Below are 288,358 nucleotides of genomic sequence, written 5' to 3'. Positions count from 1 at the left end.
ATAATGCAACGTTATGGGCATAAAACGACTAGGTATACAGCTCACAAAATAGGACAGCATCAAAGACACATACTGTAATGTTCATATACTGTATATGCTTTTAGAGTTTATTGTTCTTTTTTTTTTGACTTGTGCTTCATTCTTCATTGTTTTGTTTGCTATTCTGTGCTTCTCTAAACACAAGGCCATGATTTGAAAGAATGGCAGTAAGACCTGACTTGATTATGTGCCTTGCTAGCCTGCCATCTAAATTAATGATACTCTACAATTACCTTAACACAAAGCTAGCATAATTAAGTATTCCTAATACCGCTCTCTGAAGTATATTGTATGAGTCAACCAAAATTACAGTATTTTACAGACGCTAAGACCCAATTTCTGTACCACACACACACAACAGACAAAACATCTCAAACTTTTGGAAAAAGCAAACACTTCAACCAGAACTCTTGCCAAAACCATATATTTGCATCCAATCTCTACACACAAAAATCAGATGAACAGCCTTTCATATATGTGACTACACACTGATGTGCAAATGGAATACACTACTACCATGTGTTTGAGTGTTCACTTTGTAGTCTGCTGTAAAGTTGTTTCACACTTTCACTGGCCCAGTGCAGATGGGCTCACTGAATGGATGTTACTGATGGTGACGTCAGTAATGTGCTGTTGTACGTTGTCAGAAACTTGTGCTATTGTTTGATCTGACCATATTGACAATGGTCTCTTTCTGTTCTGAGATGAATAGCCGTCTTTTCCTCCCAGGAAGTGGTATTCGAGTAGTGCAAAAACATGATGTAGTACGTATAGAGGATAGGTCTACTTATCTATTCTCATTTTTAAATGTCTGAATGTTACAGTGTAGTAACATAGATTAGGTTGGACCCTTTGCCTCCAATGCATGTTTGACCACGTGGTCAACCAGAGTGGCTCTGATCTCATCTCTTATGGTTGCTCATCCTCTTCCTTCTTCTCGTCCTCTTCATCATCATCTCTATGCAGTATTTGACCCCATTGATGTGCAGACTAAGATTTGCAACTTGTGGCCTCTTTATAGGGATCAGGCTCTGATGTCTAAAGATTTGTAAAAATTAGCTAGAAGTGTTTTAACCTGTGAGGACTGGGTTTGGATTTTGGTATGTGGGTGTAGCAGTTGCGTGGGAGTGTTTTCCAAAAGAAACACATGGTTTTCAGTTTTGAATGTCATGTCTTATGTAAAGAACTCAGTCAAAATGTATTTATATAGCGCTTTTTACAACAGTTGTCACAAAGCATCTTTACAAGTGTCTGAGTCCATGCCCCCAGTGAGCGAGCCAAGGGCGACAGTGGTAAGGAAAAACTCCCTAAGAGTGTGAGGAAGAAACCTTGAGAGGAATCAAGACACAGTGGTGGGGGACCCATCCTCCTCCTCTGGCCGGTCACCATAACAACAATTAAAGAGATGGTAAAACAAAGAAAAGTTGGGAAGGATAAATAAATCCCATCGTGGTGTGTGTTTATATACATGAGTTCTCTATGTAATTCCTATTCAGTCTTAGTAGTCATAGCAGGAGAGAATTTGGGGCAGTGAGAAGGTCCATAGCAGTAGATTTATCCTTCATCCACACTGGTTAGTCAGGCAGTGGGTTGATCCTTCATCATAGCTGGTTAGGCAGGAGGTGGCTGGCCCAGGATGGATCTCGGGAAAGGCCTCCTCGTCTCAGTATTTCTCGGATAGTTGGGCAGCCATATGGAAAAATAAAATGGGGAAAATTAGCTCTGTGTGAGATCATATGTGGGACAGATGAAATTAAAATTTCTGGAGTGTGGCAGCAACTCTGGCATTAAATTAAATTATTTCAGCCTAGCAAAAAAGGCAGAACCAGAACGTAACACAGACTTGGAGCATTCTGAGACATTGGCATCCACCCACTACACCGTCAACAAACTTGAGTGACCACATGCAGTGACAGGACGACAGCACCAGCACCCCAGTTTACCATAATTCCTGCACCTTTATCAGGGTTGCCAACTCTCACGCATTGAGCGTGAGACACGCATTTAACCGTTTTCACACGCTCTCACGCCACACTTCCGATATCTCACGCCGGAAAAAAAAATCGAGTTTATTTACCTCTGATCCACATCTATGATTCAATGAGTTACTAGTTCGCTCTGGCGCCAACCACCGGCGATCGATAGATCGCGATATAACACTTAATTTGTGTTCATTTTACGTTCGCCACCCCCGGTCAACAACTTACGTTCGCTACCCGTCAACAATTTGCACTCCAGGTTCAAATCTCACTCCAAGTGATCTTCAAAAGTTGGCAACCCTGCTTTATCTAAGGGGGCACATTAATTACCAAACTCTAAACTAAAAATAAGTTTTCAACCTAGACTTAAAGATTGAGACTGTGTCGTAGTACCGGACACATTCTGGAATGTTATTCCATAGTTGGGGGCTCTTCCTCCTGCTGTTAGCTTATTAATTGTTGGAACTAATAAGAGGCCAGCACCCTGTGATCTTGGTGGACGTGGGAGTTCATAATAGGAATAAGTTCCTGGAGATAATCAGGAGCAAGCCCGTGCAGTGCTTTATAAGTCAGTAGAAGAATTTTTAAATCAATACGGAATTTAACTGGTAGCCAATGCAGGGCTGATAGGACTGGTCTGATATGATCGAATTTTCTAGTTCTAGTCAGAACTATGACAGTAATGATATAGATACAGCAGACTATAGATACAGTCTAATTTGGGTCTAACAAAGGCGTGTACCAATCTTTCTGCATCATGCCATGATGACGCATTTCTTACCTTGGCAATGTTGTGGAGATGTAGAAAAGCTATCCTAATAGTATTATCTATGTATTTATCAAATGATGGGTAAGAGTCGAGTATGACGCCAAGATTTTTGGCTACTGAGCCAGGAGTAATGGGGTAGTCTGCGAGATTTAGCATTAGATCTGATATTTTCTGTCTTGGGGCCTTTGGGACTAGAAGGAGAACTTCCATATTGTCACCACAAGTTGGAGGAAGTTTAGCGACATCCAGCATTTATCATCTCAAATAACTGTTTAATGTTTGCAAAAAGTGTGTTTAAGAATTTATAAATGAGTATAAGGCAGAGAATGTGCTTAAGGTTTAGTGTACCAGCTCAATAGTTAGGCTACATAGGTTAGTGTTTTCCAAAACTGCTATAAAGACCACTTTTTGGGTCTTGGCAGCTGCAAAAAACTAACATTAACTATATGTTTCTAATTCTATGTTCATTTATGAAAGAATTTTTCTTAACTTTGATTTTTCTTAAGTTGCTAAGTTTTTCTTAATTTTTTTACAGTATATCTTTGTGCTCATACTAATTGTTCCTTCTGCCATTAATTGTGATGTATTTATATTTTTGTCCATAGGTCATTCTAATCAGCTTATTGGCTATCATCCTGGCTGTCATTTTTGTGATGAAACTACACTGTGGTGTGAAAGGTAATCCTTTTTGTTGTTTAGTGCAGTTTAAAATTCACATGAAAAAAGGCTTTTTAGTCTTAACAAATGCTATTATATCCATTTTCCTTTTCCTTCCTTAACTTGAAGTTATGTTTTGGGCATTATAGTTAAATATAAAACAGGTAATTGGATATTTATATTTCATAAAATGTCGAGAAAATAGTTATTGCCACCACAGTTGACATTAGAAGGGAAGTAAATTTTATTTATATCACACTTTTTAATATATGTTGTCACAAAGCAGCTTTACAAGCTTCAGGTAGGTGACAGCATCAGCGCATGAAAGAGGTGGCTGGGGAGAGGTAAGCCTTGTCCTCTTTGCCCAGGCTACTGACCCCACCATCATCACCACACTAGATGAATTTGTTAGTCAGTTCAAATCCTTGAAGCCAAGGTTTTACACTTTCCACAGGTGGTACCTAACTTTATATCACTTAAACTTAATTTCTACCAGAATTTTCCAGGGTTTTCCAGAGTTACCGTTACGAGTTATAGAAAAATATTAAACATAGAAAAGTTTTTGGGACTTTTTCACACAGAGAAAGATATTACATTTCACACACACACGATATTAAATTTCACACACATTCCCCCAACTGTAACAATCGTGATTCAGAAGGCAGAGAAGGATCCATATGCAGATTAGGTAAAACTGCATTTAATGACACACATGCTGTAAACAGGAGCACAAACGGGAAAATCCCGAGAGGCAGATGGCAGCAGTACAATGGGGCGAGGCAAAATGGGCAGAGTAAAAAAATACCAGGCACAGAGTTAAAAAGCCAGAAGAGACTAGGCACAACCAGGCTGAGGTACACAAGGGCTAGGCACAGGAGAAAATCACAGGGCAGAGCAATGAATAGACCAAACGGAGAAATGCAAAGGAAACGGCTTGGCATGCAACGCAAGGAGGCAATACTTAGCAATGAAGTGCTGTTCATCGTGTCCTTAAGTAAGGTGGTTCATGGCTAATAGAGTTCAAGTGCACTGATCAGTAGTCCAGTGATGGCGCCCTCTGGTGGTCCTGGGTGGTGTCTGGAATCTCTGACACCAACCATATCCTGCATTTTGGAATTGTGATGCAAAAAATCTTCTCTGCCTCAATCAAATTCCTGTCCCTGTGATACTACATCTGTTTTTATATGAAATTAATGGTAAGTCCCAATGTCCACCACAAAGGACATTAAATAAATATTCTGTTGGGTGGTTAAACATTTATGTAGGCTATATTATTAGGATTTGTTTAGAAAAAGAGCTGAAACACTTTTATACCTAAATCATATCAACTGTGGGCTTTAGAAACATAATAAATCGACAATTTCCTTTCTTGATCCAATAAAATGTGGTTGCTGAGGTAGCTGCAATTTTGAAAAGGCGGAGCTTCTGGTGTGAATGCCACCCCAACACATGATATGGGACAGTCATGGTCTGGTGGTTGGGAACTGGTCTTGTGACCGGAGGGTCGTGGGTTTGATTCCCAGGCCTGAGGCCATGACTGAGGTGCCCTTGAGCAAGGCATCTAACCCCAACTGCTCCCTGGGCACCCGTCTAGGGTTGCCCACCGCTCTGGGCACATGTGCACCACAGCCCCCTAGTAATCACTAGTGTGTGTTCCAACTCCACAGATGGGTAAAAAGCAGAGGACAAATTTTGATTGCCGTGTAAAATCACTATTACTAACACTGTTATGAGAGAGTGGTCAGAACCTCAATTTGAGGAAGTACTACTAACCTGGCTGTGTCAATACCAAACAATAATGTTGTGGAGATGTAGAAAAGCTATCCTAATAGTATTATCTATGTATTTATCAAATGATGGGTAAGAGTCGAGTATGACGCCAAGATTTTTGGCTACTGAGCCAGGAGTAATGGGGTAGTCTGCGAGATTTAGCATTAGATCTGATATTTTCTGTGTGTGGTGGTCAGAACCTCAATTTGAGGAAGTACTACTAACCTGGCTGTGTCAATACCAAACAATAAGACCAAATTTAAAGTATGGTTACAATTATGCTTAGGACCCAGCACATTCTGGGTGATACTGAGTGATTAAATGTGCATTTATGTGGATATTAAAATTGTCAGCTATAATGACTATATTAGACAGGAAGTCCGAAAACTCGTTCAAAAACTCATAGTAGGAACGTGGAGAGCAGTAAAGAGTAATTAACATAAACAACTGTGACTGTACTGTCTTAATTAATTGAGGATGAATTTGACACAGTGAGAATGAAGTATTCAAAAGAATTAAACTTGAAGCCTGATCTTTGAGAGACCCCTATACCTGAGTCATATAGTGTGGCGAAAGCACCTCCGTGATCATTTGAATGGGGATTATGAACATAGCTACAAGCTTCGTTTAGGGCCTTTCAGTTAGCCCTGATGTTGCTATATTCACGTGCTGAAGAATCTCCCATTAACATATGCTGGTGTAATATTTATGCACAAATATATTTTGTCATGTTACGGGGGGCCCCCATCAGCAGTGGCAGTATTTCATGTTGGCTCCATCTGAAATGCCGTACTTCCCTCCCATATAGTATGCCAAATCAGTACATGATAAAGGGTAGTATGTTTGAATACATAGTATGCTTTAAATAGTAAGTGAAAATTACCTGGATGGCTTAGTGAATCTGGAGCCATTTTGAAGTATGCAATTGCAGCATACTGTTCTATCCCATGATTCAACTGGAGCATTTAACTATGATCATGTGATGAAAATGGCAGATGGAGTATGGCTGAGGTTATCTGCATACTGCCCAGGTGCCTACTGGAAGAACGTACTGTTTTAACGGTTGAGCACCTAGAACGTACCCAGTCACCATTTTGGATTGAGCTGGTGTCTTGTTGTTGTGACGTTGTGGGTTGTGTCCAGTGTTGGGAACGTTACTTTAAAAAAGTAATTAGTTATAGTTACTCACTACTTGTTCAAAAAAGTAACTGAGTTAGTAACTGAATTACTCTATAATAAAAGTAACTCGTTACCAGGGAAAGTAACTATTTGCGTTACAGTTTAAAAAAGGTTATATGCCAATTAATTAAGTTTTTTTTAAAGCAGTTTTCACAGTCAGTTGAAATGAGTAGATCAGAAAATTGTTTAACTTTTGATATTTATTGCACATCCACAGACCAGTGCAGGATAAAATCCTTTAAAATCCCAAATCTTTGGGGGAAAAAAAGCAAAAGTAAACAGTTACACTATATAAAGTGCATTTACATCTATGAAATTAAATTAAATTCTCTCAACCTGAGACAACTGGTTTGTTTACAACAGAAGTAAACTTAACAATAAAACCTCTATTCTTAATTAAATAAATCAAATACCCAGTCTGGTAGACATTCAGGAACTTCAAGTATTTTCTTAAATAATGTTTATATCGCCTTGAAAGTTCTAGTTTTCTTCAGCTTGCACCTGACGCCATTTCGGCCTCTTCTCCGATTAAAAACGTGTGTAAAAACACTGGCTCTGATTGGCTACCATAACGCTGCCTTAGCCAATCGCTTACTGACTTGTTAAGTTAAACAGGTGTTACACCGAGAACTGTGACCTTTCGAGATCTGTTACTCCTCACTAGCCTGGGCAGCGGTCCGCTCGGATTAGTATATCAATATATAGTAACGCACCGCTTTTAATGACCAGTAACGTAAACGGCGTTGTAACGACAGGAAAAGTAACTAATTATATTATCCTGTTACTGACAAAATGACGACGTTACCTAACGCCGTTATTTTTAACGGCGTTATTCGCAACACTGGTTGTGTCCCATTAGGAAAACCGACATCTGAGGGTCGTTTGTCTGTCTATATGTGACTTGTCTTTGCATCAGTTGACTGCTGGTTATTGTATCCGGGGGCAGTCATGGCCTGCTGGTTAGGGAACTGGTCTTGTGACCGGAGGGTCGTGGGTTCGATCCCCAGGCCTGATGCCATGACTGAGGTGCCCCTGAGCAAGGACCTTAACCCTCAATTGCTTACTTGTATAAAAATGAGATGAAAATGTAAGTCACTCTGGATAAGGGCGTCTGCCAAAATGCCATAAAATGTAAAAAAATGTAAAAATGTATCCTTAATTTGTATTATGCCATGGGTTTTGTGTTTGTGCACTTTATTCATTCATTTTCCCTGAGACGGGCATGATCGCTTCCTCTTTTTTTTGCACTCCCTCTCCTGTCACATATTTGTAAACAATTTCTTAACAAAATTATCTTTAAAATTACATTTTAAGTTTTTAACTTTTTGGATCAATGGGGTAATCTGATGAATAGAGAGAGAGAGAGAGAGAATAGAGAGAGAGAATAGAGAGAGAGAATAGAGAGAGAGGAGAGAGGAGAGAGAGAGAGAGAGAGAGAGAGAGAGAGAGAGAGAGAGAGAGAGAGAGAGAGAGAGAGAGAGAGGGTGGGATGACTTGGAGATTATGTAGAAATGAACCAGGAAGGGCCTGGTTTCAACCTCAATAATAACACAAAGATTGAATTTGAATGGAGTACAAATTAAACTCTTAGTTTTATCTAAGTTTTAGCTTTCCATGAAACTTGTACAGTGCTCAAACTCCAACCAGCAAAAGTGGATACAACCTCATAGTATGGCTAGCTAGCTACTTACAGGTTGGAGTTGGCCTTGTGATGCCAATAGAGTTGGAATGATCTCTCTCAATTACCTAGTATATTCTTATCCTTATTGAGAGCACCTTGGTGAACTGTATAGCTAAAATGTATTTACGGTCAGTGGCAATCGGTCAAGTTATTTCTGCTCTTTAAAAGGAAATGTTTGAGTAAGACAATAGAAAAATATAAATGCACATCTCACAAACTGATATTGGTTGTTTTTTAATAGGATAGCAATGACTTGGATTGGGTTCGTTGTGATCCCAGTGGACAGGACTCTTATTGTTTTTTTCAAACGACCCTCTGTTTCAGCTTTTACTAATGTTTGTCCAACTCCATTTCTGTGACATCTTTTTTGTCAGGCCAGCATTGGACATGTTCCAAGTTGTGCTGTGGTGAAGAAAGGTGGCCCAATAGCCTTTGTTCATGTGCTGCAGGCTGTGATCAAAGAGGCGACTGCTGCGCTAACTACAATAGCTTATGTAAAGGTGAAAAAATTATTCAGACTTCACTGGAAATTTGAGGTTAATTCTCAGTATGTCAACTTGTATCTTCATCTGACGCATAATGTAATTTTTCCTTCAATCATACACACTCAAAATATTAGACAGATTTGGTAGTGACCTTGAGTCACAATAATGTATATTTCACATGTACGTAAATTCACATGTACGTAAATTTCACATGTACGTAAAAAGTTGGGTCATATAAGACAAATGACAAAACGCATTTGGACGTTAATATTCAGGTCAGAATAGTGTAGGTCGCTGCTTGCCGCAGGTGAAATCCATTTGAAGATGTCCGGAGTCCAATTCTGGCAGAAATCGCAAACCCCGCCCCGTTCTCAACTAAGGAGTCAAATTGAGCATGCGCAGAGGAGTTGGCCTGGCCTTAACTAGGGTTCAACTAAAATTTGTATGTTTTGACAATGCAGGTTGTAAGGTCAGATCAACTTTTAACAAGAAACTCAATAAAGTAAGCTGATCCAATTACTTTGTTATAGTTTATGGTGCAATTAATTATTTTTGGCTCAGCTAAACTAAAAATCATAGTAAGGTGAGCAATTTTAAGTTCTGTTTTTTACAGTGCATGCCACCACTGTACTCTAGAGCAGCGTATTTACACACTTTAAAGGCCGGTCTGTGAATGCCAGCACGTTCTCATTGATAACAAAGAAGGGTAGGATATAGCCTTTGACCCCTTACCGGCAGTATAAGTCAACGTGTCCTAGTTAACGTATCTTACTACCACTTTATGCAACAAGGTTAGGTTTATTGCATGGCTGTATTTGTTCATTTTTTTTCACACTTTCAAAACGTTTTCACTGAGAGATCGTTACACTTAGCACCTGTGTCCACTTTCATTTCAACCATATTGTCATTTAACTGCAAGGTAGTATAAGCCTCTTCCTGGTCATTTAACTGTGTGCATGCAGAATCTACCATTATGTTCAGTGTTATTCCATTTACATAGTAGGTATCACTAGCACCGTCCTCTTCTTGGTCCATGCCTACCTTGTGGACCAATTTTTTCTGTCTTTGCCCATCAAACTCCTTTTTGGTTCATTTTCTTACATGCATTACATTGTTGGCGAAAACAATTATTTTTGCCACACAATTACTGTCACAATTATTACAATTGGTAATGAGCTGTGATTTGTCCAGATCACTGTTACCGGTAGTTACCTGGTTTAAAGAGCATCCATATTTGTAACGGAGCTATGTGGGGACATTAGCAATTTGTTATTCTCTTTCAGTATTTAGTGTATCTGACATACTGAAATGGCCTTAGCTATGGTCAGGTCACGCAACAGAACTTTTCTGAATTGGTCATTACCACCAGACCAGCCTATCTCTGACAAGATCTTCACTAAGTTCTACAAAGTTGCAGCTCTTAGCGTTCCTAAATCGCATGGCATTCGATAGACTCACCAGCCCTTTGGTTGCCTGTGTTGAATTTATGTCTTTCCATCGTAATGTTTGTTTGAGGGTTGCACATTGTCCTGAACTTTCTTTTGAGGCATTCTGGGTCCGCCTTGGACTCCGCGGGAATGAGGATATGTCCGTCATCTCCTGGTTCACGTACCTCCTCTGCATAAACAAAAGACTATTCGTGCTCAATGGATTAACGTTTCCCTCCCCGTGGAACTCTGAGTCTTCTGAATATTTCGACGGGGGAGGGCTGCTGCTTTCCTGCCCATACATCTCAGTCTCGGCCATGTACATTGACTACTCCCGCTGTTCCCGTATTCTACGGTGACTTCTGAGCTCAGGGAGGGGGTGGACTGACCTCCTCCTCTCCGAATTCGAACTCTGGGGGAGTTCACTCTGTCACGGCTGTGCCTAGACAGTACTCGTCGGGCAGGGGGGATGAGTACCTTACTACCTGGCTGGAGCTGTTTCTCCCCACTCGATCAGAGAGCTCTCGATAAAACCCCCTAGTCCTTCCTCCTCTGCCTCGCAAGTACACCTCTGCAAATAGGCACAAATAACGTCCCCCTTGTGCTCTGTCTCATGCTCCAAAACCATGTATTTAGCAAATCACATGTAACACTTATGCATACTTATGCAAATGTGCTCATCTTTGTGAGTCACTTACAAGACTAATGCACACGATATATACTTAACATATAATGAGGACCACGTGTAACACATTGGACTAATGAGATGGATGAACACATACACAAACAGCCACACCCACCGCAAGTACATATATAGAGGCAGACTATGTCTACACATGCCCAAAGGGAGGGGTCCGGGTCTTAATAAGGGTCTTAATAATTGTTACCTTGAGAACTTTGGCTCATTGAAAACTGGGTCGTTGTCCAGACTACGTAACAAATTAAGTAATATTTACTGCCACATCTGTGTCAGATAATTCCAAAAATTTCATGAATATCTCTGAGGCACCACATTGTGCCGTGTGCTGATGGGATAGGCTCTGGCCCCTTGTGACCCTGAACTGGATTGAGTGGTTTAAAAGATTAATGATTGAATGAAGCGAAGGAATTATAGCAAGTACATCTAGAGGGCACCATTTTGGTACAGAGGCCACTGCATTCAACAAATGGAATATGAGGCTCCATTGCAGTTTTTCAACAAATACTGAGGCAACACAGGGTGTTGCAACACATAGTCTGAGAACGTATTTCACAGTAGAACAGGGGTATCTGAGACTTATTACTAACCTAATAAGTATTACAGTTCCATTCATGGGTGACTACATGACAAAACTGTCAATTTTTTAAACAGGAAAATTTAAGATAATTTAATCAGAAAAATTCTCATTCTGGATATTTGCTTTCTGTGGTGATTTTTGTGGAATCTTGCTACTGTTTAAATTATTTGTGGTCTTCTAGCCTGTCTTAATCAAACCAATTTTGAGTATTCCATCTCCAAAATGTATGAAGCTCCTCCTTGCTCTGTTTCTTTGGTCATTTGCATACATGGATACACTCAATCCTATATCACCTGTCCATCTTGCCTCATCATGTTTAGCTTTTGGCCTTTTACACTAGAATAATTTTGCTGTTCATCAGTATGCAGTTACAACCCTAATGTAATGTCTGGCTCCGCTCCACCTGTCTGTCTTGGTGTCTTGTTAATTTCAGCCCGACCTCTGTCTACCTGTCACAGCTTTGTTTTGGTTTTCCATGTGGGTTTGTTCATACTCCAGACTGTCACTCCCTTGCCATTTCTAACTCTGCCCCCTCACCATTGTCTCCAACTGGGTTTTGTTTAGTTCTTTTGATCACTAGTATATTAACACCCAGTGTCAACTATAAATAGATTTTCTACTTGCCACTACTTTACTGTAATTGATGACTTTACACATATCACCTACATACTTTCACACCTCTGTCTCCTTTACTGTTGGCCATTTGTCTATATTTTTATCCTATATTTTTTGTGCAAACTAAGCCCTCTTTATCCTTTTTGTAGTTTTGCATTTGTCAAATCGTAAACATCAATGTCGATACATGATTTGCACTTGAAAATTGGTATTTGTGCATGAAGCTGTGTCCTGACTTGACTCTTTGATACGCTGCCATTTCACCCAATCCCTGCCTGCTAGTATTGACCCTGGTAGTGTGTACAACTGAGTTTATTTCACTTTTTCTTTTATTCTAGGTGAAAAGACATGGTTTGAAGAGGAGTGTGAGGACATCAAGAGACCACAGTGTCCTAAAGGGTAACATTATATACTTATTATATACTTACAAGTATATTAAATGATGTTAATAACTGCAATAGCTGCACAATTATTCAGCTTTAATGTGTTCTGAGCAAGAATTGCTGTGAGATCAGTAAATGTATGTCAGCTGGCTTGTGGAATGATCTTGGGTCACTGCCACTTATCAGAGGTGTGTGTGGGGATACAAAATCACATGCATATAACTTTACAATGTCCATAGAGGATGCATAAAGTCATCACTGCAATGATTGTGGATGGTTTAGTAGCTTCTTATATGCCCTCATTTTAATTTTTACTATTTTGGATACTGGAAGAAATGGAAGGAGAGTCAATTGCATGGAATCTTGTCCATGTCAGTCATTGTAATATCTGGACTTTATGCATTGTTAATATGGAATTGAGGAGAGTCTAATACTGATTATGCACCATGAATTTTCTCTAGATTATAACACCACTGGCTTTTTTGGTGTTATTTGAGTAAGGTCAACTGCTTGGTAACAAAAATATCTATCACATGACAACTCAGTAGGTGGAGTGTGGTGAAGTCGGGGGCTCCTCTGTGGGGCTGGCCTGGCCTACCGTGACAAGGTTTACTGAATTTCAAACTGAGCATTAGAATGGAGAAGAAAGGTAATTTAAGTGATTTTTTAAAATGGTACTAAAGTAGTTGGTCTGAGTATTTTATCAACTGCTCATGTACTGGAATTTTCATGCACAATCATCTATATAGCCTAATCATGGTGGACACGTTCCGGGTGGGTCACGGACAGCCTGTAAATAATAATAACAATAATTAATGATCTTCTGGTTTTGTACTCTGCTTTTATCTTGAAAAAAAAGACAGATTGGCACGTCTCAGACATGCAAACCATTCTTGTTGCCATGGTAACCACCAGTTGTTTACCCTTTTAATTTGCCATAATATTTGTATTGTATAAAAGTGGGTCAAGACTTAATCAATATGAGAAAATGTGGGTCCCAGGCTGATACCAGTTGAGAACCCCTGATCTATGAGATTTAAAGAGACCCACATGGTCCACATCTTTTCAACAACAACTTCAAAACCGAATTTCTCACGATTGCCTGCATGTAGACAGCTAAAAATTGTTATGCATGTAGATGGAAAAAGACATTTTTAATTCAATGTTTAATACATGCTTTGACGTCAAATTCATGCTGGGCCCGCATGCACATTAAAGAGAATGGTCAAAAAAAGAGAAAATTGGTGTCGGTAGCAGTTCACTGGGCGAGAAACCTTGTTTACGTCAGGGAAACCTTGCTAGCGGTCTGAGGAGAATAGCGGAATGGTTCTAGCTGAAAGGCAGCGGTACCTCAACAAACCTCGGTTGTAACAAGTCGTTATTTGGAGAGCATCTCTAAACACACAACACATTGAACCTTGAAGCAGATGACACTACTGGATGCCTCTCCTATCAGCTAAGTAGGCCTACAGTCAACTGAGTCTACAATTCACACGGGCTCACCAAAATTGGACAGTAGAAAAGTCTAGGAAGGCAAACGGTTAAGAACAGTATGAAAATTGTTATTACAATTTAGAAAAACAATCGCAACATTAAAAAAAACACTCTGCAGCAGCGTTGGCAGGAAGCAGCAATGAGCTCTGTAAAGGCAGCTGTAAAAGTATAAACAATGTAGTGATATATTGATTGATTATGAATAATTATAAGGGGCACCACCCTGAAATTTCAGGGAAATATGTATTTGATAACTGGAATAGATTAAATGATGATATCAGTCTCATTACCAAAGGTGAAACTCAGAGTCTGTGCAGTGACCCTACACCACTGGTTGAAATACATTTGCCACAGTAATTGTTTTAATTAACAAATGCAAATTTTATTGATCAATAGATATTAACAATTTAATGTTATAATGCATACAATGCATAAGGTTGAAACTTGGTTTAGGTTCAGAGAGTTAATCAAACTATTAACTGAATCAGAGGGAGGACGACCCAACTGAAGTTAAACTAACTATGAAACAGAAAACTCCACAGACCATTTAAACCAATGTTAACCAACTCAAAAGCTATGATGACTAAAGTAAATGAAAATGGAGGAAAATGCCATATGGATGAAATTATTATCTGGAAGATACTGGCATGTCTTATATCTATGCTAAAATTAGATGAAAGCTAGGTCTGCAATGTAACCAAAGAACTGGCTAAAATGTATGTATCTTTGGTAGGAGAAGCTAATCCTATAGTGAGTATAAATGATGCCAGCAATACAAGACTGGCATCATAGTGGCATGATGAATTAAGGCACCTTACTTGGGGCAAGAGTCTTCCAGGCTCGGATGGCTGTCCACTGGTACCAGCAGGAATACGCAGTATTTTGAGGTCCAAAATCAATCCAAGTGGACTTTCTGAGGTTATACCAAGCACTCACAGTGACCCAGCTGTACGGTGAAGTTGAGAGACAATGTATGAGCGGATCTGCTGTACACTTGGTTGAGTAATCAAGGATTTGTGGACATGGACAGGTGTGCTTGCTCGCCAGTCGTTATGCGCTACTGTAGAATTTGTATTAATTTCTTCCGAAGACAACTACAAACAAACATGGGAGGCAAGATAACTTTGTGACACGCGTTAGAACTCGCAGCTAAAGAGGTGTTGGGCTTTACTTGTATACTTAGTTCTTGGATTCCCTTGAGATTGATGTTTCCGTGGAAATCTTGGTACATTTCTTGTAGCGATGTTTGGCTTCTTTCCAACTCCTAATTCCGACTTCAAATTCAACTTTTTTTACTAGGTTACGGAGTTTTAGTATTGATCCAAGGGCGTTGCAAGAAGGGAGGGACTAGCTGTCATGCCTATGCATATTCAAAGTTGGAAACAAAAGCATTGCAAGAACTAAGGCACAGAACCATGGCAAAGAAAAAAAATAATTACATATCAACAGGCACAGAAAAGTAATAATAATGAGACAGGATTTAATCTTTATGTTCAAACAACAGTCCTGATTGCAACGTATAGGATTGTCTAGTTATGTTCCAGAAACTGAATACTGCTGGCTCAATGATCAGGTAATCCTGTATTCATTAGCTACAGTTCATCCTTTCCTTTATTAGAATGAATCCAAATTTGGTGTCTGTGGAATGGTCTTGAAGAGCTGCTTCCCCTAAAAGGGGTTAGAATCCAGTACCTATCACAGAATATAGAGTTATAAGAATCATGGTCAATTCTGGCATTCTTGGATATAGGTCTGTTCACAAATTCCAAAGGCAATGCTTTGTGCTTAGGTAAACAAAGGAGGCCATAAATGAGGCCCTGTTCCTTGGTGGAAGCCATAATTCCTCACACTAGGTCCTGGTGAATCTGATAAGAAGGTTTCCTCAGTTCTGGGGTCATGAACTTTGGGTCCTCAGTGGAGGGGCTGAAAGAAAACCTTTTTTTAGCATTTTTCACTTCATGCTGCAGGAACCTTAAAGGACCAGAGATAGTTAGTTTTAAACTTTATGAAGGGATGTGCTTCCTGTGATTTTTACAGTAGACCCTCAGAGCCAGAGAATGAAAAATATTCTGCTGTCTCCGCTACAACAATGATCAGGGAAAAGATAAGTGTGTGACGTGACGGACATACGTTCAAGAAAGAGCGGGTATGTGATCTAATGGAGTCTCTGTCTGCACCAGTGGCGATTGCTCTAAGACTGCAAGGGAAACTCAGCTTCCCCTAAAATGTAAAAAAATAAGTGATCAAACATATACTGTTGTGTGTACGTCATTGACTAAATATGCGCTACAACGCGCTCGACTTTTGTTCAGGATCAGCTTCTTATCACTGGTAACGACGCGGCTTTCCTCTCACTCAGTCCCGCAGCTTCACAGCGCTTTAAACGTTGTGGACGCTGAGCGTCTACAGAGTTCAATAGCGAAGCAAAGAGTGCAGCGAAACGAGACGAGTCATTGGATAAATGCTGGGCTTTGTCCCGCCCATCGGACGCTCAGCGTCTCTGGGGGTCTATGGCGTAGTGGGCTGGCCTGGACGCTCAGCTTCTGCATGATGATTGAATGATCTTGAATGATCTGTCTGAAGCTGAATCCCTTTTTGATTGACAGCGAAATGAGCGAATCAGCGATCTTTTGGTGTAGACCTCCGCGGGAGCATTTAATTTAATTTTTATTTTAATTCTGTTCCGAGTTGAACCGGAGATTTTCCTAATCTTCTTAGCGGCATTTTCTTCGTTAAAAACGACTAGCGACAAATCGAGCTTCTATTTCTGGTGGTTTTTGTTGTAGCTGCTTGTGTTTGGAGACTGACTTATATCACTCAAGCCGAAATTGAGCTTCCTCTCCTTGAAAGACCAGCATCCGCCACTGTACAGCTTGTGACCAGAGTGACTTACAGGGCATTTTGATGTTACACAGCACACTACACAAAAGCATGATAAGATTACATTGGTGTTGATTCATGTTTATGTAGTTGCTTATGATTTTAAACATTTCAACCAAATGTTTGTCTGAAACACTGGAATTTTGTAAGTAGATTTGTAAGTAGAGTTGTTTATGCAACTAATGCATTACATTTTTTAAAGATCAGGATTGACAGGGTACTTGCACTTAGCCTGGCTCGGTGAGGGCGCATTATGAGGCCTCCATGACTGAACACCCTCTCTACTGGTGCATTGGTGGCAAGTCAATACCAAGCTAATTGGATAAACATTAGGTTGTTATAAGTAACACACTAACTGTGACACTAAGCTTGTTTGTAGCAGATGCTAATAACCTTTCAGGCAAGTTTTTGTACACAAAACTTGTTATGAATATTGGAACAGAAGCGAGTGTACTCACCGGCGCCGCCATAATCGCGATGGTTTGCGGCGCGCACATGGTGTCACATAAAGCTAGGTTTATACCTGTCGCGCAGACCCTCGTCAGCGGGAAGTGAATAGCATACAGATGGGCGGAGAAGAGATTGTCAAATGAAACACAGAAGAACATTACAAATAAAAGATTGTTCACGAGTCTCAAATCACGAGTCCAAGTCGAGTTGGAAGTCTTTTGAATGCAAGTCTAAGTTGAGTCTGAAGTCACTATATATGCGACTTAAGTGCAACTCGAGTACGAGTCCCAAACTCGAGTCCCCATCTCTGATTCTGATCAACACAGTCTATGAAGTTCAGACTACCTTTGCACTCTCCCTAGTTCCCCCCTGCTGGCCCCCTTTATACGCTTGACCCTGCAGTGAATCCATGAGTACATTGGATGCCACAATGCAGGTGAATACATAATAACATATTTACATATTAACCAACTCATTATACATTACAATACACATCTGTGCACTCAAGTACCTGCTTGACAAGACAAGTTATATTACCAGTAACATCATTATCGTGCATTCAGTTTGTTAATAGTTCCCCCTTGTTGTCCATTCTGGATGGAACATCCCAATTCCCACACATCGCCCATCTGTTTGATCAATGCAACCTGGCGTATGCGTGGATCATTTCGGATAAGCATTATCATTTTTCATTTCTCAGTCCAATTATAGAGTTGCAACCCTTTCCTAAGGTGCTGGTTAAGATATAAGCATCTTTTAGGTAGGGTACATCATAAATAAACATGAAAATGACGGTATGGCGGTGCCTCCCCTAATTTAACGCATACTCCGGTTCTCTGGAGTATTTCTTTTGTATTAAGTTTACTTGGAAAATACCCTTTTAAATCAAGTTCTTAAATTCAATTGTCACGTAGGGCTACGCCCCCTCTCCTAGCTGTCACTCAGGTTTCCCTGTTTCCTTGTGTCTGTGTTGTTCCCTGCTCCTTGATCAAGCCCAGCTTGTCTGTTGCCCCGGTTTCCACTGTCCGCCACGCCCGTGTTCTCATCGTCTTCACCTGTTTCTGGTTTAGTCCCATGTGTATATATAGTCTCTGTATCTCCCATATCTGGTGTCAGTTATTTTGTGCTGTTAGCCCCTTTGTGCTATGAATCGGTCAGTGTTACTTTTCGTTTGTTTGCTCAGTCAGTGTTTGTGGTGTTCTTTGTTTGCGTATTCTCCGTGTATTGTAAGTTATGCCTGTGTACATTTCTCGTTTGGACTGCCAACCTGTTATGACCCCTGCCCGGTATTACGACTCTGCCTTTGGAATTCCATTCAATAAATCTCGCTCTCCTCAGCGTTTGTGTCCGCCTCCATGTTCTCCGTCACGCAGACCGTTACATCAATTAAATAATTAACCACATCAACAAAATGTGTAACCAGACCCAATGAATTTACTTAACCTGTAGCATGAGACTTTATAACCATGAACACAATAAATTAAACTCGGATTCACCACTGTTTTAGTCTAACTTAAGGGAATTTCTGTCTTATGATGACATGAAATGCATTTATAAAGCACATCTAGGCTACAATTTTGTGGTTGACCAATATGGGTTTTTCAATGGCCAGTGTAACGCATAGCGCGCTGCGGAGCGAAAAGGCGGACACAAACACTGAGGAGAGCGAGATTTATTAGAATGGATTCCAAATTCGTGATCGTCAGAACAGGCACGGGTCATAACAGGTAGGCAGTCCGAATAGGATAGGGAAATAGGCATAGGCTAATGACACTAGGGCAAGAACGAAACAAGGCAAGATAATAGAACAGACAGGAACAAACGATAGAATAAACAATGAGAACAAACTGAACAAACTCGCGAAATACAGCGATCACGAACTTCATAAAATAACCCACAAGGGACATGGGAAACACAGGGACAATAAATGCAAAACGCTATCAAGACACGGGTGGAAACACTGACGACACGGACGTGGCAGGCGGAGGGAAACCATGGAAACAGACAAGCAAGGAACAACACGGACATGAGGAGCAGGGAACTGGAGTGACAGGGCATAGCCCGACGTGACCGTGCCAATATTTTGAAAGCAGGAAAGGTGTATGGCTGATATGAAATGCAGATCTCAACCTGTTGATTGGACTTTTGTATCTTATAAAATGCAACAATTTAATAATAATGATGACACAAAGTTGCTGAACATATGTTGTCTGCATTGTTTGCTTTTTCAATAGAAAAAAGGTACACTTCTATGAACTTTGAATAAGGTTATCACTCCCTAATGTACAGATAACATCTCGCTTTAAAAGCTTACTGTCACTGTAAGGCGGGCCCCCTACTGGTTGCCTCCGTCCACAGCGGCAGCTGTCCTGTTGTTGTGTTGTGTTCGTCCCTCAGGTGGGCGGGGCCCACGATCCGTCTCACCTGAGGGTCGTTTGTTTGTCTATATGTCTTGTCTTTGTACCAGTTGACCGCTGGTCATTGTATCTTTAATTCGGAGCATGTCACGGGTTTTTGGTTTGCACACTTTCTCCATTAAACCATCCATTTTCCCTGAGACTTGGCGTGATCGCTTCCATTTTATTTCGCACTCCCTGCCCGTCACACTTACACTTTCCCTAAATGTAATAAAATATTATTTCCTTCATTTTATTTAAATAAACCATTTTATAGGAATCAATTTAAGTCTGAGAAAACAAGGCCATTGGCTTTGGTGGGAAAACTTGGAGAAGTGGAGAGATGTGTGAATTATCTTCCATTTAGAGTCAGGGGAATCTAGAGTTTAAGGCAGAGTGTTTTATTGAGTTCAGTGTCTGAACACAGTAGTTTCAGTTTCAGTACTGTTCAACCCAGTTCCAGCTCCAGTTTCACCTCCGTTTCTCCTTCAGTTCTCTTCCAGAACAAATGTCAAATAGTGAAGTGATTTCAACTCCTCCAGGCCCCACTCCCTACAGAACACACGGCAGTCACTTAGACAAAGAATTCTTTCATTAAAAACACAAAATATCTGGTGTCCTCAATCCATCAAATGAGCCGATCCTATCCCGATATGAAATCTTTGAAATTTATACAAGTTTATGGTAAACTTGTTTTGTTTTGCTTGGAGCAAAATCCTTTCAACCCCAGAAAACGTTATAAATGAATTGCTTGTAAGGGCATTCTGAAGCACACATTTTCAGCTTGTGATGTTGTTGTTTCTGGTATGAAGTGGTATGAAGCTCTAATTGTTGGGATAGGATATTTGTCATGTTGTATATAAATATATATATAAATACAAGATTACATTAATGGGTAAAATTTATTAACTCATTAACTCGTAGTTCATGTCGATTAATGTAGGACTAAAATGAGAATTATGTGAATTCATGGTCATTGATTTGACATGTATTTCTTGTTTGTTTTGACAGTTTTCCCAAACCACCACTAATCCTAATATCTCTAGATGGCTTCAGAGCAGAATACTTGAAAGCCTACAGCAGCCTGCTTCCAGTCATCACCAAATTAAGTATGTCAGAAATTCTGTTTTCTTTAGTACTGTATATTCAAGAAAGCTTGAATTTTGTCAAGCTTTCAGATTCCTTTGAAATTCATTTACATTTTCCTGATAAAATAATGGCTGTGTTTTAAAGCTTCAGAAAATGAGAAGTATACAGAAAATACTAGAAGTATCTTTACTATTAATATATTCTCAGGAGATTGTGGCACGTCTGCATCATATATGCGTCCTGCCTATCCTACCAAGACCTTCCCTAATCATTACACAATCGTCACAGTAAGTACAGTTTGAATTTCTTAGATCTATCCACATTTTATTCACACACATGTATAGCAAATTTTGTTGAACATTTCTGGATATAACAAGCTTGTAAGTTTTAAATATGGCAAACATAGATTATAACACAAACCTTTGCCTACTTTTGTAAAATGATGTTCATGTCCCTGTCAAATGTCTGTACCTCCATCAAGTTTTTAGCAACTGCAAGAACCTGTCCTGTCCTCATAGGGTTCCTACAGAATGACTTCCACCTAGTGGAATCAGAATACCAGCAATTCTCTAATAAAGTGGCTATTCAATGTAGATTTACTACCATGATTTACTACCATGTGTACTACCATGGTTGTAGTTAGAACATGCTGTAACTGCATACTATGACGTTGAAGCAGGACTCTGTCTCAACACAGTACAGAAATGACATGAGTTGTTTTTGCTGAATAATTTAGTTCTCTTGAATACCCTGAAAAGCTAGTAATGCAATCTAAACATCAATTGCTTGTGTAAAGATTATCAAATATTTAGCACTTAAAATTGCGATAGTCATAAGTAAGGTGAATCTGCCTAACTGCAGGGAGGGACATCCCACCCCCCACTCAGTTTTATAATAACTTTTAAACAGAAAGCATATATGTAACTGATTCTTGCAAATGTTACAAAAGTACAGATACACTGGTGCATCAAACCTACATTTGTGATATTGTTGATCAACTATTTCTGGATATCAGAAGAGTTTTCAACTGAGAAGCCATTAAGACTTTGTGTATTCAGATGTCTTGCAGCTAGAGCCTTTGGAAACAAATAGTAGTATTTCTGTTTTATCTAAATTGAATAGGAGGAAGTTGGGTTACATCTAGAAGCCCTTGGAAACCAAGTAGTAGTACTTCTTTTTTATCTAAATTGAATAGGAGGAAGCTCCTCGGTAGTAGTTTCTTGGTAGGATATTATTAGTCATTTTATTGAGCTGGTTCTTATGTTATTGGACCATACAACACAGAAAGTGTTTCACCAGTTTTTGCTTTGATCATAATTGTGGTTATAGTTAAGGTTTGTTTGTGGGTAATACTGTTTGCTTAGTCACATTGCATTATTTTACATTTGTGCAGTAATTGTGATATTTGAAAACTATATTAAAACAATTCAACATATTCATCACTCCAGCAAAGAAAAAAAAATTAGAGTAGGGTAGTTTTGACATGGAACATATAGCAGTATATGCAAATACACCAGTGAACTCTATATTTGACAGCTTAAGACTGGACATAATTTTGACCAACAGTTGGTTCATATGAATTACAAGTTTATTCATAACAACCATAATATACTTTTTTGCAATGTATGGGATCAGCTCATAAACATAATGCCTTGCTGATTGGAAGACGCCATAGAGCAGTTAATGAACTCTGAGGAATTGTGGGATTGATCTTTTTCTCTCTTTCTTTTTTCTTTTTTTTACAGGGTCTGTATCCAGAGTCACATGGAATTGTGGATAATAAAATGTATGATGTTAGATACAATGCCTCCTTCAGTTTGAAAGGAAAGGAGAAGTTTAACCCCATGTGGTACCAGGGCGAACCAGTGAGTATGTGGCAAAAAATGGCAAACATATACAATATGTTCAAGTTGTATTTCTATTAGGAAGTTTCATATAGAAGTCTGTTAGAAAGAAAACTTTTCTTTTTTGTTAGACATTGTAATATTTTTCCATGGTTTAACAACCAGCACATAACACAGAGGGGCAGAGGAGCATGTGTGGGTGCGTTTGGTGTTGTCATTATCACAAAATCCTCATTTAAACCCTGCCCATTTTCCACTTCAAAACAGTGTTGGGCCAGGATAAAACTACACTGTAGATCAGTGATAAAAATGAATGATCCTGTTTTTCAGATATAACACTACCAAAGAGTCAGAGCAAAAATGCACTCTTGCAAGCTTTCATTCAAACAGTGAAAATTATATAGGTAATTTCTTTAAAAGAATAGATTCACTGAGAGAGTCGTAGGTGAGGGACAAGACATCTACCGAGGGGTGAACACAAAATAAATTTATTACAAAACAAAAGCTAAACCTGAACAGTGCATAACAATAACCTGCAACCAACACACTACAAACAAGGGACATGCACATGGTGAACAGTCAGAACACATGCACTAGTGAAGGGGGGGGTGCTATGCTGTTACAAATGCTACCTATATTACTTACATGTCTAGTTTAGCAAATGCTGAGAGCTCGAGTTTCATATGTGGAACGGTTAGAACCTCGAGCGAGTAGGTACGAAAAAAGTACCCGAAGGTACCAACAAACTGGGACCTGGTACTAATGGAAACACTCACAAATCGTTGCGAATCGAACCGTACCGCACCAAACAGGCCCTAGTGGAAATGGGCCAATAGTGGCCTTCAGTAGTAATAAGAAATACCAGCCACAATGTGACTTATTTTTCACACCTTTTGTGGCCTAGGTCTTTATTTATATTTGTAGCTTCATAAGATGGATTAGTTTAAATGCATATGGTAATAGGGCATATGGATTCTGTACATGTAATAAACCAAAGTGATTATTAGTGTTAAATTAAAATTGTTTTGCGAGTGATTTGAGAGCCACACTAAATCAAAACATTAGTACCAATGTTCAACAAGAAGCTCTAAGCCAGTAAAGAGCAGCAGGTCAAGCAGTGTGTGCGCTGACAGCTCATGTTGGTACACTGGATCCTTGACGTCATGACGTCTGTGTGTTCCCACCTCTGTGCACCTGGGCTTTAGAAAAGTACCAGATGTTGGCGATTAACTGTCAGCAAGTGTTATGTTCTCACCTGAAGTAGTTGTCTAGGTGACGGGGAGACTGTGGGTGTGCAGAAAGACTTGAGACAGTAAATGGCTATTTAATGTACACAGCACAAAAAAAGGTTTGAAAGGTTTGGGCTAGTAGGACTGAGTAGTAGGACTGTAGATGGTGCCCCACTAATGAAAGAAACAAAACACGACTACCCTGCCAAACCATGTCTGCCATGGCCAGAATGCCATGGGTGGCTCCTGCCTACCTAGTTTGTCTAGACAGTGACTTCCTAACATGTTACATATAGGCGTGTCTGGTCGAAGCCGTCCACCCTGGGCTGGCCAACAGGAAAGCAGTAAGAGAGAAAAAACTAACAGCAAAGCTAACAGCCAGTAAGTCTCAAAGTCTCACCAGTAAGAACTTATAATGCTCTCACAGCCAAGAATGTATCAGTGAGGATAACCTGCTTTTATAACCAACAAGACTCGCCATGCATGTAAAATCACAAACACGACACTTATAGTTAAAAGGTTCTGCCTCCTTTCATGGGCCAACACATCCTGTTGGTGGACATGACAGTCTGTCTCTTGTGGTTGCAATGCTTCCATTAAAGGCTACCAGTGTCTCCTGTTACCAATTTGGCAAAGATGAAGAGAAAAGGAAAGAAAAGTAGACATGCCACACTGGGGCGCAACACCAATCAAGAACAAAAAGGACAAGACTACTTTCATCGCAGGGTTTTGCATTTAAGCATGATTACACCTTTTGGGTACTACTGTGTATGTGTTGGCCAATGATGGTAAATTTGAAACTAATGTGGATTAGATGGTCTTTTCACTAACGATACTTGGTCACACATGCAAGTCATCAGCATAATTCTGCATATGATCCGATTTAGCTGAAAGACAAATATATTTAAATGGGACATTTTTGGCTTGTTTGAAGTGACCATGAGGGCAAACTGTGCAACAATAATAACAGGAATACACAAAGAGACTTCTTAAATCTGTAAGTGTTAGTTTGAGTTATTTGCCACAAAGGAGACCTAACGTTTATATGTGTCCAGTCACTAGGTGATACGCTGATTCACTGCTTTGTTTATATTTAGGATTAAATGTTTCTTACATTATTTTATCATAAAGGTCTGGATCACAGCCATGACAAACAACATGAAATCTGGGACGTTTTTCTGGCCTGGATCAGATGTACCCATTAAAGGAAAATTTCCAAATATGTACAAAAAATATAATGGGTGAGCATATTATAATGACTGATTATCATGTAATTGCACATGTTTTAACCTTTATCAAAATCTAGATAGTTTTGAAAATGTACAATGGCAGGTATAATTTTCCTTCCTACTGTTTCTAGGAGTGTCCCATTTGAAAGCAGAGTGACCACAATTTTTGAATGGTTGAGTTTGCCGCAAAAAGAAAGGTGATCATTCAAACATCAGTAATTATGTGCATACACAGCATGATTTACAGTATGAAAATGGCAAGGGAAAGGAAATATGGTTGAAACAAATGAGAACTGACAGTAAAAGACTCATAGACTCGCAGAATCATACTGTTGACGTAAATTTGAGTATATAGCAGTTAGAGTAATACAATAGTAACTCTTTCTTGTTTAGTTACCGAAATAGTTACTGGAGTATATCTCATTGAATTATTTGTGTTAACAATGTGAAAATTTTTTTTTCTTCAATTACTTTAGGCCAGATTTTTACACCTTGTACATGGAAGAGCCAGATAGTTCCGGCCATCGCTATGGACCAATGAGTGGCAAGGTATTATTGCATGTGAAAAAACTGCCATTGACATCAAAAAGACCTCCTAAACAAAATGACACTTTGACACAATGAAAAGTAAGGGATTTTGTAGTGTAGATGTGCAGCTTATATAACAGTGTAAATTTATTCAAATTTCAAATTCAAAATAACTTTATATACAGCCATTAATGTCTAAACCACCAAATATTGACACTTCAGGAAGTTTCACTAAGGGGTGTACTCACTCACTTCTGCTGGTGGTTTAGACAGTAATGGCTGTAAATTTAGTTATTTGGAGGGAAGAATTTACACTGTTCTATAAGCTGCATACAGATTACTTTTCATTGTGTCAAAGCGTCATTTTGTCAGTGTTGTCCCATGACAAGATATACTTAAATATCTGCAGAAATGTGAGGGGTTTACTGTATTCACTTTTGTCATGCACTTTATTAATGTATACATTTAGGAAGTTTGTAAACTGAGTGTAGGTAAAGTTTGAATGGACTGCATGAAACATTTCATATATTTCCATCTGCTGCATTCTGTTGTAGGTGATTGAGGCTCTAATAAATGTTGACAGGATTATTGGATTGCTAATGGATGGCCTCAAACAAAGAAAACTTCACAAATGTGTCAATCTGGTTCTTCTCTCTGACCATGGTACGTTTATGTAGTTTATTTTTGCCTTTTCTCCTATAGATACAAAGTGTAAACTGTAAACCACAAATTTTTGACTGCTGAACTTGAAGTACGAGTACAAGCATCTTGTACCAAGTAGGAATTGTTTTTCCCCAAATATACATTTTACTTGGTTTTTACATCAGTCAGTGGCTTCACATTAATTTAATACATTACTTGGAAAGCCACAAGTATCCTGGCATATAAAATATAAGAGTGGCAGAGGAGAGATTTATTAAGGGGAAATTCCTTGTTATAACAAGGATAATCATGATTAAAATTTGTATTACATGACCGTGCTTAAGTAAATTTGACCCAGAAAAATAAAGAGAATTCCAAGAAACACAACTGAGAAATCATTTGTTAGTATCTTATACCCTTTTTCTGATTTGCATTTGGCAACCAGGAATGGAAGAAGCCTCATGTGAAAAGGCTGCTTATGTCTCAACATACCAGGCAAATATTGATGACTTCATTGTCATACAGGGCCCTGCTGCACGAGTTCGACCTAAACGTATTCCTGAAGAGTTCTTCACCTGTAAGTCCCTGCCCTAACATGCCAAAAAGTGTGTGTATATGTAAGAAACTATTAGTTTCTTTAGAACATGATCATCTTTGAAAAGTGATTCATATACACCCAATAAGATGTACTTTATGCAAATCAGGGGCGTGTGTGTGTGTGTGTGTGGTTTATGTGCTTGCTTCTACGTTTGTTAATAATTTAATTACAATGTTGTTTCTCCCTGTTTTGTCCTCTGGCAGTCAATTATGAAGGGCTAGTGAAGAATTTGTCGGTATGGATTTCCTCGCAGTGTTAATAGTCTGAATTTTTCCTTTTTGTTTCTTTCTCTTCCCATTACATTATTGAAGCTTTTATTCTTTCATTTCCAACTCCATCCCCTCCATACATTTGAAGTGCAGAGCACCTGACCAGCCGATGAAGGCCTATTTAAAGGAGCACCTTCCCAAACGGCTCCACTTTGCCAACAACATCCGCATTGAGAGGGCACATCTCTACATGAAGTCTCAGTGGCAAGCAGCCCTGTAAGTGTTCTCAAGTTCTCAAGTTGCATCTTTTTCATCAACATTTGAAAAGACGTAATGGATACAAAACAGTAATATATTCATAAACACTTAAGTTACACACTGCTGGTAATATTATAGAGTTTATACTGTAGATCTAAAGCATTTCACACACAAGTCTTTACTTCTATCTAGAAATTCTTGTACTTTCCCAAAACACTGAAAAACAATCAAAAACTGTTTAACTGGTAGTGATCAAAATCTCACATTCCACAGCAGGGCAGAATGTGGCCCTGTTCTCAGTCCAGTGTGGTATCCTGATTAGATCCGACGTGAAACATTAAAAAGCCTTAACAATTATTTACAGATTTTGTTATGATGCAAAGGACTGTCGTTTTAGTCTTGAACAAGACATACACAAAGTCTAAGGGGAGATTTAGCACTCGGCTGGGAGTGCACACTTATTCATCAACTCTATAGAAGGCACTTCATTCATCCATAACTTTCAAAGTTCTTAACATGGGTGTTGTCACCCTTCATTAGTCATCAGTGACGAAGACCGCCTCACAAGTTTGTTACTAAAAGAGACATATAATGCTCCATTTACATTTCTGGCCAGTTACTAACAGGTGGTTACTGGTGCCTTTAGTCCTTGTATTATCTCTGTTTTGGTGCACTGAAGGTCAGGCAGGCCGTACCAGGAACAAAGGGTGTTTCACACAGACTGAGCAGGGATTTTCCATTATTTGTAATGCACGTTGATATGAGCACAAACGCAGTGTACAAGAGTGAAAATAATATTTGAATGAAAATGTAAAAATATCATTATCACATTGTGTTTAAATTGTTCCGCACAACAGTAAAAAATCAAAACAGCAAAACTATGCAAGTGCCAATCATGGTGATTCTCCATGTTGTAGCTGAACTAAATGTTTGTTGTGCTTATTTCTATAGCCAACCAACAGAGATTAAGTACTGCAGTGGAGGCTTCCATGGTTCAGATAATGCCTTCAAAAACATGCAGGTTTGTAAATTACATGTGTTACAGTAAATAAGAGATTGTTTACCACTCTCATGCCAGCAAATGTAGAGTTTGGCACTGAAACAGACCCAGTCTTATATGCAGTGTCTGCAATGTCCAGTTCTTTGGCACACTGGAACTTAATTGACTTTAATTACAAGATTAAATTCATACTAATGTAAATTACATTTGTCATAGGAAAGATTATGTATTATGTCTCCCACAGCTTGTAGGAGCAGTATCTTTGCTGTGTTAAAATATTTACGAGTGCATATTTTATATTAGGTAAAAAAAATCTGACTTTTCTTTGATGCATGCTTATCGCCTTCCAAAAGTGTACTGCAGGGTATTTGCCTATCCATAGTCATCTTGAAATAAATCCTAGATTTGCATTATGGTTATTATATGCATTTATTATTATATGCACATCTGTGTTATTCATAAATGAGTTTTGCCAAGGCAGTGCTAGATGGTGCTAAATCTTTTCAGACATTGATATATTCATGTGTATAAACTGCTGCTGTGTCATTTGGATGGCTTTATGATAAAATTATGCACACTCTAAACTAGAGGTCTTCTTGTCCATCAATGCCACAGTCTTGCACGTTTTGCTAACCAGATTAAAAGTCTGATAATTATTTTGGTAAATTTGGTAATCCAAACTGCTGGACTCGAGCCTTCCTGTTTGATATTAGGTTGTTTAGACCTGTTGTTTAGATTTTACATCATCATCATTAAAGTTAAAGAAAAATGAAGTAACTTGACTGTTACAAGCATGTAAGTCAGTCCACTCAAAAAACTGACAACATTCTTAGCAATGACACTAAAAGAGATTTTATGCATTTCTGTGAAACAGCTTTAGCTGAAAGCCCTCTTACTGAAGATCTTTTATTTTAGAAGTATAGGTGACACATATCCACAAACCCAGCTGCTTTTTCAGCCTTGGCCCCTGGGGAGGTTAAAGGTGAAGCGCAGTGTGCTACTTCCTCCTGCACTTCCTGTCTTGGATAAATACACTGGGATGTTCCAGAGATTATAGGAGGAAGTAAGTCAGATAGAAATAATACAGATGCCACGGCAGATGTGTGCAAGGTTGTTGATGTGAGTTATTGATCTTATGATTTTATGGCTACTATGCAGAGCATTTGAGAGTTGAGTCATGGGTTCTTTGAATTTGTGAGAGCATTATAGTTTATAATAACATAGTAGATTAATAAATGGTAAAAGACTGAGTGGTTGTGGTAAATCTGGGTCAGGACAAAACATATTTTTGTCAGAAATTTTAGAAATATGACCACCAGAAGCCTTGTTTGAGAATACCGCATACTTACGTATACCAAACCTAAAGAAAAATTTGTAAATGTGCCATATTTGTCAATTGTGATTTTTTTTTCACCACAAACGAAATTTGTCCCATTCTTACCCATCTGTGCAGTTACAACACACACAAATTACATTTCTTTATAGATAACATATCAACCAACATATCATATTTTGACCAACAGCTTTTTCTAGCTTATTATCTTAACCATACAGTTTTATTACAAACAATTACACTTTAATCCCATCCATCTTGCAGACCCAAACACAATTCAGACAGTAGTCTCATGACAGTCATCCAAAATAAACTCCACAACCAAAATAACCCCCTTTACATATCATGTATACTTCCAATAGCCATAAAATCCTTAAGTGCATTCCTCATGGTAGGCGACAATCCACTATCCACTATCACACTAGTGATTACTAGGGGGCTGTGGTGCACACATGCCCAGAGCGGTGGGCAGCCCTAGCCCGGCACCCGGGGAGCAGTTGGGGTTATGTGCCTTGCTCAAGGGCACCTCAGTCATGGCCTCAGGCCTGGGAATCGAACCGACGAACCTCCGGTCACAAGACCAGTTCCCTACCACCAGACCAGACCAGAAGCTATCACACTAAGCAGTGCAACGACCTCATTGCCCTTTGACAACTGGTTATTATCACAAAACAAGGCAAGGTTAGGTTTCAGCTACATGAGTTGGTCTCTCACTGCTTTTGTGTATTTCAATATGTAGTTTTATGTATATACTATACTATAGCCTGTAGTTTAACACAAGTGCTGGGCACACAGTAGCTGTATTAGTGCTCCTGTCACTATGATTGCCATGGGAGAGTGGTGGAGTGATCTTGGCGTCTGCTGTGTGAAAAGCTAAGCCAAGCGGAGCAGTTATAACCTTTCATATGGGGTGTGAAATTGGCAGGCAGAGAGGTTAGTGGATTGTCGCCTGCCATGAGGAATGCACTTAAGGATTTTATGGCTATTGGAAGTATACATGATATGTAAAGGGGGTTATTTTGGTTGTGGATTTTATTTTGGATGACTGTCATGGGACAACTGTCTGAATTGTGGTTGGGTCTGCAAGATGGGTGGGATTAAAGTGTAATTGTTTGTAATTAACTGTATGGTTAAGATAATAAACTAGAAAAAGCTGTTGGTTAAAATGATATGTTGGTTGATATGTTATCTATAAAGAAATGTAATTTGGTATTACATAGCTCTGTAATATGGTACATAATTCTAATTGGTCATCAGAGGCAAATGTCTCTGCAGTATTTTCTTCAGTGACTTGCGTAAATCTGCCTATTGCATTGCATGTTTTCTTTTCATATGTTTTATCTTGTTAGTCATATTGAAAGCAGCTCATTTGCTGCCAACACTCAAAATGCTGGCATTGCAAACAATGCAGGTGGCTGTAGTGTAGTGGTTTTATTATCCACTGTGAAATAGTTCCAAACTCCCAGATCAATCCTCACTGCTGGAAATTATGGGAAATCTTAGTACAGTCGCAACAGTGGAAAAAATGGATAATAAATGCTAACCATGACGTGTATTGACCTTAAAATACCTAATACCAGATTTAATGTGAAAATATCTGGATTGGTAGTGATTTCATTGGATCGTGTCTGGCCATTCCTAGTTTTCATATATTAAGACATCTCGAGGCTAATATTCACCACACAGGATTGTGGAAGTGTGCCATGTCAAAGGAAATTTCTGAATACATCAGATAGAATAATTGAAACTCAGATTTCCAACCAGATTGGAAAGGGTTACAAAATGTATTTCTAAAAGGTTTGGCCTCCACCAATCCACTGTGAGATAGATGATATACAATTGGAGGAAATTCAGTACTACAATTACTCTTACAAGGAGTGGTTCAGCAAAGATCACTCCAAGGATGCAGAAATCACAAAGAACACCATAGGAAAACATATAAGGATCTGCTTCTCTTCTCTTTGTCTAATGTTCATGAGTCCACTGAAACACTGCAGAAACTCTGAACATGAATGGTTTGCATGCCAGGATAAAGCCACGTCTCACTTCTCTTCACAAATAACATTGCTGCCCATCAGACATTTGCTAAAGGCCACATGAATAAGCCAGTAGTGTATCAGAAGAATGTTTTGTGGACGGATGATTTGTATTTTTAGTTTAATGTGGCAAAAAACAAACATCACATTGCAACATAAGAGCCTCATCCCAGTTGTTTAGTATGAAGCTGGCAGTTCTCTAAGACCTGAGGCAGCAGAGTAGCCTCAAACTAAGATGGCATGCAAAGTACTAATGGTTCAAGCAGAAGAAATTCAGCATTCTGGAATGGCCAAACCCCTCACTTTAACTCAACAGAAATCCTCAAAGACCTTAAAAGAGCATGCAAGGAAGTCCACTAGGAATTATTTTAGCCCATTGTGCAGTTATAGCTACTCAGTGAAAGCAAGAATACTACAAAAAAGATATGTAATATTGCAGATGTTTCCTCAGTGAATGAATATAAAACTATAAGTCTGTTTTTATTTTTGTTCTGTCAGTTTTTAGGGATTAAGTATGGTCATACATGTGGTAAAATCAATCCAGAAATACAGTGAATTCTAAAGGTTTCTGAAAGTTCCTAGTTTCACTGTACTATTTTTATGTGTAAAAGGCAGCAAAAGAAGAGCAGATAGTTGGCTTTGCAGAAGACTTGGTTATCTAATTCATAGTTGAAAAGCCTATTCTAAGAGCACAGAAATTAACAATACCCTACAATTATTAATTATTATGATAATCGTATATAAAGTACAATTATGTGCTCCTGCTTGGCATTCGGATGTTGGTTACTGCTCTTGAGAATAGCATTAGCAATGGTAGCAGTTGTGTTACTATACTTATACCAAGGTGTGTTTTGGAAGGGGGCAGGGTCTGGAAAAACAACCATAGGCCTACTGTTATGTTTTGGAAATGCCAAAGGCTTAATTCAGAGAAACACTGAAGAAAGAGGTTGCCTGTTTCAGTGAAAAGCTTCTGATGTGAAGGTCTACAAAGTGCGCGGGGGGGGGGGGGGGGGGGGGGGGGTAATGGAGATGGTTATCTAGGCTTTTATGCAATCTCTAAAGTCTTGACACACATTGTATCATGTTCATAGTTGTATTTTACAGAGAGCAGGTACCTGACGGATAACAATAGGGTGTAAAGACAAAGTAGATGCGGTGTAACACTAGGTGTCCAGAGGTGGTCTATGAGTGTCCTGTAGTCCCCATACGATTAAGGATTAAGTACAACATTCTTCTTCTTCAAAGCTCTCAGTGGTCCGACTCCTATTTATCTCTCTCAGTTTATTCTCCTATACCATCTCTCTTGTGCACTGAGATCTTACATCTAGACATCTTACCATTACTAGACATCTTACCAAACTAGAGCTTCAACCAAGGGTGGTATTTTTTGTGAAATATTTAAGATCTGATTCTGTTGAAATACCACCGAGTGTATTTGAGTTGATGGTTGGATGAATATTGTCCAAAAGTCTGCAGGAAGTTTGGTGGGTTTAACATTAAATCTAAAGGACCTACAGCAGTTTAAAGGCTTGTGATGTGTTATTAAGACTAATGGGGAGACTGGTGCTTGGAGTGTATAAGGGATATGCCTGCATGACCTTATAATAGCCCACTGTTATACACACTTCCTTATGAGCAGCATTTCTGCCGTTTGAGGACTCATGTTAATATAAAAATTTTATAATCAAAATGTATGGAAAATGGACAAACAATTGTAACAATAATATGAAGCTGAGGGAATATGAGTAGTACAGTATATTTTCATCTTCATGTAACAGAGTCTGATTCACAGATGTAGCTCAGAGTTTTTGTCAAATGGAGCAAACTGTAAACACTGGGCATGCTTACTCATGTTTCTGTCTGTGATGAAGGTTTAATGGTGGTTTACTCTGTGTGCAGCTCCTCCTGCGGTCATCCAGTAATGTCTGTAATCATTTCCAGAAAGAAAGAGAAGGGAGTATGGCTTAACAGCCTGTGTTACCAAAATTACCCTTAAACAGTCACAATCACTCACTGTTATATCATATGCAATCCACATTTGGGTAATTTCTTCTCTGTTACAGTAATTATCATAGGAATGGTCAAAATACCAAGTGCTATATGTTATTTTTGCTGAAATGTTTACTTGTGGGATCCCTGCGGGCAGGATTTTCCCCCCAAATGTAGCAGTCATGGTGTAGAAAATGAGGAACCAGAGGGAGTTTGCAGTTGGGTGAGACATTTTTGGATCACCCTGCTTCAGGAGTAGACTGCCTTCAGTGTTGTTGCTATAGAGAAAAATTTATTTTCTACATACAGCCCTTATTATAAATGTTTATATGAACTGCAGACACTACGATTCCATGTAACAAATGAATCTGTTGTAGATTCTGAATCTGTTGTTCTTGTCAGAACTTGGTGTGCAGTAATATTTCTGATGATAATCAACACTCTTAAGTGATACTAATACTCTTAAATTGTAATTTTGTGTAGGCCATTTTTATAGGACATGGGCCAGGACTGAAGTTCAAGACTACTGTGGCTCCCTTTGAAAACATTGAAGTGTATAACCTCCTATGTGGTATGTGGTCTTAAAGCTGCTAGACCTGCATAGAGTTGCTAGACCTGTGTGAAAAGTCCTGCATAAGCTTATTATGTTGTTCACATTAAATATGATAACACATTTTTAATGTTTTAAAGCAATGTCTTTGTCAATTTCAAAACAGGAAGAAAAATATACTGGCATCAACATTACAAATATTATTATACATTATATAGTATTTTTCTAAACAATATATTTATTATTATTTTACAATATAAAGAATATTATTATTTTTTGTAAAAGCTGATTGTCACAATACAGTGTCCCCTGCTGGCCACATCCGTCCACAGCAGCAGTATTTCATGTTGTTCTGCCATTGTATTGTGTTCGTCCCTCAGGTGGGCGGGGCCTACTATAATCCCCCCCCCCCCCCCCCCCCCCCCCGCATCAGAGAGCTGTTTGTCCATCTATATATATGTATATATTTTCTTTGTACCAGTTGGCCGCTGGTTATTGTGTCACAGGTTTTTAGTTGTTACACGTTATCCATTAAATCCCCCTTTTCCCTGAGACTGGCATGATCACTTCCTTTTTATTTTGCACTCCTCGCCCGTCACACTGATATTTAATAGCAATAGTTTACAACTTCTTTTGTGCATGTATTTTATGTTCAATTTATGACTTGTTGGCTCCTGAGCAGCAAACCATTAATCCCTAACTAGTTTTAACAAATAAAAAATGAATCCTTAATTTTATAACTCCTGCCAGTTAGAAATTTCTTTGCGATATTTAAATGTAAACTACTGTTGCTAAATGTGCATTATTAATAAGAGGACCTTAAATTCCATTCAGATCTGTTGGACATTCATCCTGCCCCAAACAATGGCACTCATGGGAGTCTCAACCATCTCCTGCGGAACCCGCCTCACCACCCTACTTACCCAGCCGAGGTTTCATCTGCCTCCATCTGTTCCACTACTGATCGCCTTCTGGATGACCATCAAAGCTGTGTGTGCAGTTCCCACACCATTCCACAATTCCAGGTTTGCACCACAGAGGCTATCATACTCTGAAATGGTGGTTTGTCAGAAGAAAGTTTAATAGTACATTTGAACTCTGCAGATAAAACTGGATAGAATATAGATTTAAAGTGAGCAGATCATCAGAAGTTAGCAGCTAGCATGTGCATGAAGGACGTCAGGCTTTTTGTTTCATATTCAGTTATCATAGCAGATGATGAATTCTGTCTATTTTAACTGTATATTTGTCTCCATTACTCTTTCAGGTTGAAAATCTCAACCAACTGTTCATCAGATCAGATTCATGTATGTAAACAAAAAACTTTTTGTTTTAAATAAGCAAACTTCTCCAGATATGTTTAGCGTCATGTAATGCTGTTCTGACATGCTGTGCCTTATTTATTTTCATTGGTTGCTGCAATAGTGAAATAGGCATGTGTATGTGTGTGTATGTTTCTTTTTAAACAACTTCAGTTATTTGTGCAACTCCAGGTATCCAGTGAGAAATCATTCTTTAGGCTACTATTCTGTGGTAGTCTAATGTGGCTTGTTGAAAGGTTATGTATTAAATTGTGTATCAGATCTTGTGTATGCTAGATACAGCCTTTAAACCTTTAACAGTGTTATTGTTTGTCAGCTGTTTTTGTTGTGTTACACATGAGCAGAACTTTGCAGTGTTCATATACAGTACAGTATATCATTCATTTATCCTGACAGATACCGCCAGGTGGCTTCACCTACCATATGGACTTCCTCGGGTCCTCCAGAAGAATGCACACTACTGTGTGCTGCCGCATTCCTCCTATATTAATGGATACAGCAAAAACCTTCTCATGCCTCTCTGGGTTGCATATACCCTGGAACCACTAGTGAGTTTGGCTTTCATTGTTCTGTGAATTTAAAAGTAGTTAAAGGTATCTGAAAGGTGTCTGTTCGATGGCCGTCTCTGTGTGGCACTGTGCTATCGGAGGCTACCAAAGAGACTGTGCTCTCCTCAGCTCTGTTCACTCATATATTTCTCATGATAGCTTCCACAGCCTGCATGTACTATTCATTGTACAGTACTAAATGAGTACACATGTACTAAAAGTGAACCCTTACAGATCACCACTTCCATCCGTCTTTCTCTCCAACGTTCGCTCCTTGGAGAACAAATTGGATTTTCTACAGCTGGATCTAACCACAAATCCCGGACAACGCTGTTAGCGAGGGGCTAACTACATTCTGGGCAGATAGGAGCTGCACTCTTAGCGGTAAATCTCATGGCGGAGGTTTGTGTATCTACATAAATGATAACTGGTGCAGGAACGCAAAGCCATTGTTCACCGGACATTGAGTTCATGACTGTAATCTGCAGACCATTCTATTTGCCCAGAAAGATTACCCTAGTTTCCATCACTGCTGTTTACATGCCTCCTGATGAAAATACTAAGGAAGCTATGAGTCTTCTCTACCGAACCATCAGTGAGCTGCAGTCAGCCCACCTTGAAGGCTCTTTCATTGTTGCTGGGGATTTCAACCAGGCTAATATGAAGACAGTTCTTCCAAACTTCCACCAGCATGTGGATTGTGCAACCAGAGGTATGAGAACACTAGATCTGGCCTATACCAACCCGAAGAATGCTTTCAAAGCAGCCCACCTGCCCCCACCTTGTCAGACCATTCATCTGTTATGCTAATTCCTGCGTATAAGCCCCTGCTGATCAGAGAGTGAGGCAGGTGAGGGTGTGGCCTGAGGGGGCTATGGAGGCATTACAGGACTGCTTTGAGTGCACTGAATGGGATATGTTCAAGGAGGCTGCCAATTACAGTGACCATATCAGCTTGGACAAGTACGCCATGACTGTGTCGGTCTACATAAACAAATGCATGGAAGTCATCAGCACCACAGACCATCGCCACCCGTGCCAACCAAAAACCATGGATGACCAATGAAGTACGTAGAATGTTGAAAGCTATGAACTCAGCCTTTAAGTCCGGTGATGAAGAGGCACTGAGATCAGCGAGGGCCAGCTATCAAATTAGCAAAGTGTGCTCATGGGGAAAAAAAATCCAGGACCTCTTCCAAAACTCCACTGACACCAAAGGAATGTGGCACGGCACACGAATCATCACAAATTACAAGGTAGCCCCCTAGGTGAGTGATGACGATGCAGATTTTTTTAATGGTCTTCTTTGGAAGATTTGAGGCACTAAACAACACCCCTGCAGTAAGAGCTGTCTCACATCAAGATGAAGAGACGCTCTTCCTTGATTGTGATGATGTATGCAGGACTCTGAGGAGAGTAAACACACGGACGGCCCCCGGCCCTGATAACATACCGGGTCTGGTGCTCAGGGAATGTGCAGACCAGCTGGAATATGTTCTAGCTGACATTTTCAACACCTCACTGGATCTAGCCAAAGTCCCAGCATGTTTCAAGTCCGCTGTTATCATTCCAGTGCCAAAAAAACCCCAGATCTCATCTCTAAACGACTACCGACCTGTTGCACTGACTTCAACCATGATGAAGTGTTTTGAGAGGCTGATCAAGAAGCACATCACCTCCAGACTACCCACCATCTTTGACCCCTTCTAGTTTGCCTACAGGCCAAACTGCTCCATGGAGGACCCCATCTCCTCTGCTCTTCACCTGAGCCTCGAACATCTGGAGGAGAAGAATACGCATGTGCGGATGCTGTTCCTAGACTTCTGTTCGGCGTTTAACACCATAATTCCGCAACATCTGGTGAACAAACTGAAATCCCTGGGCTTCAGCCATGGACGTAATTTTGATTTCAAAAGTGGGGGGGACATGAATTCGTCGCTATATAAATATTTGGTTTTAACCGTAAAAACTGGAGGGGACTTTTGAAAAAGTGGGGGGGACATGTCCCCCCCCCCAAATTACGTCCGTGGCTTCAGCACTCCCCTGAGGAACTGGCTGCTAGACTTCCTCACTGAACGACCACAGTCAGTAAGGGTTGGTCAGAACATGTCCGGTGTCATCACCCTCAGCACAGGATCCCCTCAAGCATGCGTACTGAGCCCCCTACTGTTCACCTTGTTGACGCACGACTGTGTCCCTAGTTCTGACACTAACCACATTGTGAAGTTCGCGGACGACACTACAGTGGTGGGCCTCATCAAGGATGACGATGACCTGGCTTACAGAGAGGAAGTCAAGCGGTTAGTGGATTGGTGCAGGGCCAACAATTTGATCCTGAACGTGGACAAAACCAAGGAGATCATCATGGACTTCAGGAAGAACCAGCCCAGCCACGCTCCACTTTGCATCGACTCCAAGGCTGTGGAAGTGGTCATCAGCGTGAAGTTCCTGGGGGTGCACATAACAGACAACCTCACCTGGTCTGCCAACACCACGTCTCTGGTTAAGAGGGCACAGCAGCGTCTGCACTTCCTGCACAGACTGAGGAGGGTCCACCTGCCCCCACCAGCCTTATCACATTCTACAGAAGCACCATAGAGATCATACTGACGAGCTGCATCTCTGTGTGGTGTGGAGGCTGCAGTGCCTCCGACTGGAAGAATGTGAGGAGAGTGATGAGGACGGTGGAGAAGATCATGGGATCTTCTCTTCCACCCATCCAGGACCTCGCACCAGTGCGCTGCATATCCCGTGCACTCAACATCATCGGTGACCCCTCACATCCTCACTGTGGACTGTTCTCGCTTCTGGCTTCTGGTAAAAGATTCAGGAGTATTCGGTGCAGGACCATCAGGTTTTGCAACAGCTTTTCCCCCCAAGCCATCAGACTGCTGAACACAACACCCTGGACGAGGTCAGGAAATGGCTGAACTACATGCCTTCTGTGCACTACTGCCGGACTACCTGAAAACACTGTCACTTTACTAAATTTATTTGGGCTGCTATCATGTTTAATCTATTTTATCTGTAGATTTGTATATACCAGGGGTCACCAACCTTTTTGAAACTGGGAGCTACTTCTTGGAGACCAATTATTGCGGAGGGCTACCAGATGGGAATTCGCATCAATCTAACAATCTACATTTCTGCACTTCTACATTCAGTATTCCAGCTGTACTCTATATCCTTGTTGGACACTCTCGCCACGGATTTTGGTAAATCCTGGAATGCCATCTGTCATATTCTTGAAGTCTTCTCTCAACCCTGGTTATTGGAATCTGTTGATACATTTCATTTCATCTCATTTATTTTTCTTTTTTATATATCCAAATCTCTGTTGTACACTGTGCGAGCCTAAATGCCTAAACGAAATTTCGTTCTGCGTCCACCTGTGTGCAATGAAAGACAATCTTTATTGTCTAAGTCCAAGTCTAAATTATGTGCTGAAACCTCGTAGAAATCAGGTGATTGCTCAGCACTGTCCATGTGTCCTTTTGTGGTCTATCATGCTCATTTTGCTTTCATTTTACTGTTATTCCTTCTAGACCAGATTTTTGCAATTGAATCACTCCCGTACAAACTACTGGGATTTTAGATTAAATATAAAATAGATCAATCATATGTTTGTGATATTGGGAGAAGGCTAGAATACGAGGAAGAAAATATACACCCCCCCCCAAAGTGTTTCATATATACAATCACTGGCCACTTTATTAGGTACACTTGTTCAACTGATCATTCATGCAAATATCTAGTTAGCCAATCACAAAGAGGTAACAGTGCATTTAAGCTTGTAGACATGGTCAAGGCAACCTGCTGATGTTATATATAGTGTATATATTAAAGCTCAAACCAATTATCCTAAGGCCAGTAAGTAGCATTTAAATTTATTATATTTAAGTTTAAATAAAGTTCTATTTTTATTTTTCTTGCATGTAGTCATAGTCTTATTCATTCAAAGCACTGACATTGGCAAGCCTTCTCATTTAGCACCAGTATGCAACCAAACATTAATTTAAAATCACTGGATGAATGAATAAAACACAAAAGCATCAATAACTCCAGTTAGACTCAGACTGGAGGGTCGTGGGTTCGATTCCCAGGCCATAGGCCATGACTGAAGTGCCCTTGAGCAAGGCACTTAACCCCAACTGCTCCCCAGACTAGGGCTAGGGCTGCCCACTGCTCTGGATATGTGTGCCTCACAGCCCCTAGTGATCACTAGTGTGTGTTCTCTCACTGCACAGAGGAAAATGTGGAGGAAAAATTCTGATTAGGGTGTTAATCCCAATTGGCAATATTAGCAACTTAACAATGTAACTTAATGTATATCAAAATAAAATCAGCAGGTCAAACCTCAACTGATTGTCCAAAAAAAAGATAGCATGAGCAGACGGGCCACCTAGGGGCAGACGGGCCACCTAGGGGCAGACGGGCCACCTAGGGACATTGCCTGCATGCATTTGGCCCTGCAGAAGCTGCGACAAAGAAGCCTTACACAGTCAGAAACATGGAAGTATACAAGAGACAGCATGTTGCTTTGTGGTTCAAAAGATATTAATAGCAGGAACCACGGCAGATTGTGGCACAGAATGCACACGCCAGAACCTTAAAATATTACAGATGTGCATATGGCCTTTGGCATGGCTAACTGCCTACCCAGAGTTCCCCATATGTCCTCACTTACCATCATTAAAGTCGTTTCTTTGTGATAAGGATGAGGGTCAACAATTGAGAGGCTTTTGACCCAAGAGGGGATTTGAGTTCTTCCAAAACCTAGACTGACTGCTTCTCCCACAAAAAAAAACAGCTGTAGGCATGATCTCTTGTGACCTGGAGCAGCATTGATACTGGGGATAATTAAATATGGAAAGCCAAACCATATGGCCAAACAGAGAAAGAAGCATAACAACACCTCCTGTATTCTCTGTCAAAGCAAAAAGGCTTTTCTGGAAAATGCAGAGCAAAAAAAACCAAAAGCACATGCAGTTATTTGAGTTCTTCCAGTGTGGCGTATTCATGCATCCAAAGTGAGCTCCTTACCCAGCATCCACTTGTTCTTCTCTTGTTTCTACCCCCTACCCCCAAATCAGCTGGATAAAATACAGTGGTGTGCAAAAATAACTGTGTTTGTCTGTTGTATGATATATTTAAATGAAATTGCTGATCCGAACAACCAATGATCTATAAAGGAAATTCATGAAAATTATCAGGGGTGAGTGGTGGCTCAGTTTGTTTCCTCGTTGTAGTATGGAAGGTTTTCTTTACTTGCCACCTGAATACTGCAGAAGTGGGACAAGTGAAGTAAGTCTGTGTGCATGTGAACATTCGTCCCACAAAGCTCACCAAGGCACAAAAGAGAAAAAGAAGAGTAGAAACAGCCTTTCTTGAATGATCCAACATATGACCAACAGCTGTCACAAAAGAGGAGGGACATTGGAGGGAATGTGGAGTGGCCGTAGCTGTTTGACCAGCTTTTACAGACACCTGGACATGCAAACATCTGTCTTTGTATCTGCTTGGACTATAGTTCAGTCAGAACTGATTTCAATTGCTCGGATGCCCAAAGGGCTTGGACCTCGTGCTGCTGCAGACAGATGGACTTGATCTGGCTTGTCCATGTATCACAGCCAGCTCACTCTTACTGCTTCTGACCTGAGACCAGCTCACAGCAAAAGATGCATTAGTGTACATCACGCCATCAAACCGTGTAGTCCGTGTAATCACATCATAGAATTAGCAAATACCTGCAGTTACTTTGAGACTGATCCCCAACCCCACAGTACGCCACCTCTTTCTACCCACCCTTGAAGGATGAGGTATGGAACTGGTCTATGGATATCGCATCATTCAATGAACAGGCTGGATGTTTGCTCTTTACTACTGTATATGGAGGCAGCCCACCTACATTGCACCACTTCTGAGACTAATTTAGCTCTTCAAACAGACTCTGCTAACATGGTGTCTATAAGGTCTGCATTTGCTCCAATGCAGTAGAATCCATCTTCACCTTTTGAACCCTCACATAACCATCACATGACTGCACTTACCAGCACATCTGGGCTTTATTCCTATCTGTAGTTAAATCCATGAATACCCGAATTAATTAGCTGCTGTGAATTTTATTTTCTGTGAAATAAATACATGAAACAAACAAGGACAAATTAAGAAAGGAAAACATTGTTGGAATTGTTTATTTTCCAATTTATGTCCCAAAAGAGATTTCCAGTGAGTTTTACTAATGGATCACACATGTATGTACTACACTTTTCACATTCCCATCTCACTGTAAAAAACCACAAGCCATATTCCTAAGTGTTTGGGTGTAGGTCAGTTTGTCTTGATTTGCTAAGCTGCTTTGTTTCCTGTGGTCATAAGGTCACACAGCAGCTGCCTCCAGCATATTCCTTACGCTCTGTGTCCCCATCTCTCTCAAACGCACATGTTCAGGCTGGGGTGCCGCGCCCTGACACCCCAGAGGAGGAGTGCATCCTTGCTGATGTGCGCGTGCCTGCTGAGGCAAATCAGAACTGCTTCACCCACAGGACCACCATGACATACGGACTTCTCCATCCGTCCCGTAAGCTTCACAGGATGTCAGTGTTTATTTAAACTGGAACTGTGTAAAACACCGTGTGGGAGCACCTTAATCATTAGCCAACACAACCAGGACGGTGGTCTCTTGGAAAAACTGGATTTAAAAAGCAATTGAGATTTTTTAACTGATTATAACTTCTCATTCTCACGGCAGCATATTCAACTCGGTTAATCAATATTTTCTCTGCAGATTTGGGTCCGAATGGAACGGCAGTAGAGTCGTTGATTACAAGTAATATGGCACCGATGTTTCCAGTCTTCAAAGGTAGTTTCATATTTATTCTTGGTCGTAAATACTTAGCATGAATGTAAATTGACCAACCCCTTCACAAAAATGCCTTGTGTGTATACATTTGGTTCTTTCTGACCACAGCAACACTAAACCACAGGACTGGAACATGTTGGCTGGCAGACTGCTCTAAAAAAAGCTTTCCTAACATATGGCCAACAGTCTGTAGTTATACAGACAGTCAGTGTGTGTGTGTATGTGTGTGTATATGTGTGTGTGTGTGTGTGTGTGTGTGTGTGTGTGTGTGTGTGTGTGTGTGTGTGTATGTATGTATATATATATATATATATATATATATATATATATATATATATATATATATATATATATATATTTAACTTGAGTGAATCAGCTTAAAAATATATATGTATTTATTATTATTATTTATATTTTTCCCCTATGCCTTACTTTTACCAAGTCCACTGTGCCTTAAAGTGACGGGAAATTTCCATGTGATTTGACTCCTCTTTGTCTTCACTGTTTATGCCAAGACAAATAGTGTTTTAAATGGAACCATGTGTAAATATTTGCCTTTGCTTTAAACACGTCTCAGTCTACGGTTATATTCCAGAAATGTTTTAACACCAAAATAACAAAAAGTCATTGTGTCCTGCTGACAGCTAATATAAGAGCCAGTAAAATGGCACATTTAAAGCTGCTGGACTATCTTTGATGTAGGGTCAGGATCACAGATCTGTTTGTGTATCATTTTGGTCTAACAAAGAAGTTGTACTATTCCCAGGTTATTTGTGGAATATCTCCAGGGTTTATTCTGAACTAAGTTTAGATATTAGGTAGACCTTATGTGACATGTTTGTGTATTTTTTAGCTTTCCACAGGATAATAGTGAGTAGAAAAATTTAAGGTGATAGACTATTATATTTTTTTCAGTAAAAGTTAATTAAAAGTTCTCTGTGGTAAAATTCTTTAGATCGGTGTAACCCACAATGGAAGTTACACATAATGGGAAAACTACACGTACCATACCGGCAATGATTTTTTGCCCTCTAGTGGCCACTGAGAGACACTGATTAAATATGTACTTTTTAATGCAGAAATTCGGCCATTAGTACTAAGCTGTTACATCTGAAGTGAATTTGAAGTGAAATGGTGTCCATTTGATTATATCGTGTGCATTCAAAGTCTTCCTCTCCCTGTGACTTATAGCACCCACTCTTTACATATTGTGGATGTGTGTTATATTTTTCATTCCATATTTTCACAGGCATTTGGAATTACTTCCACGATGTTCTAGTGGTAAAATATTCACAAGATCTGAATGGGGTGAATATCATGAGTGGCCCAATATTTGATAAAGACTTTGATGGGAACTATGACATCATGACTGGGAAGATGATGTAAGTTGTGTAAAAGTACAAAATACTGATGGATGCTTTTTTACTCCTTTACAATGTAAATCTCAAAACAGACTGAGCCATTGCAAGTTATTTTATGTCCTCAGTATATTATCTATGATTTCATTACATTACAAATCACCAAATCTGTCATATAGTTTACATTGGTCAGGGCGATATGGTTGTAATACTGTCAAGGATGTATAGCAACTTTAATGTAGAACTGTTTGACATAACTATGTCCAAATATTTTAAAAATGCTGTCAATGCTGTTTTCTCCTGTACCAGGAATGAGACACCCATACCCACTCATTTCTTTGTGATTCTGACGAGCTGTAAGAACTCCTCTGCGGTTCTGCAACGGTGTGACGGACCCCTCAAGGCTGTGTCTTTCATTCTGCCCCACCGACCTGACAAAATGGAGACCTGTCATGTGAGTCATGAATTTAAATATGTCGCAACATTATACTCTCACCTAGTATCTCATATGAATGCTTAACTGGGTATTGAGCTGGACCGTGTTCATAAATAACACTGATAATTGAAACTGGTTCATACTGTGGTTATACTATGTAGGACAGGACAGGATAGTGAAGACTTCAGAGTAATAGCTTAGATGATCACTGAGGAAGAGGATGTGTTTATCAAAAGTTTATCAAAAAGGAGTCTCAGCTAGTCCAACCTGACTGACTGAATGACAGAAGAAGAGATTACAAAGGATTCTTATCTGCTGTGTACACTTGATTATTTGGCTTCTATTAATCTTTGTTCTCCCGTCGCTTGCTTCTGCAGAATGAGAGTGACTACTCGTGGGTTCAGAAGTGGGTTCAACTTCACGTCGCACGAGTCCGAGATGTTGAGCTTCTAACTGGCCTTAGTTTTTATCATGACCAACTATCTGTGGCAGAAACATTACAGCTAAAGACCTTTCTAAAAATATTTTAGCATTTGCTCCTAGGGACTGAACGCAAACAGCATTATGAGGTTTGAGTAACATTAGGACATTAGTGATCAACTTTCATTGAACTTTATACCAAAGTAAGGCTGTATTCAACCAAAGATGTAAGACTAATATAAGGATTTTTCTCTTTTTGATAAAAGAAACTTATTCAATGACCAATTTTTAAACAGAAGTTGTTCTGTTTATACTCTGTATACTCTGGTATGTTTTTAACATCTGGGAATCCATGTCCAGAAGCACTCTAGAAAATAGCTTCAAACAAGGAAATAGATATTTGGCAACAGGATACATAACAGGAAAGCCATAAATTATAAACTGAAAAGCCATAAATTATAAACAGGAAAGGTCTTCAAGACATGGAGGTCAATAGTAAATATAGTAATAGTAAAAAATAGTGCATACTGGATATTATAAAATTTGCTGTTAAATAATTTTACAGTTTTTTTATATGACATTTAACAAACAATTCAGCAATAACTGGCTTGATGATCGAAACCTGATTTCCAAGCTATTTAATTTATGGACAATGAAGAATGTTTTAGATATTTTATATGAATTATATTTACAGATCAGGCAATAGGAAGAAAATGAGCTTCACATATTTGGATGGGTCTTGAGGTTTTTCATATTTGATGTATTCTGCTTTATTGTACTGTATTTTCTGGATTTGTGTACCCTTCAGTGTTACATCATATAAATAAATGTATGTTGAGTTTTTCTGTGGCTTATATTTGTTCCTGGTAGCCTAATGGATAGGCAGTGGTCTATCAGTTGGAAGGTTTATGGTTAGTTTGAATCCCAGACAACACTGTGGCTTGGTGGTTAGCACGTTTGCCTCTCAGCACTGGGGTCTTGGGTTCAAGTCCCTATCTGAGTGGAGTTTCCATGTTCTCCCCGTGTCTGTGTGGGTTTCCTTCGGGGTCTCCGGTTTCCTCCCACAATCCAAAGACATGGAGGTTAGGTAAATTGGCCCTCCCTGATTCCCTGATAAATTCTCCCTGAGTGTGTCTTCATGTTCAATAAAAAGAGTTGTCTGAGTGTGTGTGTATGAACATGTGTGTGCTTGTATGCCCAGTGGTGGATGGTGCTCTGTCACTAGGGTCTGTCCTCTCTCCCCTTCCTGCACCCCATTCAGTCCCCCAGGGGGCTGTGGATTCTGGTAGAGAGTACACTGTGCTGCCGCTTCTCGCCGGTGTGTGATTGGTAGTGTAAGAGTTGTACCTGTGTTAAAAATTGTAAAGCGACCTTGAGTATCTAGAAAGGAGCTATATAAGTTGAACATTCATTCATTCAGATCTGTCACCAAGACCCTAAACCTTTTCAGCTACAATGGCTGACCCTGTGCTCTGACCTCTCCTTCCACCAGGATGTCTGAAGTACTAATACGGAAAAAGAGGTGATGAATGAAAAGGTGGAGCCTGTTATCGGTATCTCATCTCACTCTTTTTACTGTATACTTTGAATATTAGCTATTCCACAGCTGTGGAGCTTTGCAGGAATAGACTCCCACTGCAAATATGTTCAGAATTCTAAGCATTGTATGCAGGTATTATAATCAATATAGAATTTCACTGGCAGGCAATGTAGGGTTATTAAGATGGTACTAATAAGTAATCCAACCCAGAGGCAATACATTCATGGAATATTTTCTGTGCATGTGATTTTTATCAATATTTGATGTAAGAAGGCAAGTCTAGTTTTTTATTACCTACAAGAAAGGCCCCCCACACTCAGCTGCCCCCCAGGCACTGAGGAGGAAGAGCTACACATTGCTTCAAGCTGGAGTGGGTGTTCACAGCCATGGACAGGCTAAAGACTCCTCACATGGATTAGTACAATGCACTGCTGGCCTTCCTTTAAAGGAAAGTCCTAAACTTTAAATGATCTCTTTCTTTGCTAATAAATTTTTTTCTCATCATTATGATGGCGATACACTTTTCCCCTCTCTGGCCGTTTGCTGCTTCCAAATGTGTCATTTTGGATTATTCACATGCTTAAACTGCTTGAATACCAAGAACAAAATGTAAAAATTGTTGTGTTCTAAAAACTTTAAGTGGTAATGAATAAAATTTAAATATCATGATAAAAATGTGATTCCATCTCAACAAATAACTTTCATTCAGAATGTTTGTTTCGTCACCCTTCTAGGGCTCAGAATGAGAATTTCATCATCAAAGGGGGCTTCATCATAGAAGTTAAGAGAACACAAGTTTCATAGATGTAGTGTCAAGCTGGATAAGAAGAAACAAGATCATTCCCTATGATCCAAAAATGCTCCAAATTGGAGAACTATCAAAGTAAAGCTGCTAGCAGCCTTCAAGCTTGTGTTTGTCATAATTAAGCAGATGAATGATGGTCAATGTCTTTAACGCCCTTTACACACACTGCTCAATGCTATCCTTTACAGCACAGTAACCCACCACTCCAGTATCTTATCACACACTACATACTTTACATAGTAGTTTCAGTGTAGTTACTGAGTAATATACCTTAAGATTAATAACTAACATATACTTGAAACATAAAATCGTAAGATAAAACAAGACCATCAGCCTTTGAGAGGACTGGATACCATATTGTCTCATGAGAAAAAACAGGCTTGCCCACGAGAGTCATCCTGTTATTAACATGGTTATGTTTGTTTTCTTTTTGAAGCATTACTTAGACTGGCAGCAGTTTAACGGCCATAACCTGTGTGTGCAGATCTGAAGCAAAGTCAAACTAAGCACATTACACTTTACAAAGAAGTGGGACACATAGCACAGCAATCCTCATATGAAGTGTCACCCTACATGAGAAATGAGAAACAATTTCCCTTAGCTTTATTCCACACAAGAAGAGCATTTGTGTTTTACAGTTTTTTGCAATTGCTAAGACACAAAAAGTGGTCCTTATAGCACAATTTCTGAAACAACTAACCCATGTAGCCTATCTATTGACCGGGTGTGCCAAACCTTAAGCACATTCTCTGCCTTACACTCATTTAGAAATGCTAAAACACACTTTTTGCAAAACTTTAAACACAGTTCTTCACATAAGACACAACATTCAAAACTGAAAACCATGTGTTTCTTTTAGAAAACACTGCCACACAACTGCTACACTCACCTAACCAAAATACCATACACAGTTCTCACACGTTACAACACTTCTAGCTAATTTTTACAAATTGTTATCAGAACTTGATCCCTATAAAGAGGCCACAAGTTGCAAATCTTGGTTTGCACAACAATGGAGGCTAATACTTCACAGAGAGGTAGAGGATGAGGAAGAGGACAAGGAAGAGGAAGAACACAAACAACCATCACGGATGAGATTCAGGCCACTTTGATTGACCATGGAGGCCATCGTGAACATTGTCATATCAAACAACAGTATACCTTTACGACAACTACAAGAGCACATCATTACTGACAACATCACTTTCAGCAACATTCAATCAGTGAGCCTATCTGCACTGGGCCAACTCCTGAGAAGACATCAAGTGCATATGAAGCAGCTACACAGGGAACCATTTCAGCACAACTCTGACAGTGTGAAGGAACTGCACTATGAATATGTGCAAGTATGCTCTGCTATCCTCTTACTTATACTTTACTCCAGTGTCCTGTGCCACACAATGTTGAGTATGATATATGCCCATTTCATTCTGTCAAATACAGTACTGTAATACTGTAATGTTTGGTTTCAGAGAGTAATGGAGCTAGATGTTGCAGCAGTGGAACACAAGTTCCTTTATACTGATGAAGCTTCAACCTTGCCAAAACAAGACGCAGAGGAAGAAACCTCATAGGACACCGTGCCATAGTCAGTGTCCCTGCAGCGTGGTGGGAACATCACAATGTTTGCAGCCATTTGCCACAATGGTGTTGTCCATCATCATGCTACTTTTGGTCCTTACAACACTGCCCACATCATCATCTTTCTCAACACACTACACAACAACTCATTCCACATCACCAGGGAGATGGACAAGAACAGACCAGGTTCGTTGTCATCTGGGACAACGTAAGTTTCCACCGTGCTACACAAGTACGACATTGGTTGACCGAACATCCACAGTTTGATGTGCTTCACCTCCCACCATACTCACCAACCCTATTGAGGAGTTTTTTTCGGCATGGAGGTGGAAAGTTTATGAGCGCCAACCCCACCATCACATACCACTTCTGCAGGTGATGGAGGAAGCTTGTGGGGACATTGATGAGGGTGCATGTCAGGGCTGGATATGTCACTCAAGAAGATACTTCCCCCGCTGTCTTACCAAAGAGGACATCACCTGTGATGTTGATGAAATCTTGTGGCCAGACCCAAATACAAGACACGATACACCCTAAATTTGTCTGCTATTGTACAGTATTTTTGTCCTTTTTGTTTCCATGTGTACTGCTCAAGCAAAAAGTAAATAAACCTTGTTACTATTTTACTTCATGGTGTTTATAAATGTGCATAAAAACCTCTGTATATGTGAACTATGGTATACTTTTGGAACAGACTATACACTGAACATTTAAAAAACACATGGTAGTAGTGTTTTCTATTTATCACATAAGTGTGTAGTCACATATAAAAAAGGCTAATCATCTGATATTTGTGTGTAGGGTTTAGATGCAAAAATATGGTTTTGGCAAGAGTGGCAAGAGTTTTGGTTGAAGTGTGTGCTTTTTCCAAAAGTGTGAGATGTTTTGCCTGTTGTGTGTGTAGCATTGGCGTCTGTGTGTAAAGTTTCGACAAAAGAGACACAGTTTCAGAAATTGTGTCTTAGCAACTGCAAAAAACTGTAACAGGACAGTCAGTCTAGCTTGTTGAAATCAAATGGTCTAAGAAATCCAAGATCCATTTACACTGTAGTATGCTGATGCGTAGGCTATGAAGTTTGGAATAGCGTATTGGATATGATGATATTAAATGCTGAACTATTAACAGCAACCTGACACACTAGATGGCTAAACGTATGTAGATACACACTTCAAGACATAGTTTGATACATTTTGTGGGGAGGAACTCCAGTGGTGTGCACAGAGCCCTGACTTCAAGCCTACTGAACACTTACTGAATTAACTGGAATGTCGAAGTGCAATGAGGCCTTCTCATCAAACATCAGTGCCTGATCTCACAAATGCTCTTTGGACTGAACGGACACAAACTCATTCAGTCCAAAATCTCCTATTAAAGCCTTTCCAGAACATTGGGGGTTGTAAAGATTTCAAACAAGCAGCAAACTCCAAATTAATGGATTTGAAATGAAATGGATTTGAAATGGATTTGACATTAGATGAGCAACAAACTCTTACGGCTTCTGATGTGTTGATGAATTGTGATCTATGAAGGGGCTAAAATTACAACAATACAAGACCTAGTTGACAGATCATCAATTATATAAAATATTTATCACTTGCGTGATGTGTGCTCTGAACAAAATTGCAATGGCAGACAGTACATTACTGTAATTTATTCAATACCACATGCTGCAATGCTGCCTATCCGGTCCACCTCAGCGACGTCCTGACTTGGGTTCCCTTCGGACCTTCACTCTCTGCTGATGCTACTGAGTCAGACAGAGCTAGCTAGTTTACTTTTACTGTGTGTATTAGCCTTTTCTATATCAGATAATGTTGCTCTTTTAAAGGTTCACCACCCAAGTTATGGAGCAATGGTCTGTACTGATCAGTTTAGGGGGTCTAGGCAGTGTGGATCCAATGACAGTGTTAACAGAGTTGTGTAATTGTAAATGACTGTATAAAATAAATTGCATTATTTTGTGTCCTTTTGGTAGATGTTATATTTATTTTGCTGCAGTAAAATAGTGGGATTTTATTCTATGCCTCTTTTTAGGTTCATTTGAAACACTAAAGGGAAGGGGAGAATTTCACCCACATTCCCATAAATTATGCCTGTAATGTTACATTCTACCAGCATGGCAGAGCCAGACTTCTCAAGGGAACAACTTTGCACAGGTCTTGAATTTCAGACTGCCAGTCAATTATTTGAGTTGAAGGTTGCTAAGAGAGAGCCTGCCAGCCATGGCCTTTTCACTTCCTTCTGGGCAGCAGCACGAGCACTTTGGCTCGTGTCTCTGAGATCTTGGCCGATGCCTTTGGGTCATATCATGTTTTCTGTCTTGGTCATTTTTCTCCTAGGTGAGCTGCTTCATGTAGCTTCTCCATTGTCTGGTGTACATAAGCAATGTCGTTTTGCTTCTCTATAACCTTTTGCTGTCCCGTAAAGGACAACTTCAGCAGCAACAGAAAAAGTTGTCAACACCTACAGCACCCCCAGAAAGCCAATAGGACATTTATATTTAGAACTAAAGGTAGATAAACGGATTATCTTGATGCAGGGAGGACACCAATACCAACCTTCCATTTCCCTCTTAGTGATGGTGTTACCTTCTTAAGGAAAGCAAAGCAAACGAGAAAAATTGCAATGGTGTTTACTTCTCAGGGCAAATATTTTATACCTGCCAACTTTCAATGATCACAGGGAAAAAAAACATCAGGATGTTAAATATAGTCTCATAGGGTTCAATGACCACCAAACTAGACAAAAAAGATAAGAAGATGCCATTTAAGCATTTTCAAAAGTTATTACAGGAGCCTAAATTCAGCAGTTAAGTACTTTAGTCTTATACAAACTGAAAAAAAATCACAAATGGTCAAATGATTAATCCCTGCTATAAGGAACACGCAAAGATTTTGAATTCCATGGAAATAATTTAACCTGTTTCTTTTGGACACCATGTGTGTCAGACTTGATGATGACTTTTCACAGGGTGTGTATGGCACTAGCACCCCCAAAATAACAATGTAGTGGCCGATTAAAGACAAAAACTACTACATAACCCATAAAAACTACTTTCTCAAGGTACTGCTGATTCACTAGTACCATGTCCAGAGCAGGAGTGGCTAATCGGGAGATTCGGGAGGATTCCTGATGGGCCGGCTCATGTCAATCTCTAGTTTGGGCCGATTGGGAGGGGAAAATAATTTTGGGCCGGATTTGGCCATGAAACTCCCGGGCTGAAAAAGTGGCCCACTCCGGCCCTGACCATGTCCATATCAGCTCATAGATGTCTGAGTACACAAAAGCATCTAAAAGAACTGCTTCTACGAGCAGACGTGGATAGTTTCAGCTGAAAGAGGTGTACTGGAAGAGAACAACTCAACAAATTGCAGAGAAGTGACTGGAGGAATTGTATTGGTCTGTAACGTTCTGACTTGTTCTAACCACTTGATCTTAAGGAAATTAAGGGTGAAAATTGGAGAGGAAATAGTTGGATGCACTGTCCTTTCAGCCTTAAAAAATGTACTGTTGATAAAATGTTCCCATGTCCTGCTAATGGCCACTCACATGCAGAACATGCACACTAGCGAGGGGACGTTGCCATGGGCATGCTGAAAAGAACACAGAAATGAGGACATGGATGCATTTTCTTTAAATGTAAATCCCACATCATGTTACAATACAGGTAAAAACTGATCAAATTAAGAGCACCTGCTACAATAACGATGTCGTAAAGGTGTGTAGTTTGTCGTTAGTGATTTTTATATAGATTCTTAGGTACTTACATTTTTATACTTTCTTATATACTTAGATCCTTACTGTATTCTTTTCTGATAACCAAAAATATGATGGCTAAAGTTGAAACTTATTACCAGATAAGTCTAGATTTTAAAATACTGACTGAATGAACAAGTCTTAAAGATTACTTTCGTGAATACAGCTGGAAGCTACCACTGGACAGGACTTGTTAATCCAACAGTAACACAATGATTGAAGCCAGTGGCTTAGGACTGGCACTAGGGCTATGGACAGCATTCCATCTCAGTCTCCAGTCAAGGCACTATACAAGTCAGGTGTGTTGTTTGTTCTGATGAATAATGCTTAGAATAAAATACCAATGTACAGCTCATTACAATAATTTAAATGAGATATAATGAATTGAATATTGAATGATTTAACTGAATTATCAATGAATAATGAAAGCATGCGTGTGCCTAAAAGACCCCAGAAAGAATAAAGCTAATCAATAATATAAAGAACATTATAAATGAAAATATTTCTAAGGGTAAATTTTGCTTCTGAGTTTAATGTATGAGCTCAGAGATTTCAGTATTGCAATATATGTAACCAGTCAATAATACTAACATCACATCACTAATCCAAATCAAATAGCAGCTATGTAGGTCATATTTTTATGAACTTTAGCTTCCACTGTTTTTGTTATATTATATATATATATATATATAATTACACACACACACATACAAACAGGGTTTGGACAATGAAACTGAAATGCCTGTCATTTTAGTTTAGGAGGATTCATGAATGAATGAATGAATGTTCAATTTATATAGCACCTTTCTGAATACCCAAGGCGCTTTACAATTTAACACAGGTACAAGTCACAGACAACCAATCACACACACACACACACCGGCGAGAAGCGGCAGCCAATTGCGCACAGCGTACTCTCTACCGGGATCCACAGCCCCCTGGGGGACTGAATGGGCTACAGGAAGGGGAGAGAGGACAGACCCTAGTGACAGAGCACCATCCACCACTGGGCATACAAGCACACACACACACACTCAGACACTACTTTTTATTGAACATAGAGACACAGACACACACTCAGGGAGAATTTGTCAGGGAATGCCAATTTACCTAACCTCCATGTTTTTGGACTGTTGGAGGAAACCGGAGATCCCGGAGAAAACCCACGCAGGCACAGGGAGAATATGGAAACTCCCCTCAGATAGGGACTTGAACCCAAGACCCCAGTGCTGAGAGGCAAAAGTGCTAACCACCAAGCCACCGTGTTGCCCGTTCATGGCTAAATTGGACCAGCCTGTTGGCCAATCTTCATTAATTGCACATTGCATCAGTAAGAGCAGCGTGTGAAGGTTGAAGTAGCAGGATAAGAGCACAGTTCTGCTCAAAATATTGCAATGCACACAACATTAACATACCAGAGTTCAAAAGAGGACAAATTGTTGGTGCACATCTTGCTGATGCATCTGTGACCAAGATAGCAAGTATTTGTGATGTATCAAGAGCCACGGTATCCAGGGTAATGTCAGCATACCACCAAGAAGGACGAACCACATCCTACAGGATTAACCGTGGACGTAAGAGGAAGCTGTCTGAAAAGGATATTCGGGTGCTAACCAAAAAATATGAATCCACGACTGCCCAAATCAGAATTAAATGTGCACCTCAACTCCATCAAAACTGTCCGTCGGGACCTCCACAGGGTCAATCTACACGGCCAGGCTGCTATAGCCAAACCTTTGGTCACGCGTGCTAATGCCAAATGTCAGTTTCAATGGTGCAAGGAGTGCAAATCTTGGGCTGTGTACAATGTGAAACATGTATTGTTATCTGATGAGTCCACCTTTACCGTTTTCCCTACATCCGGGAGAGTTACGGTAGAGAACCCCCAAAGAAGCGTACCACCCAGACTGTTGTCCAGAGTGAAGCATGGGGGTGGATCAGTGATGGTTTGGGCTGCCATATCATGACATTCCTTTGGCCCAATAGTGCTAGATGGGCGCGTTACTGCCAAGGACTACCAAACCATTCTGGAGGACCATGTGCATCCAATGGATCAAACATTGTGTCCTGAAGGCGGTGCCAGGTATCAGGATGACAATGCAGCAATACACACAGCCAGACTGGTGAATGATTGGTTTGATGAACATGAAAGTGAAGTTGAACATCTCACATGGCCTGTCACCAGATCTAAAAATTATTGAGCCACTTTGGGGTGTTCTGGAGGAGGAAGTCAGGAAACGTATAGTTGTGACCTGGCCACTATCCTGCAAGAAGAATGGCTTAAAATCCCTCTCACCACTGTGCAGGACTTGTATATGTCACTCCCAAGATGAATATATATATATACACACACACACACACACACACACACACACACACACACACACACACACACACACACACACACACACACACACACACACACACACACACACACACACACACACACTTTTGGATTTTTGGACACTTTTCCTTAAATTAAGGAATTAAGGAAGTTTAATTTAAAAATACATAGGTTTCCTTCTCAGTTGAATATTTAGCATTTTATAGTAATTTTTATGCAACAGATTCTTATATACTACATATTACTAAAGAAGACCAATAAAGTGTTTATATCACCAATATATGTGCAGCTACTTCAAGGAGAGCTAAATAACTACTAAATAAAACATGCAGTGGGCACTTATATATATGCACATACAAAGATGATGTTTTTAACGAGTAATTATTACAATATGGCTGAAATGTTTTGAGTTTAGGCTGTTTATGACATGACTTCAATCTAGCCTGTGCCAAAACACCCTGCTCTGCTTTCAACTTGGCTAGTCTGTGCTAATATGAACCCTCTAAAAACACTAAAGAATACAACATACCGTACTTACAAAACCAATTAATATGAAACTGCAGGGGTGCTTCCACAGCAGAAACTTTATATTACAATCAGTGAATCTACAGGACAAAGTAAGAATATTAACATAACCCAAAGAATATTAACATAACCCAAAGTGAAAAGGTACAATTAATAAATACACAATCTATGCTTTTGATATGATGAAAAAGTGCATAGTTGGAAAAAAAATATTTTGGCCAACACCTGACACAAATGCTGATTTTAATTAACAAAACAGCAAAATATACAAATATAGAACCCTTCTTAATTGGCCCATATACATAATAAATATAAAATGAAAAATATAAATGATTATGTAAATGATTAAACCCTAACGGTTACAATACAAGAGGGATGTTATGCTCCTCTTTTGATGATCCATATAGAAGTACACTTTCCCATTTGCCAATTATGTGTGTGCATATGTGTGTGTGTGTGTGTGTGTGTGTGTGTGTCGCACAGAAGTGGTTATATTTTCTGACTTAAAATATATTAAAGAATTTATTGTGGTACAATCCACTTAGGAATTAAATGCTTATCGAAACCCACAGCTGGTTGAAGAAAAAAGTTATTTGACCTAATCAAATTAAAAATCATCTGAAAAAAAATCTTTCAATGCTATGAAAAGGTGCATTTTGGCACTACTGTGCCAGAATGTGATGCATGTTACTAATATTCCTAGAAACCCTTTATGTGAACAGAACATTTGTGCTATTTCTGGAGAGTCTTTAACAACCTGGTGCCCCGTAAGCACAAGTCATTTTCTTGTTTTGAGGGTATGCCTCTTGTAACGAACAAACAAGAAAAAGCCTCTCTCTTCAAACTTCCATGTTGTTCCCCACACCTGCCCCACAAGCCAGCAAATTTTACAAGGCCTCAAATTCATCTATCCGTTGTTTGGTGTTGCCCTGACGAATCTGTCGCAAGGTCTTGTATTTATCGCGGCCAATTCGCACGTTCTCGGAGTGTAGCAGGTCGTTCTGGGTCTTCTTGGTCTCATCGCGAGCGTGAGCTAGCTCTGAGGTTAAAGCCTGAGAAGGAAAGAAAACAAGGTGAGATGAGTGGGTCAGTCATCTGGACAGGCAGAACATACACGGTGTTCAGTGGCATGAGTCACTGAAATTGTCTAGGAAATCAAAAAATATACAAGAGGTTTAGCATGCATTGTAATTGCAAGATTTGTACACTAGGGGCTGCAGGAAATCACACCATTTTCAACCTCTCGGGCTTAAAGCATCTACAATGATTAGCTTTTTTGTTTATCAATGAAAATAAATGATTTTCAGGTTTTGAAATTGCAATGAGGTATTTAGTAAATATGAATTTTCCATATTTCATTGTTTATGTTGTCATGGAAACTATCTTAAATGGATGTATCAGCACCCACAAATAAAGTCAATATTAGTGCATTATGTGTATTCATGTTCAAGTGACAATGAGTACCGAGAGTGAGACAATAGTCACCTGTTGCACAGGAGTCCTGGATACACACAGATTGCGAGGGGAACTCCTCGTACAAACACACGTACACATTCCAAGGAGTTCCCTCTCAATCTGTGTGTATCCAGGTCTCCTTTGCAATAGGAGGCAATTGTCTTGCTCTCTTTTCCCCCTCCCTCTCCAATCCACACCTCCCTCTCTTTCCTCTCTCCATGAACCCCTCCCCCTCTCTCATCTACCCATCCCTATCTCTCCCTTTCTCCATCTACCCTTCCTTCTCTCATCTACCCCACCCTCCCTCTTTCCTCTCTCCATGTACCCCTTCCTCTCTCTCCATCTACCCCTCCCTCTCTCCTTCTCTCTCATGTACCCCCCTCTCCCTCTCTCCATTTACCCCTCTCTCTCTTATCTCTCTCCATGTACACCTCCCTCTATCTCCCTCTCTCCATCTACCCCTCTCTATCTCTACCTCTATGTCTCCCTCTCACCTTCAACTGCTTCTGAACACGTTCATTCTTCTCGGCCTCCGTGACGCGGTCCTCCTCATGGCGGTGGTCGTTGATCCCGTCGTTCCGTAGGTCGGCACTGTAGCTGCCGTTGGCTTCCTCGCCGTCTTCGGCCTCGTGTTCCTCCGTGTCATCGTAGATGGGGGGAGGAGGAGGAGGGGGAGGAGGGGGTGGAGCCGTCATCACCAGGTGCAACTCCTCCCGGGTCTTCAAAAGGTCCTGCTGTGCTTCATGCGCCTGGAGAAACGCAGCATTATTGTGCTTGTGTGTGTGCGCCACGCATGTGCATCAGCTCTTTATGTGAACCTTAAGAAATGTTCTGAAAATAACAATGTGCTCTTTAGGCTATGAAAACAGGAAGTGGACATCAAGGACTCCAAGAAGTGGTGTGTAACAAATTCTATGCACATCTCACTTAATACTTAAAGGGGCTTCAATGCACATCTCGTAACACAAATGTAAACCCAATGGCTGGCTAAGGTGCTTACTCTATGCTGCCATGTGCTGACTTCCTCGTCCTTGCGTCTCCTGGCCTCCTCTAGGTGTGCTATCTTTGCAGAGTGTTGTGCAAGTTCAGCTGCCTGTATGCACACATAATAATGTCATCAAGAATAGAAGATCAAGTACATAGAATAGCGCACACGCACACACACGCACACACACACACACACACACACAGATCTCTTACTGAGAGACAGTTACATGTTTAGATGTACACACACATCTGTACTATTACTTATAAAGTATATTTTGTGTTAAGAATTGTAATTTGCTTTATTTTAAATCACATATGTTACCGAGTACAAAACAAATGCCTGAAAATGTGCAGCAGTGAATGCTGGGATGAAGGCTTGTAAATCAAGATGGGTACAGATGGTACAGAAACCTGTGTGGGTCCATCTACACGTGAAGCTGAACCCAAAGCCCTGGCCATCAAGGACCACTTTGAACTGAACCGTAAAGGGAGCCGTTTATTATGCAATGTAAACTGTGTTTGCCCGAAGACACTGAACTATCAGCTTACAAAAACCCAACATCAAACCTGCACAGTACCATTGCAATTTTAGTTAAAATAGGTAGTATTCGTAGTTTTTTAGCACAAATTATTCATAAGACATCAATAACTGTCCTTGTTCCCCTAAGGGCAGTCATGGTGTGGTGGTTAGGGAACAGGTGTTGGGTTCCCAGGCCTGAGGCCATGACTGAGGTGCTCTTGAGCTACTTTACCCCAACTGCTCCCTGGGCGCTGGGCTAGGGTTGCCCACTGCTCTGGGCACGTGTGCACCACAGCCCCCTAGTAATAACAATTGACAAATATGGCACGTTTCACGTTCACGTTTCACACTTAGGCATTGCTCTTAGTTGCAATTTGGGACTATTGAAATCGACTAATTAGTCAAATCCAACAAGTTGTAAAATAATGGTAACATTATACATTGATTATTCAGGCAAGTTCCAATCTGGTTTTAGGCCCCATCACAGTACTGAAACAGCATTAGTTAAAGTAACAAATGATCTCCTCCTTGCTTCAGATCAAGGCTATGTATCACTGTTAGTGCTTCTTGATCTTAGTGCAGCATTCGACACAATTGATCATAGGATCTTGCTAGAAAGGTTAGAACGCTGGGTTGGAGTCTCAGGCACAGCCCTTTCATGGTTTTATTCTTACTTAACAAATCGCTATCAGTTTGTAGAGCTCAATAATATTCAATCCAAACGTACAATAGTTAAATATGGGGTCCCGCAAGGCTCCATCTTAGGACCACTATTATTTACATTATATATGCTACCATTGGGCACAGTTATAAACAAACATGGTGTCAATTTTCACTGCTATGCAGATGACACTCAACTTTACATATCAGCCAAACCTGATGACAAACTCAGTTTAGGAAAAATTGAGGCCTGTGTAAGAGATATTAAATGCTGGATGTCTCTAAACTTCCTCCAACTAAATGAGAGCAAAACAGAAGTTCTCCTTGTGGGCCCTAAGGCCGCAAGACAAAAAATTCCAAATTTAATGCTTAATCTTGCAGACTATCCCATTACACCTGGCACAGTAGCCAAAAACCTAGGCGTCATACTCGACTCCGACCTATCATTTGATAAATACATAGATAATACTACTAGGATAGCTTTTCTACATCTCCGCAACATTGCCAAATTAAGAAATGCATTATCACAGGATGATGCAGAAAAATTGGTGCACGCCTTTGTTAGCTCTAGATTAGACTACTGCAATTCACTATTGTCAGGATATTCAAATAGGAATCTAAATAAACTTCAAATAGTTCAAAATGCCGCAGCCAGAGTTCTGACCAGAACTAGAAAATTTCAGCATATTAGACCAGTCCTATCAGCCCTGCATTGGCTCCCAGTTAAATTTTGTATTGATTTTAAAATTCTATTATTAACATATAAAGCACTACATGGGCTTGCTCCTGAATACCTCCAGGAACTTATTTCCTACTATGAACCCCCACGTCAACTAAGATCACAGGGTGCTGGTCTGTTATTAGTTCCTCAAATTAATAAGGTAACAGCAGGGGGAAGAGCCTTTTCTTATAAGGCCCCCCAGCTTTGGAACAACCTTCCAAAATGCGTACGGGACTCTGACACAGTCACAATCTTTAAGTCTAGGTTGAAAACCCACTTGTAAAGCTGCTTTGTGACAACAACTGTTGTAAAAAGCGCTATATAAATAAAATTTGATTTGCTTTGATTTGAAGACGGAAAAAATGCTATTATAATAATGCTATTTTAAATTGATAACCTCAGTTACAGTCGGTTTGATATGTAGAGTGGCTAAATCCACATTTACTGCTAAAATGCAAAACAAAACAAAAAATATATATATACACACATTACTTTGAAGAACACATGCACGCACATGCGTACACAGACAAACACAAAAAGACACTACTATTACATACATTTCCCCTGGATATTTACAAGACCTTAACACATGAACAGCTTTAATAGGGTTTCTCACCAGCTGCTCCTGTGTCTTCATCTGATCATGGGCCTGGCGGGCCAGCTCCTCCTTGGCCAGCAGGGCAGACTGTCTTTCAGCCTCGAGGCGGTCAGCCTCCTGCTCCGCCCTCCTCCGCTCCCGCTCCAGCTGCTGGGCTCTCTGTGTCTGCTCGTGCAGGTCTGACACAAAGCAAAAACTCAATGCTGCACAACACCAACACTTTGCGCGGCGTACCCTGTTCGCATCTGATTTTCACCACCCTGTTGACGATGTACAGCAGGATTTACAGTGAGATTCAAGTGCTGGGACAGTTTCAGTTTTATTTATATAGAACATTTTAAAACATGTTGTCTCAAAGCAGCTTTACAATCGCATGGGGCCAGATCCCTAATCAGGAAGCCAGGCGGCAAGGAAAAACTCCCTAGCCAGGGACAACTAGTAGCAGTCCATATTTATATTTCTATCTGGACACTGAGCAGTCCCTCCAGTGGACGGATGTGTGTTTATAAAACTATAAGGGGACAGAACACTAGCAGGTGCTGCTCCATGACCATGGGACCAGCTGGGGTTAGATGTGCTTCCTCCAGCTCTGCTTTTAAATCTAGACACACATACATTTTGATTTTCTGGCCTTTCTGGCCCTCTAATCATTCATTCAATCATAGTGTCTGTATTTGCTTTTTGTTGTTGTGGGTTTGGATTTCTTGTCATTTTGTCCAGCTTTTGGTCAGCAGGCTGTGTTAAATGTGCTTTATCGCAAATGACCATCTGGTGCAGTGTGCTTCTACATACGAGATAAGCTAAACAGCTGAATTTTGTGGAAATGGTATTAGAAATTATGTACATTTCTATCTAATCAGTTAGATAGAACCAAAGGAGCCTGAGCAGATCAGGTCTGCTGCAACCAATATACAATCAACTTGCTTCTGTAACTATTAGGACATCCACCATTTCCATTCTGTCCAACAATGTCCAGATTGTTCCGTGTACAGCATACATTTAACACAACGAAGGTACACTGCATGAAGTGTGCATGTGTATTAATTCCCAAGTTATTAAGTATGCAAGTAAGCAAGATTATTTATAATTATTAAGTAAGCAAGAATTGTTTTCTAAATAAGGCAAATATTTAAACAAAGAATTACTCCACAGCATCTATACATGAACAGAAAATGTATATTCTCAAGCTCAAGACCCATCAACAACTGTTATTTGGTATTGTACTTTGTTATTGCACATTACAAATTACAACTGTATTTGCTTTAACCTGAAGCCACAGCGTACGACTGCAATGTCCTACCTTTCTCTGCTTTCTCCGTCTTCTCCTGAAACTGGTACAGCCGCATCATCAGGTCCCTCTTCTCCCTCTCCACCTGCTCCTTCTCTCGCTCCATGGCCTCACGCTTCTTCTTCTCGCTCTCCAGCTGAGCCCTGCAGATAAGACCCAGGCCCATTATAGCACATGTTTACTACAGCAGAACGGTCCACTGAGATTAGCGCACCACACACACAAAGAGAGGCTGGCTGTACAAGTCTGAGATGGTCTTATATGCTTTATACTGAATCGAATATACATTGATATAAGCTAGATTAGTGTAACTGCAATTAACCTCAAATATGTGGATTATGCAATGGCCAAGCAAGCGTCAGCACACTGGACACACAAAGTTCTTTTGAACCTCCACACAGTGCTTTTAGTAGACATCTTTTAACATCCTGTTCTTTATTTGACATGTAAGGGTTTTCATTTCATTGTTTTCATCTAGATTTAGTTTACTGATTAAACACAAGCATGGAGCATAAACAACATGGTTCAAATAGTTTAAGTGGTAGGAAAAAAAAAATTCCCCCTCCCCCCCTTACCTCAGATTTACCAGAAAAAAACATCTAAACTGCATACTAAAAAGTCAACACACATCTAGATGGTTTCTGACCTTGTATGACACACCCTGTGTCACACACCCTGTGACAAGGACGTCATTGGTTGTCTTTTGGTGATACTCATCTGTGATGAAATTGCCTCAACAATTAACTGCTGAAAAATACCACGGCTCAAAAGCAGCACGTGGGAGGCAGCACCCCCCCTCCCCCTCCTGACACACCTCTCCAGCTGCTTCTGATGCTTCTCCTCTCTGGCCTGGGCCTTCATCTGCTGCACCTCGATGGAGTCGGGCTTCCTGCGGCGCATGTACAGCTCGTGGTTGCCCATGCACAGCTGCAGGATGCGTTTGTTAATGCGCAGGCGTGGGGAGTAGAAGACAAAATCCTGTGGGGCAGAGGAACAAGAGTGACGAGGAGCAGAAACTGGTATTAGGAGAACGTGTGCCCACATGGAAGGATGTCACATGTACACTATACTGCCAAACATATTCGCTCACCCATCCACATTATGAGAATCAATTACCAATCACTTCCATGGCCACAGGGGTATAAAATTAAGCACCAAGGCATGTAGATTGTTTTTAAAAACATTTGTGAAAGTCGCTCACAGGAGTAATATAGGAATAAACTGACGGAGCAGGGTGAGCGGATGTTGAAGTGCATAGTGTGAAGAGGTTGCCAACTTTCTGCAGCAGGTTGTGTAAAATTACAAACTGTTGCCCAACTGCCAGGACAGGCAGTTGTTTGCAGTTTCTGCTGAGTGCGTATTATACGACAGCAATCTGATTTTCAGCTCTTAGTTGACAACAACATGGTGGTGGCATTGGTGATCCACTTTTAACAGACTGAGTGGTCCTGCTGGGGTTTTAGCATGTTTACATGCATCACTGCTGGGTTAAGATTAGCCTGCCAACTCCAAGGAGGGAATAAATAAAGAAACTATTTCCAAAGATATGCTTGTGTACTTGAGAGAAAGTGAGGGAGAAAATTTTGCACTTTCTACCTGAAGACGGTTTATCTAGAAAACGTTTTTTGAACCCTTTTACATCATTATGACATATCTGACTATCTTGGCTGCTTTGGGTCAGCCTGCGCTCATGTATAAATTATGCAATCACTAATAAGGATCAAAGAATTCCACCAGTTATGCATTAAGTTTAAATAGCATTAGTACATCTCTGTTTACCAGGTATACCAACAGTGGCAACCATCAAGAAGTGCCTTTTTATTTTTAACAGTAAAAGATAAATGTCTGCTAATCTGGCACAAACTAGTTAACAATTTGACTCAATTCAAAGCACAACTGGTTACAAAATATATATACTGGACTAGGGTTAGTTTTTCTCCACTTAAAACTTGAAATGTAGTGCTCTCACTGGAGTATAATTGTATTGTAAGCTATTTAAATTTGATTTTTTTTGTATACATTTCAGTATACCATCCAACTTTGCACTTCAACACTCTTCTAGATTATTTCTCCCTTGAGTGTTGACGGAGTATTAACTTTCTCACATTTCACCCAACCAATCCAGTAATACTGTGGGTTCCCAATGGGCAAGATTAAGAAAACACACCTTATAGTGAGTGCTCGCTGCACACCCAACAGTGCATACATCATATTAAAAGGAATTTGTATTGTTAGAAAAACAGTCAAAGTGATCATAAGACAAATCAGTAAAACCTGGATGTGAGTCTCAAACAGAGTGAGCTCTGGGCCTACCCTTACCATTCAGGAATAAATTATAAATGTTCACCAACTTTTTCCATAACTGTTAAAAAAGAAGAAAACTTATCTTGTTCATAACAAAACCTCATCATTGATGCCTCATCATTTTCCTTATCATTGAATATCATTTTCCTTATAATGTTAAATCAGTTTGTATTAGAAAATGGCCACTTACTGGGGCTTTTTTGTCAATGGGCTTGATGACAAACTTTTTGTCATTAAAAGAAATGTTTCTTATTTCACTCCATGGAAATCCTATTTTGGGTGTAAGCCTATAAAGAAATTAAGGAAAAGAAAAGAGTTATTTACACATTATAGACAAAATGATAGCAACAGTACTTGTGGTAGATGTCAGATGTCAAATCACACACACAGGATTTTAAAGGTACAATAGAGATAATATAGATCTGTTTGTAGATGCGTATAATTCTGCTACAGACAGACCATTTTTATAAGCACTCAAAACAGACAATTAGGCAAATAACACAATATTCAAATAATGTCTTTCTAAAAAATTCAAAGAATGTACTTAAAAGGTACATTCCCTCATGTCCTTGTGTAATGCAAGTAACTGACCTCTTTTGGAATAGGTATGTTATGTGGACTGTGTATGTGAACATGACTCTTTTAATGGGGTGTGGTACCTCAATTATGGCATTCATTGTGAATATCTAGTTGGTTCTGCTCACAGGCAAAAATAAAGAAACGCTTTGAACCACCCAACAAAACACACAGAGCTGATGGAAGGTGAAGAATGCTGAGAAATTGGTGAATAACTCTACAGTCTTAAAATCTTCAATGAAATGGCAGTGCAGATATAATTTTCAGCTTTTCAGGTGCAAAGATTAAAATGTTGACACTGATTAAACATGCCAGTTATTCTTCTTTACCATAGCCATTTATAACAAGATATTTCAACAATTTTATAGACTACACACAATCCACAGACTAAACAAATTCTGATTAATGCCATGGAGACAGTAGTTTGCCCAATCCATAAAACGTACAATGAAGCCAGCATAAAAATTAAGATAAGGACATCCCCAGGAACCAATACATTATGACACAACTTTAAAGACAGACTTTCTTATCGACACAATGACTGAAGGCTATTAAATTAGAAACTATACCATAGCTTGTCTATATAATCAGGAACTTTGGCTGAAACAAGAGCTAAAATAACCAATGCATATAGTAGTAGTCCTTATTTATGCCATTGTGTCATGGCACACTTTTACAGTTTTATTGTAAAGTGTGGTACATAATTTAAGCAGGAAGATTGTCCTCTCTCTCTCTCTTTCTCTCTCTCTCTCTCCTTCCTTCCCTCCCTCCCTCCCTCCCTCCCTCCCTCCCTCACACACACACACACACACACACACACACACACACACACACACACACACACACACCCTTTTTCTTTCAACAACATTCTTAAGAGCAACACAGCTTGAAAAACCAGTTTTCATCACTATGGTTACAGCAGAGGGCACTGTGGGAAAGGTATTTGTCATCAGTGAGCTTAACACATGCACACACCCCTCTGTTTGAGGCAACAGAAAGTGTTACTCAAAATACAGAAAATGACCACACAACAATATCTTCTAACTCTTAAAGGAAACAACCAAGAACCAATTCTAAAGCACTGCCTATAAAATGTTTAAGCATAAGACTTTAACTGAAGAACCCAGACTGTAGTGGCTCAATACCAGTCACTGAACTTGTTAATTTATAATATCAAAGAGAAATGGCTTGTCAAAGGGTATAATCAGGCAATTAAAAAAACACTCAAGTCAAATGTCCCTTTCAAAATATTTCCCTCAGGACAGAGAACCTCTATGGAACCTCTATAGATGAATTTCAGGGCTGGGGATGGTCAGATCAAGGGGTGGTCAGATCAAGATTTTACTTAACACAACAGTAAACATGTAACGTATTCAGCATCCTAAATGAGACATATTCCATTTAAATGCATTTGTCACACCACAGAAATTAGATCTCAAATAGTATTTTTTAATATCCCCTATCATTAAGACATTTATAAGAAAAGAAATATTAACAGTTGAGTTTAAAAATTGTGTTTACATGAGTGATCAATCGGTCACACTAGACTTTTGATGCAGTTTACGGCTTGGCTTGATTTGTCTAGTGATACTGTAGTGAGAAATGAGTACTACTACTAACTATTGTAACCTGCATCATGTAAAACAATATACCGATTCAACAAATTAAATTATGTAAAAATATTAGTAAGTGATGGCATGCTGTGCTAATCAGTAGCATTAAATAAAATCCTATTTGTATAAAGGTTGTGCATAGTTTAATTTATTGGAATCACTTTACTTGCCAACCAAGTTGCTAACAGGGTAACTCAAAAACACAGCTACAGTTAGCAATTCCTCCCTTATGGACCTACAGTACCTCTATACTAAGCCCTGTCCCTTTAGGTTACCACTGCCCACTGCTCATAGTGGCAAATTAATTGAAATTAATGTGATTTTGCTTGCAAACATAAAGGAAATTAAAATGAACCCAAAGCAAAAAAAGCAAAGTATTGCAAAGTACTTTGGGCCCAAATAAATCATTTATACCATGGTATTATTTTTGAATAGTCAGTTTTTGCTTGGTCAAAAGGTATTGATTAAATCACCCAAACCCCTGCAAAACAGTGGGAAAACATTTATGCATGAATCAACACAATTGATTAAAAAAGTCTATGCCACGGCATCCATGGCTCAGACAGAGTTCAAGTGAGCAGACTGGCACCAATCTCTGGGTGAGAGATGTGACTTCACTCCGCCCTGTAATTCGCTGCCGCACAAGCCAAACCTGGACATGTGTGTGTTCTTGCTTGCTGAAAAAGGCCTGTTAGTGCTATCCTCAGAATGTGTTGGGCTGCCCTTTGTTGCCACACAGACAGCAGTTCTAATAGATGTGGTGCTTCGAATCACATATTTTGATTTCTTATTGGAAGTACCCTCCAGGTGGTTATTTGACACATATTTGGAGGGCGCTAGCTAATTGAAGCCACAATGGCTAGTTGATGGTATTGGCATAATGACCAAATGGGGGTATCAAGAACCATACTACATTCTTACACAGTCACAGGCCAAAGCTAGAGGACACCTACAGGTCAAAGACAGTTGGAGGACATGTACCCCCAAGAAAAACACATGCATATGCTTTAAGGTCATGCAGCATGCTTTGTGCTGCCACCTTTTGAGACGGATTGCTCACTTTTCACATGTTATGGAAAAGTGCAATTTAATATCAACATAAGTTAAACAATTCAATAAAAAAGTAAAAATAAAATGGATTAGCTATTAAACTTGCTACATAAACAAAAGTTATTCTTCACTCCTTAAAAAAAGTAGAATCCTAAAGTGGATAAATCACTCCCAGATGTATGATTTTATGAAAATAATCCACATTTTACTGGGAACTCATTATACCACACTGTGGTACAGTTGATTGTTTTTGCATAAACACACACCCATACACCACACGCGCGCACACACACACACACACACACACACATACATACTTCAGCAATAAGAATATCTCAACTGCAAACTAAAGACTAATATGTAACATGAGGATGGAAAGGCTAGACTTACTTGTCATTTTTCTCATAAATGTTTAGGCCCAAGGCATCGACTCCCAGCCAAAGATCTGTCCCCTTCTTATTTTTTATGGCAAAATAGTTCACCCCATACATTTCCAGGTCCTGTGCAATCTTTAAGTACTCCAGCATGGCATCCTCCCTACAGAACAAGAGTTACAAGTATTCTTCCATGGTAAACACACAAGGTGACAGACGCAGCCAAGCTTTCATGTCTTAATCTGGCATCGACAATTTCCACGCTTCCATGTTACTCCTGTGTATACCAAAGGCAAGACAGCACAGTATCATGGACATGAAAAGGGCCGACTTACTTCAGCATGCCACTGTGCTCTTCGTGCCACACCCGTATCCTCTCCTCCCACTGTTCTCTGGACAGATTATGCTGCTCCAGAACTCTAGAAACAAAAATATAAAACCAAGTGGGAAAACTTCAGTTTCAATCTCTTGCCAAAAAAATATGTGAAGAATTTAATACACACACATACACAATTTAATACATATTCCAGTCTATGCAAGATAGTGTATATAACTTATTTGATTTACTGTACTGTGATTGGTATCAGTTTAGAAACAACATCTGTCAAGCAACAACATCTGTCAAGCAAGGTGTAAATAAAGAAACGTGAGATTTAATTGGCATTCACCAGCCTGTCAACTTGGTGATTTAACTGATGGAGCAAAAAGTGTTTTTTTTTTTTTTTTTTTTTTTGGTGTAGATGCATATACAATGATTAAGCAACCAGTCAATACACACCCCCAGCTCAGCCACCATCACTATCATAATTTATTATCAGATTGTTGTGAGATTATCAAGAATTTTATCATATATTTCAGGACTACCGAATGAGTGTATCACAATCCACATCAAATTTGTTTTTGATTATTAAAGACAGCATGCTTCAGCAAACCATAGTCCCAAACAGACTGTATTATACTCAGTGTTCATATGAATTAAGAATGATTGATAGTGATAATTATGAATGGTAGTGAATTAAGCTATCAGGGATACTATAAAATGTCAACCCTTTGGCATGGTCCAAAATCTCAAATTAATATTTCCAACACCTTGAGGAATCCATGCAGGTTATTACCTGCTGGTAATAGTTTTAAAGCACAACTGCTACTGGATTCACTGACAGACACACTGATGGCAGGTAGCTGAAAAATTACCATACAATTCTGTCAGTATGGATAGTATGTTAGAATATAAAGTCAGCATTCCCTCATCTGCCTCAGAGACCATTTCTCCCCTATGCTAACTTCTAGGATTCTGGAATTCTGTGCAGATCTATATTTACTACAAAGCACTATTTAATACATTTAAGTGCCTACATTGACACTATTTATCTTGTGTGGCCCCTTGTGGCCACGTCACACAGAGACATTCCTACTGCTAATACTTATGTTGTTTAACTTATGCCTACTGCTAATACTCAGGTTTGTTTGCTCAGGTTGATGGAAGCAGTTTTTCTAATGAACTCTGTCATGTTCCAGAGACATTATCTAAGCTCACTAGAGGCTGATGACAAATTGGCAATTAAGAACCTAGCTGGTTAAATGTTCTAGAAGTGTGAAAACTGTTGACAACATAATCCTGTACCAATACATTTTGATTCTATTACATGCTGAAATGCTAATGCTAGCATGTACTTTGCACATCTGTCTTGGGTATTTTAGCAAAAAGGAGAACACTTTTATGGTTCTGAATATGGTTATATTATTTTTATAATAGTATCTATTAAAATCTTAATCTCAAAGCCATGATATATCAAGCTGTCTTCACTATAAAATCAGGTAATATCCATGGTACAATAATCATTTTTACAATGGCCAGGTCATCTCTAGATACACTGAATTTGGTTTTCTTCCTCTCTAGGTTCCTCTCACAATATTACATATGCACAGTTAATTTCCTTTGATTTTTTCAAATTTTTGGCAGAAACAACTATTTAAAACTACATCTAATAGTTAAAAAGGTGGTGTACAATATGCATTTTATATGAAGCCATTGCAGGCCTAATATATAGTCCATCAATACTGGCCTAATCATCAACCTGAAATCATTAAATCACATTCTACTTATTTGATATAAGCCTTCCTTTCAGGTCATATTTAATTGAATGTACATAAGAATATGTGGCCCATTTTACTGTTCCAAAAACAGAGAGTATTATAGTTTTTAATTAGATCAACCAAATGTGAATGAGAAAGGGTACATTCTCAAAGATGTTTGGGGGGTTTGCAGGTTGGGGGTGTGGTTTGCTGAGAAAGGGCACATCAGTGTCCTTGCTTGTTTGCTTTATTATTGCTTATAATGGTGATCACCAACAACAGTTTTGAATAACAATTAACATCAACATGCATAAAACTGTCCAATCAAATCATTCAGATGTTTTGCTGAAATATGTTTAGTTATTAGATCAGGGGTGCCCACAAGTTTTCAGCTTGCGAGCTACTTATAAGATGACCAAGTCAGAAAGATCTACCGGGGGGGTTGGGGGTTGTGAGGTGGCGAACGAAATTTGTTGAGCGGATTGCAGATTGGCTACCACGAATGTCAATCAAAATCCAACCGTCAGTGCAGATGGGCGATTCATCTACTACTTTTTAATGTCACGCGATCTACGCACATTCCTTCGCGATCGACCGACACTTCCTTCCCGATCGACGTAATGAGCACCCCTGTATTAGAGAAATAACATCTGTAACCTTTCCTTGGGAATTGTAATTTCTTTCTCTCAATAAAACTATTATATGCACATGGGGGTCACAGGAACAAATTAAATAGAAAGTAAAATACTTTTAAAAGTATAGGGCTTTCATTATTCTATAAATGTATATATTAAAAAATTTACCGTTGAGGCAAGAGACGCTCAGAACTGAGGTATCCAGGCTGGTGTACCTCTTTGTTGAAGTCGCCAAATTTGGCTTGCACAGAGTAAGAAGCAAGAAGCACAGCTGTCTCTGGAGGGCAGTAGATTTCATCACTTAGGATACCTTCCTTTCCCTGGAGGAAAAAGAGCTTCTGGGTGATGTCCTGAATCAACTCCTCCGACACATCCTCAGGGAAGAATTTAGCACGGAACTTGAATTGAAGTGGGTTCTCCTTCTTTACATCCTGAGAGTTGACCTAAAGCCATCATCATAGGAGATACGATGTCAACACAATGGCAGACTATTGCTGAATGTTACAAAGAGACGGTGACGTGGAACACAGAAGAAAATCAAAGAAGAAATGGTTCTGACCATATGAACGTTCACTTTTGTTGACTATAAATGAAGTTTCACCACTCACTAAACATAGCATGGTAATATAGAACAGATTTTGTCTTTGATATTGACATGTTGGGGACAAAAGTTTTTTTTTGTGTGTGTGTGAAACCAATGAGGAAAAATGTTAATTATTTTGGTCAAAGATCAAATTTGTGAAAAAAGATCAATTTGTGAAAAGATCTGACATGATAGCCAATGATGCCCAAATATGTAATATTCCAAATCAGCTGGTCAAAATTATACAGAAAATATATTTATATATTTTTATTTTTTTATTTAAATAGACATCTAAATATTTTAAAGAACCGTTTTGGTTGGTTAAAATGGCATGACTATCTTAATGCACAATATTCACACTTTTTGGGGGCGTGGGGGTGGATGCTCTGCTTTGACTGGAAAGGATAAATTCTTCATTTCAATTCTGAACCTAGTATTAAATTACAAAAAGACATTTAAGATAACTATATTAATTTGAAATGCATAGTTACCTTCTTTTCAAGTTTTAGCCAAGTAGGATAATTTTTGGTGTCTGTGTACTGTAGTCCAAAGTACCATACTTCACGCACCCCAATGGTTTTGACAACCTGTTATGAAACACCACAACTTAGTTAAATGACAGAAACAAACATCAACACTTAGGAAATGGTTATTGAGAAGCACTGACAAGATGGTCCTGTAGGAAAATGGAATGAGGTGCAGGTGATGATAAATAGGTGACTGTGGAAGTGGTTGTGTGTAGTAATTGGTGGAAGGGCTGGTGATTGGTGTGTGTGTGTGTATATGTATGTGTTAGGGAGGTTTACAAACGTAACTTTCAAACAGCTCTGTACATGTGTACGTGTACGTGTGTGTGTGTGTGTGTGTGTGTGTGTGTGTGTGTGTGTGTGTGCGTGTGTGTGTGTGCGCGCCGAAGCATAATAGTTGTGACATCTTGATTTGAAACATTGTTTGGAAATAATCTCCAATTGTGCTTACACCACAGAACCTATTTTAATAGATTATACATTTAATTCTGTAATTCTTATTATGGGCATTTTCTTCTTGTAGTGAGTATGTTGGGTGTTTAAAATCATACTAATTTCCCACACAAATGCAAAAGGCAAGTGCCTCATTTATGCAAGTGATGCAAGTGATTCAGATGTAGAAAAATGCAATAAAAATTATATTTTGTTGTAGAATCTAGAGATCAACTGACCTGATCAAAGAGTTGTTTGCCAGTTGTGCTGGGCTGGATGGCAAATTCCAGCTCAGCATCCACAGTAGTAACACGGACATTTACCTTAAAGAAGAGAAGAAATAGGTCACCGAGTAGCAATTATTTAATGTAATGCCTAAAATGTTTTCTGAAGGTAAACGAAGAACAAATATAGAACATTGAACATTCTTTAGGGATTATGTACACAAGTAAATAATAGTTCAGGTAATGCAAATAGCAATCTGTCACATTTGAAATCTTAAGTCATGATATATTCTTAAATTATTTACAAATACACACACACACACACAAACACACACACAGCTACTAACTGAAAGAATTCACATACTTTTACACAGCTTTTTGAGAGATAAATTACTTTTGTTGAATAAATAATAAATATATATTTTTCTTTACAAATTGAGACTTGGATGTTCATTTCAAAAGATTATTTTAATTGTTTTTTTTTTTTATTTTTAGAAAACAGTGACCATGTATGGGAGGTTTACAAACTTTCAAGCAGCTCTGTACGAGTATGTGTGTGTGTGTGTGTACACACACACACACACACACACACACTCGTACAGAGCTGCTTGAAAGTTTGTAAACCTCCCATACATGGTTATATGCATACATATAATATGTATGTAACATAACCCATACATGGTTATACACACACAATTATTATATGCAATAATGAAATCATGACTTTTAACATGAGACAACAATAATCATTCAAATAGCTGTATGAAACAAATATGTAAAAAGTTCTAGATCTTGACCAGTACAAACACTGGCAGTTGAAAAACACCAATGGACTACTGAATCCTGGTTTTAATACATGTTTTAACCCAGCCCACATTCGGTCACTGATTGGTCATATCAGAAATGCTGTAACCATCAGCTGGTTTCATTACAGACTGCATGACATCAACTAACAGGTTGCCTGGCTCTGGACTTTGCAAGCTCACAGGATTGATGTAACTTACCAGGCTAAACTCACACACTAATTGAACTTCTGAAACAAACAATATAGTGGTGAAGCTGATTAACAGTTAGATGAAACATCTAGTCTTAAGTTTTAATGATTATACAGTATATACGGCTAGGGCTTGGGCTAGAACTGGGCTTGGGGCTGGGGCTGGGGCTGGGGCTAGAGCTGGTGCTGGGGCGAGAACTGGGATTAGGGCTAGTGTTGGGATTAGAGCGGGGGCTGGGGTTTGGGCTAAAGCTGGGATTAGAGCGGGGGCTGGGGCTTGGGCTAGAGCTGGGATTAGAGCGGGGGCTGGGGTTTGAGCTAGAGCTGGGATTAGAGCGGGGGCTGGGGTTTGAGCTAGTGCTGGGATTAGAGCGGGGGCTGGGGTTTGAGCTAGAGCTGGGATTAGAGCGGGGGCTGGGGTTTGGGCTAGAGCTGGGATTAGAGCGGGGGCTGGGGTTTGGGCTAGAGCTGGGATTAGAGCGGGGGCTGGGGTTTGGGCTAGAGCTGGGATTAGAGCGGGGGCTGGGGTTTGGGCTAGAGCTGGGATTAGAGCGGGGGCTGGCTCATTTACACAGTAAAACAAAGACTGCCTTTCAGCCATAGCAACATGCATTCTGTGGGCCCTTAGCTCATTGTGTTCTCTTCCAGCCTAAAAACACACTCACAGGAATAAATGTGCATGTTCTCTCTCTCTCTCTCACACACACACACACACACACACACACACACACACACACACACACACACACACACACACACACACACAGGAATAAAAGTTTACGTACAAATTTTTTTGTATGTTTATAGGACAAGTGGAACTGGTCATGTTCACACTGCACAGATATCTCCATGTTTATGTAAAAAGGAAAACAAAACAATTCACAGGCAGTTTTTATAAGGGATGAAGTCATTGCTTTATTGTTGTTAGTACAGCAAAAATAAACAATCATTTAAATCTCTTCCTTCTAGAGGGTATTTTCCCCCCCACACTCAGACCTTCTAGCAGAGGCCTGTAGGCTTAGTAGCAGACCTTTGAAGGAGCAGCAAAGTGTTTCTGCTGTTCCTACGAGTACACACTCCTGAGCTGAGATTGATGTCATTCATGGGATCAGTGAAGCCACACCTCCATCTTGGGTGTCACAGCCAAGTGCCCCTATCACCACTGGGAAAACCTTGGTGTTAATATTCCACAGTGTCTCTCTTTATTCTTCCTGCCCCTGGAGTTTTTCCCAACTTCTCATATTCTGTCCTTTGGACATTTCCGTCAGTTGGGACAAACATCCATTACCAGAGGTTTTTTTTTGCCTTTTGCCCACTAAAAATGTCTGGTTGGTTTGCACTACTGTCTGGATCTAGTGGTCAAACAGGATCTGAGCCTTGTTGTTCTCCTCCACTCTCCTCCCGTTTGGACTTATGTATACACCAGGGTATCCATCACATATGCCCATTTGTTCACGTATATGATCCCTGCCGCTTTGCTCTTTGAGGATGGTTTCCCTGCCAGCATCTTGCATCCTCCTGTTAGACTGTGGCTTATACACTCACCGGCCACTTTATTAAGTACACCTGTCCAACTGCTCAAGAACGCAAATGTCAAATCAGCCAATCACGTGGTAGCAATTCAATGCATTTAGACATGTAGACATGGCCAAGATGATTTGCTGCAGTTCAAACCGAGCATCAGAATGGAAAAGAAAGGTGATTTAAATTACTTTGAACGGAATGGCTCAAAGTCATTTAAATTTGGCATGGTTGTTTGTGCCAGACGGGCTGGTGTGAGTATTTCAGAAATTGCTGATCTAATGGGATTTTCATGCACAACCATCTCTAGGGTTTACAGAGAATGGCTGAAAAAGAGAAAATATCTAGTGAGCGGCAGTTATGTGGGCACAAATGTCTTGTTGATGCCAGAGGTCAGAGGAGAATGGCCGGGCTGGTTCGAGCAGATAAAATGGCAACAGTAACTCAAATAACCAGTCGTTACAATTGAGGCATGCAGTAAAGCGTCTCTGAAAGCACAACACGTCAAACCTTGAGGCCAATGGGCTACAGCAGCAGAAGACCACACCGGGTGCCACTCCTGTCAACTAAGAACAGGAAACTGAGGCTACACTTTGCACAGGCTTACCAAAACTGGACAATAGATTGGAAAAAACATTGCCTGGTCTGATGAGTCTCGATATCTGCTGAGACATTTGGAAGGTAGGGTCAGAATTTGGCGTCAACAACATGAAAGCATGTATCCATCCTGCCTTATATCAACGGTTCAGGCTGGTGGTGGTGGTTTAATGGTGTGGGAGATATTTTCCTGGCACACTTTGGGCCCATTAGTACCAATTGAGCACATGCCACAGCCTACCCAAGGTATGTTGCTGACCATGTCCATCCCTTTATGACCACAGTGTACCCATCTTCTGATGGCTACTTCCAGCAGGAAAACACGCCATGTCAAAGCGCGAATCATCTCAGACTGGTTTCTTGAACACGACAATGAGTCACCTTTGAATTTTTTCTGTGGTATCTTTCATGGAGGGACAAAACCTGCCATGGCACCTCCTCTGCTTCTATGGTGACCACGTCCTACATCTGACTGAGGCATTCCCTCATGACCCTGGTGGTCCACTGCTTTGGCCTTATTTAGAGGATGTTTTATGTCTCACCCATGGACCCTGTACGCCCATTACCCCTCCCACATTGTAGGACCTTCCTCCCTCCCTCTGGCTTTTGTACAGCCTCTAGATGTTGGATTTTGATTGGCAAACAACTTAGATGATAGCCTGATGTAAAGGAGATGAATGATAGTGCCGATGGTAGTTCTGCTCCTGAATTTACCACTCTATACAGAATTTACAGTGGAGAAGGTGCTCCTTTATATATACCACACTTGATAGCACACTAAAGTTGATATTACAAAGGGTTAGATATTTGAGTATTCACTAGTGTAACATTGAGTTAGCTGATGCTTTGATCCTATTGTGCTATCAACCCACTTCTGATCAATGCTCATGTACATGCACATATGCTCATTCAGTTTGGTGGCTAGCACTCCTCACAAGGACTGTGTCTTGTTAGTCAGCCCTGATTAGGGCTGCTATTTAGAAGCTGGTTTATTTTGTTACTTTCAATACTTAAGTAGCTTACATTTGAAGGCCAATACTTTTGTACATTTACTAAAGTAGAAGTCTAAAGGGAGGACTTCTACTTGTACTGGAGTAATGTTTTACCATAGTATGTGGTTTGTGTACTTCATCCACCACTGGTTTCTGACCTACTTTTGAATGTCTGCTAATAAATGCTGAGGGCCTCCTGAAATGGAAATGCTCTCAACCACTCTCAGTTGAAGTCTCAGGTGTGGTGATTTCTTCTCTCACACGGTCAGTTTTGCTTCAGATCTGGGTCTACCCACAGCTTTGCTTGTGTTGGACTGTAACGGAGTATACTTTGCATAGTTCAAGACTCATTTGTCTGGTGTTTTTTTTTGTGTATCTCTGCAGTCTGGACACCAGTGCTGTTAACCTTTATTTAGCACTCTAGAGTTACTTATGGGCCATCAGTTACATTTTCATCTTTAGCCAGGCTGCATGTTTGATCTTCATGTCCTCCTGGAGCTCTGACAATTCACCAGCTTCCGTCTGAGATTCTTTATTTTGTTTTCTTGTTTGCAAGAAAAACAGCAGGGGTGACCTGTGGCTTGTATTCTGTACATTAGGGTCTCAAGTATGACCATCACAGCAGCGTATACCAGCAGTTTTATTGGTTTCAGTTAAACTATTTGGTTTGTATAGGGCTTATTGCTTATTATCCATGCATATCTACTAGCATATGATGGTCGCTTGCCACCAAAAGCTTTTAGCCGTGGTTGACATTCTGGTACTCCTGGATTCCAATTGCATTCTGACAGTCATTTCTCGGATGCAGTAGGTATTCTCTGTGGGCAGTGGCAGATCCTTGGAATTACATTTAATATCACTACTATTTTATTATCATTATTATATTAAGCAAAAAGTATAACCTATAGAGTAAAATCCCTATTCTGTAACAGGTGATCACCGAGTGCTCTATGTTCACAAAACTGAGCAACACAACAACTTCAGAAGAACCTTTCTGTCTCGTCCAGAATCGTCCATCAGATTGCCAGATGGAGAAATGTGATTTGTCACTCCAGAGTATGCTCCTCCACTGCTCTAGAGTCCTCTGGACACACAATTTGCACAGGCTCATCAAAATTGGATAACAGAAGTTTGGAAAAACATTGCCTGGTCTGATGAGTCTCTATTTCTGCTGCGACATACGGATGGTAGGGTCAGAATTCGGCATCAACAACATGAAAGCATGGACCCATCCTGCCTTGTATCACAGTCTAGGCTGGTGGTGCAATGGTGTGGCGGATATTTTCCTGGCACACTTTGGGCCCATTAGTACCAACTGAGCATCGTGTCAACGCCACAGCCTACCCGAGTATTATTGCTGACCATGTCCATTCCTTTATGATCACAGCGTATCCATCTTCTGATGGCTACTTCCAGCAGGACAATGCACCATGTCACACACACACACCATAAAAATCTACAGACTTTCAGTTTTTGTACATGTCATTTTCTACACTGAGATGAAAAGGCCATTGTGTGAGCACTGATTCTGCATGCTAATGACCATTGCTCTCATTGACCCCCTCAACAGGGGGGAGGGTGGACATCTTGCAGTGATGGATACCTCTGCAGTATTTTCAGAATGGAGACAATGACCCCAGCTAAGGGAAGGACAGCAGGACAACATTACAGACTTAAGCTTTACCAAAAAAATATATTCCTTTCATTAAGATTGTCCACTTCTCTATGGTCCATCAGAGACTACTACTTGATTTATTTTCACTACATGACATTTTGTTCCCTCATGATGTTGAGTGAGAAAGGAGCAGCAAAATCAGTTTAGCAACCTAGATATCGCAACTGCTAAATAATCTCATTCTCCAAAATAAACTGCCACTGCAACACAATGCTTAGATCAGAATTTTTTTTGAATTCAGAATGCTTCCCCTTCAGGGTTTCGCTGAGATTCCTGACTTTCCTTTTAAAAACACATTATTGAAAGATTAACAATTTTCACCTACAGAAAAATGAAACTGGAAGTGAAGTGAAGCCTAGTAAAGTTAGCATGTTAGCACTGTTGCTAGCTTCGACAATGTTTGGTGCACAAGGTGAGGTCATGACACTGGGCAGTGAAGTACATGGAAGTGAGGCAACACGTTATGACTGTATAAATTAGACTAAATGGAATACAAGCTTATGCAACTCGTAAACATCTTGGTTTGGCCTAACTTCCAACAGCCTGAGGACTGTGTTGGGTTGTTGTGGGCATGTAAATGTAGTTAAATGTTGATGATTTATTTGATTATTGGCTTAGTCCCACTATATATTGTAGTGCACTGATTTGTGCAAAAACACAATAATAATGACCATGTATGGAATTTTGAACTCCATTTAAAACAGAGGAACAAGGTTACCTTTCACTAAATGGATAATCCCTATCACCACACTATGCAGGCATGCCTTGGCCTTAGCCTATAAATAATCACAGAAATGACAGGTAAATAAGTAGTTAAATCTGGATTATGCTCCTCCATCCAATATGTAGACAAACCTATCAAAATCAGATGCTATACTATATTATACTATACTTAATTTTGTGTGTGTGATTGGTTGTCTGTGACTTGTACCTGTGTTAAATTGTAAAGCGCCTTGGGTATTCTGAAAGGCGCTATATAAATTGAACAGTCATTCATTCATTCATTCATTCATACTTTTATATGCAAGTCTGGGTGGTAAACTGATAATACTAAGATACCAGTGATACGAAGAATCTCGGCCATGATGCATGAGAAAACATGAGCTAAGTCCCTAGCCAGGCAGGGCTGAGTCATTTGTAAGTGAAGACAGACTGGTATTTAACAAAGGCATATGGATGCAAAAACCCACGCTTCTATAGCGCCCATGGTTTTCTGCCAGTGTTCATTTCCATATGTCACAGTGAACACATGGCCTACGCAGAAATCACAGCTGAAGAATAAGACAAACCCAGCTATGACAGTTATGGCTTTGAAAAAAATCAATTAGCTAATGTTGTATGTTGGATATTAGGGGTGGGAATCGTTTACTATCTCACGATTCGATTCGATTCCGATTTTGGGGGCCACAATTCAATTCAAAAATCAATTTTCGATTCAAAACGATTTTCGATTCAAAAAACGATTTGATTTATAAAAATGTCTGCTTCAGTCTATAAAATCTGCATGATCTACTACAGTCTGCTTTGCAAGACAGAACGACAAATACAGAAAATTAAGTGTCTTTCACATTTAATTAACAAAAATTAAGTGCTTTGGTAAAATAAAATGGTTTTTGTTGTTACCAAAATTCTTGAGCTTCATTTTGCGAGCTGTCAGGGCTGGCTCGGATGCAGTTCCCCCAGCCGTCGCTAGGGGCACCAGAGTCAGTCCCAGACTAAACCGACATAACCGTACGTTCTCAGCCAGTCTCTGCTTTCTCTGTGATTGCTTATCGTTTAATGGTGTCTCGCCACCTCTCTCTGTTATCACTACGGTTGAGTGTTATTTTTCATGCGTTGTATTTTCCGCATTGGTTTTTTGTTTCTATTTACTCCGTGCCCTCACGGTTTTGCTTTCTATTCTCTTGCGCGTTGAGTCTTCCGTGTTGTTTTGTTTGTTCGTTCTGGGTCGCTGTGCGCGTTTCCCTCTCGCTAATATATTTGACGAGTGTCAAACGTCTTGCTCTTGCGAGCCGGCACTTGGGTCCATCCTTCTCTATATTATTTCTCACCCTTAACGCTCCCGTGCTCACCGCGTTACACAAGCCTTGCACACGAGCTACATTGTGTCCAGTTCGGTCTTCCCCGGCATTCTGTAAAAACCAAAATGAACCCATATTTTTGCCTTAAATGAAGACCGGACAGGTTGAATATCTCTTTCCTCCATGTGTTTTGAACCTTTTCCGCGCATGAGTGTGTCCCAGAACATCTCGCGTAATTTTGTAATTACGTAACGCGAGACTTCACCACGACTTAGAATCGATTTTGGGACATTTAAAATCGATTCTGAATCGTAGTAAATGAGAATCGATTTTTGATATATGAATCGATTTTTTGGCACACCTCTATTGGATATGTCGTTTTTTTAAACACTTCACGTGGCATGATGACACCAAGTTATTATGTCTCAAAAACCTTAAGATTATCTAGAACTTTAGCAACTAACAAGGACTCAAAGTAGATTTTGTATGGCTGCCCTACTAGTATGGACGCAGGTTTGAGCAGTGCATTTAATGCCTGTACAGCTTGTAAACTTGAGCAAACTAATTACTTTAATCAGCATACAAACATGACAACCTTCAGTAACCTTAAAAGAGTAAGGCCCAATGGCAACTAATGAATAGAGATTTGGACAGTGTTTAGCATTAAATGCTCCCTTGCATGAAACCCCTTGGGCAATGACAAGTGATAAAATACCACTGAGATGCAAAGAGAATATGATAGGCAGGGGACAGAAGCAAATATAACTTATTTCATTTTCAAAAAGGATTAGAATAATATTAAAGAGCCATGTTGAATATTTATATTCAAGGACATAAAATAGTTAAAATTTTCTTTTTAAATATACTTTGAGCAGAATGAAATGTTTAGTATACTGTAGGATGTTCTTTCAAAAACAATTACGACTTCTCGTCACTTCATGTGTTCAAAGTGAAAAACCAAAAAAGTAAATATTTCAGTTTTACATACATTCCAACACAACCTTTATCTATTCTGATAATACAACACTTACCTCAAAATATTTTTTTTTGTCAAGTCAGAGTTTGCACTCCCCAAGAGCCACTATGGAGTTGAAACTATAGCCACCGCCCAAATCCATGGTGAAATAGTGAAGATTCTCCCTTTATTGTTTTTAAATGGGCAGTTGCCTCATTTCACCACCTCGTCATCGGGGTGGGGATACTAGTGGAGAAATATCTTCCACATCAAAAGATCTATCTGTAATGAAACTTCACTTAGCATCTGGCTATTCTGTGTCACTCACAATGACCTGTCTCCACACACTAATTATATATATATATATATATATATATATATATATATATATATATATATATATATATATATATATATATATATATATATATATATATATATATAGATATCCTCCCCCCCCCCCCAAGAGTTGTTCTTGGAACTGGAATGTTAGAAAAGCCTGAAGACTTACTTTGTTTGCTATTCATCATCAGAATGAGTCATTCCAAGTGAAACCAGCACGGTGACATGAAGGTAACTGATACTGTACTTCATTCATTAGGAACTAAATGCAGTTTTCACCACTCATTTCATAACCTCACAAGAATAAACATAGAAAATGCCAGCGATTATATTACACCGCAAAGGTGTACATCTGCTCATCAACCAGTGACCTTTCATCAGTGCTCAGCTTCTAAGTACAGATCTGATGATGACTGGATATTTTTGGATTCTCATATCACTGCATGAATAAACCTCCCAGCATTCTGCTGTTCTTAATAAACATGACATACCTGAATCCACAACCATGACACCAGCTACAACACTGTGTCCGTGTTGCCGGTCTGCCACCCAAATGTCTCTCATCACCACTGATTAGCTCTTGATCAACAAGAGGATGACTGAGAAATCAGCTTGCCCTACAGCTGCTGTACACTAAGAAAATGCACGTATAGGATAGGTGTACAGGTGGTGAGTGACTGTAGGTAGAAGGCAGGTGTTTCAAACAGTTGCTGGTGATTGTATGCTGCAAGAGACTTGTTTCCTTGACACAAAAATGCTACTTCAACCCCGGGGCTGTCAGCAAACCAACAATGCAGCATTTTCACAGTCAGAACATTGGCATTTTAGTATTGCATCATTACCATGATTTGGGCTTTTTTATTTTAATTTGCTAGACCTAACAAGCAGATGATATTCGCGTAGAACACTCGTAACTTCAGATTAATATTTGCTTTTCTATGCCCCTTTACGTATAAGCAATGAGTGATCACTAATTTTACTTAACTGGAAATATGTACATGACAAAGTCATGGAATAGATAGCTCAAATTACTTTACTGTACAGAGAATTACAGGTGATCAATAACAGGCTATATATTAGATTATGATTTCATATATTTCAGGTTATTTAGATTACCGAGGATGTATGCCATATAGACTCATTGTGTACGGTTATGGTTTTTTTCTCATTTACATCGATCTTTTTTATTGTCACCAAATACCTGATTGGTTATGTGTTCGACTGTCAAAACCTGAAACCATTCAAACTATGTCAGGTGAAACCAACCAAAACTCAGCGTAGCTTTACGAAGATGTTGAACGTGTTGACGACAAATCAACAGCCAAACTTTACAGAATAACTAATCACATACTTACAGGTTTGGGCATTTTGAATCCTACTGTTGAAGCAAAGGCTTCGGATTATTCCGGTAAATGACTATTCCAGAGAGTCTCCTATGACAAAAGAAGAGAAACGAGTTTCACCTATCCCAGCGATACTGAGTCAGCGGCGCCCTTCCTTTAACGACAGTGGGAACATACATCGGTACTGACGCACTCCATGTCTAACCTTATGAATCACTATTAAAATTTAGACTCTTCTATACTGGCCTCACCCATAGTGGCACAAAAGGTTTTAGCAGTCAATGACTTTTAAGTCTCCACCTCACTCTTAATGTTATTTCTGTTGCCTTCACCTACGAAATCATCTTCTGTCTGTTATAAGTCACTGTGTATTACACTGCAAATCTATAGCTGATTTATTTCACTGAAATGGGTGGAATGCACCAATCTATTCATACCGGCGAAATCCTGGGACGAGCCGCAGCAATGTGTTGTAGATATGTCGCAAATTCAATACGACAGCCCATATAAAACAGGCTAATTAGGCTACATACGAACACTGTGATTAATCCTGCTTCCTCATTGACTGATTTGGAATAGTTCTGCCACTCTTAAAATGCGACCGCTTGAAGAATTTGTAAAGTAATGTATCACATAAACTGACTGTCAGTGAGGAGCAGACTAAACCAGCCCATTTAACAACCATCCTTTTTTTGCTATGCAACTAGCCACATCCCACTAACAAGCAGAGAAACACCTGTTGAAATAGATGTTTCCTTTGAGTGGGGCGGCGTCAGTGCGTCTCGGGACAAAATAAATAAGTAAATGCAATAAGAAATGTAGCGATACAACATGAGCTTTTTCCACCAAATGAAACAGTGTAAAAACCTCAGTAATATCTTCAACTCGAACATGTCTTACCAGAAAGGGAAGAGATGGGATTTGTGGTAACTCCTATAAATCCGACTCTACCAGCACAACTCCCCTCCCTCCGATAAAATCGTCGGGCAGCTGCGCAATATGGCTGATCGGCCACTCCGGCGCTGTGAGCTGCATCTGAGTTGTTGGCGAATTGTTGAATGAGTTCCTGTTCGTCACCCGTGCAACAGTAAAGGCCTTTACGCTTACAACAGCGACTCCGATGGGCTGTATAACACATAGCATTTGTTAATGCAGACTACTGTATTACTATATTATAAATAAGTTAATATATTCGAAAATATTAGTGTTTCCAAACTAGGTTACGTTTAGAATGATTAGTGATTTAACCTACTGAATTATAGTCTGTCTACACATCAGCATTTTAAGAAAAAACTATTACTCAGCTGTATTAGGTGAAATTGAGGTAATTTGTTTTCAAAAACGTGTTTCATTAATTAGAGGGTAATTTTTCCTGGGGGAAACGTTCCGAGAGACACCTTATTCACGTTGGCGCATGTAACGGCCAGTATCAGGAAATCAGTAGCTAAGTATTCTACAGTGAATAATATAGGAGATATCACTGATGTTCACAACACACATTTATTTACTTAGGTGTCAGGCACTCTTCCAGCATCTTTTCAGTTGTCCTGCGTCTCACAAATGTTTGTCTGTGTGATCCAAACACCTCAAACTTCGATTCGTCTGTCCAGAACACTTTTTTCCAATCTTCCTCTGTCCAATGTCTGTGTTCTTTTGCCCATATTAATCTTTTTCTTTTATTAGTCAGTCTCAGATATGGCTTTTTCTTTGCCACTCTGCCCTGAAGGCCAGCATCCTGGAGTCGCTTCTTCACTGTAGACGTTGACACTGGCGTTTTGCGGGTACTATTTAATGAAGCTGCCAGTTGAGGACCTGTGAGCGGTCGATTTCTCAAACTTGAGACTCGTCTTGTTGCTCAGTTGTGCAGCGGGGACTTTCACTTCTCTTTCTACTCTGGTCAGAGCCTGTTTGTGCTCTCCTCTGATGGGAGTAGTACACACCATTGTAGGAAATCTTCAGTTTCTTGGCAATGTCTTTCATGGAATAGTCTTCATTTCTCAGAACAAGAATAGACTGTCGAGTTTCAATTGAAAGTTCTCTTTTTCTGGCCATTTTGTGAGTTTAATCGAACCAACAATTGTAATGCTCCAGATTCTCAACTAGCTCAAAGGAAGGTCAGTTTTATAGCTTCTCTAATCAGCAAAACTGTTTTAAGGCCAGCACCCAACCACACCCCACATGTACCTACTTGCACAAGGGTTTTCTAAACATCCAATAGCCTTCTTACACAGTTAGCTAACACAATGTACCATTAGAACACTGGAGTGATGGTGGTTGGAAATGGGTCTCCATGTAGATATTGCATTAAAAACCAGATGTTTACAGCTAGTTTACAGTTAATTTACCACATTAACAATGAGTGTATTTCCGATTCATTAAATGTTAGCATAATTGAGAAAAAAAATTCTGTCAAAAATAAGGAAATTTCTAAGTGATCCCAAATTTTGAATGGTTGTCACGCTACAGCCCCAGACCCCTCCCTTTGGGGCATGTGTCTCCGTAGTTCGTGTCCGTGTATGTACATGTGGGGATGTGGTTGGGTGTGTGTGTGTGTGTTCACTTGTGTCGTTAGTCTAATGTGTTTCATGCAGTGCTTGTTAGAATACGTGTATAAAGTGTATGTGTGTAGCGTCCTGTGCTTCTCTTTGTTAGTGTCTCATTCAAATGTGTTGTGTTGATTAGCCTGTATAGGAAATGTGTTGTACAGTTAGTTTTTATTCCAAAGCATAAGTCTATTCGTCTTTGTGAGGATTACAAACTGACACATCAATCTCTGCTTGGAGGTGAATCAGTATCCCCTCTTGGAAAATACAGGCAGGAGGGAAACCATCCACTATTTTCAGATCATTATATACACTCTTCCAGAACAGTGTCATATGCTTGGGGCACATGATAAACTTGGAGGGGTTACAACCAGATCCCCCAAGAAAGCAAGCCATTGAAAAGGCGCTAGTGCCTAAAAGCTTATTAGTGTTAAGATTTTGTATGGCAATGTTCAATTACTATGGCCAATTTATACCCAACTTGATACAGAGATTAAACCATTGACTGAGCTGGTACACAAAGTGTGGTCCTGGACAGAAAAGTGTCTTATTAAAAGTGAATTATTTGCAAATTGAAAAGGAAGCACTCAGTATCAATGAATACTTGTATGGGTGTAAGTTTACTTTGATCATGACCTACAAGCCATTATTGAATATTGTAGGACCAAAAAGCACTTCAACAGTGGCTAGGCAGTAAGGGCCACTGATCCTAGCTGCCTATGACACACCAAAGAAGCCTTCCCTACAACATGGCAATACTTATGCATTATCCTGATTACTACTAAATGTTGTGGGTGATTGTGATGCAACTTTTTGGACATGTGACCTCCTCATTTGATCCAGTGTTGCAGAAGGTAACACATTTTACCTTGAATGGTTAGCCAAAACACATACTGTAATGGAGGATGAGTTGAAGCTGTAACACAGAACTGACAGTAGAAAACTGGGTTATTATACATGAGGTTGTGGGTACCAGTGTTGGAAGGAGCTGCATTCAAAACAAACAGGAATGGTCAAGATGAAAGCAGTAGCTAGTTGTTATTTTTGTGGCCACAACTCAATTCAAATGGAGAGTAATGTCTTTGTTAACCAGACATGTCAGTTAAACAAGAATCAACTAGCCACGACTCCGTTTTGTAATTGGAGCTGGACTGATTATTTTTGTTGTGTCATATCCGTTAACTGTGTACAACAAATCTGCATTCCTTCCCTTACATGCACACCCACGACCACACAGAGCACACCCTCTCATTCCCAGACACTCCTTCCATTCTAATCACCAGAGTATTGACACCTGTCATCTAATCAGGATAGGGATGTATTTATTCCCACAGGTCGCACTGTCCAGTGCTGCGCATTTATGGAGTCAAATTAGGGTCTTTAATGGTGACGAAAAAATAATAATATCGCAAATATAAGATTAGCATTTTGCATTTTACGTTCCTAATTTGTTTCTGCAATACTTTCCCTCTTTTGCGTTTCTTTCTTTTCTTTGCGTTTCACATTTTATGTTGCTGCTTTTTTTTTGCAATACTTTCTCCCTTTTGCGTTTCTTTCTTTTGTTTGCGCGTCACTGCTTTTCTTTGCGTCTCGCATTTTACGTTCATAAATTTTTTTTTGCGCTTCACTCTTTTCTTTGCTCCGGTTTTACCCTCTGTGTGGGGGCGGGGAAAGAGGCGTGGCCAAGAGCGAAAGGCGTGCTGTGAATGTTCAGCGTCAGTTCAGCTTCCTTCCACTCGCTGAACTGAACTGCTGCTGCAGCGCATCTGGTGTTAAAGGAAGAGAGAGGTCGGGTGTGTGCGAGGTGGTGGCGCATTTCAGGGCATTGTTTTTATTCGCTCAGGTTTTCAAAAGATCATTTCAAACCGACCTCAGTAAAATGTTAATAATAATAATAATATATATATTTTTAAACGAAGTTTTAAAAGGGCACTTTCATTGATAAAGGGCAGAGTTGGTGGTGCTTTAGCACCTGATGTCTATGTCTGCACGCATATACCTGTGGTCCAGCTGGGCGACCGTCTGCCATGATACCAGTAACCAAATTGCCGCGCTGTGTGACGGTTCAACTGATGACGCTGAACGTTCACAGCACGCCTTTCGCTCTTGGCCACGCCTCTTTCCCCGCCCCCACACAGAGGGTAAAACCGGAGCAAAGAAAAGAGAGAAGCGCAAAAAAAAATTATGAACGTAAAATGCGAGACGCAAAGAAAAGCAGTGACGCGCAAACAAAAGAAAGAAACGCAAAAGGGAGAAAGTATTGCAAAAAAAAGCAGCAACATAAAATGTGAAACGCAAAGAAAAGAAAGAAACGCAAAAGAGGGAAAGTATTGCAGAAATAAATTAGGAACGTAAAATGCAAAATGCTAATCTTATATTTGCGATATTATTATTTTTTCGTCACCATAAAAGACCCTAATTTGACTCCATACGCATTCAGCCTGCACCCTCGCCTCGCACCGTGGGAGAGTCCTGCTCTGTGTTGTGGACATCCAAGCCCTGTTCTTCTTGTAGCTGTGTCTGTTCCTTATCTCTTAATCTTTGAGTTTGTTCTGCCTTGTGGCCTACGTATTTAAGTTGCTTATGATGGATAATAAAGCCGCTCGCTCACAGCCTCCGACTCCTGCTGCTTCTGTCCCGGCATCACAGATTCATGTCGAATGCTAACAGGACATTTTAGATGGCTGGGGGATGTTGTCAAACAACATCTGGGCAAACATTACTCTAAACAATATGCTGAATAATGTGATGGATATTTTGCATTAAAATATTTCTGACAAAATTTCACATAACTTGCGACAAGGGGATTACCTTTTTTATTATTGCACCTCGCTTTTATTATTAATTTTATTAACTTGTCTTTTCACATCACTTTTACTTTTTTACATTGTGTTTTTTACTTTTCTTGGACATATTTGTTGCATATTTTTTTAAAAGCAGCAAAATCTAGATACAGAGGCCCCCTGCCAGCTGACCCTGCCAGCAGTGGCAGTATTTCATGTTGTCCTGTTGTGACTTTGTGTTCATCCCTCAGGCCCATTAGGAAACCCAACACCTGAAGGTCATTTGTCTCTCTCAATATTGTCTTTGCACCAGTTGACTGCTGGTTATTAAATCCTTAATTTGGATTATCTCTCTTTGGATTATTTATGTTGGTGCACTTTATTCATTAAATCCTCCATTTTCCCTGCAAGGTTTTCTGCAATCATGTGAGATGGCAACAAAAACAGTTTTGCCTACGGGGAATATGCTAAATATTTTCCGGTTCTCTTAACACCCTTGAGCGATGGTTTGTGGATAGATTGAGCAAATTCATAACTTTGGTCTTTTCTAGGTCTGGTTTTTTTTATTGGCTCAGTTGATCACTGCAGCGCTCACTAAGACTAAATATTTCTATATTGAAGATTTTGAGGTAAAACAATAACTAGGACTAATTTATGTGTTTTTTTTATCCTAGAGACATTATGTACATCTTGCACAAACAGATTTTGTTTTTACATTGAGACTTTATTTGTTTTGCGTGAGCTACCTTTGTTTTTATATTCTTCCTAAATGGCTACAATGCTCAATGGGACTCAATACTTCCACTTACAAGACTTTGAGTTTGAACAGTTCAATAACTAGCACGAATTTGAGTGCTTTTGATCCTTGAGACATTAAAGTATGGATGAGCTGGTTTTGTTCACTACACAGTCCCACCAGGATTTCGCGGGCCTTTTTTGTGATTGTTGCGGGCTAAAATGTTTGATGTTGCGGGTGTTTTTCAAAAAAATTGCGATGGAAGTTGCGGTGTGTTTTTGCTTTTTTGTGAGTACATTACAATAGGGAGTAAATGTTGTATGGTTTCCTCTATTTAGTAGTCCATTTTAATGATCTATTTACCTATTTATTCAGGGTTGCCAACTTTTCAAGATCGCTTGAAGTGAGATTTGAACCTGGAGGGGGTGGCGGGGTTAGCGAACGTAAGTTGTTATCGGGCGGCCTGTAAAATGGACACAAATTAAGTATTATATCGAGATCGATCGCCAGTGGTTGTGCCAGAGCGAACTAGTAACTCACAGATATGGATCAGAGATAAATAAACTTTATCTCTGACTTTAAACTTTATCTCATTTTAAAGTAGGGTTGCCACCTAGGTCTGACAAAAAACAAGGACACTGTCATACTGAGCGAGTGTAATCTGTTGAGCGGGGTGGGCGGCGAACGTAAGTTGTTGAGCGCGGCATGGCGAACGTAAACTTAACGTAAAACGTTACCGGAGGGGTTTAAAATGGACACAGCGAGAAAAAAACAGATTTAAAGTGTGCAGAAACAGTCTGAATCATGGTTTGAACTAACCTAGTTTTTTTTTGCCGGGACCGAATATTAAAAAGATGAAAAACCGGGACAAACCGGGACAGCCTGGTAAAACCGGTACAGGCACGTGAAAACCGGGACAGGTGGCAACACTAGTTTAAAGTTTAAACTTATAAACTTTATCTCAGACCCTCGCCGCTTGCGTGCGCTGCAGTGAGTTCGCGGGCTACCGTTGCATTGTGGGGAATGTAGTGTTTGTGCGTGCAAAACACCATCGGGCGGCTGTGGCCTGCGGGCCGGTTCTAATAGTAATTAAATATCATCCAGGGGGCCATAGATAATCAATTCGCGTATCGGATCTGGACAGTGTATCCCCGCTTTCATGTAGTGTACCGGGATACTGCTTTTCCCGATCTTTTTGCCGTTATTTTCGTCGCTCATGCTGCTCCTCTTGAACGTATATACGGAAGTAAGGCGGGAGTTTGTCGACGTCACATCAAGACGACATCAGTGATTGGTCAAATGTGCGGGAAAGTTGCGGTGATTGGCTGAAGTTGCAACACCGCCCTGAATTCACGGGGTTTGCTTGAAGTAGCGTTGAAGTTGCAAATCGCAACATCGCGACTTTCTGGAGGGTCTGATTAATTGTTGACGGGGGCGCGGGGTTAGCGAACGTAAGTTGTTACCGGGCGGCCTGTAAAATGGACACAAATTAAGTATTATATCGAGATCGATCGCCAGTGGTTGGCGTCAGAGCGAACTAGTAACTCATAGATATGGATCAGAGATAAATAAACTTTATCTCTGACTTTAAACTTTATCTCAGTTTAAAGTTTAAACTTATAAACTTTATCTCAGACCCTCGCCACTTGCGTGCGCTGCAGTGACTTCGCGGGCTACCGTTGCATTGTGGGGAATGTAGTGTTTGTGCGTGCAAAACACCATCGGGCGGCTGTGGCCTGCGGGCCGGTTCTAATAGTAATTAAATATCATCCAGGGGGCCATAGATAATCAATTCGCGGGTCTGATCTGGACAGTTTATCCCCGCTTTCATGTAGTGTACCGGGATACTGCTTTTCCCGATCTTTTTGCCGTTATTTTCGTCGCTCATGCTGCTTTCAGTCTGCTCCTCTTGAACGTATATACGGAAGTAAGGCGGGAGTTTGTCGACGTCACATCAATACGACATCAGTGATTGGTCAAATTTGCGGGAAAGTTGCGGTGATTGGCTGAAGTTGCAACACCGCCCTGAATTCGCGGGGTTTGCTTGAAGTTGCGTTGAAGTTGCAAATCGCAACATCGCGACTTTCTGGAGGGTCTGACTACAAAGATAATGTTTAATCGGGCCATTCTATGTAATTTGTGACATACATATGCAGGATTGTGTTTGACTTTTGTTAACCGGACCTGTTCTCAATTTCTATTTTGTGTACTATTTCAGTGGGGTTTTATATACAGGGATTTGTAATGCGGGAGAAGTCCTGCAGGCAGAGCAGTTGGAAAAGTTCCTCAGCTGTGTTGCTTATGTACCAGGTATATAGGTATGGTTCTCCTACCCACCACTTCCCCATTTTAATTTATTTATTTAGCTTTATTTATTTATCTATTCTGCTCTTGGTCTTATTATCACCATTCACCACCTGCTGCCCTCCTGTGGGTTATGCAGTGGTGGAGCTAGACTGCATAGGGTGCATTCAAGGGGTGGCCAAATGGTGACCAAGGCTTTATCAGAGGGGTCCATATACAAATGATGAACGAAAGGAAACACAGATTTTCTCTTAAAATTACCATTTCCAGTGGGGTGGCACTTGGGAAGGGCTCTGATGCCCCCCCTTTGGCTCCGCCACTGGGGTTATGGTCCTGCTCAGTGCCCAACCCTCTTCTCTATAACGACTAGTCATGACTAGCTCTGGGACAAATATGGGTAGGATGCTACGCTTTGTGTCGTGGAATATTAAAGGTTGTAACAAACTAAACCAAGTGTGTTCAAATGTTCAGAGCCTCAGAGGGGATGTGATCAAATCACATATTAAACATTGGAAACTTTTCAATCAAACCAGATAAATGCAGCTGATCGTGAGAAATCCGGCTTTGAAGTTGTTGTTGAAAACACGTGGGCCGGGTCACTGCGGTCAAGCCAGCCCTCACTTAAAAAATCTTGGTCAAGCCAGCCCCCGAAAAAATTGCGAAGTTGCGCGTATACCATAGATTACGGTAATGGGTGATGCTGCCTGTGATTCCACATTTAATTCCACAAGTAAATCGTTTAATTCAGAACTAATAAATCATGACTCAAACTGTATTTAATGTCTATGAAAATGAAAACCTTGAAAGTAAATTTAAATTATTACATTTGTTACTTTTACACCGTTTTATATTTACAGTGTCATTAAAAAAAATCCTCCTGATTGCACTGAATAATTTCACTACAGAATGGTAGAACACCACCTACAGATGTCACTCAGTCAAGATCAAGAAGATCTGATGTGGCATTTCAAAGTAAAGGTCCTCAAATTTCCATATTTGATCTTTTTTTTTCTATGTTTACAGGGTCATTAAAAAAAATCCTCCTGATTGCACTCAATAATTTCACTACAGTATGGTAGAACACCACCTAGAGATGTCACTCAGTCAAGATCAAGAAGATCTGATGTGGCATTTCAAAGTAAAGGTCCCTCAAATTACCATATTTGATAAACTTTATTCTATGTTTACAGTGTCATAAATAAAAATCCTCCTGATTGCACAGGATAATTTCACTACAGAATGGTAGAACACCACCTACAGATGTCAATCATGTAAGATCAAGAAGATCTGATGTGGCATTTCAAAGTAAAGGTCCCTCAAATTACCATATTTGATTAACTTTATTCTATGTTTACAGTGTCATAAAAAAATCCTCCTGATTGCACTCAATAATTTCACTACAGAATGGTAGAACACCACCTACAGATGTCAATCATGTAAGATCAAGAAGATCTGATGTGGCATTTCAAAGTAAAGGTCCCTCAAATTTCCATATTTGATCAATTTTATTCTATGTTTACAGTGTCATTAAAAAAAATCCTCCTGATTGCACTCAATAATTTCACTACAGAATGGTAGAACACCACCTACAGATGTCACTCATGTAAGATCAAGAAGATCTGATGTGGCATTTCAAAGTAAAGGTCCCTCAAATTTCCATATTTGATCAATTTTATTCTATGTTTACAGTGTCATTAAAAAAAATCCTCCTGATTGCACTCAATAATTTCACTACAGTATGGTAGAACACCACCTATAGATGTCACTCAGTCAAGATCAAGAAGATCTGATGTGGCATTTCAAAGTAAAGGTCCCTCAAATTTCCATATTTGATCTTTTTTTTTCTATGTTTACAGGGTCATTAATAAAAATCCTCCTGATTGCACTCAATAATTTCACTACAGAATGGTAGAATACCACCTAAATGTGTCTCTCAGTCAAGATCAAAAAGATCTGATGCATTATTTCAAAATAAAGGTCCATCAAATTACCAGATTTGATCAATTTTACTCTACATTTACAGTGTCATTAAAAAGAATCCTTCTGATTGCTCAGAATAATTTCACTACAGAATGATAGAATACCAACTAAAGGTGTCACTCTGTCAAGATCAAGCAGATGTGATGTGCCATTTCAAAATAAAGGCCCTCTAAATTATCATTTTGATCAATTTTACTCTGCATTTACACTGTCATTAAAATGAATCCTTCTGATTGCACAGAATAATTTCACTACAGAATGGTACAATACCACCTAAAGGTGTCACTCAGTCAAGATCAAGAAAATGTGATGTGTCATTTCAAAATAAAGGTTCCTGAAATTACTAAAATATGGAGTAATAATCAAAAAAATGTTTAGTCCACTACAGACCTTTCTATATGTCTGTGGAGTTGCTGCACCTAAATAAAACACTTCGATTCCTGTTTTCAGAAGCTAGACAGAAATTAAATTAAAAAAATAAAACAATGGACATAAGAATACAATCACAGAATTAAAAAAGCATAATGTCTTAAGTAGAATTAAGGAATGAATAACATATAAGAGCTATACAGTTGCTTTATAAAAAGTAAAGTGAAATAAAACAGAGTATCAAATGTTTTGCGCTATATTCATATTCACAGTTCTGTATAGTATCTGTATATGAATGTGGACTGCTGATGACCAGAGTTTCTTTGGGAGTAGTGCTGGCTGTACACGCAATATTCTGTACATCTAGGTGGTCTGCTGATGTGTGGGTTTTACTAGGAGCAGTGTGGGTTGTGTAGTCTAACAGCAGTGGAAAAGATGAAGAAAACTATGAAGACTAAAGTGAAGAAACTATTGACTGTAGCAGCTGTCCAGTGCTGTCTAAGTATATTGCCATCTCTTGCACTGGGTCCAAGAGGTTTATCAGGACAGACCAGGCCCTCTTAATGAGTTGGTCATTCTGCTTCCTGTCTGCAGTCAAGATGCTGCTGCCCCATTATCATTCCATTGCTTAGTAAACCTTGATGTTTTATCATTTATTCAGCAGGTTGCTGCTGAACAATGAATGGGAATTAGTTCAAATAAGCAAACGTCTTCCTAGAATTGATTAAAACAATAAAACAGGGGCATTGGAAAGCCGTTTGCCCCAAATCCCACACACATGCCTAACATTGTATTGTATCTTCTAGGAGGTCAGGCAGTGTTCTTCTTCTTCTTTCTGCTATTCCCGTTTAGGGGTCGCCACAGCGGATCAAACTCCTCCATCTGGCCCTGTCTTGAGTGTCCTCCACTGACACACCAGCCACTCTCATATCCTCTTCCACTGCATCCATAAACCTCCTCTTAGGTCTACCTCTCCTCCTCTTGCCTGGAAGTTCCATCCTCAAGACCCTCCTACCAATATACCTCTCCTCCCTCCTCTGTACATGTCCAAACCACCTCAATCTCGCTTCTCTAACTTTATCTCCAAAACATGCTACATGTGCTGATCCTCTAATAAACTCATTTCTAATCCTATCCTTCCTCGTCACTCCAAATGAGAATCTCAACATCTTCATCTCAGACACCTCCATCTCCCTCACCTGTCTCTTTGTCAGTGCCACTGTCTCCAGTCCATACAACATAGCAGGTCTCACTACTGTCCTATAGATCTTTCCTTTCATTCTTGCTGACACCCTTCTATCACAGATCACCCCAGACACTTTATGCCATCCACCCCAGCCTGCCTGCACTCTCTTCTTTACCTCTCTTTCACTTCCTCCATTACTCTGTACCCTTGACCCTAAGTAGGTAAACTCGTCAACCTTCACCAAATCAACTCCTTGTAACTGGACCTGTCCACCGTCTGCCCTCTCATTCACACACATGTACTCTGTTTTACTCCTGCTCACTTTCTCCAAAGCATATCTCCATCTTTCCAAGCTCACCTCCACCTGCTCCCTACTCTCACTACAGATCACAATGTCATCAGCAAACATCATAGTCCAAGGGGACTCCTGCCTAACGTGCCTAACCTCGTCGTCTGCCCATGACAATTGCAAACAGGTGTCATATTCTGCCCTGCTTCATTCTTGTCTTTCTGTCTTTGTTTTCATTGTCCTGTCAGTGCCATGTGCCTGTGTTTACATTTCTGCCATGTGCTCCTAGTGTCCGCCCACTGTCACCGCACCTCACACGCTCATGAATGAATGAATGAATGAATGAATGTTCAATTTATATAGCGCCTTTCAGGATACCCAAGGCGCTTTACAATTTTAACACTGGCAAACTCCCTTATCCAGAGCGACTTACATTTTTAGCTCTTTTTTTTAACATACAAGTGAGCAATTGAGGGTTAAGGGCCTTGCTCAGGGGCACCTCAGTCATGGCCTCAGGTCTGGGAATCGAACCTACGACCCTCCGGTCACAAGACCAGTTCCCTAACCACCAGGCTTCAGAGGTTCCAAACTTCAGAGGTTCCTGCCCTTTGTTTCTAATTGGGATTATGTGGCTGAACACATTGAGCTACCGGGGATGACAAGTCTCACACAACCAATCACACACAACGGCAAGAAGCAGCAGCCAACTGCGCACTCTCTACCAGGATCCACAGCCCCCTGTGGGACTGAATGGGGTGCAGGAAGGGGAGAGAGGACAGACCCTAGTGACAGAGCACCATCCACCACTGGACATACAAGCATAGACACTCAGACAACAGACACAGATACACAGATTCAGGGAGAATTTGTCTGGGACTGCCAATTTACCTAACCTCCATGTCTTCGGACTGTGGGAGGGAACCGGAGACCCCGGAGGAAACCCATGCAAACACAGGGAGAACATGGAAACTCCACTCAGATAGGGACTTGAACCCAAGACCCCAGTGCTGAGAAGCAAACATGCTTTCAGTTGCTCTGGTTGTCTCCCTCTTGTTAGCCCCAGCTGTTTGTCATTTGTGCCTGTATATATCCCTGGTTGTTTGCCTTATATTTGCTTGGAGTTTTTTATTATTTTATTGATTTGCCAATAAGTCAGTATTTCTACTTTAATTTTGTCTTTGTTCTCTTGGTTTGTTTGTTTCTTGCACTTGCATCCTGCCTCCTCAGATCACCTGATGTGATAGAAGGTAACTCAGGATAACAGGTGGGCAATGATGTCATTAAATGAGATACATTTATTGATAATGATAGACAGACTGTGACGGGCAGGTGTGAGCAACGAAAAGGAAGCGATCACGCCAAGTCTCAGGGAAAAAGGATGGTTTAATAGAAAGTGTGCAAACCAAAACCCGTGCAATAGATCCAAATTAAGGATATAATGACCAGCGGTCAACTGGTACAAAGACAAGACCTATATAGACAGACAAACGACCATCAGGTGGGAACGGATCACGGGCTCCGCCCACCTGAGGGGCGTACACGACATCACAAAACAACAACAACACAGCCGCTGTGGACGGAGGCGACCGGTAGGGGGCCGCCTCACCGTGACACAGACTACTTAGAGTAGTCTCTCTATATATAAAGAGTCCATATGAAAGAAAGTCTGGAATACAATAAGGGATGTTATTGGTTCAGTAAATTGTTATTATTATTATTATTTAATATTATAAAATATTAAAAATATTTTACATATACACTTTATTTTGAAATGGCACATAACATCTGCTTGATCTTGACAGAGTGACACCATTAGGTGGTATTCTACCATTCTGTAGTGAAATTATTCTGTGCAATCAGTGGGATTCCTTTTAATAACAGTGTAAATGCAGAGTAAAATTGATCAAAATGATAATTTAGTGGGCCTTTATTTTGAAATGGCACATCACATCTGCTTGATCTTGACAGAGTGACACCTTTAGTTGGTATTCTATCATTCTGTAGTGAAATTATTCTGAGCAATCAGAAGGATTCTTTTTAATGACACTAAATGTAGAGTAAAATTGATCAAATCTGGTCATTTGATGGACCTTTATTTTGAATTGACACATCAGATCTTCTTGATCTTACATAAGTGACACCTGTAGGTGGTATTCTACCATGCTGTAGTGAAATTATTCTGTGCAATCAGGAGGATTCTTTTTAATGACCCTGTAAATATAGAGTAAAATTGATCAAATCTGGTCATTTGATGGACCTTTATTTTGAAATAATGCATCAGATCTTTTTGATCTTGACTGAGAGACACATTTAGGTGGTATTCTACCATTCTGTAGTGAAATTATTCTGTGCAATCAGGAGGATTCCTTTTAATAACAATGTAAACATAGAGTAAGATGTATCAAATCTGATAATGTGGAGTGCCTTATTTTGAAATGATACATCAGATCTTCTTGATCTTGACTGAGTGACATCTCTAGGTGGTGTTCTACCATACTGTAGTGAAATTATTGAGTGCAATCAGGAGGATTTTTATTAATGACCCTGTAAACAGAAAAAAAATGATCAAATCTGGTTATTTGAGGGACCTTTACTTTGAAATGCCACATCAGATCTTCTTGATCTTAGCTGAGTGACACCTTTAGGTGGTGTTCTACCATTCTGTAATTAAATTATTCAGTGCAATCAGAAGGATTTTTTAATGACCCTGTAAACAGAAAAAAAATTGATTAAATCTGGTAATTTGAGGGACCTTTACTTTGAAATGCCACATCAGATCTTCTTGATCTTACATAAGTGACATCTCTACGTGGTGTTCTACCATTCTGTAGTGAAATTATTGAGTGCAATCAGGAGGATTTTTATTAATGACCCTGTAAACATAGAAAAAAAAAGATCAAATATGGAAATTTGAGGGACCTTTACTTTGAAATGCCACATCAGATCTTCTTGATCTTGACTGAGTGACATCTATAGGTGGTGTTCTACCATACTGTAGTGAAATTATTGAGTGCAATCAGGAGGATTTTTTTTAATGACACTGTAAACATAGAATAAAATTGATCAAATATGGAAATTTGAGGGACCTTTACTTTGAAATGCCACATCAGATCTTCTTGATCTTACATGAGTGACATCTGTAGGTGGTGTTCTACCATTCTGTAGTGAAATTATCCTGTGCAATCAGGAGGATTTTTATTTATGACACTGTAAACATAGAATAAAGTTTATCAAATATGGAAATTTGAGGGACCTTTACTTTGAAATGCCACATCAGATCTTCTTGATCTTGACTGAGTGACATCTCTAGGTGGTGTTCTACCATACTGTAGTGTAATTATTGAGTGCAATCAGGAGGATTTTTTTAATGACCCTGTAAACATAGAATAAAGTTTATCAAATATGGTAATTTGAGGGACCTTTACTGTGAAATGCCACATCAGATCTTCTTGATCTTACATGAGTGACATCTGTAGGTGGTGTTCTACCATTCTGTAGTGAAATTATCCTGTGCAATCAGGAGGATTTTTATTTATGACACTGTAAACATAGAATAAAGTTAATCAAATATGGTAATTTGAGGAACCTTTACTTTGAAATGCCACATCAGATCTTCTTGATCTTGACTGCGTGACATCTGTAGGTGGTGTTCTACCATTCTGTAGTGAAATTATCCTGTGCAATCAGGAGGATTTTTATTTATGACACTGTAAACATAGAATAAAGTTTATCAAATATGGTAATTTGAGGGACCTTTACTTTAAAATGCCACATCAGATCTTCTTGATCTTGACTGAGTGACATCTCTAGGTGGTGTTCTACCATACTGTAGTGAAATTATTGAGTGCAATCAGGAGGATTTTTTTTAATGACCCTGTAAACATAGAATAAAGTTAATCAAATATGGTAATTTGAGGGACCTTTACTTTGAAATGCCACATCAGATCTTCTTGATCTTACATGAGTGACATCTCTAGGTGGTGTTCTACCATACTGTAGTGAAATTATTGAGTGCAATCAGGAGGATTTTTTTTATGACCCTGTAAACATAGAAAAAAAATGATCAAATATGGAAATTTGAGGGACCTTTACTTTGAAATGCCACATCAGATCTTCTTGATATTGACTGAGTGACATCTGTAGGTGGTGTTCTACCATTCTGTAGTAAAATTATCCTGTGCAATCAGGAGGATTTTTATTTATGACACTGTAAACATAGAATAAAGTTTATCAAATATGGTAATTTGAGGGACCTTTACTTTGAAATGCCACATCAGATCTTCTTGATCTTGACTGAGTGACATCTGTAGGTGGTGTTCTACCATTCTGTAGTGAAATTATCCTGTGCAATCAGGAGGATTTTTATTTATGACACTGTAAACATAGAATAAAGTTTATCAAATATGGAAATTTGAGGGACCTTTACTTTGAAATGCCACATCAGATCTTCTTGATCTTGACTGAGTGACATCTGTAGGTGGTGTTCTACCATTCTGTAGTGAAATTATCCTGTGCAATCAGGAGGATTTTTATTTATGACACTGTAAACATAGAATAAAGTTTATCAAATATGGAAATTTGAGGGACCTTTACTTTGAAATGCCACATCAGATCTTCTTGATCTTGACTGAGTGACATCTCTAGGTGGTGTTCTACCATACTGTAGTGAAATTATTGAGTGCAATCAGGAGGATTTTTTTAATGACCCTGTAAACATAGAATAAAGTTAATCAAATATGGAAATTTGAGGGACCTTTACTTTGAAATGCCACATCAGATCTTCTTGATCTTACATGAGTGACATCTGTAGGTGGTGTTCTACCATTCTATAGTGAAATTATTCAGTGCAATCAGGAGGATTTTTTTTAATGACACTGTAAATATAAAACGGTGTAAAAGTAACAAAATGTAATAATTTACTTTTTACTCATTCTGTTCACCATTTAGATTTAAATGTGGAATCACAGGCCACATCACCCTTTACCGTAATCTATGAAATACGCGCAACTTCGCAATTTTTTTGGGGGCTGGCTTGACCAAGATTTTTTAAGTGAGGGCTGGCTTGACCGCAGTGCCGGGTCAGTCCTGGTATCAGGGCTGGCTCAGATTCCACGCCTTCTACCACCACAAGAGGCAACCGAGTCAGTCCTAGACGTAATCAGCGGTAATCCGTCAGGCCTCCACGTCCAGAGTTCACACCTCTTCGAGAGAACAAGTGAGTAGTAGTTATGCAGTTCAACATGAATAAAAACTTCTCAATCTAGATCATACTTCTGTCTTAATGTGGTATGTACGGTGGCTCTTAAAACCCAACGCGCTGCAAATACGCAAAGCAAATGTATCAAAATGTCAATGCGTGCGCTACATTTCGAAAACGCACTGCAAATTCAGAAACGCTGCAAAACCAGCCACAACACAACCGAAGTGTTTCTGGACTAATTATTTTATGCAGGGACTCTGTAGGTTTTTAGCCATAAACAACACTTGTTTCTCATTACGTTGAACGGGATTTAAGTAGTAAAGCTATTTAAAAGTTGCTACCTAGCTACATATAAAGAGCTTTATTAATTAAGTGCCCTAGTTATCTATTTAGATAGAAACTATAGTTTGTGTTAAATGGGATTTTTACCCAGCTAGCTAGCTACAGGCAGCTATAACATTTAGCTCTTTACCCGTAATATAAGCAGCGACAACCTAGTGATAAGTAAGCGATTTTATTACGGGTTAGCTAAATTGGTTAGTAATAAATTGAGTTTTTTTAACATTAGGAGTAGTTACATTTATAAGTTACATATGGCCCTCTTTGGACAACAATTATGCTGATGTGGTCCGCGGTGGAAATTAATTTGAAACCCCTGTGCTAGAAAAACACTGTACCTTAACAGTTCCAGGCATGGCAGGCACTTCAACACAGAACAAAATGGATTAACGCTCACGACGGCAGTCGAAGTGCTGCACACAACGTATAACACGTTCTTATAGCGCCCTCTATTGGTCAGAAGAATTACATTACTCCTGCAATACAACAGGTCGTAGCATCGAGCATCAAAATCCAGAGTTTCCAGGTTCGCGGTTTTCACACCAAATTGGGCTCGTTTGAAAATCCAGCCGCGGGTAAAAATTTCGGGGTCGCGGGGTGCGGTTTTTTGGGCTACTTTTGAGTTGGGCTACCGCGGGATTTACAAGTCAACACTAAGAATCGATCGCCATATAATACTTAATTTGCCTCCATTTTACACTCGCCACCCCCACTCCCAAAATCGACAACTTGCACTCGCACCCGTTTTCTGCTGAGCACGATTCAAACCAAAGGTCTCGTATTCCGTATAATAAAACTGCGAATTGACCTTCGAGCTAGAATAGATTCACGGGTTGTATCTTTTGAACCGCTTCTTGAAGCTATGTGAAAAGTGCAATCAAGATGATTATTTGCAATCCTCACCTTTGGTTTTTTTTTTTTTAGTATTGAACAAGCTTTCTGTGGAAAGGGAGGACTGGGTGCTTCCAACGCGCTGGGCGTCATTAGTAAGAAAAGGGCGCTAATCGCTTTACAGCCGAGAAATGAGCTACTGCGTGGCTGGTGTACCTGACGAAGAATTTCATAGGATAATCGACTGAAATAAAGCTAAATAGCCAATTTTCCTTTTCTGAGTTAATTCAATTCATTTAAATGAATTGATTTCAGCACGATTTAAAGTTTACATGTAACATGTCAACAGCGTTGAACTTTATGTAACAGTTTTAACGTTCAATCATCAGCCTATAACATTATTCCACATAATATGTTCATTCTGTGAGGATAACATTGAAACGACAGATCATTTATTTTATGCACTGTAAAGCTTTCTGGGATGATGTGCACTACTGGCTTTCGCCCAAAATTCCAAACTTACTTGAATTTTCTAAAAATGATATTATTTTTGGGTCTCTAAGAAAATAAACTAATTTAGAAAATGTTTTATGTTGTATGTTTTAACATATTGTAATAACCTGTTATGGTCTACTTTCAAACTGGCAAAAGTACTTTATCTTGATGCCATATTTGTTGTAATTGTTTTTTTTTTTTTTTACTTCAATAAAACATAAATAAGTAAAATATTCACATAATTCCACATGACCTCATAATACCAGCTATGACGTCATAACAATGTTCCGTGTCATAACGGCACAAATGAGGGTCATTGCATGTACAGTATAATTCCATATCAGTCTGTGTAAAGATAATGAAGTGGACAGATATTAAAATGAGGTGTCTCTGGTGCTGGTGCACCGGAGGCATCCAAGATGATTCTGATGACACAGATACAGTCCTGTCGTGACTGAGGGAGGTGGTGTACAGGATCCGTTGGGGCAGGCGGCATCTGGTCATTCACCATGACTGTCTTGCCCCCTACAGACCTAAGCTGATGGGTGCCGGACATTGTGCTGATGTCTCTGGTGCCACCAACCACCATCACATCTCCGGCACCTCCGTCCACCCATGGTTCCACCTGTCATGGACATGAAAGAGGAGTTCCACAACATCACAGGTTTAACAAGGACAATAAATAAAAGAAGAAAAGAGGAAGCAATAGATAAATAGCTCCACACTATTTAGTCTTTCAGGATTTCATTGGCTGCATTGATGGAACCCAAATCCCAGTTACAGCACCCTCAAAACATGAAGATTATGTGAACAGAAATCCATCTATAGCATTTTAATGTACAGATACCGACCATTATAACCTTTAATGAAAGTTGTACTTGTCTTTAATTGTACAAATAGTACAGCTTTAAGTGATCTGAAGGTCACACTTCTCAATTAGTTTTTTTGGGTGGACCTGGTAGAGCTGCTTTACTAGCAGCTTAAATGGAAGAAAGAATATTACATGTTATGGTCAAATAATTAGAACTGCATTTTCTAAATACATGTATTGCTAATATTTGGTGAAACCCATGAACATGTTCGTACAGTTCTACACAACTCTGGAGGTGGATGGAGCCTCTTCTGTCAGTCACATTCTATACAAGACAGGCAAACACATTATCAGGACAGTTCAAATGGAATAACATGCTCTCAATACACCATATACTGTACCTTTGTAGGCCTCTCAGTATCTTCCTGCTCTTCCTGGTTGCTTCATCATCCTGTAACCTTAATTGTTATATAGAAAGGTATTCAGAACAAACATGCAAGATCTAAGTCCATTCATTGCTTACAACTGCAGAAGGCTCAGTTACTGTAAGAACACCACCAATCACTGCAAAGATAGCATTACATAATTGTTCAGACTGGGTTAATGTAAATCAACTGTAGTGAGCCTGCCTTGAAGATAGGCTCATGTCCTGGGACGTTGATGACACTGATGAGCATGAGTTATAGGCCGGCCACTGTTCTGTGATGGAGCCAACTCTTCTGTTTGTGTAAGAGGTGGTGGTGGGCCTCCTCCTGTTTGACGTGCCTCAGCCTTCTTCCTATTAGCTACACAGCCAAAAAAGCTACACATGCCTAACTAGGCAACAATTAAGATCGTTATATAGTTAATGTACAAAACGTCATACTTTGTACTGTTCTTGTATTTCGTTTTGATCTGATGTCATGTGTGTTTCAGACCACTTGGATTATACCTGGAATTAGTCAATGTCCAATTTAAAAAATAATAGAAAAATATGAATGCAGCATTCTAATGTCCAAAGATATTATCAATTACTTTAAAATGTTTTGACATGTCCTTCTGCTAAATATTGAATTATGTTTAATAATTTAATTTGCAGTCACACATTATCAATTTGTCACTGTGAGCTTTTGTGTGGTATAGGCTCACAGTTCTATTTGAGTTCCATGATTATTATTGAGACCAGACATAGCTATGCATCAGCTAAGCAATAAACATATTACAGTTGAACACACTGAAATTGCTTTTGCTCTTTGAGCTTTCCATGGAAATCTGCTCTGGCTCTGGCTACTATATACCAGGGAGCTGGCGTGTTGGTCTGGTGGTCAGAGTTCATGTTAATTTCCTGTTGAACCAATGTAGGGTAATTACATTCATCCTTCATCACAGCAGTAAATAATATCACAAATTGAGAGCTTGCTTTTTTGTAGCAGTGATTTCAAATGCAAAATATGGCGAGTCCCAGTGCAATACCAATGAAGTCTTTAATGATACAAAAGCATGTGAAAATTGTGACACAGCAGTTTGTTAATATTCCTGACGTTGGGACCTAGTTATTTTATACATAACCAACTGAACTCTCAAATGCATCATAAAATCGTGTAAAATGGGACTTTGCCAGAGGAAGACATTATCATTCGGGGGTGCCAGTCTGACAGCCCTACAGTCTTTGATCAATCACATCTTGGATAAGCACTGTAATAGAATAGAAAAGATGAGTCAGTCATGTAGGATCCAAGTTCACTTAAGTGACAACAGATGTAAAAATTAACATATTTGGACATGGTATTGATTGATGATTATTTTTCACTATGTGAGTTTCTGGTAAAGTTTATCCAAATTTATCAAAAATCCTATCCAAAAGCCAATGACCAATAATTCCAATTACAGTAACAGAGTCTCACAAGCTTCTGAATGACAACAAAAAACATATGGTTATGTAATACTCCAATACATTCCTTTGCCTACGTAAACAATTTTCCACAATGAAATAGGAATAGGATTATAAAACATTAAAGCTAAAATGGAAAATGTACTCACTGTCAAGGACTGCTAGAGCAACATGTCGTTTCTCCAAAGCATAGCCGACTTCTTCCATCAGCCAGGGAATGAATCCAGTTTCTACATCTGTAGTGTGAGCGTACGTACATATTAAATTAAAGTATGCTGATTGATTTCATAAATATCTTCTATGTTTGTGACGTTTTAGTTACAATAGGAGTCATAGAAAAAGTGCGAGGATGCATGCATAGTATATGGCTGCAGATAAACACACCTCTCTGCACTGGGTCATAGAAGTAGCCGTGGTCCCTCAGAGTGGTAAAGACAGAGGGCAGCAGATCAGCCAGGTAGTGCCGAGCAAATGCTCTGGCAGCAATTTTCTCTGCAGTCTCTTTCTCCTTCTCCAGAACAGCCCGTTGCTGCTTAATCCTGCGGTCCTGCGTTTGCAACGTCACATAGGGCGTCACCCCAGAGGAGGCATTAGTAGATGTTGTTGCAGATGAGAGAAAAACTATTTAACATACTGCTGATTTCAGTAAGGCATTACATATCTAGTTATATCCGTTGTATCTGAATGGTTACTTGTTCTTTGAACTAGCCTGTATAAACACTATAGAAGACTGCCACTAATTTTAGAAATGTTTGTGTCACGGTATGCCCCCTGAACCCTTTCTCAGGTGTCTTTGTGTCTCAGGTGTCATTTTTTCCTTACAACCTTGTGCCCTTTTGTTCCACTAATGCTGACTGTGCCTATGTTCGCCCCTGTGAACATGTGTCCCTGTGTTTATGCCGTCCTTGTTGCTCCCTGTGTTCCCATGGAGGCTGTCTTTGGCTGTCTGTGGACCATTGGTGGACATGGGTTGGTCCCGGGGTTTCCTGGCGTCTGCAGTTTTGTGCTCTGGTCCCTTCATTGCAGGTCTGGGGCCCAGCTGCTGCCGTTGGGCACTCCGGGAGGAGCTGCCCTTAGTGGGGGGGGTACGGCCCCACGGTACGGCCCCTAACTCCTTTGGATTTTTCTGTGTGTTTACGTCTGTCCGTGTGCATGTCAATGTTTGCGTGCCCCTTAGCATGTCTGTGGGCTCGTCTTTGTCATTTGTATCACCTGTCCCTTGTCTTTTTAACATGATATGCTGCACCCGTTTCTGGTTTGGGTTTTTGTCTTTGTCTGTTGTTGTTTGATTTCAACAAACAACAACAGATGTGTTCATGTTCGTTTGTCTATTTTGCACTAAGCACTATTTTGCCATTACTAAACCAAACGTTTATGTTCACATTGCTGCCGCCTCAGTGTCCTGCTCTCACCCACACAATGTTACAGTTTGCATAATTAGCTCACTAAAAAGTAAAACATAATTAAGACAGCTCTGAGGAAAACTGCATCATTCTAGAAAAATATGGCAAATCAGAATTGTTGATAATAGTAACTGGGTCTGAGAATCGGGCCTCTAAAAGCTACCATACGGAAAATTATTCAGTAAATGGGTACAAAAATATTTCCTGATGCCTTTAGAAATCCTATGTTTTGCAGTAGTTGTGCCATAGGAAATTATGACCTACAATATTTTTTTGTTTTTTTTCCCCACATCCAAGGCATATAGGTACATAAGTAGTGAGAAAATAAATTACAAAATAATATTTTTCAATGATTTGTCACCATCTTGGCTTTAAAAACATCACATATAAAAATCTGTGTTGACAAGTGTTACTTCATTGGTATTTTGTATAACAAGCAAATGCTTAAAATCCATGACATATATAAAAATGCTATTAATAAATTAATCAATGAAAAATTATATACTTCTAAAGATTGACAATGGTGAGCATTCCCAAAACTGTTGTAAAAGAAAGAACAGTAAGAATCACATTGAATACTCTCACTCACTCACTCACTCACTCATTCACTCACTCACTCACACACACACACACACACACACACACACACACACACACACACACACACACACACGTTGAGCTGAACACAATAATGTGTTTGAAAAATAGGGCCAAGATCAGAACAAGACACAAGCAAGGTGAAAGAGACTCTAAATGTCCACGATGACCCCACCTTCTCCTCGCGACGCCGTCTCTCTTGCTCCTCCAGACGCTGCACCTCCACCAGTTCAGCATTGCGCAGCTCCTGGAAGGCATGCTGTTGGGCCCTCAAGCAAGCCAGCTCCTCCTCCTCCATCACCTCCAGCAGAGCCTGCTCTACGGTCTTACCCACCAGCACCTCCAGCACGGGCTGTACCTCCACGTCAAAATGAAACAGCTGTAACCAACAAACGGAGCAGCCAACATTAATAGTGCCTGCTTTAAAAAAAAAGACCAATGTGGATGGTCATAGCTAGTCATAAAGACAAGCCTGTGGGTCTATAGTTTGATTCTCCAAAATCAATGTAACACAACTTTAATGTTAATATATCAAATACAGAATGTAACATTAGCATATACTAAAGGTTGCCATCTTTATTGTGATGTCATATAGTACCAGACAAACGTGCGTCCACGTTTTGGTTTTATTTATTTTAGAAAAACAGTGTCTGTGTATGAATGTGTGTGTCTGTATGCCCAGTGGTGGATGGTTCTCTGTCCCCCAGCTGAGATTTCCGGTAGACAGTACGCTGTGCGCAACTGGCTGCCAGCTTCTCGCCAGTGTGTGAATGGTTGTAAAGGCTTGTACCGGTGCTAACAGTAAGGCATCCTTGGGTTCTTGAAAGGTGACGTATAAATCTACGTTTCAGTTGTTCATTTACTTTGACAACTTTGCTCTCTTAACTAGCAGCATGAGGCAGCGGTCTGTGATGAAGAAATACTCCCACATATGCCGAGGGACTAAAGTTACTTATGGGGTAGGGTGAGACATTAGAGTTCTGAATAATAATTGTATCCTAATTTTAGTGCTTTTATTTTATCATTTGTAATGTAATATGTATTTTGCAGTGGTGAGACTGTTTGATCTGAACGGCTTGTGAAGGAATTATATGTAGACAACAGCATTCCATTCAGAGGATCCAGTATATCCAGCTACATGGTATGAAATCAAAATGCAGGTAACATGTTTTGATTCACGTGGTTTACCAAATCTTTCTTATGTCTGTGTTTGGGGGAAGGTCTGATGAAGAATAAAATGTTTGAGATGATATGCTGTCTGCAAAAGTTTGAGGTGCTGTCTGCAACAGCATTTAGTTAAAAACACGCCATGAAGTCCACAAAATATTATGGTGGAACGTATATAAGGTTAAGGTTAAAGTAATGAATATTAAAATATCTGAGCTGAAAATGTACTTTAGTTATAAATTAAGTATATTTTAATATATAATTGTGATGGAATTACACAGCACAATTATGCACAATTATATATTAAAATGTATTCAAGTCGTACCTGCTATTAATTTTCAAAATTTATTTCGTGTACAAAATGTTTTTAAACTCCAACTATATACCCTGTGAAGGTGTGTACTAGTCAATTTCTGCATGATTTTTTAATTTTTCTGTTTACTTCAGTGACATTTCAGAAACAATAAGAACAGTAACACAACTGTTTTAAAAAATGCATGTGTCTTTCTTTCCTTACGTTGTGCTTGCTGTGACGTTTTGTTTTGCTTGCTCCTGTTCTCACCTGTCTTGTTATTGCTCATTAACTCATTGTGTTTCACAGTCTCCCAGGCAAGTATTGTGTTGTTATTCTCATTCAAGTTCTGATTATGGTCTATCCACACCAACTGATGCCACTAATAAGTCATGCAGGCAACATATTTTATTAATAATAATAAAAATAAAATAATAATAATAATAATATGGCAGGCAATATTGCAGCAATGGTCCTGCAAAATATTTATATAATAAAAAACCATGTAATAAAAATATGGAGCAGGTTGTGTGTACCTCCCCCTCCTCTATCTGTGTGGCTACATCTTTTCCAGTTTTGGCAGGAATGAAGAGTGGAGTAGCAGGTTTATCCAGGAACGCATCTGTCTGACATTCCACACTGACATCCTCAATATGATCACTCAGCTCCTCCAAGTACAACTCTACGACACAAATACAATTAAAAATCAAAATCTGTGAAGAAAATAGGAACAATTCTCTTGAATTCCTCTTGTCATTACCAAAGGGTAGATTTTGGGAACACAATTAGGATGCATTCCTGCCCCATGTCTGGGGGCGGGGGGTATCTGAAGTCATAAAGGAACTCACCTCCCCCAATAATTCCCACGCTGACAGAATCCTTATGGTTTTACTTTTATACAGTGTGAAGCGAGTTCTTAATTATTTTCATTTAATTCTTAAATTATTATATTTCAGTGGTCTGGATATAACAGTGGACCCACACCAGCAGATGACATGGCTACCCCAAACCATCAGTGATTATGGAAATTTCACACTAGACCTCAAGCAGCTTGGATTGTGTGCCTGTCCCCTCTTCCTCCAGACTGTGGGACTTTGATTTCCAAATGAAATGCAAATATTATTTTAATCTGAAAACAACATCTTGGACCTACACATGCTGGTGTCGGTCTACTGTGTTATATCAAGACCAAAGTCAGCGCAGCCATCAACCAGGCTTTCTGGAGATGAACATTTTATTTTCCAACAAGACTTGGCACTTGTCCACACTGCCAAATGTACTAGGTTAATACCTGATTTAATAACCACAGTATCACTGTGCTTGACTGGCCAGCAAACTCGCCTGACCTGTCAAGAGGAAGATAAGAGACTCCAGACCCAACAATGCAGATGAGCTGAAGGCTGCTAGCAAAGCAACCTGGGCTTTCAAAACACTTCAGCAGTGCCAAAGGCTGATCACCTCCATGCCACGCCACACTGATGCAGTAATTCATGCAAAAGGAGCCCCGACCAAGTATTGAGTGCATTTACTGTACATACTTTTCAGTAGGCCAACATTTCTGAACTAAAACTTTTTTTTTCAGTCGGTCTTATATAATACTGTAATTTTCTGAGATAATGATTTTGGGTTTTCATTGGCTGTACGCCGTAACCATCAACATTAACAGAAATAAACACTTGAAATAGATCACTTTGTTTGTCATGAATCTATGTAATATATGCATTTCTCTTTTTGTATTGAATTACTGGTGATATATATATATATATATATATATATATATATATATATATATATATATATATATAGAGAGAGAGAGAGAGAGAGAGAGAGAGAGAGATATTAAAAATTGTAGTTAAGTACAGAAAGTTTCCAAAGAAACAGGTTTTGGACATAGATGAAGGACCTCTGACTGAAACCTAAAACCTGAAGGACCTAACCCTGTTTCTCTGGAACCCTAGGAGAATAAGGCAAGGGACACTCAGGTCAGTAATGAGAGCAGTCCGAAAAACAGGCAGAGGTAGAAAAAGGGCTAGGTAGATGCAAAAACCAGCAGCCAGACGATACACGGGTGCCGATTGAAGAGTTGGCAATACTTTGCAACAACATACTGCTTCAAACTGCTTTAATATGGAAATATGGAAGGCAATTAATTAGAACACAGAACAGGTGAAGAGTAAATCTCTAGATTGACCTCAGTCCTGAAAGACCTCTGTCCAAAACGTCCTGTTACTCTGGAAACTTTGTGTACATATATATATATATATATATATATATATATATATATATATATATATATATATATATATATATATATATATATATATATATATTTATATATATAAGAGAGATAGAGATAGAATGAGAGAGTACACCAAGATTGAACAGATCTATTTAGGTATTACAGTACATCCACCTAACCCCTCTTCCTTCCATGTCTCCCAGTACACTGCAATTCTCAGGTAACCAGTGCAACAAGATCCAACACCCTTCAATGATCTTCAAAGAATCCTACTACTGTTCTTATTTTAAATGCAGTAACTGCACAGAAACAATGGGCACATGCTTTTCTCTAACACAGTGGGCAGAGGATACATATGCACTGACATATTTTATAATGAATGTAAGATATAATTGTGATACTACAACATCTATAGTTTCCATATCAAGCAGTTTATAATATTAGGAAGTTCATGAAGGTGCCAACATCTAGTAAAAGCACTAAAATGCTACATGCAAACATCAGTCACACTAATGTGTTGGTAAGGCTAATCCCCTTATTCATATTTGATATAGAAATAGTAATATGCATATGTGACCATTTTTTATTATTATTTATGTTTTCAGTCAAGATTTACACTGGACCTAAGGGTGCGCAATCAACACTTCTGAATTTATGAACTCCTTAGAGAACCTGGAGGTGATTGTGAAAAAATATGAATAACAGGCAAACTTCACAGATTTAAGCTACAAGTCTTTGTGTAAGATGAGGTCTGTGCAGCAATGTGTATTAACATAAGGATTTTATACAGTGCTACACCAATTCAACACCTCTTTGTGTGGATGTAAAACTGGTGTCCTTAGAAGGATTTGTCAGGATCCTTAAAATATTTTTATGAACTACACTGAAATACATTGATGTCTAACACCATTAGTAAATTGGGATGTTTAAATGTAGGTTAAATCTTGAATGTAGGCAAGAACATTCAAGAAATTTGCTTACCTTGCAGACTGTGGGAACAATGTTTTCATACTTTAAAAGGAAGCTTATATGTCATACATGGGTAAAATTATCTATGTTGTGCACAATTTTTGCCACCCTCTGCTCCTGTTGACTAGTATTCGGTTCCTGATAGCAGAATGGTAGCAGCCCATTTATTTATTTTATTATTTGTTTATTTAAAAGGGGACAATGCATTTTCATAAAACACATGATTATACATGGTTAAAAAAGCCAGAATTAGCCAAAAGGCTAGTTTTCATCTGTAGTCCCCGGGCCATGATGTAAAAAGGCAGTAATAAATTTACAAAAAGGAAAAAAACAAATTAGAAATTACAATTTAAAAAGAAGAGAGTAAGAAGGGGAGGACAGACTACAATACAGTATAATACAGAAAAAACACTTAGTATGCAATTTAAAAGAAAGACAACAATTTATCATATCACTAAAACCGCAGGCTTATCTTTTAATGTTGGCAACTATAGGTATTAATAAGCCACATTTTCAATTTTTTTGTGAAGTTCTTGTATGTTGTGAGGAGCTTAACCTCCTCAGGTACTGAGTTCCACACATTTGCACTCCTTACTGACCAGGCCGATTTACTAAAAGCGCTTCTGCGCAAGGGAATATTGCAGTCACCTCTGACAGAGCCTCGAGTGACGCGCTCAAGGCTATTTCTTTGGCTGATGAACTCCGCCAGAGGATCTGCAGCCAAGTTATGCAGTACTTTGTATGTCATTCTGAACTCAGCTGTGACACCGGCATAGTGGTGGAGTGGTACAGGCTGTACATTGGTATGAGCGTTTCAGACATATCAGTGTTGATGGAGTTGTATTATGTTATGTGTCTACTAACTACTAAGCAGAACAAGGGCACAATTTATTTATTTATTTATTTGTTTATTTTTATTTTTTGGGGGGGGGGGGGGGGGGGGGGGGTTGGTGACAAAAGTGGATTTAACACTGCAAAACTGTAAGTTTGCTATGAAAAATGCGTCCAAAAGTGATGATGTATCAGGTGTTAGTACTTCTATAATGGGGCAATGTCACCACCCAAATATTATCCAGCTAGCAACCTTGAGGTTCAATAACTAGATGGCTAGACAAAACTGTGTATAGTAAATAGACTGACAAACAGCTTCTCTTACCAGTCTGTACATCTGTATGCTTTCTTCCCTCCAGTGCCTCAGGAGTTCTTGAGTGAAACTGCTCCTCCTTCTCTCGCTTCCTCGCCATTGCTCTTCTTCTAGCCTCTTGTTGCTTTTGAATCTCAACTTTGTCCGCCTGAGAAGTCTGCCAAATATTTCCCAGGTTGTATATACAAAGCGTTGCAAAATCTTGGCATTACATTGCAAAAATGCTGGCATTGTAGCTAGTAACTGACTGTGTTTTTCACAAACTAAATCTCTTTATTATGAATGTAACCCACGTAAGGGGCACTGAACAGTTTATATCATTTGAAGATATCTATCCAGTTATGATGATAATTCTGGCTAGTCTAACGTACTCACCGCTGGCAGGATGTGTTGTGCATAGGTGTTCCCCCTGACCACACGCCGGTCGTACATGATGTTTCCGTACACCACTTGTCCTTCATTTCTGTGGAACATGAAGAAAATGACTGGCAGGTTAACAAGCTAGCTAGCAAACGACTACTGTTAACTATCTTAACCATTTAACCAGTATACTAAACCAAACATGTTCGTATCTGTCAGCGTCTAACGACAGCCATCACCAGCTACGTTTCTATTCAAGCACATTAAATAAACGTCAAACTGTTAAGATGCAGGTAGCGCTAGTTAGCTAGTTAGCCGGATGATGTTTGACTAGTTAGTTAGTTAGCCGGATGATGTTTGACTAGTTGAGCTAATGTGAACTAAAGTTAACTAATGCTCACTGCATCACCACGGGCTCCCTGTACTTGAGGCGACTCGGTAAAGGTCGTGGACGACTGGAAAATGTGTAAGTCCCATTTGGGGCCTCTCTTTGAGTCATTCTCTCCGACTAACTTTTAAACATACGGTGAAAATAAAAGTTATTGCTATAAGGCGACGCCGATGAAGCGCAATGGTGAAGCCGACATTTGGTGCCATGCAGGGAAAGTCCGTTACTGTTGAGGCAACCCTGGCAACAGTAACCAAGTATGACGTAAGGCTAAAGAGTAGTGTCACCGCCCACTTTATTAAAGCGTTTCTGTACTATTTCATTATCAGATATCCATCATCCATTAATTTCTATATCTACCAAATAAATATCCACCCACCTGGGTGTAACAAGGTAGCATTACCAATACATTAGCATTTTAGTGCTTTTACTAGATGTTGGCACCTTCATGAACTTCCTAATACTATAAACTGCTTGATAAGGAAACTATTGTAGTATAACAATTAAATCTTACATGCATTATAAAATATGTCAGTGCATATGTATCCTCTGCCCACTGTGTTAGAGAAAAGCATGTGCACATTGTTTCTGTGCAGTTACTGCATTTTAAATATGAACAGTAGTAGGATTCTTTGAAGATCCTTGAAGAGTGCTGGATTCCCCTGGTTACATAGTAATTGCAGTGAGGGGTTAGGTGGATGTACTGTAATACTTGAATAGATATATATATATATATATATATATATATATATATATATATATATATACAAAAACTTCAGTAATGTTTGTTGTGCCAAATCATCCTAAAAACAAACAAGGCACCCTAGGCACAAGAGTAAACAAAGCAACTGTCTAATTGTTCAGCTGTCAGAAAAATGCAAGATACACAATATCTAATGCATGGTGTTGCACTACACCATGAAGAAATTTATTCAACTACAGTTCCCTAGACCCCCATCATGTGATGTGAAAGGAATCCAAGAAAAAGGAATGCAGATTATGTGAGGTCACAATGCAGCTAGAGAATAGTGAATTTGGCCTGTTGGTGATTCCAAAAGCATATAGATTATGTAGCTGGCAGCCTATTAAGTGTAGCTAAAGCTAAAGTATACATTTCTGCTGCTGTATTTTATTATTTGTGTTATATTTTAACTAAGGACACTGTAGCTTTATTTATGTAACATCTAAATGTTGCACGGAGAAAAATAGCAACAGCAAACATGTGTAGTCATGGTGAGCTGGCTCCATAGCTCGAGGGAGACACCCACACACACACACACACCCTTCACCGCTCCCTAGCTCACAATCACCCACATACTGACACACCGACCTGCACCTGTTGCTTTTTTAGGTTCTCCTCTCCCTACATAAACCCACAGGTCCAGTCCTCAAGTGCTGCATATTAAAACCAGACATAATCCTACAGTGCTGCTGAACATACCCGTACTGTTATGAGACATTACTCATAACAGGGTGGCATTCCTCTTGGACAATTACATAGGATCACTTATGATATGTAAATGTGATTTGTATTAAGAACTGAATTGTTTGAGTAGCATGCTTTACATGATACAATGTCAGCTCTTAAAAGAAGCATCCCAAAAATGTGAATTACACCGTATATTTATATTTACTCTACATTTTGCTTACTAGACAGTATTCACTCACTACGTAGCTAGGTTGCTCAGGGCAACAAAGCAGCTGCGTATGCTTTACACAAAGATGACCAATTTTACATCAGAAAGTAAAAAATTCTGGCAAAATAGTAATTTACTGGACTTTACTGGAAGTGTATTCATAGGACACATTCGTATATATATATTGCTTGCATTTGTTCACTATGATATTTGTGGTTAAGCACATCACTGCTATTTTCTAGCATGCATAATACTACCACTTTGTGCAGTGTACATAATAAGAACAGTGGGAAAGGCTATACTCTTTTCCCACTCTGTTTCAGTTGCATTTGTACATAACACTGGCCTCATGCATCACCCTACATTGTTTTAAACAATTATCACTTTTCTGAGTGATGAAAATGATTAGTGCTTATTGAACACTAAACAGACCCAAATTCAGATTCAAGTATCTTTTTTTGCCATATGAAGTAATCACTATCAGGAAATTACTGTCATGTCAGCTTAACCCCCTTAACACTTTAGCCACTTAGATTTATCCAACCTGTGGTCTAGTCAGCAACACTGCAAAATTGTTTCATTGCAAATGTATCTAAAACGTTTTTTGTTCATCTCTTTTTTTTTAAAGGTGAAAAGACTGTTATAAAGTAAGTATGAATCTTTAGGTGTATCCTAACCATTAATTTGCCAAACTGCTATAATTCACTACTGTACTGAAAATATAAAGGTGTTCGGTTTTCATGGAATAAGAAAAAAAAATGCAAATTGCAAAAAAATAAACAAATGTTTGATTAAATAGACAATATTAAAAGGAAAAAAGTCATAATTATTCTGAATATGGCTTTTAATGACAATCAGTATTTCTGTACCTAATCAATTTATCCATATTGTGCATACCTCATACCCGTAATAAAGAAAGTCACCTGAATCTGGACACACACAAACCAAAATAAGTCTGTGATACAGTACAACAGACAAATTCTTTGAACACAACCTTTGTTTTCACACAAGGAAATGGGGTAAAAGAAGGGAAACATTTGCTTTCCTGCTGAGCAAAGGTCACAGAGGGGAGCAAATGGCCTCCATTTGTAAAACAAAAATCGGCAATAACAAACCAAGAGAAAATATCTGTGCTGATCATTGGAAGGCTGTGAGACAAGAGTTTACGCCCACAGTAGGTCACATGACAGCACTTCTGCTGAGTACTCCATTCCACACACAATGTTGAAATCTTTTCTGAAAACTGAAAAACATTCTTTTTCAACATTGTGTAATGGTATCATTAAACTGCTTACATTTTTAATATAATGAACTGCATGACATATATGGCACAAGTGTCATGAGAAAGAGAAAACCCCTCCAAACACTTTTTTCTTTAGAAAGTACACTGTCCAGCTCTGATTATCACAAAACCTAAATGTTTATAAATCTGCCTTTTCAAAGCTTTAAAATCCCAAAAGATCATAAGAAAAATGCTATATATAAAAAGAGCAATTTTTTTTACTTTGATGAGGTTACTCTCAAAGGACAAATGTTGCAGTAGTAAAGGAAACCCAGTTTTGAAAAGGGAAAGGATGTACACCAGAGACATGCAAATTTTGCAAACTCAGGAAAAGTCCATTCTCAACTAAACACTGTATTAAAAATGTAGTCAACATATTCGATACTTAAGTCTTTACTATATTAAATAAAGATATCTAAAACTGTAATCTATAGGAGGCTAGATCATGATCTCATCAAAAGCCTAAAATGGCATACAGAATGCTACATCTAAATCATTATATGATTTATAACAGTCTCATGATATCCCTGTTATATATCCCAGGTTTCAAATGATTGTGCTCAGAACACATCTTCTGCCAATTCTTATGTCTAAAAGAACTGAACAGAAATGAAAAAGCCAGGTTAAATGAATAACATTTCACATTAATGTAAAGACATTTTATATACCCTTCCTGAAAAAACACAATGTTATGTTTAAGTTATAAAGAACAACCCCTTAACAATTAATCCCTAAAATAACTTGATTGGGGGTTTAAAAGAACAAAAGACCCTGGAAGCACCCTAAATTCGCAATCCGAGCACTGTAAGTGGAAGAACAAATTCCAAAATTGTATATCATTCCTTTAAAACCAGATGAAAATTAAGCATTACAAACATAACAAAATATAAAAAATATATTTATGCATTGTGTACAAATAACAATGAGTAAAGACAATGAAGCGCCTTATTACCATTGCAGTATACCAATGCTCCTGATATGCCAGTGTCATTAACCAAATAAACTCAGTATATATACTGGATTTCATGTACTTTTATAAATCAACAGAAGCAGCTACCCCGATGTTTTGTGTTTATACATCACGTGTTATCTAAATATAATAAATCTTTGGCTCAGAGTCGTGCAGCATAGTTTATGCACAATGTGTGGTCACGTACATCCCCCCACCCCCCATTTCTCATATGGGGTTTGTGCTCCACTGACCCATGGTTGGTCAAGGTTAGTTTCTGTGGGAAGAGAGCAGGCTTGATCTTCTCTAGTGCTATATTCACTTTCTGCTGGGCCGCCTCAGAATTACAAGCCTCCTTCTGATGCAAGCCACAGTCACCTGTGTGTAGCACACGGGTTCCTCGGGCTACTAGAACCTTCAGAGGCTTTTTTATACATGTTCCAGAAAGGTTCTGTAGGGTCCAGTCCCAGTTGTAATCATCATAGGTGCAGAATTCATTGTTACAACCCATTAACTTGTAGTAAAGCTCCCTGGATATGCCCATGCCTATATTATGCTTGGTGGACATCCATCCAGACGTCTCAGTCATGGTAGACAGTTCTACAAAATGGGACACATCATCATGATTGCCTATAGCAAGGACATCACAGTCTACACAGTCCTTTTTTCGAAGGGTAGTCATAGATTTGAAGAAGCTTAAGAAGTCAGGCAGTATGTAGTTGTCTTCCTCAACGAAGATGGCAAAGCCTTTGTATCCTTGTAGCACCTTAAGTCGCTCAAATACAAAATGCAACTTCCACCACCAGTGATGTTTGGTTTGTGTGATGGAGGCTTCCCTGTAATGTCCATACATATCTGGGTGTTCAGCATTGAGGCAGTTCGTCTTTCTGGCATCCTCCTTTGATATATCTCTAGGACAATCTCGTTGGTCCTGCCCAGGAAATTCATGAGGATAAAGTTGCGTGCTGTAGGGGAAATATATCTGTAGTACCTTGCAGAATGTTATCCCTTTGACAAGATCACTAATCTCCTCTGAAAAGTAATCATGACTAAAAACAACAAAGAAGTTGCCTATGTCGGAGGCTTTTTCCAAAGACTGTATTAACATTTTTAGGTAAGCGGGTCTGTTATGAACTTGTACCACAATCACAACTTCTGGGTCGCCTGGAAACTTGTCCGCATTCTGAATGAATTGTCTATAGTTGCTGTCGTATACTGACTTCCTCATTTGTAAAACAGTTCCGTAGTTAAACGTGTTCGTGTCATCATCTGGCGCTGATTTATGTGGAATATTATCCAAAACATCATTCTCCTTTGTTGTCATAAATTTCGAATAAAATAATATAAAAAGAATCACTGAAACCACAAGAAAAAGAACGACGTTTTTCTTCAGAAGTCGCAATCTCATTTTGTTGGGCTATTTGGGTTTCGCTTGCAGCTGGATATAAAATGGCAAGTTTATGTGCTATACCTTTGTAATGGTGGATGTGCACAACTGTAAACTAGATTCATCTTCAAACGGTATTTTCCGCAGTCGTCCTTATGTCTTGGCAAGACGGTTGACGAGAGTTTCGCGGACACTTTAAATGTCAGACAAAATTGCTTTTCAGTTCAAATGTGTAAGGAATGACACCTGAGAGTGGAAAAAGCAAATAAATAATTTCTCACGTGTAAGTATAGTAGAACTTACAAAGCAAATTCGTAGAAATACAAAGTTTAACTTTGCTAGAAATTAAATGCTTAAGAAGAATAAGCACTTACCATCATATAAGCGTCATGTGCAACAAACTTAAAAGCAGGAAGAGGAAAGCGATAGTACATGAAGTAGGCTGAGCTGACATGCAACTTCGCTGCTGACGTGTACTTCTCAACCAACAGGAAGAGACGGTGTTTAGGTTTGAACGAATCGATGTAGGCCAGTACCTGTGGTAATCCGAGAACAGAGTAATTTAACTAAGGTCGAGATGTTGCTATATTTTGAGAAAACCCAGTGTGTAGAGTTTTAAATTGAGAGCAAGCATGCGTTAAAAAGTTTGATGTTAGTCACCGTGAATGCGGGAGATACGTGCGGCAGTGGACTACAGTCTGTAGTGTTAAAGTCTGAAGAGGAGAATATAGACTCACAAGAATGGAGAAAAAACTTATTTTAAATGATTAAATATAACAATAGGCAATAGTGGTAGTATTGTAGTAGTAGTAGTAATAGACTAGTAGTAATAGTAGTGGTAGTAATAATGAATAATTTATATTTATCCACATTTAACTCAGCTTATAATACTTTAAGAAGTAATTACAATAGAGAATTGCTCAATGCAGTGTAAAAGAAATGTAAACATTTTCATTGCTCTCTATCAATCAAAATTAGCAAAATGTAACAAATTTGGTAAGTCTAGGTGTTTCAGTGTCAGTTCTCATGCTCAGAGCATCCAAGAACATATTTCTGCATACACAACATGGGCAATATATATCTATTTCCATCCCTCTCTGTGAGACATCAAAACGAAAGTTGTAAAACGTGGTGGCAGCCGCTCCTGTGAAATTCAAAAAGTTCTCAAATTGTTGTTTACAACAAGCAAATAAAACAAAGCTCAATTGTTTTGCAACAAGAATAATTGTACATTTTAAGGCATTTTTTCAATGTATTTTTCTATGTTGTTTAAATGACAGACAATGACAGACTCTTTTTTTGCCTGAATATATGGCTCAAAATTGGCACGAGATAATATATTTCTATCTCTGTCTTAGGTTTAGAATAAGTATTTGCCATTGTTTTCACTTTTCCTAACAAAAGACAGAATAAGAAAATAAGACAGAAATAAGACAACTGTCTGTCAAGTTGTCATTTGGCCGTTACACATGGTACTTTTATGCTACATCCATAACCATCTGATCCCAGTAAGATCTGCTTTGGGGATAAGCTGAAATTTGAAATTTCATATTCATATCTTTGTGTGGAAATGGAGAGATTGGTGGGTTTATGAAGAGTGTGAGAAGTCAGTGTTGGTAGTTCATATTAGAATCTGATATTGCTGTGTGCCTAAATATGGTGGCACAAAGTAATGGTGTTTAAGACCTACATTTACAGCTGGATTTTGATTCTTTGTGCCTTACTGATATAGTTTCACTAAGTTATGTCTGCTTGAGCTTCTCTTTGTAAAACCTGAGGTTTGGACTGGCAATGACATTTTATTATCCTGCTAAATGCTTTATTTTCAAGCTTTTGCTCTCTCTAACAGGCTTTCATCTGTGGCCTTCCTGTCTTTTCATAACTCTTTAGCCTGTTCCTTTTGTCTTGCTGGTAATTTGTCATGTAAGTCCATGTTGGCAGTTTCTGTTTACACAGAAAAAAAGTTTAGATCTAATACTTTTAATGTTCAAATGTTACTGTGTCACACTTATTTGAAGTGCATGAAGATTCCAATTTTTACACTGTTTTGAAAAGCACCAATAACTTAAATCAGATTTATCCTGACTTTGGGATTGAGTCTGTCCAGAGATTTGGCAGGAAGGTTTTGTGGAAGCTCAGTAAACATTCAGGTTTCAGTGTGCTCTACATCTGCAGTTGTCTATTGTATTCTTCACCATCATCATCAATTCAGCCAGGAAGGGAGTTGCCCACACGGTTTCACCTTCCTTTTATTGAGGCATAAAAGGGGTTGATAAGTTGTATTCTGATGGCAAGTGGTGATGCCTGAGTGGTGATGATCACCTCAGCTGGTGATGCAAGCCTATTTGCATCGTTATCTTGGTTTCATGTACCATGCAGTGGCTCATGTGAGCAAAAGGTGGGGGTTTCTGATTTTGTAACATTTAACACTTAGTGTCACTAATGTTCTTCTTATTCTTCTTGCTCTTCTAATATTCTTTTTTACCATCCCGCTCCCATGTCTTCTGCAGACTTCTGATGACAAATTTAGGTCTGAATTTCTCTGTCAAGCATATTTTTGACTAGTTTAAGAAACTAGTTCTTTTGTTACTTTCATTCCACCTCTCTCTGTTTCTATATCCTGAAGTAGCTCTATGACACCTTCTGTATTTGTTATTGTATCTCCATGGTAACATTTTCATCCATACGTCTTATCCATCAATTTGTATATTTAAAGGTTGTTTTACATTCATGGTTTCTATTTTTTTTCTTTCTTTCTGACTTTGGCCTTCTATTTCTAAATTCCTCTTCTAGCTCTTGCTGCACTGTGTTGTCCTGTTGTTTCTGATATTCCAGTTTTCTCTTTAGACTGGCTTCTTCACTCTGTTGTTGAGTAATTTTTTCCTTCTCTCTCCACATTCATTTTCTCCACCTCTCAGAGTTGCTTTGGCTTCTGCTTTTCATTGTTAGTCACTCCTTCATCCTCCACTGAGGCATTTCTCTTCTCTTCTTCTCTACTTCTCTCTCTTTTCCTCTCATCCTCCACTGAAGCACTTCTCTTCTCTTCTCTTCCACTTCTCTCTCTTCTCTCTCTTTCCCCCATCCTCAACTGAAGCACTTCTCTTCTCTTCTCCTCCACTACTCTCTTTTCCTCTCATCCTCAACTGAAGCACTTCTCTTCTCTTCCACTTCTCTCTCTTCTCTCTCTTTTCCTCTCATCCTCAACTGAAGCACTTCTCTTCTCTTCTCCTCCACTACTCTCTTTTCTCTCTCTCTTTCCCCTCATTCTCCACTGAGTCAGTTCTCTTCTCCTCAACTTCTCTCTCTTTTCTCTCTCACACTCATCCTCCACTGAGGCACTTTTCTTCTCCTCCACTTCTCTCTCTTTTCTCACTCTCCCTCATCCTCCACTGAGGCACTTTTCTTCTCCTCCACTTCTCTCTCTTTTCTCTCTCACACTCATCCTCCACTGAGGCACTTTTCTTCTCCTCCACTTCTCTCTCTTTTCTCTCTCACACTCATCCTCCACTGAGGCACTTCTCTTCTCCTCCTCTTCTCCTCCTCTTCTCAGCCCTATATACATTTCTGTCTTCCCTCTCTGAAGCTGTTGTCCATCCTCTTTATGTTCCTATTGTTGTTACTCCACCATGAGGGATCACGTATCAATATTCAGCTATAGGTTTTGTATATGTATACAATGGTCAGTAGCTGATTAGCATAAGTCTGAATGAGACTTGAATGAATATTTATAAAACATTTATAACCAAGCACAATGCATCTCATTTATGCACTTAAAACCCATTTTAAATGCACTTGAAAATCTTTTAAGTAAGTGTAATTAAATGAATGCAATTAATTGTACTTTCTCAAATTGTCTGTGGAGGCCTGTAGGCTTGGATGCCCAACAGTGCTCACCAAAGCAATACTGTTTGTGAGTAAGGACAGTGGATAAGTTAAAACCACTTTGGTTTTGGAAATTGGTGTAATTTTAATTTCAGTTAATATGCTCTGGGTATTCCAAGCCTACTGAGAATGATTAGAAAAGTGAAAAACTGGAGAGAGAACATAAAGCCACTGGTGCTATATAAACACAAATCTCAGGTTTCAATTTACATGCATGGGATTTACATGTATGGGATATGGGACCATATGGGATTTGATTCGACCAATAATCCATAATGTTCTTTCCAAAATTTGTCATTATGCAGAGCTTGGTAAGGGGCAACACAGTTTAGAATTTATCCTTTTCTGGAAACAGATTTTTGTTGCCTTATCCTAACCCAGATTACATTCTTCTTAGAAGGGATCTTTTCCTAAAGAAATACATTACGCATCATTACTGGAGGACACATGGAGGTCACAGTGCAATGAAACAGGCCAAACATCATCAAAACAAACACCTTTAAACTGGTATTGTCTAAAACCTTTTGATTGAAACAAGTACCTCAAAAATTAATTCTTCCCTGCTGGGAGGCAATAACAATGCTTTGCATCACTATGAAATGTCCACAAGATGGCAGTATTTTTCACTGTACAAACGTATAAGCCATTATCTACTGCACAGTTTGTTAATTATGGTTTCAGAGATGATTTGCATTTATTATTATTATAAAAAAAATACTGTAATAACAGAAAATATAATTTATGTATAGCACATTTTATAAAAAGGCAGTCTCTTAAATAATATTCTATTTTTAGGAGCTATAAAAGAAAAGGTTTTCTGCCAAATTAATTACTGAGCAAGTGCCCCAATGAATGAATGAATGAATGAATGTTTCAATTTATATAGCGCCTTATCTAGATACCCAAGGCGCTTTGCAATTGTTAACACAGCTACGTTACAGACAACCAATCACACACCGGCGAGAAGCGGCAGCCAATTGCGCACAGCGTACTCTCTACCGGGATCCACAGCCCCCTGGGGGACTGAATGGGGTGCAGGAAGGGGAGAGAGGACAGACCCTAGTGACAGAGCACCATCCACCACTGGGCACACAAGCACACACACATTCATGCACACACACTCAGACAACGACTTGTTTTTATTGAACAGAGAGAGAGAGACACAGACACACACTCAGGGAGAGACACAGACTCAGGGAGAATTTGTCTGGGACTGCCAATTTACCTTACCTCCATGTTTTTGGACTGTGGGAGGAAACCGGAGATCCCGGAGGAAACCCACGCAGACACGGGGAGAACATGGAAACTCCACTCAGATAGGGACTTGAACCCAAGACCCCAGTGCTGAGGGGCAAATGTGCTATGGGGATTAAGAGTAGGGGTGCCTCAAATGAGTAGGAGGGGCCATGATATTTGATGAACCCAGCAGGATCATTCCTAGGCCATGAAAGGCCTTAATGTCCAAAGCAAGAAACTGTTATACTACTATAAGTAGCAAAAGCAACCCAGAGAAGACTGCATTAAAATGTTGTAATGCTAGACAACTAATGTAGGCATGGGGTCAATTCTATCTCAAAGAAGTGAGAGATCTATGCAATACCCCATTGCCTACTTTTCTCACAAACGTTCAGAGGCAGAATGTAATTATGGTATAGGAGTTACTGGCCATAAAGTTAGCTTTAGAAAAATGGAGATATTGGTTAGAGGGGGCCAATCACCCTATTCTAATTATTATGGATCATGCAAAATCTTGAGTGCATGAAATTGGCCTAATGATTCAACTCTAGATGGTCGTTGTTCTTTTGACATTTCAGGTTCAAGATTATGTACTGCCATAATACTCTCAACACTCAATCCAATGCTCTGTCTTGTATCACTCAGGAGGACCATACAGGAGACTATAAAGAGACTATAATCCCCAGTCAGGTTAATGTAGCATCCATAAGATGAGAAATAGATGAAGATATTGAACAGCTACTCCCCAACTGTCCTGTATAGCCCCGCCTCTATCACCTGTTCCTAGTTCCTAGTATCCTTGTTATCCCCTGTGCTTGTGTTAGTATGTTATTGTTATTGGTTACTGTTGATTGTGGAAGTCTTTGATGATCTTGGTTATTGTGCTTCAGACTGTTTCTCTTGTTTGGTATGTCTATTCTAGTCACATTTATTGTTCTTGTATAACTATCTTTGAGTATTTACATTTAGTCAGCACCTTTAGGTTAGCCCTGATGTAAGGCGCCCTATCCCCCAGGATACATTTGACAATGGCTGTTGGTGTCTCTAGAGGGGTCGCTGTATTCACGTGTTGGAGATGTGACTCTCCTATAACCAGAACTCTATAGCACTTTTAGTCATGGTCTGGTGGTTAGGGAACTAGTCTTGTGACCAGAGGGTCATGGGTTCAACTCCCAGGCCTGAGGCCATGACTGAGGTGCCCTTGAGCAAGGCACATAACCCCAACTTCTCCCTGGGTGCTGGGCTAGGGCTGCCCACCGCTCTGGGCATGTATGCACCACAGCCCCCTAGTAGTCACTAGTGTGTGTGTGTGTTCTAACTGCACAGATGGGTAAATGGGAGGACAAATTTCAATTGGGGTGAAAATCACTATTGACAAATATGGCACATTCACATTTTTAAAAACATTTTTAGGTCATGTTTCTCCCTACACCTCCCTTTAGTTCTTCTCGTCCCTAGTGCCCGTGTTTCCTCAAGTTATTAAGACTCTCTGTGTTTCATCTGTCCAGGTATGCGGTGTGTTAGTGATTCTCCCTGCATGTCCTTTTATTAGTAATAATGTCACTCATGCATTTAGGTTAGCCTAGCTTACTCGGCTCGCTGCCTTTTCTGCCCCTGTTGTTGTTTTTAGTTCGGATCGCGTATTTCCCAAACCAGCCCCGTTCCCAAAGATACATTCACAGGACGTTCGGTGACGTCCCCGTATAGTCGTTGAAATAACGTTATTTTTGTTACATTTAGAGAACGTTTGAGAACGTCCGGACGTGGTCCCGCGACCGTTGTCATGGTGCGTGCGTGAAAGGCAGTCAGCTGATTTAGAGTTTTACTCACTAGAGGATTAGCAAGCGGGAACATAAACGCACGAGCCGTCTTCTCGCGACGTAGGAACGTTAGCTAACATGAATATTCTGACAGAAGCCGTTATTTTAAATTCAAGGTGAGTCACCTACATTTGATTAAAATATGGTTAGCTAGTAAATACATATCTTAGTAAATTTATCTTCTGAGTTGCGGCTAATGTATGAGGTGATTTTAATAAACCCTCAGCTAACCCCTCTGGATAATCATAAAACCCGATCAGCAAAATCAAACAGTTGTACCAAAAACGGATGCCCATCTGTGGCTGGACATTATTTCTATATGGTCATGGCTAGAGCTAAATTATCACTACGCTACGCTACCAAATGATAAAGTTATATGAATCACTGCATTAAGACTTCAATAGTAAGTAACGTTAACTGATGTTGATGGTCTCAGCCACAGATAACAGCCGACGATAGCATTCGCTATAAGTAGCTAGCCACATTAACAAGTTAATGCCAACTATAGCTACCTAGCTGGGTTAGCATTGATTTGAGTAGCTGATGTTCTTCAAGCAAAACGTTCAAATTACTTCATTTATCGAACGCTTTATTATAACTAGAGGTCACAAAATTAAATGCCTGCGCGCGCCAGGGTTGCGTTATCAATAAAGTTTCCCACCTCTGGATTTTTGGATTAAGCAGTTTCTGCCTCGGTTACCGAACCTGCTTCAATACATTGTTACTGTTAAAAATGCACTTCCAATAAAGTGAGTATTGGAAAATTTTATTTTGCTGCTGAATGTAACTACTAAAGTAACTTGTAATCTAACGTAGTTACTTTTAAAATCAAGTAATATGTAACGTAACTAAGTTACTTTTAAAAGGAGTAATCAGTAATCAGTAATCGGATTACTTTCTCAAGGTAACTTAGCCATCACTGTTTATGATTCACTGTCCATAACGCGGAGCACTCTGACATTTTGTTCATTCCCTTATCTGTGTGTCTGTCCCTCAGTTACAACTTTTCTTTCTCTCTCTTGTCATTAAACGTTTACGTCTTTCCTCACACTCGTGTGTTGTGAACCTGTTCTCCTGGCGTCAGCTACGTAACACACTGCGGACTGTCAACAAAAGACTGATTTTACATTTAACATGCATATTTATAACTTTTATAAAAAAAACATTTGCAAAAAATAACATCAAAAATTTTCAAATTATTGTTAGTATGTCCATGTGTCAGCAGGACAAAAAATAAATGAACATACATAATACCAGAACACTGTCCACTCACATTTGCCCACACAAAATTGTATTCTCTATTCACTGTGTGCAATTGTCACAAACTATTTGCATTTGGCTGTGACCATTGCACACTGGGGTACTGCATTTCCAACAGCAATTGTTGGCTTTGCGATCTTTGTTTCTTGGACACATCTGTCACCTCTTTTTCTTCTGTCTGCCCTCTGTGCCTCTCTCCCGTTGCTGGTTTGCAGTTTTTGTCACTCTACACCTTCCCATTGCTTCAGTGATGTAGGTTGGTGGGTTTGGGGTACCTTCCAGTTGACTTCGGAGGATTCGGAGGACTCCTCTGTGTCTGATCTTGTTCGGCAGGAGCAGATTGGGTCTCAGACAGTCTGACATGTCCAGATGGACAATATTCTGGATCCTCATCTGAGATGTCAGATTCCGTATCAATCCCACCGATGGGCTCTTCATCCCAGACGTTCAGGATCATATCTCGAGCAAGGTCTACGGGTATCCTAGCTGGCCTCCGAGTAGACATGATAGTCTAGAAGAGAAAATATGAAACAGACAATATTTGACACACACAACAATAAATTAATATGTAGCTATCTAAGTAAATGTCTGCATCTATATGTAAGTAAAAGCATAGACATGCATGTGCACACACACACACACACACACACACACACACACACACACTAATCAATAATGATATAACAGGTTAGCTTTTATTACAAGGAATGAGAAACTGTATAACACAGCTGCTGTTTATGGTTAAAAACAGAGTCCTTGCATAAAATAGGTAGTCCACCCCCATGGTTCACTCTGGGCATGCAACAGTCTGGGTGGCACACTTCTTTGGGGGTTCTCCACCGCAACTCTCCCGGATGTGGGGAAAACAGTAAAGGTGGACTCATTAGAAAACAAAACATGTTTCACATTGTCCACAGCCCAAGATTTGTGCTCCTTGCACCATTGAAACCGATGTTGGGTGCATTGCAAAATCTTGAGCAAAACTGCTCTTACCCTGCTAATGAAGTTCATATGATATATTTGCTGATGCTGAGAATAAACCATGCATCACTCACTACTGAGCGTCCTACCAAGATTATCACTCCACATCTTATTTCCACTTAAAAATTCAAGTCTATAATTCATTTGTTGAGTTAGACAGCTCCAACACTGAAAGAGTGGACGGCTCCACAGAGCAGCATCTCATCCTGACTGTAATCCTGAAAATAACACTGGGCCATTTTTTCAGTGTGCTCTTTGGTCATATATAATTAATTAAATCACAGTAATTAAATCACTAAATGTTGCCAACTATTTATGTATGCTAAGTCTTAACACTTGCATGCTACACTGTTGCAACACCGTGATTAACAGGTAAGTTACACATTACTGGATCAGAGTACAAACAGTTACCTTGACAGAAGGTGCACACTGATTGGTGCACACTGATTGGCTACTGCGGCTGCTTTGGCGTCTGCTGGGTTACAGTGGTCCTTACAACAAGGAGACAAGCCATGAGAGAACAGAGACTGCAACAGATGCAACCAAGGACCACGGAGTGCAGGTAGGGCCCTAGGTATCCCCAGCAACCACGACTACAATTGTAAAGTAGAGTGAGAATCGGAAAGAATAATTTTTCTTTATCAGCCTAGGAAAATGACAACTTTATTCTAGGGTTGTATATTCAGGCGGCGAATTGTAGTCTCCGCAGAACGAAACGAGTGGCACGAGCATGCACGGTGCACGTATTAGGGTTGTCCTTCCTATAGCTTTCACCCTAGCTCGAGAACTCCTGTTAAGTTTATATTCTCGCCACATTATTTATGGAAGTCTTTGTTTGTTTGCTTGTTTGTTTGCCTCTCCCCCCGTTGTTTCTTTGTGCATGTCTACCTTCGAAGCTGAAAGGTTCATCACATTATAGACAGCGATTTGGTCGGTAAGTAATAAGCTGCACTGACGACGAGGTGTAACGGTGACTTGTATTTTGGATTGACACAATGTCAATACAAGGGCATAAAAACCCCAGTAACAATATTCCAACATGTATCTTAATTAGACTTCCTATTATAGTGCAGCGGTGCGTTCTGCACTACATTGTAAACGATTTCTTTCATTGCCTGTATTTAAGAAAGGCGTTCATCCACGTACGCCGTCGCGCAAAACGTCCGGCGGGTAGCATAAATTCATGTGAAATGACATCTTTCTTCAATGTGGCCGAATTGAAATGTATAACATTTGCCTAGAGCTGTCGCGGGGTAATTAAAGAACAAGGAAGAATTGCTTTGACAGTGTGATGATGAATGGAGATGAGATTAAAACCACACACTGGAAATGGACCGGTAGCGTTCTTGTGAGTTTCGGATGAATGTATGCTTGTACGTTACTGGTTAGGCGTGCGCTGAGCTCCGGTTTCTTGTGTCCTATTTCGACGCATATGATGTCCAGGTACGCCAGGAAGGTGGTGACGTATGGATGCAGAGATATACTGGAGGAAAGAGGCGAACGCCGTTCCACTTTTAACACCACGACACGGATGCCTGGGTCCAGTGAGAGGATGGAAACCTGGATTCAGTGAGAATTGAAAGAGCGATGGCATCCCGTCTAAATAACAGTTTGTAGAACACTGGAATCCAAGCTACTCTTGAATCCGAAGCTACCTCTGCAAAATGTGTTCTGTTTATTGAATTGTCTAGAATACTAGTAAAAAGCCCAGGTGTATTAAGTTATAAGCGTTATCTTATCAACCACAACTAATGTTAATTAATATTGTTATTAATATTAATGGTTTATATAGCATCGTATGGTGTCCAAGAAGTATGCAAACCTTTTTTTCATACGTTTCAATTAAAACTATTGAGTTTTCAGGAGCAGTGATATACACAAAATATGCATTTCAAATTATATGTTTTATGTAGTTCCTCCATCAGGAATGTGAGCACATACATTTATTCCGATGACCAGTGACCTCTATGCCAAATGGATCAAATGTTTAATTCTCAAAAGCAGTTTTGCCACGTTGTGTTCCAGTCTGAGCCTGCTGCAGTATTAAGTATCAGGTAAGCACCTGACCCAGTCAACAAATGTTTAACATTATTTTTAAGACCATACCATTCTATATGTCCTTAAAAGAGACGGTAGTTGTTTAATTTATTTTTCAGATTGTTTTCCTTTACAAACTCCTAATTTTCCCAGTTGATAAAATTCCTATAGCTAATTGTTTCATTTAAATTTCTTATCTTTTGTTTTGTTCACTGTGTTACCATAACAGCTCACAAAATGACGTTTGCATCTTGCTCTGCAACACTGCGCCCTCTGGTGGTTGGCATTCTCCTGTTGGGTGTCTTTATCACCATCTTCTTCATGTACAGTAAACCCAGCAGCGTGTGGCTGTCAACCCCGACCCAGTCTGCTCTGGTTCCCTTTAAGTTGAAAACTGCTGCACCAACTAAGACAGAAGCCAAGCCCAACCTGACACTGGTTCTAATGTGGCTCTGGCCGTTTGGTCAGACCTATGACCTGGACAGTTGCAGCACTCTCTTCAACATTGAGGGTTGTTCATTTACTGCCGATCATGATCTTTATAATAAGTCAGTGGGAGTGGTGATTCATCACCGGGATATCAGCCGAGATTTATCTAACCTGCCTCCCTCCACCCGCCCTCCCTTCCAGAAATGGATCTGGATGAACCTGGAGTCTCCGTCACATTCCCCCAAAATCTCAGGCCTTGAGAAGCTGTTCAATCTGACACTAAGTTACCGTAGAGACGCTGATATCCAGGTGCCCTACGGTTCCATCGTCCCTAATCTGCAGGAAGAGGAGTTTGTTTTGCCCAGGAAGACCAAACTCGTCTGCTGGGTTGTCAGTAACTGGAACCCTGACCACGCCAGGGTAAAGTACTACAACGAGCTCACCAAGCATGTTGAGATACACACATACGGACAAGCGTTTGGAGAATACATCGTCGATAAAGACCTGTCCTCAACAATAGCCAGCTGTAAATTCTATCTTTCCTTTGAAAACTCAATTCACAAAGATTACATTACAGAGAAACTCTTCAACCCTTTGTCCATGGGCTCAGTTCCTATTGCCCTTGGCCCATCCAGGCAGAACTATGAGAACTTTGTGCCGGGTGACGCGTTCATTCATGTGGATGACTTCCTGTCCCCTAAAGACCTGGCAGAGCATCTGCTGCTACTAGACACACACGATGAGCTCTACCTGCACCACTTTGCTTGGCGGCGACATTTTAAAGTAAAAATGTCCTACTTTTGGGCTGAACACACATGTCATGCCTGTGAATATTTAAAAAAACATAATGAATACAAAGCCTTTAATAACCTGGACACTTGGTTTTGGGATTAGGTGCCACAGTACACATGCACACTTTTTAATTTAAGTGATTTAAGAGTGATAACTGAGAAGCACAATGGAAAATCCTGAAATCCAGAGCCAGTGTCCTGATACTAAACCAGACACTCTGTCCTGTGATTGATTGAACTGTTGTCTGCACTGGTCTTTTCGATGTTATCAGTCACTAGTGCATAGTATAAATGGGTGAAAAACACATAAACTATCCTTGTAACATCCTGTTTTGTGAGACAGCATGTATATAATTTGAATGTATTTAAATAACAAGAGTTCAAGGGTTATCTTGTGTTGTACCTATTTTAATAGCTGTATTGGAGTCAGGTAGACAAACCATTACATTAACTGTTAATTAAACAGTTACATGTTACTTAATACTAAACAGTGGAATGTTAATTAATACTCAAGTTTAATACTCAACAGTTAAAAATAATATTAATGATTTCAAAATCCAGGACTGGATTTAGATTCAAATGTCAGATTTGATTGCCACTGAAAACATATACTATACTGCCAAAGGTATTCGCTCACCTTCCTTGACTGACATATGACGTCCCATTCCTAATCCATTGGGTTCAATATGATGTTGGTCCACCCTTTGTAGCTAGAACAGCTTCAATTCTTCTTTGAAGGCTGTCTACAAGGTATGGCAATTTTTGACCATTCTTCCAGAAGTGCATTTGTGAGGTCAGATACTGATGTTGGACGAGAAGGCCTGGCTCTCAGTCTCCACTCTAATTCATCCCAAAGTTGGTCTATCGGGTTAAGGTTTGGACTCTGTGCAGGCCAGTCAAGTTCATCCACACCAGATGCCATCCATGTGTTTATGGACCTTGCTTTGTGAACTGGTGTAAGTCATGTTGGAAGAGGAAGGGGCCAGCTCCAAACTGTTCCCACAAAGTTGGGAGCATGGAATTGTCCAAAATGTCTTGGTATGCTGAAGCATTCAGAGTTCCTTTCACTGGATCTAAGGGAACACACCATAATCCCCCCTCCACTTAACTTTACACTTGGCAAAATGCAGTAAGTCAAGTACTGTTCTCCTGGCAACCAAACCCAGACTCATCAGATGAATCAGACTCATCAGATTGCCAGATGGAGAAGCGCGATTTGTCACTCCAAAAAACACACTCCACTGCTCCAGAGTCCAGTGGCAGTGTGCTTTACACCACTGCATCTGATGCTTTGCATTTCATGATGTATGGCTTGGATGCAGCTGCTTGACCATGGAAACCCATTCCAAGAAGCTCTCTGCGCACTGTTCTTGAGCTAGTCTGAAGGTCACATGCAGTTTGGATGTCTGTAGTGATTGACTGCAGAAAATAGGCAACCTCTTCGCATTATGTGCTTCAGCATCCGCTGACCCCGCTCTGTCAGTTTACGTGGCTGACCACTTTGTGACTGAGTTGCTGTCGTTCTCAAACACTTACATGTTCTTATAATACAGCTGACAGTTGACTGTGGAATATTTAGGAGCAAGGAAATTTCTTGACTGGATTTGTTGCACGTGACATGTCTAGGTGTTTAATTGTATAGACATGTGGCCATGGAAGTGATTGGAACACCTGATTCAGATAATTTGGATGAGTGAGCAAATAATTTTGGCAATATAGTGTTCCTAAGAAAATTGAGGTTGAGTGACATTTAACCCTAACTCTAGATAAAATGTGTCATTATCATTTTGTTCAGCGCAAATGAAATTGATTAGGTCTTTTGATAGTTTTTCCCTTGTATCTGTGACTAGGATAACGCTGTGTGTTTTTCCTTCATTCAGTTGTATAAGATGTTAAACAAATGAAAGTAAATACAGTTCTGATGAGAGTACTTGAATGGCATATGTACAGTAATGTTGTGACAAGATTGAAAAGTATGTTTTGTTTGCCCCAGGGGGTAAAAAAATCAACATTAATAAATAGCATTCTATTAAACAATTCTCATATCAAACCCACCATATGAAACAGACAGAAACTTGATGTTTTATCTGTTAAGGTGATACGTGACGCATTGATGTGCAGCACCGCATCAGGACTGCGGTGGTCTGATAAACAGGAAACGTGAATCTTAAGTCACATGGAAAATAATCAGATTCTTTTGGCTAATGTTTTTAATTTATTTATTTTTATTTTTTAAAAAATTATTTATTTATTATTTAATTTAATTATTTATTTAATTTATTTATTTATTATTTATTTTAACATGAAATAATGTGATTTTCAAAGCATTTTTTCACTCTAAACTCACTAACAGAATAGAGAGATGATAAAAATACATCTACGAAACTGTTCCTCGGCCAATATCAGCATAATAGAAAAATTATAATTCATGTAGAACCTGCCCCCTTGCAGAGAGCGTCGTAGTGCAGGGTGGAGTACAGCACAGCTCCGTCTTACAGCAGTTTAGCTAAGGAACTGCTTGTGGTGGAGTACGCTATGCTACCGCTCCAAACATCTAGACATGCTTTAACTCTATATTTTTACATGTCCTAATGAAACAGAAATCACGTCAGCCAGCATATCTCACAGCAGTGGCACGGCAGTGACGCGTGAATCAAAACCCCGTAACCTCTTGACAAGGAAAATTAAATAACGCTTTTTGGCCCTTACTGCGTTCCTTACTGCGGCTGTAGAGGGCTGACGTGGCTAGGCGCATGCGCAGCAGCTCTGGTGGCCCTCGGCTAGGTTAGCCAGCTTCATCGCATCTGCTCTTGTTAACTACAACGCTCGAACTGTAAATGGCAAACTCCCAAATAATTTCTTATAATTTTGTCTTCTAATCATTCAGCTATGGCGGCCGACTGGGAAGAAATCAGGCGGCTGGCGGCTGATTTTCATAGAGCCCAGTTTGCCGAGACAGTGCAGAAGTGAGTAGATATTGATGTGTTAGCTCGCCAGCCATATTGGCTACACTCGTAGTGTGTGATTTGTTATGGCAGTTAAAGTAAACAAAGTTAATCACTTTAATGTTTTGTCAGTTGCTGTTTCGTGAACTCGTGATCAAACTGACAATGAATAGCCTAAACAGTCAATAATAAAATGAGTTTGCAGAAGATGCAACTTGACTAGCTATAGCTGACTGGTTAGCTAACTAGGTTTGTGTATTGCTGCAAATTAACATTATTGGCATCTTCAATAAATCTAAATCTCGTGTTAGCTAACTACCTGGCAAGAAATGCAGATCCCCAGGGTCACATTACTCTTTATTGGCTATGTTATTAAGAAATTATAATACATTTGTAAATCTTTGTTTACACTGGTTACTAAGAATTGTTCTTCTGCATCTGCAGTTAGTTTGCTAGATTATTTCGTTTTAGAGCCAGTTCTGTAAAGCGAGTTATTTTCTAATTCCACATGCCATACAACGAAAATGACAGAATGACCTAACACAAAGTAACCTAGTGCTAACTTTTCATTCAAAAGCTTTGTTTAAATTTCTACACATTTTATATTGCACAGAATTCCAAGAGCATTATGAATCTGGCAGCCCTGTCTTGAACCAAGTATGAAAGTCGGAATATTACAAGGGAATTATATTAGTAATTTTGTACTTTCCTTTGATGAAGTTAAATGTGCTTAGATCCAGGGCAGCATTTATTACCATTCTCTCTCTCTCTCTCTCTCTCTCTCTCTCTCTCTCTCTCTCACACACACACACACACACACACACACACACACACACACACACACACACACACACACACACACACACACACATTTCCCCTTCAAGTCTGTTTAGTTGGGGACTTTGTACAGAGCCACGTGTTTACTTGTAGTTTTTCCTAATTTGTCTTGTGATCCAGGTTGTCTGAGAGAAACTGTATTGAGATTGTTGCCAAGCTTGTGGAAGAGAAGAAACTGGATGTGGTGCACACCCTTGATGGAAAAGAGTACATCACACCGTCACAGATCAGCCGAGAGATTCGTGATGAGCTGTATGTACATGGAGGTGTGTATCCTTTCCTGCCCTTACAATCTCTCGTTAAATAGCAGGTGTGTATTACTCCACACTGCATAAGGTTACAGTAGTGTAAGGCGACACTATCCTGCACTAAGGTTTGCAGTTTGTCCAGTGCAGAGTAACTCAATTTTAAAATAATGATCTGATCTTCACATGCTTTTATAATGACCATCTGATCTTCACTTTTAAGGACGAATCAATATTGTGGACCTTAAAAAGGTTGGTTACTCCATCTTAAAGTTTGTTTATTCAAATGATATATAATCAAGATTTAAACCTGTTGATTATGGTTTTCTCCTAATGAGCTCTTTCCTCATATAGATAATGAATGTTGACTTGGTGCATGTGGAGAGCAGAGCCAGTGAACTGGCCAGGTCTGATCGAACCATCCGCTTAATCCTGGGTCAGCTGATCGATGAGTAAGTCCTGTGGATTTGAAATTGTTATTTTAGTTTTAATCTATAACATGAATCAACAAATTGTGAGTGTAGACTTGCAGGGTTCTCCTATAGAAGGTCAAAAGGATTCTGCCAGTGCTCTCTAAGGATGCCACTAGCATTTGTGTTCACATGCTAGTTGATGTTTGTCGACAAGCCAGAAATGGATCAGTAGCCACATTAAAACTGTGTCTGGAAACTGATGGTTGTTACCTTGTCACTAAAGCATGACCATTGAACATGTTAAAAACAACCCATGTTAGGAACTACTTGGACCAGCTAGCTGAGGAGGTGAATGATAAACTGCAGGAATCGGGGCAGGTGAACATTGCTGAGCTGTGCAAGACCTACGATTTGCCTGGAGACTTTCTAACAGAAGTGAGTCAGATCTTCAGTAGAATCATGCAGGAAGGCACGCACACATTTATGTATATTCAAAAATCTTTGTCTGTGTGCATGTGTGTGCGCTTGTGTCTGACAGGAGCTGTGCTCCCGGCTAGGCCGTGTGATCCAGGGACAGGTGGATCAGTTTAACAAAGGCATCATCTTTACTCAGGCCTTTGTGTCCAGACACAAGGCACGCATCCGTGGCCTGTTCAGCGCCATCACCAGGTCCGTCATTCTTTTACACATACAAACACCCAAAACACTGCACATGGTCTGCTGAAGTTACACTTTTGTCATAGTGGTAAAAAACCACATGTTAATACAGAGCAACACAGGCCATGTGTTGCATGCTACACATGTACTGTTTGTGCTTATTTCAGGCCTACTCCAGTCAGTAACCTGATTGGTCTCTATGGCTTTCAGGAGAATCTTTTATACTGTGAGTGTCTGTTTTACATAATTTGTGCATAATTGAGTTCTGCAGTTCATAACAAACAATTTATTCCCAGCTGTGCGTGCGTGTGTGTGTGTGTTTCCTATAGCTGTGCTGCAGGAGTTAGTGAATTGCGGGAGGCTGAAGGGTTGCGTGGTGGGAGGCAGGCAGGACAAGACCGTCTATGTCCCTGACATCTATTCCAGAACCCAGAACTCTTGGGTCGACTCCTTCCTCAAACAGAATGGATACTTAGGTACTCTACTCTGTCCCTACACTTAGGTACTCTACCCTGTCCCTACACTTAGGTACTCTACCCTGCCCCTACCCTTAGGTACTCTACCCTGCCCCTACCCTTAGGTACTCTACCCTGCCCCTACCCTTAGGTACTCTACCCTGCCCCTACCCTTAGGTACTCTACCCGGCCCCTACCCTTAGGTACTCTACCCGGCCCCTACCCTTAGGTACTCTACCCTGCCCCTACCCTTAGGTACTCTACCCTGCCCCTACACTTAGGTACTCTACCCTGCCCCTACACTTAGGTACTCTACCCTGCCCCTACCCTTAGGTACTCTACCCTGCCCCTACACATAGCTTGTCCTACAAGGTGAAGAAAATGGAAAATGGACATTCTCACTTTCATGAAATATCCCCTCTTGAATATAGTGTTCTGTTAATTCCCCATGAGGTCTGGAGTGTTTAGTCAATCCAGTTTGTCATCTCCTTTCTGTCCAAAGCCCGATCACTCCTGCAGGGTTCACCATGCAGCTTTAATATTGGGGCACATCTTGAATTTCACATTTTGATTAAGTTATATTTCATGTCTGGCATTAATCTAAATGTGTTCCTGCAGAGTTTGACGCGCTGTCTCGGCTGGGAATTCCTGACCCAGTGAGCTACATCAAGAAGCGTTTTAAATCCCAAAAGCTGCTTTTCCTGCGAGCTGCTTGTGTGGGCTCGGCCATCGTGGACCAGCTAGAGGCCTCTGTGGAAGAGGCTGTGAGCTCAGACACATGGGTGGATTTGCAGGTACGGCATTACAGTGTTGCTCTTGCACCAAACTTGGGTTTACTTTTCATTTCCCCAGTTATGTAGCTGATCAGGTAGCTGATTCCTACCTGCTCTAGAGGGTTTTTAGGGGTCTTATTACATTTCAGGGGATCCAGTTTAATCTCAGGTGGGGCGTGTTAAAATGTGTTTTAGTTAAGTTGCTAGCTAGCTCTATATGGAGTGAGTTTTTGCCAGATGTTTAGAGACTTCCAATAAATTTATATAAAATCTGTTCAGTAGACAATACCAAACAGAGCACTGCCATTACATTCCTGTGTCCAGTACTACATTAGCACTATTGGAGGACTAACATGAAATCAGTGAGCATATGTTTCTGATCAATGCAGATGATGTCACTGTGATCTGAGTAATGCAGATGAGACACAACATTTAATGAGCATTTTAGCTGGTGAACTACAAAATCAGAAAAGCCAAAAGTATTCGTGGACTGGAGGAGTGGAAATGCTGATGTGCAAAATTAAGGGAGAGGTTTATGTAAATATACATCCTGCAGAAATTTACAAACATAATTTTTTGCCAGGAAAATTGCAAAATTTTTTGCACAATTACCACCTTCTGTAATGTCTTTTCACGCAGTACTGCAGACATTGTCAAACAGCTTCAAAGAAAGAGAGACCAAAGTCTATTAGTTTACTGTTTGAGATGCATGAAAATATTGTGTTTACTATATAACAATGACTATTCTAGTAACATTTATCTTTAACTAACTGACTGGAATTCTCTGGGTTGAATATTCTGTGATGTGACCAAAAGAGCAATAATGATCGTGTACAGCAAGATAGTAACCGTACCACTGCAAACCAGCTAGTTTGAGGATGTGGCTAAAGTAACCGTAACCTGTGAATGGCTAACGTCGGTTCTGATGTACTCGCCCTGGCCCTGCAGCCCATGGTGCCCAGCTGTCTGTCGGAGGAGGATGTGGTGCTGCTCCTGGGCCAGGCCATGCGGGGGGCAGGGGCCGACACCTCCGCCACGCTGCTTAGCACCGTAGTGCTCAGCGAGAAGTTCATCAGCAACTGTTTAGCACTGTTTGACGACATCATGCTGCAGAAAGCACAGAAGGTGGGCGTTCTGTGGGGGTTACGTGTGACACAAGCACTTTTTAAAAGCACTGGACACCATTCTAAAATCAAGTATTTGTTGTGTTTGTGCGTGAGCGTACATGCACATTTGCAGGAGGTGACGAGTAACCCTGTTTTGTTTGTGTGTGTGTGTGTGTGTGTGTGTGTGTGTGTGTGTGTGTGTGTGTGTGTGTGTGTGTGTATTCAGGAGGTGAAGAGTAACCCCGTGTTCCTGATAACGGAGGAGGATGTGAAGCAGGGCTCCATGCTGCTGGAGAGCTCGACTTCATCGAAGAAGGACAAGCGAGAGGAGCGCAGGAAGAAAGCATCAGGTCTCCATGACAATGACCCTGGTGTCAGGTCATCACGACCTTCACCCTGTCACTCACCCTAGGGTCAGGTCGTCATGACCTTCACCCTGTCACTAACCCTAGGTTTTGATGCAGGTGTCTGTGGTTTGTGGTTGCAGAGGCTGGTGTGTGTGTAATGTGGGTGTTTGTGGTTGCAGAGGCTGGTGTGTGTGTAATGTGGGTGTTTGTGGTTGCAGAGGGCACAGGAAGTGTCAGGAGTGGAGGAGGGGGGAACGCAAGAGAAATCAGAACCCGTAAAACCAAAAAGAAGAACAGGAGAGAGGACGACAGTGATGAGGAGACTCAGGCCACTTCAGACGGTACGAGTACACGTGCGTGCACACACAAGGCTTGAGAGGTGAAAGTGACAGTGTGCCAATTGACAAGACGGGACAAGACGATGGCAATTAGGAAACTGCTCCAACGCGTTCACACCCCACAGTACCACTCTTCATATATACATAGTGTTATAGAGTATGTACACTGTAGTGTTTAGTGTTGTACATGCTGTGTGTTTGTGTGTGTGTGTGACAGGTCATAATAAGCAGGGTGGGGTGCCATTCCTGTCCCTGGAGGAGATTGTGGAGGTTCTAGAAGGGAGAGTGAGTGACTGCCCTGAAGAGCTGATAGAGCAGTTGGCTCAGCGGCTACTGAGGTGCAGCAGGCTGCTTAAAGCTACCTTACTGTACTTGTGTTGAACAAGCAAGAACAAACACTTTCTTTGCAGCCAATTTCTTAAAATTGTGTTTTTGTGGCTGTTGGGAAAAGGCTGTATGTCTTTGTAGAAGTAGAAATGTCTGATCGTAATGGGATTGTTCTCCCATAGGCCACTGACCAAGGCGTATCAGGAAGTGGTCCGTACCACTTTAATGTCCTCCACTTCATCTAGCTCGGGTGGGAACCGAAAACAAAATGTGAAGGACCTTCAGGAGGAGATCAACAACCTGTACAACAACATCCGGTTGTTTGAGAAAGGAACCAAGCTCTTCACAGGTGCCAGGATTTCCATTTCAGGATCATTACAGATGAGAGTTTTTACTGGGTATAGAGGAAAATGTTGAGTGTTGGGTTGGGGTTGGTGTAAAGTAGGGTGGTGGTGAGTGATTGGGTCAGGGTGGAGTTCATTGTTCCTGTGCTGTGAATGTTCCAGACGAGACTCACACGAGCATCGTGAAACACGTGCTGAGAAGTGTCTGCACGGACGTCACCAACATGCTGCTGAACTTTGTAGCTGCTGAGCACATGATGGCCTCCGACAACCCCACCGCCATCACTGCTGAGGTCAGAGCAGCTCCCTTCGGTTCCCTCGCTGAATCACATTTGTAAAGATTTTACAGGTGGAACTGCAAGCAGCAGTAGGCCTGCCTATGCAGTCTCAATGTCCGTTATCTCTAATGTAGCGAATACAATTATCTGTGCTTGTTTTTGTATGGAGGGATAAATTAGTATGTGTATGCATTCCTCCAGATGAGGCTCAAGGTTCTTGGGAAGCTCCCTGATGATATTAAAGCTCCCCTGACAAAGCTACACAACAGCCTGAATGGAAAGGTAGGTTTCATTTTGCACTGGCTCAACCTGCAGAGATAGGGTTCAGGTGCCTCTCCCCCCACCCTATCCCAACCACCCCCCCCAATGTAAACTACAGGAGGGTTTGTGTTCATCTCCCACAGAACATCGAGGGTTTCCTGTGCAATCTGGAGACATGTGCTGAAGAGTGTGGATTTCTGCTGAAGAAAGTGGACAAGAAACGAGAGAAGTAAGACCATGTCTGCTCATACACCGCACATCTGCGCATACACCGCACATCTGCACATACACAGCACATCTGTGTTGGAACCCTCACATCTGTGCATACACCGCACATCTGTGTTGGAACCCTCACATCTGCGCATACACCGCACATCTGTGTTGGAACCCTCACATCTGCGCATACACTGCACATCTGTGTTGGAACCCTCACATCTGCGCATACACTGCACATCTGTGTTGGAACCCTCACATCTGCGCATACATTGCACATCTGTGGTGGAACCCTCACATCTGCGCATACACTGCACATCTGTGGTGGAACCCTCACATCTGCACATGCACTGCACATCTGTGGTGGAACCTTCACATCTGCGCATACACTGCACATCTGTGTTGGAACCCTCACATCTGCGCATACACTGCACATCTGTGGTGGAACCCTCACATCTGCGCATACACTGCACATCTGTGGTGGAACCCTCACATCTGCACATACACTGCACATCTGCACATAAACCGCACATCTGTGTTGGAAAGCTCATGCTCTTTGACTGATCTTTTAACTAACTAAGGACAGGTTGTTTAGATTACTAGAAATTATTTGTCATGTTTTATTGGCTTGTCCATCTACAACACTGTGCAAAGTAGCGAAATTCCAAATGTAAAAGCATAGGTTTAGGTTTAATGATAATGACTATTCGTGACCAGTGTTGGGAATGTTACTTTAAAAAAGTAATTAGTTATAGTTACTCACTACTTGTTCAAAAAAGTAACTGAGTAAGTAACTGAATTACTCTATAATAAAAGTAACTTGTTACCAGGGAAAGTAACTATTTGCGTTACAGTTAAAAACAAGGTTATATGCCAATTAATTCAGTTTTTTTTAAGCAGTTTTCACAGTCAGTTGAAATGAGTAGATCAGAAAATTGTTTAACTTTTGATATTTATTGCACATCCACAGACCAGTGCAGGATAAAATCCTTTAAAATCCCAAATCTTTGAAAAAAAAAAAAAAAGCAAAAGTAAACAGTTACACTATATAAAGTGCATTTACATCTATGAAATTAAATTAAATTCTCTCAACCTGAGACAACTGGTTTGTTTACAACAGAAGTAAACTTAACAATAAAACCTCTATTCTTAATTAAATAAATCAAATACCCAGTCTGGTAGACATTCAGGAACTTCAAGTATTTTCTTAAATAATGTTTATATCGCCTTGAAAGTTCTAGTTTTCTTCGGCTTGCACCTGACGCCATTTCGGCCTCTTCTCCGTTTGTGTCGTGTCACTCGCGTGCTTCGGCGCGTGTAAAAACACTGGCTCTGATTGGCTATCATAACGCTACCTTAGCCAATCGCTTACTGACTTGTTAAATTAAACAGGTGTTACAGGTGTTAAATCGGGATCTGTTACTCCTCACTAGCCTGGGCAGCGGTCCGCTCGCATTAGTATATCAATATGTAGTAATGCACCGCTTTTAATGACCAGTAACGTCAACGGCGTTGTAACGACAGGAAAAGTAACTAATTATATTATCCCGTTACTGACAAAATGACTACGTTACCTAACGCCGTTATTTTTAACGGCGTTATTCGCAACACTGTTCGTGACACATCCTGTCACTATTCTAGCATGATGTCTGATTAAATGCCTTCACACTAGATGAGCATGCTTGACTTTCACAGGCCTATATTTCATCTTCACACACATCTATATTGCATTTATACATTTACGTATTTTGCGTTCACTGTAGGACACGTCTGCTATTTTCACAGTACACATCCCACTCTGATCAGCTGTAGTAGATGCTGCATACAATTAATTTCCACAGACATTTACATAAAATTGAAGACATTTGTTTTAAGTACACTAACTTTGACATTTGTTTTAATTATGTGTGTTGAAACTACTGTGACTACAAGAACGTTTTACTTTTTATAGGAAAGGTCATTATAGAAATTATACTTTGTTGCATTACTCGATGTGTGTGTGTGTGTGTGTGTGTGTGTGTGTGTGTGTGTGTGTGGATATACCTACATATAGGTATATAGGTGTGTGGATATCTACATGGAGGGGGGGGGGTGAATCTATCTACGGTTGTATGTACGTATATGCGTACGTAGTGGTCCGTGTGTTTGCGTGTTGCAGGCAGGCTCTGCTGCTGCACCGACAGGCTTTACTACAGCAGCTGAAGCAGGCGGAGGAACCGGCCCTGGTGCTGCACCTGGTCAGCGTGCTGCTTTTTCAGGGCACCACCAACCACATGCTGCACGCGCCGGGCCGCTGTGTACCCAGCATCCTCGGCGCCCTGCAGCCCAAGCTGCCGCAGGTACCTCTGACCTCACGTCTCGCATCCTGATCCCACCAACCGTACCAGCAGACTGTGTGAGATTCAACAGGTAATTAAAGTGTGCGTATGTGTTTCTTCTTTCTTCTTGTGTCTAAGGACCAGTATGAGTTGCTGATGCGATATCAGAGTCTGGTGGTGAAGCACCTGATTGGCCAGAGCCACGCCCAGGGTGGGACAGAACCTCCTGCAGATGAGCTGGATGCATGTCGGAGAGAGCTGCTCAGCCTCACTGATGCCGTCAAAGACCTTATTCTCTCTCCCAGAAAACCGTCGACCACTGACGAGTGAGACGGGTTGCGCACCAAATGGCTTTTTACTTTTTTTTTGGAAGAAACTAAACGAGACTGAGAACATCGTAGTGTTGTACGTTTCATTTAAGCTGCTTTTCAGGCTTAGTTTGGGGCCCGTTCTTATCATTTCATTTTGAAAATCTAACTGGCCTGATGCTGGCTTTAAGTGTTATGAAAATGAGTGAAATAAAACGCTTCTCAGGTCCCCCACACTCATCTCTCGTGAAAGAGAGAGGCTACCTGTTGGAGCAAAAGTGCATCTGTGCATCTGTTATGAATCGGGGCGATACAGTAAAAACATGATCACCGTATATAATTTGTTCCCACGATATTTAGGGGATGTACTGGATACAGGTCCTCGTAGTAGTATGCATTATAGTATCCGGTATGCTACAGAAGCAAACCATAAACAGGGTCACGCAAATTTATAATGCTCCGCCTACTTAAACACCAAAGATTAGCGCTGCTTTTGACGTCTGAAGTGTTTTCAGGTTTTTCAGTTTTGAAAAGAAACGAGAAGGCAGAGACGAAATGCTGGAAATCATTGAAGAACAGCTATGTTTACAACTTTCATTTTGGAATTTGGCTAAGAATAGCCTACCACACGTTTAGGACTACTGGTATACACAGAGCTAAATACCTGTAGCCTACAAAATAACTAATTATAATGTTTACAGTATTCTACAATCAACTCACTCATGTTCAACATTAATGGGGTCCATTTTGCCATCTCTGAAAAAAGGATGAATGAAACCAATAGAAATATTGCTTATGTACCATACAGCTGGTTTCAGTATTGCCAGAAATACAAATTAGATGGACTTTATTTGTGATCGATTCAGAACTTCGATCTAAACTCAAACGCCTTTTGTGCAGCATTCCATCTCCATCAACAAAGGTTTACCAGGTTATATGTGCCTCGGTATCATAAGGTGTGTCTCAACTGCATACTATTTACTGATACTATAAGGTATGTACTACATACTGATCTTTAGATCAGGTTTGATGGTTAGTACACATAATATATAAAGCATTGCTGTGCTAACGTGTCCTTTGAAGCTACAGGGATTTATCCTTTTAATTTAAAAAAATGTTTATTTAATCATGCGTTTTATCATACTGCTTTTACTGACTTTAGGAGTAAGTTTGCTTTCTTCAAAAAAAAAAAAAGTTTTGAGTTACATCACAGCCTTCATAAAGTTACCACAGTAAATGCTAAAATGTCATATAGGTGGTATGCACTGACGCTATGTTCCTGACCTGCATACGGCCTCTCGGTGGGAATGAGAAGCAAAGGTGAACAACACAACTGCATTTAAGAAAAAGATGAAACCAGAATGAAAGGCAGTTGGACTTGACAATGACTGCTGGATTATTCTCATTTTTAAAACAGTGAGCAGTTCAAAATCCATATCTTATAGATATGGATCTTAGAATATCTTCATTTATGCTCGCAGTCTCTTCACATTGGTGCTTGCCATGTTATTTTTACAGAGTGCATGTCAAAAGTGCCTGACAACATGCAGTACAACCACAAGGGCTAAGAGAGCACTGTCCCCATACTGGTATACTTGGCAGAAGTACTGTCATCCGGGGATCAGTACACAGGTAGTATGTAGCTATTTCAAACGCAGACCAACCTTGATAATGCTGCTAGTTTTAAGAGTATACTGATAATATCTGAAGCCTAAGGAAACCAAATGATTCATTAGTTAAAACTAGTTTTTTTTAACTGCAAATAAACTAGTTTATTAATAAACTATAGTTTATTTGCAAAAATAGAATATAAAGTACTTGTTTTCAAGTGTCACCCTATATGTGGGACTGAGTTACACAGGGTAGTGGTTGAAATCTTCCCCCACGTAGTGGGACAATCCTTCGAGAACCTGATGTCATCAGTAGTCCTCAATAGCTTTAGCATCAACAGACTCGACGGGTTTCTGCAAGACAAAGTTAAACAGAACAGAATTTTCATGAACACATTAAGTTGGCTAGAAGTGGTCATTCTAATGAACTAACATTTACCATTTATTTTTGAAAAGAAGAGAAAAGATCTGGAAGGCAGATTCATTTTAATCTCTGGCTCAATATACGGGCAGCATAATATGTAGATTAAATTTATGTCCAATATAATATTGTTTAATCACAAGCAGAAAAATAGGAGGTTTAATTCATATTTTACTTACTAATCTGGCATTCTGTAACCTACTTTAATGCAGCAGCAGATTCATAACTCCTGGAAGAATAATATTCACCTGTCTCAGCTGCAACATTATGGGAAGCGTCTAAAGCAACTGATTAGCCTTTTGGAAGCAGAGGATGTTCACCTGGAACAACTTCACAAGCTACCCGATCCCCGACTTAGTCAAATTGGGCCTTACTCTGTCAGGCAAAGGCTGGACATAATCTTGATCACAAAAACCGTTAGAAACTGCTCTACTTTTCTAAACAGATGTATTATGAATTGTCTTGCACAATGTACCAAGTGTGGCGGACTACTCGTGCATCAGTTAAGACGGGAGCAGAGTCAGAGAATTATAATATCCTTCAGAGGTGCTGACATCTGTCTCTTATCCTCCCTTGGTTATAAATAACCCTTTTAATAATTACTATCTGTGAACGTGGTACGAGTGGGTGAATATGGAGGTGGGTCCACTACAGAGAGTGAGATGGACATGCACGCACAAAAGTTCCAGTTCCAGGTGTTTTAATGTTGAAATCCAATGAATAAATAAATAACTGACGAATAAACGTAAAGGAAAACTGTATAAAGGAAAACTAATATGTACAATGTACTCAAGCCCGCAAAGGCTTATAAGCAGTACTTTTAAACAAGCACTGGCAACAGCAGCCAATCTAGCCCCTAACTTCCTTGGGCTTAACGCAACACATACAATATCCACCAACCAATAACCAACCAACATCAACCTCTCCACCATCTACCTTCCCCTAGCCTCTGAGAGGAAGCCCTCTTATACTGGTAGCCCCTCCCCTTAATTAAGCTGGGGCATACCATTACCACTAGCAGGGGTTATCTATAAACACAAACATACCATACATACATTACATAACATTACTGCAGTAACAATATATACATGACATTTCACATTCAGTGCACCATAACAATAATGATGATTAATATGTCCATCCATTGTGTACATCTGTCCTCAGGTATTCCCAGGACCTGTAACCCCCCCTCCCCTCCTTTAGTAGGCCGAGGGCCCTTCGGCCACTATAAGAGAAGGAGCTGGCTGGGCCGCCAGTCCCCCTGAGAATCGCACATAGAGGTCAGTACAACATTTTGTCCATTACCTGAATGTCTATAGAGTCTTTTGGTGATGGGCCAGAGCTACTGGCATCATCACACTATCAATCTTTATAAATCTAAAAATATGGACCCAGGAATGGATTCCTCAAAATCATTTCTCAAAAAATTACATCCCACGGTATCAGAAGAAGAAAGGACCATTTTAAATAGTTTTCAAAGCACCTCAATCTGTGCCTTCCAACAAATCTCCAGGTCCAGATGCCTATTCATCTGAATTATATAAAGCCTTCTGACCAATGATTACCTGTCTTTAATCATTTGCTTGGCTCCAGTTCAGTACCTGAAACATGGAAATGGCGTCATTCTGCCTATTTATTACAAAGGAAAAGACCCAGTATGTGGAAATGCTCTATATATTGGTGCATGGCACAGTAGGACATTAGGATGCACACATTGGGATATAGTCCTATATTGAAAAACCCTGTATTGTTATTGGTGTTGCTATATGATTAAATAATTCCATTTGATTGTCAAACTTGTGGCTAACTGTAGTCAATTCTATGAAGAGAATGCATTTATTTACTAGATTTGTTAAATATTTGCACTAATTTAATACTACTACTACATTGGAAAAGGCATTTTTATTCAATTGAAACTATTTAAGTAAATGTGTACCTCAGCAAATAATCTCAATCAAGTTCTATCAAGTTATCGTCATTGTTTGATATGAATGAAATAACAAACACTGGAATAAAATGAAACAATATATATTTATGCTCTGATTTGAACTAAAAGACCTTCAAAGTGGGTTGTTGTAACACCACTAAACCATGATTCATACAAATACAAGTATAAAAATGTTCTAAGTAAGTTTACGAAGTACTTAGTGTTACAAACGTTTGGGGAAACGCACCCTGACCAATTTTCTCCTGTGGTCCTCTCAGGAGGCCCTGTGCTTACTTCTCCTCGAGAAATGAACCTTTGATCAATGCCAGAAATCTGACACGTTCTGGCACATTGGCCTCTTGTGTGGATGTTACAGACAACCAGGGGGAGGACTTTAAACAGTGCCACAATAGGAAATCGAAGTATCTTGGAAGTTTATTTCATTTCTCAACAGTCCCGGAGACGAGTTGCCATAGTGAGCAAAACAATTAATAAACTACGCAACAAACCAACCAACCAAACAAACAAACAAACAAATACATGAAATACATAAAATTAACTCAAATTCTCTCAAATGAATTAAAATTCTCAAATCACTCACTCATAGCACTTAGTATGAAAAACGCCAGGTCTGAAAAACTGCAGGCCCGAACCCACACTTCCCATGATCTACACGCCACCCTTTACCCTCACTATCCCTTCCATAATCCCAACGTTAATTAAAACACAAATGTATTAAAAAACAAACCCTATGAAATAAAGTGAGGAAAGACGTATACTTACATTATGTGCAATGGTCTGCTCCATTTACTAAAATCCAGATCCTACCAATCTCTCTCATTAGCCTACTGGCCACCCCAGTAAGTATACTAAACAGATACATATACATATACCATTCCTTTATTCAATTACAATCTTTATATTTCTTCTTCTTCTCTTCTTTTCCAAAATGAATGAATGGGTTTCTCTCAGTTGGCAGTATTCATAATAAAATATATTATAATCTTCACTTATCCATGTCTTTTTATTTATTATTCCTGTTCTTAATTGCCCTCTTATAGTGGAATTACATTAAGTATGTATTCTAAATTGTTTCATATACATTTTATTTTTTTCATTGTTTATGGACATGGTCTGTAACCTCCATTAAAGTATTACTATACATTTGTCATGTAGATTGTAACTGTAACTGTAGCTATAATACTGTAATGGTTCTTTCCTATCATAAATATTTGTGTTGTCAATTATGTGCAATTAAATACAAATAAAAACCCAGCTAGCTAGCCAGGTCAAGGCAAAAACTAGACACAAAGAGCAGCTTAGTGCTTTGGAGGACTACAAACAGAAACCTGGGTGTGTACATATGTGTGTGTGTGTGTGTGCAGAGCCGGAGTGGCTAATTGGGAGATTCGGGAGGATTCCCGATGGGCCGGCTCATGTCAATCTCTAGTTTGGGCCGATTGGGAGGGAAAAATAATTTTGGGCCGGATTTGGGCATGAAACTCCCGGGCTGAAAAAGTGGCCCACTCCGGCCCTGTGTGTTTGTGTGTGTGTGTGAGCAAGCTACATGCTGCTAAGTAGGATAGTTAACGATCAGCTACTTAGAGTCAGAGAGCTGGCAGTGTTATGGTGTTCATCTTTGGAGAAGCAGGTTTACAGGAGCAGGAGAGGGTTAACTGTGTATCCATTACTCCTACAGGAGCAGGAGAGGGTTAACTCTGACTGTATATGTTACTCCTACAGGAGCAGGAGAGGGTTAACTCTGACTGTATATGTTACTCCTACAGGAGCAGGAGAGGGTTAACTGTGTATCCATTACTCCTACAGGAGCAGGAGAGGGTTAACTCTGACTGTATATGTTACTCCTACAGGAACAGGAGAGGGTTAACTCTGACTGTATATGTTACTCCTACAGGAACAGGAGAGGGTTAACTCTGACTGTTTATGTTACTCCTGCAGGAGAGGGTTAACTCTGACTGTATATGTTACTCATAGAGGAACAGGAGAGGGTTAACTCTAACTGTATATGTTACTCATAGAGGAACAGGAGAGGGTTAACTCTGACTATATATGTTACTACTACAGGAGCAGGAGAGGGTTAACTTTGACTGTATATGTTACTCCTACAGGAATAGGAGAGGGTTAACTGACTGTATATGTTACTCCTACAGGATCAGGAGAGGGTTAACTCTGACAGTATGTGTTACTCATAGAGGAACAGGAGAGGGTTAACTCTGACTGTATATGTTACTCATAGAAGAGCAGGAGAGGGTTAACTCTGTATGTTACTCATAGAGGAACAGGAGAGGGTTAACTCTGACTGTATGTTACTCATAGAGGAACAGGAGAGGGTTAACTCTGACTGTATGTTACTCATAGAGGAACAGGAGAGGGTTAACTCTGTATCCATTACACCTACAGGAGCAGGAGAGGGTTAATTCTGTATTAATTACTTGTCCTAGAGAGTTTACTGAGGAGGCTGAGGGCCTTTGAAGCTCACTGCCAGCACACTGTTCCTTAGCAACTACACCGCAACAGAAACTGGATAGATGTACACGAGGATTGAGCTCATCAGTAGCAATTTCTTGCAGTAAATGAACATTTCCTGCTGTAATAATATGGTGAATTTTGTATTTACAATCTTGCAATTACGATATTCATCATAACTAGTACATTATCTGATGGGTTGTATTGCATTTATGCGCTGTAGTTTTAGTGACTTGAAGACTTGTTTACTCAGGGCTATGGAAATGATGATGTCATCTCCCCAGAGCTAGTCAGTCTGCTGGTGAGGCAGAGGCCAATAACAGTCTTTCATCAGGGGAGCACTGTATAACATCAGTCTTGCTATGGAGACCACATGGGCAGAAGAGGACGTCCCACGATTAAAACTAGATGACAAGCTGTTCAACAAACTACTGCTGTGGACTATTTAATCCAGATTAATACAGTTGCAAGATTTCAACATAAAACTCATTAGTGTTACTCATACGTCATAACAGCTGGTAGAATAATCGCTTGAGATGCCAAAAGTGTTACTGAAGTATTGCTACAATATGAATGTCGCAACTTTTCTGAATTTAAGCATTTCAGACCACAGTTAAAAAGGAAATGAGAGTATTTCTCTAAACTGTCTGAGAGTCAACCCCGACAGGCTACTCCAGCAGAGGGTGAGACCTTAGGTTAGGGTTAATCCTAATGCTGCTTTTCAGGAATATAAAGGAAGTGTCTGAGCTGGTCCTGTCTCCCAGGAAAATGGTGCCCCCTGGTGGAGCTGCTCTGTAGGGTGAATGGTGTTGAGGTCTAAGATTAATCTAAAAAAATCAGACATTATCAGAACTTAATTCATTCATTAGTAACAAGCACCATTGTTTGGGCTTCATACAGTAACTGTAGAAATCTGACCCAGTGTGATAACTAATATATGACGTGGTGAATGTATGTGCATAAACCATTCATTGACCTTTCACAGCAATGCAGATACAGTTATTGAAAAGCACAGATCAAAAGGGTAAAAAAATACACGAAATTATTTGAATGTTCCTGAAATCAATAGAACCATTAATATCAGCACCAGGCTGAATGAAGGCTGGATCAATCAAACGGTGCAGGAGTGAAGGAGCAACAGCGGTTGATGCTGTGATCCTGAGAGTATTAATATCAAAGACGTCTACACGCATCTTCATTCGCTCTCGCATGCTCCTCAGGCACCTGCTTGAAAGGTTGCCATGGGAACAGGGGAGAACACTTCTGCAGTCAGAAAACAATAGCAATTTATTAGTGTGAGCAGTATAGCGGTGTGAGGGCCGACACACAAACCCAGTGCTGCTCCTCCCACACCGCATGGTCACTCCGTTCTCCGGAGAAAGCAGAAACATGATGGACAAGGTCTATAGATAATGAGTTCATCAATGTACACAACACACACAGACTAAAATGTCAACACTCCCAACACATGCTACTCCACACCATCACATCCACACACCACTTCTGGCCTCTCTGATCTCACATAAAAAATAAAAGGTTAACCGTCTTCACTGTGGAAGAATGCAGATTCTTTAGCCTCAAAAAAGTGTGGCTCCATAAAGACAATGAAGCCGTCACTAGTGCCAGGCACTTTGAAAGCAACATGATGGAGGAGTAGGTGTTGGGCTGCAATGATGCATTGAAGTGGGTTAGAAGAAAGGGTTAGGGTTAACCCTAGAACCAGCATCAGAGCTCAATAAACAGTCCGTCATCGGGGGAGCACCAGTCTCCTTACGGAGAGCTTGTGGCACACACTGTAACCCAGAGTAAACATACACAGTACATCCTCAGCTCACAAACACTACAGCATTCACTCAGTTAAGCAGATGCCTTCTGATAAATTAAGAGTGTAAATGAAACATTAAGAGAATGCCCTAATTCTAGCAATATGGATACTGCCTATAAATGCAATACAACTCATGAGATACTGCAGAAGTTTCAGGTGAATATCGTAATGAGTAATTACAAGATTGTTGTTGTGTATGAGTGATTTATTAACTTCACTTCACATAATGCCCCAGTCGACTCTCTTTTCTGTAAGTGGCAAGTAGGCACAGACACTCTACCTGTATGATTATGCAGTAGTTAATGAAGTTCAGTATTATTCTTCAGCACTCGTGATTTCATTCAGACACAACAATTGTAACTTCAAAACATGACAAAATTCACCATATTAACTTATTAGAGTTGCAAATGCTCATTTACTGCATGAAATTGCTCCCAATGAGCTCAACCCTCCTGTGCATCCATCCAGTTTCTGTTGCGATGTAGTTGTTGCTAAGGAACAGTGTTCCCAGTAAGCTTCAAAGGCCCTCAGCCTCCTCAGTAAGCTGTAGAAGAGATGGATGCAGCCAGTTAACCCAGTCCTGCTCCTGTAGGGGTAAAGGACACAGCTAAAGTAAACCTGCTCCTTCAAAGAGCACACTGCTGGCACTCAGACTCTAAATGACACACACACGTGAACAATTTCACAAACGCCTTTAATTGTATTCAAAATAAAGAACCAGCACACCAAAATTGCACATTTTCACCAGGTAAAGCAGCATTTGGTATGACTAAGAACATAATCTAGAATTCAACAAAATTAATTAGATTCCCCGTGAGACCACAAGAAAGATCATAAAACAGGCTCAATAAACTAATCACAGATAGCAAAACAGTCTGAGGTAAACATGACAGCTTGTCCTAATTTACCATCTTAAAGGGAATCGAGTCCCACAGTGGAGAAGTTCCCCTAAACCACAGAGCGGTGCTCTCCACACGCATACACCGTGCTGGGCCGGATCCGCCTCCTGGCGTGGCCGGACAGCTGGGGGAGGAGCTTGCAGTGCTTTGGCACGAGTCCGAGGCAGGCGTCGCGGAACTTCTTGATACGCCAGAAGTAGATGAGCGGCGTGAGGGCCGGTTTGAGGTAGCACAACCACACCAACCACGTGCTGATCTCAAAGAAGCTCTGACTGCCGTAGAAGGAGCTGCTGAACGTAGCCAGCAGACTGTAGGTGGCGAACGGCATCCAGCACACGGTGACGACACAGAACAGGATGAGGATGGTGGCGAAGGCACGCGTCTTGAAGCTCATGTCGATGTTGATGTGAAAGGGCCGGCTCAGGCTGCTGAGGCCAAGCTTGCCCATCTGGCCCAGGCCGACGGAGTCGGAGCGGGTGCCGATCCGCAGCGTGTTGTGTCTGAGGGTGCTGAGGATGCCCACGGACGTGTAGACCATCACCAAGAACGGGAGGAAGAAGAAGAGCAACATGACCAGCAACACGTAGGCGCTGGAGCTGCGCTCCGCAGTGTAGCCAAACACACACTGGGGGGCACGCGGTGGCATCGGCAGGGCCGGGTAGCCCACCGACAGCGGGAAGACCATGCAGAAACAAAGAGTCCAAGACAGAGCGATCAGAACCTTGGCCCTGCGAGGACTAAGCCGGTCCTGCCGCTGCACGATGATCAAGAAACGGTCCACGCTGATGATCAGCAGGATGGCCACGCTCTCCAGGAGGAAGAGCCAGAAGAACATGGCCGACACTCGACAGAACACGTCCCCGAAGACCCAGCGCATGGTGACCGTGGTGATCAGGGCAAAGGGCATGTTGAGCAGCGCCAGCATCATGTCCGCGAAGGCCAGACTGGCCAGCAGAATGTTGATGGCCGAGCGCATGGCCGCTCGACGGTACACCATGACGCACACCACCACGTTCCCCAGGAAGGCCACCAGCAGCATGCAGGCCATGGCCAGGCCGAAGAACACCTGCAGGGGGAGACTCAGTCCCTGCATGCCGTCCTGCACACCATCCTGCACCCGTCCCGCAGGGGGCACCGTCACCCATAGCGTCCTGAGCGATTCCGAGCTGTTGTACCAGGAGGTGGAGTTCTCCATGGCCCGCGGCGTGTCTGATTGGCTGGTGGTCGTAGGCGGACTGGGCAGTGCAGCGCGTTGCCTAGCAATAAATAGCATTCCTGCACTCGCAGATCCATCGCAACCACCAACCCACCGCCACACACATCACAGGGACAGTCTGCAGCGAAAGAGAAATAAATCACACACACAGCACAGGGACAACGGATAGTGAAAAGCAGCAGCATCAGTGTGCACAACTACTCCCCAACACGTCATGATCAAACACACACCAACACACGCAGACACACACACCCTGTTTAGAGTCGGTCATTAATTCACACGGTTCACCATTTTACATGCTGTCCCAGGCTGTAATTTCTTACAGACGGACAGACAGACACGGTTTCTATGTCACTGTCCAGATTTTAAGAGGTATAGAGATGCGTATTCCACTCAACCACAATCCACAATTCTGGCTGTCAATAGTAACCATAGTAACAGCCAAGCTGTTCACGTGAGTACTGTGTGCTAAACAGGCGTTTAGCCTGGCAACAGGGAACAGCACAATCGGCACCTAGCTGCTCAGGAGGTCAACTTGTTTAACACATAGGTGCAAAGTAGCACGGTTCCCTGCATGTACCCAGAACTCACATTATGCTTTAGAAATAACAGAAGGTGAAATTCCTCTAACCACCTGGCACAGCTGTTTACTGTGCCGATGTGAAAATCTGCAATAAATTAATACAATTTGGTTTATGTTTAGTTCAGTAGTGCAGGGACAGGTTAATTGTTTTAATGTGTTTTCATGTACAGATATCTTGCGTGATATCTGAGGTCAGACATTAACACATTTTTTTCAGCCTTGTAGCTAACAAAGCCATGAAGTCACATTTCGTCTACATCAGCCCTTTTCTTCCAGATATTGCAGAGCTGATGGAGGATTTGCTTTTCAGTTTATTAAAATTGAATCAGCATCAGATGACAGCAATAGTGATCCCAGCACTTCTAATCCAAGTATAAACTAAGAGTGCTGTCATACAACCAACACACAAAACATACTTCTGCAACAATGTAATTATATTTATTTACTATGAAAACCACACTATCATCTAAGAAATTAAGAGTCCAATTGCCCAGAACTGGCCTGGTTACAGGCTTCAAGGACCACTGTTTTTACGTCGATTATCACCAAACAGGGACATAACAGTCGCGTTATCTGGAGGGTTTCGTTTGTGCCGTTGCCTAAATGTCTAACTGGCACTGTGGTGTGTGGAGCCACAATTCCCAGTATGTGGTATATACCCCTTTTCTATTTTTATTCATTACCAATAATTAAATTATCGCTTTTCAATGGAAGCTCACAAATTATTTTGTAAGTACTGATACAACTTGGATGACTTGTGATCTCATGGTAACAAAAGTTGGTTTGACATCACAACAAAAACAAGTCATTATCTCAAGAACACAGTAGGCTACAAACAGCAGCATCATTATCATCATCACCATCATAACAGCATAATCAGGCGCTACATATACATATAACTGCATATAATTTGTCTATGGAAGACAACCCAAACTCACTGAAAACAGTGAGCTAGACTGCATACAGACTATATGCTGTATAGAGCCAGATTGTATTTGTATATACAGTCATCGTGAACCCCATCTCCAACAAAAGGATTGCAAACCGCAAACAGTTCGCTTATGATAAACAATGGAAAGAGAAGACGGCAGTGTTAACTACCGGCGGTCCTTAGAAATAAGCTATAGTTTGGAGTGAAATTCGCTAGCCATCTATGCTAAGCAAACAAGCTTTCTGACTTTTGGGATACTTGGATGTTTAAAACACGTTCAAACGTACCTTGGGAGAGTGAGAATGTGAGCGCGAGCAGCCGCATCAGTACGCACGAGACACACCAGGCATCTCAGCACAGCGCGCGGGTGTCTCGAGCCAGACGGAGAAGTCACAAATAGAACCAATGCGTGTCTCGAGCACGCACGCACACACACACTCACACATCTACCCTTTAAAATACTCTTGTTTAAAACGACACAGACACCTACCTATGGGATTTTGGAACGCTCCAAATGTATAACGTCAGCCTGAAGTGAACTCCAGCCGCCTTGAAAAAACGAGCTCTTATTCATTTTTAAAGCTTATTAAATACCATTTACACAAATCTACACGGGTGTATTTGAAACGCTAACTTGGCGCTATGAACTGTATTTAAAAAAATCCAGATAAATCTGAAAAATCCTATGCTATATACCACACAACCACCCAATCGCTGTGGATTCACTTACAAACAGAACCGTGCAGTTCGCGCATCCTTTGTGCAACCGGAGCGCGTGCGTCACTTTAGTGAAAACCCAATCATGTCTCGCCCGGGGCGGGACTTAGCGAACTAGCGGTCTAGTGTAACCATTCCCATTCAACAAAGTGTGGTTGCACGAAAGCAGGATAATAACTTATTCATTTGTACGAAAATTGTGTACTGATATACTGTGCGAATCTGTTCCTTGCTATAAACTATATTAAATGAAATAGTTATATATAGTAGAAAATGATACTAAACATTAAAGTTGCAATTTGGATACTGTTAATGGTCTTGCTTGAACATATTCCTTTACAACTGGTTTGAAAAAAAAAAGTCTTAGTAGATATATCTGCAAATACATAATCCTTCAAAGTATTTCATTGAAATTCCTCAAATAACGACTCAATCCTGTGAATACCTTAGACATGTCAGCCTAGCTTTAGTTTACAATTTTGTGTTAATACAAAGGAGCGCAAATTAAACAAACTACAGAATCCTGTATGAATTAGTTTGAATAATTTGCTGCCTTTTGTCTTCTGCCCAGGCTCACGATGAGGCCCCAATGTCTTGTCTGGACTGATGAAAGTGATTAAACAACTCAAATGTTATAAATAGCACAGAACAGCTGCAACTACATTCTTATCAAAGTCACTGTGTTTATTCAGTGATCACCATGATCATGCAGTAATGGGTTAAGGCTGGCTATGTTTAGAGTTAAAGCTGGGTAGGGCTACGTTTAAAGCTGGGTTAGGGTTTAAGTTTGGTAAGGTTAAGGTTAAAGGAGAGTTGAGAGTAGGGTTAGAGTTAAATGTGGAATGGGGAAGGGTTATAAATGGAAACTAAACAAAAAGGCATTATAAGCAAATTCATTTTAATCACATCAGCACTATTTATCCAATAACTTTATTAAGACGATCTCTAACCAACATTTGTCTAATTACAAATTCTCCAATTCAAATACTTCTATTAGCCATATTCTGCTACCAGAATGACATGATTAATAAATTTAAGCAAAAATACATTCATGACCAAGTTCATTTGCATCTGTTCAGAGCATAACCCTAAGCAAACCTAAATTCATTTTAGTTCTAAGAGTCCTTTATCTGTTTGGTCTGCTCCGATTTGGGTGGAATAATTTTTACGTCAAAGGGAATAAAGAACTTTGTGAGTGCCTTGGCATCTTTCGGGTTCAGTGTGTATTCCTTGGCAATCTTTTCAGCCGTCCATGTTTGAGGTGAGTGTTTGTGATTGTTTAGAGCAGTCAGGGCTTCAACGATGGACAGCTTGCCTTGTGGAATGTCTGTAATGTCACAGATTCCAAAAAGGCCTTCTGGCAAGCTGGACTTCAATGGCCGACGCTCCACCTGTTGCTCTGCCTGCTTGAGTTCTTTAGACTCTGTAACCTGTAAAAACCACAGGTCAGCCACACCAACAGAGGGCAGCACTCAGATATAGTTTAACAGACTGCATGGCATAACTATATGTCCAACTATAACGCAGATGTTATGCAGATGCTGTAAAATGTGTCACACATATATAGACATCTATATATAAAGTGAAGATCAATGCAAATCTTAAATGCTGATAAAGTCTTCTCCTCTTATTACAGGAGAATAATAATTAGTAAAGTAGTTAGTTTTGAACTGTAGGTGAAGTTTGGTTACTGCTAAATAGCTTAGGCTATACCTGCGATATGGGAACTCTGGACTCCACATAGACATCCTTTAGCCGAGCCAAAAGTGGATCGTCCCTCATGTGGATGGCTTTGCTGTCTGTGGTTTGAATGCAAAGAATTACAACTACCATTCATCAAGCCAAAGAAACTAAACAGGTTATCACATAAGCATACATGTTTTAGTGTAATCTGAGGGGAAGGTAACACCAGGAAACTAATTCTCCAGAACTCCCCTTACAATTTTTTCACATTAATATAGTCATTAATACATTTAATAAATTTAATAAATCCGCACATATATTGCTATTCAAAGCAAAAAAAAAAAAAAAAAAAAAAAAAATTATTTTTACTTTGACAGGTATTACCACTCAGAAGAAGCTTCTTTAAAGTAATGTCCTCATAGAAAACATTTCCTCCCATTCCCTCTCTCACATTATCAAGTTAGCTAGCTAGCTCCCAACATTATCAGATAGCTAGACCAACCAGACAACATGGCCAAAAGCTGCACTGGGAGTGTCCTGGCATGGCTTTCCCCAACCAAACAGCGGCAATCAAGTCTTACATGTCCAAGCACAATGGAGCAGTAGAAACACATTCTGTGAAGGAACAAATCACGCTTCTCTTTTTGGCAGTCTGAAGGACGGGTCTGAGTTTGGTGAATGCCAGGAGAAATGTCCTTGCCTGACTGCACTGTGATGACTGTAAAGTGAAATGTGCCATATTTTGTCAATTGTGATTTTTACACCCCAATCGAAATTTGTCCTCCGCTTTTAACCCATCTGTGCAGTCAGAACACACACACACACACACACTAGTGATTACTAGGGGGCTGTGGATCACACGTGCCCAGAGCGGTGGGCAGCCCTAGCCCGGCGCCCGGGGAGCAGTTGGGGTTAGGTGCCTTGCTCAAGGGCACCTCAGTCATGGCCTGTCTGGGAATCGAACCCACGACCCTCCAGTCACAAGTCCAAGTCCATGACAAGTCCAAGGCCATGACTGCCCCAAAAAAAAAAATAATAATGTATCAGGGTAGAGCGCGAACGCAGTCCCCCAATACCAGAAATTATGCAGTCGAGATTCCCGCATTTGGGGAATTCGCAAGGGTCAGCACAGCCTGAGTGCAATGGCTGAGCCTCACCTTGGGCGAACCACCTTCCTGATCATGGTCTCACCCCTGCCAGGTAAGTATGGAAGATGTAGAATGGTGTGGGGTTTCAGGGGCTGGTCCAGATCCCTTAGCTCCAGTGAAGGGAAATCTTAATGTTTCAGCATACCAAGCCATCTTGGACATTTGTATGGCTTTCCTTTTATGTTCTAGCATGACTGTGCACAAAGCAAGGTCTATAATGGCACGGCTGGGTAAGTGGTGAGGAAAACTTGACTAGCTCAACGAGGCTGGGTTAGGGTCAACTGGCTCTAACTAAATCTCATTTGAGATAAACTAGAATAACTGAAAAGTGCCAATGTGAAACAGTGTGATCATATAACGTGACAAATGAACCAATATTTATTATAGATATACAGCCCCTGTCTTTCTGTGTGAACACTCACATTGCTAACAAGCTCCTTAAATAAACTGAATAAAGAAATATATTATATTATATCAAACACTTTATTGAGCAAGCAACAATTTAAATAAGTCATTCAAAAAAGTCAATTAAACTATAAAAAATAAAGTTCAATTTCTCCTGTCCTCCTTTAAAATATTTTCTTTTAAACTCAAGGTCATGGGCGAAGAACGTGCAGAAGAGTACCATCAATCCAGAAACATGTTCCTCTTCATTTGGGATCGTCGCTTGTGTGTTAACTGTAGAATGTAGTTAATTAGTTAACCCTAATCCTAGTTATCCATCATAACTTTAGATGACATGCCTAGCAATTCAGTAACTCATTACTGAATTACTCGTTATTATAAGTCTTACTGTATGTCCAACTAATGCAAATGCTTTGACTGAGGGAATGGTCTGTATTAAATTATATCACTTTTATCTAAAAAGCTGAGACGAATCTGTTATTTAAAAATGGAGTTTGTGAGTCTTCTGTGTTAACTAGGGTTAGCCGCGCTATGCTATACGACCCGAGAGCAGTCACACAAAAGCTCGGACGCAGTAAATACAAAAATAGTCTCTTACGTTGTGTGCTTCCTGCAGGCGTATTTCCTGGAAGAGTATGTCGGGGTGCAGGTTTGGGTTTAGATTTGCTTATTTCACGATGAACACGATTTTCCAAGTTAAAATTCTTGAATAGACGGCCAATGCGTGCGCCCATGTTTGACGTCTGACGTTTCAACGGAACCTTACAAGGGTCAAACTTAAACCGTGTAACCCCACTCAATTATTCTTGTTGCTGTTAGCAGACTGTCGGTCATAAGAGGCATTTATACTGAGGAAATCCACAGCGATAGTAAAATAACGTGACGTTAATTTATTATAAATGAATCGTCTTCATTTCACAAGGATAACAAGCCCATTAATTATGGCTACATTTCACTCACTGCCTACGAAATCACCTTTCCAAGGTGGTGGCGAACGTAAATTGGACACAAATTAAGTATTATATCGCGATCGATCGATCGCCAGTGGTTGCCGCCACAGCGAACTAGTAACTCATTGAATCATAGATATGGATCAGAGGTAAATAAACTAGATTTTTTTTTCTGCGTGAGAAATCGGACGTGTGGCGTGTGAAGACAGCCACATGCGTGTGGGGGGTTGACATATTTGGCTAAAAAAAAGTAAAAAAAAAAAAATCTCAAATGTAAGTCATGGAAATCACGGGTTATATTCTATCAACTCTTATATTTACAAATATATATGTGTCTTGTAGATTTTTCCTTGAATTTTACATTTATTCACTAGTTTACCGTCTTAGTAACTAAATTTGTCATATGGTGTATCATGAATGTTATTGTGAATTAAATTAAAAAGGGATATAATGTAATAATGTAAGTCAATTATCCTGATTCCTTATCATTACTATTTAAAAGTATACCATTTTTCATGTGCAAATATGTTACCTTTTGGATTAATTTACTTCATCAACACTCATAAGAAGACTTTTACTCATAATCTTTCAGTATACTTCAAATTAATTTGTGAGTATCTTGTTATAAAAGTACCAAAATGTATGTAACTATTGCTGGCACTATTCCCCATCAGTCACATTGTTAAAGCCTTACTATTCTTCAAAATTCTGAATGTCACACCAAATTACATGGTGTCACGCCATATGATGAATCATGCCACACAGCAATCTGTATGCAAAAATCTGCATTTACCAAACAACCAAACTTGGTTTGACAAGTGACAGCAAAGTCAGTTACAGCAAAATCACAAAATTGTTGAAGAACAGTGAATTCTACTCAACGTAGTGAACAATAAGGCATTGACTAATCCATTTACTGTATTCATTAGATGTTACACTTTTTATTCTAATCTGCTGAATATTGGTTACACAAATTCTAATAATCTTTGGTAAGTCATTTAACTTTTTTTATATTTAATGCATAAATTAATTAAAAAATGAGAATAAGTAAAATGATGATCAAACAGCAAGCTGATATTGTATCATTAAAATCTGTTAAAAGTGTGCCATCTCTTCATCTAATGAAATCTGCCTCAAACTAAATAAATAAAGGGAAACATTTGAGTGACAAAATTATGTAGTTTAACATGGATTCAGCTTGAAAATGGGATAGCAGGGATTCACAAAATTGAGTTGGTGTAGATATTAAATGTGAATAATATAATCATATATTATCAAAATATGTTAAAAGTATAAAATATTCAACAATTATTAACTATAAAAATGTATCAAGACCATTATTTATGTATTTATGCACAGTTTATATCATATAGTGTGACAAAATGATCATATGGTGTGACAAGAAAACCCTGTCACACCTTATGATGATGTGTCACACCATATGTGTCAGGGCAGGCCCCAGCACTGCCCCGCCTATGACCACAAGAGGGCGCTCAAGGTCTACATCTAACAGACGTGATCAGCGAAGATGAGAATCAGCTGATTCGCTCCCTACTTAGGGAGGCCGTTGACTTCTCATCTTCGCTGAGTTGTTTGTTCTTTCTCGAGCAGCCAGCCGGTAACGTTTCTCTTAGTATTCTCCCGTTGTCTTCTCTCTCTGTTTTTTTAAGTGTTTACACTTCTGCGCCCTTTTGGGTCCATCTCAAGTTTTCCCTCCGCTGTATTTTCTCTGATCTCGTTTTTGGGAAGTTTTTTATTTTGTCTTCCAGTTTTGGTTAGCCGGTCCTTCCCCCGGCGGTTTTTGTTGCCGTTTTGTTTATTTCCTTTTTTCTCGCGTTGAGGTCTTTCCGCGTTCTTTATTTTTGCGCGCCCATTTAAAAAAAGGAATATGGGAACCATATTCGCACCATATGACATCCATTTTTGGGATAAAATGTTTTAGTTAAGGGTGGCTTCAAAATGTTATGCCTGAACTTTTAGCCAAGCAGATTCAAAAGTAGACATCTGGTTTATCGATATATTATTGAGTAAACAGAAAATTAATAGATTTTGAATTAAAACAAGAAAATTTTACTTTGTGAAATGTGCTTGGGATAGTCACTCCATATGATTTTTTTCTAGTTTGGCTGAAAACTGTGGAAAAAAAGGAATGTTAATCCCACGAATGCTCTGTAAATTCATATAAAACAGCACTTTCTGAACAATATCACCACAGTTTTTTGCATATTTTTTCTATAATTTATGCATATTTGACACTTTGGACCAAAAAAAGCCATGTTATGTCAACCACCCTGGTGTCTTACGCTCATTGCGTGAGTGTGCAACCCTGCAATAGCAATAAATAATAAAAATGTTTGGTGTAATGTCATTTTATTTAGTGTCTCCTCCTCAATTAATTTGGTCAAAGAAAATGATTAATAAATTGAATGCATCAGAGTCAAGATGTGAGTTAGCTGCACAGAACAAAGTTGATAGGGGTGTCACGATTCTCTAAATCCTCGATTCGATCGTATTTCCAATTTAGGGTCACGATTCGATTCTCGATTTACAGCAGAGAGGCCTATGCCAGTTTTAGATATGGCAGGTGTCTGCAACCTACGCTGGACCAGCATCAGCAAAAAAGAATGCATGTTTAAATTTGTTGAAATAACCGTAACGGCCGCACGGCGCTGCATGTGAAGTAATCCCTGAGCCGCGTCAAGGCTGAATTATTTATTATGGATTATACTTTCGCGAGTGACTGTAGCGCGTGACTCCGCACACCTCGCGTGAACCTGCGCAAATGGCAGAGGCGTTTATATTCTTTGCAGTGTTCTCCGAAACAATATGTGGAAGTATAAAGAAACACCCCTCAAAAACAGGGGAAGGAACATTTACCTGACAAAAATTAATGTTGAATTGTGTTCCAGGTTCGAAAAGTGCTGGAATTTAGGCTAAAGTACTTGAAAATGCTTGAAAGTGTAACTACTTCGTTTCACAACAAATATCTGTCTTGTATTACGTTAACAAATACGTAATTCCAGGACGAAACATGAGAGAATGTGAAGACGTTAAGATTGGGCTTTTTGAAAATAAACAACCATTAAATAACGCAGGGCTCTCAAGTCTCACGCATTGAGCGTGTGACACGCATTTGACCGTCTTCACACGCTCACACGCCCCCCCCCCCAACAATTAACGTTTGCCACCCCCCCCCCCCCCCGTCCAAAACTTGAGAGCCCTGAATAATGTGATGAAAAAGCGAATTATTTCGAATCATTACGAGTATATGTATAGATATTTAACTTAATTAGGTGCTTTAATTCCACCTTCTAAAGGTGTATGAGCACAGAAAACCTCACGCACAACCTCACGAATCGCCAGCGCGCATGGGCGGAGCCACCGCGATTACGTCATTTTCGGCGCGCGGACCCTCGCGACGTGTCAAGTTTAAACCAGGCTTTAATTTGCGTAGTGTGGGTGCTTGCGTAGCTTAGAGGGAGGGATCGTCGATTGTCTTTTTGACTTTGAGGCTCGAGATCGTGACATAATTTCACGATCTAACAGGGGCGCAGATGACACTGGGGACGGGAGGGACATGTCCCCTCCAGATTTATATTATTATTTATATCTTATTATTATAAGATTTATATTATATATATATTGTACAGCTTGGTCCCCCTCACTTCAGAATTTCCATCTGCGCCACTGCGATCTAATATAGAAATCGTGACACCCCTAATATTTTCTAATAGCCAGAGGTGTCAATTTCAGGTTCAGAAAGTAAAAGTCCTCACCAGGATTTTGCTCAGGCTTCCTGGATTGTGTTGATTCCCCTAATTTTACCTGGATTGCACTAATTAGAAAATCTAGCAAGCTTGAGCAAAATCCTGGTGAGGATTTTTACTTTCTGAACCTGGAATTGACACCTCTGCTAATAGCTAATGTGGAAGCTGATGTAGTTTGTTTGAAAAATGGTCATTCACTCTGCTCCTTCACGTGTCTGAATACTCTCAGCATAATCTAGATTCTAGAAGATGCGAAAATCACCCTGGGAGGGATAGTTGGGAACATGGCTGTACAAAATAACACCTGAAAATATACACATTTATTAATTTTATTTCAAAATATGTACATGTTACAATTTATCTGCTGAATGTCATTGCCAGATATGCACAGATTGTATTGAATTTTAGTGGCTAGTCTTTGACAGTCACTAAATAAAGTTCACAAAGACTTGATTATGGAGCTCCATGGAAGCTTCTGATCTCTGATGCAGGGTTAGGGTTAGGTGCAGTAGATAATTTTGCAATTCTGTAAATTCCTACTTGGGATCAACTTTTTCCTAAACACCTTGAGGTAGCACTGGCTCAAACTGATATGTGTCCCTCAGTTTCACCAAGACCAACAGCAGGAGCTCCACAAACCTAAGGGGCTCCAAAAACACTGGCAGGAACAACACAAACATGTGATGTCAGAATTAGCAGGAGGGACTCATGGTGTTGTTGAAAGTACTGAGTCCAACACTGATGTGAACAGGAAAAGAACGGGCAAAGCATGAAAGCGTCTCATACTGACCATGTCAGCATGTAAGCAGACAGACTGGTGGCAGAGCAGATTTTTCCAAGTACTCTGACTGATGCCACCTCGGTTATGGTCTCAAGCCTATAACCTGGAAGGGATGAAGCACCACCAGCATTAAGGACATTTTGGTTTATTACAGGTGATTTGAGGAATCAAATGAAAATAATGTTTTTGGAGCAACCCTACGGTAGACGGATGATACACATAGATCATCAGCAAGAGTGTCTTGATTGGCATCAATGCCTCTGCCTGTCTCATCTTTATGTCTTATATGCTTACATTCTCTGAGGATGGCACTACAACGCAAGGTGGTGACGACGATGAAGCGCCCAAACTGTCAGCACTGTGTCTGTGAGCAGGAAGAGTAGAGGCAGAGCAGGATGAAGCTGTCCACCATCAGGATGCCGTAAACATAGCGTTGTGTGTGCAGGCTCTGCACCCTCGGCTTCTGGGTCAGCAGGATAGCCAACAGCAGGAAGAATGTGCTAATGTTGAGGATGAGGAAGAGGCGGATGTAGGAAATGGAGCTGGAGGTGTCTGCACCCTCCACTGTGGCAACCATTGGCAGCTCATTAAACTTGCGCCCTTTTACGAATCCTGCCTTCTTGCCTTTGCGCATGTCGCTGTAATCAATAAAAGCTCTGGAGTCACCGTCGCCCTCTTCTGGAATATTCTCATATACATGCTTCATAGCACGCTGTCTCTCCCTCTTCTCAGTGATTTCAATCTGAGCAAAAATATCAGGCAGGCTACCCTTTCTGCTCTCCTGTCCTTTGCCTTGTTTCTTTGAGCGGATATACATACTTTTTAACTTCTTCTTGTCCGAGGACTTGAGGAGACGCTTTGAAGTTTTGGGGACGCTGTTGGTGTTAAGAACTCGTGCCAGGATGTGCCGTTCCAGTTGCTGGAAGACTGGTTTAACATGCTGGAGATTGTCCTCTACCACGTTCACATACTCCTCCACTTCATCCAGAGGGTGCTCCTGTGTTGAAGCTGCCTTCTCAAACACTATTTTCTTCTCATCTACCAGCACCATGGCAAACAGAGGCTTGCTTGGCATCTCTCCTGTAAGGAGGAAGATGGTAAAGGTGTGATCACGAGTGGTCAGGAAGATGTCAATCCTCTCTGCATCCCCACGTAAGCTGAAGCTCTGGACATCAACTCCAGGGCCAAAAAAGATATAGGCCACTCTTGTGTGAGGATATCTCAGTGGCATCGTTACATTTACGTAATTGGAGCCATTATATGGCAATCCATGTGGGTAGGGCCAATATCCCATAGCAGCACTCTCACTGCTTCCTGTGTCATCCTGCCAGAACATCTTGTAAGAGTCATGTCCATACTGGATAAAAGCCCCTTGAACTCTGCCCAGGGTGGTCTTCTGGAAGGGCATGTCTTTGTTGTTGAAGAAGGTGCAGATACTGTTGGCTGGGCTGTCGGATTCCAGATGAACATGGTCGACCAGCAGGAGCAGCTCAGGTTCAAGGAGCAGTAAATTTCTTTGGAAGTTCCTGATCTTCAAGGCTGGGCTATAGGCGGCCCGGCCCTCACCACGTATAAACAGCACTCCCTGCCGCTCCAAGGCCACCTCTACCCGCCCCTGGCAGTCTGCTGCAGGCCCATTCTTGTATGTCAGCCATTTAGAGTTACATGCTTCCGTCACCTGACCTTCCCATGGTGCAAAACAGCTGTCCGACACAGAGGGCCCAAACATGACCGCGTTGTTCAGGAAGGTGAATTTGGGCCCATAAAGAGCTTCTGTGATGAAGGGGATGCCACTGGGTGCAAAGGTAAAAGAGTTCTGGTCTGGGTGCTCATGGCCTGCGTTAAAGTTCCTCCATCCTTTGATCCACTCTTTGTACTTGTTATGGTGGACTATGTCAAAGATGGCACGACCCCCCAGCCTCCCTGATTTAAAGGAGACGAATGTGTGTTTTCTCTCTATGGGAAGAGCACTGCCATAGGTCACCACACCCCAATCCTCAAAGTAATGCAGACAGGGCGTCCCATAATCTGGAGGGGGTATGGCCTTCAGGCTTGCATCATACCTGTACAAAACAGAGATATGTTATAAAACACTGCAGCCTGTATGATGTTTATGTCGATTGAATCGGAGCAATGTCTTCGGCACGACCAAACAAGTTGACAACATAAACTGACCAAAACAAACAGGACTTAATGCAAGAGGGAGGTCACTTCTACATAATGTCCGAAAATCAGAAGGCGGGATGGCCCGCAAGTCAATCAAATGACACCACCGTCATCCATCCAGAGCTGATGATCCAGTGAGAGGATCATGTTTCGGCCTCAAAACAGACAGCATGCACGCGTGTGGTTTATTATGATTTGACAGATTTTTGCCCCAAAAAATTCAAATGATGGAAATCTGTCGTGGTGACGGAGAACTTTAACCCATGGTATAGTGCAGAGCCGGAGTGGTTAATCGGGAGATTCGGGAGGATTCCCAATGGGCCGGCTCATGTCAATCTCTAGTTTGGGCCGAATGGGAGGGAAAAATAATTTTGGGCCGAATTTGGCCCTGGTATAGTGTGTGTCCAGTGTGTGTGTGTTGGGGGGGGGGGGGTACCAGAGGAACTCTGTATGCAGTGTGCTCCATCTCTGTCCCTTTGCTGGCTGCCCCGGGCCCTCCTGTATGCGGTTCTGACGGATCATCTCAGCCAACCAGTTCCCGCTACCATTCCGCATCACAAACCGGTCCAGAAACACCAGCTGGCTCTCAGGACCATAGAACCAGTTGTAGTTAGAGTCGGCAATTGCTACAGTCCTCTGGAACCCTGAGTACACACACAAACCCATAAAACAATATGACAAACTACAGGAGTTATTTGACCAGCACACAGCACTGGGTTAGAGGTTCAGTGAACTTACAGTGATGGGCATGTAACACACTTGTGTGAGTGACCTGTATTTATTGCTAATTCTCTTCCTGAGGTGAGTGTGTTTGTGTGTGTGAACATGCGGCTATGTTTCTCAGTGTGTGTGGTTAAGGCTCCGTTACCAGGCAGTACAGTTCTGTAGAGGAATGAGAAATGCTGGAGGAGCCAGGGGTGTTGGAAGTGTCCGATGGCAAAATGCCGCTGCACCAGGAACATGTACTGGAAGAGCGAGCGTGTACTGTAGGTGCCATAGGCCACGCCCTCGTAGAGGGATCCGTCCCGAATGTCCTGCAGCAGCACCAGGGACTTCTCCATAATGGACAAGACATGCTTCGTCCACAGGTACGCCTCCTGTAGGTAGCCTAATCTCACACACAAATACACACACTATTTTACAGCATGGTCTATGAAAAGTGACAAAATGAGAGTCAAACTTGTTCTAATCTAGGCAGAAAACCATGTTTATAAGCATGATGCACATTTTCTGTAAAATTGATTAGTTATATTTTGCAAAAACAATGTATTGATTTGTACTAAGACCAGCATAAACTAATGAAACCTTTAGATGTGTATGTGTATTTGACGCATGTGTATTAACCCTAACCTAAACTATTTTACCCAAACTCCCTCACATTCCTCCTTCAAACCAACTCAAATCCCCCCCCCCCAACCACAATATTCTTCTTTTTCAGCATTTTCTCACTTTTTCCATATTTTTTATCAGGTAGGCACCATATATATTTCACTTACTGAGCATAAACACAGAAATCATTATATATATAAAAAAAATTGGACAATGGGTAATGTCATGGTGGGCCGGTCCTAGTCCTCAGGGGAGATCCCACGCCCAGACACACCCGCACAAGGACACTCCTCCGCTCACAGTACACCTACCTACTGACACACCTACCCATCTGCACTTGTCTCTCATTTTCTCCTCCCCATAAACGTCTGCAGGCCCCATTGTGCAATACTGTGCATTCCTCAGTGCTGCCTTAAAAGAGCCAACGCATGCATCTGGACTTGATTGTTCTTATATATCACTGCTCTTTGCCTCTGAGTGTATGAACTATTTAGTGCTTTGCTTTGCTTTAGTGCACCTTTTGAGTTGAGGAATGTTTGTTTTGTTTTAGTAACATGGATATTAAAGATATACCATTAACACATTTGCCTCCTTCTGCCTCGCGACAGGTAATACATTACAGAGACTATATAAATAGAATAGAATAGCAAATATGAAATACAGAAACAAAATTCTAAATTAAATAATATTTACAAATATTAGTGATATGGCATATTCATTTACATTTCTGGCATTTAGCAGACAGAGTGACTAAGGAATGTAGCCAAATGTAGCTAAGAGATGTAGCCAATCGGAACACATCTTAACATTTTCCTTGGTTCTTATTGGCCACTCTCTTGTGATGTGCATTATGTTTGTGTGTTTTCTGCCACCCAAACGTCCTCCACCTTGTAAAGCTTCTGGCAATGAAGTTAAGAGGCCGAAGGCTACCATCACACTCCAGAAGGAGGAATTGTTGGATATTCTTCATGAAAAGAACATCGTAGCTGTAGCCTGCCATTACGGCATCAATGAAAGTACAATTAGCTATTAGACGTACAATTTCATCAAGTTTCCGTGAAACAGCTAAAAATGTGTCCAACGTAAAGAATGAATTACATTTTGCAATTAAAACATAATAGGGACACATTTAGGGTTAAACATTTAGGGTGAAGATGGGTATTTATGGGCCTTTCCTAGTTGTCTGTCAAATATGCACATATTTAAAATTTGCTGGGGGATGAGGAACATAACCCCATGAATTTTGGGGTATTACTGCAGTAGAATTTTAATACATCATGTGTCCACATGCACATGCACACACAGTTACATGCACAAATAGCTTCCTCAGAGTCAAGGTTAACCAGGGATTAAGGTTAGGATTGGGGTTAGGAGATAGCAATTATGGGTTAGTGGTTTTGGTTTAGTGGTTATGTGATTATGTGCTCGTTGGTAAGGCTCTAGTGATTATGAGGTGTGTGGGATAGTGGGGTAGGAGTTAGGACATACTGACCGAGTTAGTGGATTAAGAGATAATGATTAAAGGTTGATAGTGTAGTGGAGGAAGACTATTCACACTTCCTCTTGCAGCTTCAATTTTGACTGTTGCTTAGCTTGGTGCATTCTTAATCAGAAAGCAACACCTTTGGATTTTCATGAACAGACCTATAACCAAGAATGCTAAAATTGACCATGCTTCTCATAACTCTATATTCTGAGATAGGCACTAGATTCTAACATCCCTTAGAGGAAGCAGCTCTTCAAGACCAACCCAAAGACACCAAATGGAATTATTCTAATAAAGAAAAGGATAACTTATAGATTAAAAATACAGGATCATCAGATCATGGAGCCCAGCAGTATTCAGTGTCTGGAACATAAGCAGCCTATCATACACTGTGTTATCAAGACTGGTGTTTGAACATGAAGATTAAATCCTGTATCATTATTATTGGAATGTTATGTAAACTGTGTGTTCCCTTTTGATGCATATATACTATTAATCATATTTCCTATTTTACCATGTTATTCACTTATGAGACTCTCATAAAATCTCTTTTATTCTTATTAGTGTAATGTATATGTATTGATCTGGTTATTGTTACTACTAAGTTGAATACCTCCTCAGCTCCAGTATGCTGAGTTAAGCAAGCCTGTTAAGTCACACATGGCTTTGGAAGAGTGAATACCACTGGACTGCCTTAACTAATGTATCCTGAGGGTTGGGGTTAGTTCTATAGTAATTAATATCAATTCTTTAATGCCAGCCTTGATATTCGCTACTCTTATCCTCACTCTTATAATCATAGGATTAGCTATTCTGACCATATTAGCATGATACCTATATTTTAGCTAGTCCTTTGCTAACATTTCAGACCTAGCTTTTATCCATTTTAGCATAAATGCAGGACAGGCCCATTGTTTTCCAGTTAATAATCCATACGGCATTTTCCTCCATTTTATTTTGCTTTAATCATCGTAGCTTTTGGGTTGGTTAACATTGGTTTAAACAGTATGTGGAGTTTTCTGTTTCATAGTTGGCTTAACTTCAGTTGGTCTGTTCCTTCCACCGATCTTTCAGTTAATAACTTGTTAACTGAACCTAAAGCAGGTTTTCAACCTTATATGTCATATACATCATAACGATAAATTGTTGATATCATTAATCAATAAAATTTGCATTTGTTCACTAAACTAATAACTGTGGCAAATATATTTTGACCAATGATATTAGGTTACTGTGCAGACTCTGAACTTCTCCTTCAGGTAATGACTGTGAATGATATAACATTATTTCACATATTCCCATTATCAAAAACATATTTCCCTAAGAGTTCAGGGTGGTGCCCCTAATTCATAATTAATCACTTGTAGGTTAAGAGCAGTGGCGCAAAAAGGGAGCATGCAGCGTATGCGACGCATAGGGGCGCCAAATCGATGAGATATAATACTTAATTTGTGTCCATCTTACCCCCCCCCGGCCAACAACTTTCGTTCGGGGGGCGCTGATAGTATGTTTGCATACACCTCAGAAAGTAAGTAATTGCACCCCTGGTTAAGAGTTAGTAGTTATGGGTTAGTAGTGGGTTAGGGGTAACCCAGTGTGTGGTAAAATATCTGTAAATGCTGCTGTATGAGTTGTCACTGTTCCCACTGTACCCTGCCTGCACATGTGTAGACACACTCGTGCGCATGCACACACACGCACACACACACTTGAGCTTGTAGGTTTGCAGCCAAAGAGAATAAAACGATGTTTTAAAGATGCCTTTATGAGCACCACTCTGAAGGCATTGGACACAGCTCTGGTGTTGCATCCAATAACAGGAAATGGCCACTCAGGAACAATGCTGACTAAGCAGAACCACTAGCACTCCAAAATTTCTCTAAACTCACATCTCAGCAAACCCACAAGACCAGTCACACCAACGTTCTATTTCTATTACAGTAATTTCATCACCAAATCTTTCAGCTTTTGAATAATCGGTTAGTTTAGAAATACTAGTTTCATGTAAAAATTGGCTGAGAAAGACTGCGCCTGGCTGACATCTCATTACATTAATTTGCTTCAGTGTCTGATTTTGTAAATGATCACCAGGATTAGCCCTAATCCCAATACAATACAACAGGGTTAACAGGAGGAACACTCCAACAGCAGAGTGAGACATACTACAATACAATAGCAGGAACAAGATCGGTCCATAACACACTACAGTGGTACATTACACTGGTGCAGGGAGAGTGGTGGAACTGACCTTGGTTCATGAGGACCAGACAGCCTGTCAACAGGGCCACACAGTTGGTGGGCTGGTGGTTGTGGAGGTACTGAAAGCCCCAGCCACGGTGGTACGACTTCTCATACATGTAACGTGATGCATTCCCGATCACCTGCAGGAAATGCTCCTGCTGTCCCTTACTTAGATACTCAAACAAGAAGTCGTACGCTGTTGCGAAGCCAACCAGAGAGTGTGCCATGGGTACCTCATCCCAGGGAGCATCCTTCACCAACCTACACACACAGACACAGCATAATTTCATATGATGAGATGAGATATAGGCAGTGATGTCAGTAACACGTTACTTAGTTACTTAGTAACGCGTTACTCTAATCTTACCACTTTTTTTCAGTAACATAAGTAATATTACTACTAGAGTAGAGTTACTACTTCCAGTCCAGTAATCAGATTAAAGTTACTTATCCAAGTAACTGTGTATTACTATTTTTATTTTCCCTAGTAAAAAGATATTTTTTTGCTTTCTTCTTGGCTCAGTTCTACTTTTGCGTCTGACCATAGCGCTAGACTAGTGGAAGTTTTTTTATAGTGTAGGAGATGTGGAATCTGTCAGCAAAGCTACTGTATGTCGGTCTGTCCGAAAACTATGTCTGGCATTAAAATGACTAGTACCCAGTTTCCTGGGCATAAGCCAGTTATGGACATCAAAGAGGAATTCCACAGCATCGTTGGTTTGTCTTTAATTCACACGGACAATAAAGAAATTAAGCAAAGGAGAAGATATATATAACGAACTTAATTTCATTTACATTTTAAGGATTTCCTAGAGTGATTGGCTGCATTGATGGAACCTACATATGATACCTATTCCAGCACTATTAGGGCGTACTCACACTAGGCACGGTTTGCTCGTTCCGTGCTGGGGCCCGGTTATCCCCCCTCCCCACTCCCCCTCTGGCCTGCACTCACACTGGCTTCATCAAACCGGCCCGAGCACGCTTACGTCATCACAACGCCGCTTTATTTGGAAAAAAAGCGCGGAGTTCACGATTCTCTTTTTATTGTATTTTTGGAGTCGTTTTGGGAGTGCAGAAACACGGTGCAAGCACAGATTTATCGATAATTTAACACAACAATTGTCTGCTAATCGCTTTGCCGCTATGACTGTTTAACGTGAGCATCGCATCACTGACGTCATGTTTGAGTTCCAGCGAAATGAACCAATCACACGAGGCACCAAGCGGGCCCGGACACGGATAGCGCTCACACTAGAAGCGAACCGTGCCCGAGTCCACATGAATCGTGCCCTGGCCCACCTCTTCAAGTGGGCCCGAGCACGGTTAACTGATCCGGGCCCGGGCACGGTTGGAGCGCTCACACTAGCCAAACGAACTGTGCTTCGGCAGGCAACCGTGCCCGGGCCCGGATCACAGAGCCTAGTGTGAGTACGCCCCTAGAACATGAAGGCGATTACATAAACAGAAAATCCATTCATAGTATAAATGTACAGGTACTAACCTTTATAATCCTTAATGAAAAATGTACTTATCTTTAATGGTAACAAAAATAACGTAGCTATTGTAACTGACCCCCATCCCCATCAAGATCATATGTGATGCTTCCCACCTCATCACAAATGTTGAAGCCAGATGGCCAGGATCCATGCATGATTCCACACTGTACAACAAATCTGAACAGAGTAGGCCTGATGTAGTTATGCTAGTTATTCACATGCAGTGTAATAGTTAAATCATTGCAAACCCTTGTGCGATTATAGGACACTATGACAGCCTCCTTCATGGAGACAGAGGGTATCCCTGCCTGTCCTATAGGCCTACGTTATGACTCCCTATTCAGATCCTGCACCTGGACCACAGTCCCGCTACAATCAGGCCCACAGCAAAACCAGGGCAAGTGACCCTAGGAATCCTCGAGGCCAGGTTCCAGTGCCTGAAGGGGCTCAGAGTAACCCCTGATAGGGCGTGCCACATAATAATGGCATATGTGGTATTACACAACATTGCAACCATCCAGGAAGAGCGACAGCCTACCATCTCAGACATGCTCACAGATAAGCAACCTTACATGCATGTGGGTGACAACAGAGATGGTGGAGTTGTCAGAGACTCCATCTGCAATCACTGTTTTCCACATTAAATCATGCACCACCACCCACCCCACGCCACCATCCACCCTGTAACCTTATACATTACAGTCAAATTCACTGTTATGTTTCATTATTTCATTTTTCCTGTAAATAAATATATTTTAGAATATATTTTAAGAATAAGATATAGTACATGTACAGCCATACCACTTTGTATTAGACCTGGAATTAGTAAGTGTTCAATTAAAATAATATTTTAAAACTCAATACAGTATTATAAAGGTGGAGAAAATAATATAATCGCACCCTTCTGCTAAATATAAAAATATCATTTTCACTTACACATTAACTCTGTTTTGACATGCTGACTGCCTTTCTCTAGCAGCTACCGCAGTATTACATTTACGTTTAATAATATCTAAATATTCTGCAAACGCAGTCATTAATACTTCAAGCTACAGTGGTGTGAAATACGATGCTCAGCTGATTTTCGCGTTTAAGTTCATGATAAATCCTATTTATCTATGTTCCATTAAGAATGCCTTTTATACAGTTGTGATCAAATTTATTCAACCCCCACTGAAATAAAGTGTTTTGGCCAGTTTGACATTGATTTTGATCATTTCAGTCATCTTATTTACAATTATATCAAAGAGGCACTTATAAATTAGACAAACATAACATAATATTTATGGTGGAATAACCACAAATGTCTTTACTGTGCTCACATTATTATCAGTTTTATTCAACCCCCTAGTGACATTATTTTTTAGTACTTAGTACAACATCCTTTTCCAGTTATGACAGCTTTCAAGCGTGAAGCATAGCTTGACACAAGTGTCTTGCAGCGACCTATGGGTATCTTAGCCCATTCTTCATGGGCAAAAGCCTCCAGTTCAGTCACATTCTTAGGCTTGCGCACTGCAACTGCCTTCTTTAGGTCCCACCAGAGGTTCTCAATTGGATTTAAGTCTGGTGATTGCGATGGCCACTCTAGAATGTTCCAGCCTTTCATGTTCAACCATGCTCTAGTGGACTTGGATGTGTGCTTCGGATCATTGTCCTGTTGGAAGGTCCAACGTCTCCCAAGCCGCAGGTTTGTGACTGACTCCATCACATTTTCCTCCAAGATCTCCTGGTACTGAAGGGAATTCATGGTACCCTGCACACGTTGAAGCTTTCCTGTACCATTAGAAGCAAAACAGCCCCAAAGCATAATTGACCCCCCGCCATGCTTCACAGTAGGCAAGGTGTTCTTTTGTTCATAAGCCTGGTTCTTCCTTCTCCAAACATAGCGCTGGCCCAAACAGTTCTAATTTAGTTTCATCTGACCACAGTACACTGTTCCAAAACCTTTGTGGCTTGTCCACATGACTTTTGGCATACTGCAGTCGACTTTTCTTGTTCTTTGGAGTCAGCAAGGGGGTGCGTCTGGGCGTTCTGGCATGGAGGTCTTCGTTATGCAGTGCGCGCCTTATTGTCTGAGCTGAAACTTCAGTGCCCACATCTGACAGGTCTTTTTTCAGTTCCTTAGCAGTCACGCGGGGATTTTTCTCCACATTACGCTTCAGGTAGCGCACAGCAGTCGCGGTCAGGATCTTCTTTCTGCCACGACCAGGTAACGTTTCCACTGTGCCCTTTAACTTGAACTTGCGAATGATACTTCCGATAGTGTCTCTTGGAATATTTAACAACTTCGCAATCTTTTTATATCCATTGCCATTCTTGTGAAGAGCAATAACCTCTTCTCTTGTCTTCTGGGACCATTCTCTTGCCTTCACCATGCTTGGAAACACACCAGTAGATGTCTAGAAGGAGCTGAGTATCACAGTCCTTTTAAATCTGCCTAATTGGTGCTTATCATGCTTGATTGCTGCTCGTTGACATCCACAGATGTTTTCAATACCTGATGGAAAACACTGGAATGAACCTCTGTTCTTAGGAGTGGTAGTCGTAAAGGGGTTGAATAATTGTGTCAATGAAGAAATCACAAAAAGGCCATTTAATACTTTATGACAAAAAAAAATGATGCTATCTTAGTTGCATTTAGTTCTTTAACAAGTCCTTGTAAGATTTCATTATGAACACAATTACAAATGTGCACTGAATTCCATAAAACCCTTCGCAGCATTGGGGGTTGAATAAATTTGATCACAACTGTAAATTCTTGATAATTAGTTGATTAAATTCTAAATTAGTCGACTAAAACTACACTAAAACTAAAAACAACTTCAATGACTAAAACTAAGTGACATTTTAGTCAAAATACTAAGACTAAAACTAAATCAAAAATTGCTGTCAAAATTAACGCTGGTGGTGAGGTTGAGAATTACATTTCAAACGCGTTATCACGGAATGCAAAGCATATTAGTTTTAAAGTTGCTAAGCTTCCTGGGGGTTTCTAATTTTAATTGTAGTTTTTTTGTTGTTTGTTTGTTTGTTTGTTTTTTTGCAATTTTAGCATGATAGCTGCCCCTGTTATTATCTTCCTTAAAAGAAATCCCAAATGAATACAATTAACAATGGAGGTAAAGAAACCCTTCCAAAGACTTCACGCATTTACTATTCCATACAAAAAACAAGGAGATGGCCAGTGGATGTGCCAATGCTGTGTATGGATGTGCCATTACCACAAAAGGACGCGCTGATGCCAACTCCTACCTGAGGCTCATCATCTGCATTGAAGGGACTATGACTACTCTGCCTAGACACAAAACTATAAATATGGACTTCTACTAGCTGGGCCACTCAATGGAGGATGAGTTCCCTTTTGAGTCTTGGTCAAGGTTTCTTCCTAATCCTCGCCTACAAAGTTTTTCCTTGCCACTGTCGCCCGTGGCTTGATCATTAGGGATTTAGACCCATGCGCTTGTAAATCTACTTTGTGACATGTTGTAAATAACCAGTGGACTGTATGCTGGCATTAACATAACAGGGATGTGATAATAATGTGATTTCATAATTCACTATCAGTATATCCTATCAGGGAGATTTTAAATAGCAACAGACAATAGCCATCCGTTCAGTACCTTCAAGTCTGGAAGGGTTATGGACCAGAGGACTAGATGAATTCCTGCTAAGATCTTCATAGACAAGGGTCGGCTGGCAAAATTCCATCAATGTCGGCCTGACCATTCTATCCCTCCCATATGAGGCCGCCCCTGCATATTCGAGCTCCCTAGAGAATCCACAAGAGGGATTCCAGCAGAGCCACGTCACGGTCTCCCGCATTACCCAGCCAATCTGGATGCTTCCCAGAATCCATCGTTCTGGTTCCACTAATCCTCTTTCCCGGATTTCTGAATGCACCCTATTAGATGCTCCTTATATATATATACCTGTAAGTGTTTTTTTTGTCTTTGAATCGCCCCATTATTTATTCTGCTCATATCTCTGTTTATTGGACTTTGACTCGGATTGTTTTTCAGTCTGATTTTTGCAAGCTGATTTCAACAGATTTGATCTCTCTGGTTCTGACCCTGTTTTGTCTTACTACGATTCCCTTCAAGAAACAACACTATGGCGATGTGACTATGTGACTTTGAAATTGCAAAGAAAGTGTTGATGTAAGTCACACACACACACACACACACACACACACACACACACACACACACACACACACACGTGAGTGTATGACTGTACCAGCTGGGCTGTGCTGCCATCCTCTCCATGTACTCTCTGGTCATGTCCAGGGCACCGGCCCGGTGTGGGTACAGCATGCAGAACATGGCCAACAGGGCCAGGTTATTGCCATAGAGTTCATTCCAGCGGGCACTGAAGTCGTCAGGGTTCCAGGGGGGGAGGTACTCTTCTGGCCGCTCCAGCATGGTTTCAGCAGCCTCTCGAATGCCCTGAGCCAGGGAGCGGTGTGAGCTCACTGTTGCCGCCTGCAAGTCCTCCACGTCTGCCCGGCTGAAGTACAGCATGGGGTGGCTCTCGTAGTTACCCCCCAGGAACGGGATGCCACCGCTGGGGTCCGGCTCTGCATGAACTTTTCTTAGCAGGAACCACAAAACACTTATGAAGAAAACTGTTGGAGCTCCACGTGTATATGAGGTCATTTTGCCATCAGATACACACCGTGCCGCTCTCAGCTAAGAAAGACAAAAAAGGACAGAGACAGAAGAGTGAATAAATAATACAAATGGTATGCACTTCGGATTTTCTGATATATTTCAAATTTATATGAATACAGCTAAGAAATTGGTTCCTCGTGGTTTTAAACCGCTGATTATTGTGGTTACCTTACAAAGTTGATAGCATCAAAATCTGATGAACAAAATCCTCAATCTTCATACCACAGAAAGTATGATGGAATAAAATATCATTGTCAAGGTAGGCTGGTCCACCACCTCAGTGGAGACGCCCACTCACACACACTCCACCCCCCGCACACTCCCCCAGTCACAGTCCACAGCTCCAACTACAGCGCAGTAATGCAGGAAGGCATCATCTGTTGCCACCATTTCATAAGACTGAATGTGAATCTTACCTATAGAGCAATCTGGCTGAATACAGCTCTAGATCATTGACATGCATATGTGTTTTGCTTCTATAACACCCCTCCCCCCCAACATAAAAAGGATTAAGACTCTCCCAATACTTTCTTGCTTAAGGGTGTCAATAAGGCAAACTATCTAAGCCAAATTATAATAAATTATTAATTATTACAATGAGGCAAATTAACTTAGCAGATGAGTCACCATGGAAACTTTCTTTCAATAGTAAAAGATCTTAGTTTACATGGTTTACAATAAATAAAGCAAGAAAATTACATTCTAAAGTACATACATTACATAGTACATAATAACCAAAGTCTACCTTATTATCTGCCTCATACCCGTCACGCAGGGCTCCGCCCCCCTCTACTAGCTGTCACTCCTTGTCATCCTGTTTCCTTGTCAGTGTTTTCCCATGCCTGTTAGTCCCGCCTTGTTTTCTGTTGCCATGGTTCCCCTCTGTCTGTCACACCTATGTCGTCAGTGATCCCACCTGTGTCTAGTTAGTTTCAGTGTATTTAAACCCTGTTGTATTTCACCTCTGTGTTGGTTATTGTGCTTGGTGTGTGTTTCCCTGTTCGGTCTCGTTTCTTGTTCTGCAGGACTTCTGATTCATGCCCCTTGTTCCCTGTTGTTGGTATGTTGTGCATTTAACCCATGCTTTGTTTGTTTAAGATATATCATTCCTGATTCTTAGTTTCTAGTTATTCAGTATGTCCCTGCGTCTTGGATGTGTTCATGTATCTGATTCACTAATGGACTTGACCCATGCCTTCTTATTCGACTCTGAGTTTGGAATTCCCTTTATTAAATCTCACTCTCCTCAGTGTTTGTGTCCGCCCTCTCACTCTGCAGCACGTAAAGCGTTACAATACCTTACAGCCACAATATTCAATAATGGAAGAACAGAGCACCACTAATAATCCAAAATAATCTAAATAAAATACACTTTGTTTATGCAATGTAGATTCTATCTTGATTTTTGCTTTAGGCTATTACAATATCCATCCATTCTCATCCGCTTATCCGGGTCTGGGTCGTGGGGGCAGTAGCCTAAGCAAAAAGGCCCAGGTTAATTAGTGACATGCTAAAAGAAACCACCTCTTCTAGCTCTTCTGGGGAAATACCAAGGCATTTCCAGGACAACTGAGAGATATAAACTCTCTAGCGTGTCCAGGGTGTCCAGGGTCTTCCCCGGGGTCTCCTCCTAGTTGGACATGCCCAGGTGGCATCTGGACCAGATGCCCAAACTGCCTCAACTAGCTCCTCTCTACATGGAGTAGCACCAGCTCTACTTCTTGGATGACTGTACTCCTCACCTTACCTCTAAGGCAGAGCCTGGACACCCTGCGGAGAAAACTCATTTCAGCTGCTTGTATTCGCAATCTCATTCTTTCGGTCACTACCCAAAGCTCGTGACCATAGGTGAGAGTGGGAACGTAGATTGACCAGTAAATTGAGAGCTTTGCATTTTGGCTCAACTCCGCAATACTGCAGTCGCAGCACTGAACCGCCCGTCATTCTCTCATTTCATCCTTCCCTCACTCATGAACAAGAACCCGAGATACTTGAACTCCTCCACTTGAGGCAAGGACTCACTCTCGACCCAGAGAGGGCACTACACCCTTGTCCAACTGAGTACCATGGTCTTAGTTTTAGGTCTCAGCTATTACAATATATTACAATATTATATAGGCTTTTGTAGTAAAACTTTCATTAGAGTTCAGTATATTAGAGCAGAGTACAATAAAGCTGAGGGTATAATAGATTTAGTGTTAGGTAGAGCTGGGTATAGTATAGTAGTACACTGTAATCAGTAATCTAATGACCCGGAATGATGAGTAGGCTAAGTCATCACACGTGGAAACCAAAAGACAAAGACTATGGTTAATTTATTCAAAGGATGTGTTTACTTACATGCATATAAAGACGTCTTTGAGCACTCAGTGAGGAAAACTCTTATATACAGAAATAGGCAGCAAAATAAGAGTATGTGTGTGTACTCACAGACAGACTCTCACACACCAACCCACTCACCCACAAAGTGCTTGACTCATTCAGCAAACAGTACAAAGTGTGTGTGTGTGTGTGTGTGTGTGTGTGTTTCAGTCATAGTAAATGGTATGACCATTTATCCAAGTTTCGAATCATTTAGCATGTCACTAATTACATATTTGTATTGAGTGGGGAATCATGACATTTGTTTGTTTTGTTTTACTGCAGACTTGAGTTAGAGCTGGCATATCCTGTAAATAACATTAAGTAAATAAAGCAAAATAAGAGGTGATTACAAAGCAAATAAAATAACTAGAACACAGCTTGGGGAAGCCAACAACCACAATGTCAATATCTGTGTATTCCCCACCACGCCCCCTGACCCTTCCTCCTCCTGTGTTAGGACCTCTGACCTGCAGTGGGCACATATAAACCACATAGGAAACTAAAAGAAGCCATTGCATGAATGGCTCCTACTGTAAAGGATTCTTAACTGTGCATATGAACCATGAATTATTGTATAATGTAAACTTGTCTGTAGAGGCTTCTTAGATATAACTAACCCTGCCTTGACTTCACTGATTTTACAATCCTTGCATTCTTTCTGCATTTAGGAGGAAGCGAGTGGGACCCCCAAGCCCCCCAGCCCCCACACACACTCCCGTCCTGACCCCATGACCTCTGCATTCCTGCTGAAGACACACACAGTCCTACAACAGTTTTGAGTTGGACAAGCTCACAAGAGCCCTGCAAGATGGGGCTGAACACACACACACATTTTGGAGACATGATTCGTGCAGACCCTTAAAGAAAAGCAGATGAGAGAATAACTGTAGACCGACTAACTGCTGTGGAGAAGGGAAGGGGACTCACACTGGAACCGCTGAGCGTTGTAATTACCTAAGGAACGAGGGGATCATTAAATCACCTAACAGTGACGCGAAATGAAACTTCGTAATGATTTTCAAGCCGGCAGTTTGAAGTTTTTGCTTATCCGAATTAAAACTTATAGTTGGTTCGAGTTTAATTGGAATTTTTGATATGCGGTTGATTTTACACACCTTCCGATTTCCAAAAAAACTTCCTGAGATCAAAAATGTATTCACATTATGTTTTCCTGTTAACCTCGAGCGCATTACTTTTTTCATAACATTACTTCAAAACGGCTGCGGTGGGACCGTTTTGTAATTTCCAAAACACCGAAGATTATAGAAATGTGTGTGACACACGAAAATTATAGAAATATAGTGTTTCACGTGATTCGTGCTAAGGTAGCATATTGTAAAAACTAATAACAAAGAGCTAAACTCAAAAATAAAAAGCATATTCTAACTGGGTAGCTCAAGGCTATCCTTAACACAAGCTTAAAATGTTTTGAGGACGTATGGGATTTTAATCAGCGTCCTGTGTTCGCCAAGAGGGAAACGAGTCGGATAACTTTCTACGCACTTTTCCCCCCACGACTCAACCAGATCTGCCAACAGACGCCTGCATGAATTCCATTAGTGCGCCAAGATACTTAAATAAATTACGTTACCTCTCAGATCCCCTCAAATTTACGCTGTCTTCTCGAAGCACTTCAGTAATCGCTGGTTTCATGGCTACGAGCTCATTCCATAGCTTTATCACCTTGTCCACCGACGACACATGTCAACTATTTGAGGGCGAACCGCAGACAGCTCCACACAAAGAAGAATCGGGGTTTTTCGAAACGTCACCAACTTCTTGAAAGTCTTGAGGAGGGGCGTTGGAGGAGGAGGGTGATCGGAGGAAAATCGCTCACTTCGTTTCTCCACTACAGTGAAGCGTAAGCGGCAACGTTCCCGAAACAAACCGCTGTCTTATTTCTAGGAAATGTAAACATTTGACAAGCGGCAGGAAAGCATGGGTAACTCATGTCTTTGTGGTTGTGAAAAGTTCACAAAATCATATATTCGTTTCTGAATGATTTTTAAATTACGGTAAACACAACGGAACACAATTTTCAGTAGCAGACACACAAGAACGTCCATACTGCACGTATTTGAGAACATATTTATTTCCGCACAGATGGTTAAATGAACACTCCAGCACCAATGATGTTCACAATGTTGTACAGAACACCCCACAAAAGATTAGAATCGTGGTGACATCCTCCAAGGTCATCATCAGACCATGAAGTTCAAATATTGCATCAGCAACAGTGCAAACGCCCCAGGAGAACATCACCAAAATATTTAACTTGCACACAGGGTGGTGTAACATTTATACACTAATTCTTCCCATGCCAGACTTTGCTAATTGTGAAATGTATTGCCTGGATAATCATGTTTAGTTGCTTGATCAGTAGTCTAACTTGGAACAACCTCAACACTTATTTTTTTTTTACAGTGGGAGCTTAGACCTTACAGCCACCTCTTATGTTCACCAACACCATCTCACAAACGTTCAAATAAATGTCCCTCAGTGAATGTTGCTGTAAACATACATGCAGAAATAACACTGTTACAGCTGCAGGAAGCTCCAGACAGGATGAACATGAACACACACACACACACACACACACACACACACACACACACACACACACACACACACACACACACACACACACACACACACACACACACTCTCTCTCTCTCTCTCTCTCTCTCTCTCTCTTTCTCTCTCAAGAGGAACAAGGTTGAACACACACCTACACCCTACCCCCCACCCCAGCAGGAAAAGGCATGAATGAACACACACACACACACACACACACACACTAACACGAACAGGCATGAACACACACACCCCCACAGAGGCATGCATGCAGTGTGTTGTTCACTGAGACTTACACACTTAAACAGCTGGGTGAGATGGCAGCACTCAACAGCATAGCTTCATACATGCTCATACTATACATACGACACAATACATACTGCACATACAGCACAGCACATACTGTACATAATGAATAGCAAATACTATACATACAGCATACTGTACATACAGCACAGCACATAATGTACGTACAGCACAATACATACTGCATATACTATACATACAGCACAGCACATACTGTACATATAGCTCAGCACACAGACCCATACTGTACATACAGCACAACACATTCTGTACATACAGCACAGCACATACTGCACAGGCATGAGAGCTGACCCACCCACCCTCCACAGCCCCTGAACTGCTTCACAACGCTTAAGTCACTACATGTTACCAATGTAAACACACCTGTCTTTCTGGGTTCTATGTTGTGTGTGGGGGGGGTCTCGCTGCTTCTGCGGATCCTCGCTGGTAAAACAGGTCAGAATCGGGCAGTGTGGAAATATCGGGCAGTGATGGGTAGACTGAGGATGAAAAACCCACAACCATAACCAGAGACCAAAAGGCAGCCCTGTGTTAGATAGGCGAGGGCTTTGGAGTTGAGGGGTAGGGATTAAGCAGAAGAGTATAAGCAAATGTGTTGCAAGATAGTGGTGAGTTTGGTTTCGTGGAGATGGAAATGGTGATAGGGCTTCAGATGAGTGAATATTGCTGTCACTTAAAACATTAATTGCTTCTTTCACCTTTTAACAACATATAATTGAACACGACAACAAACACAACCACCATGTGCTCAGTGTAAAGTGTGGAGGTGTGACTGGTGGAGACAGTACACAGTGTTCTGTTTCTGCCACTGGACCGATGGGTCCTGGGGTGGCTGGAGGTGGAGAGGGCAGCCTGGGCCAAAGCCCTCCATCAGGGAACAGAGGGGATTCACCACTGGGTCTGTTCATTCTTCAGCAGCGAGTCGGGGGGTCTGGGGTAATAACCTGTAGTGCTTGGCTTACCCGGGGAAAACCGAGGGAACTTAAAATCAAGTGGCAACTCTGAAATGTGAAGAGAGAGAGAGAGAGAGAGACTAATACCAGTGTGCTGTAGTAAAAGTTAGGTACAGATAGTTAAAATGGCAGTGAAGTATATATGTGCTTTCCTCCTCAGAGGTCCTTCATCAGCCATGTAAGCAAAGTTCTTTCACTTCACTAACTACACATTATTATGTGTAATAAAGCTCAGGAGGAGTAGCACATGTTCACAAATTGGTGTTTGGCCTCCACACTGGGGATGGCCATTGTGCTGTAGGTGTTTGGCGGTGTTGGGTACCTGTGATGGCCTCCACACTGGGGATGGCCATAGTGCTGTAGGTGTGAATGCAGTGACAACACCATGTCATTCTCAACCTCTCTTCTTCTTCCTCTCCCTTCTGAACATCCACAAAATACGACCCCCACTGCTCAGACACGGCTGAAGGCGTCTTCATGCCCTCATCCTAACAGACAGAAACATGCAAAACAAGCAATAGCAACTGGCATCAATGCTATGCAAATGTATAAACATCATTACGGCTGTATTCATCATTGATTCCTGGCTGTGAGCATCCTCCTCTATACTGAAGGTAGAATTATACTCCATGACCTTTACCCAGGCTGAGTAAATGCGGGTCAGTCTGCAGTTTCTGGGACAGCTGGAGTTGACAGATCAAAGAAAGAATTGAAAAGTGTATGGGTTGCACACACACTTGATTATTTCAGTGCAGTTCAAAGTATATAATTAGCTTTTCTGACCCGATTCTGAGCGTGAACTACTAGGGTACAGTGGTCAGCAACTCAAACTGAACTATCCTAATAGTCAGTGAAAACTGACCATAAAAAGTAAACATAGCCATGTGTTCATGCGCGCAACTGAGGTCTACAATGGAGGACAAGTTAACTGAATTTTGGCAGGAGCACCATTGCCTGAACAGTGTTTGTACTGGCTGTGCTAATTCTGCCTGCCCACCCACCACTTTGCCCAAATGTACAGTTTCTGTCTAAGCTGTGTAGACTACCCCCCCCCCCCCCCCCCCCCCCCCCCCTAGCTATTGTACTTCCACGTGTAATCTTCTTCTCAGGTTCTGTGAACCCCAGTTACGGAGCAAGACTTGCTCTGTTCATTTAGGACACAAAATGAAGCATTTTCTTGTGGTGAAGCATTCTTCAAAGGATGTAAATAGTCAAATAAAACATGAATGATAATACTACAGTAACAGCAGTAAAGCAATTTATATAATGCTTGTCCATGCACTTTTTTTGATTGGCCGTTAGGTACATTTCTCAATTAACTGACCACCTTGGTGGTCACTGTCCTAGTAATTTCTGTGTGTCAGAGATACGAGGTGTGTCATGTGAGCGTGTGAACTGCTTGAACTGCGTGTGTCTCATGCCCAATGCAGTCATCTGGAGTGGCACCTGGGGGTCCAATCAGATTTCAGGGGTTTCCAGTGCTACCCCAGGCCCTGCTTTGGCTACGCCTATGACAAGCAAGAATCCTGGCAGCCGAACTGTGAACAAGCTGCAGTGTGTATATGGTTTTCACAGAGAGACCAGAAAAAAGGCAATTATCTTGATGCCAGAGACTTGGGTGCATCTAAAGGAACATCAGTGTTATCCATATTCATTCAGGTTTGTAGCTCAACAGTTCACTTAATCAGGGACCTATGTGGCAGAATAGCGGAAGCTCTTGTGTGCATCATCATAAGACAGAACAGAGACATATCTAATGATAACAGCCCTGGGTGTCATCAGCATAGCACTGAACTCTAAGCCAATGACGATAAACAATTTTACAAAGAGGGTGCATAAGAAAAGCACCAAGCAGCATACTCTGGGGCACACCTTGACTGTTTGCAGCCTTTGAAGGTTTGAGTTTGCCCAAGTTAACAAAAAAACAGCCTCAGTGAAGTATGATTTCAACTACTGGAGCTGAAACTCAAACACAGAAGAAAGTCTAGATAGATGGATGGTATAACTGCTTTCAACAGTATTTATAGCAGCTCTAGGGTCAAGGAGTAAGAATTAGTCAGAGTCAAATTTATTTGTATGGCACGTTTTTACAACAGCTGTTTTCACAAAGCAGCTTTGCAAATGTGCGGGTCCAGTCATCCAGTGAGCGAGGAGCGGACATCACAATGCTGTAAACATTAAATGTGGTTAGTGCATCAGCGGAGAGCAGGACATGGCTGGCAGTTCTCGCTGACATCACTGGCAAATGAAACACCCAGAGCAGAGAGCAAACTGCCATCTTCAGGTTGACCAGGCACACCAACAAGGCAACATTGAGAATTTAACACCTAAAGCTGTCGTGGGAAATGACCGACACGCTCAAACAGCAAAAGGAAAGCTATAACTTCAAAATGGCTTTCCCAAATAAGGAAGGATAGAGAGAACTCGAGAGAGGGATGGGAGGTAAGACCCAAGACTGTAGAGAGGAGGTAGAAATAGGACCCACAGTCAGCCCTTGAGTTCTGTTGGATCGAATTACAGTGAGGCAGTACTATGCCCCCCTCTAGTGGCCAAAGATGGCCTAGTAGGATGGGCTGTTATAACATCAAGGGATGGTTTCTTGAAAACGTGTAACAGCAACAGGTTTAAGGAAGAGACGAACAATCAGTAGAGTGAAAGAGTGAAATTAGTATAATAATAATACACATGCCTTAAGGAGAATAATACACATGCCTTAAGGAGAAGGGTCAGAGCAGGATGAGAGCAAGTCATGTTAGACTTACCAGTGAGCTGTTATTATTAATTTTGTCCTGAACAAACTGAAGGAAAGCCAGAAAATGGTAAACACGGGGTATAACGAGCTTAATAATAGTGTGTAAATGTGTTTTAATACTGTTTTTACCCTCATTTATAACTGAGGAGAAATTAAAATAATAACTGTGACTTGTAGGTAGTCCCTGTATTTAAGTGGGTGGTTGGGATGGACCTGAGGTGGACATCAAGTCCAGTTTTCCTGTACCAGCGACCCAAAAGAATGAGGGGCCTCAGCTACATTAGACACCCTAACCCAGCTACATTATACACCTTAACCCTACCCCAGCTACATTATACACCTTAACCCTACCCCAGCTACATTAGACACCCTAACCCAGCTAAATTATACACCTTAACCCTACCCCAGCTACATTATACACCTTAACCCTACCCCAGCTACATTAGACACCTTAACCCAGCTAAATTATACACCTTAACCCTACCCCAGCTACATTAGACACCCTAACCCAGCTACATTATACACCTTAACCCTACCCCAGCTACATTAGACACCCTAACCCAGCTAAATTATACACCTTAACCCTACCCCAGCTACATTAGACACCCTAACCCAGCTACATTATACACCTTAACCCTACCCATCCCTAGCCCAGCTACATTATAGACACCCCAACCCTAGCCCAGCTACATTATAGACACCCCATCCCTAGCCCAGCTACATTATAGACACCCCATCCCTAGCCCAGCTACATTAAAGACACCCCATCCCTAGCCCAGCTACATTATAGACACCCCATCCCTAGTCCAGCTACATTATAGACACCCCATCCCTAGCCCAGCTACATTATAGACACCCCATCCCTAGCCCAGCTACATTATAGACACCCCATCCCTAGCCCAGCTACATTATAGACACCCCATCCCTAGCCCAGCTACATTATAGACACCCCATCCCTAGCCCAGCTACATTATAGACACCCCATCCCTAGCCCAGCTACATTACAAACATTGGTACAACAACCCACTTGGGCAGCTAGGGCCCAGGGCAACGGGAGAAGAGTTATATCACACTCACAACACACTGTGTGTGCGTGTGTGTACATCATAAAGATTGAGAGAGGGACTCACCTCAAATTTGCCTTTCTTCTCTACAGGGGCCTGACTGGGGGTGGAGTTAACTCCACACACTCCCTCCCCTTCCATCTCCTCCACAATCATCACCGTCTCCCACTTCCCAAAGCTAAAGGCTGGAAACATGTCTGAACGCACGCTGTCCCCGAAATACACCACCTGCAGCAGAAGAAAACACACATGCACAGACACACACATGTGCACAGTGAGCAGTGTACTGACACAGTGGATTGAGTCATGGTTCCAGCATTAGAATGTCTTCTAATCATGGCATTAGAATGCTGAATATTTAGCATTACAGTTCAGTTTTATCTACAGTGTACGATTGAGTGTCTGATTCTGTTTGCTGAAAAAACAAAGTAACCTTTCACAAGGACAACATGATATGAACTAGATGTGGGAAGTTGTGATCTTATAATCAGACATCTTCAACATCTCCCTGTAAGGGAGTTCTGATCTCACAATCAGAAATAACTTGCCAGTGGGGAGGTCTAATCTCATTATCAGACATATTAATATTTCCTGTGGGGGAGATCTGGCCTCAAAAACACATTACCATCTCTCTGCCATAGGTTGCTGTGCAAACAAACTTTTATTTGACTGTCATTGTAGTGCGGAAGTCCTCAGTCACACCCACCATATCCTCAGTGGTCATGAAATGCTTTTAGCAGTCAGTTACATTAACAGTCCAATTAGGGACTCCATAACACTCTGACAGGGTGACACTGATAGGGTGACTCTCTGACGGTGGCATTCTGAGATCCTGCTTAAGCCCCTCCCTTCTCCCGCCACTGCAGTTCACCAGGACATTCAACACAAACAGACCAAAACTTTTATATGAATGGGTGAATGAATATTCATAATTTGTTTATGACATGTGTGTAACCCAACACCATCCAGTAACAACCCCCCCATCTCACCTTGGGCTGGGATTTGCCAGTCATGGATTTCAGCAGTTCGTGTAGATGAGGCCAGTTGCCCTGAGAATACCAGCCAGGTTTATCTAAGCCTGGCAGCCCAACACTGTCCTCCAAGTCATTCACTTCAGAGAGAGGTGGGGGGGAGAGGTGCAGAATTCATCATCTATGTTTAAAACTTTTTGTTTGTTCAATTTAAAATAAATTTAAATTACAAGCATTAATGTTTGTCATGATGATAAAACACCAATGAACTGAACAGAATTGAAAGAGAGAGAAAAAGAGAGAAAGCATAACAAATATACAATATTGCCACTAACCCAGGAACAAAGCAGTACATTTCTCTCTAATTAGGCTACACCTAATCTGTAGGGTTAGGCTACACCTAATTTTGGTTGTGAAAACAAGACTTCCTTGCTCAGATTCACCCAGGGCAGCACTTTCTGTGGCTGGCTGAGGTAAGTGACCTCACATCCACTGGACCGGTTCTGGTTCTCTTTCCCACTAATGTCTAGACATCATGCATGTATGCGTATGTGTGCATGTCTCACCCAGCGTTCTGAATGGTCTCTGCTGTGGAATGAGGGAGAAGAAGCCTGGTTTCAGAGCGTTAGTGATGATGATGTCGAAAAGGTCCTCAAAGTCCTTCCTGAAAAAGCCAAACGGAGTATCAGAGCTCACATCAGACAAATGACCCACCCTTCTGCTGTCATGATATCGGACAACTGACCCAATCTGACAACTGATAACTGCACTCATCACATCAGACTAATGACCCTCCTGTCTGCACATATCACATCAGATTAATAACCCATATGTCCACACTCATCACATCAAATGAATGACCCTCCTATCTGCACTTATTACATTAAACTAAAGACCCACATGTCCGCAATCATCACATAAGACTAATGACCCACATGTCCGCAATCATCACAACAGACTAATGACCCAATTGTCTACACTCATCACAGTAGATTACTGCACAGTGAAAGGCTCCAGGGAAAATTACCAGCACAATGAAGTGCAGAGAGAAACATCAAGCTTTTTCATCACCTTTTGAATGACCATATCCTCCCAAACCCTATTTTATATATTTTTATTTAACCCTTGTTTAACCAGGTAAAAGTCCCATTGAGCCACAATGGCTCTTCTTCCAGAGAGTCCTGGCCAAGAGTGGCAGGCAGCAAGTTAAACATTTAAAATAAAAATACAAAGACACAGGACAGAACTGCAAGAGGACTGAAGACAAAAATCAAACTACAAAATCAAATAAAGAAATAAAATATGAATGAAACTAAAACATGCAACATACACTAAGGAAAAAGAAAACAACTAAAACAAGACAATTCTCATAAACACAACTGACAATACATTTAGAGAAATAGACTCATGGACATTATATTTAAAAGCAATGGCAATGATCTGTCAGAGTAGATTTTAGGAGGTTTTTAAAAATATTGACAGGAGGAAGTGTCTCTAAATGCAATGTGTTCTGGAGTTCATTCCAGGCATATGCCGCATAGTATGAGAAGGATGTCTTGCCCAAATCAGTCCTTATTGAGGGTACAATTAATAATAACTTATTTGTTGACCGTAAACTGTATGTACTAGTGTGTAAAGAAAGCAATGTTGAGATATATTGTGGCAAGTTACCCAATAATGCTTTCAAAGTAAAAGTCAGAAAGTGAAACTTTCTTCTAAAAGAGAGAGAGGACCATTGCACCATATCATATAGCAAGCAGTGATGAGTCCTATTTGCTGTTCCTGTAATAAAACGCAGAGCAGAGTGATATAAAACATCCAGCTTTTTCAATAGCAATTGTGAAGAATGCATATAAATTATATCACCATAGTCTAATACTGATAAGAATGTGCTCTCTACTAACCTTTTTCTTGCTTTGTATGGGAAACACTTTCTTTGTCTAAAATAAAATCCTAGTTTAGGTCTAAGTTTTTTTAAGAGGCATTCAATATGTGTATTAAAAGAAAATTTTTCATCAAGCCATACTCCTAGATATTTATAAGAGGATACCCTTTCTAACTGTGTTCCATTAGTGGTAAAAATAGACCCATTACATTGTTTGTGTGAACGTGTAAAGACCATGAATTTAGTCTTTTTTGTATTTAGAACCAGCTTAAGCCCTACAAGGGAATTTTGTACCAGGCTAAAAGCAGACTGTAAGCAAATCACAGCCTCTTCTACTGATGATGCAGAGGTGTATAAAATTGTGTCATCAGCATAAAGATGTACTTTTGTGGGACTTAAACCCACACCTAAGTTATTTATATAAATAGAAAACAGAATAGGGCCTAGAATTGATCCTTGGGGTACACCCATTTTAACTTCTAAAGAGGATGAGGTGCAGTTATCAATGGTTACACATTGAGATCTACCACTCAAATAATTAGAAAACCAGTTAACGACAGGGGGGCTAAAACCTATACTTTTCAATCTTTGCAATAAAAGATCATGACAGACTGTATCGAATGCTTTAGACAAATCAATAAAAAGAGCAGCACATGAGTTTTTGTTGTCTAAAGCAGAAATAATATCATTTGTCACTGATGTTATCGCAGTAATCGTACTGTGTCCTTGCCTAAAACCAGACTGCATAGGACTTAAAATGCTATGGCTAGCCAAGAAATGTTTTATTTGTTCATTAATAAGTGATTCAAATAATTTAGCCATAACCGATAGTCTGGAGATAGGACGATAATTGTCCAAATTAGTAGGGTCACCACCCTTTAACAGTGGGCGGACAAGGGCAGATTTGCAGGAATTTGGAATAGAGCCGCTGATTAAACTAAGATTTAAAATAGCAGAAATGGGGTCAGCTATCAATCTTGCAGCTAGTTTAAGAAAATATGGCTCAATGTGATCTGACCCAGCAGACTTTTTACAGTTTAAGTTTAAAAGCGCCTTTTGTACCTCATAAGCAGATATGTATGAAAAATTAAAAGCATCCAAAAGGTTAGTAGAGACAGTTGAGGATTCACTGTCCACATTAGAGGTTGAGAGGGTCGCCTGTGTCACCATTCCTGCCATAATAAAATGCCTATTAAAAACCTCTTCTAAATTTTGTTTACCCCTCACTTCTCCTTGTTTTGTTTTAACAGCTTCAGGTATGGTGGGGGGTGGCATATCCCCGGAAGTAGATTTAACTAATTTCCAGAATGTTTTAGGGTCATTTAGATTTTCTTGTATTAGGTTTAAATAATGCTCACTTTTTGTATTTTTTATTAATCTTGTACATTTATTTCTTAAAGCCCTGTAGATTAACCAGTGTTTATCATCATTAAACCGTTTAGCTTTAACCCAAGCCTCATTTCTTTCTCTAATGGCTCCTGCAAGTGTTTCGTTAAACCATGGGTTATCCCTACCCTTCACCCTATATCTTCGTAGAGGCGCATGCTTGTCAATTATAGATAGAAATGTGTTTCTGAAATAATCCCATGCCAGTTCTACATCATCCATATAACACACTCTGTTTAAATCACTTTGATGGATGTCATGCAAAAAAGCCTGCTCATTAAAACATTTATAATTTCTTTTCAAAATAATTCGTCCTATAACCCTAGGACATGGAATATTAATATGGGATTTTAAGTAGGTGTTCCCTGAGAATAAGAATATATTTTAACCCTAGAATGCCAGTTATCAGGCACTAGAGGGAAGCTACAAGCTAGGAAATCAACGCTCAATGCCTGACCTTCCAGAAGTGGACCCCTACATAGCACCTTTACAATGGGCCCCCTTTGTGAAGCTCTGGTGTGTGCAACATGTATGCAAAGCTTGCTGGTAATCTATTTTTCTCCAGTAAGAATCTAATGTCATCTTTCTTGCCTGTTCTTTGAGGTCTTCCCTCATGTCTGTGTCTCGATTCTTCTGCGGATAAGTTCCTCCTGATGCTAACGATAGCCCTACATGTTTATCATCTGTCTTACAGTTCTTTGTTTCTTTTTTTTGAGAGCATCCTGAATTATGCATCATGAAACCATAAATTCCCCCTGAAATTTTTTTAAAATTCTGATCTGTCAGAACCTCACAGGCACTGTATACTTGATGCTGTACCAGTTGGTGTGGTCAATGAACTACTGCCTAGTAATAGTGAACCTTTGCTCACTACAATTAACTCTTCTCTGAGCCTAGGCTACATTCCCAAATCATTACAGACGTGCCACAACACATCTTTGCAGGGAGTTTGGTTAGCAGGTATGTATTTTTTTTCTTTAATAGAACCTTTATAGGCATGCTTTTGGAAATAAAACAGGTTGTTGAATATATATTAGTGGTGGGCCGTTAACGGCGTTCGTTAATTTGATACTCTTATCGGGCGATATAAAAATTATCGCCGTTAATCTATTCTTAAAGTTGGGTTGGGAACTGGGTCAAAATGGGTAAGCAAACTATGATGACTTTCAACTTGATAGCTTAGTTCGGCTGTATTCCTAACCAAAATGAAAACACGATGGTGGGAGGAGTTTGAGAACGAGTTTTCAAACCTGTGAATTACAAAATCGTATGTGTGTTTACATGGATACGGCCACAAAGTCGCCAGGTTTGCTTAATGGAAAATTCATTTTTAGGAACGTAAAGTGTTACCGGAGCGGAGCTCGGAGCGGTCGTTTTCTGCATGGTCCTAGTGCTAGATTCGTCGCTATTTAAATATTTCTTTTTAACCGTTAAAACTGCAGAGGACCAAAACCGGCTTTTGAAAAAGTCCCCCCTAAATTACGTCCGTGAGGTTAAATGTACTAAATGCTAGCTTACATTTCAAATATCATGTTTAGCTGAATAAACATGTTATCAACCCCTTTTAATGTACAGTATGTAGGCTTACAAATTCATGTTTAACTGAATAAATGAGTAGCCTACATTTTATTGAGCATGTTTTTTTCTTCAAGTATCAAAGTAGAACAGCTTCCTCAAGCAGTCATTGATGCATTTTGGAAACAGGAGATGAGCCCCTGGTCTAATGCACCCTCTGTATTAAGAAACCCTATCTCAAAAACGGACTTTTAGTCATTACTTGCGTAGCACGCATATGAGCCATTTTAATATAGATTAATCTAGATTAATTTCAAGATTTCAGTGAGATTAATCTAGATTTAAAAATTTATCTATGCCCACCCCTAATATAATATAATATATATATATATATATATATATATATATATATATATATATATATATATATATACACGTGTGTGTGTGTGTGACCGGTGTGTTTCTGCGTTGTGTAAGAATCACTATCCACATGCAATCTTTGTAGGCAATCTTCTTTTATTGGATCAGCCACTCCTGTTAGTACATAGCAAGTACATAGAACAGTGCTGAAAAACTTACTCCAGCACTCTCTCCGATATTAAAATGAAAAGGGCGGCGCGCGCAACGTGCATGCCTTGCTACACATACCTGTTAGTACATAGCAAGTGCATAGAACAATGCTGAAAAACTCACTCGAGCACTCTAAAAGCATAACGGAAGAAAAGTGAGTGAAGCACAAATAACAGATTTGTGAAACATTTCACCATCACCACCATAAATGAAATAAAGTTGGTGAATAACAAATAGTGACATACCTCTCCCACGATATTAAAATGAAAAGGGGAGAGTCAAGCTGGGTAGTCGCTATTTATACTATATATAAAACACCACAAAAGAAGAAACAGAAAGGGGAGGAGTCTGGATCCCACATATTCACTAGTAGATAAACAGATAAACAAATACAGTACATTTTGTGTAATTATACACAAACAAGTGACAGACCAATATATATATATATATATATATATATATATATATATATATATATATATATATATATATGTAACCACTTGTAACCACTATTTTATATAGGGTATGTGAGCAGGCCCAGGTTTAATGAGATACCCGTCGGTGCAGAAGCAAAAGTCCAGGGGGTGGAGCTGGATCTTAGACCCAACTCCTCCCACCATCGTGTTTTCATTGGTCTGAAGTAATTGCACTACGCAGAGTTGTATCAGATCAGGCATTCCAAATCACCGTTGTCGTCCTAAATTACTATTCTTATTTACTCACATACGTTCAGGTGGTGGGAGAAAGGAGAATGCTAAAAAAACTGGCAACTCTTATAGTCAATGAATCCCACCCCATGTTTGAGACTTTATCAGCTCTGGGCAGCACCTTCTGTGACCGACTGCGTCACCCAAGGTGTGTTACAGAGCGTTACCGGAGATCCTTCACCCCTGCTGCAGTTAGACTGTACAATCAGCACTGCTCTCGTTAGCAATACACTTTTTGCCTATAGTTCTTTTCGCTTATATTCTATGTATATATGTATCAATGTAAGTTTGGAGTCTTGTCCTCTGTACTACTGTCACTTTGTCACTTTGTACCACTGTCACTTTGCTGCTGGGAATTGTGAATTTCCCCATTGCGGGACTAATAAAGGCTTATCTTATCTTATCTTATCTTATCTTATCTTATCATTTGTGAACAATCACGAATGTGAAAGTAGGTTAATAATAAACCAATTTTCATCTCGCTAATGCTAGTAACTAGTTTCCTTTGGTGATTATACTAAATCTGACTGTTTCTGTTTGCACGAACAGCCACTGTTAAGTTTATCTAATTTAGGTGTCTAAGTACGTGACGGTAAAAACTGATGTTAGAAGGCGAGTGGTTAGCTAAACAGAATACAGATGTATAAAATCCTTATGTATGTTGTCTTCTTCATATTGGACATAAACTGTTAAATTAATTCATGTTTGCTGTAGTTACTTAAAATTTGTAATGGTTGTGCTGTTCAGTACCGCATGGACACGTCGAGGGGGGTTATTCAGTAGTGTGTGCATGTAATGGCCATGATCCTCATTAACCAGTTCACTGAAAAACTTCACAACTAATATAATGCTATTTATATTTTTCCATCCATCTATAGATGCATATCGCTGTTTTGAAAAAAGGACAGACGCTTTCAGTTGTGCAGTGCACTACTTGTTGCAGTAAATACCACTGTCCATTCTGCACACCTGAAGTGTACCGTCCTAACGAAAAAAGTAATTTTATTAAAGGTAAAAAAAAAAAATAAAAATAGTACATATTTACGAAATGTACTGTATTTATTATGTTGGCAATCACAGATCATTATTCCTGTCCACTTTTACGTTTTCTTGTAAACTTAAAAAAACGTGTATTGTGTTATTTAAATAACATTCAAAGAACATTTTGATCTTTAAAATGTAAAAGGGTGAATTTATTGGATTTCTATTTCCTGGTCGGAAAACGTAAGCGACACTTAGGAGGAGTTGGATTAGATGCAGCTCCGCCCACCCCCTGGACCGACCAAAAGAAACTATGGACGGTGGGAGGAGTTGGATCTAGATCCAGCTCCACCCCCTGGACTTTTGAGTCTGCAGCGACGGGTACTTGGGTTTAATGGTCACAGTTTGCTACTGACCATCTACCACGGGTAACAATTCTGGGGTCGCAGGGTGTGGTTTTTTGGGCTACTTTTGAGTTGGGCTACCCCCCCCCCCCCCCCTGTTGACAACTTACACTCGCCACCCCTCGTCGACAGATTACACTCGGCGGGTTTTACACTGACTTTGTGCGGGTTATTTTTGTAGGACCTGGCAACCCTGGTTCCAGGCATACAGATTATTTGGACGCACAATAAGATCATGATGGCGATGACTGAAGAGGCTACACTGGTGGATGGGAAATTTAAATATAAGAAACTTCCAGATGGAAGTACAAACAAAAATAGTGTTATTTGCACTTCATGCAGGAAGGAGTTTGCTTATCACAGGAGCACTTCCACCCTTCGTTACAACCTCAACGCAAAACATGTTGGAGCTAACGCTCAGGTCAGTAATGATAACTTAGCTGTTAAATGTATTCCTAGTACGATAGGGTGACCAAACGTCCATATTTCCCGGGACATGTCTGTCTTTCACATCCTGTCCCTGGCGTCCCGAGTTTTTTAAGTGAGGAAATGTCTTGGTTTTTAAATTACCTTCATTGGACCCTTAAGCCTGGATTAAACGTTCGCGAGTGGCCATAGCGAGCGACGGATGCGTTAAACTTGACACGTCACATTATCTGCAGTGTTGTCCGCTCTCTGTGGTCGAAGATAAAGGCTTACAAGAAGTGCTGCACATTGCGTCAACTGATGCAAGTTACGAACTGCCGTCCAGAAAGACAATGTCGAAGAAAATCCAGCAGCTGTATGATGTAAAACAGGTTATTGTGAAGAGCGCCACAAATGTGGTTCTAACTGGGGATCACTGGACCTCTGTTAGCAACAAGAATTATCTTGGTGTGACAGCTCATATTATAGATGATGAATGGAAGATCCAGTCATTTGCTTTGAGCATGCTGAAGACCACTTCTAGGCACTATGGAGATGCCTGTGAAAGAGGCCTGGGAAATTAAAGAAAAAGTATACCATCTAAAATGGTATTAAAAAACATCTTTTGTTGACCACTTCAATTCTTCTTATTCTTCTAATAACCTGAGCAAAACTCCCAAAATTAAACAACATTTTTGGTCAGAATTTCCAGTGTTCTGAAAACTGTTTGCTCTGTTTTCTGCACTCATCTATTGGTCTGTGTAGTAGACTGGTGGAAAAATAAAATGTTAATTGATTCATTCATCATTCAAACCTAAATTAATATTTCTCACTAAAATGTGATTAATTTCGATTAATTAATAACAAAGCTTCTGATTAATTTGATAATTTTTTTTATTGCATCCCACCCCTAATATATATATATACACACACACACACACACGCACTATATAAAATCAATTTTTTGTTTTAGGTAACTAGCTAACTAGCTGTTTGCTAATATTAGTCATAAGCTTCAGGGCAAAACTTCACTGCAGTAAAACCAACCATTCCACTCTGGTTTGACATATATTTGATTTTAAATATTCAACCATTAAAAGAATGAATAAATTATGTTTTTGTTATTTATATCTGCTAGCACAGGTAGCTAGTAAAAACTCATGGGCTATCACTGGCAATACCTAGTATGACTTATTCATGCTAGCTAAGCTAACATAATCAGTGTTCTATTAGCACGGAGCTAGCTCCTCAACAAATGCAGTGATATGGAATATCATTGCATATATGCAATGATATATTCCATGATTCTATATTCCAGCATGGAATATAGAGAGCTAGATATGTCCTTTAATCACACTTTACATAAATAATTAGCCTAGCTTATTGTCTAAATTCTTTGATGTGCAGTTAACCGATTCCATTCATCAGTGTATTTTATCTTGAAATAAAGGCAAGTTCATTTCAATGTGAGAGCTTTAGCTTAGCTAAATAGCAAGCTAGCTGAGTAACTCAAAAACTTCATAATGTGGCACTGAATTTAAGATAGGGTTAAGCTAGGGGTAGGGATTTTTATCCAGGGATAGCCTGTAGAGGGTTTTCCATCCACCGAGTTTTTGCGCATTTTGAAAATGCGCATGAAAAAAGCTGGATGGAAAAAGTCCAAAATTCGAAAAAAGCCCCAAATATCGCAAAAAGGTTTTTACGCTAGGAGGAGGTGGAAAAGTTAGACTATCGCATCACCAAAATTCGGAAAAACTGGAGGAAAAGGGTTTTTCGCATAAACGATGATGTATCATGCCTCAAGTCATGTGGTTCTGTACATGATCACGATGTAAAGATGGCAAATGCATACAAAAACAGTTCTGGAGAGAGCAAAAATTGAATTTAACTTCTCCATGTATAGAAAAGAAAAAGAAAAAAATTTTTCAAAACCTCAACGTGCAAAAATGCGTAACTGCCAGATGGACGTAAAACCACTATTGTTTGGCGTCCTCTCACGTGATCTAAAGTTTATTCTCATAACTGTAATGAATGGAGACAAGGCTTAATTCGCATTTTTTCTGCCGAAACTTGGAAATTGCGCATTATTTTTTCGAAAGGTTTGGATGGAAACCCGGCTAGTGTGTCTGTGCCAGAAGGTTGAAACAACCGAGACGTGTTTCCGACAGGTAAGTTTGGGGTGTCAAACTCTTGACGTCGGATTGGCTACCATGTATGTCAATCAAAATACAACCGTCAGTGCAGATTCATCCACTACTTTTTAATGTCATGCGATGTACCCACACACGATTGATGTAATGGGCACCCCTGCTGTAAAGGAAAAACACATGTCTTTTGTGACAAATGTAAGATCCACCTGTGCTTTGTGCCACACCGAAACTGCTTCAAAGCTGCTTATCGGAAATAATACAGGATATCCACCAGCCAATGTCTTTTCTAAATATTTTCTTTATAGTTATGCTTCATGGACAGCCTACTATTTTAAAAGTAAGGCAATGCACTATGAAGTTTCATTTTAGTGAATGGAAGTGAACTGAAGTCTCAATGATGTACCATTCATTTGATGTATATGTATAGGTCACGTGATCATTTGTTGCATGTTTATTATATTAGAATATGCTCAGTAGAAAAAAAATCTTATAATTATATTAGAATTTTTGCTCAGTGGAAAAAAATCAGGTCTGAAGGGGTTTATGTTGTTTGTTGATATTAGAATCAAAAGGTTTTTACAGAAGGAATTTTGGAGTTATCTTTCTATCACTTTATAAATCAGAAAAGACTGTCATAAGCTGCAAAAAACATTTTCACCATGATATTCGGCATAAATTGTTAGATAATTCAGGCTATAATTGATATATGAAGAATTCCCTCTGTAAAAATCTTCTGAATATGTCATGTCCAGCTCCACCCTCCTTCCCAATCTCGTGTCGTCTACCCTAGCCCCGCCTTGTTTTCATGTTTCCCTGGTTTCCCTCCTGTCTATCACGCCCTGTCCTCAGTGTTTGCACCTGTCTTGTTTCACTTCCCTGGTTTTGTGTATTTTGTTGCCCCTGCCCGGTCTATCTTTGTCAGTCATTGTTTGTAAGTTATACATGATTCCTTACTCGTTTACGCTCTCTCCCTGTATCCCCTTTAATTGTATTCACATGTTCTCCTCTAGTTCGCTTCATTCCCTTTGTACCTTGTTGTCAGTGTTTTGCCTCTGGTTCTCCGTATTGTAGTTGAGCGTTTTCACTAGTCTCTAGTTAGCCTGGTTTCTTTCATTGTTGTGTTCCCCACTTTTTCGCCATGTTCCAGAGTAGTCCTAGTATGTCTAACGTTCTTGTTTCCTGTATGCATTAAGTTTCACTGGGTTAATATCTGTCATAGCCAGTTAGTTTGTATTCGTTGTATTTTTCCCTGCTGTCTATTGTTGAGTGGTCGTTATTGTATTTCCTTGTGTGTAGTGTTTCCCTGTGCAGTTTACTCCCCGTGTCTTGTATTCTATTTTAGTAATTTGAATAAATCAACAATATCCTGCATTTGCGTCATGCCTGCTCGTAGTAAACGTAACAATATAGGTGTGAACAAAAGTGGGAAATTTCAGATATGTAAGTGCAACCGAACTGGAGATTACTGGCTCAGAGTATGAGGAAAAAACTCATTTTGAGAAAAGAGAGAAAAATATATATATATTTAATTTTATTTAAAAAAATATATTTTGAAATTTCATAAATTTTATTGGAAACCACTATTTACATAATCAATATCTAAACATATCATTAGCAACAATAATCTAGAGTATCTCCAACAATAAAAGGATAAACAACAGCAATATAGAACAATATAATGACTAATAAAATGGAATAAAATAAAACACATGAGCACACACACTGCAACCTGTAGAACAGCCACCTTAGATGGTTGTATGTCTATCCTGCACAACAGTTACCCAACCCTAACCTAGCCCATCCCTGCTCCATATGTAGGTCCCTCATCCCTTTCCTTCTTATGTCTTTTCCTCTTCTTAGCTGTGCTCAAAGTATTGCGCCTATGTTTTACACTGGCAGATGTAACAGCCTCTGCTTTTGAGCACATTCTGAGCACATCAGCTTCCTTCATTACACTGACAGTTATAATTATACTCTGCAGCCACAATTTCTCCATAACTGTCAGCATGGCAGAAATACCTTCATTAAAGGCACTTGCTGCTGCCTCAACACTGAATTTGTTTTTGGACACCGTACCCATATAACAGAATTAAGGCACTCATTAGTATTTTGAGTGCCTCCATGTTGCATTCTTTCAGCAGGCTGTCACTTGACATGCAGTGATACACAGGGATGAGCTTCTTCCCTACCTCTCGTGCTAAAAAATTTCCAGCATGGTGTTTATGACTAGCAGGTGTTTCTCCATTCTCCTCTGCTTTCCTATACCAGCACCAGGAGGGATTACACCTGGTGTGTAATCTGTAGACATGCAGTGGAGGAGACCTGCCCATATGGCTGCCTCCATCTGATCCAGTGATCCCAAGTTATTGAGAATTGCCCCCTGTAATAATTCTGTAAAGTTTTACATTTACTTGCAGTTAGCTTCCCCACACCCTTCCTTCCCAATTTTCTTAATGCTGTACCATTTGCTTGTGGGCCTGACTGATACATTCCAATTTTACAATATCGTGCCCGGGGTTTGGATTCAGTGAGACCACCTCCCTAAATGCTGCACTGTCCCCATCTGACAGCATCTCTGTGTACCGCAGCTGGTGACGATTCACAGACCTGGCTCACATCCTCTTGCTGACTCTTGCTCCATGGCCTTACTTGATCTGGTGAAGTTTTTAGCACAGTCAATGTGTTTGTCTCTCCAGCTGTCAAACTCCTGCTCTGTTATTTTTTTCTCTCGCTTGGCATTTTCCTTCAGGGCACAGGCATGACAATGCATTACATGACAATTACAATGGCAATAATAATTATAATAATAATAATAATTATTATTATTATTATAATTACAATGGCAATGCATTACATGACAATGACAATGTATTACAAAAGTCCTGTAAAGAGGTCAATGCACACACTGACTCCATAATGTGAAATGAAGCCTCTTGAAGAGGGTTAGATGTATAAATAGTTTTGCAGTACCCATGTACAGACTGCACTCTAAAATTAAACCCGTGATTCTGCAGATCAATATTAATTTTAAGGCCTGTACTGGCACAATTAGGACAAATTAATCCACGTATTAATTCATTCAAACGCGCTACGTGCTCTATTAGCCATTGCTGTGTTGCCCAATGGTCTGTCCCGCTATCTAAAGACTCCTGAGTTCCAATGGACAGATAGAAAAGGGAAATGCCATATTTGGACCTGACAGCCTTGAGCAGGAGAATGAGAGCTTTACAACGATACTTGTGATGGCATGGTACAGATAACGGTATTAGTGGTTTCTTAGTGGTAGCCAGAGAAAGTGGCGCAGGAGTGGAATCACTCAAACAGACGGGGTTTTAGAGAAATCTCCAAATGGAGACAGGGTGGCGAGACATCCAACGCAGTACAATACCAAGCAAAACAAGGTGAAGGTTGGCAGCAACAACGACAAACAACTCAGCAGTGAGACTCTGCCTCTGTCTTCCTTAAGAAGACAACAATCCCAACACAGTGTGTAAAATATTGCCTCCCTGTTATCTATCCCCTTAATACAAAGGTATTTATAAATTTTTTTGGCTTACGCAGCGTTGCGTGGTGCAAGTAAAAAATAAAGCTCAGTCCACTCGTAGGCTGCACGTATCTACGCATGTGCTCACTATTCCCCACAAAAACATTGTTAGCCAAAATGTCTCTTTCGAAACTCTCAAACAATAAAAGGTTGACCTGGAGCACAGACAGTTTCAAGAGAGATGGACAATCGATTATTTATTTGTGGAATTCAATGCAACCGCCACTTGTCTGATATGCAAGGAGAAAGTTGCCGTGCTTAAAGAGTACAACCTTAGGCGTCATTATAAAACCAAACATGCAGAGCAGTATGCTAGATATGAAGGAGAGGAGAGGGAGACACGAGTCACTCAGCTTTGAAAAGATCTTTCCCTGCAGCAAAACTATTTCCAGCGAGCAAAAAGAGAAAGTAATGCTGCAGTTGAGCCTTTTTGAAATACTGTAGGTGTACATAGTTTTTATATATTAAAATAGTTGTTTTACCCTTTTCCCACTGCTGTTTGTCACGATCCTTTAATCTGGCCCCTCATCGAAAACAGCCTGGTTAGAGGCCTCCAGGTAATTTGAGTTTGAGACATCTGCCATAAATGCATCTCTCACTTCAGGATTGGTTCCAGCGTGTTTGAAGCTAAAAGCTGTTACTCCTCTGCTAAAAAAACCTGGCTTAGTCCCTGAGAACTTTACTAACTTCAGGCCAATTTCTAATCTACCTTTTCTGGCTAAAGTGTTAAATTCTAATAATCTTTGGTAAGTCATTGAACTTTTTTATATTTAAAGCATAAATTAATTTAAGAATGAGAATAAGTAAAACAATGATCAAACAGCAAGCTGATATTGTATCATTAAAATCTGTGTGCCATCTCTCGTCATCTAATGAAATCTGCCTCAAACTAAATAAATAAAGGGAAACATTTGAGTGAGAAAATGATGTAGTTTAACATGGATTCAGCTTGAAAATGGGATAGCAGTGATTCACCAAATTGAGTTGGTGTAGATATTAAATGTCAATAATATAATCATATATTATATGATTATATTATAATCATATATAGTCAAAATATGTTAAAAGTATAAAATATTCAACAAACTATTAACTATAAAAATGTATCAAGACCATTATTTATGTATTTATACACAGTTTATATCATAATGTGACAAAATGATCATATGGTGTGACAAGAAAACCCTGTCACACCTTATGATGTGTCACACCATATGAGGTTTCATGTACTTAGCATGACATTAAGCAATGTGCCTTTACGCTAACACCATAAAACTATGCTAACTACAATGTGACAATATAGTTTTAAAGGTAATACTGACTGAAAAGCAATTTAACTTGTGCATTTTTGTGTAATATGTGTCACACCAAAAGGCAAAAGGGAACTGAAGCAGGATTGCTGGATATACTTGATTTTTTTGAAAACATGAAAAGCGATGACTCACTTTGTAACTTTCAGTGTCTCTCTGAGGCTTTCTTCTATCTCCTGAAAGATGGAGGACCCCCACTCCCCAAAGGTCTCCAAACAATTGCCCGTTTAAAAAAAGGAATATGGCGTCACACCATATGACATCCATTTTTGGGACAAAATGTTTTAGTTAAGGGTGGCTTCAAAATGTTATGCCTGAACTTTTAGTCAAGCAGATTCAAAAGTAGACATCGGGGTTATCTATATATTATTGAGTAAACAGAAAATTAATTAATTTTCTTGTTTTAATTCAAAATCTAACTTTGTGAAATGTGCTTGGGACAGTCACTCCATATGAGTTTTTTCTAGTTTGGCTGAAAATTGTGAAAAAAGGAATGTTAATCCCATGAATGCTCTATAAATCCATATAAAACAGCACTTTCTGAACAATATCACCACACTTTGGACCAAAAAAAAGCCACATCATGTCAACCACCCATTTAATTAATATATAATTTTTACAGTCTGCTGTACTGTGTGGCATGCACGGTGTTTTGAACATCTAATGTAAATAACATTCATAACATGCACATGAAATGCAGTTATTTATGCAGACAGCATAAACTGCACTCTATTCTCATTTATCCAGAATGAATATGAAAGTTTTGAAGACCCTGAGGATGAAATGTCATCAGGGGAAGAATATGTTACGTGTTCTACTGCAGAAACGAATACTGAGAGTGAGCTGGAAGACACTGGAAGTAGTCCAGTAATGCTGACTAAATTTTAAAAAGGAACCACTGCATGCTTGTCCACATATGATAATTTTATGGATAGTATTAATATTGGGCAAAATTAATCATCCAACAACTCAAACCAGTCTTCTAAAATAGCACAGCACTTTAAAGTACACATTAAAGATGATTCAGAGATAGCAAAAGCTTTAAGTTTACCTGTAAGATCAAGACAGATGAAACAACTAATTGAGACTTTGAGAAACGGTGCAACGTGGAGCATACGAACACGTAGACACCGTGTAAGAAAACAGAGAGAGGTGGACCCAAGTGCCGACTACAGCTGACAGAGTCGGTGACATAGACACCGTGTAAGAAAACAGAGAGAGGTGGACCCAAGTGCTGACTAGAGCTGACAGAGTCGGTGACAATAATATAAGTCTGCGTGAATGTAACACAAGCACACACAAAGTGACAGTAATACCAATCACAAATGACATGGAAAACTCAACAAGTAAAATAAAACTCGACCATAAAAACACAGGAGAAAAAGGAACAAAAAATACGGAATATGAATAGTTTTGCGTGAAAAAGCAAAACTCAACCATAGAGAGATCGGAGAAAAATAATAAAGGCAACTCATAAGACGCATGAAAACAAAACAAAGGACACCATGGGAATTAACTGGCAGCAGACAGACACCGCAACAAATGAAAAACCCTTCCCAAAACAAAAGTATAACGGATAGGAAATGAAACAGGTGGAGGAAAACTTGAGATGGGCCAGGTTGCAGCGCAGGAGATAGATACTCGAATAAGTGACAGGATTACAAGAGAGAGATAAAGAGAGAGGAAGGTTGCGAGACACCTTACAACACAACACAATAGTAGAGAAAGCAGAGAAGGGCTGAAAGCGTACCAGCATGACCAAAACGATTCAGCAGTGATCCATCACAAAAAAACTTCCCTAAATAACCAGGACAACAGGTGTGACGGATCACTGCTGATTGCATCTACTTCGCCTGGTGCTGACTCGGGAGCCCCCTCCTGTGGTAGCTGGAGGAGCTGCATCCGAGCCAAGCCTGAAACGGGCAAATTTAACCACAACAATGATGTCCTGAAGGTACTTAAAAGGTGAAACATCTGGCATTTCAACACAAGGAACATGAATACTGTTTATATTGCAAGGAAATGGTTTTGCGGTAGAAGCTGTGGAGGCACATGAGACGATGTAAATCTAAACCAGCAGTGTCTTTTAAATCTACTGAAGGCAGGCAATGAGTTTTAACTATAGCAGCAGTGGCCAAGTCTGCCTTTTCTGGAGCAGTTGGTGATGAACTCCTGAAGATGATGAGTCGCATGCATGATTCACATGTTAGAAATGACTTTGTCCTTATGCAGTTTGCTCAGTCTCTATAACAAACATGGGCATGACAGAACTAAATACGAATACACGCAACATAAATATCAAGAACTTGGAAAATTCCTGTTAACACAAATAATCCATCTGCATCTCTGGAGGATTCGATTAAACCAGCAAATTTCATGAAAATAATTGAAGTGGTAAAAGAAACAGCAGGATTTAATCCAGTGGAGAATTCCTTTAACACACCAAGCCTGCCTTTAAAAGATTGGACATTCACTCTTTAAAATGTGTGAGATTATTCAGTGATTTGCAGGAGACATCAAGAAAGAAAAGAGGCATCACAGGACAGAGACCAACTAAAAAATGTTTCAGGGAGAAGGAGGCTGCATCTCCAGCCCCAGTGGCTGCAACTCCAGTGCCAGCCGGCCGCCTACTCTAGCGCCTGCTGCCCAGTCTACTCCAGCGCCAGCACCAGTGCCTGCGAGCATGTTAGAGGCTCAGCATTAGGGCTGTGAATCTTTAGGAATCCCACGATTCGATTCAGAATTGATTCTTGGGGTCACAATTAGATTTTTTCCTGATTCTTTCAGATCCCAACGATTCGATTCAAAAACGATTATTTTCCGATTCAAAAAACGATTCTCGATTCAAAACAAGCTACTCCACTCTGCTGGCATGAAAGCAGAGTACATTTATAAAAATATTATAATTGTAAAGGTTTTATCAACATATTGCAATAATGTAAACACACAAAAGTAAATCCAAGACAACATGTCTGATTTATTTATTCTTGCACATATGTTTTTAATGTCATGGTACGGATGGCCCCCTACTGGTCGCCCCCGTTTACAGCGGCAGCTGTCCTGTCTAGTGTTGCGTTGTGTGCGTCCCTTAGGTGGGCGGAGCCCGTGATCCGTCTCACCTGAGGGTTGTTTGTTTGCCTATATATGTCTTGTCTTTGTACCAGCTGACCGCTGGTTATTACATCCTTAATTTGGATCAGTTCATGGGTTTTTGGTTTGCGCACTTTCTCAATTAAACCATCCTTTTTCCCTGAGACTTGGCGTGATCGCTTCCATTTAATTTCGCTCACCCTGCCCGTCACATTTAACTTGTACAAACACAACACAATATCTTTGAGGCTGACACTCAGAACACTACAGTAAACTAATAAAACTGTAGTAAAATAAATAAAATTGGTAGACTTAGGCTAGCTGCCAGAACTTGCCACTACTCAAAAATGTAATTATACATTGTGCTCAATGAACTAAGTTATAATCACTGTAACTCCCGAATGTCATCTGTAGCGTCTTTATGCGTGTGCAAACGATCAAACCCATTCTTACCCGGGCCGGGTTGATGGTAAAATCTAAAGTGTTTCCAAATGGTTGCTTTCAAAGACCGCGGGTCGTTTGGACTTCTTTTTCTTCATACTTTAGCGGCGCAACAACAAATACCGCACACTACACAACCCTGTGTAGCCTAGGCTTGCATGCCTGTACATAGTCAAAGCTGTTTCCTTGTTTTGCCTAGCACTACGGTGGCTGACAAGGCACACCTGCACCAAAAAAAATAATAATATTTTTTTTTGAAAATGAGAATCAATTCTGAATCGTTCAATGTTAGAAACGCGATTCAGGTTCGAATTGATTTTTTCCTGCACCCCTACTCAGCATCTTAATCAACAATCTTTCACTCAGCCAGCTTTCAGCACAGTGGGTCTTCAACCTCCTGTTTCTGAATATGTCTTGTCCCATCTCTGGTCCGTCACATCAGCAGTGTGTGTATGTTCCTCTGGCTGCGGAACTGGCCTCTGTCTTGCATGTAGTAGAGAACATGTAGTGTTCCTGTTTCCATGTTTTCATGTTGTGTCACAGGCCTCTACTGAGGCACCCAGAAACCAGAGCCTGGACTTTCCAAGCTCTGGAAATTAGTGGAATCAACACAATCCAGGAAGCCTGAGCAAAATCCTGGTGAGGACTTTTATTCTATGAACCTGGAATTGATACCTCTAATTAAAATTAGATATATAATTGCTAATTAGATAAATAATTGCTGCCTTAAATGCTTTAAGCTATAAAAGTTTATTCATAATCTTAGAAGGGCCTCACAAGGGCCATGTAGCATATTGTTGCAACTGTAGTTTGGTCTACAGCAAGTGTTAGACTCTTGCTAAGTATGAGAATGTATGAATGTATGAGATCCCCAGAGATAGCTCTGTTCAAATAAAGGCTTTTTTGGTTTTGCAATAATTTTGGTCTGTTGTTCCTGCTATCTCCTTTTGCATCAAACGAACGCGCTGGGCAGAAGTGTTGAAGAGAATTACAGAGACCAACAGAATCTAGTAAATATTGTGTTAGTTCTAGAGTTCCATGTTTTCTTGGCATTTTCTCCTGTTTTTGTTATCTGTTAGGGAGTCAGTGTAGAAGTGTTGTTTTTTTCTGTTTTGTTTATTTCCAGGTTAGTGTTTCAAGTTGTTGGACTGGCATGATGTTCTGGTTGCAACGTTTGACAAGAGAAGGCAAGAAGCAAATGCAGGAAAAGGAGGATTTAATTAAATTAAACACAAAAACCACAAATAAACTGAGGACAAGGGAGACAATTACTAAACAATTCAAAAGTAACAAGCACTGATAGAAAGTCGACAGTGAACCAAATGTGAAGGGCAAGACACCAATTAAAACCAGTACAGAGGAGGGACAAGGAACAGGATACGACCAGGCACGGATCAAAACAGACATAGGTATACGTATAACATAACCATAAAACTAGGATAAAACTCACAGGATACACAAGGGGAGCGAAAAGGGCTACGCACAGACAAACGTAACACCAGCAATTAATGCGGACATGAAACACGAGACAAATGGGGAATCTAGGCAGAGGGCGAAACCGAACGAAACTTACAACATAAATGGCAAGACGAATGGAAACACTGGAGAGACACAGACACCAACCAGAACACGCAACGGAACAAGGATAAGAAACACCCAAGCTAAACTATCAAGGTGAAAGTCATCATAGTTTGCTTACCTATTTTGACCCAGTTCCCAACCCAACTTTAAGAATAGATTAACTGCGATAATTTTTATATCGCCCGATAAGAGTATCAAATTAACGAACACCGTTAACGCCCACCACTAATAAATATGTAACTTAATTAAGTTTAACGTGCTGGGAATTATTGAAATGGAACTTGAAAGTGACGCACAAGTGCTTTAATTCAACCTTATAAAGGTGTATGAACCCTGCAAACATGACTTTGTTCATTGCGCTGAAGCGCGGCGCACGCGAAGTTACGCGCCGGTTTGTTTACAACAGCCACCTGCCTCATCTCGCCCTGCTAATAGAAAAGTGTGTCGCAGGCTATGACGCAAATATTCGTTGACATAAATGTTGAAATTTAATTTAATTTATTCTACACATTCCTACAGCATTGGAAAACGTTAAGAATGTTGGTGTCATGTTTGTCTCCTACAAAAACTATATTAAAACTAAAAATATATTTCTCTCCCCCATCTTTTTACATTTTCAAACATTTTTGAAAAAGCTCCAGGGAGCCACTAGGGCAGCACCAAAGAGCCGCATGCGGTTGCCAACGCCCGTCCTAAACCATGGTGGTTGCATTCTGTCCTCATAAACACTGTATACCTGTATGTGTGTGTGTGTGTGTGTAACTCACCCCAGGATGTGCTCGCACACCAGCCTGCAGTAGTCTGAGTGGGAGCTAGTAATGAGCAGCAATACTTTGCCTTCCTCCTTAAGCCTCCGCAGCCAGCGACACACAGAAGCTGAGCAGGGCCGCAGGTAGCGGCCTGGGTCCCGCTTCACGCTGGGGAAATACCAACCCGCATCCTCTACACACACACACACACACACACACACACACACACACAAACAAATCTATCAGTGTTTAGGCTTTTTTTACATCACATCATTCACATTATATCACTACATTTAGTTTTTTGCATCATTTTCTTTACATAAGGTTTTTTTTATGCCATGCACACATCCACACCTCCTGTGATGTTCATTAGTAGCAACAGCCTCATTTTAAATTGCTGCATTAACACAGAGGAGCAGGTAAATTAGACAGTTTCATTAGCTAGAACCTCATACACACGTGATGCTTTATTAAAGCCTCATACACTCATCTCGCTTCATTAATGTTTCATACACACTTCATGCTTCATTAGAGCCTCATAGTGTCAGCGTGCTCTGGTATGCACTGTCCCCATATGGCACAGAGTGAGTGCTGCACGTTTTGTGCACCTGTCCTTCAGTAAATGGTAAAGGTTAGTGAAGTGTTAGAAATAGTGAAGAGTTAGGGTTAGTGCAGGGTTAGGGTTAGTGATAGTGCAGGGTTAGGGTTAGTGAAGGGTTAGGGATAGTGAAGGGTTAGGGATAGTGAAGGGTTAGGGATAGTGAAGGGTTAGGGATAGTAAAGGTGCATAATGAGATAGAACTACAGACATACAAATGTGTTTCATCCAGAAAAAGAAAGAAACAAGCTTTGTTTATACGTATACCCAATGTTGCATTTTCAGCATAAATCATGTAGGCCACATGTACCAACACAAATATTTAAATATCACAAATATCACAAAAAGACGAGACATAACTAAGAACAATCCAGACAGCCTGCAACAAACTTTGCTTCTGCAAAATTACTCAAGTTAAACAGCAGAGGGCAGTGTTGTATTAAATGTCTGACTAAAACATGATTTCTATCACAAAGGAAGAGACAAATACGCTTTAAAAATCTCTTTCTAAACCACTGACTGGGGGAGCGTGTACCCAAGGAAGCATCTACCCAGGTGAGTGTGTACCTGTGGCACTGTGTACCTGGAGGAGCGTGTATGTGTACCTGGGGGAGCGTGTATGTGTAACTGAGGGAGCATTTATGTGTACCTGGGGGAGTGTGTACATGGACCTGGGAAAGTATAAACGTGTACCTGGGGGAGTGTGTAATTTTCTGCCATGCAAACAAGAAAAAGGGCAATCAGCCAGTCTCAGCATTGCTTTCTGATGTGAGCCCAGAGACCCAGACTGGAGTAGTGCAAGCCTTTGAAACCCTTTACCATTGTATCACGTCACCATTCAGTCAGAGAACAGCAAAAAGTGCAGTTACCTCCAGAAACTCTCTAGGTCTAACCCTAACCCTCTAACAGATGTACAAGTTAACAACCTCTAAATATGTTTTATTAGGCTATTAAAAATACATCAGTAACATAAAATATCCACATTACTGTCTTTAAAGGGTTTATAAAACCATAACATAGCTGCTATTCATGTACCAGCAGAAATGTTAGTTTTCCTGAAGTTCGAGGGGTGCACAGATTTTCTAAGCCAACATTAATCCACAGCTCACTGACTTAGCTGTTCTACACTACAAAATATGGCTTAACACCAACGTCCACTTCTCTGTACACATGCCCAAGACACACACACACACACACACACACACACACACACACACACATGTGCACGCATGCAAACACAGACACATGCACACTTACACATACACACACATGTACGTCTTTGAGTGTATGTGTGTGTGCATGTGAATGTGTGTATGTGTGTCTGGGTGTGTGCGTGTGAGATTGTGTGTATCTGTGCTTGAGTCTGTGAGTCTGTGTATGACTGTGTCTGTGCATCTGTGTGAGTGTGTATGTCTGTGAGTGTGGTTGTGTATTACTCATCTGTAATCACTTTGGACTGTGTGTGTGCACGTGTGAGACAACAATCCTTCACAACATAATCTTTATAAACAGCAGCGAATCTCACAAGTAGAAACCTCCCATAAAACCAGCCAGCAGATTGTTCGTGACACCCTGTTGGTAATTCAAATTACACAATGTCACATTTGCAATGTAAAATCTTAAAGATGGCAACCAGGATTTAGTTTAATAGCAGGCAAAATCCCTATCTCACCACATTAAATGTTTAGCTGGCTTAGACAGAGTTCTTTTAGCATTTAAAAATAATTTCCCTAACAATGGGATCACTTTTGATTTATATACACACACACACACACACACACACACACACACACACACACACACACACACAACATTTATTGTAATTAGGTATATATATTAATTAGGTAATTATATAATTAGGTATATTAACTGCACAGCAATATCACGATCACAAAATAATACACATGCACCCTAAACTCACTACAGTTGCTAAGATGCAGCTACTCAGTTATCCAAATGAAATCTTGCCTCAACCCTCAACTCTTGCACGACACAGAAACATCAAATGTCTAGGTCTGTAAACACAGCCACTTTCACACAAACAAACACTGCTAAACAAACTGGCCAAAGTCTCAGAAGTCCATCATCATCATGGTTCGGGGACCATGTAGAAAACCTCCCATAAAACCAGCCAGCAAATCGTTCCCGACACCCTGTTGGTGTTTCAAGCACAGTTACACAATTTCACTTTTGCTATGTCTACTCTTAACATCAAGATGGCAACCAGGATTTAGTTTAATAGCAGGCAAAATCCCTGTCTCACCACATTAAACGCTTAGCTGGCTTAGACAGGGTTCTTTTAGCATTTCAAAATCATTTCCCTAACAATGGGATCACTTCTGATTTTAAAACTAGTATTAAAGTGTCTCCTGTGACAAATTCTGAAGGCAGCCACCCTTCCTGGGACTCGAACCAAGGAGGTAAATGTGAGCTCTGACCACCAGACCAAAGAGCAGCTCCCTGGCATAGCAAACCATTTAACCTTTCTAAGTGATGGACTCCATCCCATCATCCTCCCTTTCAGAGACTGTCTCTGTCACGTCTCCCATAAATATTCTGTAAATGTGACACACACACACACACACACACACACACACACACACACACACACACCTGTATATATTTTACAGTACAGGCCAAATGTTTGAAGACACCTCATTCAATGCGTTTTCTTTATTTTCATGACTATTTACATTGTAGATTCACTCTCTTGGCATTCTCTTAATGAGCTTCCACTAATTAACCTTGATAAGGCACACCTGAAAACCATTTTGTGTGTGTGTGTGTGTGTGTGTGTGTGTGTGTGTGTGTTTGAATGTCATTTGTTTCTTTCAAAAATGCTTTATAAACAAAATGCTTACTGCTCAGTATTACTGTCCAATACCACTCACTACAGTATTACTGTCCAATACCGCTCACTACAGTATTACTGTCCAACACCACTCACTACAGTATTACTGTCCAACACCACTCACTACAGTATTACTATCCGATATCTCTCACTACAGTATTACTGTCCAATACCGCTCACTACAGTATTGCTGTCCAATACTACGTACTACAGTATGACTGTAGTGAATACAGCTCACTACAATATTACTGTCCAATACCGCTCACTACAGTATTACTGTCCGATATCTCTCACTACAGTATTACTACACTACAGTATTACTGTCCAATACTGCACACTATAATATTACTGTCCAATGATGCACACCACAATTAATAAAATAAAAATAATACACACACATCCTAACTACTCACTACAGTTACAAAGACGCAGCTACTCAGTTATCCTATTGAAATCTTGCCTCGACCCTCAACTCTTGCACGACACAGAAACATCAAATGTCTAGGTCTGTAAACACAGCCACTGCACCCTTCACATAAACAAACACTGCTAAACAAACCAGCCAAAGTCTCAGAAGTCCATCATCATGGGACAAAAAAGCAGGCTATTTGAAACACTAATAGTGAAAATACTACAGTCAAAACATTAATTAACCATCTGGATTTGAGTTATTCTTTGTGCAATTAATCTTGAGCTCTGTGTATGGTATTACATGTTCCATTGGCATTAGTGTGGAATTACAGCAAGCTTTTCCTGAGGGGCATCTTTGAGGCTTGAACTGCTTTAATTACTCCAGGTCTGCTGCACAGTGCCTGCAGTGGAGAAGCCTTAGTGAAGCTCTGTCTTCCCTGCTGATGACTCAACAGACTGACGGAGACAGCATCCCCTGCCCCATGAGCTCTGGATAAGGGACAGCACAGGGTTAGGGATCAGGGCTAGGGCTAACCTGACCCTAACCTTGAGATCTAGATCTAGATGCACTACATCACACTTCCTCCGGGCCTACGCTCCCAGAAACTGTTGTAAATGTACTATTTCCTTTATTTATGCACATGTAAGTATGTTTATTCATGATAATGTACATGTTAATTGGGGGTGGCGGCAGTAAGAGAAGAAATACACACTGCTTACTGAACATGACTGAGGATCCTAAGGCTGTTTGATATTAGGTCTGGACAAAAATGACTGCAGATCCAATACTGGAATGGCTTAACTACCTCAACTCCCATCTTAAGGCATATAATTCACTAGTTACTGTCAAAAATTTAGTAACTGAATCTTATTAGGGTAGTAGGGATCAAGTCATGGGTCTTGGAAGTTAATGAGTTTACAAAGTAGACTGTTTTTGAAGTTCAGGTTTTGAGGTTATTTATACAACACATTTCCAGGAGCTTTAGATAAAATAAAGTAAAAGAAAACTGGTAGAATCTAAAATATTATATTTTTTAATAAAATGAATAGGATAAGACTGAAAGACTGTGCGGATCAACTGGCAGGAACCTTCACCAGGATATTCAACCAGTCCCTGGCCCAAGCCACCATCCCTTCCTGCCTTAAATCCTCCATTATTGTTCCGCTGCCAAAAAAATCAAAAACTGATAGTCTGAATGACTTCCGCCTTGTTGCGCTAACATCTGTCATCATGAAGTGCTTCGAGAAGCTGGTGCGGAGTCACGTCACTGCCTGTCTGCCAGCCAACCTGGACCCTCTTCAATTTGCCTACAAAGCAAAGAGATCCACAGAGGACACCGTGGCGACAACACTACACACTGCATTGACCCACTTGGAGCAGCTAGGGAGTTACGCCAGACTGCTTTTTGTGGATTTCAGCTCGGCCTTTAACACCATCCTCCCACATAGACTGGTATCCAAGCTGTCAGATCTAGGACACCCATCACAGGTACAGTGGGGAAAATAAGTATTTAGTCAGTCACCAATTGTACAAGTTCTCCCACTTAAAAAGATGAGAGAGGCCGGTAATTGACATCATAGGTAGACCTCAACTATGAGATACATAATGTGAAAAATAAATTGAGAAAATCATTTTGTCTGACTTTTAAAGAATTTATTTGCAAATAATGGTGGAAAATAAGTATTTGGTCAATAACAAAAGTTCATCTCAATACTTTGTTGTATATCCTCTGTTGGCAATGACAGAGGTCAAACGTTCTGTAAGTCTTCACAAGGTTGGCACACACTGTTGCTGGTATGTTGGCCCATTCCTCCATGCAGATCTCCTCACGTTTCATCTTCATTGCCCTTGCTGATGGAAGGAGGTTTGCACCCAAAATCTCACAATACATGGCCCCATTCATTCTTTCATGTACACGGACCAGTCGTCCTGGTCCCTTTGCAGAGAAACAGCCCCAAAGCATGATGTTGCCACCCCCATGCTTGACAGTTGGTATGGTGTTCTTGGGTTGCAACTCAGCATTCACTGTCCTCCAAACACGACGAGTTGTGTTTTTACCAAATAGTTCTACTTTGGTTTCATCTGACCATATGACATTCTCCCAATACTCTTCTGGAACATCCAAATGCTCTCTAGCAAACTTCAGATGTGCCTGGCTTAAGCAGGGGGACACGTCTGGCACTGCAAGATCTGAGTCCCTGGCGTCGTAGTGTGTTGCTGATGGTAGCCTTTGTAACGTTGGTCCCAGCTTTCTGCAGGTCATTCACTAGATCCCCTCTTGTGGTTCTGGGATTTTTCCTCACCGTTCTTGTGATCATTTTGACCCCACGGGCTGAGATCTTGCGTGGAGCCCCAGATCGAGGGAGATTAGTAGTGGTCTTGTAGGTCTTCCATTTTCTGATTATTGCTCCCACAGTAGATTTCTGCACATCAAGCTGCTTGCCTATTGCAGATTCAGTCTTCCCAGCCTACAATTCGGTTTCTGGTATCCTCTGACAGCTCTTTTGTCTTCACCATAGTGGAGTTTGGAGTGTGACTGTTTGAGGTTGTGGGCAGGTGTCTTTTATACTGTTAATGACTTCAAACTGGTGCCATTAATACAGGTAATGAGTGGAGGAAAGAGGAGCCTCTTTAAAAAGAAGTTACAGATCTGTGACAGCCAGAAATCTTGCTTGTTTGTAGGTGACCAAATACTTATTTTCCACCATTATTTGCAAATAAATTCTTTAAAATCAGACAAAATGATTTTCTCATTTTTTTTCAAATTTTGTCTCTCATAGTTGAGGTCTACCTATGATGTCAATTACAGGCCTCTCTCATCTTTTTAAGTGGGAGAACTTGCACAATTGGTAACTGACTAAATACTTATTTTCCCCACTGTATGCAACTGGATACTGGACTTCCTGTCAGGTCGCTCCCAGAGGGTCAGATTGGGTCCTCACATCTCCACGGCTCTCATTCTCAACACAGGGACACCGCAGGGCTGTGTGCTTAGCCCACTCCTCTACACCCTCTATACATATGACTGCGTCGCTACCCACAACAGCAACAAGGTCATCAAGTTTGCAGATGATACCACAGTGGTCGGGCTCATCTCAGACAGGGAGGGCGAGCAGGCCTACAGGAACGAGGTGGTGCAGCTGTCAGAGTGGTGCAAAATTAATAAACTGCTCCTCAACCCTCAAAAAACAAAGGAAATAATTATTGACTTCAGGAAGGGAAAAGTGGACATCCAGCCACTCATTATTGGGGGGATCAGTGTGGAGAGGGTACCAGTGTTCAGGTTCCTGGGCTTCAAGATGGAAGATAACCTGACCTGGAGTGCGAACACCAGTGAGCTGCTAAAGAAGGCACAGCAGAGATTGTATTGTCTGAGAATACTTAGGACCACCTTCCCAAAAATTTACTCTCTGCCTTCTATGGACTGTGTGTGTGGTACGGCAGCTGCACAGCACAAGAAAAGAAAGCGCTCCACAGAGTCATCAGATCAGCAGAGAATCAGAGAATACAATTGGCTGCAATCTCCCAACTCTAGATCAAATCAACACCTCTCGATGCCACCAAAAAACCATAGACATTGTACAGGACTCATCACATCCTGGACACGGTCTCTTCCAACTACTGCCATCTGGTAGGAGATACATGGCTTTTAAAATCAGGACAACCCACCTCAAAAACAGCTTTTACCCTAAAGCCATCATGGCTTTAAATTCAAACACAGCTTAGTTATTTCCAGTAATATGTAATATGTTCACTCACGGTTGATATTTAATCTGTACTACATTGGAGCAATATACTTGTGCAATATAATCAGTATACAACCGGTGCAATATTTTGCACGTGCAATTTGTGTATTTGTTAAAAAATGGTGTAAATCTGTACTTTTGTAAATTTCTAAATATGTAAATATAGAACCTTTTGTTTTTTACTTATTCTTAAAATTCTGAGTCGAGCGCACTGCAATTTCGTTGTTCTTGAAAAAGTGGCAATGACAAAGATTTATCTTATAAAAGTTCTTCAAGTGCAGCAGTGTAACTGGTGTGAAAGGTTCATGTGTAGCAGTGTAACTCTTGTAAACAACAGATGGGTTTTCACTCTGGTTTTGAAAGTCGCTACAGTCTGTGCACATCTTCCAGCTTCAGGGAGTTAAGTGTACCTGCAAACTTCTGACTGAAGGATGTGTCACCGTGTTTAGTTCTCATTCTAGGAACTTGCACAGGCTTGCTTCTGACCTCCAGGAACTTATCTCCTATTATAAACCCCCACGTCCACTAAGAACACAGGGTGCTGGCCTCTTATTAGTTTCAACAATTAATAAGGTAACAGCAGGAGGAAGAGCCTTTTCTTATAAGCCCCCCCAACTATGGAATAACCTTACAGCAGGGGTGGGCAATTAATTTTTACAAGGGGCCACATGAGAAACCTGAATTGTGTCAAGAGGGCCACACAAACGAAAATGACGTCATTGCGGTGGCTCCGCCCACCTCGCGCGAACTTCCGCGAACGGCGGAGGCGTTTATACTTGCCGCATCACATTCTGTGCAGTGTTGTCTGAAACGATATGTGTTAGTGTAAAGAAACACCCCTCAAAAACAGGGGAAGGAACATTTACCTGACCAATTTTAATGTTGCTTTTTGTTTCAGATTTGAAAAGTGCTGGAATTTAGGCTAAATACTTGAAAATGCTTGAAATTGTAACTACTTCGTTTCACAACAAATATCTGTCTGACTGAACAGTTTTCTTGTATTACGTTAACAAATACGAGCCTCTTGTAATTTCAGGACGAAACATGAGCAAGCGAAGACGTTAAGATTGAGCGTTTTGAAAATAAACCACCATTAAATAATGTGATTAAAAGCGAATTATTTCGAGTATATGTATAAATATTTAACTTAATTAAGTTTAACGTGCTGGGAAATATTAAAATGGACCTTGAAAGTGACGTACAAGTGCTTTAATTCCACCTTGTAAAGATGTATAAACCCTGCAAACATGACTTTGTTCATCGACAGCGCGCGAGGCCCTTGCACACGGGCGGAGTCACCGCGATTACGTCATTTTCGCCGCGCAGACCCTCGCGCCGCGTCAAGTATAAACCAGGCTTAAACCTAGCTTTAAATCACTTCTACGGCACTTTCAAGGTCCATTTCAATATTTCCCAGCTGACTCAGGTTCTCTCTAAGCTCGGTTTCTGGAACGGAAAACCCTGAGTTTTCGTTAACTCTGAGTTTACTTACCTGGTTTAATCACTAAATCCGCTGGATTCTGGAATTACCCCCCTGTTCAGTCAGCTATTTGTTGTGAATCGAAATACAGTCACAATTTCAAGCATTTTCAAGTACTTTAGCCTAAATTCCAGCACATTTCAAACCTGGAACACAATGCAACATCAAAATTCGTCACGTAAATGTTGCGCCGTTCGCGGAGGTTCGCGCGCTACATTCGCGAAAGTATAAATTCAGCCTTGTCGCTGATCACCTACCTAACCCTACTGTTTCTCGCACAGCTCACACAGTTTTTTATTCCTCATGCTCTTAGGGAGTTTTTCCTTGCCACTGTCTCCCTTGGCTTGCTCACTGGGCGTTTGGACTTGGACACTTGTAAAGCTGCTTTGTGATAACAACTGTTGTAAAAAGCTCTATATAAATAAATTTTGATTTGATTTGACTTTAATGGGTCAAACTGCTGATATAGAGGTCAGACTCTGATGCAAGGTGTGTAATATGCCTGTATTTTAAGTGTAATGTAATGTAAAGGTAAGTACGAGATAGCCCACTTGTGATGTGTATACAGGTGTAAATAATTTAGTCTACTCTGAAGCAGAGCAGAAGCCAGTGTAATGACCTGAGTACTGGAGTAATGTGTTCACACCTCCTAGTGTAATGACCGGAGTACTGGAGTAATGTGTTCACACCTCCTAGTGTAATGACCCGAGTACTGGAGTAATGTGTTCACACCTCCTAGTGTAATGACCCGAGTACTGGAGTAATGTGTTCACACCTCCTAGTGTAATGACCCGAGTATTGGAGTAATGTGTTCACACCTCCTAGTGTAATGACCCGAGTATTGGAGTAATGTGTTCACACCTCTTAGTGTAGTGACCTGAGTAATGTGTTCACACCTCTTAGTGTAATGACCTGAGTACAGAAGTAATGTGTTCACACCTCTTAGTGTAGTGACCTGAGTAATGTGTTCACACCTCTTAGTGTAATGACCTGAGTACAACAGTAATGTCCTTCGTCCTTTTAATACTCTGGCAACAGCAGAGTAAGTTGTGGCAGTCTGATATGTTTTTGTGGGAGGCCAGTAGGTAGTGTGTGTTCATTACTGATGTGTTTGGTTTCACTGTGGACGAGGTCTGTCAGACAGCTGGTTCCACAGCAGTGTGCTGGATTTTCCACTGTGAAAATCACTCAGGTCATTAAAAACTCCATCATAAGGCCATGACTTCAGTGGCTGAGTTAAATTTGTATGTGGATCTGAAAACAAAGATTGTTGCCATGCCAACATCATGACTTCATGGCAGCCACAGAGCAAGATGGTAACGGTCAGCAGTTCAGAATTACCACACGGCTAGACAGACAGACGCAGACATGCACAGACAGACATATACAGACAGGCTGAGACAGACATAGACAGTCACAGAACAGACCTCAAAAATAAATAACGAATCTGGTTTCTTTGTGACTCTGATAATTGGGCTGTTTGAGGAAGCTGAGAAAGTCACCACAAGGAATAAAAAGCATGTGTGTCCATTAGTCCATTATGTCATGGTTAGTCTTATTATAGAAATTATATTTAAGAAAGAAGTGGTGTGGGGGATATTTTCCTGGCACACGTTGGGCCCATTAGTACCAATTGAGCATCATGTCAACGCCACAGCCTACCCGAGTATTGTTGCTCACCATTAGGGCTGAACGATTAATTGCAATTGCGATAATCTCGCGATATTTTAAAACAGGCTGCGATTTAAACTGGTCACGTGACTTGGGAGCGAGCCAAGCCGAGGACGAACGGAGCAAACCCGAGCAGGAGGCAGGGAGGTGGAGAAGTGAAGTTAACACAGCGCACTTTAACTTGTTGCACAATGGCTTCAGACAGAAGTCGACACAACTGAAAGTCTAATACCAAAGAGGGGCAGCACATCAGTTGTGTGAAATTACATTGGCTTTAAAAAAGATGCTGATCGTGATATAACACTTAATTTGGGTCCATTTTGTGTGTCGTTCCCCCCCCCCCGCGCTCAACAATTTACACTCGCCACCTCCTCCAGGTTAAAATCTCACTCTAAGCGAACGTCAAAAGTTGGCAACCCTGCTGCTCAACGTCAGGTACTGTGCAAAACGTGCCTTGCTACTGTTGCTACGACGCGAGGTAACACTACAAACCTTCTTCAGCATAAAAAAAACACCACAAAGCCTCGTATGATATTTGCAAGGCTAAAATGCCAACGACCAGTGCTGCATCTTTAAATACACCAAGTACCAGCCGACAGGGATCACTGACCGAACTGTTTGAACGTGTAACTCCTTATGGATATAATAGGAAGCGGCACTCTGAAATAACTCGGGCAGTAACGGAGTTCATAGCGAAGATCATGATATCCGTTAATATAGTGAACAAGCCCGGCTTCATGGCTTTGTTAAACACACTGGATATGCGCTACCAAATGCCCTCACGCACATATTTTAGCCAAGTTGCTATACCTGCAGGGTTGCCAACTCTCACGCACTGAGCGTCTTAGACTAAAAAGTTACGCTCTGGCGCCAACCACAGGCGATCGATCGATCGCGATATAATAATAATACTTAAATTTTGTCCATTTTACACTGCCCCAATAACATTCGACACCCCCCCCCCCCAACAACAAATTACGTTACGTGTCGCCCCCCCCCCCCAACAACAAATTACGTTCACCACCCACTCCAGGTTCAAGTCTCACTTCAAGCGATCTTGAAAAGTTGGCAACCCTGTACCTGAGCTGTATAAAAAAATGACGAAACAGAGTTTCAGTGGGAAAAAAATCGCATTTTAAATCGCAATCGCAATTTATAGATAAAAAAATTGCAATTAGATTATTTTCCAAAATCGTTCAGCCCTACTGACCATGTCCATCCCTTTATGACCAGTGTACCCATCTTCTGATGGCTACTTCCAGCAGGATAATGCGCCATGTGATAAAGCACGAATCATCTCAGACTGGTTTCTTGAACATGACAATGAGTTCACTGTAGTTGAATGGCCTCCACAGTCACCAGATCTCAATCCCATAGACCACCACAACAAATCTGCAGCAACTGCGGGATGCTATCATGTCAACATGGACCAGACTCTCTGAGGAATGTTTCCAGTACCTTATTGAATCTATGCCACATAGGATTAAGGGACTTCTGAAGGCAAAAGTGCATCCAACCCTGGTACTATTACTGGTACTAGCAAGGTGTACCTAATAAAGTGGCCGGAGAGTGTATGTTAACTAGTTCATTCATTTATCGGTCTTCTGTAAATGTACTAAAAATCTGACCAAGTTCGAATTTGTCCCTCTGGTGTCATTCTGTGAAGCATGTGATGTGGAAATACTTGCATGCATAAAATAATTTAAAATGCCTTTTGGATGCATTGTGTGTTTGTTTATTTCACAGCTGGTTAATTAAACAGTTTCTTTGCTAATGTAGCAAGACTGAACTTTATCTGAACTGTATCCATCTATTTAATGTTGACCTTGTGACAGCAAAAAAGCAGGCTAGGAATATAATTAACTTTATCAACAAAGGCATCAAAGTGCTCAGCCTAACTAACAGAAAACAGAAGGCTGCGATGACTCAGCCTTGTCCCAGAAAGAACATCTCCAGGTGAACAGAAACAAAAAAACACACATGTAAACAAGGTAGACCAAAATTATAAGTGTTTCCCCAACATGAATTTTGGGGTTGAAGGTTTGCTCACTCTAGAGCTTACAGGCTGCCTTTCACTAAAAGAACAGTGGAAACCGAGATTAAGCCTAAACAGAAATGGAATTGTTGTTAACTGTGTATTTATGGAAATCATCATGATTACTCACAGACAGCAAAAATAAACTGACCTTTGAAAAATGAGACTGTATAGCTCAGTGTGAGATGTACAGTATACTGTATATCCCGTACTATATAACTCAACAAAGTGATGTATATGCTCAATCAATCCAACACTTTATTAGAAAATGATCAGTATGTGCTATCCAGATGTTATTTGGGTGGACTATGGCATGATGGTGAAAGTTGCATTGGTGCAATCATACAAAGTGCAGCAGTGTGGATTGAATGTGTCGACATCTGTGTCACTGTTGGGCTGAATCACAGCGTCCTTACAGTCAGAAACTGACTACTGGTTCAACCTGGTAGTCAGGTTCCTTAGTTCCTGTACTTGTCTGACTGTATTGTGCCAGTATGTGACCTCACAAATGCGCTTCAAAAAGCAGGGGTCAAAGATCACCATAAACATACTTCTAAACCTTGTGGACAGCCTTCCCAGAAGAGTTGAAGCTGTTCTAGCTGCAAAGAGTGGACCAACGTCATACTGAACCCTAGGAATGGGATGTCACTTAAGCTTATATGTGTGTCAAGGAATACTTTTGGCAATATAGTGTGTGTGTGTGTGTGTGTGTGTGTGTGTGTGTGTGTGTGTGTGTGTGTGTATAGTCCCATATTCTGACATGTATGTTATGTATTTCACCATAACGCTAAAACCATGTGCAAGCAACACCACTCTGTGCATCTCAGGTCACAATGCATAACACCCATAAATGTATTACACACCCATGAATGTATAAGACCCATTAATGTATTAGATAAATCAACCAATTAAACTGAAGTGTAATCATGGTTTTTCTCTGACTGCTACAAAATAAGGCCTAATGATACATAAGCAAATATAGATCCAAATACCCCAATATGCAGGGTTAAACCTTTCATTTCCAATGTTATAATAACCACAATGTCACAATGAATAGCATCTTGTGTCCAAAACAAAAAAACAGGTGCTGCAAAACAAGACATATACTGAGTGTAACGTATAACCCCTCCTGTCCTGTCAATCATGCATGTTTGTGTTTTACGTGTTTTTTATGTGTGTTTGTGGGTTTTTAGTTTCATGTGCTCCCGTGTTTACTTTGTTTCCACACCCCTTGTATACCCATTATTGTCTCTCCCATCATCTCTGTCGCGTTTAGCTCCTGTTCCTCAGTGTATTTAAATCTGGTGTATACATCCTTTGCTGCTGGTCATTGGTTGTAGCTCTGTTCAGTTCTTTCTGCTAATCGTGTCCCATACTCCGTGATCCTGGTTCTAGTCCTGCGTTCACCTGCGTTCTTGGTTTACACAAGTAATGGTGAACTTTTACATTTCTAAGTTTGGGGTTCTGATCTAGTCTGTTGTTATTCATTTTCCAGACAATATGCTCCCTTTCCCGTTAACGTTATGGATTATATTTTCTGTTATTTTATCTAGCTAGTACTTGAGTTCCCAGTTTATTTTGATTACATTTGTTGTTTGTCCACCTGTTTTGTAGAGTTTGATGTTTCGTTTGGGTTGTATATTGTATTCTTTCTTGTTGTATTCCTGAGCCCCTCTGATTCGCTACTATGCCCCGTCACTCACACAGATTCCGCACCAGTGTGCCTGTTGGGAGTTGAACTCTGGTAGATTCTCCGAACTGTGTTTATAAGTGTGCTCGTAAGCTCACTCCTCCATGCAATTGTGTCGGTCTCCTCTGCTCCACGAGCCCCTAACGTTACACTAAGGTATACCACACTGCAAAAGACTCATCTTTGAAAACATTTTGGTATGTAACTTACTCTATAGCATTAGCACACAACTGCTTGTCGGCGGAGGTCATTTTATAATGATTAAGTTGGATGGACGCGTGTACCACAGTTACCACTGCCTCACCAGTGGTCATTATCATACTATTCTAGAACTCCAAGCATCCTTGCAACTCCTGGCTAACTATAGGTAGCCAGCTATAGGTTTGTTTAAAAGTGATCGTGATGACTCATTCACCCTTCTGTGGTGGATTACTTCCGTATCACTGCTGGATTACATCTGTTTGGTGTACAGGAAGAAGGATGAAAGAAGAGCTCAGGAATGTTTACTGCAAATGAACAGAGTAGAATTCTCCGCACAAACACTACAGAGCAGGCACAGCCAGAGAACAACCCAGTGCTCAGTGACGAAACATGAGGACAACGAAAGTGTGAAAACAATAAAAAGTTTGAAAAAAGGAAAAAAGCAATGGAAGAAAATACATTACAATAACACCTCAGTTAAATGGATCCCATGCTTTCATGAACACCAACAACAGCGTCTGTGAGAACGGCAGAAGATAACCAGGAGATCCAAGTTTTGATTCCTTGCATAGTTCCCTAATTATAAGTAAACACAAGAACAGAACATCAGCCAGCTGTCTGAACAGTCGCCTTTGAGACCAGTAGTGGCTGCTGGACTAGTGAAGCCCTCATTTGGGGGCAGAGACGAGTATACACTGTCTTTAACTGTCCTGGACTGCATGTTCCAGCTCAGCAAAGCCACACACCATTTTTAAGCTAGCCCATGTGGACAAGAGTGGGGTTAGGCGTACAGCAGGCGAACAGGCCACAAACTAAATATGGTACTAAACAAAAAGGCTTTTAACTACTAATAGTTAGTTGTAAAAATGAGGTTTCACATAATGAGGTAGAGCATATTCCCATTATATCAATGGGACAAAATTTCAGAAGAGTAGACAAATTCATGCTTCTATTATATTATACACACACAAACACACTTTTTCTCAATTTTAAAATCAATATAACATGGCCAAAGCAAACCCGGTTGTTACTCTGTAGGCTCTACTAGAGTACTAGCCATTAGCCATGGCAAATTTACACTGTTTGAAAATTGTGAAACTACAATTTAAATTAGTTTAAAATTAAAATGATCTCTATATTAGAATACAACCAGTAAATACAGGAAATGTTTATGTAGTATTAGAAAATCAAAAAACAAACAAAAAAAGCTATAGTCTACAGTGCCAAGGGAGGTCACGCTAAATTCTGACTTTGTCTGTAGAAGCCAGTTTGTTTACATATTTGCTGCATTTTCTGTTTGCATCTTAATAAAGACACTGATAAATAATTATAGTCTTCTAGCCCTAACTCTTGCGCAGTGTCTCCAACCCTAGTGAAGTGTCTCTAGCCCTTACCCTAGTGCAGCGTATCTAACCCTAGTCAAGTATCTCCTAACCCTAGTGCAGTGTCTCCTAACCATTGGTGTCTATCCAGTGCTCTGCAATTATTGCTCCAGCAGTAGATAATCAGCTTGCATTCTAACTCAAACACTGTGTCAAAATGTCTGGGTTGAATGGCTTGATCTGAGAGTACTAGAAGCATTACTGTAATTCATTTTATCTGAGTGCACGCATTTCCTGACAAAAAAGTAGGCTGAATTCAGCAGTGTACTTTTGTAAACTCTGAAGTCTTTGACTTTAGGTCCCAGCAAGGACATCCACACCCGGTCTGGAACACCTTCACCCGGTCTGTTGGTCAGAATGACTGGAGGTGCCTCTTAGTGGCAGGCTAAGTTTATTAAACTGCTAAATCTGTTTGACATTTATTTCCTCAGAGAAGCGAGCTATCTTTAGGCAGGGATTCTACTCCCTACAAACTTCACAAGTTCCATCAACCTTCAATTATTTTCTCACTCTGGTTTTATAGCATCTTCAGATTCAGCTGTTCTCTTATGTATGTCCTTGTTACAGAGCGAACTCGAATCTTCTGTTTCTCTCTCTCTCTCTCTCTCTCTCTCTCTCTCTCTCTCTCTCTCTCTCTCTCTCTCTCTCTCTCTCTCTCTCTCTCTCTCTCTCTCTCTCTCTCTCTCTCTCTCACACACACACACACACACACACACACACACACACACACACACACACACACACGGTAAATAAATCATAACAATGAATTTGTGTTTAGGACATTTCATTCAGATGTTCATGTAATAGAACTAATCAGAACTACTATAGTCTATAAAAATCAATAGAAAAATCAATCTAAACATTTGTTTGAGTAGCCAAAAGTTTAGAATCAGCAATATAATTTTAAATGTCTTATAGTGGACTGTGAACAGAAGCAAATTATCTTGGACCAAGTCACTTTTACCATAGCAGAGTGTTAAAGTGCACATAGTGTGTTTGTGTCTCAATCACAGACACACATCAGTTGTCTTCACTGTGTCTGTATTTATTTCAGACTTTTATGACTTTACTACATATTTATATTTATAAAGAGGCAGAGAGCACAGATTTTTCTGCATGAGTTATAATAAAGCTATAAATATAGCAGTCAAATGATGTTGAATTAAAAGGCGCTCAGTTCTGCATCTGCATCTGTGTGACTGAAAGTAGTGAAAGTGAATGGCTGTGGAATGTTGGGGGGGGGGGGGGGGGGGTGCAGAAGAGCCCTGTTTAACAATTCCACACAAGGGTTGCCAGCACCACCCAAACTCAGCCAATTACACAGAAGCTTAGAGCACAGCCACATCAAAGAGGAGATAAATGACCTCATCACGAAACAGAGTTTAACTGCAGGAGCAAAGGGGTAAGCCCTCTTTATGGACACTTACTCTGGCGCGTTTCTTGCAATGAGAATAGAGATCAGTCTTTATGAAATTCATTTATTTATTTTAGGGGTAGTGGTATGAAATGGTGCATGGAATTTTGGAATTTCATGGGATGTCACATGGATATGTTTGCAAATGTGGCGCATGAGAAACGTAACCCTGGTAGTCAGAATGTTAATTTGTGGCAACAGACATTATCAATGTAACATTTACCTGACTCACTCTACACAACTGTTGTTTGTAACAGCAGATAATTAGGTACTATTGCTATGTAGGAGCCATTCTCTCAAACCCTAAACATGCTGCTGCCATTTGGATACGTTGGTCTGAGTTAATACAGGGTGAACTCTAAAGTCTTTTCAAAGGTGAATTTATTTCTCCAAAAGGGAAATGTGTGAAAGACTGGAAGCTTGATGGGGCCATTCGAATTGTCTCTTAGTGGAAAGACATGGCAAAAATAAATTTGTGCTACACCAATAAAACCAAAGATCACAAATACTAGGCTAATGCAAATGTAAATCACAACTACTGTATTATCTTGACACTGGACAGATCTCAAGGTCCCAAAATAATGCAGTGACCACACCAGCCAGTGTGGCAAGTAGTTCCACATACACAAAAAAAAACAAAAAAGTCCACAACTATGCCCTCTGGTGTCCTCAGCTGGAATGGAAAAAAAAAAAGACTTAACGCCTCAAAGTTCAGCAATTCAGCTCAACTGCGCATACATTTAGAAGCCAATAAACTAAACACACAACTCCAAAGTTGAGGTATTTAAAAGAAGTGAAGGACAGCACTTCCCCATGGTCCACATAGAGGACTTAGTAATGCTGCTCAGCTGCAAACGGACACCCAGGTTCTTGTTTTCATATACTTCACCTTCCACATTTATACTTTATACACATATTCAGCATTTGGCACACTTATACCCACAACAACTTTCACATTTATGATTATGAAAATACATCATACTGATAACAACAAGAATCAGAAAGTAAGAGAAAGAGATATGAGCAGAGCACCCCAACAGTAACCTGTCCCCAACTGTCCTTAACAGATCAAGAAAGGATGTAAACCAGTTTCTACACACATCAACTTCCATGCCCTACACAGAAGGAGTAAAGGCACGAATACATTTTGAGCAATTGGGACAAAAATTCATTTCTCAGGAACCACAGGTCTAACTCCAGGAAGCACACTGTGATGTACCCTAAGAAATGTTACCACACCCCTCATTATGACACCACTGGGGGAGGAGATCAGAGCTCTGGGGGAGGCTGGTAAGAGACGTTCAGTATAAATAGGCAAAGATATTGCTGCGAACAGTAACAGTCTCACAGAGAGACTCCACACATAAGGATACACAGCTTGTCTGGGACAACAGCCTCCCTCCGTCAACACTGCTTTCTGAAGCTGCAGCTCAGGTGAGTGTAAACATCCTGTGGCTGCTCTCCCAGCACAGCATCATGGGAAAGTGAGCCAGGGATACATGCAGAGGTGGGCAGACACTGCTGTGTGGGACATCATAGCAATGGTAATGATACTCATCACCCTTGTTCATGGGCACAGCACTGGGAAAGTAAGGGAGCATTTTATCTTTGTGAGAAATCATTTAAGTATTAAATCATCTTTCAGTCAACCAGCACCAATCTACAAATCACCAGACAATGCTGTGTTTTTCCTGGTCACTAATGCTGAAAACGAGCAACAGTTCTGGATTCACAGTGGATTCTGGACCTACTGAAATTTTGACCAGTTACTATGATTTTAAACAGGTGTGGCTTCTGAAAATGGACCTCCAGGTAACCAGTATTCTACTTCTCCTCTTGGTTTTGGCTGAGGCAACACCAGAGAGGTACTACCATGTGAAGAAGCAGGCTTATCCAACAAAGAGTCAGGGTAGGTCCTTAAGTACCGGCTTCAGATGATGTCCTACTTTACTATCAAACACCATATTACTTTACTTTAACACCACAACGCAGAGCAAAATCCCACGGATACTAATTTATAGGACATGGCATCTTTTTCTACACATCCTAGACAATCACTCTTTAATATTGCTGCAATAATCAGACTGTAAAATAGTGCATCATGCACTAACCACCTCAAACATACTCATGGGCTACATTTTGTGTACATTTCTCTAACTACTGAAAGTCACTGACTGAAACTCAAGTTTGCAGTTTCCATGTTATTGCAAGTTCTTATAGCAGTTAAGACCTGATATTACTATACAAAGTAGCATGGCCCCGCCATGAGCTAATTGTCTTAGTAAAGAGGTATATGGCTGGTGTGGTTCTTCCATGACTTTGAATTAACCTGTTAACATTAAATAGATAATGAAAGTTTCAGTCAGCAGAGAGTGAAGCAAACCCCTATGCATGTTATCAGCAAAATGTTTTTAGTTATAAACGTTAAAAAATAGGAGAGAAAATGGCGACTAAAAAGGAAAAACCAAGAATGCTCATACAGAATAACAACCTTAAGACTCCTGCTTGATGCTTCATTTCTATGGTGAGTATCACAAACTACTGCAGCCTCTGAAACCCTATATAAACTACCATCTGCTCAGACTTGAACTTCCATATTCAACAATACAGCAGGGCATTTTTGTGGATCTAAGGTGCTGAAGTCCTCATTTAGGATTAAAACACTACTTAGTGGGTTTTCATTGTTACATGCCTCCACAAATAACCTGGTCAAGTAAGACCTGGGGCTGGAACTCTCCTGACAGATGTAACCACACTGCAGTGGACACACTCAACACAACACTGCAGTGTTCAATTAGATCATCATAAGTTCAAAACAGATTTCCTATAAGCACACAACAATATAAGGTGCACCTGCTATCTGGATAGGCCAACACATGAATCAGCACAGTCCTAAATTAAACGTCTTTAGTGAAAGGTTATCAGCAAATCTTAGTCATGAATTTGCATTCAGAATTAGGTTTATAAATCACTACACGCACTCTGAGGGAGACGGTTCATTGGCAAGCAGGTCCTGCTACTGCCGAGATTGGGCTGGCCTGCTCCAGCCATGTGGTTTAAGACAACCTGTTCATTTCTGGCTGCAAAACAACATGTCTGTCAAGGATTCCAGGGTCATTCTACATAATGTTTGAAAAAAGTATCAAACGTCCAGATAAGGTGTAATTGTGGTGTTTAGTGATACAAAAACATTTATGCTGATCATTTTATTTTTTACACTGACGCTCCAGGATCATTTCAGAAGTGTATTTACAAAACCATAATTTAACCACAAGTGCTTTAAGAATGTACTTCGGCCACGTTGGGATTTATGTGGACAGAGGAGTGTGACTCCTTGAGTACAATCACATATCCCACTGCCCTGCCACGCTTGGGTAGCACTGTGGACAGAGTTCACACAAGGTTACACACAGCATTTAATACATATACATACATGCACTGCCACAAGCACAAAGACGCTCCTGAGACGTCATGCTATTTAAAATTTTTCTGAAGACACTTTGAAGCAAAAAAAAAAAAAACCAACCTTTAAATTATCGATATTTGTATTTTTATTAAATTTTTACTTTTTGCACCACTTAACTGCATTAATTCCAGACATCATTTTATAACGTTAACAGTGAGCCTAATGTACAACTCCCTTGGATAAGGCACAGAGTCTAGAAAGATAGAAATAGAGGCATCATGTAGAATTAGTGATCTCATCTAAAATCCAGACTTGGTAAATGGAGGACTAGTGTCTGTACCCACAATAAGGTCATAAACAGGATCATGTCTAAATCCATATATCCATGATTGCGGTTAGCACTAGTTATGTTATGCTAGTTATGGACTCTAATCACTTCCTGGTTATTCCTGTTCACTATATAAAGTGGTTTCCCACTGAACTTTCTGTTCTGAATTCCAAATACTAAACCAGATGAGCACTGTGTGTATTTCAGTACATTTTAGTTGTTTCTCAGAAATAAGAGAGAAATTACCTTTACCAGTTAAACTTCAAATGCATTTCTGGGCTTGCTATATTTTAGCATACATGTGTTCCAGTTTTCTGTGTATATACTGCTACAGGATCTGTGAGGCTAACAATGAACAAACAAACAATTGCAAAATTTAAAAAAATTAAAAATTAAAAAAATTAAACAGCCAGAAGATCAATGTCTTCTGAGGCCAATTTAGAATCCACATGGAACCCACAGACATGGCTGTAAATCCATTTTAACCATCCTCACATTATTCAACAATGAAAGGAAGGCAGAGTATAGCCAACACTTCAGAATTACTAGCGTTAACCCTAATACTTACAGTATTCAGAATTAGTTGTCATTAAATTCAAATGTTGCTTAAATGAGAAAATGTTTCTGTTGACCAGTTTGCGGGTAATAAAAACAATGTAGTGTCACATTCTAAAGTTATTTTCATTCTCTTTCAGCTGTTCAAGGTTCTCCAGGTATCCCAGGGTCACCTGGTGAACCTGGTCCCCCAGGTCCACCTGGACCCCCGGGACCCGCAGGAAAGAGTGCCATGGGAATCCCAGGACCAATGGGGCCACCTGGACCATCCGGACCAGCAGGTTATTCCTCACCTGGCAAGCCTGGGAGCCCAGGTTCTCCAGGAAAACCAGGTGCTAATGGAATGCCAGGAGAAAGGGGAATCCCAGGATCTGCAGGACCCCAAGGAGCAAGAGGAGCTCCAGGATCTCCTGGAAGCCCAGGTCCTGCTGGACTCTCATCTCCTGGAAAGCCAGGGCCACATGGTCTTCCTGGGTCAATGGGGCCTAGGGGAGAGCCTGGGGCAAAAGGACTCCCAGGTATTCCTGGTGCACCTGGCCTGAAAGGAGAACCAGGTCATGGTATTCAAGGAAGTCCTGGTGGACGTGGTCCAATGGGTCCAATGGGCCCTCCAGGTCAGGCTGGTCAACCTGGAATTGGAAAGACTGGTCCATCTGGATTCCCTGGGGAACCTGGAAAACCAGGTATGCCAGGTAGGGATGGGACTCCAGGTCCCATGGGTGCACCAGGGCTGAAAGGCCACACAGGAGCGCCTGGCATAGGTGCACCTGGGAAACCAGGTCAGAATGGTTCTCCAGGCATGTCTGGTCCAATGGGAGTAAAAGGGCCTCAGGGACCAGCTGGACAGCCTGGAGCTCCTGGTCTGCCAGGTGTTGGCAAGACTGGAGCAGCAGGACTTCCAGGTGAAAGAGGTGTCCCTGGTACACCAGGTACCACAGGACAGAAGGGAGAGCCAGGCCCAACAGGTATTACAGGTCGTCCTGGTGCTATCGGGCTTATTGGTCCAGCTGGACCTCAGGGAGCTAGAGGATTCCAGGGTGACTCGGGTCCTCAGGGGCCTAAAGGTGATATTGGTATGATTGGAGCACCTGGACCAAGAGGGGCAAAGGGTGAGCAGGGAGCACATGGCTTGACAGGAAAACCAGGAAGCTCAGGGCCAGCAGGCCCTCCAGGTGCAACTGGGGCGATGGGACATCAGGGTGCCAAGGGGGAGTCAGGTTTTACAGGAGCACCCGGCATCCCAGGAGCTATTGGTCCCCCAGGTGTTAAGGGCCATCCAGGTCTACAAGGTATTCCAGGCAGCAGGGGTGAAAATGGCCTGCCTGGGCCAAGAGGACCACCAGGACCAGGGGGACTCCAAGGCCACAAGGGTCATCCTGGTGCCCCTGGTGCCCCTGGTGCTCCTGGCCCAGCAGGACTCTCAAGCAAAGGGCTAAGTGGGCCACAGGGACCCCCAGGAATTCCTGGTGCCAGAGGTCATGATGGCCTCCCTGGTCCAGCTGGACCTCCTGGCCCACCTGGTCCACCAGGTGAGATCATTTATCATCAGGAGAAGAGCATGCCAATCAAATCTCATGAGTTGGTGATGCCTGTTAGTCATGATATGATTAAAGCACCCATGTCAGCCTTTACAGCTCTGTTGACCACTGCTTACCCTAGTGCAGGAACTCCAATAGTTTTCAACCAGATTGTGTATAATGGAGAACACCACTATGACTCTCACACTGGTGTGTTTACTTGCCAAGTTCCAGGACTTTATTATTTCTCCTTCCACATGCATGTCAATGGGGCTAATGCACTGGTGGCACTTTACAAAAATAGGGATCCAGTTTTGTTCTCCTATGATGAATACAACAAGGGCTTCCTGGATCAAATGTCTGGCAGTGCTGTGCTTTCACTGCAGCTACATGACACGGTCTACATCCAGGTTCCAGATGATGAGTCCAATGGCATTTATGCCGATGATAATGTCCACTGTTCTTTCTCTGGGTTCTTGATTGCCTCAACATGATCAGGATACGATATAAAACTTCAAACTTTTAAAGTAAGATTTTATGAAAAGGGAAATGGATTGAACCCCCAGTATGGATCTTTGTTTGTGATAAAGAAGAAAAACACTGAATTAACCCACCATTACGACCATGTGAATATTATCTCTCCCTAAGAAAGAATTTCACAATTCTTTCTAAAAGTTGACCAAGCCCTGTAAATCATGAGCTGCAACAGCCTAAAAGCCACCTGGTACTGTTATACAATACAGTGGACTCTGTAAGCGCCTATGATATTATACAGCGGTGCTCTGCAAGTGCCATTATATTTATAGTATGTGATGATCTTGCAAGTGTGCTTGACAAGGCTCCTTTTCTGATGATATGTCACTTTACCACTTTCAAATTATGTGAAAGTAACTGCATTTAATAAGAAATTTGTTTCTGGAACACCAAATTATATGTGTCTAAGACAAGTGGATTAAAACTATACTTATATTATTTAACTTCATTACTGTACAAGGCATTTCATGCACATCATTGTGACTAACAGAAATAAATTTTTGTGTCAGTGAGTCTTTTTTTTCCCCCCTGTTTTCTATATATATTCTATATTGGTCATTTTATAGATCCCAAAACCTAATCACACTTAGAATAATTAACTGGACTATAAAAGTTCTACATGTGCTCCTCCCATATTAAAGATTATTTACTGCTGTGAATTTATTTTCCACATCAACAAAAAAGCTGATATACAAATACCTCACATTTTATAATCATACAGAATATTAGACTTTAACAATAATCAATATCCATAGTAAAACCTACACAAGAGAAAGATTGAGTACACACCTCGGAATGCTGATGTGTTGTAATTGTGGTCAATAGCAGCAACTATGTCCTTCCAGAAGTCGGCTGTGACTTCACTGCCTCGCTGTTTAAAGAAATGTTAAATACGGTATTTAACAGATAAAATAAAGATTTCCACTGGTTAACAAAGACTTTGTCCTGCACAAAATAATACCTGTTTCTTATGTACACTGAACAGCCACTTTTTTAGACACACCTTCCCTTATATGATTAGACCATCCCTTTATGAAAATTTGCGACCTTGGAATGCAGTACAAAATCAGGTGAGAAACATTTCCCTGGGTCAGTTTCAGTGTGAATCCACATGAGAATGGGAAGGTTGAGAGGCCCGAGTGACTTTGAACAAGGCATGGCAAGCGTTGCAAAAACTGCCAACCTTATGGGGTTTTCTTGTGCACGGAGTATGGTGTGATCACGGAAAAACATCCAGCAAAAACAAAACCTCTGCATGTAAGTAACTCTTCGCAGGGCAAGATCGTTAAGAATCATGCTGAAGAACAGGCAGTCAGGGAATTTACAGTTTAATACAATGCTGGTGTTCCAGCTAACATGCCTAAAATATTTCAAATGTGCCATACATGTGTGCTGTAGCATGGATAGACTAGAACAGTTTCAGTCCCTTTGCTGTATATTGTAGACTCCAGTGGACTAAACAAAAATTCAGGTCAATGAGCAGTGGAAAAAACATTGCCTGGTCAGATGAATCCAGATTGCTATTGCGCCATGCTGATGAGTGTCAGAATTCGACACGAGCAGCATGATTCGATTAACCTTTCGTGTTAGGCGTCAACAGTTCAGGCTTGCAAAGGTGGAATAAACGTACAGGGAATGTTTTCTTGGCAGACCCTTAGGCCCTCTGATACCCATGGATGGACATATGGACCTAAGCACTGTGGCTGACCAAGTCCAACCTTTCATGGCAGGTGTTTACCCAATGACAGGAGGACACTTTCAGCAGGACAGTGCACCATGCCACAACTGCTGTATAGTAATGGATGGGTTCCAGGAACATAACTAAATTGCCCTCTGATTCCCTGGCCTTCATATTTGCCAGATCTTAATCCTATAGAGCAGTGTTTCTCAATCCACCAGACAGTTCCACAGCATCACTCTGTCCAAGTTCCTAAGACATTAGATTGGAGCATGTGGAACCTTCTAATGGACCTCAAGGACTGGGTTGAGAAACGCTGCTATGGGGCACCTCTAGGACAAGGCAAAATGGGCTATTCAGAGCATGTCAGTTCCTCCATCTCATTTACAGCAACTACAAGAAGCCTGTCCGTATGGAATAAGATTCCTGCAGAACAATGAAATCTCCTAGTGGAATCTATGCCGTGATGTTCTGAAGGCCAAAACAGGTCCAACACTAGATGGGGGGGGGGGGGGGGGGGGGGTTTCTAATAAAGTGGCTATAGTGCATGTGTGCATGCTAAATCCAAATATGGTTTTGTCCCATTGTACTCGCATATCATTGTAGAGCCCCTCTATTTTGGCAGACTACTGCTGGACACTGAAGAGGACTGTACCTGAGGCCGAAGACAGGCCAACATCACACACCTTTAGATTGTAGAAGCATGTCTGTACATGTTTTAAGTGTAACATCAGCCTTATTTATGAATAAGCATGCATATATAAGCATAATACATTTACTGATGTGTATTGTTCTCTTCCTTCAAAACAATGCCAGTTAGAAAAACTCTAAAAATGTTTGAATTCTGTGTAAAACATACTATAATGATGCACAAATCAAAAAGTTAACATTTAAACAGTTTCCAAAACAGGGTTCACTGTTGCTTTATTTACCTTGTGTAACATGTCCACCACTCTAGCACAGAGAAGAGCTCCAGGAAGGTCAAAGTAGTTGTCATAGAAATAATATTTAGCTGCAGAAATATAGATCACAAACAAACAACAAAAGCAAAACTCAGATGAGAAGTCATATTAGCAGGCAAACAAGTGGGAGAGATAAACAACTGGATGCTTGTGTCCGACCAGATCGTGTGAATGTGGTACTGAGGCTGTTGAAATGCTTCCATTCCCTCTTTGGACCATAGTGCTTTATTATCTCCTCAGTGCTCAGATCACATGTGCCATGGGTTGCCCTGAAATTTCACAAAACCATCAAGTTGATTAGTTAATTCCCCAGACACAGACTGGTTTTACATTCTAGTGACCTATTAATAGATATTCTTCTATCTGTTCTGTATCTTTATCTTTTGTATCATAAGGAACTTATTAATCTTAATGTGTAAGATACATTCTTTTTTTTTTCATTATCACGAGCAGTCGAGTCTTACCGTAAAACAGTGCCATCCTCTGCAAGCTTTACCAGGTTTCCCTCCTCGAGGTCCACGACCAGACCTTTAAAACTGCACAGAAATACTCATGAAGGAGCACAGTGCACAGTCTGGAACCATATGCACATACACATATACACACGCAGACACACATAAAGGGACTTCACACAGACAGATGCTCACCAAAAGTCCCATGTGGCTGGAGTAAGATTTAGCAGATCCTGATCATAACCTCTGTGTTCCACCAGATAGCGGGCAAAACTTTCATATATTAGCTGCAAGCCAACCCACACATACAAACACACACACACAAACACAGAGTTATGTCACAAAACACGAGATGGCAGCCTGCTGCAAGCCCACTTAAACTTGTCAGTCTTTAGCAGAGTGACAACATATACTGAGTCACTCACAATTCATGCAAGATATCTCTGGACCTTTTCCTTCTCAATGAATAAAATCAGTTTCAGTAACCTGGTAAACGACTGGATGATTAGATACTGAATATTTTAGGTAATTTGGAAGTAACTAAGCCCATTTCTGTTACTTTGGACAAAAAACTTCAGAAAATAAGGCAACCTTTGGGTACTGCTGTTTCAATACAATGGTGAGCACAATTTGCAATATATATTAAAACCACACTAAAAAAACGCAGAGCTGCGCTGTCCCCAACACTCACAATCTAACTGGGCCTGTAAGATAGTCCCGTTAATCTATTTCGTGCTGTTAATCCATTTCGACGCTGCAACAGTCCACCATAATGATAGGTCTTCAGCATACATCATGTCTGCCAATGCTGAGATGCGCCGAATTATGCACAAGATGCTCTGCGTTACATTTACTGAAAGCAACCTATGAACATTTTACCTAGCAATAGCACGTGCGTGCGTGCGTGTGTGTGTGTGTGTGTGTGTGTGTGTGTTGGAGAGACTAATTCGTCAACAGCCCAGCAGTCCTATAGGAAAGATTTGGCAATGAGCATTTGTCAAATACGAGCACATCCGACTCACCCTGGAGGTCTCCTTCAAATTATATCGACAGAGAGTGTGATCCAAATCGAAACCAATCACGTCACAATCCGCGAGCGAGAAATATTCACTCATGGTCCCGCTGGAAGGGGGGAGGGAGCTGCGGGTGGAGAATGCGGAGCGCGCGGAGGAAGCTGCGCGGCTCCCAATGTCACGGATGACTCAAGGCTGCGCGTGCAGCTCGCTGGCTCCGTGGCGGGAGCCTCCAATGTATTTTCCAGTACCGCAACACGTGGGGTCGCAGCGGTACCGTTACCAAACACCAGGGACTGTACGCGGACTCTTCCGGGTACCGTAATAACACACGTTCGGCGCGTGATTAGCACGGTTTTCCCCGTGATGATGTCATTCAACGTAATCTAAATAAAGTATAATCTTTTGCGTTTGTTTTTAATCCACACGTTTACAAAATGCACTAAGGAAAACTGAATAGATGTTGATAAAAATCTTTAGGTCTTTAGTCATTTAAAAAATATATAGACTACTGTTCATCCATATTATTTGATTTTCTTTCAAATAACTTTTTAGCGATAATACCTTAATACCTATATTGCAGTTAGGATGCGTAAATAATTACGCAGAGTAAAAAGAAAAAGTAGCGCATTTTTTAAATACTTTTGAAGTTTTGACATATGACAACTTCAGGGTCCACAGAGGGAAGCGGTGTCGTGTAGTTAAAAGTGTGAGCGCTGCTGTACCTGTGCGCAGGTGTCCCGACAGGTGACTACAGAGAATGACCAGGAAATGCTGCGTCTCTCACTTCAGGCAGTAAATCGCTGATATTACTGCCGCAGAAGGACTTTTCGCTCGTCATTCAAAGGATCAGATTTGTCTTGATTTGATTTTCCGCAATGTTTAAATCACAACTTCTTCCCGGGATTTACTAACTAGAATGGACCGCGAGTACGGCGAGATACGAAGCTGCGCACCAACGAACTGATTCTACACGATTTAAACTGTTATAATCGGTTGCGGCGGGATCACGGAATGGATCTACGGGACCGAATAGTCGCGTGTTGTCAGATTACGTTCCCGTGTTTAAAAAAAAAACCAACTCCGACCTCAAATGAGAAAAGGGATATTATAGTCATCCAAAATGTTCCGGATCCGTTCAATGTCCCACAGGCGACCGTGCCGATGTCGGACAACACGTACATTGCACTGTACGGTTACACGGCTCGCACGGCCGAGGATCTGAGCTTTAATGCGGGGGACACGCTGCAGGCCCTGGATAAGAGCTGCGGGGACTGGTGGCTGGCCAGGGCGCTGACGGGGGTTTCGCAGAACAAGCAGGGCTACATTCCTGCTAACTATGTGGCGCCCGTGGAGAGTCTCGACGCGGAGCTGTAAGTATATAACACACCGTAAGTAGTGCTGTTTGGGTTTTTGTGGTCGCACCCCAAGAAAACATCCGTTTTGTTCTGTTGCACGTGTAATAAAATATGTCGGAAATTGATTTGAGGAGAGAGAAGTAAGAGTAACACTGACGTTTAGGCGGTTCCCGTTGTTTCGGACCAACATTCAACCAACAGACGTTTTGTCCTTCGTCTTTTCGTTAGATTTGATCATTATCTACCGTTTACTTGTGTTTATAATCCTATCTTCATGTGGCTTCTATTGTTGGCAATGATTAGTGTAACTCCGAAGGCTAGATTGGTCTTCCCAACCCTCCGTACACACCTGTATCCACACCTGTACCGTGGAGGGCAGCGTCCGCTCTCCGCTGCTCAGAATACACCTGTCCGCTTGAGGTGTTTTACAGGTGTAACAGCAGATCGTTTGTTTGTAGCGTATTTGGTTTTATTGTGGAACTTTTTAGAATATTTGATCTGTATAGCCATTTGAGCTGTTATTGTATCGCAAACGTACGTGATCGTGTTTTCTTTTAGCTGTTACCTTACTGTAAATGTATGTGATTGACTGAAAACCTCCCAAACAATTAAGAACCCTTGCTTCACGAATAAAATGTGATGCAGCATTAATAGTTTCTCAGCCTTTTCACTAGTAGTAGAATTTAATTGAACTGAATTGAATTGAATATACTTTTATTGATCCAAAAGGAAATTCACAATTTTTATGCTTTAGTTTTATGCTTTTGGTAATTTTACTTTAGTGTTTACTCTAGTTTTACAATTCAGCATATACTGAGCAAATCACAGGACCATTCGTTTCCTCATAGATGTAGTGAGGTACTTGTATAGGAACGTACACGCACTTTTAGTGATCTAAAGAATGCAGTATAAAGAGGGTGACAGGTCATGCATTCTGTTCCACCTCCACCAACATTAAACACAGAGAAAAGAGCAGTGTTGTGTTTGCTCTGTTAACATATCACTGCTCCAAATCAAAACTCTCAAAAAGCTGGCTGTCTTTGACTATTGTACTACAGACCCTGTTCTGGAGATCGACCCATCAGCAATTTTGTTCAGCCACGATTTAACTAGCCTGCCTCTAATAAAACCCCTATCCCCCTAATCCTCTAATCCTAACCTCTTATTAAACCCCTGTCCCCCTAATCCTCTAATCCTAAACTCTTATTAAACCCCCATGCCCCTAATCCTCTAATCCTAACCTCCTATAAAACCTGTATGCCCTTAATCCTCTGATTAACCCCTACCTCCCTAATCCTCTAATCCTAACCTCTAAAACCTATATCCCCCTAATCGTCTAATCCTAACCTCCTATAAAACCCGTATCCATCCTCATCCTCTAATCCTAACATTAATTAAACCTCTACAAATTCTTAAAATGTTAAACATTTTTGATAAAAGATTATGTCCAGATAAGTGAGAGTGATGCGATTTTGTCTGTGGTAAATGTCATGATTTCCTCCATCCTGTGTGTGAGTGTGAGTGTGTTTGCTTTGATTATGTCATGTGATGTCATGAGACGTGTCAAGTTATGTGTGTTGAGTTGCTACTGTGAAGTCTTTCCTAGCAGCTGAGACAGCAGCTGAGATTGGGCGGGTCCTCGGTGGGACTGCCCTGTAAAGATTCCTCCTTTAGTAACACATAGCTCACACAAACAAAACGGTCTAAGGAGCCTGCTAGACAGGAAGCTTGTGAGTATGATTAGCATTTGCTACGGTATGATACCTGGACCAGTCTTCTATGACGTAGTGGTTGAGATGTACAGCACAGGTGCTCCAGTTTCACTCCAGTCTCTTCCTACAGTGCAGTTCTGTTGAGGCTTCAAATTATACACGAAGAATTAATCCATGTAACATATTGGCTCCACATTGCTCGAATCACACAGAGACATGGTCGTCTTTTAAGCTCAGTGCAGTCAGTGTGCTGTAATTACACTCACAAGCTTTAGCATTTATGTGGCTGGCATCAGTAACTGTTTATAAACATGTAGACATCGTCAGAGAAACCATAGTAGACACCAGTGCAACTTAACACACCTCTTTATTTTCCCTGCCCCTGTGTCTCTCTCTCTCTCTCTCTCTCCCTCTCTCCCTCTCTTCCCCCCACAGGTGGTACTTTGCAGGCGTGAAGCGCGTTGATGCTGAGAAATTGCTCCTTTCTGGAGAAAACCAGAATGGAGCTTTTCTCATCAGGGATTGTGAGAGCCAGGTTGGGGAACTATCCCTCTCAGGTACACACACAGACTCACACACACACACACGCATGATTACATACACACACACAGACTCACACACACACACACGCAGACTCACACAGACTTGCACACACGCACGGTTACATACATACACACACACACACACACACAGACTCACACACACGCAGACTCGCGCACATGCACAGTTTTAAACGCACACACACACATGCATGCAGCTGCATATACACAGTTATGTATACACATACACGCCCACAAACAAACTAAGGCTATTCCTGGACAGAAACATGTCCCGTTGGAAACGCACTATTGTGAGGTATTGTAAGGTAAACCAAACAGGTTGTATCTAGGCAACAACCGCACCCCTTCTCACTGGTCCTTCTCCCTATCATATCTCGGTCTCTTTGTCTGTCTGTCTCTCTCTCTCTCTTCTTCCCACTCTCTCACTCTTTGTTTATCTTTACCTGTCCCAAACACTCATCCCTAACTGTAGCTGAACAGGAATCCATGTCTGGACCTGTGATCAAGCCCAGGGCTACCATAGGAAAGAAACTCCCTCAGAGGGAATGAGGAAGTAACTTCATAAAGGAGCCAATACCCTCCTCATGACTCCCTTCATTAACATGTTACAGCCCCTCCCCCTCCATTCCGTCTGTGTTTCCGTCGTGTTGTTTTTATTCTCGTAAACACAAAAGGAACAAACGTCCATGTTCTCATTGTTAGGTGGCACAGCTCCTGTTTACCGTCAGAGTTTGTGTTTGGCTCATTACATTTAAAAAATGTCTGATATCCAACATTAGTCTGAATATATTACACACCTGCACTGACCCTCATCTCGACCAACCCACAAACGAACGTGTCTTCACGTAGCCTTCGAGGTATAACAAATACACTAGTCTGCAGTTCTTGTTACTGGGTGGTTGAATCTGACAGTGAATTTGGCAGTGAATTATATAATTTGGTTGAGGAGGTGAAAGAATTGAGACTTTAATGATTACAGCTGAATATCTGGATGTGTCTGTGTTCCTGTCAGTGCCATGAATGGGCTGGGCTGACGTGAAATCTGATCTGAACATTCAGGCAGTGGTCACATGATGCAAATCATCTGTACATATCTGATCTCAGTACCAGATAATCAAAGTCATACAAATCAGAATTGATTCAGAGGTGTGTGCGTGTGTGTGTTCTATTCTATAAAGGCTGCACAAATTATGACCTGAATCAGTTGTAGAGTAAAAAGATTTGGGACACTTTTCAGTGGGAATGTAGCCTTTGGCTGGTAAAGCTGTATCTGGTGTTTGATTAGTAAAAATCTGCTCCAGTTGTGAACGACAGTGGAATTCTACAGCGAGCATTTCCTCATTCCAGAGTGTCTATCTCTCTCTCACACACAACCTTTGACCCTTGTGCTCACATCACCTAGTAAACGGATTAGTCATTTGAAAGTCAAGGTATTTTCCTCATAACATCTCCCCATCAGCCCAACTGCAACATTGGTGTGCCATAACAATATTCACTCAGAACTCCTCATCCAGAGTCTCTCTCTCTCTCTCTCGCTCTCTCTCTCTCTTGCTCTCTCTCTCTCTCTCTCTCTCTGTCTCTGTAGTGTTGGATCAGGGCAGAGTGAAGCACTATAAGGTCAAGCGTCTGGATAATGGACTGTACTTTGTCTCCAGCAACCGTGCTTTCCCCACTCTGAAGGAGCTGGTACAGTATTACAGCAACAACGACGATGGGCTCTGCGTACGCCTCGGACTGCCCTGCAGAAAGGTTCAGTCTCCACCTCCCCATTCCATCCTCCACCTCTCACCATCTACAGCTTCTACATCCCCATCAGTGCAAATATTCATCTGTGTGTGTGTGTCTGTGTGTGTCTGTTTGTTCTCATGCTAGTCTGAAGCCCCACAGACTCATGGTCTGTCCTACAACACTGCGGATCATTGGGAGATACCGCGCAGTTCTATTCAGCTGATGAGGAAGTTGGGAGCAGGTCAGTTTGGAGAGGTTTACGAGGGCCGGTGGAACAACACCACTCCTGTCGCTGTTAAAACTCTCAAACCAGGTAACACACTCACACGCACGCGCGCACACACACACACACATGCACGCGCGCACACACACACGCAGCTCCGGTGAGCTTCAACCAGGCCGTGGTGTTGTTCCCCCAGGCAGCATGGATTCCCTGGACTTCCTGCGTGAGGCTCAGATCATGAAGAAGCTGAGACACCCCAAGCTGATCCAGCTGTATGCTGTGTGCACCATGGGAGAGCCCGTCTACATCATCACTGAGCTCATGAGCAACGGCAGCCTGCATGAGTACCTGCAGAGTGAGACACACACACACACAGCTGAATCACATACACAATGCAGATACACACACACACACACACACACACACGCACAATTCTCATGCATGCACACACATGCAACAATGATGCACACACATGTTGATTCACAAATATACAGTGCTGATACACGCATAGATAACACTGATACACACATACCTCATACACACACACACTGCTGATCTATATACACCCCTGATATACACACATATTAGACCCTTAGCACAGCAACTTTACTGACGTGTGTTTTTAAATCTCTCTCTCCCTTCCCTCCCTTACTCTCTCTCTCTCTCCCTTCCCTCCCTTACTCCCTCTCTCTCTCCCTTCCCTCCCTTACTCACTCTCTCTCTCTCCCTTCCCTCCCTTACTCACTCACTCTCTCTCTCCCTTCCCTCCCTTACTCTCTCTCTCTCTCTCTCCCTTCCCTCCCTTACTCTCTCTCTCTCTCCCTTCCCTCCCTTACTCTCTCTGTCTCTCTCCCTTCCCTCCCTTACTCCCTCTCTCTGTCTCTCTCCCTTCCCTCCCATACTCACTCTCTCTCTCCCTTCCCTCCCTTACTCTCTCTCTCTCTCTCCCTTCCCTCCCATACTCACTATCTCTCTCCCTTCCCTCCCATACTCACTATCTCTCTCCCTTCCCTCCCATACTCACTCTCTCTCTCCCTTCCCTCCCTTACTCACTCTCTCTCCCTTCCCTCCCATACTCACTCTCTCTCTCTCTCTCCCTTCCCTCCCTTACTCACTCTCTCTCCCTTCCCTCCCATACTCTCTCTCTCTCTCTCTCTCTCTCCCTTCCCTCCCATACTCTCTCTCTCTCTCTCTCTCTCCCCCTCTTCTTCCCACTCCCTTGTCTCCTCCTCATAGAAGACCGAGGGGCGCATTTGCGAATCAATGACCAGATTGAGATGTCTGCTCAGGTGGCTTCAGGAATGGCCTACCTGGAGCAGCAGAACTACATCCACAGAGACCTGGCCGCTCGCAATGTCCTGGTGGGGGACAACAACGTGGTCAAAGTGGCAGATTTTGGTCTCGCACGAGTTTTCCTGGTGCGTTTCACATTTTGTTTCTCGGACACTAAAACCCTTCCTGAAACCGGTAACCATTTGCCCAAGTTATTGATTATCACCCCTCCTTTTCTGTCTCCATCTCTCTCTGTGTGTCTTTCAGAAAGATAATGACCCAAGCAGTGATGGTGATGAGAATGTGTACGAGGCCCGGGAGGGGACCAAGTTCCCGGTGAAGTGGACGGCTCCGGAGGCCATTCACGACAACAAGTTCTCCATTAAATCAGACGTCTGGTCCTTTGGCATCCTGGTGTATGAAATCATGACCTTTGGGCAGATGCCCTACCCAAGTATGACCTCATTCTTGTTTACACCAAATGTTTATATGACTGAAGCACACGCACTCACGCGCTGTTTTAATGGCCCTCTCTCTGTGTGTTAGCTCTCACTAACTACCAGGTGGTACAGAAACTCCGCACAGGCTATAGGATGGCGTGTCCCCCAGGCTGTCCCAAAGTGCTGTACGATATCATGATGGAGTGCTGGAAGGATGCACCCAGTGACCGGCCAACCTTTGAAACCCTGCAGTGGAAGCTGGAAGACTATTTCGACCTGGACGACAGTTCCTACGACGACGCCAGCCGCTACTGACCGCCAGCCGCTACTGACCACCAGCCCCACTGCGGTGACGGACCCGCACAGCCCCGTCCCTACAATCCCCGACTCTGCTTCTGTAAGTCAGGACGGGTCAGGAACTAAACAGCACAGGCTGGCCGACGTCCTGAAACGGTGCTTGTTGGGTTTGTGAAGGGCGCAGGCAGTGAGGAGGTGATGGATATAACGCTCTGTTTGTGCCTTTACAACCAACAGTTTAAAACAATATAGTGTCTTCATTTTAGTGCATCCATGCACGGTACAGCTCATTAGTAGGATTGATGATATAGACTAGTTATTAATGTTGGTCTATGTTGTGCCATTGTTTGCATGCAGCAGATGCTGTATACAAGAGTGAAACCTTCAGGCTAGCAAGTCTGCTTTTGTTTGTTTTTGTTTCAGGATGAACTAGAACTGTGATTCTTTGAGATACCGAATTTACTTTCCATATTGAATGAAATCTAAAAATTATATTTTTTAATGAATTATTTGAAAAAACATCTATATTAATTACATTTGAATTAATATTACATATAATTCAGCACACAGCATGAAGTACTGTATTTACACAAGGCACACACTTTATTAAAAGCTATTTTTAGAATACGCTTGTAGATTTATAGTCTGGGTTTACTGCCCACCTCTTACTAACTTACTACTGCCTGTTAGGCCCACTCTGTGCATTTTTCACATTGGTCAAATATAGCCGTCAGCTCAGCCAAGCACATGGTCAGCCTGCAGACACACTACTGCCACACCTGTACAACGCACACTCCCATAGAACTACCATGTCAGGGACCGGCTCATGACCGATAGGGTAGAGGAGGTTGGCCATCTTGGAGCACCTTACGTCTGTAATTGGACTCTTAATTGCACACTTAAAAGTCTGACCATATAAAATGCACCTGTAGCATCCCTAATAAAATGGATAGTAAGTGTTTGAGCTGGCATGTGCTTCTAATAATGTTGCCTGAATTTGTCGTGGAATTAATAAATTGTGCACACTACACTGAAGTAATATAGTATTTTGTATATATAATTTTTTATTTTTGCTGAATAATTGTAAGCAAATTGTAAGCGTTCTATGTTCATTGCAATAGTACTTTGTTAACAGAACAGATGTTCTGAGCCTCAGATTTATGCCTGATAAACTGGTCCTAGTAGCTAATGATTTTAAATTGGTAATGGATTAAGTATGTAATACTGATACGATAACTGGTTTCATTATAATTTTTATTATGCCGCTGTAATAATTTTGTAATGTATCAGCATCTTGTATAGAAATAAAACCTTAATACTTATGCAGAGGCGTCTGGATGCATTACCCCCTCTCACCACACGATGGTGCTAAAACACTAGATTCAAGGAGGGATTTTGGCTGGGACTATGGAGATCCAGTTCATTAGAACCAGTCATCACTATCATAAATATATCCTCAGTGTTTTCTGTGTTTCTCTAGAGAGAGAGAAAGAGGGAGAGATGCATTCTGGGTGATTTCATCATGTCTACATTTTCACAGAGAATTACATTCATTCGATATCACAGCTCCAGCACCAGTGGTCATAACCTCAGTCTGTTCATTAGTATCTGAGGCATCGATCTGCCCACCCTACCACAGGGCATGAGGGCACTACTGATGCCGAGAGTGAGCAGGCAGATCATTGTATCTAACTACAACAATACAACTGGCAATGCTGTAATTCACTGATTACTGAATCTAACTGTCCAACTATACATCTGACAACACCGCAATTCTTGTTACAGAGTAAAGAAACATCCTTAAACATTTCTGGGGAACAGACAAAAATATAGAGATGAAAACATCTGAATGGCACCCATATGTTTTTGTCTTTCTGTTGAGTATATGATGGCCTTCATGTATATGATGTCTGAAATCAATCATATGTCTGCCCTTAATCCAGAGGGCTGTGTTCAGAATGTGATTCATGCCCTTACCCAGTACTACAATACTGGGTGATTTACCCCTAGTTTCCCCACTGCAACACCTGTTCCTCCTCTACCCATTTGACACCTACGCCGGTTGTACCCATATGTCTGTTCTACCACACTACGTTCCACCCCATGACTGTTTTAACTGTTCTATTCCTACACATGTTCTGCCCTGATAACAAGTTACTGTGTTTTTGTATTAATATACAGTATGTGCACCAGTTTCTCTGCATGTTTCTCTGATTTAGGTGTTACTGAAAAACCATTGGGTAAGAAGAATATTAGACCCATTGTTTCTTGCAGCTTTAGGTCCATGAAGCAACACCTCAGTCTTATCGGAATTTAGAAGAAGAAAATTAGACATCATCCAGTTTTTTAATTTCCTGGTCCAAAAGTCCACGCGTTTAGTGCTCCACCCAGCCAGGCTCAATGTACAGCACTGGAGCTCGAGACCTGTGGGTTTAAATACTGCAAACAATCAGCATGAGAAATTAGTGGCAGAGGGAGGGAAAAAGGTGGGGGAGGGAGTGACAGAGGGTGTGTGTGGGGGGAGTGGGCGTGGCAGAGGGCGTATGTGGGCGTGGCAGTGGGTGGGGGTGTGTGTGTGTGTGTGTGTGTGTGTGTGTGTGTGTGTGGGAGTGGGCGTGACAGAGGGCGTATGTGGGCGTGGCAGAGGTTGTGTGTGGGTGCGGCAGAGGGTGTGTGTGTGTGTGTGTGTGTGTGTGTGTGTGTGTGTGTGTGTGTGTGTGTGTGTGTGTGTGTGTGTGTGAGTGGGCGTGGCAGAGGGCGTATGTGGGAATGGACGTAGCAGAGAGCGTTTGTGTGAGAGTGGGCGTGGCAGAGGGCGTATGTGGGAGTGGACGTAGCAGAGGGCGTTTGTGTGGGAGTGGGCGTGGCAGAGGGTGCGTGTGAGAGTGGGCGTGGCAGAGGGCGTCTGTGTGTGGCAGTGGGAGTCTGGATAAGGAGACATTGCTGATAAATGACAGTAACATGACAATGTTTTTGAACCCCTCCACTCGTATAGCTGCTGTGGGCTTGCAACAACCGTTAGCGGGTTTCGCACTTTCTTAAATCCGGCTTGGTGTAAATTTCAGAGATGAAGATCCGAGATTCTCTCTTAATGCTCCTTCTTGAGAAGTGAATTTTTTGCACGGGACAGAGCCACCCTCGGGTACAGCGGCGACCACTCACCATCCCGCGGAGTGGCACGTGACTTTTCTATTGCACAGTGAGTGACGGCGTTTACATAGTAACACAATGAATACATGTAACGAGTATCTCGTTATTCAATACAAACAAATACAAAAAGACAATACAAAAAATAGTTTGCAACTTCCAGGCGTTCGTTCTGTGCTCTTTATCACACCAGGTCACAGAAGCACGCAGTAACTGTGGCAGGAAGGACCCAGATGCGCGAGAGCTTTCTGCCCATCAGCGCGTCCAGCGCGTCCAGATTCTCGGTACTGGACTAAGGATATCCCGCGGCTCGTGAGGTATGTTTACGTTTCCTCTTTGCTATGACCAGCAGCATATCGACTCCGTCCTTTAGTGTCTTAAGCTGAACCAAAGGCATTTGTACTTACGGAAATGCGGAGAGTCTCTCGTCCGACTACCGGGAGGCTCCCGCCGTGCAGCACAGCCGCTGTTGGTGTTCTACAGCCCGGGAGACAGTGGGGGCAACATGACGCCCCGAGAGCCTCAGAAACCTCCAACATCACAGATACACGGCAGGTACAACCTCACCCTCTCCTCTCACGTCTCCCAAGAAGGGACGTAGTTCTGGTTATTGTGGTATTATATTTTAGTACAGTTTTAGAATTGTAGAAGTACTTCCATGTTAATACATACAAATACTAACACTACTATTACCGGTAATACCTCTAATATTATTATCAGTCAATATTATTACTGCAGTAGTATAGTAATTCTGTCATATTGCATTAACGTTGTAGTCTGCTTATGTGGATGTATGTGGTAGCGCATTGAAGCCGTTTACAGCGAAAGCGGTGAAACATTTGACCACAAGCATGCAACTTGCTCATACATATGAAACACTTACAAATCCAAAGTCAAAGTCAATTTGATTTAAATAGCGGTTTTTACAAGACACGTTGTCACAAATCAGATTTATAAACGCTTGGGTCCAAATCCCTAATGAGCGAGACAGTGGCGAGAGTGGCAAAGAAAGCCTCCCTATTCGGGATTAGGAAGAAACGTTGGGAGGACCAAGACTCAAAAGAGAACCCATCCTCCAGTGGGATGTGGATGTTGTGGATGTAGGAGGCAACATCAGCGCGTCCGCTGCAGGCATACACACAAAACACACAAAACACATATGCACAAACTACTTCCATATACATGTAAAGTTACACTTGCACATACACACAACTTTGCATCAGCATACAGTAACTTACACTTGTACTGTATGTACAAGCGCTTGCACAATCAATTTCACATAATATATAATACTAAACTATGCTTGTATGAATGTAAGCGCAATTGCGTGCAACAAACGTTTGTCTCGAACATGTGTACTGCACGCTCATGAAAATAAGGTGGAGAGCAGTCTGAGTTTTTTTTTTTACAAGCCATATGTCTATATGGTATAAGAACTCCAGATGAGTAGTGGAAATTCATGTATGCAAGAAGTGTGCGTGCGCACAAGGGTTACATGTAATTCACCCTAAATGGCCTCCCATAGTACAGGACTGTCATCATTACTTTGCTACATCTCTAATCAGACATCTGCAATGAGACACACCATCTATAACCCACTGTCAGATTAACCACTGTCAGATTAATCACATCAATGCTGGTAATCTCATTAGAGTAATACAGCAAGGCTGTGTGACATTGGTATTGCTGTGATCTCATAAAGCTGCAGTCTCTGTTCCTGTCCCCTCTCTCTCTCTCTCTCTCTCTCTCTCTCTCTCTCTCTCTCTCTTTCTCTCCCCCCTCCCTCCCCTCTCTCTCCCTCTCTCTCTCTCTCTCTCTCTCTCTCTCTCTCTCTTTCTCTCCCCCCCTCCCTCCCCTCTCTCTCCCTCTATCTCTCTCTCTCTCCCTCTGTCTCTCTGTCTCTCTCTCTCTCTCTCTCTCTCTCTCTCTCGTTATCTTTCCCTATCCCATCCCTATCTCTTTCTGTTCTTCAGGTTGTGTTCAGATACATCAGGGGCAGTAAGTTAAGAAATGTATAGCATCAGCTGCTGTGTGAGTGTGTGTGTGTGTGTGTGTGTGTGTGTGTTTTCTGTGTTCCTGTATTGTGTGTGTGTGTGTGTGTGTGTGTGTGTGTGTGTGTGTGTGTGTGTGTGTATATGTATGTGTGTGTGTGTGTGTGTGTGTGTGTTCCTGTATTGTGTGTGTGTGTGATCAGACAGGATGGGCCTCATTGACCTTCATGTAATGATAGAGAATAGGGTGCTTGGCATTGCTTGATGAAATTTCAGGGTGCTTGAATAGTAGCTAGACAATGAAAAGATCTCCCTGAAAAGAGGAGAGAGAACTTGAAGGTCAGGGTGAGAAACAGAGAGGAGAGAGATTGAAAAGGAGAGAGAAGGCCTTGTACATATTATATATTTATGATGTATCTCATTATACATATTATACATATTATGTATCTTATACAGCTACATTCCCACAGGTGTGGCCAAAATCTGATCTTTTCCTCCATATGCGACACAGCCGTTTGTCATTTGGATGGTAGTGACAGTGACATTAGTCACTGCCTGTCAGGGCTGGCTGGGGTGTGGCTCCTCCAGTTACCACAGGAGGGGGCTCACGAGTCGGCACTAGGTGGAGTAAGCGCAATCAGCAGTGATCTGTCACACCTTCTTTCCTCCCTACTTAAGGAAGCTTGTTGTGACAGATCACTGCTGAATCGTTTTGGTACTTTGCCCTTGTGATTTCAGCCCTTCTTTCTCTTGGTCAGTACGTTGTGTTACAAGGTGTCTCGCCACCTTCCCCTCTCTCACTCTCTCTCTTGTTCCTCTGCTACTTATTCAAGTCTCTATCTCCTGCGCCGTTCCCTGGCCCTTCTCAAGTTTTCCTTCTCCTGTTTTACTCCTATCCATTATACTTTTGTTTTGAGAAGGATTTTTTGTTTGTTGTTTTGTTTGTCACTTCCCCTGGTGTCTTTAGTTCTTTTTACATGCGTTGAGTTTTCTGCGTCTTTTGAGTTCTCTTAATTTTTTCTCCCGTGTTCTCACGGTCGAGTTTCTTTTGTTTTACACGTTGACTTTTATCCGAATATTTTGTGTTCAGTGATTTTCACGGCTGGTGTCTGCTTGCTTCACTCTCTCACTGATTAGAAAATCCTGTCATTGGTTTTGTCAGCTCAAGCCGGCACTTGGGTCCACCTCTCTCTTTGTTTTCACACTGTGTGTACATTCGCGTACTCGTCGCGTTACAGAGCCACTCTGAATATTTTATTTTCAGTTTGGATTTGAGCTACTTTCATATGTGGAACAGAAGTCCGAAACATGTCTGATACGCAGCACTGTGAATCTGAATAGCCATGCTGGAATTCATGTGACTTTAAAGAGTCAGACTCATGTGACTTTTATTTGTTTTTGTTATACTTTCACACTGTCAGAAAAGAAAGATAACAGTGGGGGAGGATTTCAGTGGCAGGACAGCCAGACAACCAGACAAGGCACAGTCCACTTTTATTACTGTTTTCTATAGCTGTGGTCATCTAATTATAATTATTATAGTATGTAGCATTACATCTTGGTGATATACACTCACCGGACACTTTATTAGGTAGACCTGTCCAACTGCTCATGTCGAATCAGCAAATCACATGGCAGCAACTCTGTGCATTTAGGCATGTAGACATGGCCAAGACAATCTGTTGCAGTTCAAACCGAGCATCAGAATGAGGAAAAAAAGGTGATTTAAGTGACTTGAACGTGGCATGGTTGTTAGTGCCAGACGGGCTGGTCTGAATATTTCAGAAACTGCTGATTTACGGGGATTTTTATGCACAACCATTTCCGGGATTTACAGAGAATGGTCAGAAAAAGAGAAAATATCCAGTGAGCGGCAGTTCTGTGGGCGCAAAATGCCTTGTTGATGCTTTGTTGAGGTCAGAGGAGAATGGCCAGACTGGCTGTAGCTGATAGAACGGCAACAGCAACTCAAATAACCAGTTGTTAGAACCGAGGCATGCAGAAGAGCATCTCTGAACGTGCTATAAGTTGAGTCTTGAGGCGGATGGGCTACTTGAACATGACTTCACTGTACTTGAATGGCCTCCACAGTCACCAGATCTCAATCCAATAGAGCACCTTTGGGATGTGGTGGAACGGGAGATTCACATCATGGATGTGCAGCTGACAAATCTGCAGCAACTATGTGATGCTATCATGTCAATATGGACCAGACTCTCTGAGGAATGTTTCCTGTACCTTGTTGAATCTGTGCCATGAATGATTAAGGCAGTTCTGAAGGCAAAAGGGGGTCTAACTCGGTATTAGCAAAGTGTACCTAATAAAGTGGCTGGTGAGTGTATTTATAGTGGTCGTGAAGAGATTAACAAATACATTCATCTGTTGCTGGTAATTGCTTGTTCTTTCTTTTTGGGATATTCATATTCACTCTAGATGAGCATGAGCCATTGTTCTCCTGAGTATGCGAATCAGTTAAGGAGCCTGATCTGTTCAGATTAATGTCAGATATAGGTCATTTAAAAATATATAATGAGCAGCTAAAACGGTCCAGATTTGATCAATCTGATTTTGGCCACAACATAGCAATCCTACCTGCAGTGTGAATAAAGGCTAACAGTTTTCAGCCGTTTGTTGTAGTGTCTGAAGAATGCAGCCTGTGTGTGTGTGTGTGTGTGTGTGTGAGAGAGAGAGAGAGAGAGTAAAGCTTGCTGAGTTGACAGACTCCCTCAGTCAGTGATCTATGGGTAAGGTGTCTGCCATCATTACACCAGCACTATATAAATCAGCATTCCATACACCAGTATTCCATACACCAGCATTTTATAAACCAGCATTCTACAGTATAAACCAGTATTCTGTACACCAGCATTCTATTTACCAGCATTCTATAAACTAGAATTCTATAAACCAGGATTGTATACACCACCCAAAAAACACAGCATTCTATAAACCCACATCCTGTACTCTTAGCATTCCATACACCAGCATTTTATGCACCAGCATTCTATAAATCAGCATTCTATACACTAGCATTCTTAAAGCATCTAGTAGAATAAATTTATTTAGCTTTGTGTCCATTAGAGACTAAATCTACATAAACAAAAAAATGAAAGAGAAGTGAGGTGTTCCACTGTGGCTATGGAGATCACACAGCTTTACAGAAGGGTAAACGAAGGGTTCTTTTCAAACATATTGCTACATCTTGCTATTTTACTTGATTTAACTGAGCTAAAATGATCCTAAAAGGATGTCAGTATCTTTAGAAGGTTTACACTGAAGTGAGTCTGTTCATTTTCTGTTCACGTTCAATTTTAGTACAGTAGAGTGTTCGCTGTTCTTCACCATTGCTGGCTGTGGTGTGTATAGTGCTGACCACGGCAGTTCTGAGTACTGCTGTCTGTGGTCCTGAAACAGCATGATTGCAGAGCAGATCTATTACTAGCTCTCAAAATGTCAGGAACGTCCAGTTAAGGCACTTTTAAGGACTTACAAGACACCCTAGGGCCTTTTCATTTTAAGGATTCTGACATGCAATTGTAAATCTGACCATTAAAAACTGATCACCACATAAACAACCCCAATAAAAAATACTGTTTTAAGAAGACATTTTGATTGGATGGATTTTGTGATGTCACACAAGACTCACCTAATTGTATTTGCATAGCCATACCTCCATTATGAGCCATCCAAAAGAAATGTTTTTAATGAACTGCATTCTTGTCCTGTTTTGTGTGTGACAGATGTAATTTGTTAATTCAGAATGTACACTTTAGAATAACAATGATTTGACATTGTGTGCAGTGAGAGCACTGAAATCCGGACCAGCAACGAGGGCAGTGAGGCTAGTGAGTACAAGAAGGTGGATAATTCAGTGTAACTGTGAGGGAGGGACTGAAGTACCAGTGAGTGTAGTGAGGCCGTGGGTGCAGTGAGTGAACCAAGTCAAGTCAAATTTAGTTTTATAGTGATGCGGTCCAGATGCTCCGCCCCCTGATGATGTCGGTCCGGATGCTCCGCCCCTGATGATATGGGTCCAGAGGCTCCGCCCCCGATTATGTCCGTCCAGTGGCTCCGCCCCCTGATGACGTCCGTCCGGCGGCTCCACCCCCTGATGATGCTGCCTCGTCCCCCGATGATGTCTGCCCGACGGCCCGGCCTCCCAAGGCCTCCGCGTCGCCCAAGCTCCCCAGGGCCTCCTCGTCACCCAAACTCCCCAGGGCCTCCTTGTCGCCCATGCCGCCCAAAGTCCCATCACTGCCCCGACTGCGTAGGGCAGGGGTAATCAATTAAATCTTTCCGCGGTCCATTTTTGGCAGATAGCTCAGACCTTAGGTCCGGGTCCGCGATGGCGAACGAAAGTTGTTGGCCGGGGGGGGGGGGGGGGGGGGGGGGGGGGATGGGGGGCGAACGTAACACTCAAATGGGTGGTGAACGTAACACTCGTCTGAAAATAAATTCTCCGGTTTAAAATATAGTCTCCCGTTAAAATTTTTTTGGCATTTGGGTCCGTATCCAGTTAATCAGGAATGTGATTGGGTCCGGACAGGACGGCGTTCGGGTCCGGATCCGGACCGCGGTCCGCCATTTGGTGATACCTGGCGTAGGGTCTCCCCTGTCCACAGGTCCCTGCGGCCTGTCGCCCAACCTCCCAAGTTCCTGTGGCCCGTCCGTCGGCCTCGCCTGTCCCTGCGGCCCATTCGCCGGTCTCGCCGGTCTCTCCGGCCCATTTGCCGGTCTCTGAGGCCCCTCTGCCGACCTCCGCAGCCCCTCGGCCGGACTTACCTGTTCCCATGGTCCCTCCTCGGGCTCCGCCAGCTCCCACGGACGCTCCTTGTTCTGCGCAGGGCCCCACAGTTACTGCTTTGCCCACCTGTGGGTCCAGGACAGATTCGGTGCCTGTTTTTTGCAATGCTGCCCCCTGTGTTAGTCCTGTTTTACACTTGCCTATGTTCCCTTTGTTGCCCTGTTCCCTTCCTGGCTTCCTGTTGGTCCCTGTCTCGGTGTGTGTTTCTGTCCGTGTTCACGTGCCTGTCCCCGTGTCCGTCCTTGGTGGTGTCCTCCAGGTCCCTGTGCCTGTCTAAGTTCCCCAGATTGTCATCCACTTTGTTCCCGTCCCTGTCTTCATTGTCCTTCGCCTGTTTGCCTCTGTGTCCCAGTCTTCCCGAAGGTCCAGTCTTGTGCCCTTGACCCCGTCTTGTCCAGCCCCCTCGGTTCCGCCTCCCGTGCCAGCTTCTTGTCCTGTTCGTTCCATGGTGTTAGCCCATTGTTATTTAGTATAGTCCTGCGTTCTGTGTCTGTGTTTTGCATTTTGTTAATTATTAATACGCTTGCGTTTGCATCACCGGCCCGCGGGCTATCTATTTCTGGCCCGCAAGCTGTTTTGAAAAGTGTTTTTTTTTAGGAATCTTTTTTTTTCAATCGCGCTATACGCTCCTTTTTTTTTTTATCGCGCACCGCGATCTCAAGACGATGCCGGGGATTGCCGGGGATTGCAACAAACAGGTAGCAGACGCCCAAATGCGTTCACCCCCCCCCCCCCCCCCCCCCCCCCCCGTAACCGGCCCTGTCAGTGATTGAAAGAATAAAATGTGGCCCGTCATCATTTCTATTTGAGTACCCCTGGTTTAGAGCATCCAATTAGAAGACCATTTCAGTAGTCTTCTACGAGACAATCTTAACGAGACAAAAGCATAGACCAGCTTCTCTGCATCTGCTAACGAAAGTAAATGTCTCAGCTTAGCAATAAATGTAATAAATGGAAATGGAAAAAGGCAGCCTTAGTAACGTTGCATATATGTGTGTCAAATGAAAGATCTGAAGCAATAATGACACCTAAGCTTTTTGCGGTAGATTTAGGTGTTACTGAAAAGCCATCTAGGGTAAGAGGAATATCAGACCAATTGCTTCTAGCAGCTTTGGGTCCAAGAATCACCACCTCAGTCTTATCGTAATTTAGTAGAAGAAGATTAGATGCCAACCAGTTTTTTATGTTTTTTATGCCAACCAGTCCTGGACGCAGTTCTCAATTTTGAGAGTAGTATTGATATCATCTGGATTAGAAGATACATACAATTGTCATCTGCGTAGCAATGGAAGTTATTACCATACCTACAAATGATTGTGCCCAGTGGTAGCATATTCAATGAGAATAATATGGGGCCTAATACAGATCCTTGTGGGACACCAACTTTTACCTTTGTACGTTCTGAATATTCATTATTTACAAGTACAAATTGGTAACAATCTGTCACGATCTGGATGGCATCTAACCCCTTATGCCAATTAGTGTCTATTTAGCCTATTTAGTAGAATGTTGTGATCAAAGGTGTTAAAAACAGCACTAAGGTCTAACAGTATAAGAAAAGAAACATGTCCTTTATCAGATGTTATTAAGAGATAATTTACTACTTTAGTCAGTGCAGTTTCAGTGCTGTGGTAGGGTCTATATCCAGAATGAAATAACTCTAGGACATGTTCTGTCTGTAAGAAAGAAGAGAGTTACGAATAAACTACTTTCTCTAGAATTTTGTAAATGAACAACAGATTAGAGATTGGCCTATAGTTGGACAATTCATGGCAATTAAGACCAGGTTTCTTAATTAGCAGCTTGATGACTGCAAGTTTAAATGATTTGGGAATGTAGCCTAGGCTCATAGAATAGTTAGGAGCCTGGAGCTTTGTCTTCCATGAGACTTGATGACTTTCAACATAACCATTTATGGAGAGAAGACAAGGAGGAATACCTCCAGGCCTTTGTAGATTCAGGGGTTGCAGGGAAGTTTATTGACACTAGGCTAGGCTGGTATCATTTGACAATCCCCTTCCTGTGTCGACCATCGAAGGAAACCCCTGATCCCTCTCGAGTTCCCCCTGAGTACATGAAACTTCAGGAGGTCTTCAGTAAGAAAAAAGCCTAATTCTTGCCTCTACATAGGCCTTATGATATTTCCACAGATTTACTATCCAGCACTAGTCCCTGTAATTGTTCCATGTTCAGACAGTTGCCTTCCTCGTGTTTGTGGTGTCTCAGAACTGCCTGAGCACGGACTCTGCCAAAATCTAGGCTTATGTCATTCCACCTGTTCCAGCACTTCCTGGGCTTCGTGTGTGTGTGTGTGTGTGTGTTAATAAAAATGTGTCTATTTATCTTCCAGCAAATTGATTAGTGTTATGTATGTGTGTGTGTGTGTGTGTGTGTGTGTGTGTGTGTGTGTGTGTGTGTGTGTGTGTGTGTGTGTGTGTGTGTGTGTGTGTGTGTGTGTGTGTGTGTGTGTGTGTGTGTGTGGTTTGTGCTATGTGTGTACTTGCAAATGTATAATGATGACTTATTGATAATGCATGTAGTTAATGTGTGTAGTTTCTGTATGTCTTTTCTGTACATAGCTATGAAATCAACAGCACTGTCAACTTACTTTTAACTGTGCTTATAATTACAAACGTATTTCACTTCTACATGAAAATTTTGAATGATGCAGTTGTATTTATAGTGTATTTAAATAGCACTACTGCAGCACTTCTAACTTCTACAGGGCCTCTACATTACTATTACATGACTCTTACATCATTACTAGGGGAGTAAGAGTAAACAAACTTCACAGTTTGATACACACCACGGTATGGAACCTGTGGTTCGCTATGAATTCTGTATGATTCGGAGGGAAAGGAAGAAGCTAGATACAATGTGTACAGATGTGGTTTCGCCTTCAAATCTAGTACATTAACTGAAGTTGTGATTAAATAGGTGAGTCTTAAGTCTAGATTTAAAGATTGGAACTGTGTCAGAATTTCAGATTGGAGCTGGAAGACTATAACTGAGGGGCTTTAAAGTAAAAGCTTCTGACTCCGGCTGTTGTCTTGCTTATTTTCTGAACTAAGATAAATCCTGCATTTTGAGAGTGCATCAGGTGATATGGGTTATAGAATGCAATGAGTTCACTCAAATATGGTGGGGCAAGACCATTTAACTTTTTATGGGTCAAATGAAAAAAATACATTAATTTACCTGATATTTAACTGGGAGACAGTTCAACTGTTATAGAGCAGGACTAATTTAATCCAATTTTCTAATTCCAGTTAGACTTGATACAGGAATTATGGATTGTGATTATATTTTTGTATTAGATACGATATGTCTGAAGATTTTGAGGGCATGCTTATATTCTATAAGGCTGTTTTTCCATGACACTCTATATACTTCTAATTAAAAAATTCATCAATTACACACCAGGATTTTTAGACTACGCATATGGTCATTGTACCATGGAGCCATTTGTCCTCAAGTTTTGCAAGAACTTTGTAGAAACACGAGGAACAGACTCAGTTTCAGTCAAGTGGAACCTTGATGACATCTCCATGCAGCTCACAGTCGGTTTAGCCTGGACTTGGCTCTGAGTTGTCAGTTCCCATTAACTACTCCTACTCCACCACTATCACTGTTAAGCCTACCAGATATGCAGAAATGAGAGCAGCACCCTCCCAAGTGGGGTGAATCCTGCTTCAAAAGGCCAGGCCTGTCCTCAAAATGTGTTCAGTTATCTATAGACTTGATAGACTTTCTAGAGTCTGGATGCATAAAAATCTTAATCTACACTTATCACATATAAAGTTAATACTACTGATGGAAGAAGCCACACTCAGCACAAGCAACAAGTGAATCAGACATGTTGAAATACTTAGCTTCGGTTAAGTTGTGCATCGATATGTTTTTGAAAGTGGAATGGTCTTCTGATGGCTCACAATTGTTGCCAATATCGGGGTTATTTGTAGATATATCCAAAAAATTACTAAACAGAAGATTTCAAAAATTTCATAATCAACTACGATAGCAACACAGTGGCGTTCACGCAAAAACACGTGTGCCTGTGTGTTTTATATGCAGTTGGAGGCTCTGTGACTGATGGAGGGTGATGGTGTTCTTCCCGCACCTATGCTTGACCCAGAGGCAGGTGCTTCTTTGGAGCCTCCTCTTTGGAACACTTCTCTACCTGCTGTCCCACATCGCCAACCTGGACAGGTAACGTTTAACTCTGTTCATCCTCTACATAAATTATATCACCCCAGCATTTCATTATGCAGCATTGTTTCTGCAGGCTCCCCACCACCTTCCCCCTGGTGAACAGACTATCTCCTACTGCGGAGACGGCGCAAGTGTCCCTGCGCATGCTGCAGTATAAACCGGGTCTCTTGCTGCGTAGGGGCAACGCCACTAGGGGGCACCTGGTCCAGCAGCTGCCCCGGGCTATCATCATCGGCGTGAGGAAGGGTGGAACTCGGGCTCTGCTGGAGATGCTCACCCTCCACCCTGCGGTAGTGAAGGCCTCCCAGGAGATGCACTTCTTCGACAACGACCTAAACTATGGTCGCGGGGTCGCCTGGTACCGCCACAGAATGCCTTTCTCTCTCAGCCAGCAGATCACCATCGAGAAGAGCCCTGCCTACTTCATCACAGAGAAGGTTCCAGAGCGGATCTTCAGGATGAACTCATCCATCAGGCTGCTGGTGATCGTGCGTGAGCCAACCACTCGCGCCATCTCTGATTATACACAAGTGCTCGAGGGAAAGGAGCGTAAGAACAAAACCTACCACAGGTTTGAGACGCTGGCCATCAACTCCAGAAGCTGGGAGGTGAACACTAAATACAAGGCTGTCAGGACCAGCATCTACACCAAACACCTGGAGCGATGGCTGCAGTTCTTTCCCGTCGAGCAATTTCACATCGTGGATGGAGACCGGTTGATCTCAGACCCACTGCCTGAGTTACAGCTGGTGGAGCGCTTCCTCCACCTGCCCCCCAGAATCAGTCAGGACAACTTGTACTTCAACTCCACCCGCGGCTTCTACTGCCTGCGTTTCAGCCTTCGCTTCAGTAAATGTTTGGCAGGCAGTAAGGGCCGTGTGCATCCTGACATCGACACTGCTGTGCTGGACAAGCTCAGACACTTTTTTCACCCCTTTAATCAAAAGTTTTACCAAATCACTGGCAGGACATTTAGCTGGCCATGATTAGACCACACACACACACACACCTCACTCCCAGATCACATACACACAGGTTACTCTCATAACACGTGCACCTCACTCCCAGATCACACACACACACACACAGCTCACTCCCAGATCACACATACACAGACCTCACATTCAGATACCACACACTGTCAGAAATCCCTTCACAGTGAGAAACTGCTAGTGCCTAAAAGCAGCCTGAACTCTTCAGGAGCTGAAGAGCTTCCCCAGGAGAAGGGGTTAGAGCTAAACTCTGCAGGGCAGAAGATTAGCTGCATATTCACAGCACTTATCAATCTCTTATCCAGAAAGATTTTCGGTACTATGTATGTAAAAATGTATTAATCAGCATCTACGTTCCTGAAGAATTTATGATTTTGGTGTTGCAGGCACCTTGCGTCTTTGTCTACAAGGAGCTACGGCTGTAGCTGTTTAATTCAGCTCAGCAGAAAAAGTGTAAATAGCACATTACCCATTCTCAATCTGTTCTGTACCCAAATAATTAAAGTAGAATAACACAGAATAATAACTTCACTTGTATAATAACTTCACTTGTAATTACTTTTACAGATTAATTTTGTTGTTTATTTAGGATCATTTTCCAGAGAGTATGGGGGTCCTTCAGATGTCCCTGCAGAGTGCTCCCTGGAGTGATTAACCAGAGCATAACACTTACAGACACCCTTATACCATAGTAAAGTTCAAGCATGGAAAAGTAAACTGTGGTCAATCTGAAGCAGACAAAAAAGGATCCTTATATTTGCAGCTTCTTAAAGCAAAGCCCTACCGTCACTTTGGTCATCCTTTGCAAAAACCGTATTCAGTCTTTATTCTGCCTTTCGGTACACTAACTCAGGGTGTGACTGACAGACCTTCGTGTGAAGAACTACTGAAACAGTATATGACCTACAGTAAGGTTAAAAACAAAATTAGGAACAGTAGCACCGCTTGCAGGGATTGCAGCATTGAGTCCTTAATTACACTGGATTCTATAATCACACTGGGCCCTGTATCATACTGAGCTCTATAATCACACTGGACTCTATAATCATACTGGACTCTATAATCAAACTGACCTCTATATCACACTGGTCTCTTTATCACACTGGGCCCTGTATCACACTGAGCTCTATAATCACACTGGGCTCTGTATCACACTGGGCTCTATCTCACAGTGGACTCTTTATCACACTGGGCCCTGTATCACACTGAGTTCTATAATCACACTGGGCTCTGGAACACACTGAGCTCTATCTCACATTTGGCTGTATCTCACACTGGGCTCTATATCACACTGAGCTTTATAATCACACTGGGCTCTGTATCACACTGGGTTCTGTATCACTGGGCTCTGTATCACACTGGGCTCTGTATCACATTGGCCTCTGTATCACACTGGGCTCTGTATCACACTGAGCTCTGTATCACACTGAGCTCTGTATCACACTGGGCTCTGTATCACACTGGGCTCTGTATCACACTGGGCTCTGTATCACATTGAGCTCTGTATCACACTGAGCTCTGTCTCACACTGAGCTCCATCACATTGAACTCTGTATCACACTGGGCTCTGTATCACATTGGGCTCTGTCTCACACTGAGCTCTGTATCACACTGGGCTATGTATCACACTGAGCTCTGTATCACATTGAACTCTGTATCACACTGGGCTCTGTATCACACTGGGCTCTGTATCACATTGAGCTCTGTATCACACTGGGCTCTGTATCTCACTGGGCTCTGTCTCACACTGGGCTCAGGTTCACAGTTCACAGAGCTTAGTGGTAAGTGCACTGTTGTAGCAGCAGGGATTCCTTATTGGAGCTGAATGAGTTTAAGTAAGATAATGCTTAAGACTGTCCAAACTGAAGTTCATATATGTCATTTTCTAATACTTAAAATGTTAATCCCATCTTTTAATAATATTTTGTGTGTATACACAAACTTAAAATAGAAAAATTAACACGTATGCAATCCCAGTAAACACTGTCCACTTTTACTTTCCCTACCCTAACTGAATTAGGGGGGCTGTGTGACGTGAGTTATCCTTCTGTCTATCTAAATAGTTATTAAACTATCAAAAACCAATATGGGTTAAATGTAGTGTGTTGTCGAAAAAAAGCAAAGTACATACGATGTAAAAAAATCATTATCGAAGAACATTAGGGCATCTTTGGTTGTTATATCGAAACTGCCGCCTCCACAATGTACATTTGCGCCGCCCACTTTGCCCCATTTCTTTCTTTACAAATTTTAGCGACATCGCCGTTTCTTTCTGCCCGGTTCTCTTTATTTGATCCGCATCAACGCTTCCTAGCGATGGCCTACACTGTCCAGGGAGGCTCCAAAAAGAAAGTGTGCTATTATTATGACGGTAAGAGTGTGTTTTTTTCTGCTCCAGCGTGCATTAACTAGCGCGTTTCTTGTGGCGGCGTCCGTGTGTGAGGAGCTAGCTTAGCCCTCCGAGCTGCACACCGCCGAACAATCGGAACCGCGGATGTTCACCGAAGAGACAATAGTTTGATTTCGGCACTTTACATCGGGTACAACTCGGACGCTTCGTGTTATATTCCGCAAATTGCTCAATTTGAGCTGCCGCGGAGCCCACGAAACAGTTTGGGAGTCTTAAACGGTAATGAATTGGGTAGCTAAGTTGGCTAGCGCTAATGAGTGGGCTCCGCCGTGACCTGTTAGCATCAACGCTAACTGGATCAGAGGCGGCCGTGTCCGCTATTGTGTCCGCGTGGCTACCCTGGATGGCCCGCTGTGGGATGCATCGCCACTGGTACGGGGACCTCTAGTCATCAGGAGAACGTGGAGAAGCTCCGTGTGCCAATTGGGTCATTTAATGTAACTCGAGGTGTCGTTTTACATTGTGTCGCCGAGGCCCAGTGAGCCCGAACAGTGGCGAGCGCACATGACCCGCCAGCCAGTGTACGAGTTATGGACAGAAAAGGTTCCCAGTTATTCACCTTATTTGAGCAAACCTGTCAAACATAGCTACGTGAAGCATGGTTCTGACTGTTTATATATATATACACACACACACACACACACACACACACACACATTAAAGTATGTCATAGTATAAGCCAGTGTTGTTTTTTGTCTGTATTTTACATGGATATTACTCTACACTCTGTTGGTATTCAGGATGACTGCGCAACTATAGTTGGTTCCTGTTGATATTAGTTAAACTGAAATTTGTGTGACGGGCATCCAACATGTTTCAGGTGATATTGGAAACTACTACTATGGACAGGGCCACCCAATGAAGCCCCACAGGATACGTATGACTCACAACTTGCTGCTGAATTATGGGCTCTACCGCAAGATGGAGATTTATGTGAGTTTGTAGCAGTCACACATCCTCATAGCCAATAAATGCACAGGAGCATTTTGCTCTTTAATTGATGCTTGTGTAGCTCACCTGATCCATAAGTTGTGGGGGTTTGAAATTTTGCCATGTACTGTAAATGTAACTTCAATGCTGTGTGAGTTTGTTGGGTTAAATCTGACTGGCTATTAGATCCCATTATTAGATCTCCTGTCTTACAGGAGCTAGAAATGGGAAAATGGCTAGATTATTTGGCAGACATCTCTAAATGCCCTGTGTGTGTGTGTTCTGGTTTGTGGGTGTTCAGAGGCCCCATAAAGCCACAGCAGAAGAGATGACCAAGTACCACAGTGATGACTACATCAAGTTCCTTCGCTCCATCCGACCTGACAACATGTCCGAGTTCAGCAAGCAGATGCAACGCTGTTAGTCTCCTACAAACACACATTTAACAATGCTGTAAATTAATGATAGCTGTAGTTCATGGCACTTCATCTCTTGGTGTTTGTGTGGGTGTAGTTAATGTAGGAGAAGACTGTCCTGTGTTTGATGGGCTGTTTGAATTCTGTCAGCTGTCTACAGGAGGATCAGCAGGTAAGTGGTTATTTTCTAACCATAAACCATTTTTACAGACCAAACTATCAGCACAACACCGTTTCAAAACCTACAGGTCCCTAGAACCGAAGAGAACTGTGTTGTATGTTAGTCATCTAGTATAGAATGAGAACATCCTGTTCATACAGAGCAGCTAGGAAGTATGAATGAGTGCTCTTTAATAAAAGGAAAATTATGAGGCTCAGAGGCATCCTCTAGGGCTGGGGCACATGGGCACAGATCCCAGATGAGCAAGCTGAATGTGACAGTGGCAAGGAGAGACGTCTTGGGAGGAATTAAGGAAGAAACTGGGAGGACCAAGACTCCAAAGGGAGTCTGTCGTATTTGGATGGCCCTGCTAATGATCAGTATATGCTTTATTACATTACATATATGTGGGAATGTGTCTGAGTCCGGATTAAATCTGGATTAAGAAAAGGAAGGCTGTACCCTAACTGAGTGGCTTTTATAATCTCTACCTGTGCCTGTAATCTGAGTAATTCTAGGAACTAAGAGAAGTCCTCCATGTTGAGAGTGCAGTTGATGTGGGTTATAGAGTGTATTGAGTTGACTCAGACAGTGTGAGGCCAGGCCATTTAGTGCTTTGCACTTCAACAAGACCAATTTCTCTACCTCCGACGAGGAAGACCGATCTCAGCAGTAGTAAATGGGCAGGGTGGGTGGTTAGTGCGTTTGTCTCTTAGCACAGGGGTCTTTGGTTCAAGCCCCTATCTGAGTGGAGCTTCTATTTTCTGCCTGTGTTGGCGTGGGATTTCTCCAGGGTCTTTGGTTTTCTCCCAGTTCAGAAACATGGGTTCAGTGAATTGGCTGTCCCTATTAAATGATCCTGGTGTGAATGAGAATGACTGACTGACTGTGTATCTCTGCATGTCTAATAAGCAGTGAGTGGTGGATGGTGCTCTGTCCCCTGGGTGTTGATCACTCTCCCCTCCCCACAACCGGTTCAGTCCCCCAGGGGGCCGAGGTTTCCGGTTGAGAATGTGCTGTGTACAATTGGCTGCTGCTCCACGCTGGCATGTGACTGGATGTAAAAGCTTGTGCATGTGTTAATTGTAAAGCGCCCTTGGGTGCTATGTAAATGTAACTAAAATCTCATTTTACTGACATTATGAATGCAAGTTTCCGAGGAGAGATCAGAGTCAATAAAAAGCCTTTGAGTTTTTACACAGATTTGGGTACTACTGAAAAGCCATCAAGATGTAGTAGAATATTCAATAAATTGTGTCTTGCAGTGTTGGGTCACAACAACCGCCCACCTCTGTCTTACTGGTATGTAGGAGTGAGCTGCCATCCTGTTTTTAGTTCAGATGTGCAGTCCTCAGTGTATCAACATAATCAGGGTTAGCAGATAAATAAAACTAAGTGAAGATTGTCCATGTAAATGTAGACACATGCATCCTTCATCAGAGGATGTTAACAGATAGTTAAACTACCTGTGTTGACATAGTGTCAGGGCTGTGAGGTCATTCCATGTTGGATTTGATAGTGTGTGTCTATATGTCTCTTCATCTCTGTCATTTCTCTTTGATTTTCTTGTCATGACTGTTTCAAGTACAATAAACCCATTAATAATAAGTTTTGTAATAAGCAGACAGATATTGCACTGTGTAGCTGGTGCTGTGAAACTGTAAACAGACATTGTGGTTAATTTTGTGTGTGTGTGTGTGTGTAGCTGGTGCTGTGAAGCTGAACAGGCAGCAGACAGACATTGCGGTTAACTGGGCCGGTGGCCTGCACCACGCCAAGAAGTCAGAGGCGTCCGGGTTCTGCTACGTCAATGACATCGTCCTTGCTATACTGGAACTGCTCAAGTGAGTTCTGCCTCCTCGATTAGACGGATCTGTTGTTTGTCAGGAATGTACTCGTGTTCATCCCTTCAAATTCTACATACATTAAAACCTCACACACACACACACACACACACACACCACCTTGGCAGGGGCTAGGGAAGCAGACAGGGCTGCAGTGTCAAATCTAAGCCCAATTTAGTGCATTTAATATTTAAATGCATTTTCTGAAATTAAAAAGCAAATGGGGGGGGGGGGGGGGAGTAAATTTCAAATGATTTTTAAATCAGGTGATGTTGATATTTGATATTTTCATGTGACAACTTTTCATGTGTTTTTCAAAAGATGTGCAAAACCTCTATTTGTGAACAGACTAGTTCAATATTATTTTAATGAAGGCATAAAAGCAGAAAGACATTTTGAAAACAGCAGTTTATTACTTCCCCGTTGGACAAAAGGTGATTCGTTAACGGTATTTGTTCAGGTTCAAAATATGATAAATATAATGTACTCAAGTCCATTTACTACAACGCCTACTGCGTGGATGCAAATGAACTTAAACCTATTCAACAAGCATGTTCATTAGGACCCACTCTGAAATGACTGCTATGAAGATTCTGGATTGTGAGAGTTTATTCAGTGGCTTTTGATTGGTTGGTTTGGGTTGATTGACTGCTTGTGGATTCAAAAAGTCACTTTGGCTACTTCATTGTATCATCCTACTCTTCTATGGTAGCAGTAATACAGTTTCTCCCTATTTTAACACTGAGTTGATGTTCCCACATTTTTGAAGCTGGAGTATTTTGTAATTGGAATCTAGTATTTAGTTACTGAATAGTTATTGGCTTGTTGGATGTTTGGGTCAGGCCATTGGGATGTTAGCATTTTGCTGGGAAGTGTTTAACCATAGTGTTTATCAGAATAGTCAGGAGTCAAGACCTCCATCTGCATGTCCTGCTGTTCCTATCAGGTACCACCAGAGGGTGCTCTACATTGATATCGATATTCACCATGGCGATGGTGTGGAGGAGGCTTTCTACACTACGGACCGAGTCATGACCGTCTCCTTCCATAAATATGGAGAATACTTCCCTGGCACTGGAGACCTGCGGGTGAGAGCACACAGTTCTCAAACATGTTGATCCTCACAGAGTAGGACCCTTCACCAAAAGAAGACTAAAACAGGATTATTTGACTTCATGTTTAGCATTGTGTTCAAGTATCTAAGATTACTGTAACGTTTGCATTCTATTACTGTTTGTGTAACATGTTACACAAGTAACTTTTTCAGAGATAACCGAAACAAGTAACATTTCAGAAACATTAGTGTAACGTCCAACATTGTGTATTGTGCAGGATATCGGAGCTGGAAAAGGCAAATACTATGCAGTGAATTTTCCTCTAAGAGACGGGATCGATGATGAGTCATATGAGCAAATCTTCAAACCAGTAAGAACACGTGTACAAATACACACGCACATCAGTCATCCTTCAGAGACCACCGGGAAACAGAAACCGTGTAATAGCCCAATTGTTGTAGTCAGTTGATGGGGTGTGTGTGTGTGTGTGTGTGTGTGTGTGTGTGTGTGTGTGTGTGTGTGTGTGTGTGTGTGTGTGTAGGTGATGGCTAAAGTGATGGAGATGTATCAGCCCAGTGCAGTGGCCCTGCAGTGTGGAGCAGACTCTCTGTCTGGAGACAGACTGGGTTGCTTCAATGTCACCATCCGGGGTAAAAACTACACCCTTACACCACCCTCATTTAACAGACATGCCAGCATGCTAAACATGCACGCATTGCCCATACATCACCCATGAGCACCAACACCAGCTTGTTAACACACCATTCTCACTAACACGTTTGTTTCAGTCTTTATCCATTCTCCCTTAACGTTAATGTTACATTACCTTTACACAGCTGTGAATTTCCACTATTTTATCATTTCTAGTTCTTACTGAATAAATCAAAGCTGAAAGACAATTTTTTGTTTGTTTGTTTTTCTTGCAGGTCATGCTAAGTGTGTAGAGTACATGAAGTCTTTTAACCTACCACTGCTGATGTTGGGTGGAGGCGGCTACACCATCCGTAACGTGGCACGCTGCTGGACCTATGAAACCGCTGTGGCTTTGGACACGGACATCCCAGATGGTGTGTGGGGGGTGGGGCTGTGAGTTGTTAGGGGTTAAGTGTGGGTGGGGCTGTATGTATGTATGTATGTATGTATGTATGTATGTATGTATGATTGGGTGGGGGTGTGTAGCGGGGCAGTGATGTAACAATGCAGTGAGCTGCTCACCCCATTAGAGTCTCACTAAAGTTTCTTTAATAACTGTCCAGCAAAACCATAGAAGTGAATCCCCCAGAGTGCTGAGTGTTGTGTCCTCTCCTGCCTTACATCTAAGCTGTGTTTGTATCCACAGAACTGCCGTATAATGACTACTTTGAGTATTTTGGGCCAGACTTCAAACTGCATATCAGTCCATCAAACATGACCAATCAGAACACGCAGGAGTACATGGACAAGATCAAGTAAGAGCAGGAGTCACAACTTACAAGCAACAGAGAAACAGACTGAGGTCCCTCATCAGCAGGCAAAGGAGACGGGAGATAAAATAGACAACTCCTGAGGAGGAGTGTGTGTGTCTGTGGCTGTGTGGGCCCGTGTTAATAAATGTACATGTAGCGTATTTACAGCTGTTTCAGGCTACAGTAGCATAGTTATCTGAATGGTGATTTATCTCACTCTTGGCAAGCATGTATTTGATGTTTATGACTCATCTGTAGGCGTTTGATGGAGGATCCTTTAAAAGGGATGTGGTCTCTATCATCCTGGAGGATTCTGAAGTGATTAAGCATAATAACCACTAATAGCTTTAGCGTAATTTATTTGTAAGATGATACCAAAGAGAAGTAAGCATCAAAGAGTTTCTTGTTGTCTTAACAAAAGATTGTTTATAGGTCAGTGCATCCATTCTCCAAACAGGTAAAATGCAAGCAAGGCATTATTTGTGACTTCCTTAGGAAATCATAGTTACATACTGTTCTGGAGGATGTCATTCTCGCTACAACTACTTTTAAGCCTTAATATCTGTAAAGGATGGAGAACCTCAGAAGAACTTTGCTTGTCCAGCTGATGAAGGACCTCTATCTGAAACATACTGTTTCTAAACTACATAGCAGTTACTTCTGTGAAACTCCTAGACACACAAGAATCGGGATAAAATGGTGCATCCATGTGTGTGTGTGTGTGTGTGTGTGTGTGTGTGTGTGTGTGTGTGTGTTCTTAGGCAGCGGCTGTTTGAGAACCTTCGCATGCTTCCTCATGCCCCTGGAGTTCAAATGCAGGCCATTCCAGAGGACAGCATTCCAGATGACCCAGGGGACGAGGACACGGAGGACCCGGATAAACGCATGTCCAGTAAGACGCACGTCGGTTGAGGGCTCTTCTTTTGCTGTTGCCAGAGTGTCTGCTTTCCTTCCACCGCAAACGTGTGTGTGTGTGCGTGTGTAGTCCGTGCGTCAGATAAGAGGATCGCCTGCGATGAGGAATTCTCTGACTCTGAAGACGAGGGAGAAGGTGGGCGCAGGAATATTGCCAATCACAAGAAAGGAGCCAAGCGAGCCCGTGTGGAGGACGACAAAAAAGAGGGAGAGGAGAAGAAAGCTGGTAAGAGAAGCCACCTCAACCCCACCCATGCAACCCCATCTACCCACCACAACCCCACCCATGCAACCCCACCCACCTCAACCCCACCCATGCAACCCCATCTACCCACCTCAACCCCACCCATGCAACCCCATCTACCCACCACAACCCCACCCATGCAACCCCATCTACCCACCTCAACCCCACCCATGCAACCCCATCTACCCACCTCAACCCCACCCATGCAACCCCATCTACCCACCTCAACCCCACCCATGCAACCCCATCTACCCACCACAACCTCACACGCCCACAGGAACCCAAAAAGATCATTTGTTTCCGTAATTCAGTACAAAAAGTGAAATGTATATGTTATATAGATTTGTGATCTATTTCACATGTTTATTTCTGTTAATGTTGGCTTACAGCCAACGAAAACCTAAAGTCATTATCAGAAAATTTGAATAGAAAAGCATGTGCCGTAAATGCACTAAATACTTGGTCGGGGTTTCTTTTGCACAAATTACTGCATCAAGGAGTCGGCAACCAACTTTTGTCAGTTGGTCAAGTTTTCTGAGATAATGACTTTTTAACACATATATAATCACATATATATTATCATATAGATCGCTCTGTTCGTTGTGAATCTGTATAATCTGCGTTTCACATTTTGTCTTGAATTGCTGAAATTAACTTTTTGATGATATTCTAATTTATTGAGCTGCACCTATAACTCTCATCCCTCCTCTGCACATGCCCAAACCATCTCTGTCTTGCCTCCATAACTTTAGCTCCAAAACGCCTGCGCTGTCCCTCTGTCTTAATCTTGTCCATCCTCGTCTCTCCCAGTGAGAATTGTAGCCTCTTAATCTCTTCCTCCTCCAGCTCCGTCTCCTTTAGTCAGTGCCAGGACCTCCAGGCTGTACACCCTAGCAGGCCTCACTACAGTCTCAGACGTTGACTTTGGCAGTTACCCTTCTGTCACAAATCACTGCTGCAAGTCTTTGCCACTCCAGCCGGCCTGCGCTCTTTTCATATCTCTTGTCACATTCTCCATTACTTTGTACTTTGTTTTTCTCCATTACTTTCACCCCTATTCATCCACTTTCACCACCTCAACCCCTGGCAGCTTAACCTTTGCCACCATCCCATTCATACACAGGGACTCCATTTCACTCCTGCTAATTCTCATTCCCCTCCTTTCCTATGCACATCTCTCCATCATGTCTTTCCAGGCTCTCCTCAATCTTGCTACAAATCACAGTGTTCTCTATGAACCTCATAGTCCATGAAGAATCCTGCCTAACCTCATCCATCAGCCTGTCCATTGCAAACAAGAAAGTACCCGACGCCGACCCATGATGCACTCCCACTTCCACTTTAAACCATCCGTCATTCCTGCTGCACATCTCGCCGCTGTCACACTATCCTCACACACATCTTGCACCACCCTCACATACAGTATTCCTCTGCCACTACTGATTTCCTGATCCAACACACAGGTTCTCTCTCAGCACCTTATTATAAGCTTTAGATCAGCTACTTTTCCACTCTTCATTCTCTTTACAGGTGTCTTCACGTCTTCTTTGGTAAATCTTGGTAATATGGCTTCTTTTTTTTTATTCCCCGTTTATTTTGTACTCTTCCTTGTTAAACTTCAGAACTCTTTCCTGTGTTGTGAATCTGTTCTCCTGGCGCCAACCTACAAAACACTGAGGGCAAATTTATACTACTACATATATCTACCCAACACCTCTTCATGATCTCTCTTTCCTTCATCACCATGCCCATTGAGGTCAGATCCTTCACAACTCACTCTCTCCTTTGGCTGTCCTCTGCAGCACTTCCTTTAAATCTCTCCAGAAATCTCACTTCCACAACCCACCTGTGGGACTTGCACACTGATGACATTCATCAGGACTCCATTAAGGTCAAGGTTCATGACCCAGTCAGACTCCGTTTTGGACTTCACTTCATTCTGGATGTCCTGTGTACTCCATGCCGTCTCTCCCTTCACCAGTCATGGTGCCCACATTCAGCTTTCCTGCTCTCATTTCCACTTTCTTACCCTTCTGCCTTTCTATCTTCTCAAAGACATTTTCCCCTGTTGCTCTTTCTCCTCGTTAGCTCGACAGCAGAGTTTGTGCCAGTACCCAGTGGTACTAGTGGTAGTCGTTGTTAATCCAGTCCTTGATGTTAATGTGATGTGATATGTTAATATGACTTTCGAGCTGCATATTTGAGTTGCCACAGTTTTTACCCCGGATGCCCTTCCTGACACAGCCCACCCTGTTTACCCTTGCGTGGGACCGGCACCATGAGTGTATTGTTATGTACATCCTCAATGGCTACATTACACAGCACCCCAGTGTCCAGGAAGGTTCTTGCATTCTCAGATCTCACTTGACTGTTGAGTAGTTCCATCTCGCTTGAAGCCCAGCCTGCAGACCAAGCCCTGCTGAAGCTTCGGGTCCCCGCTGATCACAGCGAATCGTCTGATTCCGCTGGAGCATCGGCCATATCGATGTGGTTACCACAACGACCTTTTTTGCTGTAGCCGATAACGTGATTTTCTTTCAGAGGTGAAGGAGGAGGAGAAGTTGAAGGAGAGCAGCTCTGAAAAGCACGACTCAAAAAGGTAAAGTGCAGGTTACTGTGCAGTTTTGTGCAGTGCAATGGTAACAAAACGTGCAGTGATGCTGTAATAACTGCTGTACATTTTATGTTTCAGCGTGAAGACTGAACAAACGGGCAACTCCTAAACTGGCCACTAGATGGCACAATCTCTGCTTCTCTCTTTGTCTTAGCAGAAAGCCTTTCCACCTCGAGGCCCCTCCCTCAAGCGTTATATTTATTACTGTGTGCATGCATGAGTGAATGTGTGTGCATGCACATGTGTATGAATGTGTTTTCTGATCTTTTTCTTCATTATGTCACTCTGGCTTAAGTTTCATGTCTAGCTGTTCCCTGAAAATCCTGTAGGACTCTCCACACCAGCAGGGGACGTTTCTTTTCTTGGAGGGGGTGGTAGAATATGATGGGGGTGGTAGAATATGTTTTTGATGTTTTAGAAAAGATGTGAATGTTCTTTAGAATACATCCAGCAATGATTTCTTATTTGTTTAAATTTGATATTTTGCATTTGCATATTAAAACTGTTTTATACTATATTTGCTGATTGTGTTCTATTCATGGATGCTGGGTGCTCTGTTCAAAGTGCACTGTGCCCTGCACACTATGCGCTGTAGTTTAGTAGCCACACCTCTCCTTGGGTGCTTGACCCCCTCCCTGTGACCACTCCTCCAACGCTTGACCACTCCTCCAACGCTGACACCCTTATGGTCACTTGCCTGTCAGCAGTAAGGCCAAAGTATCTCCATGGCACATTTAGATACTTTCGGTTAGAAATTCTGATATTTCAAGATTTTGGAATCGGACAATTAAATAAATTTCACTATCTTGCAAGGACGCTGAACATAGAGTATTACATTACATTTACATTACATTATTTACTGGGCAGTCATGGCCTGGCGGTTAGGGAACTGGTCTTGTGACTGGAGGGTCGTGGGTTCGATTCCCAGACCTGAGGCCATGACTGAGGTGCCCTTGAGCAAGGCACCTAACCCCAACTGCTCCCCAGGCTAGGGCTGCCCACCGCTCTGGGCATGTGTGATCCACAGCCCCCTAGTAATCACTAGTGTGTGTGTGTGTGTGTGTGTGTGTGTGTGTGTGTTCTGACTGCATAGATGGGTTAAAAGCGGAGGACAAATTTCGATTGGGGTGTAAAAAATCACAATTGACAAAATATGGCACATTTCATTACATTTACAAAGTGCTTTACAGTATAAATAAAAGAAACATTTACACTGCAGTTTTTGTTCTGCAAGCTTGTAAGTCTGTCAACTCGTACATCAAACACATTTTCTCCCATTTAAAATAACTGAAATAGATTTAATCCATTCAAGCCCCGTGAAACATCCTCAAAGCATCCTAAATTATGAAAAAAGACATGTTTTTAATTAAGGAACACGTTTAGTACCGTATTCTGACCTTGGAGACAGATGAGTGGGACTAACGGGTAAATTGGGGAGGGATGGATGCAGCCACTGTAGACACGTAAACTAAACCGCGCTTTCCTAACAATACATGTAAACTAAACCATATGCGCACACATTCAGATTTGCAATTGGGTTACAGGTTGGGTACACCAAACAAGCCATCCAGTACCAACTCTGACACAGACCAATGGTGGGAAAAGGTTTACAGGAATATTAGACCTCTGTGAGCCACTTCACAGCTTTTGTTGCTAAGGTGACATGCTGTTGCTGGGATGTGAGTGTAAGCCCTGGCGATGGCCCATCAGTGACCAGGAGAGCTATGCCCTCATTGGCTGGGCTGGCAGGGCTAGGTCCCTCTGTCCTGGCTGCTCTGGGCAATAGTCAAAATCAATTTTATTTGTATACCACTTTTTTACAATAGTCATTGTCACAATGCAGCTTTACATATGTTTGGATCCAAGCCTCTGTTGAGCAAGCCGAAGGTGACAGTGGCAAGAGAAAACTCCCTGTAGCAACCGGAACTGAGACTCAAAGTGAATCTGCATCCTCTTCTGGTCAGCAAAAGACACCACAATAACAATGTAAACGTTGAGCAGCAAACAGCAAAAATAACAAAGGAAAAACAACAACAACAAAAAACTGGAAGAATGTCTAGCATAGTTTTCTAAAAGTCTTAGTCTTGGTCCGCTGGGTGCAGGTATGTCCGTGGGGGGTCGAGGGTGTTGGGAGGTAACAACAGGACTCAGTAACAACAGGACATCAGGAGTAGCTTTACTTCAGCAGAAAGACAGAAAAGATTATTGGGCATGTCAAAGTACAGAGAAGCGTAAATTGACTATCCGGCAGATCTAGCTATGGGAACACAGCTAAAAGGGCGCAGCCAGAAGGTAGCGTGGCCGTGAGGGCTCCCTGGGACACTGGCACACTGCCGCTGTCGTGCGTGTCTGATAGCACATATAGCACAAGTGAGAGGTGAGTGGCTACTCTTCAGAGGATCCCAACATGCCACCTGAGAGCAGTGTGTCCCAGAATGTAGGAACAGTGGAGACTGCTCGTATGATGGTGTGCGATATATTCTCATATTTGAGTTAATTCTACAGTGTAACTGAACATTACCAAATATGACCTGCAAGCTGAATCATGGTACTGTGTTTGTCTTTGTCTTTTTTACATGGAACATACAATAGACTCTTAAAAATTCCACAAATATGTAGTGTATTGTAGAGGTGCTTTTCTCTCAGCATGTCTTTAATAGAGCAGGTGTATCAAGAACATTTGTCTGGATGCTCGTGTTTTTAGTAACACAATACACATACGGAGTTGACACACACTCGGGTCACAGGTCAGTGGAATAGGTGGTGTTGGCAACAAGGTCCTCTGGTTTCACAGTGTGACAGACAAAATCAGCTGCAAGGGCCCGCAGCTGGACTCAGATCAGGAAGGAGTGGCTAAACCAGTGTGTGATAAGGAGGGAGGAGCTAAACCAGTGTGTGATAAGGAGGGAGGGGCTAAGCCAGTGTGTGATAAGGAGGGAGGGGCTAAGCCAGTGTGTGATAGGAGGGAGGGGCTAAGCCAGTGTGTGATAAGGAGGGAGGGCCTAAGCCAGTGTGTGATAAGGAGGGAGGGGCTAAACCAGTGTGTGATAAGGAGGGAGGGGTAAAGCCAGTGTGTGATAAGGAGGGAGGGGTAAAGCCAGTGTGTGATAAGGAGGGAGGGGCTAAGCCAGTGTGTGATAAGGAGGGAGGGGCTAAGCCAGTGTGTGATAAGGAGGGAGGGGTAAAGCCAGTGTGTGATAAGGAGGGAGGGGCTAAGCCAGTGTGTGATAAGGAGGGAGGGCCTAAGGCAGTGTGTGATAAGAAAGGATGGCTGAAAGTGTGTGATGACTCTACCCAGGGCTGGAGTGGGCTCCTTTTTCAGGCCTGGAGTTTAATGCCCAAATCCGGCCCAAAATTATTTTTCCCTCCCAATCGGCCCAAACTAGAGATTGACATGACCATGTGGAATCCTCCCAAATCTCCCGATTAGCCACTCCGGCTCTGACTCTACCTAACACCTAACTTTCTCCTGTCTGCCGTTTTGAGTGCTGTGTGCACACTTAACAGATCCATCTCCTTGAAGTGAATTTGCCACATTGGTTTAATGCAGTCGAACCTCCACAGCTTACCATCATACTGGAGTCTTGTTTTAAGCCTAAGTGAATCAATGGAAAATCATTTTATATTTTAAAATCACATCAGCTTTAAAGCTCAGCTGTTCTTAGCGTTACAGGAGACTAAACCTTCCCAGTTGATACCGGAAACTAACTGAGCCCCCCCCCATCTCTGCCTAGTTTATACAGGAGACCCTGACCCCCAGTTTAGCAAGATTCAGGTGTAGCTAGTCCACCTGCAAATATCTACAAATGAATGTAAAACAAAACAGGACAGCAGCTGATGAAATTTTATTCACATTTATTTTGCTTTTAATGTGCTCACAGAAGTCCGAACACCTCGAGCAGAAGTTTTAATAGCAAATTTTTGTAAGCAAAGTTACATTCCATCTGTAAGTCAAATTGGTCAAAAGCTTCTCCAGTATTTACAAAAAGGAAAGGGACAGACAGGCTGCTACACAGACACTCTGTGTCTGTAAGATTCTTTAAAACCAGGGGGGAGGGGGAAGCCTCGGCTGCAGTCATCACAAACCACAGTAGAAAGTCACAGCTTGAGTTCAAAATCACTTCAAAAGGTCTTCCAGGATGATTTTTTTTTATCTTACAAAAATGAGCTTGGTGGTAAAGAGCTGCATGTGCTTCTTGAGATCAAGATTTGATTTTTACAATAAATCACAGTTAAAAACGCCCTCCTGTACATACTTACACGCGCATACGCTTACAGAACCAGCAGGAGTCAGTGAGGCCTACCTCTCCTCTGACTGAAAGACTAAAGACCAGAGCAGAGACCCTATTGTTAAAACGACGGCCTAAAAACTAACGCTGGGAATTGGTATTCAATGTTTTAGAGAGAAGAAAAAAAGGGAAAAAACCCCACAAAACAAACCCCAGACTTTAGTGTTGCATTCTGCAAGGAACATAGTTGGTCACTCTTCTTCATGTACAACTACTCTTTACAGCATAGTCTGTGGCACAAATAACAGGCACCGTGGTGCCAGCCGTGCCCCAACCCAAAGCCCCTCCCCTTCATCTGCATGTCAGCCCCGCCCATCCTAATCCCATGGGCATGTCCATACATTTGACAAGATTACCGTTTTGTATTAAAAAAAATAATACTGATACAAAAAATATACGGCAAAATGTAGAACGTTAATTTTCTTGTGTTTTCACCACACCCTTCTTTCATGGTCTGGAGTTGTCCTGAGGGTGGAGGGGGTAGGGAGGGGATAAGACAGAAAAAGAAAGAAAGAAAGCAAAAAAAAAAAAAGCTTTAAAATATCCCTGGTTGCAGACAAAGTTCTCCAAATCTGCTGCACCTGGAACCACTCCAACATACAAACAGGGAACATTTGTTTTGTCCCCTTTTCCTCTCTCAAGTTGTGTGTACGTGTATATGTGCGTGCGTGTGTGTGTGCGTGTGTGTGTATTTGTGCGTGTGTGTATGCGTGCATGCTACTCTGCTGCGGGCTCAGTGGTCGTATCAGGACTGGACACTGTCTCCTGGCTGGCAGGTGCTTTTTCCTCTGGTTTGGGCTCCTCCTCCTGGCTGGGGGCGGGCTCCGCAGCAGGCTCGGCTGGTTTCTCCTCGGCTGGTTTCTCCTCGGCTTTTGGGGCGTCTGTGGTGGGGCTGGCAGCGGTGGCCGGCTCCTCCTCGGCTTTCTCCGCCGGCTGGGCTTCCGCGGGGCTGCTCGCAGCCGCCCCCTCGACCGCTTCAGGCTCGGCGGGCGTGGACTCCTCGGCCGGCTTGGCCTCCTCGCCCGTCTTCACCTCCTCGGCCGCTTCGCCCGCGTCCGCCTTCGGCTCCTCTTCCTCCCCGCCGTCTCCGGTCTCCTTCTTGGTCTTCTTGAAGGAGAAGCCACTGAGTTTGAAAGACTTCTTGAAGGAGAAGCGTTTCTTCTTCTTCTTGGGCGTTTCGTTACTGGTGGAGGGCGCGGCCGCCTCGCCCTCAGTCGGAGCCGGAGCGGGAGACTCTCCACCCTCCTTCTCTCCGTCTCCGCTCTTCTCGGCAGGCGCGGCTTCACCCTGCTCGTCCGGCGCGGCGCTGCCGTTGGCCTGCACGTCCTCCTTCACCTCCGCGGCTGCGGGAGACGCATCACCGTTCACCTTTACATGGCCGTTCTCCTGCCAGACACACACACACACGGTTACCACACACACGGTTACCACGCATAATCCTATTACACACACAGGAAAAAGAACACATTGTTTGCTCCATGTGGGAGATTTCAAGGCTTTTGTGTGGAGAGTGAGAGAGACGTGCACACTGTGTCTTGCACTGCAGTGGTCTGAACTACTACGGGAAGTGCAGAACCCAACCTCACTGCCTAAACTCCAGAGAAAAGTAGCTGAAATGGATACTCCACGCGGTTTCAACCAGATATTCCTCCTGCTCAAAATTGTTATTCCAATACCAGAGTAAGGGGGCAGTAGATACCACGAAATAAACCCAAACGATGACTACGTACGAGTTAAGCACAAAACGGCGTTTACAATTGCTTTACTTAATTTTTGTACAGAATTACAGAAAGTACATAAAGTTTACGCATTTGTAATTTTGTAAGACCGGGTGGCTCTGTCTGGTAGGACATTTTGCAACCATGAAACCCGATGGTAGAATTAGGTGTGTTCGCCGTAATGGCCGGCAGGGGGCGACGACTCTCCTATTCGAAGGAACCGAAGCGCCAAACAGAAGCGGCAGCCCACGAAATCTTCACATGCTCAATAATGTAAAACAACGCACCTTGTTACCCAGCAAGTAACAAAAAAAAATTCGCAGTACAAACAAACCAAGCGTATTCACATAAAGAACGGTCCTTAAATCACAACATCGCCGAGGACGCGCTCCGAGCGGCCGCCGTCCATTGTGTCCACAGCATCTCTCCCAGTGCGCGAGCGACAAAGGCGTGGTGAGGTGCGCGCTGGCACAGCCATTGTTGCCTCCAAACCCTCCACCATCACCCACACATGTATCCAAACCCCATAAAACACTACTTTTCTGCGTGTGCGGCGGCCCAGGTCGAGGAAATAAAAATAATAAATAAAGATGACAATAATCGAGCTACTGATTTCATTCGTTCACTTTAGTTTAGTTACGACCTGTAAATCTCTCATTAGACAAAAGAGCCAGTGGCGACAGTGCACGGCAAAATGGTGCATTTGAATACATTAAAGACCAAACAAACGCATCAACGTAAAACAAAACTGTAAAACGCTAAAAGTAATTTCATGATATTACCAGACGTTTAAACAACCCTACACTGATTGAAAAAATTAGGCGCTACCGAGAATTTCGGCAAAATATTGAAACATGGTGTGTGTCGCATCCACACAATAAAGCTCCGGCAAAGTCCTCGGCGCAAAACTAATCAGACCAAAGACCATACAAAGACCATAAATAAATGAGCCGTCTGGTTCAAATCGGTGATTACCTGTCCGTTGGTTTTAGAGGGTGAGGCGGCTGCCTCTCCGGGTTTCTCTGCGACGGTTTCGCCTTTCGCAGCTGCCTTGGAGAATTGCGCTCCCATGCTTTCACTCCAACAAAGACTCGAGCGATGCAAATACCCAACAAAGACCACACGCTGTTTCCCTGTGCGCGCGCTCCTGCAAAACTCAACCCTTAACAAAGTTAATTTAGGACGCAATTGAGGTCCAGTCTCAGTGAGCAAAAACGGTTAGAACACAAAAAACGCTCGCAAAGTAAGGGAAGTAGTAAAATCCCACAACTGTGACTGTGTCGCTGTAGACAGCGCGGAAAATGGAGAATTTCCCCTCGTCGCTAATAAGATGCGGAGTCCAACGCCCAAGCGACGACGTGAATGGGCATCCCGGGCGATGACGGCATCCGCTCCCACCACCGACCAATCAGCGCCCTCGCGCCGACCGAGGGCGGGGCTTAAACACCAGGCGAACAATAGAGGCGGACAGATCGTTGCAAATATGAAAATATCAACTTGTCTCCGTGTTTTGTGAGGAAAGCATAAGGGAAGGTTCATATCATGACGTTATCGTTTTATATGCATGCATTTTTGTTTTTGTTAGCTACATCAGATGAAATAGTGGTAAAGTGTCTGGCATTTTTCGAATGCCGTCGGTATTTATGGTTTATATTTCACTTAGTTTCTGTAAACATTTTACTCGTTGCAGGAGTACCGGGGTGATTTCGCGATATAATGTTCGTTCGGTTTTGGATCAGCTCGCTGACTGACCGCAGTAGGCGGACCGCTCGCGTGCACACAACATTTGAAACGTGCTTCGCATTCAACAGCAAGCGCTTGTCAGCAGGGGGACGTTTTACCGGCCCGTTACCCGTCTTTACCGGATCAGTTGAAAATGTGCAGCCTTTTTTCAATTTCCTGATTTCTTATCCAAGGAGTTGCAGCAGCTTGTGCTTGTCTCTAACATCTTTGTTTGAATGTAGCCAGGAGGAGCGAGGACGGTGCACGGAGCAGATGTCTACCCTCAGCCCAGACAGGCACCATCCTGGCGCTCCATCACCGTTATAATGTCCTCATATTACATGGCTTCATGTGCGTCGAGGGTGCCATCTTGTTAGGGGTGTTTAAATGATGTTTGGTCTTCTGTACCCCATGTGCGCGAGGGTGGTGCAAACAGGTTTAATAAGAGCCACATAAACCCAACACTAGGCGGGTGTGAGGACGGGCTGCCTCTCGCTCCCGTCGGTACGTGAAGTGTTAAATAGTTTCAAGACTTCACTTCGTTTGGCGGTGTCCAGCTCGGTCTCGACAGGGGACAAAAATTCCACCTCATGTCTCAGGGAATAATGGGTTTCCAAGGCGATGTTTCACATACAGGAGTGGTGTGGAGAGAGAGAGAGAGAGAGAGAAAGAGAGAAAGAGAGAGAGAGAGAGAGGCTTAAGGTTAGCCGAGGGGAACGAGTCCCACTGGACGGCCACGGCGAGCGCGTGAATTGTGAGAATTGGGAAGTGAAAGTGTGCTGGCGCGCGGTTCCGCCGTCTGCCCTCTAACTGAGCGACCCGTCGGTGTAGTTGAAAAGTTGCTGAAGTTATGGGTTATGTACTTGTGAAACTTACAGGGCTTTGAGGAGTCAGCGTGAGTGTCATAATTTCTTTGAGGGCACCTTTTTCGTTTGGGAGTAGAACTGCGTGACTAAATGTGACCTTCAAACCTGTCATCCATTACGAAAATAAAAGCGAAGTTCCGCTTAGGTTTGAATTAGCGTCGCAGGACATTCGTCCTCTGCTCCGGATAAAGTGGAAGTTTTCACTCGTTTTCACTTCCGTGATTTACTTGCTGTTCTGCAAGTTCTGTTTACCATATTAGCGCGTGGAACTAACTAGGAACAAATGCGGTGACATTTCAATCTGCCGATCAGATCATTTCACTTCCTGTAATAGAACACATCAAGTCACAGCTACCAAAAACATTAACAGATACATTAACAACTGTAATCTCACACACACATTCACATGCACACACGTTTACAACCTCATGTTGAATACAGGTAACACAGGTCAAATGCAGAAATGTGTGTATACACTTTGAGTTTTATTTGTATATAGCCTAGGCTATAAAGGTGCTATAAAATATAGCAACCACTCATGACTAATCTCAAACGGTAAAGAAGAATCAGGTTCTTTAATATATGCCAAACACGAACAGTAACAGTAATGATTATAAACACTTGTGTTTAACAGACATGTAGGTGTGAAAGAGGTCAGAGGTGACCACACCGAGCTGAACTCAAGCCCTCCACAGCAGCACACCTTTGTTATGCATTAAAAACATAAATTTTAAAGTCACAACTGCATGTTCGTCCAGAGCATAATACCAGTTTGAATTTTTGGTGTGTTTGCAAAGGCTCTAGACATTGCTTGAGTGGTGACATTTGTCTATCAGGATGCAGTGAGCCCTTGCTTAAATCACCTTCCAAATGAGATGAAGCCCAGCCGAGTTACCCCCCGTTACCCCCCTCACCCTTCACCACCTCCATTACCCTTGGACAAACATGGATTGTTTACTTTATTCAACCCAGTCTTAAATCCTGTGTTTGCAGGGGAAATCCTGGAGAACTGCCAGCATTCTGTCGGCAAACGTCATTGCGAAATTAACATTTTCTCTCACAACATGGAAAGTGATTATCTTTCACAGTAGTTTTTCAAAACATTTCCTAATCCAATATCCTGAGATTCTAACAAAAGAGGAATACCACTCCAAGAGCATTAACAGCTTGCATATTGGTCTTGTAATTGTAGGATGAGTTGAGAGAATTTGAGATATTGAGAAAATATTTTCTATCCTTAGATCAGAAAAGTCATAAATGTAACACTTACAAGAATGTGGATCATTGTTGCAGTGAGTATTAAGTTATAGTTTGGGTTCAGTATTGTAGTAAATGTTAATTGTTGTCACTGTTAAGTTACTGTTAAAAATGAGTTCTTTTTGGATTCTTTCCAGGTTGTTGGATTAATCTGTACATTTTATTATGTGCAGGTGTTATATTTATTGCTTGGTCCCAGTGTTGTCAGTCTGTATCTGTTTCTACCAGAGATGATAATTCAGGTTAGAGATTTAAACTCAAATGGCACTTCTGACATATTTTGAAAGACTCGTGGAGCAACTCAGACTTTTGCTTTACTGACTCATGACTCCACTCATAAAATTTAAGTGTGGGGAAAAAACAAGAATCTAAACAATCATTTGAATTAAAGTGTTTTTATCTATCTAATCTTGGACAAGGGTTGTGCCTGTCAGTTTCAAGATAGTCATGCAGATTGTGGGTCTCAAGTGAGAACACACACACACACAAACACACACACACACACGCACACCTATTGTGCTCCTGGTGTTAAATATAAAGCTCTATGTCACTGTATCAAGAATACCTTCCAGTAGACTGGCACACAAACACGCATGTGGGTGTGTTCTTGACAAGCCCTGCCCACTGCTCTCTCCACTGAGTAATAAAAGTAACTGCTCATTACACTCCTGGTCTACTTCCTGTATGAAATATGAAGCCTTATTTCTGTGTGTTTATTTTTTGCTATGCCAGTGAAGCAGAATCTGATCTGTGCTTCTCTGTGCTCAGCTTCACTGTCCAATGACATTGCACCTTTGATTCTTCATGTCTTGTCTTATGTCTCTCTCCTGTGATCCTCCAAGATGGTGCTAAAAGCCCTGTAGCTTCTGAAGCTCTTTCTCCAATCTGGAGGAAGAGAAGTCCGCTGCCATAGTAACCGCTGCCACAGCAACGGCATGTTGGAGGTGGCGCATCTTAATGTGACTTACAGCTCTTACTGTGCTCATTAAAGCAGCTCTTAAATTCTGGCCTTGTTCAGAGTACAGTTTTAAAACAGACAGCAGTCATGTCAGTGAACAGCATCATGTTTAGAAACTGAATAGTGCAGAAGATGAGTGTATGACTTCTAATTACACAGGAAGGAGTAGCTTTGATTTTACAACTCCTCCTCTTACCACCTTTACTCCTCTTTTCTACTCCCACATCTCTATGGTGATGGCTGCAGTACATGTGCTCTTAGGTGTGTCTCCATGGACACAGCTGATAAATAAGACACCCAAAGTCAGAAAACATGCTGTACACATTTGTGTTCAGGGGTCAGATCTGCTCAGAACATTAAACCCTCTCGCTCCGGTTGTGTCTGTCTGTGTCTCTGGAATAGTCATTAGGTCTGTATGTTGAATCACTTGGCAATACCTGAGCCACAGGCACTGGTGGAGAAAGAGAGCGAGAGAACGAGTTAAGACTGCCCAAGAGGTCTACCTCTGTTGTGTGTGTGTGTGTGTGTGTGTGTGTGTACAGTATTGTACAGTATGTGTGTGTAAACTGTGGTTTTATTCCTTTCCCTGTACTTTCTGCGTTAACAGTGACTGAATCCTGTGGTTTATACAGTGACTGAATCCTGTGGTGTTCCATTCTACACTTCACAGCGCAGACAGTAACCTCTCATGTCCAGCCTCTCAAGCTAAAGTTCCCCCTCCCTAACCTCAGTCCGCTAGAATACTAGCACTTCAGTTCTCAAATACACTGAGATCTATAAATGTACTAGTCTTGTAAATAATCTTGTAAATAAACTGTCACATTCTAACATAATTTACATGCCTCTTACACTCTTTTGCTCTCTCTCTCTCTCTCTCTCTCTCTCTCTCTCTCTCTCTCTCAAAGACACACACACACACACACACACATTCTCTTCCTTGTTTGAGCTTGTATGTCCTCATTTGCCTGTCGTTTTTGTGAATTTGACTGATGTGTGAGACTTGCCGTATTCAGCAGGTTCTACCTCACCCAGTTCTGTGTGAGGCCTCTCTGTGTGTAGAGGAGAAACCAGTGGATTTCCAAGAGGAAAAAAAAAAGACATCAGTTGGCATGGAAACAGAGTCACCAGGGGCAACAGCCATACAATAGAGAAATGATGGGGGGTGGGGGGGTGTTACAAAGGGAGATTTCGTAAAGTTACTTACAGTCACCGTTACAAAGAGAGAGGTTAGTTAGTTACACTTTCTGTTACAAAGAGAGATTAGTTAAAGTAACACTCTGTGGCTCCAGATGTAAGCAACAGTAGCCCCCCCCCCCCCAAACCCCCTTATATCCTCATATGATACTGTTCATATGGTAGGTAAGCTGCTTTGAGCTCTTAAGATATTAAAATTTTAGTTTGTTGATAAAAATGACAAAAAGTACCTTTACAAAGTGATATCACTACATGTGATATTAAACAGGTCACAGCTGATTTCTCACTTGGTTGGAAGCTCACAGATGTTCAGTGATGCAGCAATAACCATCAACTGTGAACATTAGGACATCAGTGTTTGCAAATGCCTTTAATGGGAAATAGTTATAGTTTATATTTTTATGTTATAAAAATATAAAAAATTAACCAAATATTACAAAATTATTTTTATGCTAGGACAAGATGGAAAATTCTGAATATCTTTAAAGCCAAACTGAAACAAAGAGGAATGGAGTTGGTTTTCTGAGTAAAAGATACTGTACCAAGTATTACAGTTTTTGACGACTGCTAACATGCGTTTCCCAATACTTGTGATACATTGTCAAAACTCTAAACACAGCAACACATTGACCACACACAAATAGCCAAATAATTAATATCGTGTTCAAAAGTGCATTTTCTTACAGTAACTAAATAACAACTCTGCATTTCACAACAAACAAAGTTTTCTCTTTATACACCAACTTTGTTAAAACACAGCAAACCTGGTTCAGTATCCAATCATTCTTTCAAACACTAGCACAGATTCTCTATTTGTGATGAACATAGTCAATCACTGCACTACCACTGTAAAAATAACTAACATTTGATGGCAATACAGAAACAGTATTCCATGTAATGTTTTACTCTCTCCCAGCAAACAACAGACATTTTACAGTAACATCTGTTGTTTTCTTGTTTGTCAGTTCATATTTACTGTAGTCCACTTCATTTGGACTTTTTTTCAAATGTGTGCATTTTTGGCAACATACTGTCTACACAATGAGTGATATTTACTGTTAGGTACTATATGAAATGTAGATTAGACAAAAAAGGACTCAGTAACAGTTTTGCAGTAAAGGGTATATTTTACTGTATTAGGGACATTACTGTAAATTGTGGCCTAACCCAAAAAATAATTACCGTAATTGTAAACATAATCAGCCATGGTCCCATATGTGTAAAAATACACATATACAAAAAAGCCACACAAGGGGGGAAAACAGAATACAAAACTGAACAGTCTTGTTAGGTCTAATCTAAACGGTCTTCAGCAGTTGGCCACATGTTTTCATCCTCATCACATCTCATGCTGGCCCTTGCCATGCACCTGGGATAGAAAAGCTTGGTATGCCTTATTCACCCCTGGCAGTCTTCAGCTGAAATGTTTGAAATGCAGCCGGGATCCATTGCATCCAGGAGGGACATTTGGTCATGGGGCCGATGATCATACACCTTCCACCTCTAGACTGAAAAAAGTTCCTTAGTGGGTTTGAGGAAAGGCGAGATGGGCGGGAGGAAAAGGGACATCACTCTTGGATGGTCTATAAACCAGTTTGTGATGACATGAGAATGACAGAATGCTACATTGTCCCATCACAAATGTCCTCATGTTTCCTCCCACCTGTTCCCTTTCTGCTTCTGGAACCAGTTGTTGGTAGAGTTCATTCAAAAATGAAAGAAGGAGGTCACTGTTATGGGGACCAATCTGGCATTTGTGAAGGACCAAACCAGCACTTGAGATTGCAGGACAAATTGTTATATTTGCTCCTCTCTGATCCGGTACATTACTGTACTTCATTTTATTTTATTGATCTATATGTGCAAAAAATATGTATTACAGTAATAGCTTTTCAGCTCCCTTTGTTTTTGCAGAACTTTGCATTTTATACAGTATTTAACGTTTTGAACCTTAGGTTTTCATTTTTGACATGCTGTGTGTGTGCAAGCAATTGTAAATAAGGCATAAATGATCCAGAATTTTGTTATTGGATAACCTTGTGTGTATAGAAAATGTAAGCATTATAAAAACATGTAAAATGACTGCATTTTGTGCCATAACAACATGAATTGAACTAATAGTATAGCCACTGAAGACTGATGTTGTGTTCAATGTGTTTAGAGTTTTGAAAATGTGACTATAGATTGGACAAACACATGTTAGCAGTCGTCAAAAACTGTAATACACATAACATTTGTAAAACATTTGGATGGAAACTCAGTTTGGATAGAAGCTATATGGCATGTGCATTGTGTTCTTGAGTACATGGCATCTATGCAATGATGGTGTGTGTATGTGCATATGTGTGTAAAGGTTGTGTGTGTTTCTGTGTAAACATTGGGTGTGTGTGTAAAGGGTGTCAGAGTGTGTCTGTATGTGTGTTTGTGTAGTGTAAACACTTACACTGGACTGCCCCTATACACACTTACACTGGACTGCCCCTATACACACTTACACTGGACTGCCCCTATACACACTTACACTGGACTGCCCCTATACACACTTACACTGGACTGCCCCTATACACACTTACACTGGACTGCCCCTATACACACTTACACTGGACTGCCCCTATACACACTTACACTGGACTGCCCCTATACACACTTACACTGGACTGCCCCTATACACACTTACACTGGACTGCCCCTATACACACTTACACTGGACTGCCCCTATACACACTTACACTGGACTGCCCCTATACACACTTACACTGGACTGCCCCTATACACACTTACACTGGACTGCCCCTATACACACTTACACTGGACTGCCCCTATACACACTTACACTGGACTGCCCCTATACACACTTACACTGGACTGCCCCTATACACACTTACACTGGACTGCCCCTATACACACTTACACTGGACTGCCCCTATACACACTTACACTGGACTGCCCCTATACACACTTACACTGGACTGCCCCTATACACACTTACACTGGACTGCCCCTATACACACTTACACTGGACTGCCCCTATACACACTTACACTGGACTGCCCCTATACACACTTACACTGGACTGCCCCTATACACACTTACACTGGACTGCCCCTATACACACTTACACTGGACTGCCCCTATACACACTTACACTGGACTGCCCCTATACACACTTACACTGGACTGCCCCTATACACACTTACACTGGACTGCCCCTATACACACTTACACTGGACTGCCCCTATACACACTTACACTGGACTGCCCCTATACACACTTACACTGGACTGCCCCTATACACACTTACACTGGACTGCCCCTATACACACTTACACTGGACTGCCCCTATACACACTTACACTGGACTGCCCCTATACACACTTACACTGGACTGCCCCTATACACACTTACACTGGACTGCCCCTATACACACTTACACTGGACTGCCCCTATACACACTTACACTGGACTGCCCCTATACACACTTACACTGGACTGCCCCTATACACACTTACACTGGACTGCCCCTATACACACTTACACTGGACTGCCCCTATACACACTTACACTGGACTGCCCCTATACACACTTACACTGGACTGCCCCTATACACACTTACACTGGACTGCCCCTATACACACTTACACTGGACTGCCCCTATACACACTTACACTGGACTGCCCCTATACACACTTACACTGGACTGCCCCTATACACACTTACACTGGACTGCCCCTATACACACTTACACTGGACTGCCCCTATACACACTTACACTGGACTGCCCCTATACACACTTACACTGGACTGCCCCTATACACACTTACACTGGACTGTAGGAAAGCAGAACAAAATTGGAAAAATAACACATTTCAGGTCTCTTATGAAATTATTTATTGACTAAGTATCAGAAATCAGTAAAAAAGCAAAGGCCACACGCTTCTCTAATATGATCAATAAGAACTCTCACCATCCTAAGATCATGTTTAGTGCTATTATGTAATGTGGCGTTACATCCGTCGATTATTTCTCATTTTGATGCCTCTACTGACACGTTTCACCAATTCTTTATAAATAAAATTGAGGCTGTCTGCAATTGTGCACAAGTTTGTATTTGTGTATTTGTGGAAAACATTTGTGTAAAGGTTGTGCATGTTTTTGTGTGCACAGGTGTTTGTGTGTGTAAAGGGGCTATGTGTGTTTGTGTGTATGCACAGTTGTGTGTGAAGGGCATGTAAGTGTGTGTCTGTATGCAAGTGTCTGTGTGCAACAGTTGTTTGTTTTTGTGTTTGTGTGCAGATGTGGTGAAGAGTTGTGTGTGTATATGCAGGTGTGTGAAGGGTTGTGTGTGTATATGCAGGTGTGTGTGAAGGGTTGTGTGTGTATATGCAGGTGTATGTGAGGGGTTGTGTGTGTATATGCAGGTGTGTGTGAAGAGTTTTGTGTGTATATGCAGGTGTGTGTGAAGGGTT

At 41.2% G+C, this 288,358-nt stretch overlaps 15 protein-coding genes and 1 non-coding gene across 25 annotated transcripts in view; 7 read left to right on the top strand and 9 right to left on the bottom strand.

Moving 5' to 3' along the window:
- Positions 1-45,804, top strand: part of enpp1 (ectonucleotide pyrophosphatase/phosphodiesterase 1) — a 51,698-nt gene extending 5,894 nt beyond the window's left edge. The window contains exons 2-23 of the mRNA XM_077016714.1: positions 3,393-3,465; positions 12,217-12,277; positions 20,493-20,590; positions 20,778-20,857; positions 22,316-22,435; positions 24,775-24,884; positions 25,004-25,069; positions 25,349-25,421; positions 25,955-26,063; positions 26,488-26,619; positions 26,844-26,875; positions 26,998-27,125; positions 28,059-28,128; positions 33,949-34,036; positions 34,850-35,040; positions 35,283-35,322; positions 35,734-35,885; positions 42,336-42,465; positions 42,673-42,747; positions 43,997-44,129; positions 44,415-44,559; positions 44,919-45,804. Of these exons, the coding sequence (XP_076872829.1) occupies positions 3,393-3,465; positions 12,217-12,277; positions 20,493-20,590; positions 20,778-20,857; positions 22,316-22,435; positions 24,775-24,884; positions 25,004-25,069; positions 25,349-25,421; positions 25,955-26,063; positions 26,488-26,619; positions 26,844-26,875; positions 26,998-27,125; positions 28,059-28,128; positions 33,949-34,036; positions 34,850-35,040; positions 35,283-35,322; positions 35,734-35,885; positions 42,336-42,465; positions 42,673-42,747; positions 43,997-44,129; positions 44,415-44,559; positions 44,919-45,071 (2,259 nt within the window). The 3' untranslated portion in view covers positions 45,072-45,804. The remainder of the gene's footprint in view (positions 1-3,392; positions 3,466-12,216; positions 12,278-20,492; positions 20,591-20,777; positions 20,858-22,315; positions 22,436-24,774; positions 24,885-25,003; positions 25,070-25,348; positions 25,422-25,954; positions 26,064-26,487; positions 26,620-26,843; positions 26,876-26,997; positions 27,126-28,058; positions 28,129-33,948; positions 34,037-34,849; positions 35,041-35,282; positions 35,323-35,733; positions 35,886-42,335; positions 42,466-42,672; positions 42,748-43,996; positions 44,130-44,414; positions 44,560-44,918) is intronic.
- A 9,368-nt stretch (positions 45,805-55,172) lies between these two features.
- ezrb (ezrin b) lies at positions 55,173-83,649 on the bottom strand. Of its 2 annotated transcripts, none has more exons than XM_077016712.1 (14): positions 83,477-83,649; positions 82,589-82,666; positions 72,152-72,235; positions 71,445-71,540; positions 70,539-70,813; positions 67,995-68,078; positions 67,676-67,822; positions 64,237-64,333; positions 62,557-62,720; positions 61,755-61,885; positions 60,473-60,633; positions 57,969-58,061; positions 57,463-57,717; positions 55,173-56,565 (listed from the first exon to the last, which is right to left on the bottom strand). In XM_077016712.1, exons 2-14 carry the CDS (start codon positions 82,598-82,600, stop codon positions 56,401-56,403), a joined length of 1,764 nt encoding a protein of 587 aa, XP_076872827.1. In that variant the 5' UTR covers positions 82,601-82,666; positions 83,477-83,649; the 3' UTR covers positions 55,173-56,400. The 2 variants fall into 2 exon arrangements, with proteins under 2 accessions (XP_076872827.1, XP_076872828.1); XM_077016713.1 differs by lacking the exon at positions 83,477-83,649 and adding an exon at positions 83,014-83,223.
- A 20,237-nt stretch (positions 83,650-103,886) lies between these two features.
- Positions 103,887-114,220, bottom strand: rsph3 (radial spoke head 3). 2 transcript variants are annotated; one of them, XM_077016711.1, is made up of 8 exons: positions 114,202-114,220; positions 112,499-112,586; positions 112,136-112,280; positions 108,308-108,453; positions 106,488-106,691; positions 104,697-104,859; positions 104,462-104,548; positions 103,887-104,116 (listed from the first exon to the last, which is right to left on the bottom strand). In XM_077016711.1, exons 2-8 carry the CDS (start codon positions 112,553-112,555, stop codon positions 104,082-104,084), a joined length of 837 nt encoding a protein of 278 aa, XP_076872826.1. In that variant the 5' UTR covers positions 112,556-112,586; positions 114,202-114,220; the 3' UTR covers positions 103,887-104,081. The 2 variants fall into 2 exon arrangements, with proteins under 2 accessions (XP_076872826.1, XP_076872825.1); XM_077016710.1 differs by lacking the exon at positions 114,202-114,220 and adding an exon at positions 112,885-113,110.
- A 1,102-nt stretch (positions 114,221-115,322) lies between these two features.
- Positions 115,323-118,591, bottom strand: LOC143522829 (alpha-1,6-mannosyl-glycoprotein 2-beta-N-acetylglucosaminyltransferase). Its single transcript, XM_077016709.1, has 2 exons — positions 118,501-118,591; positions 115,323-118,372 (listed from the first exon to the last, which is right to left on the bottom strand). The coding sequence occupies exon 2, from the start codon at positions 118,145-118,147 to the stop codon at positions 116,903-116,905; it is 1,245 nt and encodes a 414-aa protein (XP_076872824.1). The 5' UTR covers positions 118,148-118,372; positions 118,501-118,591; the 3' UTR covers positions 115,323-116,902.
- Positions 118,592-127,814: 9,223 nt separating this feature from the next.
- Positions 127,815-132,603, top strand: LOC143522828 (4-galactosyl-N-acetylglucosaminide 3-alpha-L-fucosyltransferase 9-like). Of its 2 annotated transcripts, none has more exons than XM_077016707.1 (4): positions 127,815-128,239; positions 128,749-128,874; positions 129,219-129,359; positions 129,572-132,603. In XM_077016707.1, exon 4 carries the CDS (start codon positions 129,580-129,582, stop codon positions 130,663-130,665), a length of 1,086 nt encoding a protein of 361 aa, XP_076872822.1. In that variant the 5' UTR covers positions 127,815-128,239; positions 128,749-128,874; positions 129,219-129,359; positions 129,572-129,579; the 3' UTR covers positions 130,666-132,603. The 2 variants fall into 2 exon arrangements, with proteins under 2 accessions (XP_076872822.1, XP_076872821.1); XM_077016706.1 differs by having other exon boundaries at positions 128,749-128,914.
- Positions 132,604-133,290: 687 nt separating this feature from the next.
- ufl1 (UFM1-specific ligase 1) lies at positions 133,291-143,010 on the top strand. 2 transcript variants are annotated; one of them, XM_077016704.1, is made up of 20 exons: positions 133,291-133,346; positions 133,450-133,528; positions 134,465-134,610; positions 134,813-134,841; positions 134,944-135,041; positions 135,323-135,437; positions 135,541-135,671; positions 135,827-135,885; positions 135,989-136,135; positions 136,733-136,908; positions 137,836-138,012; positions 138,220-138,343; positions 138,559-138,681; positions 138,896-139,016; positions 139,188-139,354; positions 139,512-139,642; positions 139,829-139,909; positions 140,032-140,117; positions 142,260-142,440; positions 142,558-143,010. In XM_077016704.1, exons 1-20 carry the CDS (start codon positions 133,316-133,318, stop codon positions 142,747-142,749), a joined length of 2,394 nt encoding a protein of 797 aa, XP_076872819.1. In that variant the 5' UTR covers positions 133,291-133,315; the 3' UTR covers positions 142,750-143,010. The 2 variants fall into 2 exon arrangements, with proteins under 2 accessions (XP_076872819.1, XP_076872820.1); XM_077016705.1 differs by having other exon boundaries at positions 133,319-133,346; positions 133,442-133,528.
- Positions 143,011-147,000: 3,990 nt separating this feature from the next.
- gpr63 (G protein-coupled receptor 63) lies at positions 147,001-155,640 on the bottom strand. 3 transcript variants are annotated; one of them, XM_077016702.1, is made up of 3 exons: positions 154,914-155,640; positions 151,906-153,230; positions 147,001-151,583 (listed from the first exon to the last, which is right to left on the bottom strand). In XM_077016702.1, the coding sequence occupies exon 2, from the start codon at positions 153,167-153,169 to the stop codon at positions 151,946-151,948; it is 1,224 nt and encodes a 407-aa protein (XP_076872817.1). In that variant the 5' UTR covers positions 153,170-153,230; positions 154,914-155,640; the 3' UTR covers positions 147,001-151,583; positions 151,906-151,945. The 3 variants fall into 3 exon arrangements, with proteins under 3 accessions (XP_076872817.1, XP_076872815.1, XP_076872816.1); XM_077016700.1 differs by lacking the exon at positions 147,001-151,583 and having other exon boundaries at positions 151,607-153,230; positions 154,914-155,638; XM_077016701.1 differs by lacking the exon at positions 147,001-151,583 and having other exon boundaries at positions 151,607-153,230; positions 155,117-155,638.
- Positions 155,641-156,425: 785 nt separating this feature from the next.
- Positions 156,426-159,404, bottom strand: ndufaf4 (NADH:ubiquinone oxidoreductase complex assembly factor 4). The gene is made up of 3 exons (XM_077016703.1): positions 159,178-159,404; positions 157,057-157,142; positions 156,426-156,773 (listed from the first exon to the last, which is right to left on the bottom strand). The coding sequence occupies exons 1-3, from the start codon at positions 159,311-159,313 to the stop codon at positions 156,459-156,461; spliced, it is 537 nt and encodes a 178-aa protein (XP_076872818.1). The 5' UTR covers positions 159,314-159,404; the 3' UTR covers positions 156,426-156,458.
- On the bottom strand, positions 158,071-158,234 carry LOC143523671 (U1 spliceosomal RNA). The gene has a single exon (XR_013133417.1). It is a non-coding gene; the product is annotated as a U1 spliceosomal RNA (small nuclear RNA).
- A 4,207-nt stretch (positions 159,405-163,611) lies between the features above and the next one.
- Positions 163,612-181,626, bottom strand: dse (dermatan sulfate epimerase). The gene is made up of 6 exons (XM_077016699.1): positions 181,427-181,626; positions 177,038-177,489; positions 171,307-171,560; positions 167,112-167,351; positions 166,680-166,887; positions 163,612-166,140 (listed from the first exon to the last, which is right to left on the bottom strand). The coding sequence occupies exons 2-6, from the start codon at positions 177,454-177,456 to the stop codon at positions 164,430-164,432; spliced, it is 2,832 nt and encodes a 943-aa protein (XP_076872814.1). The 5' UTR covers positions 177,457-177,489; positions 181,427-181,626; the 3' UTR covers positions 163,612-164,429.
- Positions 181,627-181,900: 274 nt separating this feature from the next.
- nt5dc1 (5'-nucleotidase domain containing 1) lies at positions 181,901-237,812 on the bottom strand. Its single transcript, XM_077016694.1, has 12 exons — positions 237,129-237,812; positions 236,302-236,393; positions 236,119-236,190; positions 235,814-235,923; positions 235,625-235,704; positions 233,804-233,885; positions 209,213-209,387; positions 189,043-189,140; positions 188,495-188,616; positions 187,572-187,733; positions 184,012-184,177; positions 181,901-183,737 (listed from the first exon to the last, which is right to left on the bottom strand). The coding sequence occupies exons 1-12, from the start codon at positions 237,219-237,221 to the stop codon at positions 183,625-183,627; spliced, it is 1,365 nt and encodes a 454-aa protein (XP_076872809.1). The 5' UTR covers positions 237,222-237,812; the 3' UTR covers positions 181,901-183,624.
- On the top strand, positions 227,978-233,526 carry col10a1b (collagen, type X, alpha 1b). Its single transcript, XM_077016691.1, has 3 exons — positions 227,978-228,108; positions 228,460-228,583; positions 231,104-233,526. Exons 2-3 carry the CDS (start codon positions 228,475-228,477, stop codon positions 232,972-232,974), a joined length of 1,980 nt encoding a protein of 659 aa, XP_076872806.1. The 5' UTR covers positions 227,978-228,108; positions 228,460-228,474; the 3' UTR covers positions 232,975-233,526.
- A 24-nt stretch (positions 237,813-237,836) lies between the features above and the next one.
- On the top strand, positions 237,837-246,031 carry frk (fyn-related Src family tyrosine kinase). 2 transcript variants are annotated; one of them, XM_077016693.1, is made up of 8 exons: positions 237,837-238,492; positions 240,625-240,746; positions 242,335-242,498; positions 242,622-242,790; positions 242,897-243,055; positions 243,940-244,118; positions 244,240-244,426; positions 244,519-246,031. In XM_077016693.1, the coding sequence occupies exons 1-8, from the start codon at positions 238,134-238,136 to the stop codon at positions 244,725-244,727; spliced, it is 1,548 nt and encodes a 515-aa protein (XP_076872808.1). In that variant the 5' UTR covers positions 237,837-238,133; the 3' UTR covers positions 244,728-246,031. The 2 variants fall into 2 exon arrangements, with proteins under 2 accessions (XP_076872808.1, XP_076872807.1); XM_077016692.1 differs by having other exon boundaries at positions 237,838-238,492; positions 243,937-244,118.
- A 1,628-nt stretch (positions 246,032-247,659) lies between these two features.
- LOC143522822 (heparan sulfate glucosamine 3-O-sulfotransferase 5-like) lies at positions 247,660-260,630 on the top strand. Of its 3 annotated transcripts, XM_077016698.1 has the most exons (5): positions 247,660-247,908; positions 248,050-248,173; positions 248,276-248,411; positions 258,726-258,860; positions 258,937-260,630. In XM_077016698.1, exons 4-5 carry the CDS (start codon positions 258,754-258,756, stop codon positions 259,847-259,849), a joined length of 1,020 nt encoding a protein of 339 aa, XP_076872813.1. In that variant the 5' UTR covers positions 247,660-247,908; positions 248,050-248,173; positions 248,276-248,411; positions 258,726-258,753; the 3' UTR covers positions 259,850-260,630. The 3 variants fall into 3 exon arrangements, with proteins under 3 accessions (XP_076872813.1, XP_076872812.1, XP_076872811.1); XM_077016697.1 differs by lacking the exon at positions 248,276-248,411; XM_077016696.1 differs by having other exon boundaries at positions 248,050-248,411.
- Positions 260,631-262,063: 1,433 nt separating this feature from the next.
- Positions 262,064-272,403, top strand: LOC143522818 (histone deacetylase 2). Its single transcript, XM_077016690.1, has 14 exons — positions 262,064-262,226; positions 263,086-263,198; positions 263,497-263,614; positions 263,709-263,783; positions 265,477-265,615; positions 266,562-266,703; positions 266,948-267,040; positions 267,212-267,320; positions 267,597-267,737; positions 268,010-268,118; positions 268,877-269,007; positions 269,101-269,256; positions 271,816-271,873; positions 271,967-272,403. Exons 1-14 carry the CDS (start codon positions 262,172-262,174, stop codon positions 271,995-271,997), a joined length of 1,470 nt encoding a protein of 489 aa, XP_076872805.1. The 5' UTR covers positions 262,064-262,171; the 3' UTR covers positions 271,998-272,403.
- A 3,323-nt stretch (positions 272,404-275,726) lies between these two features.
- marcksa (myristoylated alanine-rich protein kinase C substrate a) lies at positions 275,727-279,684 on the bottom strand. The gene is made up of 2 exons (XM_077016689.1): positions 278,871-279,684; positions 275,727-277,563 (listed from the first exon to the last, which is right to left on the bottom strand). The coding sequence occupies exons 1-2, from the start codon at positions 278,964-278,966 to the stop codon at positions 276,895-276,897; spliced, it is 765 nt and encodes a 254-aa protein (XP_076872804.1). The 5' UTR covers positions 278,967-279,684; the 3' UTR covers positions 275,727-276,894.
- Positions 279,685-288,358: the final 8,674 nt, after the last annotated feature.

This window comes from Brachyhypopomus gauderio, chromosome 9 (genome assembly GCF_052324685.1).
Source record: "Brachyhypopomus gauderio isolate BG-103 chromosome 9, BGAUD_0.2, whole genome shotgun sequence".
In the NCBI taxonomy this organism is placed as follows: Eukaryota; Metazoa; Chordata; class Actinopteri; order Gymnotiformes; family Hypopomidae; genus Brachyhypopomus; species Brachyhypopomus gauderio.
Note: the sequence above shows the minus strand (reverse complement) of the source record. Positions and strands in the feature narration are given on the sequence as shown.

Excerpts from the sequence above, each read along its gene's own strand:
- rsph3 (XM_077016710.1), bottom strand. The coding sequence starts at position 112,982 with ATGACTCAAAGAGAGGCCCCAAATGGGACTTACACATTTTCCAGTCGT. Across the intron at positions 112,281-112,498 it reads CACAACACATCCTGCCAGCG|ACTTCTCAGGCGGACAAAGT; the intron begins GTGAGTACGTTA and ends AATATTTGGCAG. Across the intron at positions 104,549-104,696 it reads CTATGACCCAGTGCAGAGAG|ATGTAGAAACTGGATTCATT; the intron begins GTGTGTTTATCT and ends CTCACACTACAG.
- dse (XM_077016699.1), bottom strand. The coding sequence starts at position 177,456 with ATGACCTCATATACACGTGGAGCTCCAACAGTTTTCTTCATAAGTGTT. Across the intron at positions 167,352-171,306 it reads TCTGGTCCTCATGAACCAAG|GCTACCTACAGGAGGCGTAC; the intron begins GTCAGTTCCACC and ends GTGTGAGATTAG. Across the intron at positions 166,141-166,679 it reads CTGCATACAGAGTTCCTCTG|GTATGATGCAAGCCTGAAGG; the intron begins GTACCCCCCCCC and ends TGTTTTGTACAG.
- col10a1b (XM_077016691.1), top strand. The coding sequence starts at position 228,475 with ATGGACCTCCAGGTAACCAGTATTCTACTTCTCCTCTTGGTTTTGGCT. Across the intron at positions 228,584-231,103 it reads TTATCCAACAAAGAGTCAGG|CTGTTCAAGGTTCTCCAGGT; the intron begins GTAGGTCCTTAA and ends ATTCTCTTTCAG.
- ufl1 (XM_077016704.1), top strand. The coding sequence starts at position 133,316 with ATGCGCAGCAGCTCTGGTGGCCCTCGGCTAG. Across the intron at positions 135,672-135,826 it reads CTGTTCAGCGCCATCACCAG|GCCTACTCCAGTCAGTAACC; the intron begins GTCCGTCATTCT and ends TGCTTATTTCAG. Across the intron at positions 138,682-138,895 it reads GACTCAGGCCACTTCAGACG|GTCATAATAAGCAGGGTGGG; the intron begins GTACGAGTACAC and ends TGTGTGTGACAG.
- LOC143522822 (XM_077016697.1), top strand. The coding sequence starts at position 258,754 with ATGGTGTTCTTCCCGCACCTATGCTTGACCCAGAGGCAGGTGCTTCTT. Across the intron at positions 258,861-258,936 it reads CACATCGCCAACCTGGACAG|GCTCCCCACCACCTTCCCCC; the intron begins GTAACGTTTAAC and ends TTGTTTCTGCAG.
- LOC143522818 (XM_077016690.1), top strand. The coding sequence starts at position 262,172 with ATGGCCTACACTGTCCAGGGAGGCTCCAAAAAGAAAGTGTGCTATTAT. Across the intron at positions 268,119-268,876 it reads GAGTACATGGACAAGATCAA|GCAGCGGCTGTTTGAGAACC; the intron begins GTAAGAGCAGGA and ends GTGTGTTCTTAG. Across the intron at positions 269,008-269,100 it reads CCCGGATAAACGCATGTCCA|TCCGTGCGTCAGATAAGAGG; the intron begins GTAAGACGCACG and ends GTGCGTGTGTAG.
- marcksa (XM_077016689.1), bottom strand. The coding sequence starts at position 278,966 with ATGGGAGCGCAATTCTCCAAGGCAGCTGCGAAAGGCGAAACCGTCGCA. Across the intron at positions 277,564-278,870 it reads CCTCTAAAACCAACGGACAG|GAGAACGGCCATGTAAAGGT; the intron begins GTAATCACCGAT and ends TGTGTCTGGCAG.
- nt5dc1 (XM_077016694.1), bottom strand. The coding sequence starts at position 237,221 with ATGAGTGAATATTTCTCGCTCGCGGATTGTGACGTGATTGGTTTCGAT. Across the intron at positions 184,178-187,571 it reads AGAAGAAAGGCAAATTTGAG|GATGAGGGCATGAAGACGCC; the intron begins GTGAGTCCCTCT and ends TCTGTCTGTTAG. Across the intron at positions 183,738-184,011 it reads CAGTGTGGAGGCCATCACAG|AGTTGCCACTTGATTTTAAG; the intron begins GTACCCAACACC and ends TTCACATTTCAG.
- LOC143522829 (XM_077016709.1), bottom strand. The coding sequence starts at position 118,147 with ATGAGATTGCGACTTCTGAAGAAAAACGTCGTTCTTTTTCTTGTGGTT.
- ezrb (XM_077016712.1), bottom strand. Across the intron at positions 68,079-70,538 it reads GAGCGTCTCTTGCCTCAACG|AGTTCTGGAGCAGCATAATC; the intron begins GTAAATTTTTTA and ends TTTTGTTTCTAG. Across the intron at positions 57,718-57,968 it reads TCAGCACATGGCAGCATAGA|GCGCATGAAGCACAGCAGGA; the intron begins GTAAGCACCTTA and ends GCGTTTCTCCAG.
- LOC143522828 (XM_077016707.1), top strand. The coding sequence starts at position 129,580 with ATGACGTTTGCATCTTGCTCTGCAACACTGCGCCCTCTGGTGGTTGGC.
- gpr63 (XM_077016702.1), bottom strand. The coding sequence starts at position 153,169 with ATGCTATTTATTGCTAGGCAACGCGCTGCACTGCCCAGTCCGCCTACG.
- ndufaf4 (XM_077016703.1), bottom strand. The coding sequence starts at position 159,313 with ATGGGCGCACGCATTGGCCGTCTATTCAAGAATTTTAACTTGGAAAAT. Across the intron at positions 157,143-159,177 it reads GCCTGCAGGAAGCACACAAC|ACAGCAAAGCCATCCACATG; the intron begins GTAAGAGACTAT and ends TTCAAACCACAG. Across the intron at positions 156,774-157,056 it reads CCAGAGTTCCCATATCGCAG|GTTACAGAGTCTAAAGAACT; the intron begins GTATAGCCTAAG and ends TGGTTTTTACAG.
- frk (XM_077016692.1), top strand. The coding sequence starts at position 238,134 with ATGGATCTACGGGACCGAATAGTCGCGTGTTGTCAGATTACGTTCCCG. Across the intron at positions 240,747-242,334 it reads TGGGGAACTATCCCTCTCAG|TGTTGGATCAGGGCAGAGTG; the intron begins GTACACACACAG and ends CTGTCTCTGTAG. Across the intron at positions 242,499-242,621 it reads TCGGACTGCCCTGCAGAAAG|TCTGAAGCCCCACAGACTCA; the intron begins GTTCAGTCTCCA and ends TTCTCATGCTAG.